This window comes from Pelecanus crispus, chromosome 4 (genome assembly GCF_030463565.1).
Source record: "Pelecanus crispus isolate bPelCri1 chromosome 4, bPelCri1.pri, whole genome shotgun sequence".
Taxonomy (NCBI): Eukaryota; Metazoa; Chordata; class Aves; order Pelecaniformes; family Pelecanidae; genus Pelecanus; species Pelecanus crispus.
The window spans coordinates 3,752,457-3,965,781 of NC_134646.1; the positions used below are offsets into that span (position 1 = coordinate 3,752,457).

The 213,325-nt window shown below is 49.2% G+C and overlaps 11 protein-coding genes across 23 annotated transcripts; 7 read left to right on the forward strand and 4 right to left on the reverse strand.

Annotated features, from left to right (window-relative positions):
* Positions 1-4,900: 4,900 nt before the first annotated feature.
* On the reverse strand, positions 4,901-23,937 carry AP1AR (adaptor related protein complex 1 associated regulatory protein). 2 transcript variants are annotated; one of them, XM_075709556.1, is made up of 10 exons: positions 23,861-23,937; positions 18,429-18,477; positions 16,783-16,809; positions 15,914-15,939; positions 14,916-15,012; positions 14,049-14,147; positions 10,781-10,842; positions 9,636-9,709; positions 8,588-8,716; positions 4,901-5,253 (listed from the first exon to the last, which is right to left on the reverse strand). In XM_075709556.1, exons 1-10 carry the CDS (start codon positions 23,935-23,937, stop codon positions 4,994-4,996), a joined length of 900 nt encoding a protein of 299 aa, XP_075565671.1. In that variant the 3' UTR covers positions 4,901-4,993. The 2 variants fall into 2 exon arrangements, with proteins under 2 accessions (XP_075565671.1, XP_075565672.1); XM_075709557.1 differs by lacking the exon at positions 14,049-14,147.
* Positions 23,938-29,227: 5,290 nt separating this feature from the next.
* CDKL2 (cyclin dependent kinase like 2) lies at positions 29,228-44,961 on the forward strand. Of its 2 annotated transcripts, XM_009486319.2 has the most exons (13): positions 29,228-29,465; positions 34,213-34,407; positions 35,279-35,457; positions 36,363-36,475; positions 36,806-36,945; positions 38,004-38,092; positions 38,611-38,737; positions 39,618-39,892; positions 40,342-40,432; positions 41,201-41,312; positions 41,434-41,540; positions 42,282-42,377; positions 44,072-44,961. In XM_009486319.2, exons 1-12 carry the CDS (start codon positions 29,298-29,300, stop codon positions 42,339-42,341), a joined length of 1,656 nt encoding a protein of 551 aa, XP_009484594.1. In that variant the 5' UTR covers positions 29,228-29,297; the 3' UTR covers positions 42,342-42,377; positions 44,072-44,961. The 2 variants fall into 2 exon arrangements, with proteins under 2 accessions (XP_009484594.1, XP_075564866.1); XM_075708751.1 differs by lacking the exons at positions 38,611-38,737; positions 40,342-40,432; positions 41,201-41,312; ... (1 more) ...; positions 42,282-42,377; positions 44,072-44,961 and having other exon boundaries at positions 39,618-39,706.
* A 1,934-nt stretch (positions 44,962-46,895) lies between these two features.
* RCHY1 (ring finger and CHY zinc finger domain containing 1) lies at positions 46,896-52,653 on the forward strand. Its single transcript, XM_075708980.1, has 9 exons — positions 46,896-46,952; positions 47,036-47,155; positions 47,321-47,436; positions 47,553-47,631; positions 48,404-48,448; positions 48,554-48,612; positions 49,598-49,624; positions 49,908-50,028; positions 51,051-52,653. Exons 1-9 carry the CDS (start codon positions 46,896-46,898, stop codon positions 51,177-51,179), a joined length of 753 nt encoding a protein of 250 aa, XP_075565095.1. The 3' UTR covers positions 51,180-52,653.
* A 12,558-nt stretch (positions 52,654-65,211) lies between these two features.
* PARM1 (prostate androgen-regulated mucin-like protein 1) lies at positions 65,212-80,392 on the reverse strand. Its single transcript, XM_075709394.1, has 6 exons — positions 80,267-80,392; positions 79,580-80,158; positions 79,345-79,471; positions 66,709-67,419; positions 65,888-65,966; positions 65,212-65,296 (listed from the first exon to the last, which is right to left on the reverse strand). The coding sequence occupies exons 1-6, from the start codon at positions 80,390-80,392 to the stop codon at positions 65,212-65,214; spliced, it is 1,707 nt and encodes a 568-aa protein (XP_075565509.1).
* A 5,273-nt stretch (positions 80,393-85,665) lies between these two features.
* BTC (betacellulin) lies at positions 85,666-90,087 on the forward strand. The gene is made up of 5 exons (XM_075709749.1): positions 85,666-85,735; positions 88,858-88,953; positions 89,257-89,374; positions 89,521-89,667; positions 89,982-90,087. The coding sequence occupies exons 1-5, from the start codon at positions 85,666-85,668 to the stop codon at positions 90,085-90,087; spliced, it is 537 nt and encodes a 178-aa protein (XP_075565864.1).
* Positions 90,088-97,407: 7,320 nt separating this feature from the next.
* DCTN6 (dynactin subunit 6) lies at positions 97,408-99,840 on the forward strand. Its single transcript, XM_075709461.1, has 7 exons — positions 97,408-97,445; positions 97,522-97,586; positions 97,661-97,766; positions 98,954-99,042; positions 99,247-99,294; positions 99,486-99,628; positions 99,715-99,840. The coding sequence occupies exons 1-7, from the start codon at positions 97,423-97,425 to the stop codon at positions 99,811-99,813; spliced, it is 573 nt and encodes a 190-aa protein (XP_075565576.1). The 5' UTR covers positions 97,408-97,422; the 3' UTR covers positions 99,814-99,840.
* Positions 99,841-106,875: 7,035 nt separating this feature from the next.
* On the forward strand, positions 106,876-118,635 carry RBPMS (RNA binding protein, mRNA processing factor). Its single transcript, XM_075709377.1, has 7 exons — positions 106,876-106,935; positions 113,854-113,931; positions 114,241-114,279; positions 114,421-114,483; positions 115,595-115,745; positions 116,634-116,764; positions 118,573-118,635. The coding sequence occupies exons 1-7, from the start codon at positions 106,876-106,878 to the stop codon at positions 118,633-118,635; spliced, it is 585 nt and encodes a 194-aa protein (XP_075565492.1).
* Positions 118,636-130,500: 11,865 nt separating this feature from the next.
* On the reverse strand, positions 130,501-157,169 carry GTF2E2 (general transcription factor IIE subunit 2). 3 transcript variants are annotated; one of them, XM_075709939.1, is made up of 8 exons: positions 157,135-157,169; positions 156,010-156,176; positions 143,880-143,971; positions 143,226-143,333; positions 141,239-141,421; positions 140,651-140,744; positions 132,390-132,505; positions 130,501-131,338 (listed from the first exon to the last, which is right to left on the reverse strand). In XM_075709939.1, exons 2-8 carry the CDS (start codon positions 156,170-156,172, stop codon positions 131,219-131,221), a joined length of 876 nt encoding a protein of 291 aa, XP_075566054.1. In that variant the 5' UTR covers positions 156,173-156,176; positions 157,135-157,169; the 3' UTR covers positions 130,501-131,218. The 3 variants fall into 3 exon arrangements, with proteins under 3 accessions (XP_075566054.1, XP_075566055.1, XP_075566056.1); XM_075709940.1 differs by lacking the exon at positions 157,135-157,169 and adding an exon at positions 156,790-156,807; XM_075709941.1 differs by lacking the exon at positions 130,501-131,338 and having other exon boundaries at positions 132,396-132,505; positions 140,651-140,737.
* Positions 150,689-150,982, forward strand: SMIM18 (small integral membrane protein 18). Its single transcript, XM_009482313.1, has one exon. The coding sequence runs from the start codon at positions 150,689-150,691 to the stop codon at positions 150,980-150,982; it is 294 nt and encodes a 97-aa protein (XP_009480588.1).
* A 21-nt stretch (positions 157,170-157,190) lies between the features above and the next one.
* Positions 157,191-205,080, reverse strand: WRN (WRN RecQ like helicase). Of its 9 annotated transcripts, none has more exons than XM_075709932.1 (37): positions 204,949-205,080; positions 204,112-204,346; positions 203,306-203,420; positions 201,223-201,338; positions 200,122-200,267; positions 197,153-197,301; positions 194,438-194,587; positions 192,418-192,490; positions 191,355-191,466; positions 190,356-190,770; positions 189,613-189,693; positions 188,288-188,432; positions 187,410-187,485; positions 186,300-186,367; positions 185,822-185,930; positions 184,056-184,124; positions 183,435-183,517; positions 182,171-182,277; positions 181,231-181,418; positions 180,141-180,315; positions 179,366-179,547; positions 177,951-178,052; positions 177,489-177,581; positions 175,968-176,109; positions 172,174-172,344; positions 172,000-172,094; positions 170,408-170,483; positions 170,170-170,243; positions 168,487-168,568; positions 168,089-168,201; positions 167,050-167,164; positions 165,731-165,856; positions 163,755-163,917; positions 161,901-162,115; positions 160,351-160,422; positions 159,636-159,773; positions 157,191-157,323 (listed from the first exon to the last, which is right to left on the reverse strand). In XM_075709932.1, exons 3-37 carry the CDS (start codon positions 203,399-203,401, stop codon positions 157,201-157,203), a joined length of 4,440 nt encoding a protein of 1,479 aa, XP_075566047.1. In that variant the 5' UTR covers positions 203,402-203,420; positions 204,112-204,346; positions 204,949-205,080; the 3' UTR covers positions 157,191-157,200. The 9 variants fall into 9 exon arrangements, with proteins under 9 accessions (XP_075566047.1, XP_075566046.1, XP_075566045.1 ...); XM_075709931.1 differs by having other exon boundaries at positions 170,408-170,480; positions 180,141-180,318; XM_075709930.1 differs by lacking the exons at positions 204,112-204,346; positions 204,949-205,080 and having other exon boundaries at positions 159,636-159,800; positions 180,141-180,318.
* Positions 205,081-205,897: 817 nt separating this feature from the next.
* PURG (purine rich element binding protein G) lies at positions 205,898-208,633 on the forward strand. The gene is made up of 2 exons (XM_075709131.1): positions 205,898-205,935; positions 207,253-208,633. The coding sequence occupies exon 2, from the start codon at positions 207,266-207,268 to the stop codon at positions 208,280-208,282; it is 1,017 nt and encodes a 338-aa protein (XP_075565246.1). The 5' UTR covers positions 205,898-205,935; positions 207,253-207,265; the 3' UTR covers positions 208,283-208,633.
* Positions 208,634-213,325: the final 4,692 nt, after the last annotated feature.

Genomic DNA, 213,325 nt, shown 5'->3' on the forward strand with positions numbered 1-213,325 from the left:
TGACATGAAACTCCAAACAGTACTTTCAAGCCTAGGCTGTAACTTCCCAGATTTTGCAGCTTAGAAACACTTTGTCAGCATGGTCCTTTAAAGTTAATGTTTTTGTTAACTTTGCAGAGATTTTTCTCCTCTTTTTAAAAGTAATTAGAATATGTATTTTTTTTGCAAATTAACTGCTTTTGTTTGTGTATGTAAATAATCATGCAGCATCAGTGATCATGGTATGTAAAAATACAGATAAATTTTGTAATAAAAGCATTTGGTTGCCTAGTAGGGATTTGCTCTCTTCTACAACTACAATCTAAAAGTACTTACGGTGAATAAAATTATTTCCAGGACAATCCAGATAAGAAATTTTCACTGGCACTATTCGGGGCTTTGCAGAAGTGGCATTGCTCCAAGGTAAGAGTTGGCTAAAACACTTTAAGGTTTTTTTACCTCTACCCCCCACCCCAAGCTCTCTTAGAATTTTGTTTTCATTTAAATATTTCTCAGGTTGTTTCGGTTAAGTTTTTCTTTGCTAGGGGCTCAGCTTTTCATTGGCACTTGTTTTTTTGTCAAGTGTTTTAATTCGCTTGAAAGACACACTGGAAAGAGTCGGAACAGAGCATACATTAAGAGTTACCCATCTTACCATCCTTAAACATCAGGATGCATTTCAGCATTCATCATTACATGAAAACCAGAATTACAACTGAGGGGAGGACAGCTGAATTACACAATGTAACCTGAGATTAAGGCAAACAACAAGTAAAAGAAAGTCACAGGAGAAGCAGTGAAACTCAAACACAGGCTTATGTAGGATTTAATTCGTCTATTCATCTCATCCTTGCCAAAAATACCTTGTTCCCACGTTTTCTACTCCTTGAACCAGCCTCTGGTACTTACTCAACTTTTACAGTCTTTGGCCTAGATGTGCAATTCTGCCTCCATCTTGGCACAAACACCTCTGTCACACACCCAGCCCCTCAGCTTAGAATCATCGAATCGTTTAGGTTGGAAAAGATCTTTAAGATCATCAAGTCCAACCACTAACGTAACACTACCAAGTCCACCGCTAAACCAGCTTAACAAAACAAACCCGAGCAGGTATCACCATGTCAGCAGACACAGTGCTACTGGTTGCAGATTTCCAGTACCTGTTGGCTGCTCGGCTTTTAAATGCTTTTGACCAGAGTCTTCTGACTCTTTAATTAGACAGCGTGACAAATACCTGCAAACACAAGCTGTCTAGAAAAAAAGCTAGATGCAAATATAAACTGAAACAAGCTCTTACATGTAAAAGCTTTTACATGAAACCAACCTCTCATATAAAACGCATAGGATTTCTTACATTCTATGAATTCTATGATTCACTAATTAGGGAGGAGGGAGCATTAGTTTTGCATTCCCAGCAAACAGCTCTCTTCCTATTTAGTGCTCTTAAATTATTACAGGTGACATGCAAGTTCTTGTTTTATACTGCTGTGGGCTTAAATAACAGGTTGCTAATACTACCACTAAGCAACATTGTTATCCAATTTCCATTCACTGGCCCTGTCACGTAGGACATTAACTTATAGCACTGACCATATGAATTGCTTACACTTTCTGGGCTATAATCTAAAGAAAAAGTGACCACCCCAATCTCAAATTTTCAAGTGCAAATATAAACAGAAGTGTCTACAAACGGTACTTACCTGAGAAAAGTCTTCCGTCTGGTCTGCAGAGTGCTGCGTCTCATTGGATTTTGTACTCGCTCTGTACAGAGGGGCTTTACAGATACCCACAGACCTGGAGCAGAGCATTCCTTAGGCACATCCCCAGCAACCAGGAAAAATCCTTAGGTATAGAAAAAAAAACACCCAGCAATTCAATGGTTTTCGAACGCTAAACATTTCTACAACTATATTTACCCAGGGTAAAAATCAACCTCATAATACACATTAAAAAATGAATCCTCTCCTAGGAGGATCCTATCAGCGTGCTGACAGAAGTTAGACTGAAGAACAAGAGTTGTTTCAGCATACGCGTACCAAAAAATACTTTGTTCACCAGAAACAGATTCCGCTTCCGCCTCCCCCCCCACCCCGAGGCTGCCATTAGTCATATACTGCTAACTTCATTGTGAGAAATACTAGACACACAAAGGCAGCTAACATTTTTGTAAGTTTTTGCTTGGCTCAGCTGTCTTAATATTCACAATCGTGGTATACTAAAAGACAATGCTGAAATGCCGATTTTATGCTGAACCAAGTAACTTTGAACAGACTGCCCAAACAGTCATGTCAAATGATTTTATATTCGACAATGGCTCAACTTTAGCATCGAAACATATGTATATGAACAACTTAGTAAGACACTTCCCTGGAATTAAAAATATTAGTTTCCTGTTGAAGACACTGTATTTCCTATATACAGGCACAACCAGCTAAGTCAACTCAAATGGTGCGCTAGCTCAGACAGACTCGAAGACGTGGAAGCTGCTTGCATTACACAAGGAAGGTTATCTTACCTTTGAAGTACGAGGGTACAGCGGCTCATTTCTGATAGAAGAAGGGCTCCACGCTCCAAGTTCCTCAAGTCCTCTGTTATCACTGCTTGTTAGAGCTCGCATTCCAAAGCCAACAGGTCTCAAGAAGGGATGCTGTGGAATTCAGTAGTTAGAGAGACAGCTAGTTATTTATTAAAACCTTCCTTAGTTAGCTGACACATAGGTAATTTGAGGTAACATTTTAACAATTCATCTCCACACGCTGCCTTCACTGCGTGTGACACAGCAGCCACAAAGCCAGCAACAGATAAAACATTGCCAAACGTTAAGACTGAAAATTTTAATGACTTCTAAATTTGTACAGATACACATTTTACAGTACCCTTGAATTGTTTCACATGAGCTGTTTAGATACTCTTTAGATACTCTTTCAAAAATTTCTTAAATTTCCGCAACTACTGACCATCATTTCTATAAGTCAGTGCGACATACTGCACTCTGAAAAGCAGAACGCTATTACATGGCTATAGAACACACCCATCCCAGTAAAAGCCTCCAGCTGGAGTCAGCTTCTTTTTTCCCAAGCGCTTGTCCATTCTACGAGCAGGACTATCAGCTAGCTTACCTCCTCAAAGCACGGTCAGGACAATTTACCCTCGTGTTCACTGGTCAGGAACAGTAGTGACCACTGCAGGGTAAGTTACAGTTTCAGCAGGTAAAAAACGTGTTATTTACATGTTGAGAAAGTTGCCTTCATTTCCATAGGAATATATTATACAAATAAATGTTCAGGAGAAGTTACACAGTAGTAGCTTATGCCAAACCAAAAATATACATTTGACATGTACAAATTTTTAAAGCTTATTACAGGCATTGCAAATGTAGATAACTACATTAAAATATTTTCAATGACATAGCTACAACTTCAATTAAGTGGAATGTTATCAACAAGATTCATCTGTTCATTAGTGTTGATATTTGTACCTATTTAATCCAAGTGTGCAGTATTTTTGTTCAAGTTACAATGAAGAGGACCACACTGTAGTGACCCTAATATTATACACAGGCTCGGATGATCTAAAAACAGTGACACAACCTTCACCGACAAATTCAGTTCTGATGATGATGCAGATTTAAGTACTTAACACAGCATGTTGCTTTTAGTCCACAACGGTCACGTTACACCCCGTCCCCCTTTTTTTCAGGGAAAAATAAGACAGCTACACAAAGTAACAGCAGAGTAGAATGGCTTTACTGAAACTTTGGGGAAAGCTTGAGATCTACAAGTGTTTTGTACGTCCTCTTCGGTGAGCTTTTTCTTTTTTTTTTAAAAAGTGTAAATTACATTAAATATCGGGGGAGACCACACAATACATTATACCAGATTTGCAGGAACTGAACATGTCCTTCAGTTTCAGTCCATATTAGCAGTATTAACCATCCAGTTTAGAGGCACAGGAAAGCTTGAGCACTTAAATACACTGTTTTGTAACTTGAACTTTTTTTTTTTTTCCCTTTTCAAAATGCAGATACAGGAATTCAGTCTTGAGGTCCTTGTTCCTCCCACCCCAGCAGCAGAGCAATCAGAGCAATCATCCCTCCCACAGTTTGCTCAGAGAATGTTACTTTTCAATAACTGTTCCAGTCGAGCTGAGTTACAAGTTTTCCACAACTAAAAAATTTTAAGGATCATGTTGGTCCGTTTGGTGGGGTGGGGAAAGCAAGACTTTGGTCCTCCCAGTTCTCCACTAGATACTGGTTAATGTTTCCAGTTTGACGCATAAAGAATTTTTATAGTTGTTTTTCTATCTAGCACACACTTACTAAGTCTGGCATATTATACAAGACGATATCTTACCTAACCTGATGATTTATACTATGTTTATTGAGGTTACCTGTGCTTAGCATAAAGTAATAAAAAAATAAAATAAATGGCAAGAGGGCAACACAAGGCTGGGAAGACAATAAGCTAGGCAGGAAAACTAGAATTGCGCCAAAACTGCAGTTTACCATGTGTGAAATTTTTTTTGCGGCTCGCTAAGTGCACCCTCTAAATAGCTAAAGAACAAGTCAAAAAGCACATATTAGAAATAAAATATTTTTAAAATTATTTTTCTATATTCAAGTATTAGATAAATTATATAAGACTGTTTCCGAGATAAGTGTTAGGCCAATGATGGAATTCAAAACCAAAATCAGTAGAAACATCATCCCGAAAAAAAGGCTAGTTAAAATATAGATATGTCAAGCTATGAAGCTTAAACTAGTGCAGACAATTTTATATTAAATCCAGATATCCAGAAATATACACAATAGAATCATCCCAGTTTTCATAAAAGTTTAGAAGGTAGATGATAAAATTGCACTTAATTCTGAATTAATTCAGATTGCAAGTCATTCCCATTCCTTGCTGATCACTTTATAAGAAAAAGGGAACCACGTTATAAAAGAGCAAATGGGTTTTGTACATTCCATTTCACTTTTCAACATTTGGTCATAAACAAGGGCCACACAGTTTCACTATCTGTCTTGATGATCAGATATCCTTACATCCGACGCAGACAAATCTAATACAGGATTTACGAATCCGGCATATTCTGAATTGCCATTATCATCCATCTCGGCACTAACAAAGTCATTCTCCCACTCCAATCCATTAGAATCATCAGAGGCTGAAGCTGGATTGCTTCCTGTCTTCTTGCTATTAAATTTCAGTGCCGCCCGGAGTATATCTTCTTCTGTTTTGGAGCGTTCTCTCATTGGAATCATTCTGTTCATGCCTGCGATTTAAGACATGTTCATGAGACACACATAATTTTCAGGAAAGTACCTTTATGTTTGCGTTAGAACATTAGAAGAAACAACAAGAATCCTTTAGGGATCCAGACTCTGGTAATTTCACTCCTGAGCATCACCGTATTTTTTCTGGTGGCCATGTTCACATTAAATCCAGAGTCTGCAGTCAGTTTTGACCCAAATGAATACAACAACAAAATGTTGTTTTACAGAGTTCTAGGGAAGACAGACAACATAGCAAAACAACTCCCTAGCAGTGTTTATTTCTCCCATATATGCAGTCTGCTGCCCTACATTATGGGCATGTAAATATTAGAACATTTTTGGTATTGTGCCATTTCCAGAAAAGCAAAGTGTCTGGGGGATCCTGTAATACTCCTGTAACTTACTGACAAACAGATGAAACCTCACCATGTGAAACATTTTAAAAAGCAGCTAAAAATGTAGATAGATATTGGGTCCATTTGTGTAGGAAAGGTCTTCAGTTTGTCTGAGAAAGTGTATTTAATTTCACACAAAATAAGGCAAAACATTGATCAGAAAACTGCACAAAGACATCAGAGATACTATGTATTTTGTCAGTAATCAGAAACTTTTTCATGCTGTATCAAAACCCTCCCACACCACTGAAAAGGAAAAAGAGGAGGATTTACGATACTCTTCTTACTTGCTGCACTCCTCGTACATTCCTAAATAGACTCCCCTTTTAAATTTGGAGTAACTAGCTAACTAATTAATTATAATTAAAAAGTTACATATTGCAAGTGAAACACACAACTCGGAGAGGGAGGGAGGAGCCACCGGAAAAAAAAATACCTAAGAGGTAAATTTTTCCCTTCAGCAGACTCAAATGATAGATTTTACATTAACATTTCATGGGTCTGTCAAAACAGCTATTTTCAACTTGATTATTCCTTTGGTACCAATGACTCACTGAAGCTGTTGTCCATCTCAAGATACACTGCCAAAAATACCAAAATACAACATTCGTACTAGAAGTTCCTTCTTTGTTATCTGTACATGACACCAAAGAATGAAAACAGAACCACTGTATCTAAAAATCTGTATTTAATGCCGGACAGTTACCGTTTTCCTTTTCTCCTCACACCCTTTGTCCTTCTGCATAATACTCTTTAAAAACTGTAACACTGCAGGGCACAAGCTACGCATCTGCTGTGCTCAGACAGCTCCAATCCATGATCCTGTTTCAGTACTACCATTACATGATGATTATACGCTACCATTAGCAGAACATCATCATGCCTAGTTCAGGATCTAGGCATTCTCTGTTAAGAAGCTCCTAATTTGGCAACTTTTCTGTCAAGCAATGACACCTTTTGTTACTATTCTGTTGTTTTTTTAAAGGCTAGCACCCTTTCAAAACACTGGTTCTTCTCTACTTTGTGTTCAGCCCCCATGCTTTGCCTACTAACAGTAAAAATGTGTGACTAGAGCATAAATGAATATACCAGATCAGTAAAGACCCCCACACACTTACTTTGTTGGAGTTGTTCAGTCTCCATGGTAGATTTAGACAGCACACACAGTAACTAAACCACTTATCCTGAGCGAGCACTCAACCCCTTCAGGGAGATGGTTTTAATACACTTATGTTGGGCCAGGTTTACCAAGAATGTGCTAAAAACTACTCCAAGTGCTTGCAATATTGACTAGTACTTCTTCCAAATTACCACATTCCTTCCTTTGCAGCCATGAAAACAGGTTATGTTCTCAAGCATAAGCAATCTTCCATAGGTTATCTTACCATCTCTTCTGCTCAAGATTCGAGGTTACTAGGGAGAAGAGATGCACTGCCATCACAACAACCAACTCGTAAAAATTATTCCCCTCGGTAGAGAAACAGAACTACACAGTAATTTTGTTCTCTGTTTTTAGGCAGGTTTTAGCACTTCTCAGCACTTAACTATTTAGTTACCTCAAAAGTGGATTAATACCTATGGCTAAGTCAATGTGAGAGTGATAAGAGAACAATGAATAGCAAACATCACAGATTGTTAATTCTACACACAGAATTCAATTTCTCAACAAGGATAATACAAGCCTGTATGCAACAAAACCCTCAACCGGTCAAATGAACAAGATAATTCTGCGTGCAGGTATGCCTGGTAAAGGCTGAATCTTGCTCTCACCTGGTTTTCAATAGTTATTTAGAAAGCTATTACAGTAAGCTAACACGTAAGAACGGAAGGACAACTCAATCTGTAAAAAAAGCAAAGAACGCAATTTTCCCATTTCTTAAGCCTAGTGTAGGAGCTCGCAGAACACTTTCTGCACTGGTGCTAATTACTCTCAACGTAAAATCCACTGTACCTCAACATACATGATCCTGCCCTAACTTCAGTTCCGCTACAATGCTAATAGCTCTTGCGCATACTAGCTAAAAACAGATGCTGGGCATTTCTGTGTAAATCTGTGGAAGTAAAGGCTTTCAAAACAGGTTTCTGCACTAGATGTTTCAGTGCTCCTGACAGTGCTAAACATTTAACCTACACACAGATTGTCAAAAAACAGTCTATTAAAGCAAAAAAAAAAAAAGCTATGTATTGGCTAAAAGAAATCCTAGCTTATTTTGGCGAGCTTTTCAAGAGTCAAGGTCTCAAAATTTTTGCATTAACTTTGAAACAAAGACAAAAGCCTTTGCAGATTTACTAAAGAGAACAGAAAAGATCTAGAACAAATAGCAGCAGCAATTAGGGTAGTTGGGATACTCACCTGAAATGCAGACCTAAGTCTCCAGTAGAACTTACTACAAAAGTAATTAGGGTTTAAAAAAACAATGCTTCCTGAAATACTTCGGTTAGAGACTCCTGACCAACTTCCACATTTTAAAACAAAGGACAAGCTGTTCCTTCTGCTACTGGCTCACAAGAGGGCAGCATTTCTTTACCATTAGTTTTGTTGCGAGTTTACAAGTCAGTTCCACAAAATGCAGGAAAAGACATTTACTGAAGGATTCAAAGACATGAATTCATTTATTAAACAGATAATCTATAGTTTATCAAATATAATAATTTATCAAAATAATAATTATCGAATAATTTATCAAAATAAGCAATTTTCTAAGTAAAAATAATTTACAGTTTAATCATTACACACTTGACAGAAATTCCAAAATAAGCAATTTTCTAAGTAAAAATAATTTACAGTTTAATCATTACACACTTGACAGAAATTCCATCAGATTTGTTTTAAATCACCTTCCCTTTTGACAACGACAAATTTACAATCAACAGAGTTTAAACTGCCAGCATTTTTAACTTGTAAGTTCAGAACAAAACTGAATGGCAGAATAAATACCTTCTTCATCTTCCCACTCTAAGTCTAATGAAGTGCTGTCATCATTTCCACTTGTTGATTTTGTTTTGGTCATTAAGTCACAACTGCTCTCTGTGTTGGGCGTCAGCACTGTAGCATCAGATGAAAGTCCTATATAGAAGAAATCATTTTTAAGTTAATAAACATACTTGAAGTTCCATACACAAAACTAAACTTTCAAACAAAGTTTTTGTTGTGCTTTGTGGCCTTTAAACCACAGGAACATTTGAAAAAAGCACTTCATCCATCACTTCAAAGAGCATACAGTAGCTTTGTAATAGTCAACATCACTAAGATATTACAAGAGGACATTTAGCAATATTGTCGCATTAGAACTATAGAAGAATTTAGTAAGCTGGATTTGTGTGAAGACTTGCAAAAAAACCAAACCAAAACAAAAAACCAACCCTCCTCCCAAAACACCCCAAACTACAGGCAGTGTTTCCCAAGAATTACCATCAGTCCTCCAACTTCTTAGTGACTATCACGTACTGTCATGAAAAATTAAGGATCTAAGTTTATAAAATTTTTTTCCTCTAAATTGTTAGTGGAATTTTTAAATATAGGCAGCCAAATCCTCTCTTGCGCTTCATTAGAAAAAAATTAACCATTAGTATGATTCTAATTTTGCTAAGAGAGAATTAAAAAAAGCTATACACAAGCATTTGCATCTTTAATACACAATTAGGCTCTAGAAGAAAAGTTCACTGCACAGATGCTGTCACCACAAAGATGGTTGGAAAGCCTTAAAATCCATGCACAGGACTTGTTTGCTTACAGAACTTGCTTTTGAGAACTGGAATGGCTGTAGCGCAAGTTGTACATGCTGTGTTTTTTCTAACACTTGAAACATCAGGGATTAGAGAGGAAAAGAAGTTTCTATCAGATTTTGGTTTTATACAGCTATATGTATACACATTATATATATTTTTTACACACACACACAAATAAATAATTTCTAGAAATAGCACTCTGTGCTCCTCAGAGTTACTTAATGTTTTGAGACATGCATAAGAACAGGAAGACTTACTACTACTTCGAAAAGCTTCATACTGGAATTTCGTATTTCTTAAGAAAGGATCAAAATCTTCCTCTGTCACAGAGCTGTAAGAACAATGCACATACTGTTTTTAGCTTTATAAACCTCTAAAGATGCCGTAAAAGATACGTTAATCCACATGCCCCCCAGTTCTATGCTACAAAGCACATAGACTAAAATCTTTATAAAATGATTTACAAAATGCCTTCCCATTCCTACTCATCACATCCTTTCCCAGTCTGAGCTTCTGCTCAATTTTTAGTAGTATTTTCAGTTAAAAATGATTTAACTTCTGTCACAAAACAACTCTTCCCCTCTCATCCTTTGTCACTTTAGATAATGCCTTCTTAATTTTCAATTCATTTAACTAATAAATTCAAATCCTGCTACCGCCGTCCTTTGTTTCTAAAATCTGGCTCATTCCTACTCATGCCATAAAACCTCACTTTTCACAGCTCCTTTTCTAACTGTACTTCCCTAACTGAAAATCCCACCTATCCCGCTTTTCTTCCATTTAAAAACAGATGTTTGATTTTAGAGTTTTTTCTAAACTCAAATACCATTCCACAGTAAATTTCTTTGGGGGGTTTTTTGTGTCGTCCCCCCCAACCCCCAACACAAGGTGGGAGTGAAGAGAATTAAATGAATAATATTAATGAAGAAACAGGCAGACTATAGAAACCATTCAATTCCCCATTTGATTAGTGCGTATTTTTATTGGGAATTTCAAACAGGGTTCTGAATAATAAAAATATGTTGCTATTAGCTGACATTTTACAAATAAAAACATCTTTTTAATATAAAACACTAGGTTTTGGGCATGTGTGTATATATATACACACACAAAGTAGCTGGGAGTAGGTTCAATTTTGCATGCGTCAGTCTAATAACTACAGCGAAAACCAGAATGAATGCAATTTACCCTCTAATTTTGCAGATTAACGGTAACAAGTTTGCATTCAGTAACTATTTGGTGTGACGAAAACCGCAATGAATGAAAACAACTCTGACTTAGAAATGCTGTGTATGTAAGGTTTGAAAAAAGTGTGGGGTTTTTTTTTTTGGCAAAGGGAAGATGAGGAACAAGAGTAAAAATAGTCACGGTTCTCAGTTATTATTAAAATTTTATATCTTACCTCTGGTATTCTCCATTATTAACAGCATGCGCTCTCTGTGTTATTCTTTGCTGTCTACGTTGCTATTGAAAGAAGTAAAGTGTTGAAAAAGCTGAATGCAATCACTCAGAGCAATATACTCAACACACTAAGCACTGCCTTAACTGCAACATTAGAAGGAGCATTGTCCTGGTCCTTGGAGCAGTCTAAGTACAACTCAGGAAAACACAGACTTTCATTCAAATAAAGATCAAATTTTATGATACTGAAGGGACCGTTACATGCAAGTGGTATTGGTTTTAATCTCAGAAATCTCTCCATTTAAAAGCAGGTAGCTTTGTGAATACAGCTCTCAACATTTCAACCCATTTCATGCACCAAAAAAAGCATCATTTGTCTAGGAACATGAACACCACCTCATTCATGACTGCATCTGCCCTCTTCTCTATCGTTTTCTCTTCTTAAGCCACAGGTATTTTCAACGCACAACTAACACCTGGGTTACATTTGATTTATTTTGCTCTGTGCTCAAGAACAGTCAGCCTACCATTTTAAAAAAAAACATTTCCTACAGGTCCTTTTATCCCTGTGCAAAGCAATACTGCCATCTCCTCTGGTTGTCTGTATCAGCACTAAGTGCTTCATTTATATTACTAAAAGCTTTGTTGCCTTGCTGGGCCAAAAGTATTAATACCTCTACACTTTAAGGTAGAAAGCTTTCATGGTATCGCTTGGCAAAAACAGAATGAAGAATGCAAGACACGAGCCATAAATGCATTTATTTTGTAGTTACAAGAGGAACAACAGATGTCATGGAAGTAGGGTTCTGCTTCGGTTTTAGGGTTTAAACAACTGAAGTTGTCTCAAGTTTCCTTTCCCTGCCTTGAAAAAATGAGAGCATAAAAACTGGGCACATCAACTATGCAACTAAAGGTAAATCAGTTACGAAGTAGTAAATGTTCATTGGTTATGACAAAGACTAGGATAAAAATGAACAAGCTAGTTTTATAGACAAGTCTGATGCATGTAGCTACTGTATTTTTGGGGGGAGGGGGGGGGCAGGAATCCTATTCTCAGCCGTAATGGATCTGTCCCTGCAAAAGAAAATCGGGGTAAATAAACTAGAAGTTTTAATGTCAACTTTAACTTCATCTAAGAATTGCTCTTTGCTGGGTAAATAGTCTTGTGAGATAACTGCATTGGATCAGCTAGTATTTGTCAATCCCAAGATGACGATGGCTTCGTTTCTTGGCACACTTTCTATCTTGGGTATTTAAATAAGGATCAGAATGGGCAGATTGAAGCCAGTAAGGAAATGGGAAGTGTAGAAGAGGTAGAAATATCCCATAACAGTGGTTATAGGTGAGAAGACTTAAGTACGCAGGGAAAAACAAAGAGGAATTTGGCACCAACATCGGAAACAAATCTGTACAAATCAACTACTGACATATGCAACCATTTTCTTTTAAGATTCCTATACCCACATAATATCCAATTTAAATTACCTACCCATTTTGCCAGGTCACATACAAATATCTAGCACTGTAAGTTCCAGGGTACATGCACATTAAAACTCTCTGCTATTGCAAACCCTGACATTTAGTAGGGCAACATCACCAAGACAAATTGGTTTTAAAGGGATGCCATACTTCCTATGAAAATGCCATTTTCCCACTTAGAAGGCTTCTGCCCACGAACAGCAAAGAGTTGAGTTACGTATTCAAAAATGGCTTCTAGTTTATTTAAAAAGGTTAAATGCTTGATGCGTATCTGTAGAAAAATGCTTCCTTAGAAATCCTTATAATCCTTAGGGGGTTGGGGGGGAGTGTAAAGGAGATAAGTGGTACTAATTTTACAAGAGGAGGAAATTAAAATCTCTCTAATGTATTCTATCTTAGGTCCTGACTAAAAGAGGTGCATATTAAAAGCACTGGAAGACAAGAAAAATAGCATTTCCTGCACAGAACTTCTACAAAAACCAGTTAAAGCCATAAAACAATCTACTTATGCTGACTTCATTATATAGACTGAAAGTATTAAAAAAAAAAAAAAAGCAGGCAAGAAAAGGGCAGAAAGAATTAACCCTCCTGTACCAAATGACAAGAGGGTAGAAAGAGAAATGCAAAATGAGACCTATACTTAGCAACATAAATAAAAGATGAAAACTCAGTCATCGCTATCAGTCTGGAAATAACAATTTTTAAGTCCCTCTCTTCTGAATATAGGCAATACACTAGGGTTAAAGATCTCCCCTACACCTATTGTAGATTTCAGACTTTTTCAGTTAGTCTAAATCTGAACTGTTGAAAATTTACTTCTAATTGAACACATATCTAGTGGGCTGTTTCCTTGCACATGCTACAACTGCAGCCATACACATTACAGATGAACAGATAGCGAAAAGTGAAAATGTTCTTTTTAACACACACATTTCTGGCAACCTGAAATTTATGTGAGAACATATACTTTAACAGCTTATTAAGATGGCAAAAATATTAAATGCACTGATAATATGTAACTCTGAACTGCAACGTGAAAACCATCAGTACTAGAAGCTATCGGCGTACAGAACAGCATCCGTTTTCAAAAAAGCAGGAAAACATAACGTGGCTTTTGTTTCGCTTGACCAAGCTCCAAAAGCATGGACACCAGACATCTGAAAGTAGGCACAGATATATTAAAGACTTCTGTTAAGTCGTTACTGGACTTGCGCTACTACACATACAAATCACAAAATGGTAGAACAACTCAGGTCAGAAGGGACCTCAGGAGGTCATCGAGTCCAACCTCCTGCTCAAAGCAGGGTCACAACAGTCAATTCAGATGACTTGGAAACACGTACGTATCTTCATGTTAACACAAACCACAGAGATAAGGAACAATTAAGTGCACAAATATATAAAGTACATTTTACAAGTCTAAATGATGTCATAACATGTGCTTAATTTCAGGCTTTTTTTACTAGAAGACCATCACAGATCACTTTACATTAAAGATCAGTAACTTCTATGTAATGCAAGAAGTCCATTAAGCTAATTATAGATTAAAATCATACATCTCTCATTCAAAATCTGTAGTCAGCAACATAAGCTTTTTCAAACAATTCTGATCATTTTCAGCTGTTCCAGTCAGCTGTACTTTCAATTCATGTATTTCTTTCTCTACCAGAATTTACAAGCCAAAGCAATTTCCCCATACGTTTCCTGAGATGTAAAGGATATTAGGAAAGTCTGCATACATAGAAACAGAACAGAAGCTCTGATATATATTGGGGTCTTTTTCCCCTCACCTCCAAGAGCTTTTTCTGCTTTGCTGCCCTGGCTGCTTCACGTTGTGCAGCATATAAAGCCTCCTCTTCTATTCTTAACTTCTCCTCTTGTAAGGCTAACTGTATATGAACAAAATAGTAATGGTTAACAAAAGCAGAACCTATCTATCTTCCTACGAATAAAAGCCATAAGTTCAATAAAACAAAAGAAGAGCTACTAGAAAATAAAAGTAAAATAAAATTGACTACAGCTAAAACATTTTTCTTCATTAACTGAATCTAACAGCTTCCCCCCCACCAAACATCCCAACATTTAGGTAACATTACCCTATTGAATAAACATCATTACTAGTGAATCACTGCAAATGCACATTGCATTTTATTACGAACTGCACAGTGAAAGACTTAAATCTTTTCAGTTGCATATTTAATTGGTACTTTATTAAAACCATTCTCAATTTCTATGTTGTATTCCACATCATATTCCATTAATTGCCGCAACACACTAAAATCAAATGACAAAGTATGGGGTTTTTTTCCTTAAGAAAAGCTCTGGAGAAAAATGAGCACAAGAAAAGTTAAATCAGGTATACTCCCCATTTTGCCTTTCGTAAAAAAAAAAAAATTCAAATTTAACAGATGTCAGTCAAGAGAGCCACCTGTTCATTCAATTTTTCAGCTAAGAGGCTATTAAAAAGAAGCAATCTCTGATGCAAACTTAGTTGCGCAGCAATCTCTTTGTGTATCCTGTAGACTAAAAAATACCAATTGATGAACAAAACCCAATTGTTTTGTTCATGCAAATGCAATTTCCTTGTATTCATGATCAATCTTAACTACTTTAAAAGAAAACCTATCCGTACCATACTAGTCATCGTAACTGCTTACCTCTGACTGAAGTTTCATATCAACAACTCTCTGCTTTTCAGCAATGGAGTCGTAATGTCTGTCTTTCAAGTCAGCAATTTCTTCCTCTGTCAGAGGTCTAAAAGCACGGGAGAAACACAAAAAGACTCCATCTATTATTTACGCATGACAACCCTAAGTTGCACTTAAACATATACATACAGTCTTTCTTGACTGGTCCTTTAATGCAAATTCAACAAGTTGTGCTTTTGGCCTGCTCCTCCCGAGAACAGAGTTCCAAAGTTCCAGTTCACTCAAAACAATGCTGTCTCTTCTTACTCTTACAAAGCACTTTTGTATCTTTATAGAAAGCATATTTTCAAAACATCGTTTGCTAACAGAACTATTGGAACAGAACGGTTAGTATCATTGTGGTGTAAATCTCACTTCTTTCTCTTACTTGTTTTGGTCCCCTAATCGTAAAATGTTCCCCTTTCATCTGTTGCCTACTCTATATATCTAACAAACAAGACCGCAAAAGCATTATAATAATTATAAGGTTTGCTATATCGCTTCTTTGGGACCATTGACAGGGAACAACATCTTGGGAACTATCAAACTCAAATAATACAAAATGTCTAGAATTAGACAACCAAAGCACACGCTTCGGTGCCTTCACATGTTTCCTGTAGAGCAGACCTCTTAAGTTTCTACTGCTTACATTAATACTAACATGCTCACAAAAAAGTTGCTGGAGTCATAGCACTAACACCCAGGTAACTTTAAATGCAGACCCTGGGAACAAGAATAAAGATTCTTTTAGCAACATACTATTTTAACTGCCTGGTATACTTTTTACATGATGCATTATCATCTAAACTGTTTTGACGTGGTTAAGTATTAAGGTTAGTTTGACATGTATTCTTTCCATGTATTTGACAACTAAAAAGAGAAAAAGGGCTTTGACAGGAACGCTGAAAAATTTAAGTCAACAGTGGGAGAGCAGAAGGAAGGAGAGGTCCTGAATCTCAAAGTCTTACCTGTGGCTGCTTCCTGGGCTTTCCCCCTGTTAAAAGACAAAAAAAAGTCCAAGTTTTTGAGAACCACATCAATCAATCCATTTTAAGATAGGAAAAAACCCAACATGAAATCATTGTTTCTCCCATATTGGTTTTACAATTAGGGGGGAAACAATCCCCTGGTTAAATTTGGATTTAAAAAAAAATTCTTGTTACACAATCAGCTGAAGTGGTTTACTAAGTAAAACAAATAAGTACTTCCAACTGAACATAAATATTCCCATGGTGTATTTCAGGAACCAAACTATTAGTCCTCATGTTTTTAAATACAGGGCAGGGTATTGAAAATGTGGCATGTGTCCTGCCCATTATCAAGCTATATTAAATTTAAAGCGTGACGTTTTAAGGCCAACTTCTATTTTTCTGAAATACTGTTCAGCCAGTTTGCCCATAATTGTAAAGACAGAGCACTCCCAAAACTTTCCTTAGCAAAGCAACCCAGGTCCGTTTATGTTCTCAGATAGAGAGCATTTGCTGAGTCTTATACAAGAGTTATACCAGGAGCAAATTCTCCTTCAAGTCTTCCCCCTTCCCAGTGTTTTTTTCTGCTCTTCTTTTCTTTTTGCCTTCCTAATGTCCCTCGTGCTCTCTTCCTGAAAGGGTTACTTCCCATACTCCCCCCCAACCAGTTTTCTCTTGTCTTAGGTCTTCATCTCTCCCAAAGTGTTAAATATTCATTCCTAGAGCAAGCAAAAACTCCTAGTAAAAAAAAAAACCAAACACTGCAATTTAAGTCTACAACATAGCATAAAGTGGGAGGAAGATACAGATCCTGGAACCATTTTTAAGGGTTGCACTAGCAGGTTTCACACTATGATCCAGGTACTTACCTCATCACTTTCCACTAGGTTCTCAAACTGCAGAGAAAAAAAAATAGTAAACAACCTTTACAATTCACTTTAACAGGTCACTAAACACATATAGCAGATATGATTACCTATTTAATCTGTCTTGTAATAACACTACTCCAATGACAACAGTGGGACTGTAATACCATTTATGGAAGCCCCTACTTTCAGAGAAAGTATTACTTTTACAGTAGGACCTATCTTCTTACCAAGGTTTAAGAAAAGAAACATTACATTCTCCTAAGAAGACCAGAGTCAAAATTAGAAAACATTCATGTGTTTCACTACAACTTAGGTGAGGGCCTTGATAAAAATGAAATCTCATTATCTTGCACAGAATTATTAGCAATCTTATACCTGAAGCATTATAATACAAGCAGTGGAAGGAATGGCATGGCTCTGCCATACACCAAAGCACCCACTCAATTTAAAAAATGTAGAAAACGTAAGGGGTATAGCACATGTAACCTCTACCTCGCGTGGCAACTGTGATGGTTATCAAAAAGTGTTTGAAGATGTATTTAATTTACAGAAAACACAGTTATTTTCTACCCAGAATTCTAAAAACAAACAAGCAACAAGTCCCCTCCTAGCTTTGCACATAAGAAACTGAGGGTCAAAGACAATGTAATGCTTAATGACAGGAAGCCCAAAAAGCCCACACTGGGCAAGAATACACAAAGTGTTCTAAGCTGCACAAACTCGTCCAGCAGAAGTTCAACTATCACATAAAAACAAAGCAAATGGAAATTCTCTGTGCTATTTTCAGTATAGTAATCTTACACGCAGTCACTACATCAAACACAGAGGTCGGTACCTACAGCAAGACTCCTTATTGACCTGTACACCGACTAATTGCTCTAAGCAGAATAGGAATAACCATTCAGAAGGAGGACAGAACTTTCTTTTCCCTATTGTATTTCTTCTGCAGGAACACCCTCTGACAACTGGAAGTTGCGCGTTAAAACAGATTTCCCCCACCATATACGTCTGCCCCCTTTCTTGAAAGCCAAAGCAGTGATTACAGTTATTCATGTTATCCTCAGTAATGGGGGCAATCTGAAAGGTCTAGGACTTTTAGACACTCAGATAAAGTAAACCAGGTTATTCCGAGAATCTCAAGTTATACAAATTAACCTTACACTACCCTTGGCAAAAAGGAGTGATATTCGGTGGCCAAGAAAGGACCTTTGTGGAGGACAAAGTGGAGTACAAATGCAACTAACCATAAAGTAACCTCATCAGATTCTAGCTTTTTGTAGAATCAGATTCACCATCTTGCACTCAAGAACTAAACATCCTGCACTTATACAAGCAGAAAAGAAAAATCACTCCCAACACAGCAGTGATGAAAGACACAACAAGCAGACTTTAGAATACTCTGGTGCTAAGCATCAGATCACAACAGATACTTCTTTCCAAATGGTAAAGTGAGATGATGTATTAACGTTCTGAAGTATATACGAACTGCTATCTTGTCACCCAGTGCAGCATCAATTTGGTCTGGAATAACCGAGAATATATCAGTGTACGTAAACGGCAAAAAGTGTTAAAGGCATTGCTACAATTCAGCTTTTCCCACTTTTTTTTTTTTTTTTTTTAAGATCACTAGAAATGTAAGCACTCACCTCTATAGTGAAGTGTTCTCCTGTTGAACATGTTCTAAAATACTTTGATCTGGAAAAATAAGTCTACAGTTACACTACAGAATAGTCTTCAATTCACAGCAGAAGGAAAACAAGCCTGATAATTTTTAATAGCTTTTGAAATACATTAAGTATAAAATAAACATAAAATCTTCAGGTATTAAGCACATTTACTTGTTAACCTGTGCTCTGCATCACTACCAGAGTGGAAGGAGGCAAAAGCATGTAAACATCTTCTATAAAACAGAAAAAAGACAAACACCCTCAAGTGAGAAAAAAAAATCACTTATCAGTATGCTGGACTTGACATTTACAGACTTTCAGAGTGTTCAGCAATACCTTTAATATATTTTTCTCCACCAACATTATTCCAGGCAATTTCTGAAAACACTGTTGCTCATCGTGGCGCTTAACTCTTGCCTAGCATAGCATCTTGTACAGCACTGACATTAAACAACACATTTTGACAGCTTGGCACAGCTAGAAGGTTGACCCTCAGAGAAAAATGTCTACGAAGAGGTCAAGACAATACTTTTCAACTACAAAAAATTATTCACAGTCTGTAATTTTACACAGGGAATCAGATTCCTCCTTGATTCTTTAACTATCTTAACACTGTCCTCTAGAAAACACAATACAGTATTAAGTTACCTGAATACATTTTTACCTAGTGAAAGAGGTTTGGCTACCATCCAAAATAACATTCTCATGTATACTGGTCCTTCAACAACGCCCATTTCATTGAACCGTGTTAAAAAACAGAGTTTCCCATTGCAAGTGCTGACTGATATCAGGAATAAACCCAGGGCCTCAGGCATTTCTTTGCTTGTACAGAAGATCGTTCTGTACTTGCAACCAACACCTACTTCTACTATACTAAAAGCAACACACCAGCCAAAGCCTGAATTATTTTAATCACATATTGCATCTCCATCATATTATTCTTTGGAAGTCAGTTCGGGTACGTCTCCCCTGGCAACTTGTTGCACAACCCACTTCTTCCCTGTTGGGCAACCTTTCCTTCTTTATACAGCAGTGTACCTGGCAGCGCGTAGCTGCCACCAAAGAACTGTTTCTAGTGGATTCATTGCTATGAAACCAGAGGTGAAAGGCCACTTTAATTCATGCACTACATCACAAGTATAATTGGGACACATGGCGTGAACACTTAAAAGTAATTTCAGCACTACCCCTCTGCCTAACGATTTGGCATGCAGCAGCCAGTGCCCTTAAGAATCTGATTTAATAGAACTGTTACAGGGAATTGTTTCAGGCCTATCTATGTTGTTAACAAAAGTATACTTCCAGTTTACAGCATCAGGCACTAACTACATTACACTCAACTTCACAAACAGATGAGCTGCAGTCAGATTAGTTGCAAAAATTGAACAGTGAACCTATAAAAAAAAGAATTACGCTCAACTTCACAAACAGATGAGCTGCAGTCAGATTAGTTGCAAAAATTGAACAGTGAACGTATAAAAAAAAGAATTACGCTCAACTTCACAAACAGATGAGCTGCAGTCAGATTAGTTGCAAAAATTGAAGTGAACCTATAAAAAAAAGAATTATGCTCAGCTTTGCAAACACACGAACTGCAGTCAGATTAGTTGCAAGAATTGAACAGCAAACGTACAGAAAAGCGAAGACAACACAGTGCAAGCTTACCAAATGTAATTACAAGTAGCCCCATGGCAATGACACTTCAAGGAAGATATACGCTTTCTGCTACCTGCTGAACAGGGACTCAGTAACAGAAGACCTAATTCTGTGCCAGAGTTTGAGCCCTTAAATTGCAGAGGAGCTACAGAAGACTGAGGTCATTAGGGACAGCAATGGAACACCCATCAACTTCACCCCCATACATAACAGCTTCCACTGAAATAACATAGTAACCTATTAAAATGCCTACAGCTTTTATTATTCTCCTTTATGCTCTACTGTTTCTTTATTTTCTAAAACAGACTTGAGAAACATTTAGGTTTAACAAGTACTAGAGAAAATAGTTCAGCTAATAGGCCGCAGGACCTATAGAGAATGTCAGATCAATCTTCAAAGATCTAAAGCTACTAAATAGACTAACTTTTCAGCACTCCATATGTATATCTGCTTTATTCTCCTTTTATGCAAAATCGTATTATCTTTTATTTTAAAAAAATCCCCAGCCAACTTATACAGACTATGTGTGGGAAAAGAAGTCACTAAAACCAAACATTTAATCTACCCAAACCAGGGCATGAGTTAAAATTACTTTTTCCACAGTAGTGACAAAAAGGATGGTTTCAGTTTTCCTGCATGATAACCCCTCCCAAACTAACCAAACAAATAACCCAGAGACAATTTATTATTCTCTTTCCCCTCACCCCCTGTCTTTTAAACACTCCTCTAGGAGTAAAGAGGAATACTTATAGTCAAACAGTGGCAAATTAGCTATGACCTACTTCCTAATTATGGCTGCAGCTTGTAGTGCTTCAAGCAAAACTATTTCAGCTGAAGCATAAGGACACTCCCCAAAAAACCAATTGCCAACTCAAAGTCAGTATTTTTACAGAAAATTAAACTTACACTACACTAAAGAAGGTTTTGGTGTTTTATTTCTCTCTACTCATGCTCAACACGAACTCTGAAATCATTGCAGTGATTCATACGTAAATCTCCAAGATTTTAAGAACAATTTTGAGCAAAGGCAACTTATAATCTTGCACGATATTGAAACACTTGTTAAAAACTGCATGCTTAATTATTTAATTCAGTGCTTCCTCCTCACAATTAAATCTTGGAGCATCTAGGACACTAGTTGGGGCGGGGGGTGGATCTGAGCAATTAAAATAATCATAATTAACTTGGTAAGCTACATTATTACACTATGCCATTTCAGAAATAGCCAAATCTGCAGAATTTGGTAGCAATCTAACTGGCAAACTTAGAAAATTTATAAGACATTTTACAGTTTTGCTTTTAATGCAATTTCCCTGCCCCTCCCACCACACAGTGGAAGAAAAATACCTCAATTGCTCAACACTCCCATACTGTTCAGTAAACTACCAGCACACCCAGAAAATGAAGATTTGAGACACATACCAGCTACCCGCAGGAGGTAGCACTGATGATCTTTTTTTCCATAAACTGATCCCTGTATATGACATTCCAGGTTCAGGCTTCAAAAGCCAATTCGATTGGGAAAGTCTGTTTTCTGTACTATCATTTCATTTTTCTAAGACTTTCATTACAGGCTACGCAACACCTGTAAGCATTTAACATTACAACAGCAGACAGTAAGATTTATTTCACTGGTAAGGGCAGTGTGATATTGGACTAATAGAAGCAATACATGCACATATGAGTAGCTAAGCCATCGTGGCAAAGAAACTTCTCTTTTGAGAGTATGGTCATACAAATTTCTTCACTAATTCCCTGCCATTTGAGACAATGGCATTTCTCATAACTCCGTGCATCGGCATTCATATTTGCCATTCTACAACCCAAGCAAGCAGTAAGCCAGTAGTTACATGAAAGGCACCAAAAAACACGATGAAGTCTGGCAAGGAAGCCCATTAACTTCAGCAAGCATCTGCTGAAAACCAGCTGGAGACTATGAGACAGTGTGGCAGGAAGCTAACAAATGGTGCTTCACAAATGATGCACCAAAACCAGTACTAGAACAGATGACACTGCAAGCACCAGTGCATATATGAAAGGGTAACAAGAGTATTGCAAACACACAAGACATAAAAAAAAATACAAGGCAAAAAAACAAAAAAATATAGGCAATAGTCACTTTAGACCAGAGGGAAAGATAAACGTGTAGCTAGAATTTTCTGTTATAGCCAAGACGATCTTGTGCCTTTTTGGACTCTGTCTCCTATCCAGTGCTCATAAGTCAGTTAATAAGTGAGTTAAAAGTAGTCAGGGGGGAAATAAAAGACCAAAGAGACCCCACAACCAAAGCAATAATTTACAGGGTAAGTACATGTTGCCGGAGACTTACTGTCATTACCCCCAACTGCTAAAAGGAGGGTATTAGCCTACGAGTGTAGGCTCAGCAAAACACACATGTGAAGCAAGAAGCTTTCAAGTATTAGCTGTTTTTCTCAGAATACAGCACAAGAAACAGACACTTAAGTGCCAACTGTCGAAGCATTTCAGATGTTCTCATACCCTCTACTAGAGGGTATTAAGAATACAAGCAGGTATCCCTCTGCACACTCTATCCTGCTCTTTCACCCATTTCTCTGAAAATTATTCCTAAAAGGTCTTCAGGACAAGCAGAACATGAGGCTTGCCTGCTAAAGCCAACGCGAAATATGAGGCCGCGAGTTTGCAACGTGTAAAACGCTCAGCACATCTGTCTAGAACGACTTCAATCCTAATACATCGGTCAAAAGTAGGTGATCAAATACTGGTAAGTATATGAAACAAAACGAAGTTCTTGCACAGGTAATGTCTCCTTCCCCTGTCTGTACAGTGGTTTTCCATCAACTGGTTGTTGCAGAACAAAACACAGGTTACACGTTTAGAAGATATAGGAAAGTTTATTCAGACCATTCTACTCCTGATCTTCTGTAACAGTCCCCCTTTATCCCAACAGAATCTCAGCCTCTGACTCACGGAGAACACAAGATCATATTCAAGGAAATACGGTGTTTTTCCACGTTTGCGCAAACACAACAGCCTGGGGGGGATTTTGGCAACGGGCCTGAAAAATCTTTCTAAGCTGCTTCTTCTGGAAAAACAAGCCTGAAAGAGGGCTAAGGAGGAAGAACATCCCCGCAGCCAGCCAACCTAAGGCATCCCTGGAAGCGTATGAACCATGAAAGCGTGCAAAGTGCACAAAGCCGAGCAAGCTTTCGGCGGTATTTCATCAGCCCGAGCTGTCAAGGCGGAGATTACATAGGCGTTTTTCTGTCTCTGTCCCCTCCTCAACCTAGGCGCCCTGCTGACAAGGGGACAGCCAGCCTGCAGCCCGGCCGTGCCCAGAGCCTGCCTGAAGGGACGAGCGTCCATCTTCCCTCCTGAGCCGCCTCGCCTCCCCGCTGGGCCCAGAGCGGGCACGGCAGCAGCTCCCCGGCCTTCGCACCCCCGCCCTCCCACCCCAAAGCAACCCCCCTGAAGGGACGAGCGTCCATCTTCCCTCCTGAGCCGCCTCACCTCCCCGCTGGGCCCAGAGCGGGCACGGCAGCAGCTCCCCGGCCTTCGCACCCCCGCCCTCCCACCCCAAAGCAACCCCCGTCCCGCTGCCACAGCCGCCGGCGGAGAACGGGGAGCCAGCCGCCTCAGGGCGCTCCGGCTCGGCCGCTTCTCCTCACCTCCCGCCGAGGAGGGAGTGGAGAAAAGGGGGGAGAAGGCGGAGCCGGGCGGGCCCAGCACCTCCCCGCCCCGGGGAGGGGAAAGGGGTAGCCGCGCTGCCTGCTCACCCTCCGCCTCGCTGGAGCCGGCCGGCGTCCCTCCTGAAGAAGAGTCCGCAGCACCACTGCGCCCAGCAGTTCCCCATGGCATCCTGGGCGAGGGCGGCTCCCCCTCCCTTCCAGCCCGCCGGAGGAGAGAGGAGGGCGGAGGAGGAGGGCAGCCGCTACCCTAAAGAAACAAAGGGGCCGGGCGGAGGCTCCGCGCCCCGCAGCCTCATGGCCGCGGCCGCTGCGCAGAGGCGGATGCCGCATGCCCCGAGCGATGGCGCCGCCTCTTCCCGCCTCCTCCCCGCTCAGGAGGCGGCGGCGGCCCGCCCAAAACCGCCTCAGCAGCTGAAGGAGAAAGACCACAGCCCGCCACACCTGGAAATGTTGAAGGCTCCTCCTCCTTAAGGACCGCCGCCAAAGGTATTTATTCCCCTTGCAGGTGTCCCAAGGGAAGAAACATGGCGGGAAGCTGAGGTGATTGAGGTGTCTTCTGCGGGCGTCAGCCAGGTAGGGAAGGTCCTGGGTGAAGCTGAAGCGGGTGTTGAGGTTCCGTCGTCTGGGAAAACAGGATGGACTAACAAAAAGAAAGTTTTTCTGTGGTACAATGGCCTCTCATGATCAACTGTATCATCACTGCTGCATGCCACACATCATAATTTTTTTTTAAATTTATTCCCCTCCATTTTGTGCAGTGAAGAGAAATAGGGTATACTGTGAAATCTTGTATCTTGGTGTATGTTTGCTACAGCTTGTACACTGTATATGAACAAAAATTCCTTTAAAAAAAAAAAATTAAAAAACACCATTGTCATTTCAGCCCTAAAAGATCACTCACGGTGCCTGACTACTTCATCCCTAACTTCTTTAAGTCATTGGATACTTCATTATCAAAAATACTAAATAACTAGTTGTTTGTGTGACCCATCTAAAACCCAGTATCTAAATGATTGGGGCTATCATCATTTATCTTTCTGAAGTTTGACTACAAGAATTACAATTGATTCTGGCAGATACCTCGATGTCTGAAAATTTCTGGCAGACAGAAAAAATTGGAACTGACACTGCGTTGACATTCTCAAGATGAACATTTCTGAGAGCTACAGCAAGACAAACAAGGTGTGGAAGGCACACAGCACAGCCACGTGTTATTTGGCATAAAAAGGTAAACAATATATAAAAGAAATGCCATTTTCCCACATTCAAAGGATCCAGAATCCACATTAACAGAAATTGTATCAGTTGCGCTCAGCTCGGAAGACTGAAAATGTTGAGCTTATACTGTAAATACTTAGAACTATCCAGTTATTCATTGGTTTAGAGACAGGGCTGTGTTCACTGTAAGACTGCCAATTTAATTCTCAGGGAAAAAAAAAATTTGTTCTAGCTATTGACTTTAAAACTCTTCTGGCCCTTTCTCATTAATCTAGTGGATGGCCTTTCCTGTGGTCATGGAAGATGAGAAGAGCTCACAGTAGCCTGCATTTAAAAGGTGAAAAATATTCCAGGGTTCCAAAGGTCAGTATGAAAAATCATCACCAGTAATCACACTTTTGAGGAGAGGAATCCAGCTGAAGGCCCCTGTTGGCTATAGGTATCACGTTATAAGAGAAAAAAGGGTTTCTCTCAAATTACCAAGAGTGAACTCGGTCAATGCTATTCAGATACCAACAGGCTGTCAAACGTATCTGGAGCACGGGTGCTATACAGCTTAGCAAGATATCTCACTTGTTCTTCACCACCTTCAGTCTCTCTGGCTTTAAATTTTAGCACCACGCCGACACACGTCGTCATAAGTTAACAGTGACATTATAGATACAAAGGTCACTCAAAAAACAAACCCCAACGCAACCTATCCCCAAAAGAAATGGCTGTCACCTTTAAGTTAGTTGCTGATGGTCAAAACTAGCATTACGCAGCAGCGAGGCGGCTGGAATCACTGATGAATAGAGATCTTGTTGACACTGGACACAGTAGGCGAGAAAGGCTGGTTCCACATATTGGTTGCTACAGTTAAAATAAAATTGGTAGAACCAGCTGTGCTGACAAAGTGAGTTTTTGAAGCCTGCTGTGCATGTGTGGTTGTGGTTTGTGCCTTTCATTTAACGCAGCCAAAAGTGGTGTCTCAGCAGTGGAAGAGTTAACTGCTTGCCAAGTTAGCCATCTATTTGCAGCGCTGAACAGATGCCAGCACGCAGAGAAGGCGCTTGCTACAATAACGACGAGCAGTAGAAAGTGGGAGGAATGCAATAAATTACTGCCAACTGAGCTCCGATTTTTTTGCCTGGAAATGTGAGGTCAGCCTTGAAAGGTGCGTTATGGTGATTGCAGATAGGAAGTGAGGATGAGGGTGAAGGAGAAATAAAAAACAACCAGAAATGGATTACAGAAGGTGACGCATCTCGATGTGACTCGAGAAATACAATAAAGGTTGTAGAAGGTATTACTGGAACGTACGATGCCTCGTGATGCTGTTTTCCAGGGAATTGGCCGTTTGGCAAGGTACATACCGCTCCCCTCCCGCAGAGAAATGTTGTGGTAGTCAAACCTGACGGGTGTTGATGAATTTCTTCAGCAATCAGAGACTTTTTCTTAGAGACTTTTTCTTCTACAGCACCCTAGACTGCAATATAGGCCACCAAACTGAGGAGAGAAATGTCTGGGAATTTGATTGGTAAAAGCGGAAAAGGGAAAGCGGCTCAGCCCTTGCATGATGGCCGTGGGGTGCGACTTTCCAACTTTAGTGACTCCTAGTTTTACTTTTAAAAAATAATCCAGCCACCAAGCCAGGAAGCATGAAATTATTCCTCTCCCATTAATTGGTTTAGTGGTGGACTCGGTAGTGTTAGGTTAATGGTTGGACTGGATGATCTTAAAGGTCTTTTCCAACCTAAACGATTCGATTTTCCTAGTGACCTGCCAGGGTAGGAGTTCTACAGCTTTGCAGTCCTTTGAACAGCCACAGTTTGTCTCCTGCTCCTCCTTCCTGTTGCTTTCATCTCTTTTTGTTTTTCTCCTGCCCTCCCCCCCCCCCCCCAACTCTCTTTAACACAGCACCTTTGTTTCGGGCATATCCACACAGAACGTCTTTGTTTCTGTAGTTTCTGATGGCTTTCTCCTGCGCGCGTCCTGCTGTGCCACGCATGTCCAGAGCAAGGCAAGTCCATGTGAGCAAAAGACGCGCCGTCACGGGTTGCTCCGTCGCTCGCTGTCTCCTTCTCTGGAGTACAGAGGAAAGAGCAAGAGTAGGGCAGATTAAGTCGCAATCGGTAAACACGCACGCGTGCTTCAACTTTGCTAGAAGAAGCCGCTGTTGAAGGAAACGCCTTCGTGCCTGCTGTTAAGTTGCACGTAGTACATGCAGAAACTGCCAGGTTTTTAAAAAAAAAATGCACAGCAAGGGCACCGATACATCCGTTTTAAAGCAAATTATTCCACCTTTATCACGTTCCTAGGCACATGAACTGCCTTGCAAACAGCACACAGCTGCTCAGGCACGGAATATTCGTTCAATGAATTCATAGTGGTTTTTTTTATCTTGGCACTCTTCGCACTGCGCATTTTCATGCCAAGGTAAGATTGCTTAGTCATTTGTTCTTTACGTGTCTTAATGGCTTTAAGAAAAGAACCTCAAGGGAGAACGCTTTTTAAGGCCTTTTTTACTCGTTATAGCCAAGCAGATTTCCAGCGCATCTTGGGCACTCAGGCTGGCTTCGTTAGGAAGGAGTCGCGCGTCTCTTGTGCCATCAACTCACAAATGTGCTTCCTGGCTGTTCCCATCTTCCCGATATCTTGGCCCAATGCTGAAGAGCAATCCTAGACTGAGGGGACGGGGATGCCGAGGTCTTCAATGCAAAAGCAGGGGAGGAAATTTTAGGAGCAATGGGCCTCGAGGAACGGGAGACTCTTGTAATTATTGTGGACAACATGGAAAAGGGGAATGCCCAGTAGGAGCAAAGGGCTTCCCAAAAGGACCTCTCAGTCCTGGGGTGCAATCCTTCCCTTTTGAGCAGTTGCTACTGAATACAAAATGTTTTCCCCTTCTTCTGATGAGAATCTGGTCTTAAACCTTTTAATTAATGAACATAATCACCCCTGTCTAATAGATAAGGGGCAACTTTTTTACCTTAAATCAGCAGACGTGCTCGTGAGGGCTCTCAATACCTTTATTGCATTTATTTGGGGAAAGATCCAGCTAACACAGCCAAGGCTCCCTCAGGGCTTCGCTGGGTCCTCCACTAGTTTTCTAAAATTTTAGTGAAAGATTTGCAGTGTGTTGTGTTTAAAAAAACGAATCCATTTTGATGCAGTATGTTGACAATTTATTAACAGCCAAGGAACCTCATATAACTGACAGCCATACCTTACCGTTTGCTTTAGCTAAGAGCCATCGTACTTCGCCACAGAAGTTACATTTTTTTTTAGAGGAGAAGTGTAAAATAAGGTTTTTTAGAGGAACTTCTCCACGTAAGTTACAGGTTTTTTTAGAAGTGTAAAATTATGTTTTTTTAGAACTTCTCCATGTAAGCTACAGGTTTTTTAGAAGGCAAGTGTAAAATTAGGCTTTTTAGAAGAACTTCTCCACCTAAGTTACAATTTTTTTTAGAAGTGTAAAATTAGGCTTTTTAGAAGAACTTCTCCACGTAAGTTACAATTTTTTTAGAAGACAAGTGTAAAATTAGGTTTTTTAGATTAACTTCTCCATGTAAGTTACAATTTTTTTAGAAGACAAGTGTAAAATTAGGCTTTTTAGAACTTCTCCATGTAAGTTACAATTTTTTTAGAAGACAACTGTAAAGTTAGGCTTTTTAGAACTACCTCTCCCCGTAAGTTACAATTTTTTTAGAAGAGATGTGTAAAATTACTTTTTTTAGAAGAACTTCTCCACATAAACTACAATTTTCTTAGAAGTGTAAAATATCTGGGTTACATCCTCCAGCAAGAGGAGCGGCATTACTGCCTGGTCAGGTTTGACATCAGCCCCTCCTCAGGGGGCTGGCACAAACACACCAGAGGTGTGCCCGTTAGCAAATATTAAAAGGAATAAACCCCGTCGGCTGCCCCCCAGCAGCGCCTCAGCCCTCACACCGCTACCGGTAACAAGCCGCAGCCCCTCGCCGGGACAGGGGCATGCGGTACCTCCGGATTCCCGCCCCCGGGCCCACCCTCCGTCCTGCCTCCCTCACAGCGGCCAGCCCACCCGCCTTCTTCCGCTTCCCGGTGCCGCGGCCGCTTCCCGGTACGGCGGCCGCCCGTTTTCCCTCACGGCTTCCCGCCTTCCCGGGCGTGCGGGGCGGCTGTTGCGACAGGCGGGTGCGCCGTACGGCGGGCGCGCCTTACGGCGGGCCGTTGCCCCTGGTGACGGTGCGGTGGGCCCGGGCCCGCCGCTGTTCAGCGGCGGGACGGGAGGCCCCGGTGCCTTCGACCCACCCCGGCCTCCCGCAGGGGGAAAGCAGCGGCCATGGAGAAGTACCAGGTGCTGGGCCTCGTGGGGGAAGGCAGCTACGGGATGGTGACCAAGTGCAGGAACAAGGAGAGCGGGCAGATCGTCGCCGTCAAGAAGTTTTTGGAAAGCGAGGACGACGCGGTGGTGAGGAAGATCGCCCTGAGGGAAATCAAGCTGCTGAAGGTGAGCGGGGGGGTGCCGCGGGGGCTGTGAGGGCAGCTGAGGGGAGCGGGCCTAAGTCTTCCGGCAAAGCCGGACCAAACCGATGGCTTTTTGATGGCTTGGTGTTTCTTCTCCCAAGTGACGAGAGGTAAGGGTCTCAAGTTGCGTCAGGGGAGGTTTAGATTGGATAGTAGGAAAAATTTCTTCACGGAAAGGGTAGTCAAGCATTGGAAGAGGCTGCCCAGAGAGGTGGTGGAGTCCCCATCCCTGGAAGTGTTCAAAAAATGGGCAGAGGTGGCATTTTGGGACATGGTTTAGTGGGCATGGGGGTGTTGGGTTGATGGTTGGACGGATGATCTTAGAGATCCTTTCCAACCTTAGTGATGCCTAGTTTTTACTTTTATTATAAATAATCCAGCCACTAAGCCAGGAAACATGAAATTATTCCTCTCCCCTTAATTGGTTTAGTGGTGGACTTGGCAGTGTTAAGTTAATGGTTGGACTGGATGATCTTAAAGGTCTTTTCCAACCTAAACGATTCAGTCATTCTCCTCGTGCAGCTGGGAGACATTTACGTTGCAGGACAACGTCTGCCGTGAGCCGCTGTGCCGAGGTGGTTAATGCAGAGCATGACATTTTTATTTTGATGCTTTTGTGTTTATTGTTCTAGCCACCTGCCCTGCTGCAGGCAAGGGGAAGGATGCGGCTCATCATGGCTGTTCCCTGGGGAGGGGGAGCAGCGGTGTACGGGTCCAGCCTCTGCTGTGCTCAAGGTGCCTCTTCATGGTGTATTTTCATAGAATAGAATCAGAGAATCATTTAGGTTGGAAAAGACCTTTAAGATCATCCAGTCCAAATATTAACCTAACACTACCAAGTCCACCATTAAACCAATGAAGGGTGGAGTAATAATTAATTTCATGTTTCCTGGCTTGGTGGCTGGATTATTTTTTAACGAAAGTATAACTAGGAATCATTAAGGTTGGAAAGGACCTCTAAGACATCTTAGTCGGCTGTTTAAGTCGGGTTTTGAATCCTAGTTGGGTGTTTAAATATCTTTGTGAAGGCAAATGTCTCCTTCAAGCAGGATAGTAACCTTCGTGTCTGTGGTCTGTTTTTCTTGCAGTACAGGTGCTGGTTGTTTAGAGCTGATGGGTGTGGGTGAGATCTGCCTGTAGGGAGTTGATGGTTTCTTGGGAGAAAACTGCATCTTGGCACTCCTTAATAATAGTCCTTTAAGGAGTGTTGTTTATGCAATGAGGCTATAGGATAGGTGTAAATTTTAAGCCCTTAGGTCAGTTCTGAAAGGGAAATGCAGTTGCTTCTGACTGTGATTTACGAAGTATAACTTAGAAAGTCCAAACTTAAAGAGACTTGACTGGGCCCTGTTTGTAATTGCATGAGCAGCCAAGCCATGCTAGATTCATTTAGCTTTTGACTTGTAGCCTTACAGAGCTGCTTTTCCCTTTGGCTGGGGGCTGTGCTGGATTTGCTTGGCTAAACCTGACTTGATTAGAAGCTTGTTTATGTGCCCTGTATTCGTCAGGGAACGGTATGAGGAAGGGAGTCACAAGGTCTCTGTTGCCTCCTGGTGACAATTGTGTCCCCCTGTGGTGTGTACCAAATTTGAGTACCTTGCTGCTGTGAATTTGCTGAAAACGAAGGAAATGCTGAACTTTTAAAACGTGCAGGTGAATGGTGACCTGAACGCATGACGGTGTGCCTAACCAGACTGGGTACCGGTGTTACCTGATCTGGAAAAACACTTCTAGGAAAGTTTTTACCTGATCTGGAAAAACACTTCTAGGAAAGTTTGACTTTATTTTGTTTTATTAATGGCACTTTCCTGGCAGGCTTGTACTGCCAGTGAGAGGCTGGAGGGGGATGGGTATCAAATTCCCCGAACCTTATCAGTCAGTGGCTAGCCCCGAGGTCGAAGCCAGCTGGGGTAATGTCCTTTGCCCTTTGAGTGCGTGATTTGCCTGGTATCACCTGTGGATGCTTTATACTCACCTGAATGCCCAGTCCTACTTCAGCATGTTGGCTTCTTATCAGCAGCATTATGTGGTGTAGTCTCATTGTGTGGGTTGGTTTGTTAAAGGTACTTCTCTTCATGGGCTGTAGATACTCTGTCTGGGAAAATACCCAGGAGCTTTAGATAAACAGGGTTTTGTGCATGTGTGCTCTTTGGTGTTTTGTCATACGGTCTTTCTGCTTCCTCTCTTGGCTTTGTTCTTCCTACAGAAGCTTTTGCAAGTTCCTAAACTGTTTCACCGTCAGTTTTTTCTGCTGCGTTCCTTCACGAATAGGACGCCAAGGATGCAGGGTGGCATTCCGCGCCAGGACATACATATGTTGTTCTGCTTGCTCATTTGACTGCCTTCAGCCCTGTGTTTGCCACCATAACTTCTAGCAGTACTTGCAGCATTTTCCTTCTTCCCTCGTCCCACAGGTGGTACGCACAGAAGAGTCCTTGTCCCTATGCGTGGGCACACGTGGTAGTTTTAAGCGTTGGTACACGGGTGATGTGTCCGGTGAAGAAATGAAGGAGAGTCTTATTACAGTTGGAATGTGTTTAGGCTTTTCCTCTGATGTGGGGTGTTCTCGGGTGGGAATACGTGCAAGCTGGTCTCCTCTCCTCTTGGCTGCCGCAAGTGTCTCCTCACAAGCCTGCCAGACCATATCCCTGTGCTGTGAAGGAAAAAAAAAAAGTGATCTCTGCTGTCACTGCAAGAGCTACAGACCCTCGGAGTTAATAGAAATGCATGTGCTGGAGCTTGAGACGCAGCCAGCAGCTCCAAGCATTGTCCTCTCAAACTCTTCCAAAGCAGATCTGTGCGAGCCTGGCTCATACCTGATCTGTTGGCCGGGCTCGCTTAGTTACTGAGTCAAAGCACGTGCCACCTCCCAGGTGTGTTGGGAACTCACTTGTTTTCCTGGGTAAATGGGAACTCAGCAAGGGGAACATTTCCATACATAGCTCAGTAAGTGTGGCCTCTCACAGTGAAAATAAATGCCTAGAGATTTAATCTTTTTGTGGTTTCTTCACTTGCATGCTCCCTGTGAACCTAATTTTTTTTTTTTTTTTTTTTTTTTTTTTTCCCAATTCTCTCCTGTTTAGGAGTTCAGGCAGCGATTTAATCATGGCTGAAAACAGTAAAACCTCTTCGGGTCTCCCGTGCTGGGGAGAAGTTATTCTTGAGAGAGGAGCTTTTTTCTAATTGATCGTCTTTTTTTTTTTGTTTTGTTTTTAAATCTTCACTTTTCAGACCTTCTAAGAAATGTGGGTCTTTCACAGACCCAGGTGCAGGCTGGCTGGCACTCCCTCTGGACTGGCAGAGCATTTCCCCTACAAGTCCCTGTGCTCTGCGGTCCTTTTGCATTGTCCTTGGTCGCGATCCCTGGGCTACGGTGCTGCCTTCAGGCATCCTCCGATGATATTTGCCTGCTAGGCTCCAAGCTAATAAATAACTGCGCATTGTAGCGTGGTCCGTTTTGTTAAAGTGGTGTGTGATAAACCAGCATTTCAAACGTGTAACGAATTGGAGGTGGGTTCTTGGCTGGTCCGAATGGGATGATGAAATAACTAGAAAATACAGCTGCTCTTTTTTTTTTTTTTTTTCCATTTAAGTTACAGGGTTTTTTTTTTCTAAACTATCTTCAGCTTTCCCCTCTGCATAATATTGGAAAAAAAGATCTCTTCAAATCCTTGGCTAGTCAGTTTTTACTCTGAATCCACTCGACACAGTTTAATAGAAGCTGTTTAATTGTTAACAATATTATAGGTAAGAATGCTCAACTTTCCTTTTATCCAGTCAGTGTGCTTGTATTCTGGCACACATCAGTTATTTTAAATGTGTATAAGCTGGCAGTGCCAACAGAAATGCTTTGGGTATGGTAGGAGCTTAAAAGAAAAGTCTTATTAGAAAAAAATTAAGATACAGACACTGAGTAATTTGTGATGAACTGGCAGCTAGGTAGAACAGAGGGGTATCGCAGCTGCTTTTGTTTTTCCTTTAAATGGGGATGTAAGAGAGTTTTTAAAAGAGGACCTAGAGAAAGGAATGACAGAGAAGAGGAGTAAAACTTCCTGGAAACGTGGGAGAAAAGAGGTGAATCAGTTTTGGGTTGTTGGGAGAGGCAAAATATTTTCTTAAAACAAAACATTGCCGTCTTCAGCAATCCTTTGAATCCTGTCTGGAAGGGGTAGCTAGCTGTTGCTCCTTCTTTTTTACGTCCTCAGGATTTCTCTCATGTGGAAAATAAGCTTGCTTTAAAGCTGGTCAAGATCAGGGCACGAGTTAGTGTCACCTTGCACGTGAGGAGGGTACTGTGAGAAGCAGAATGCATGAGGTTTTCCAACAACAGAACAGTGTGTTTTGAGCATCACCATGAAGAAGAAATGTCCTTAGTCAGTGTCCAAAACACAGCACTATGCCTGCTACTAGGAAGAAAATTAACTCTATTTCAGCCGAAACCAGGACAGTCAGTGTTGTTTTTATTTTCATGTTACAAAACCGGGTGTCTGCATGTATGAGGTGGTGGAAATCCTCCAGAAGATGTTAAAAACATAAAAGAAAATTGGCAAAATAAAACCTATTCTGAAATATCAGTGAGCTGATTTTAAGAATAAATGAATGCGAGTACCATGACAAGAAGAGCGTTCCAGGGCAGTACACTGGCTGGGTTGCGGTTAAAAGGATCTGGTCGTAGTTTAACGCATTACACGCTGTCAAACTCTCATAAAATATTTCTTGTTTTATAACAGCAACTCAGGCATGAGAATCTTGTGAACCTGCTGGAAGTGTGTAGAAAGAAGAAACGGTGGTATCTGGTGTTTGAATTCGTGGATCACACAGTGCTTGATGACCTTGAGGCGTTTCCCAACGGACTAGACTATGGCAGGGTTCGGAAATACTTATTTCAGATTATGAGAGGAATAGCGTTTTGTCACAGTCATAATGTAAGTATGCACAAGAAGTCGGCTCTGCAGTTAACCTTGAATGAATAGATACAGAAGCATATATTTTTGTTATATGTTAAAACTTAGAGAAATAAAGTTTTGGCTGAAAAGGAAGAGGCAGGGCAGAAGGGCCAGACTGAATTTCTTATAAAATGTTGGCACTTGGTGTCAGCTAATCCGGTAGTCTGATTGATTTGTGAGAGTGTTTCAAAGCAAGGGTCCAGGAGTCCGTGGGGATTCAAAACTTGGTGGCACTTTATTGTAGGCTGGCTTATCTTGCAGAGGGAGATAGTCCCTCTTTCAAAAGATTGACTCTGATAGTGTCAATGTAAACATGTAGGCTTGTTTTTTCTCTTCAGTATTTTTAGGGTTTTGTTCTCAACTGATTTCTGTCAGGTTTGACAATCCTAGTTGTGTACGAATGGATATAAACACACGCACCTTTATTTTTATGTTTGCAAAACTCTCTCTTAAGAATTCCTAAAATACTCTTCACATTGAACTGCAGCACATGCCCGTGGCCCTTGCAATACTTACAGGTTTTAAATTTGTGGTCAAGGCCAGATTTTCAAGCGTAATAAATTGTGCCTTTTAAAATACACCTGCAGAACACATGCAGAGAGATAAATAAAATAAACGTTTCTGTGTGCAAAAATTAGAGGTTCTGTGTTTACCTGTGCACTTGGGTTGGCACTGGTTCATTGACTGTGTGCACGTAGCTGTATTTTACAGGCTCCATACGTTTCCCATGCCTGCAAAAATGTAATTTTCTGCCTGGATGTGAGAAAGCTACTGGTTTTGGTGAGCCAGTCAATTTACTATGTAGAAAAGGGGGGAATTTATTTGCCTTGACTTGCTTTTCTTTGTGCAGATAATACATCGGGATATTAAGCCAGAGAACATACTAGTCTCCCAGTCAGGAGTTGTAAAACTGTGTGACTTTGGATTTGCCCGTACCTTAGCAGCTTCTGGGGAAGCTTACACAGACTACGTGGCAACCCGATGGTACAGAGCTCCAGAGCTGCTGGTGGGAGACACCAAGTATGGCAAGTAAGACTGGCATGCGAGGCTGCAGAAGAGTTGTGGGCTTGTGGGGAGTATGGAGGGAGGTGCTCTCTTTTTTGGGGAGGCAGGGGACTATTGCTTGGCAAACAGGTTAAAGGGATGCTGTTCAGCATTCCTTGGTTATTCGCTTGTAAAGGTTTAAGCCTTCCTCTTCTCCCTCCCGCTGCACAGCTAACTACTGCCAGTGCTAGGCTTTCCTGGCTCAAAAGGCAAGGAAAGCCCTCAGCATTCCTGGTCTGTTGTCTATTGGAGCTTTTCAGTTGCCAGTCCTAGTACTGGAGAAGGTTATGGTTAGACTTCCCTCCTGTGCAGTTGGAGTCGTGGAGGGAAGACAGAAAAGTCCCTTCAGACAATTCTAGATGGACATTTCAGGAGGGAGGAGGTGGGATGAAGGAGATTTTTCTTGCTGGGATCCCCAGTGCCGCAAAACCAGGTCAGAACTTAAACCGTGTTATTCACAGGCCTGTTAGTACAATCGTGCAGGCTGATGTATGTCCCTGTGTTACATCAACTTAATTTTCAGTGAGTGTGCCTGAAGAGCGGATGCCTGCAGAAAGAGTTAGCTGCTTACCTTTGTGCTCTCTAAAGTGCAAGATTCTACTAATGTGTTATGTCGTATTAGTAGTTTTAAAGAATTGGGTTTTGGAACATGATTATACATCTATCAGGCTTCTGCTAGCCTTTGTCTGCTTCAGGAGGTGAATCCTTGCCAGTCATCAGAGCACTTGTAAGCTTGGAAAACAGCTGTCTTGCTGTTTTGGGGGGTAGAGCTGCCCTTGGGGCTTGTAACCTGCTGAAGACGTGCTGTGCGCTGGCCTGGCTGAACCTTTAGATCAAAGAGGCGAATGAAGCCGTGCTGAGCTGGGGTGGTTTTTTGGTTTTTTTCCCAGGGCTGTGGACGTGTGGGCTATTGGCTCTCTGATAACAGAAATGCTTACAGGAGAGCCCCTCTTCCCTGGAGATTCAGACATTGACCAGCTCTACCATATCACCAAGTGCCTGGGTAAGAAGAGCCTGTTGGGCTCCTAGTGCCTGCTTAGTAGCAAAGGGGTCAAATACATTTTGGCGGGGGGAGGAGGGGGTGGGGAGAAAGTCTATGGTGCGTGCTGGACTATTTCTGGGAGTGTGTCCTCTTAGCGCCTTTTACAAAGAAGGAGCTAGGAGCTTGCAAGTACAGCATCAATTCATGGCGTGCAGGTGGAAAGAGAACGACCCAGACTGTAGCTCTTATAGTAGTGCTGACCCAGTATTTCAGCCTCTCAAATGTTTCACAGGACTGTTCTGTATTTCTTCCATTTCTTCTCATGTGGTTGCTTTGTTTGTGTGATTCCAGGTAATTTAATTCCAAGACACCAGGAGTTATTCTATAAAAATCCCCTTTTTGCTGGCATGAGGTTGCCTGAAGTGAAGGAGGCCGAATCTCTGGACAAACGATATCCCAAGCTCTCTGCTGCAGTGCTAGATTTAGCCAAGGTAATTAACTGATCGTTTAATATGAACGTTTCTCTGTTAACTTGTCCTTCGCCTTGGGGAGCTGAATACAGCCTACAGAAAGGGCTGGGGCTGTTTAACTGGCTTTCTCTCAACTACCCACACAACGAACAACTGATTGCATTGGTAGCTTAGTGAGGACTGCAAGGACACAACAGCTACCGTCCTGGGTGACAGGGGAGACTAAGCCAATCATCTCCAGAGCCAAAATGGTCACTACGTATCTTCCGGAGAGGATTTATAGCATATAGTGCCCTACTGATTAAGTTTTCCAAGGCGATTTGAAAGGTGAGGAAGGGCTTGTGTGTTGAAAAAGCGTCCCCCATACACCTCACTGGATCAGTTGATCTTTTAAAAGGTCTCCTGACAAGCTTTGCCCCTCGTCTGCTACCTTAAGTGGCGGATACTTGTAGATAATACACAGCCCCTTCTCACTTGCTATCAGCGCTGTGTAGATGCAGTGTTTTCTGCCAACCCTCCCTCTACCTGCTGGTGGAGGCACTGCAAGCAAGTAGGCTTCCGTGGGGTGGCATCCAAATGTGTCCCTTGCTCTTGGAGCTGCATGTCTACTACGTGGGAGTTAGGAAGCCTACATACAACTTTGTAATGGATTCTGAAGAATCCTTCCAGGGAGTGTTTTTGTGCTGTCACACAGTAGCCTGGAGCACCGATATGTTGGGTAACTAAAACAACCTAAAAACCACGTGGTTGTATTTGAAATGCCTAATGATCAAAACAGATTCTAAAGCCTTAGCCAAACAAACGTAACTGAAAACAAGGGACGTTTACTGAGAGCAGGGTGATCTATTTGTGTGACAGGTATTCCCGATGCGATGAGTCTTTGTGAGCATTAGTGATTGGAATGGAAGCAGCTGGCAAACATTCAACTTTTTTGGTAGTGGTTTCTTTTGGGCTCATCTCAATATAACAGGCCCTGGAAGGGGGAGTCTTGCAGCTTTTTTCTTGACTTGACTCAGAAATGCTAGAGCCTTTTGTTTCGTTTCTAATGTATTTGCCTTCTAATGTTTACAATTTGACAGAAGTGTTTGCAAATTGACCCAGACAAAAGACCCTCCTGTGCTGAACTCTTGCAGTGCGATTTCTTCAACAAGGATGGATTTGCTGAAAGGTAAACAGTTAATTTCTTGCTCAAAGCAGACTAATAGTAGAAGGAAGTTAAGCAGTTGTGCTTGAAGATTGCATACTGGGTTGGCAGAGCTGACAGCCGCTGAATGTTTTGGGTTTTGTTTGCTTTTAGCCTTCCTGGAAACAACAGTTGAAAGGGAACGCGTTGCAGCGGCACGCTGGTGTCATTACCTTGTCGCGACATTAATTGATCAGCGTGCGCTCCCAGTGTCACACCGTATCGGGTAGTGTAGTCTTACACTGTATTCACTGTCTGCATCTACACCAGACCGGGATACGGACACCTTTATTGCTGTAACGTGAAAAGCGTGCGCTTGTAAGATTTTCTTTATTTTAATGGATACTTCGTATTTGGCTGGCTTCTCATTAGTTAAAAAGGCATGGTTTCTTTGATTACTTAGGCTATAGGAGCCTGTGCTGAACAGCAGTGGGTGATGATATTTGAGTTTAACAGAAGCCCTTTTTTGTTTTTTTCTCCCCCTGCCTTTATATGGAATGTAGATTTGCTCAGGAGCTGAAGTTAAAGATTCAGAAAGATGGCAGAGACCATCAGTTACAAAAAAAATCAAAAATCAGCAAAAGGGACAAAGATGATGTTTTAGAAGAAAGAAAAGTGCTTGGTGTCCAGGTTGGTCCATCTTTGTTTTCCAAACATGCATTTTTTTTTTCCCCCTATGTTTTAAAATCGCTATATATGTACGTGCAGCAGTTTTAAGTTCATAGCAAAAATACAAGCATAATTGTCCATTTCCTTTTTTTAAAAAAGACTGGGTAAGTGTGATGCGCCCTAGAAGCTCACCTTTGGAGGCCACTGTGAGTCTAAACAGCGCTAAAGACCTCGTTGCCCGATTCAAGGCCGTGCGCTAGGCCTGTGCCCCTGCACCTCTGATACTCAGTGCGATACTGCCTGCAGGCTGTTGTGTAGGAGCTCTGTGCCTTTGATTCTAGCTGTTTCGCTGCTACGAGGTTGCTCTAGCGCTAGGCTCGGCAGTCTGCAAGTGGCTATTTGGGTAAACTACATTGTGATGCAGTTACTGGCAAATACGGAGCTGAAAGGAGAATCAGTTAGGAAGCATAATTCATGTTGAATCACAAAAACACGCTTCTGTGCTGTTGTTTACCTGTGTTAAAGCCCTGTCTCCAAAATTACATATTTTGCTTTCAATTAGATACTAAGGGGTAGAGGCTTCAGAGTGACTGTGAGGTGACAGTGGGCTCAGTTCTTATTTAATTTCTTTGGAAGTGACACAGGATATGGCTGTTCTTCCTCTGTCATTTTCGATCCCATTCTAAGGTGACTTATATACAGAGGGTGCTGGAACCCTGACGAGTCTCTTCCCATTTGATGGAAGACAGAGGTTTTCTACTAAAAACAATTCCATCCCCATCAGATTCTTGCAGAATCATGCAGGTTTAGGCTTTTGACTTTTTTTCCCCCACATGAGCTGCTCTAAGCTACTTTTTAAACACGACTGTAAGAGAAGGACGATGCTTATCTTCCCAAACAGGATTTCAGCATTGACCCGAAGAGCAGAGATGCAAAGGTGTTAAAGATGAAGCGCTCTAAAGCTGATGCAGAGAAAGCAGACCGATCCTCTAACCTGAGCTCCCTCTACGGCAGTGCGATCAACCCATTTAAAATAAGCCCTCAAACCAGCCTAAAAGATTCCAGCAGCAGCTTGGACTATGCCAAGAATGCAGGCATAGTTATCCCTCCCATCAGCCAGAACCTTTCTCCCACTACAGTTGGGATGGGACCTGTGCCTGGGAACCTTAATTACAGGTAGGGGAGCAGAGCTGGAAGAGCTTGGATCCATCGTCCCTGTTGCCGAGGAACTGTAATGCCCTGAGAGAGGTGCAGGGTGATGATGTGGGAACGCGAGATGTGGGTTTGGGACAGGATACGGCTAGGAACAGCGCTTGGGTGGAGGGTTGTACGAGGATAAGAAAACCGGGCTTCGCACAGGCACAGGTTCGCTGTGTTTCCACATTTGGCAAAGCGCTACTGGACAGCAGCGGTTTGCCAGCTGCTGTGACGCTGGCCCTTCTTTGACTCACGGCTTGTCCTTTGGGCCAAACTTCTCCGTTAACTGTGCTCACAAAGGATATTCTCCCCGTGAGCCTTCTTTCTAAGCATTTAATGACAGTGTTTCTGGGTGTCTTGCATTTCTTGGTTTTATATTCACCGTGTTACCCCAGTTAATACAAAGTTTGGGGCATTTTTGATTACAGAGTTGATGAAAAGAGTAAAAAATACTTGAACCCGTTTCTAAAGCAACGGAAGCATTCTCCAGCGGGCTGTTACAGTGTAAGCTTGACATCGGTAAGTCATCTGTCTTTCCCCCTTGGCAAAGCAAAAATAAATTCTGAACCTCAAGTATGTGTTTTACTGTCAAGAATCCCATCTGTTGAAGCCTTCAGCGTAACCCCCAACTAGAAATACTATTTTCTTCACTCCTTTTTTCCTACAGGTGTGTCGTCTGTTATCCTTTGCTAATAATTACCTTACACGAAACAGACTTTGTGTCAGAGAAAAATTTTAAATGAGGGGAGCAGTCCAACACAGGATATCGGTGAGATGTGGAATATATCCATGGCCTCTTGCCTGGCCAGGAAAAGTAGACCGTATGTGCTGCACTACTGAGGCAGAATTTAGGATTTGGATTTAACATGGTCAGGGCCTTATTTAGTCATGTCACAAACCCATTAAAAATTGATAATGACAAGAAGTGAAATGGAAAGCTTTCCACTGCACTCACTACCCAGGCAATATTCTTTCCATGCCAGCAGGAATGTTTGCCTTTTTACAGATAACTCATCCAAGCCATTCTCCAAGCGTTGTATTTTGTCTCTCTGAGAGCAACTTGCTTAGGCAATTGGGGTTTTCTGCTGTGGCTGTTCCGTTGTTTTTAATGTATAAATGACACTTGAGCAGAATGGATTCCTTCACACTCATCAGAGTCTTTTCTTTTACTCTTGTGCACATTCCAACTAGAGCGGAACGTTGCTGTGTTGATGCATTTTTTTAGTTTGAAAATAGCTTTGTTTTTTCTATATTTTCATGAGCTGGTACTTATGCCTTTGATTACAGGTTACTAATGAAAAAAACGTCCTTCAGGCAAATAGGAAAAAATGGGAATTCTCCAAGACAGATGTGCGTTTGCCAGAACTAAATCATCTCCCTGAACTGAGAGGAGTGGAAGGTATGAGGTTTGATGTCCTCTAAATAAAACCTGGATCCTAAATAAGCGGCAGGAAGCAGCGTGCATCAGAGCAGTCAGCTCTCGCTTCCTTAACATGGTGTGCATTGGTTGTGTTTTGCAGCATGGCATCCCAGATTTCTGAAAAAGGAAAATAAAACAGTTTCAGAGTCCCGTGTCCCCTCCCTTGCTGCTATTGACCTCCATAACCCAAGTCTGGCCTCACAGCAGGTAACAAAGCAATAAAATAGTCTGTGCTGCTCTGTATTTCTTAGGTTCGGGACTTTCTGAACAGTGTGACCCACAAATCTCCAGTGCAACTCTTAGCAGGGGCAGAACTTGCCTTGGTTTCTTAACTAAGTAAAAGGACCTGAGGCCTTATGCTGGGGGAAAAGAGAAGGGTCACAGATGAAACATGGGGCTCTGTTTCTCTCTCTGAGGTTAGCTAAATACTAGATTCTCACTGCTAAGGCAGTCAACATGAATTGTTGCTATTTCAGCTGGCTGAATCAAGGTGGAAGTAAGCCTGATTTACCAGAGTTGAAGAGAGACCAGGAAGGACCTGCATTTGGAGGAGAATTGCTCTGGCAGTGTTAGATGTTGAGGGGCTGAGTGCAGTAGGGAGGGAGAAAGCGTAGGAGCCAGGCATAGGGAGAGAAGGGGAAAACTTGCAACTCTTAAAAAATTAGTTCCTCAGTAACACTGAGATGTTGTTTGGGAGTTAAGCAATTCCACAGGCAGTTGCTTTGGCTACCTTGCTTCCAGCTGAGATTTGGCAGACTGTATTGGGGGGTGGAGGGAAGCATTTTCGAAGTGATTTGATCAAAGAACAGATTTGTTTTAAGATGAACATCAGCATTGCATATGTCCCTAGAAGGTGGTTTCTGATTGTTCTCTCTATTTATACTACACTTGGAAATTGACCCTCTCCTTTTCCTTTTTATTTTTTTTCCCCACCTTTCCAATTTACAGCTGTCGGGGACCTTGCTGCCCGACATGTCGGACGCCAGTTTCCCCAGAGTTGAGCACTAGCCTTATGGAGGAGGAGATCGCACCTGCCTGTAAAAGGTAGGCTTTAATTTCTGCAGTGTAGCCTTCTGGTGGCTTTAATTTCTGCTGTGTGGTCTTCTGGTATCTTTCAAACGGATAGTTTCATGAACACTTACCTAGGTGGGAGGTGCAATGGGAAAAATCCTTTTACGCTTCGCATTCTTGATTAAGGCTCCTAGCTAGGACAGACTTCTTACGGAGGGCAGCACGCAGCTTTCTTGACAGATACTGAAGTTGGCTGTGGCACGTAAATCGTTTTCCTGAGCTGAGAGCATTGGTGTTGGAAATTAAGCAGCTCGTGAAGTTGGGGGTTGAGGAAGCCAATAGAATAACAAAAAGGGGAAAGTGGCTGCCTTCACGTGAGAAGTGGAAAAAATGGGTTGGATGTACAGCACTGTCAAGCACATTACAGAAAATGGACTTGCAAGAAGGGAGAAAAGCATTTGGGGGGGCTTGTCAAGCTTAACATTAGGGAAAATTTTTAGTGACTATGTCATTCAATCTATATTTATTTAATGTAGCTGTTGATGACTCAAGTGCTCTCCAAGCATGAGATAGGAGTCCGGGGAAGAAGGCGCCTTAGGAAAAGTCCTGGCTGTGTGGGTGACTTGTAGTCTCAAGATCAAAGTATTAAGTTTGAACTCTGCCACTCTATTTGCACTTCCACTTAGCATTGCATCTTATCATTCTAGATTGTTTTAAGCTGCGGCTTTTAAATGCGGTTTTAATAGTTTTTCATCTTGCCCCTTGAAAGACATGCAGTTCTCTGAGTCATTTTGGCTGGAAGGAAAACCTCATCGACAAAAACTGTGTGGTTTTGTTTGTTGTTTTGCTTTTTTCAATTGGGGTATTGTTACGTCTTGTTGCTCAGCATCTTCCAGAGAGTCTGCTGTATGAGTTTGTCTCATCCTCTAAGAACTGCAGTGCTTAGCTGAGGGTTTTTACTCTCATCAACACCCCTGTTTCCTCACTGAGGCTGGGTGGAAGGACTGCACCTTCTGGAGGGAGCAGAAGTTGGGGAGAATTAAAAGGGAAGGAGACAAGGTGCTCTGGAAGGGCCTTCAGAGGCTGCGCTCCAAAATCTCACCAGCTCTGTTGGAACCTTGTGTCCTGCATAGATGGGCTTTGCTCGGTGCTCTGGGTACCCTGGTGCGGCCAGCCTGGACGTGATCGCATACCCGTCCCTCCGGGGATTCTCCCCGCGGCCGCAGGGACCACCAGGCACTGCAGCCTCCCTCCTCTCCTACTCGGTGTTTGTTACAGATAGGCACAAGCGTGTCGTGGCAATGCTGTTAACGTGCAGGTGCAAACTGCACATCTTAGGTTTTTTTTCTTCTGGGCTCTGGCGTTTCCTTTTTGAGGAGAGGGAGCAGCTGCTGGCTCTGAAATCTCTGCACAAATGCTGCTCATCCTCTTAATCTATATGGGCATATTTGGCTCTTACATTCACGCGATGTGATGGCTTAATGCTACTAAGAAGAAAGTAGAAAAAACATTGCGATGGCAAGCAATCCTGGTAATAGAAGTTGGGGGGGAAAAAGAAGCCGTACTAAAGTTGTCTCATCTGTGAAGCACAGAGGTGTAAGCGCACAGCTTTAGCAAGGTAAGGATGCGTAATAAATCAAAATAAAGGAAGCGCATCATCAGGGGGTACCTCTGTGGTTTTGTTAGCCTGTCCATAACATGGTTCTGCTTTTCTCCTCTTGATGCAGGTGGCTGAAACGGTGGGAACAATCCATCTGAGTTTCCAGGTGCTAAAGCTGCAAGGTGTCTGCAGGAGAGGAGGGTCCCGTACTCTCTTGTTAGCGCAGCAGACTGCCACGGGAAGCGGCTCGGGTCCAGTCCAAGGACAGAGCTCATGCTGCCGTTGCTGCTGGATTTCTTGCATGCAAAACCGCTCCTGAGACGTTGCCTTTCTGGCCCAGGGCCGGGTCTTGTCTGAGGTTGCTCAGAAGAAAATAGCGGTTATCGGTGTGTGACAAGGGCAGAAGCTAGTTTGGAGGATTTTGAAGGAAGCGGGGCTTTCTCTTGTCTAACTGCTGCCCTCTTGAGGGTTTTCTTCTTAAATGACTAGTGAAGAGAGTAGATAGCTGCCGAATTTGCCATATTTTGGTGGGCTACCTGATCTGTATTGGAAAGCACGTTCGCCTTGACAAAAACGTCAGTGAAGAAAACGTTTGCGCAAGAAATACAATGTTTAAATATGTAAATATGTCCTTTAGGTCCCTTGGGGGAACGGGACATTTATGTGTAAAACTTAGCAGTGGCTTGCGGGGAGAGAAGGATGGCATCGATTTCATCTTGGGACTGTTCTGAGACCATTTTTGCTTAACTGCCCTTGAATCGGTTGTAGTCAGTTCTGTGGTGTCCCTACGTTGCTCACAACTCTCTTTTTCCAGCAGCTCGAGGCTGCTGCCACAGCTCACACCCCTGTATGGTGTAGTTAATTTTGGAACATGTCTTTCCACAAAACGTGGCCTTTCCCATCGAGGTACCATGGCAGATTACAGTATGAATGTCATCGCATTTAGGGCTTTGTGGCTATGCTGTGTTTTGACACACACGTTAAAATTTGTAAATAAAAGGATATTCAGATTCCAGATTTCTTGGTACTAGCGCATGCTTACAAATGTAAGATGTGCTCACTTAGTCTTCCCTGCGATACCAGTAAAACATTAAGCTGCTTTTGGCCCCTGTGTAGTCCTGACCGTGCCAGAACCTGGCAGAAGATTTATTGTAAATGTAATAACCACCAAAGGAACTGAGCGTAGTATAATGGAACACCGTGGACGGGAACTTGGGCAAACGACGGATGAATGGAGGACAATAGAAAAGGTTTGGAGGACCAGAACTTGAACTTTGGCAACAAGCCTAAGGGGGATACAAGCTGAAGCAACTACCAAAGAGACACCTGGATTTGTTGTATCTGCTCATTTACACAGGTGGTATTACCTGCATTGAAAAAATAAGACTTTTGAATTGTTTTTTATTTAATAGTTGACATGGTCTTTCTTGCAACCGTTTCCAAGCACGGGTTCCTGATGTCCCTCGGCCGCAGCTGGACAGCAGGCACCTGACTGTGCCCATCCAGCGCGCCCTTTACCTTCCCAGTGCCACCGATAGCACCGTTGACCTTCCCATCGTTGTGCTTTTTCTTCGCCGCTCACCAGGAACTGCTCCACAGTAGCCCAGTTGTACCCATAGCGAATGTTCCCAGCTAGCCACAGCAGTCATTTAGCTAGCCATGGGCAAATACAGCCACGCTACTTGCCTAAAGTCGACCTGCTGAGAATTCACCGAGGCCCCGGTGGACAGAGCAGCCCCAAACCCGGGGCCGTGTGCCTCTCCTGGTGCAAGCACCAAGAGGCTGAGCCTCAACGCCCGTGGGCAGTGGTCCCTCGTCTCCCAAATGGCAAAGAGCTCCTCCTGGGAACTGCCTGGGGGGAAAAAACCTCCCTGCTGTCCAGCTACGGGCTGCTTTCCCCTATGCTGCATCTGGCAGCCAAGATTTTGGGGGGAGGTTTTAGGGAAGAGGGGAGGAGAAAAAAAGGTTTTAGGGTAGAGGGGAGCAGAAAAAAGGTTTTACAGGGGAAGGGGGAGGGAAGGTTTTAGGGGAGGGGGGAAAAAAGGTTTTAGGGGAGAGGGGAGGGGGAAAAAAGGTTTTAGGGGGGAAGGGAGGGGAAAAAAGGTTTTAGGGGAGCAGAAAAAGGGTTTAGGGGAGAGGGGAGGGGAGAAAAAAGGTTTGGGGGGGGTTTAGCGGAGAGGGGAGGGAAAAAAGGGTTTAGGGGAGGGAAGGTTTTAGGGAAGAGGGGAGGGGGGAGAAAAGGTTTTAAGGGAAGAGGGGAGCAGAAAAAAGGTTTTGGGGGGAAGGCAGAAAAAAAGGTTGGGGGGAAGGTTTTAGGGGAGAGGGGAGAAAAGGGTTTAGGGGACAGGGAAAAAAAGGTTTGGGGGGGGAGGGGAAAAAAGGTTTTAGGGCAGAGGGGAGGGGGGAAAAAAGGGTTTAGGGGAGCGGACAACAGGTTTTAGAGGAGGGGAAAAAAAGGTTTTGGGGGGAAGGGAAGGGGAAAAAAGGTTTGAGGGGAGAGGGGAGGAGAAAAAAAGGGTTTAGGGGAGAGAGGAGAAAAAAGGGGAGAGGGAGGAAAAAAGGATTTAGGGGAGCAGGAAAAAAGGTTTTATGGGAGAGGGGAGGAGAAAAAAAGGGGTTTAGGGGAGAGAGGAGGGGGGGAAGAAGGTTTTGGGGGAGAGGGGAGGGGGAAAAAAAGGTTTTAGGGGAGAGAGGAAAAAAGGGTTTGGGGTCGGAAGGTTTGAGGGGAGAGGAGAAAAGGTTTGAGGGGGTGAGAAAAAAATAAGTTTTTTGGCGGGGAGGAAAGCAAGGTTTAAGAGGGAAGGGGCTGACGTGCCAGGGCCCCGCTACACCCGGCCGCCGCTGCCAGGACCCGCCCGGGCTGGGCCGGTCCCGGGAACCGCCCCGAGGGCGGAAGCGGAAGCGGCGGGGGCGGAAGCGGAAGCGGGGGGCCGGGCGAGGCGAGGGCGGCCATGGCGGCGGGCGGGGAGGAGGGCTGCGAGCACTACCGGCGCGGCTGCCTGCTGCGGGTGAGGCGGCGGGGGTTGCCGGGGGGCAGGCGGCGGGGGTTGCCGGGGACGGGCGCTGAGGTGTCGTGCCGTGCCGTTCGCAGGCGCCGTGCTGCGGGAAGCTCTACACTTGCCGGCTGTGCCACGACGGCGCCGAGGGTCACCGGCTGGACCGCTTCCGTGTGGCCGAGGTGCAGTGCACCCGCTGCCGCCTCCTGCAGAAGGTGGGTGCGGTGGGGCAGAGGGCGCCGCCATTTTGGGGGGGGGCGCCGCCATTTCGGGGCGGGGGCGCGGCGCCGCCATGTTGTGTGCGGGGAGGCGTCCGCCCACCTCACGCCCGTCTCCCCGGTTCCTCCTCTCCTCGGTTCCTCTCCTCGGTGCGGCGGCAGGCCCAGCAGCGCTGCGAGGGCTGCCACAACCTCTTCGGCGAGTACTATTGCGGTATCTGCCATCTGTTCGACCGCGACAAGAAGCAGTACCACTGCGCCGAGTGCGGGATCTGCAGGTGCGTGAGGGGCGGGCGGGCCCCTCGGCCCGGGCCCTGCCCCGTTCGGCTGGGCATCGGAGCGGGGCGGTACGGAAAAGGGGGAGCCGGCCTCAGCCTGACGCTTTTCTCCTCAGGATTGGTCCGAAGGAGGATTTTTTCCACTGTTCAAAATGCAATTTATGCCTGAGCTTGAGTCTTCGAGGAAAGCATAAGGTAAGAAGGTTTAGTGGGCATGGTGGTGTTGGGTTGATGGTTGGACTGATGATCTTAGAGGTCCTTTCCAACCTTAATGATTCCTAGTTGTTACTTTCATTATAAATAATCCCACCACCAAGCCAGGAAACACGAAATCGCTACTCTCCCCTTAATTGGTTTAGTGGTGGACTTGGTAATGTTAGGTTAATGGTTGGACTGGATGATCTTAAAGGTCTTTTCCAACTTAAACAATTCTATGATTCTGTGAATGCACCGGTTAACTCCATCTCTTAAAAAAAAAAAAAAAAAACCCAAAACCCAAAACCTTGAAAATGAAAGCTGGTGGTGCCTCAGCTCCATCCAAGGCCATACGGACAGGGGGAGTGGCAGGTTCTCTAAGCACCCCTAACAGTAACATTTCTGAGCTGGTTTCGCTAGTAGTTGAAGCTGTAGAAAATAAATATCTTGGTCTCCTCTTTTCAAAGGAGCTGTTGATTGCCCATCTGATAGTGTGTAAGTTTGAGTTCCTGTTCCTGCTGCAATATAGGAAAAGCTAGGCTGCTTGCCGTTGCGGGAGTTCTGGGAGCCCTTTTGTTATGTATGTTTTTATGCTGTTTGTTTTTTAATATGCTAAGCTACCTGTTAATTCTCAGAACTTCAAACCTAAATGCAAACAGCAATGTTTCATACCTCTTTTCTTACCATTCTAAAGGGATTTTACGATTTAGAAAAATGAAGATATCCCTGCAGTAATATAACTTCTTTTTTCTGTGTGTGTGTCTTTGCAAAGTGTATTGAAAACGTTTCCAGGCAGGACTGTCCAATATGTTTGGAGGTGAGCTGCTTCTTTTCATCTCTTTGATTTGTGTGTGGACGTAATTTTGACTGCTGAATTGGAATTAATTCTCTTGTCTTTTGTCTGATACTTGCCTCGAAACAGGATATTCACACATCTCGTGTTGGAGCTCATGTTCTGCCGTGTGGTCACCTTCTTCACAGGTAAAGCATTGCAGGTACTTGAGAAAGGGGAATAGCCGCTGCCTCGTGCGTGGCGTCTATTCCGCGGCCCTACAGGCCTGGTTAGTCTGTATCAGCTCCTTACGGCTGGTTTCTAAGGGACCCCCACGGTAGGGGATAGTTGCTGTTTCATCAGGAAATACTTTCTTTAGAAAGGTTGTCTTCCTTCCGTAGTAAAATTTGGCAGTGGCGGGGGGACCTGTGTATTGTTCATTGTAAATTTTCCCGTGCTGAATTTCCTTCTGTTACTACTTAAATTTCAAGAATCCATTAGAGAAGTCCCTCCTTGGTGCAGAAAACAGTTGCACGGTGGTTTTAAGAGGTTGGTAGCAGGTCATTGGTTAAGTTTTAGATTCTTTCCTTAAGACAGCCCCCCTAGACAATGGAGTCCTCTGTTGCGCTACAAAAACCGCTGTCTCTCTCGAGATTTTGAAGTGATGTGATACATGTATAGCACATTGGGTGCCTTCAGAGGAATAATTACCACGTGTTTCCCTTCCATTTTGCCTTTCTGCTTCCATCTTGTGTTACAGATGCAGCTTTTTGTTACTCGGCTGGCACTCTTTGTTTTCCTCCCGCTGCCTCTGTGCACTAAGTGTATGGCCTCTGTGTTTGACATAGGTCTCCCCAGACTGCATCTTCCTGTCCATCTTAAACTTACATGTGATGTATCACACTCCGTTTTTTCAGCAAACTTGAACCACGCAATCCTTGTCACAGTGTTGACTCTGTTCCCTCGTGTTCAGTTAGGAGACTTTAGAATAGAATCAGATGTGCTTTGTCTCAGATTTTTGCTTAAGTACCCAGTGATTTTGCTGGGAAGCTTTCTTCTCACGTGGACTCGGGATGTTTTTTAACTTCTGGTTTGGGGATAGCTGTGTGCCTTTTCCCTTTGTTCAGTCCAAATGTGTTAGCAGTCAGTAATTGCATTCTTGTAACTGAACTTCTCATTGTGTCTCTTTTTCAGAACATGTTACGAGGAGATGCTAAAGGAGTAAGTATTTCTAAACATCTCTTCTCTTACTATTGTCGTAGTCCAAACAGATTACTTCAAGAGGCAAAGATCACGATGCCGATCCTGTACCAAATAACTTAAAGCTAACTCCTAAAGGGATAAGGGGCTTTCAATTTCCAGATCTGCTTGCAAGAACTACTTGATTCATGGTGTTTCTCTTTGACTGCTATGATATGAAACATGTCCTTTTGGGTGGACTTGTTTCATGGCCCCGCTCCATCTTCTGATTTAGACTTTTTTTTTTTTTCTTTCTTTCTGCCAGAGGTTACAGGTGTCCTTTGTGCATGCACTCAGCTTTAGATATGACAAGGTACTGGCGTCAGCTGGATGATGAAGTAGCACAGACTCCTATGCCCACAGAGTATCAGAACATGATGGTGGAGGTAAGAGAGACGACTTGCAGCCACGTCTCTGTTCTTGGCAGATCTGTGCCTTTGCACTACTGGCAGTAGAGGGCACTAGGAACTTAATCCTGCATCAGAAGTCAACCTGATGGGTAGGGAATGGTGAAGAAATGTTGTATGTAGGCTTAACAGTATTCACCTACAGGGTTTGTAAACACACACACAAAAAAAAAAGCACCCTCCCACCTGCACTCCAAAAAAAACCAACCCCAAAACCACAACCTCTTAGTGTTGTATTATCACACAGCAGAGAAATAGCTTTGTCTTCGGAAGTCTCTTGCTTTCTGCAGTAGCGTTAGGTGCTGTCATAGCAAAAAGCAGGAACATTTGTCTTTTAACAGCTTGGAGCTTCATGTTCCAGACTAAATGTGAGTTTTCTGCAGAAATAATTCTGCTATTAATTTGTGCAAGGCTAGCACATGGAGACCTCTTTCTGTTTTCTTTCTGTTTCTTTGTGTTAACTCAGAACTGTGAAACTGGTAGCTGTTGGCAGGGAACGCTGAATTAAATGGTCATTAATGTTTTAGTTGCATCTGTTATGTTTAGACAACCCGTCCTACTAACTCTTGGAGTCAGGATGTTTGGAAAAAAAATCTCTTTACTGCCCATTTTGAGAGGAACGCTCACTTGTCTGTCTTGCACAGCAGACTGGCTAATGTTGCTACCTGCCATTTATCTGCTCCCATTTTCACTTGAGGGTTTCTCTGGTGGTTTCCTACATCAAGAGAAGAAGCCGAAGCATGTCTATCCCTGACTTATGCAAGGAGTCACCTTGCTGTACTAAAAGTAAATTCTCTGTGATTAACAGCATAGCTGTGGAGATACAAATGGAAAAGTTAAATCGGCCCTGCCATCTTTAAAAGGAAGATAAGGAGGATATTTCTCTGATTTGTCCCCTGATGGCAAAGCAGTTCTGGGGTTGCCAGAAGCGTGGTCGTAGTATATTGTTGAGTGTCCTGCTGATGCTAAAGCCCCTTTCTCTCTCTTTTCTATGTGTGTAGATCCTTTGCAATGACTGCAATGCCCGGTCTACAGTGCAGTTCCATCTCCTAGGCATGAAGTGCAAAAACTGTGAATCCTACAATACTGCCCAAGATGGAAGATGGCGGCTGTCTTTGGAGGAGCAATGACCAAGATACGCGCTGCATTCGGCTGGACGAGGAAGACTCTGCCGTGGAAGAGACACTCTCTTTAAAAAAAAAAAAAAAAACAAACCCTTGTCAGTAAAAATTTATTCAAAGTTGTCATGGCACCAGTGAAATGGTTACAAGATTGAATTAGTGCAAAGGAGTTTTCGCTAATTGTGCCCCCCTCCCTAGTACCTGGGGCACAGCGCAGTCAGGCCCTTCAGGAAATTCCCCATCGAGCAGCGCAATGCCCGATGCAGGTTAGTTTCTAGAGAGAATGGCGCTGCTTAAAAGAGCCGTTTACTGTGTCAGGGAAGAGACAAGCCTAGAAGAATAACTAACGAGATGCAAAATGAGAAATGCTAAGCAGCTGACGCAGCAGAAGATGTTTTGGGGCAGCTGAAGGTTGTGAGCATAACAGGAGGTGGAGGTATAGCTATTCCGGTTGCAGCTGTCGGCAAAAATGGGTAGCTTTGAGAGCGGCCTTTTTACATAAAGCTGACATCCGCAAAGTTTTGTGCGAGTACGTTTCGTTCCTTTCGAACGACGTGTTTGTTCTAGGGCCTCGGAGCCATCGGCGCGAGCGGCTGGAGAGGGCGAGTTTGCAGAAATTGCGTCCTTTGGCTTGATTTTTTGTCATGTGCGTGCATACGGTGCGCGTCCAGAATTCACTTTGAAACAAGGCTGGCCTGCCTAGGTGTGAGGAGTGCCCCAAAAATCAAGCCGCGAGGCCGCCCGTCTCCCCCTGACACCCACCTCGCCTGCTCTCTCTTCACTCGGATGCCTCTGTCAGCTGCAGTCATGTTAACACCCATTTCTTCCTCGTTTTGCTTTTTTCACTGACAAAAGGCCGAGGTTGTAGGGTTGTAGACACATCCGTAGCTTGATGTTTTGGTGGTTACGTACAATTAAGTGAAGCACCTACCGTTGTCTCGTCAGGATTGATGTTGGGAGACGTTTGCTGAAGTAACAGCAGTTCATAGTGGCACTTGAGTAGTGCGGGGACCAATTTTCTGTGGGTTTGGGCTTTTTTAATGGTATCTGATTTCATTGCGGGGAGAGGATGGAGGAGCGCTTTGAAAAATCAAAAAAAAAAACCCAACAAACCTTCCCACCCTTCAGGTAATATCCTGCTCAAGGTGTTTTGTGGTCTAAATATTACAGGAAATTCTTAGTTTCTGAGAATCTTGGAATGTGCAAATAGTGTTCAATAAGGAAATCAAATATATTAAAAAATGTGCAAATAGTGTTCAATAAGGAAATAAAATACATTTTAAAAAAGCCCAGTTACTCTTCACCACACAACTACTTATTTTTAACTTGTTCTACTATAAACCAACAGCTTTTCCTCCTAATCTGACCGTGCCCCTTTAGGTATGAAATACTACGACTCGGATGACGGCGTTACTGTAGCTTGCCTTTACTGGAGTATCTTTCTGAAGCACTTTTTACTGCTACAAATAAACGTCTCTAGTAAAACAAATTACGCTATGCGTGGTGTGCTCTCCTTTTACGCACGTACTTTTCTGGAAATTTCCAGCTGAGTTTCAACTATGATTCGACACTGAAAAAACGTGGGTTAGATGTCTGGATGTGTGACCCCTGGGTCCTTTGTTACGAAAAGAGTGGTCTTAACAGCCCCTGTATTTCCATATTTTTGTGGTACGAGGGGAGGGGGTCTGCCCAGTGGCACGGCGCGGTGCGGGGACTGGTCCCAGTCTGGGCTCCCCGGTACTGGAAGGGCTGGGATGAGCTGGAGCAGGGGCTGGACACGGGGGGGCTCTCCCTGCCATCCACAGCGGTGCTGGGGGAGAGGATGGAGCCAGGCACTCTTAAAAGTGCCTGGATTATTTTTTAATGAAAGTGAAAACTAGGAATCATAAAGGTTGGAAAGGATCTCTAAGGTCATCAGTCCAATCATTAACATGACAAGTCCACCACTGAACCAATTAAGGGGAGAGTAGTAATTTTCATGTTTCCTGGCTTGGTGGCGGGATTATTTTCTTAATGAAAGTAAAAACTAGGAATCATTAAGGTTGGAAAGGATCTCTAAGATCATCCGTCCAACCATCAACCCAACACCACCATGCCCACTAAACCATGTCCCAAAGTGCCACGTCTGCCCATTTTTTGAACGCTTCCAGGGATGGTGACTCCACCACCTCTCTGGGCAGCCTGTTCCAATGCTTGACTACCCTTTCCGTGAAGAAATTTTTCCTACTATCCAATCTAAATGTCCCCTGGCGCAGCTTGAGCCCATTTCCTCTCGTCCTGTTGCTGGTTACTTGGGAGAAGTAGGCAGGTTGGACCCCACCGCCGCTGCGGCATGACACCCAACCATCGGTTACCCGCGGCGGGGAGGTCGTACTACCTACCCTTGAGATGGCAGACTCTTAAATTTTTGCGCAAATACTCAAATCTGACCTAGCGGAGCCCCTCCCGCCCCTCGCTGGACCTCTCTGGCAAGAGCAGGAGCACCTCTGCCCGGGACAGCACCGCGCCGCTCGTCTCCCTACTCCTTCACGACGCTGTTTTTGGGGCGAGCGGTGTTAACCGTGCCGCCGTGCTGGAGGGGAAGCCCCGTTAAAAGTGAAACCAGAGCGGCTCGTGTCATCCCAGCAAGCTTCTCCAGGAGCAGAGCAGCTGCCAAAAACCTCGTTTCTTCAGCTCCCAGCCCACGCCTCTGCTCTCCCACCCCAAACCTGCCCCCGCCATCCTGCCGCTCCCAAACTACGGTACAGGAGATGTGGTCAGCCGTAGCTACGTGCACGGCAGAGCGGGTGCTTTGGGTTGGGGGTTGGGGTTGCTTTCTCCACCCTCCACGACAATTTGGATGAGTGCCACGGTGGGGAACCACGCGTGGGGCCAGGTGGGCTGCATCAGCTCATCCAGAGGCCATAAATAGCCTTGGGGTGAGGCTGGGGGGGAGCAGGGTGTTTGGTGAGGGAGCAGGTAAGGCTTCCTTCCTTGGTTGTGCTGGGATGTCTCCCTGCTTTTGGGGGCCTTTCTAGGGAAAGGTGCTTTTTGGAGATGTTGGGGAGGGGGTATGGGCTGTGCTGGGCACCAAGCAGTGGTTTCCTTTTTGGGGGCTGCTGTTAAAATGAGGGGATCTTGGGGAGGACTATGTTGTCTTTGGAAGTTCAAATGCAGGAGGAGCATGGCTTGGCTCCTTGCTGTCTCCCCCATCCTTGCATGAGTGAGGTTTGGGGTTGGATGCTCCTAGGGAACGTCTCTCTGAGGGGATATGGCCTGGGGAAGGGCTTGGTTTGACTACAGGACTGGGTGTCCCTGCTGCTACAGCCCTATTGAGTGAGGTGTTCCCATGGTGCTGACGTCTCTGCTTGATTTTAAGCTCTTGTAGATGGTAAGAGGGATTCTCCTCTTCCTTGTGGATGATGCTTTTGGTTCCTCCATTGAAGCTGCCAACAAGACTCCCTGCTGCTTTGGAGCACCCTCCAAATATGTGCCATCACCTGGTGCCTTCACTGCCCTCCCTGGACAGAGACCTGCTCCCAGGTAAGCCCTGAGGGCCAATGGGGCTCATAGCAGCCTGGAGTTGTCATCTCAGATCTTTGCGGTCTTGTAGGGAGATGCCCAGCTTGGGCAATGCTGCCATCCAGAGTATTTTTTTAATGGGGAGGAAGCAGCAGCCCTGGGTGTGCAGGGGAATTTGGGTGCCTGCTGCCAGCAGAGCTCACCCTATGACCGCCATCACCACCGCTGCTGCTGCACTGGGTCTTGCTTGGAGGCTGCTGCTGCCCAGGGCTGCAGGGCATGGCTGGAGGCACCTGGCCCCTGCTGTCCAAGCAGCTCCAGCCCTGTGGTGGCTGCCAGCAGCTTGGCGCAGCGGTTTTGGCTGCCCCGAAGCAGGCCAAAAAAGGGTTCGGGTGATGCCACTTGGATGTTTTCAAGGTGCTCCTCTTGCTTGAGTGTTACTGCTTGAGAAGTGACTTCCCTCTGGCTTTAAAAGGACAGGCAGGGTTAAATGAACTGTAAATGGGGGAAAAGGTGTTGTCAAATGGTGTTTTAGAGATGAATCTGAGGAATGTTGTAGTCTCTGTATTATTAAAGCAGTTATAGCCCTTCTCATCCCAAAGAGGAGGAAAAAAATCCCTTGACCACAGTCTTAGTTGACACCTGAGAAACCCACTGATGGCAAACGCTGGGTTAGACACCGTTTCTATAGACCATGCTGGGATTTGGGTGGTGGCTGGAGAAGCAGAGATGGCATGGAGATGTGCTGAAGGGCATACAGCATAGCTAGGAAAAGGAGCAAACAAAGAATTCCTCCTCCTATTAAAAAAGCCACTAGTGAATGGATGCTCAGAAGAAGGTTGGGGAGCTATTTCTAGTCCTTTTGGGCTCCGAAACCGTGGCAGGTTGTCTCCGCAGATGAGCGTGGCAGTGTCCCCGGCTAGGTGATGAGTGCTCTGGGTTGATGGCGGAGGTGCTGCTCTGGAAGCAGGCGATAAAACACTCTTTTGGGTTCCTCGCAAGCAAGCCTGGCGTGAGGCAGGGTTGTCCTAGGTACCGTCTGTGCTCCCGGTGTGGATGGGGCTTGAGCCTGGCTTCATCGGCACCTGGTAGCTGTTGCCTTCAGAAGGGGGTGAGATGTTGAGCGCGTGTGAAGTGCTGCTGGAGGTGGAGGGCACAGGCACTAACTTGCCTTTCAATGTGCCCCTAAGGATTTGCGCTGGCCAGTGGAGAAATGGAGACTGCAAGGCCCACGCCATTTCCTCGGGAAGGGCTGGGCTTGCCCACCCAAACTGGGGGCTGCGTTGCTCCCGCGATGCCTGTGCTGGTGAGCCTTTGGGCGAGGATGCTGTTATCCCACCGGGTCCAATAGACCTCATGGTTCTCCTGGAAGGAGAAGGCCTGCCAGAAAGGAGCACTGTGGCCATGAAAGCCTCGGCACTGCTGGTGATGGTGGGCCACGCAGGACGCCAACCTCTCCAGCCAGCAGATGCTGCTGGGGGCAGCCAGAAGCAGCGATCCAGCCTTAATTTAAAAAAAAAAAAAAAAAAATCAGAGGAGGCAAATTCTCCCTGTGAGCAGCTGCTCCGGAGAAACAGATGCAGCAACTTGCTCATTAACTTGATGAAATATATATTTAAAGAGAGATGCTATTCCAGGGCTGCTGCTGAGGTTGTGGCCTCGCACATGGAAGCGGGGACGGCTAACGGAGGAGCGGAGCAGTTAGGGCTGAAGGGCGTACGTACGGTGGGTATTGCTGCTGGGGAGCGCGGGGGGACAACACAGGCTTGCGGCTTGCCGAGGCTGAATTTCTGTGCATCTTCTAGCTATGATTTCCAGAGCACTCTGCTTATTCCCAGCAAATTGTTTCCTGTTTGTGGTGTGGGGTTTTGTGTTTTGGTGGTTTTTTTTTTTTTTTTTCCTTCCGCCCTGCAAAAGTACTGTGAGTTCATTTAGCTGCTAAATAATACTGTGGTGCAGCTGGGAAGCCAGCTTCAGATAATTCAATAGTGAAGTAGCCTTTGACTGTGTTGCTAATTGTAAAACTGTGCTGATCAAGTCCACAACCAAGCAGATTTGATGCTAAATGGTAAGCTAATTTTATCCCAGCTGGAAAAATATTCCTATTTGGGTTCCAACCACAAGAGGAGGCTGAAAGAAAACCCTTAGCTGAGCTTTGGAGGAGCAGCTCCCTCCCCAGCTGGACTTCTGCATCAGGTTGAGAAGGAAAATGATCTTGGGGGAGGGATCCAGCTGCTTTTGACCTTTTGCTCTCCTGCTTTTGGCATTTGCCTCTGCAAAGCGGGGGGGGGGGGGGGGGGGGGCAACTGGGGAACCCGATGCCACCAGCTGAACCGCTGTATCGTGCATTTAGCTGGGCACCAAGCCCTTAACTCCCTTTGCCAGGGAAATAAATTGCCTTGCGCAGCAGAAAAACGAATGGCTTTCTGAGGTGAGAAGGATAAATGTAGTGGATGAGGACAGGCGAGGCGCTGCTGTGTGGGATGGTGGGTGCTGCAGGGAGATTTGCTGCCCTGTCCCATGGAGATGCTGGATCCGGTCACCTTGTAGGGAGATGCTGGATCCGGTCACCCTTTTAGGGAAAGGGAGGAGAGTCCTGTGCAGCAGGATGTGAGCGATGCTGTTGTGCGGAGTGGGCTTTGTTCCTGCATCCCAGGGGTTCAGTCCCATCCTCCCAGGGACTGGTGCATTTGGGGAGGCTGCTCCCCTGCATCCCGGCCCCTCTGCTTCGATGGAGCAGCAGGGTCTGCTCCGCCTCTGCACGGGGGATGCAGGGCAGGCAGTGGGGCTGTCAGACCCAGGATTTGTACAAGGGTGAGCTGGTGCGGCTTTCCATCCTTGCTGTGGGCTGGCATCAAGGGCAGAGACGTGGTGTTGACCTTGGGCGCTGCACGGTGCCACCCATCTCCATCCTACCGTGCGCTGCCCGAGTTTGGATGTGCCCAAGCAGCCGAGCGCTGCCGGGAGTGGGAAGGATGCTTGGATCAGAGCGGTGTGATGGTCCTGGGATGAAGGCAGTGGGGTGGCTTGGCCAGGGCTCGCCCGCTGGCTAAGGGAGCTCTTCCAAAGCTGTCCTTAACGCTGCAGGGCACGGCAGCAAGCTCCCACACTGCCCGCCACCCGAAATCAAGCCTTGCTCACCGGTGTAGAGCAAAACTGGGAGCAGATGGGATTATCCCTGCCTTGTGGGAAAAATGTTGTGTTCCAGCAGGCGCAAGGGCTGCGGGCACAAACAAGGTCAGCGGAGCTATTAATAAAGCCAGGGCCTGCCGAAATGTGCAAAACTTGGGAGAGGGACTCGTTAAGGTAAGGAGCAGAGCGATGCAGGACCAGGGGACTCGGCTGAGCCCTCCATCCCCACGGGAAGGTGCAGGGCGATGGCTCAGGAGCAGTGGGGAAAGGGGATCCCCAATTTTGGGCTGGAAGGATGTGTTTAATGACTCTAGTGTGGTTCTTGGCTTGCTGGCAGAAAGCAGGTGAGTGTGGTCTGACAGCTTCGGGTCCAATAACATCATTTGGGGGCGGGGAGGGGGGGAAGTAGGGGTATTGCGTATTAAACCTCCTGTACAGCCTTCCCCCTCCCATGGGCTCCTCTCAAGCTGGCTGCGTGCCTGGGGATGGGTGTGTGGGTGCAAGGCTGGAGCTGGAGGGGTGCTGGGGTGGTAGCCCGGAGCTGGTGGCTGCTCAGCTGGTGGCTGCTCAGCTGGTGGCAGCGGCTGTGAAACTCAACCCTAAGCTCTACTGAGGCAGCAGCGGTGTGTGTTTTCAATCTGCATCCCTGGGAGGGCTCGGGGAAAGGCTGGGAGCAGCCTGCTGCTGGCCCCTGCATCTTGGGTGGGAGAAGACCCTTCCCTGAAGCTGTGCAGGCTCCTCCTTGTTTGTGCATGCTTAAAAACCCCCTGTGCTGCAGCAGAAGAGCCCTCGCTTCCCTGGGGCTGAGGCTCATGTCTTTCCCCTGCCCAGCTGCAGAGAAACCATCCGTTTTTCCTTTCCAACTGGAAGGAACACAATTAGGGAAAGGCTCATCACGTTGTGCTATTTATAACTCGGAGGCTAGCAGAGCATCTATCTCTCCGGCTCCAAGCAGGGCTGGCTTAGCTCAGGGGGGTGCCAGGACCTCCACGCTGGGAACGTGGTAATTTCCTTGCTTTTTCTTCTTGATGGTCCCGGTTGGAGTTGGGAGGAGGAGTTTGCGCGTGGGACTTGTAACTTGTCACTTCACGCTGTCACGAAATAGTTGCTCTCTGATATCTGAACCAATTTCTGTATCTCTTGCAAGGAGCTGGCTCTGGGCTGGGTGCTGGAGGCTGGAGCAGAGCCTCAGGGGGACTTGGGGTGCTGGCCCCCCCTTGCTCGTCTCCTACAGCTTTTGAGGACAGGAGTCCCTCAGGGCTGATGGAGTTGCAAGTCCAGGTCCCTGTAATACAGCTTCTGGGATAGGGTGGGTGGAAGAAGTCGGGGTGCTCAGGGGGGGAAAAAAAACCTTTCTAAACCTGTGAAACAATTGCAAAATAATGGCTTATTTGAAGACTTGTGAGAAATGGTTAGGCCTTCAACATGGATTTTTCTGGTTGTGCTTGCAAGTAGCTTTGTTGGCACAACAGAGTAAGAACTTAAACACCTGGAGCTCCTGGCTGTTTGTAGCCGCTGGCAAGCGGCAGTGTCTTTTGGGAGAGGTGGAGGTGGCAGGATGGCTCCAGGATGCCCTTGGGAGGTTGCTTACCCGATGGTGAAGTCCCCCCAGAGGCCGATGGCTTTTGGTTGTGTCCCTTGACCCAGGCAGAGCTGCTGTTTGCTTGCCAAAGCTCAGACCTTCACCCTGCCCTGGGTGTGCTGGGGTAATGGGGAGCAGAAGACCTCCCCAGCTGGGTCTCGGCTTGTGTTGGGCACCTGAGGCTGCTCTTGGCTGGTAACACTGAGCTGGCTTCATCCCCACCTCAAGAGGCTCATGATAATGGTTTGTTGCAAACTTTTCCTGGGAGTGAGGGCCCAGTCTAGTCCAGCTTGGACTTGCCCTTCACCTTTGAGGTCCACAGGGTAGGTAGCTCCAGGCTGTGGCCCTGATGGGATGGGAGACCCTGCCCAGGCTCTGGCTGGTGCTCTGGTTTGAGCTTCAAATCCTCTAGCACAAGGTATAGCAAGAGAGGGGGAAGGTGTTTTGCTGACAAAATGTTTACTTTTTTTTTTTTTCTGGGGTTGGAACATATATTTTTCTCTATTTAAACATCGGGAACTGCAGCATCACCTCTGCTCAACCAATCTGGAGAGGTAGTTTTAAAAAAAAAAAAAAAATTAAGGGCTGAAAATAAAAATGCACAACCCTTTCTCTAGCATCCAGGAAGATGAGTTGGATGGGCTGAAGGCCAAATGGTTTTACTGGAGGTAGTTGTGAGCCACGAGAGCTGAAGGAGAGGGTTTCCCTGAGCTGCCTCGTACTTGAGAAACAACCTTTGAATAGGAGCAGCGTCTGAAGACGACAGCAACCCATCGGCGTGTGCTAAACGGGCTACGGAAACAAATTCAGTGACGTTTGGTCCTTGCATTTCAAATTTTCTGGTGGTTTTTTTGGTGGCAAGTGACTTGTTGGAGGCTGGAGCTGTAGGAAGGTGCGGTGCAAGGACAAGGTGATGCCTTCAGCACTGGTCGGAGCTGCTGTGGGCTTAATGTGCCCTGCTCTCACCTTGGAGGGGTAATTAATTCATCTAATGAGCATTATTGCTCCTGGAGGCTGCAACCCAGAGCCTCCGCTAATAAGTCATTAATACTTACTCCATTAATTCCACCAAGAGGCTGAGAAGATGGCATTTGGAAACACGTTGATGAGATGGTGGTCTATTCACAAATATGCAAAACAAAAGCACAATTAGGGAGGCCAGATGGAGCTGGGAAATGGTGCTGAAAACAGCCGGCCGGCTCTCCGGTGAGGACAAAGCAGGAGACCTGGAGAGGGATCACGTCATCCGTAGTGCTGCTGGCAGGCTCTGCTGCTGCCTGGAAGGCTGGGGGAATGGGATGTGCTGCACAGAGCTATGTGAACTATTTTTTTCTATATAAATAAAATATCTCTGAGATTAAATTGAGCCAAAGGCAGGGAAGTGGGAAGCCTTTAGGGAAAAATGGGTGTTTGCTATTTTTGTAAATAAAACAAGCTTGGGGCAGGGAGTTTTCTTTTTTCTTTTTTTTTTTTTAAAAAAGAAGAAAAAAAAATTAAGTCTTGATTTTTACAGCATGCTGTGCCTGGTTTGGTTTTTCTGGGTTTGTTTGGGGTTTGTGTTTTTTTTTTTTTTTTTTTCCATGCTACAGTAGCGCGGGAGGACAGAAGTCCATGGGTAAGCTGGAGGGTCTGAGGTGGGAAGATGAGAGGGGTGTTTGCAGCCATCGCCTTGCACACAGGCATCCTCCCTTGGAGGACATGATCCCCCCAAAATAAAGTGCTGTTTTCTGCTTGGCAAGCGCATCTGTTACGTTTTAGGTTGCCTTGGCCCTTGCTGGCGTACAGTGCTGCAGGCATAAACACGTTACCCATGTCCGAGGGTGGGTGCGTTATGAATAAATGACATATAAAGTGTGCTGGATCCATGGTGTGCTCACCCAGAAAAGCCCTTGGGGTGGCCCCAGCGCTGTCCGCCCAGCATCCTTCCTCCCGCAGACCTGATCTCCTGGTACCCCTGGAGCCCCCAAACCCAGTGGGCAGCTGAATTTGGCTGCACATTTCTGGGCAGGCAGGCCTTGGGGAGCACTCTGGGTTAGCTGAGCTCACTCCCAGCTCTTTATTCTTTGCAAAAAACCCACAGATTTAACATCCCTGGGGTGGTGCAGCGGGCTGAATCCCACCATCCTCACGCGGGCAGCGTCGGAGCATCCCTGCATCGCGCTCACGGTCCCCACCTCCGCCCTTGTAGCTCTCCTCCGATGCCGGGTTTCACCCAGCGGTGCCTTGGGGATTTTTGGGGCGTTACCCTGCGCTGCCTGGCCTGGCAAGCCCTTCCCCAGCTGGTTTTGGCCGGGAGCCTGGCTCGGCTTCACCTCCCCCTTTCGTTGTAAGGAGGATGCTCTGCGTCGGCGGGAGGTAGTCCCTATCCCAGCCCGTATCCCAGCCTGCTGGTTTCGGCTCTGTTTCCAAACCACAGGAACAAATGTGATGTATTAATTTATTTTTCTGCTCCGAGTCGGCGGGTAGCGTCCGCACACCTTCCCCTCTACCCACGGCAGTGAGCGCCGTCAAAAAACACAAGCGGTTTTGCACGAAGCCCTTTTTCAGCAGGGGAGAGAGAGAGAAAATGAGGCTGAAGCTCAGGTGCTGTGGAAATGTCTTTAGAAAGACGCGCGGCCGGCTGCAAGGGGAGACGGCACCCCGACGAGGGTCTCCCCGTCGGCAGGGTTCGCCTTCCCTTCCGCAGGCCTGAGGCTCGGGTGATGGGCTGGGAGGCGTGCGCCGTGTCCGGGAGGCGGGATGTCCGTCCTTTCTTCCTTTACCTTACCTGTTAGGTGAGCCTTTCAGGGCAGAGGCTTTGCCTTGCTGTTTATACCACGCCAGGGAGCAAAGAAAAGGCGCTGGCGATGATTTCTGGTCCCGGGCTCTTGTGGGAAGCGAGGAATCTCTTTTCACCCCGGGATATCCCCAAAAATACCTGCAGCCTCTTCCTTGCGCCGTAGGCAAGAGAGATTCGTTCATTTTAAGCATCCAAGCGGAGGGTTGAGCAGGAAAGCAGACCCCGCGTGCCAGCCTTGCGGACCCGCGGCTCGGCAGCGCTGGGAATGAGACCGCATCCCCGGTTTTCGCCGCTGTTGCAGAGATGAAGAGAAAATTTCCATGTGAAATTAGCCCGCGCTGATGAGGTCTGGTTTAATCTCTTGGCCAAGCCTTCCTTCTAGAAACTCCCAGTGTCCTGCAGAAGGTGGCACCTGATTTCTTTTCTCCTTCGTGCAAAAATAATTTATTCCCCTGGGGATTATATTATTTTTTTTAAGTGAAGGTGATGGCTTTTCCTCTCCCTTTATTCCCTCACTTATTTTAGCAGCAGCGGTTGAGCAAAGCGAGCGATTTTTTTTTTTTAATAGTTTGGGGTATATATGTTTTTTTTAATGCCTGCTTTTTGCTGTTGCTGGACAATATTGAGCTGTAGCTCAGGCAGGGTTTTAAAGCGGACGGGCTCTCCGATGAGCAACTTCTTGCTGGCAGGGGCGAGGGAGAGCCTTTTCTACGTGGTTCCGGGGAGGACGAGTGCGGCACCGTGCCGTCCGATTTATGTCAAGAGCAGAAGGGTGGAGGGTTTTTTTACTTAGTTTGTGGTTTTCCTCAGCCGAGGTGGCCTAATTCGCTGCTGCTTGGCTGCCAAAAAGGCGAAAGGGGGTTTTGCTCACCCCGAGCATCCTCAGAGCCTGCGCTGCCAGCAGTGCTCCCTGCCTCGGCGTCGCATTCCCCTCTCCTCCCCTGCCTCCCTAAACGCATCGCATCTCTCCGGAGCCTGGTGGGAATAGTTAGCAGCTGGCGGGATGCTGACCAGGGAAGAGGGCGAGTGGGATACGGAGCCGTCCTACCATAAATCTCGCCCCGTACACACTCCCAGCCCCAACAGTTTGCCGAGCTGGCTGTGGTTTGAAGGTGCAGGGACCGTTCGCCGCGTTATTCTCCATTTCTACCCCGTTTAGAACTAAAAGAGGGTGAGGAACAGCTCGGTATATCCACAGCTTAGCGAGCAGGCTTAGTGCCAGCGGATCCTGCGCTGAAGTGGCACAGGAAATGTGAAATTACCGCTCTCCCCTTAATGGGTTTAGTGGTGGACTTGGTAGTGTTAGGTTAATGGTTGGACTGGATGATCTTAAAGGTCTTTTCCAACCTAAACGATTCGATGATTCTACGTTAGGCTGGGCTCCAGCCACCTGACCAACGCTATATATAAAAAGGGAGGTGGATATAAAAATATAAAAAGGGAGGTGAAAGGATGGGCCACTGAAGGGGCTAAAAAAGGCTAGGAAGGAAAAGGAAAATGCATAATGATTGCTTTTCCTTTTGGGAAGCGGAGCTGGAGGAGATGTCCTCATTTCTCCTGACCTCTTCAGGTGGCCGTCACGGTGCCGGCCACGTTTATTAAGCTCCCTTGATGAAAAATCAAGAGATGATGCATCTGTTGCAGGAAGCAATCATGCAAACCCCACGAGCTTTGATGTTCCCCGGGACGCTGCTTTTAGCAGCCGGGGCGAACGGCAGAGCCTGTTTCCCAGCCTGTGCCGCCGCCGATTAACCCGAAGCAAACCGACGCCTGCGTTTCGGGCGAGATGGCAGCTCGAGCCTCTGCTGCCTCATCTCTTTGCATCCCGTAGGGAATGGTGGCTGCTTCTTGGTTGCCCTCCCTGTAGCAGCAAATGCCCCGCTGCTTCAGGGCTCCAGCTTGAGCAAAGAGCTACCTTGGAGGATCCCCTGCTGAACCTCGCGCCCTCTCCATGCAAGAAAACAGGCGGTAATTAAAAGCAGGGGCATAAAACGCTGCAAACTGGCACCCCTACTTACACAGGGGTCCTGCTGCCTTCCCCAAAACCCCTCCGGAAACTCGGTCGTGCCACTGTCATGTTGAGGGTCTGCGGGAAGCGGCCAATCTACAGCCTCCGGGGTGATGGTGGGCTTGCTGGGATGCCCCAAACCTTTTCAGCATTATTTTGTGCCCATTTATTTCCAAGACCACGCAGGCTGAGGGCTTTGCTTTTCACTGCCGGGGGATTTAGCCAGAGGCAGAAGTAGCCGAGCCAAGGGGATGTGGGCTGGGGTGAGCATCCCCTCCCCAAACCAGCCCTGCCGTCAGCCACCCCCCACCTTGGCGCGCCAGTAGCTGAACGCATAAATTGGGGATTAAAAAAAAAACTTTTTGCTGTGTTTTAGCAGCCAAGTTTTGCAAGGATTAAAAATAAAGCTGCAGAGCAAGCACCCACGTGTGTGAAATGGGGCACCTCTCGGCCCAGGAGCGTGGGTGGGCAATGCACCTTCCCACGGGCTCCCGGGCTGTGGTTGGGGGGGGTGGGAAACCACAATTTAATGGAAAAAGCCTGAAATTATGAGCTTCTGCGCAGAAGCACCTGCGGGAAAAGGAAGGGAGCGGTGATGGGGCTGCCCTGTAACTGCTCGTGGTCCCTGGCGAGGCAAGGCGAAGGATTTCGCAGCGGGGCGATGCAGGGAGGTGATTTTGGAGGAAGGGGCATGTGAAAGCACGGGAGACCCCTGCACGCTGCTGGCTCAGCATCCCCCACGCCCCCACCCCATCCCTCCCCCCTGGGGAATTCGGGTTCCCTTGCCTACAAACCAAGTGGCCGACGTGCCCCAGGACCCAGAGTTTCCTACGCAAAGGCCAAAATTCACGTTTATTGTGGGCGCCGCACGCCCGCCCTCCGGTTGCCTGTCATCCGCCGGACCCACCATAATCCTGCCCGCGGCGGTGGCTCGGCGCCCGGGCATCTCCTTGACAGCGGATGCTCTGCTGCAGAAGCACTTATAAATTAAGGAATTTTTTGGGGTTGGTTTTTTTTTTTTTTTTTCCCCTCGTCCCTGCTAGGAGTCATCGTAGAGAGGGTTGTTGTAGTTGCCCCAGGAGCCGTAGTCGTGGTCATCCAAAAGCCTGCCGTAGGAGGAGTGCCTGCCAGGGGAAAGCAAACCGCCCGGCGTTACTGGTTGCTTTGGTGGTTTAGGAGTTATTTTACCATGGGGTGAAAAAAAAAATGCACGCAAGTCCTCACTAGGTCAAGCTTTGGGATATTTTAGCAGGAAGCACCAGGACAGAAAATAAGCCCAGGCAGGATTTTTGCCCTCATTGAACCAGACCGGGACACGCCAGGGAATTAAACCAAGACGTTTGCTCGTCTCAGTCGTTGGCAAATCTCATTACAGATGCTCAGCGCTGGGCCGTGCCGCTGTTTATTGTCTAAGTCACTGCAAGACCCGTGGCAGCAGCTTGCCCTAGGGATAATTACGGGTTATGACTATGCTGAACAGCGTCTCTGGCATTTGAGTGAGGCTGTTGTAAAATAAGGAAGAAAAACTCTGCTTTCCAATGTAAATAGGGTAGAAAATGCACCCGTGCTGGGACTAGAGGCTGCACATCGCCCCGCCGGGCGTGGGGACAGCGTCTCCCCGGGGCTTTGCCCCTGAGCATCACCCTTGCGATGGTGAGGGGGCTGCAGCCTCACGAGGCGGGGCCGCGGCTCGAGCACCCCGAAAACAGCCTTACCTGATCTTGAGGTACGCCGCCGCCCCGAAAACCAGCACCACCACCACGATGACCGTCACGGTTATGGCCACGATGCTCCCTGCGGAGGGAAGGGCCATCAGAAAGGGCAGCGCTCAGCCCCACAGCACCCGCCCCACACCCCCGATGCACCCGTGCCAGCCGTCTGTGCGCAGGGGGGACATTCCCTCGCTGCTTCCTAGAGCTCCTGCGGAGGATGCTGGGCACCCCTCTGTTTTTGCAATGACCCCCTTCCCATAAAAGCAGGGCAGGTGGATTTGGGATAAAACACAGCTGGGCTTTGCTTGAGGACTATGGACTTGCTCCTCAATGCTCCTCCCAGCACCAGGCAGCATTTAGTGCTGAGCCAAGGCTAGAAAATGCTCCAGATCCCTCCCTTTCCTGGCCTTATAAAGCACTTTTAAGCTATCTGAGCTTGCAGAAGAGGACAGGTGAAAGCTACTGTCAGCTTAGTGAGGTCTCCAGGAGGGAGGACAAAAACCTAAATCTTCATAACTCAGGCTGCACCGCCTGTCCAGGCACTTGTTTCCTCTCATCCTTAAGTGTTTCAAGTAAAATTTGCAACTAAAGATTTTATTCTCATCTCCCGGCGACTGAGGTTTGGAATCTACAACTCCTTGTCTCCACTGGTGGGGCAGATGACGTAGGTTCCTTCAGGAAAGCTCAGCTTTTGCTGAATGGTGCGCTCAGAAACTTGACCACCTCTCCCCTTCCAGTTTGGTGGGTCTGCCCCTCTTATCTAAGCACCTCGAGGTTGACATGATGCCGATATATGATAGCCTACGGAGAGCAGCGGTGCTCACCTGCGCTCAAGGCGCGTGGGACCTCTTCCATGGTGACGCCGGTGGAGAGGGTGGTCTTGCCGGCGGCCGTGGCCTCGGCTGCGGTGGGGTTCGTCGCAGTCACTGGCGGGGACGTTGGCTCCACGGCCAGGCTTGACGCCATGGCCAGCGTCCCCAACGAAGGGATGTCCTCAGTCAGCGCTGGTGGCCGGGTGGTGCCGGGGCTCATCAGGACAGGCGTTGGGGACAAGACCATCCTGGGGGGTGAGTACAGGTCGCTGGTGGGGAGGGAGGAGGAGGATGAGGATGATGCAGGTATACCCGTGGGGCTGGGAGCTGCCCCCAGCTCCATCGTGCCTCTTGCCAAGCTGGCAGTATTTGCTGTCCGAAGAGCAGGGGCTGTCTCCAAGGTTGGTGGCACCGAGCTGGGGTTGGAGCCTACGGATGGGCTGTGTGTTCTGGTGACGGTGGCCGCAGCGACGGAGCTCACGGTGACGGAGGCAGGAGCAGGGGACGGTGCTGCCGCGGGGGTGGCATTGCGGCCATCCCCCTCCGCCGGCCCGGAGGACGCCCCATCCACGGCAGGTCCCGTGGACGTGGGCAGCAAGGGCTGGCCAGGAGCTGGTGTGGGGACAGCTGCATCCCTGGAGCCCAGCCCTGCCGCGATCCCCTCCGAGGGGACGGGAGGGCTGGCGGGCCCGAGGGGCGATGCTGCGGAGCCATCGCCCAGTCCTAGGAGTGAGACAAAGAAGTATTAATAACGGGGAAATCCTTGGGGCGACCTGGGGTTTGGGTGAACGCTAAAGGGTTTGGGAGTGCACCTGAAAGTACGTTTATTGTTTCTAAGATGCTGAGCGCCATCTAAAATACAGATGGGAAATATCCCTGCGTGTCTAGAGGTGAGGTTTAAACCAGACCAGTTGCCCCGGCATGCGTCAGCACTGTTTTCCCCCAAAGTTGGGACCCTCCCCCATCTCCAAACACCCCCTCCATCTTCCCAGCATCTCCTCCCAGCAGCCAGCAAAGCAGCAGGGGAGCAAGCTCCTCCTCGGCCGCAACCGCCACACAGCTGGGAATGATAACACAAGACACCTCTTTCTCCTCTCCCCCCGTTTCCTTGTGCATTCATTCGTCTCCACTTCTTAGCATGAAGATGAGTCATTTTTTCCTCTACCCCCACCAGCAGACTGCTGGGGCTCCCCCCACCACCACTTTTTATTCTCCAGGGCTAAACTCAGCACTGGGCCAGCACTAGCAGCTAGCTCCCTCAGCACAGCTGGGCCAAGGGAAGAGCATGCCAACGCTAAGTGACATCAGGAGGGATTTTTATTCCCATGCATTCATTTATTTGCAACCCCAGAGCATCTCAAGCCCAGCACTGCGAAGAGCAAGAACTTGCTCCGGTGCAACGAAGCCACAATGAATTAATTATTATTTGAGTGTGGAGGGCCAAAAAAAAAGAAAACCACACTCAGCAAAATGCTGATTTGGTGGGAACCCTGAAGCCAAACTCCCACCTCGGCTCCAGAGGACGAGCTTGGTGCTTATCTAAGTGAGAAACGACAGCAGTGAGAGTGCAGACAACTATCACAGTAGCTCTTTGTGAGCAGGAGCTCGCAGATCGTACATGGCTGGGCATCACTCATGGGCACATAGGGTTCTCCTCCCCATCACCAAGCCACCCCCCAAGGAGATGCTGTCCACCATCACGGTCAAATCTGCTGTCCCCCCAAAGCCAAACTGAAATGCCACCCGTGCAGGTGACACCCAAGGTAGCAAGAAAGGACCCAACCTGCACCAGAGATGTGCTTTAGATGGAACAGAGCTGTTGCTGGCCCACCCTGCGACTCTTATTGCACCTAAAGCTGCACCAAGAAACTGCAGCATGGGAAGGACTCAAATTTGGGAGCAGGGGCTGTGCAACACGGGGTTCCTGCAGCAAAGCCCCTCGCTGCTGAGCACCCAGGAGAGCCAGAAGGCTCCCAAGGCACAGACACCACCTCATGCTGAAGGAGAGAAGGAAACACTTCGCACCTGTGTGTAGAAATGGTGGGATGCAGCACCAGTGAGCAGGGACCCATGTTTTTGGGTGTTTTCAGCCATCAGTGCAAACAGAAGGCTGCAGGCATCTCATATGGCTTCACACAACCTGCACACCTTCAGTGGAGGAGGACAGCAGAAGGGACATCTCAGCTAAGGACCTCCAGCTCACCGCAGCAAGTGCACTGGGTGGGTAGCACACCTTTCACAAAGACATTTTCTGTCTGCAAACTTAAGCTTGGCCAGGGATTTAAGGCCAGCTCCAGGGCATGGCTTCTACTAGAGCCCAAGGCATTTAGGAGCACAAGTCCCTGGCACGCTTGACCCAGAATTTTTTTCTTGGCACTGTAGATAGCCCTGTGATGGACCTCATTTCCCAAGCAAGAGGGTCTGGGAGGTGGGACTGAGGCCATGGGTGCTCTTCTCCCAGGGACAGGCACTTGGAGATGCCTCTGAGCTTTCACCTTCCTCAGGCTCTTGGTCTGCTGAGGCGCAAGGCTGATAGACCGTAGGATAAAGGAGAGGAGATGGGTGACAAGCTGGAGTCTGGTTACCAAATAAGCTACCTGGCTCAGCACCCATGGTTCCCACACCCAGCCCACCCACAGCAGCAGGGAAGCACCCGGACACCCCACCTCCTCCTTCCCAGCTTTCCAAAGCATACCAGGCTCCTGCAAAGCTTCTGCTGTCAACGGGGCACTCTGAAGTCTCCTCTACATCTCGGGCTTCCTGGTTAATACCTGGGAGTTACTGGCATGTGAACCTGAGCTTGCCTTACTGTGAAAATCCTGAGCTTAAAAACCATTAGTTCAGATGAATGCACTGGTTTTCACAGCTCGGCTTCACCCACAGCATCTCACCAGGACATAAGCCTGCCCACAGCCCTGGCTCCATCCAACAAGCCTGCTGGGTCCCCCCCTCATCCTGTCCCCTCCTCCTGCAGAGGCTGGCGGCTCCCTTGCTCCGTTCAGGCACTGCAACACCATAAAACCAACAATTCCCTGCGCCGCTCCGTCCCCTTGCGTAGCTCTCCACCCTGATGTGCCACAGGCAGCGAGTGCCAGGTCCCCTACAGCACAGGCAGGTCCCGTGCCAGTGTGGTGGGACCTGCAAAGCACCTGCAGCAACATCTGTTGGGGACCAACACCATTTGGTACATCGCTTTCAGCGGCCAGAAACAAGCTGCAAGAACCTGCTTCTTCAGCATGTTGATATTGAGGTTCAGGTGGTTGATTTGTGCCCTTTTTGCTTTTACACTGGTTACCCCCCACCCTTGCCCGTTCTTGACCAGGTTGAAGCATCCCCATATGGTCTAACACACTCAGTTTCGGGGGCAGGTGGCAGAGTACAAAGAGGGGAGACTGCCAGAACTACATCTCCTTTTTTAAGGGAGAGAAGGTACAAGTGCCATTTCTAGCAGGTACTGTCAGTCCACAACCTTCCCACATCGCAAGAGCTGAAGGTGCCATCAGCCACAATCCCGGGAGAGCACAACCCATTGGTTTTTATGGCCAAGGGTGTGACATGAAGTCCTTGGGTGGATTCATGAGGAGCATTGAGCAACAGGGTCTTTCTCAAGGATTTAACACCATGCAGCCATCCTGGGTCTTATGCAAGAGGAGGCAGGGTCTCTGCCAGAGAGCAGAGGGTCTGCTTCGGAGATGCATAGCTGGAAAGGTGTATCAGCAATAGAAGTTGATAAAGGCGTGAGCCTTTACAATAATAAGTGTGTACTCTGGCCCAGCATGCCCTCTCCCAGCCTCCCTGCACCCACGCTTCTGACCTCAGATAATTGGATTATTTCCCCAGACACACCAGCTACACCAACACCAAGTCAGCCTCCTATCAGCACTGATGCAAGGCACCATCCCTGCAAGCGATGTTTGCAACAGCAAATCCCTCAACCTCTGCAACACTGCCTGAAGGTGCCCGGCTGACCTGACATTGCATTGGCAAGAGTAGCTTGCAGCTCATGCATGCCCTGAGCAGAGCACTCATCAGCTGTTTGAAGATGTCTGTGCTGGAGATGGCTAAGCCAGGGCCAAAATAGGCTGCCACGTGGCAACAGAAGGGGCTGGAAGTGCTGGCAAACCAAGCATTCCTTCACCCTTGGTGTTCTTCAGATCAAGGTTCAACATCTACCTGTATTTCTGTAATATAATCCTTTCTCATCACACCTTGGCATTTCAATGGGTACATGTGGCACTTTGGGACATGGTTTAGTGGGCATGGTGGTGTTGCATTGATGGTTGGACTGATGATCTTAGAGGTCCTTTCCAACCTTAATGATTCCTAGTTTTTACTTCCATTAAGAAAATAATCCAGCCACCAAGCCAGGAAAGATGAAATTATTCCTCTCCCCTTAATTGGGTTAGTGGTGGACATGGTAGTGTTGGGTTAATGGTTGGACTGGAGGATCTTAAAGGTCTTTTCCAACCTAAACGATTCTACGATTTCAACAGGTAGCAGACAGCCTCTGCCGCCCGTAGCGCAACATGCTGGTTACACCAAGCGCAGCAGGACCTTCCCAGGGCTGGAAGTACCTTGAAAGATTATTATCTCCCTGTAAAAGTGGATGTTTCTAGTCTCTTTGACACAGGCAGCTTACCACCTCTCTGCAAAGCCACCCCGGCGTCCCAGGTCGCTTGTTTGTGCTTTGCGTCAGCAGAGCTCTCATGATCTGCTTGAACTTTGGAGGCAAACCGATAGAGACCTCAAAAAGCTGGCAATACTGCTAGCCAGGATGACTCAGGCAGTTTCCGATAATATCTAAGGGGTATAAATTCAGCGGGTGAGCCAAAATGGGATGCAGGAACAAACTTTGGCCGCTGGCTGAGCGCTCCCAGCCAAGCAGGTCACAAGTCGCAGGGACATTTCCCAGGAGAGCAAGCATGGCCACAGGCAGCACGCTGCTCAGCTCAGCCCTGGTTTTCCCCATCTTCCCCTGCTCCGGTATCATCATTGCCAGCCAAGCTTTGGGTTCCAGATCAATAGCGCTGCACTACTTTCTGCTAGCAAAGCCTGCCTGTGCCAGCCCTCTGCCAGCATCTTGTTCCCCCACGCCATCGCCTCCATCAGGTTATCTGGGACCCAACAACTGCCCTGGGGTCCAGCTCCCACCCATGGCACATCACCCCCTCTCTACACAGGCCCCTTTGCACCCCAGGAAAAGCCCAGCTGGGATCCCAGAGGCAATGCAGGCTGCTTCCGAGCTGGGTTCAGATGAGAGGACAAGGAGGAGCTGGCTGAGGAACCCCTTGGCTGGTAGCTCCACGTATCCTCATGCCACATCACCCAGCTCACGGACAGCCTGCCCCCAGGTTGCTGAGGGGCCAGAAGAGCACCCAGCTGGTCTGCAAGCCCAGTCCTCTACCAACACATCTGAAAAGGAAAGGCAAGGTGGGGGTTTCCTTGTTTCTCCAGCACCTGGTCCATAGGAGCTGCAGCTATGAGCAGGAACCAGTGCAGTGCACTGGATTAAGGGACAAAAAACCACAGTAGAAAGCTTCTTTTAGGACCGCATGACTTCAAAGGATAAAAAAAACCCCTCAGACAGGGTTTGTCAGGGGGACTGAAGGATGTTAGCTATCAAAGGATGCCGAGCATTGTTTGGCCCCGAGGAATTTGCCCATCTAATTCACTAAAGGCAGTTGACCACCCCGCTGGAATCCAGTTCAGAGCACAGGCAAGCAGGGGACTGCCAGGAGAACGTAACCACCTCAAAAAACCGCAATGTCACACTTCGCAGCCCCACCTGAGCTTTGAAAGGTCCTTTCTCTGGGTGTTCTTCCCTAGCAGCATGGGAAACAGCCAAGAAAAGAAAAACCCCAAACCTCTATAATTCAAATATCTTGCTCTTAGGGGATATTAACCCTCATCACCTGCCAACCCAAGGAATGAACCATCCACCTGATGGATTATCTGCCTCTCCTATTTGGATGCTGTTCTCCTGGCTTCTGCAAGCCACTTAAAGGTGGTGGTCTCAGCCTTGTAGAAGCTGAACCCTGTGCCTGGGCTCTGCTTAGGAAACAGCTGCCTGACCTGGGCTGGCAGCCTCTCCCGCAACACATTTCTCAGGCACTCCAGAAGCAATTGCAGCAAGCTTTTAAATTGTTCTGTCAGCTAAAATGCAGCATAAAAAAAAAACCAAACAAGAGAACATCTCCAGCACAAGTGAATGACATCAGATGGAGCAGCCATGCCACAGCAAACAAACATCCACTGATAAGGCAGAGATGGAGCTCTTAACGAGCTTTGCTTCATGACTCATCACATCTGATGTAACTACCAGAAGGTCTGCTTGACCTAACCCACTCACCACATGCCTGCTCTCAGCCTGAATTAACTAAGGCACCCATACCCCAGCTGCAGCAAGTGATGCTCCTTGAACAGCTAGAGCCCCACAGATAATAAAAGTTTCTGTAATATTAAAGTTATTTTTTTCCCCCTCCCAGCAGCTTGTCCTGACTGTATTTACACAAGAAATCCAACCACCCTTTCTGAACAATAAATGTAATAACAGAAGAAGAATAAGTAACCACAGCAAGGAGGTCTGTTGGGCACCCACAGCATACTGTACTTGTGCAGCAAGGTTGGGTACCACTTTTTATGCCAGCTCAGCAGCTGCTGCTGCTGGGGCAGATGCTAACAAAAATATACAACCAAACCCATACCTAAATAACGTAAAGTTTTTCATTTTAAGAGTCCATTGTAAAATCACTATAGACAATTGTTCATTTAGGTTGGAAAAGATCTTTAAGATCATCCAGTTTGACCATTAAGCTAACACTACCAAGTCCACCACTAAACTAATTAAGGGTAGAGTAGCAATTTCATGTTTCCAAGACCTATCCAGAATATGCAAAGAAAGATATTAACACAGCCCCATTGTCTACTCAAGACAAGGAAATATGTTAAGTTTGGGGTCAACGCAAGAAACAATCACAAACATCATCAAAACATCATCCCAAAACAAAAAAAAGAACATGCTAAAAACAACCTACACACAACACAATTCCAAAAACCACCAAACACACTGTGAAGATGAGAGGCTGGGGCCTGAGCCTGAGCTTAAATGGAGGTCCTGGCCCAATGGGCAGAGGGTGCGTGGGTGGGGGGGTCCCAAGTGAGGCTCAGCGGGGTGATTAGGGGCTATTAGCACAGTTGGGGGCTCCGACATAAAAGCTGGTGGCTGGAGTTGTGTTCTTTCTGCATAGAATTGTTAAGAACATGGAAAAAACATTATGCATAATTAATTGTACATGATGGTCTGAGTGAGGGGAAGTTGGTGCACAGCAGTAAGTTCTTCTATCAACTTTTTCAGAGGAGCAACTGGATCCTCAAAGCCAAGGTAAATTTGTGTACCTTACTTGGTGATGTGTTTGGTGGTATGCAATCTTCTTTGACCTTCTGCAGGTCCTATATTATGCTGGTTTTCACTGAGCAGTGATGATAGAGGAACCCTGACTTCTCTGGTCCTACAGTATATGTTGATTTTTTTTTTTTTACTAGGTTATGTGATACAGAGCAATAAAACAATTTATGTTCAAACATAATGTGAGGACTCCCTGTTTGTGACCTTACTGACTTAGCTTTGGTTTCTGTGGCTGGGAATTCCCATACTTTGTGCTGGTTTTTTGCAGTTTTCTTCCCCCTTTCTCATGCTCAGGTGTAGCTTTTATTTTGCTATTGCTTCTTAGCTGTAAAACTGCTATCATCTAGCTGTCAGTGGCAAAAGGTCTACTTGTGGTGGCTAAAACAAAATAAAACTGGTTTTTGCTTTGGGTTCAACTTGTTTTTCAAGCTGTTCAGCATTGGGCTGTCTTACCATTTCTGTCACTGTGTAATTTGGGTTTTGGGGTTGTTCATTTCTCTCCTCTCTGGTTGGAGGGCCCCACCTGCAGTAAACAAGGGGCTGACTAAGCTCTCTACTGATATGGTAGAAGAGGGAGGATGTGGTGGTTGTCTTGGGCTTTGTGTCTCTGCTCTTCTAGGGCACTGTTGCAGAGCCCTGCTGTCTTGTCCCCAAGAAACAAGGATGATGTGGTGATTTGGGAGCAGCTCTGCAGGGTTGAAGCTCTGTTGCAGACCCAACAAGTTTCCATGCCATTGGGAGCACCCAGCTGGGTTGGTACTGGACAATGGTAACTCTTGGGGACATCTCTGGCTGCTGTTGAGCTTTTGGGAGTAGACTGGGGCCAACATGGTGGCTCTCCAGGGCTGTAGCAAAGCTCCAGCACAGCGTATGGGTGCTGATGAGCTATAATGCTAGCGGAGCACCCCTGGGTGATGTGCTGTTTCCTTGCTGCCTGCTCAGCTCCTGCTGTATCACCTTTATTTTCAATGCCAGGTTGCGTTGGTGATGGTATAAAACCGGTTGTGAGAGGAGGAAGAAACCAAATGAGAAAATCAGGGGCCACAAACATCAACAGGTAAAAGGCAAAGCTATCCAACAACTGCATAAAGAAGCCAAGGCCATCAGATCAAATAAATCTGCAGTTGCTCTGATTTACTGGTGAGCTGAGCAGGCTTCCTGTGTGATTAGTTTTCTTCTGCTGCATGGTCGTTAAGTGGTTTAGGTCTAATTGCTCCAAAGCCTGATGCTTTCTATAGCGAAGAGAAACAGCTACGCAATGGAAATCAGTGTACTGTCTCCATGTGTCCCTCACCACCTAGAGGCACCATTCCTGGGGGAGAGGCTGTCCCAAACATGCAGCTGGCCAGGACCCCCTGGGGATGTCCCTTGGCAGCCCTCCTTGAGGGTGCAGCCCCCAAAGGGGTTGCTGCTGAGCAAACCCATCAGCATCCAACTCCTTGGGTGTAGGGGTTGTACCAGCATCTCTTGTAGATGCACAGCATGCCTTTTGTAAAAGGCAGGAGCAAAATCCACGCGGCCAAACAGATAAAGTTGGGGGCTTTGGGCAAGCTGGTGAGGAGAGGCTCCAAGTGAGGTCTTCACTGGCTGGTGGGTTATGGCCTGGCTTGAGAGCAGCAGTTGCTCTCCTCCAGGCTATTGCATGGGAGGAAGGAGCTAACATGGGGGCCTGGCTCGCTCTTGTGTACTTTTCAGACCCTGAGGAAAGCTGTTGCAGGCAGATTGCTCTTGAGGAACTGGGCGGACAGCTTCACCATCCTGCAGTCTCCGCTCTTCCCAGCAAAAAAACCATAATGCCAACTTTTAAAGACAAGATGGCTGCCTGCATGCTGCATGGTCCCTATGACCAGCTCCTTCCTTGAAGCCTGGGGTGGATGTCCAAGTCCTCCTCAGGCAACCATCTCCCCTAAGGTCCAAACCCAGCAGCAAGGGCTGTTGGTTGCACAACAAGCCCACCCTTCACAGCAGCTGCGGAGCTGGGTGGCCATACCACCTCCAAGCAAAGAAAAAAGCATTGTGTTCCCCCCTGCCCGGTGCTAAGCGTTGCTTAATTATTTGACTTGTGAAGCACTTGATCCTGAAGTTGCAATGAAATTATAGCAGAAAAGAAGGTGAAGAGGAGTCTTGAGAGGTTTTTCTCCTTCCGAGAGTGACAAAGCAACCTGTGGCTGCTGGTCAAGCCGTGCAGCCAGAGGTGTCTGATGAGGACCTGGGGTGGAAAACCTCCGTGTTCCTGGAGAACCCCAGGTTGGCAGGGCCCTGTGTCCCCCTCGGGGGGTGTTGGCAGGCTGTCCCCTCACATGGTGGCTTGAGCTGATTGCTGGGCAGCGCGGGAACTCTTCCTCTTGGTGTGAGCTTTGTCCTCGTTAAGAGCAGTAGTTTACAGCACCAGCTCTTTCAAAAAGGAGTTTTGCTTGATTTAAATAAAAACTACTGTAGCTATTGCACATTATATTCTTTTGAAACATGCAAATACGTGTGATGCTGTGCTTGTTTCCCTGGGATATTACACTCTGGGAGGAGAAATCACTGGTCAGCTCTTTGGGCTGGGAGGCTGGCAGATGGCCCTGCCTGCCATCAGCTTTGCCTGCTTGTGCAGCTGGGATCGGGCCCCCTCACAAAACATTTTCCCAGGCGGATATCTTGGATATGGCTCTGGAGCTGGCCGGGCATGTTGCAAACAGCAGCTCTGCCCAAGTGACAATGCACCAGCTAAATAATTTTCCTGGCTAGCTGCTAATTACTGCTTCTAGGTGCAGCTTTTGACATGCGTCAGCCCCATCCCAGCCTTCCCCAGGAGCAATTGGGTTCAGCAGAGGAATTTTTGAGCATCCTCTGGTATTAGAGGCTGAAGATGTTGCTTGCTCGTTTGCGCTGGGAGAGGGGATGATTAACTATCCATCTCCCTGTCCCTCAGCTCACATATGGGGGAGCAGGGCCAGGAGTGCTCAAAATTTCACCACCTCTGCGGCAGCTCAAAGCAGCCTGTGGTGCCAGGCTCTGAGACACCCCCCCACCCCCCCCCCAAAAAGCAGATTTTCCTCCCCGGAGGCTCCTTGCAGAAGCACCCAAAGCCTTTAAAGCCCAAAGCTGCCTCTTGCAGGTATTTTAAAATATCTCAGCTGCTGGCTGGGGAGCAGGGCGAACTGCAAAAGAGGAAAGCACACTCGGGGCTGCAGCAACCGGGTATTCGTACGGGGGCAGGCATCACGTCAGGAAAGCAAAGCAGGTTTGAATTTACATCCAGAGTAAGAAGTAATAATAGGATAAAAACTTCCTTGTGAGAGATGCTATTATTTCATTATGTGGCCAGGCAAAGCCCAGCCTTGTTTTACTCCTGCCCAGTGACGTCCTCTCTATCACTAAGTCCTGAAGAATGAGCTCGAAGCATATTTAAATCATGCTTTTTGTTTTCTCACAGGTGATAAATATATGCATTTTAAAGTATTATTTCTATGGGGGGGGGGGGGGGAAAGAAGTTGTAGAAAGCATCCGAAAGGTTTGGGGGTGTTTGGGAGCAGCCCGAGAGCAAGGGGACTGTACTCCAGGGAAATCTTTCCCAGCTCTTCTGCCAAGCCCCGCTGGCGTTGGTGCTTTAGAGAGGGATGGTCGTGGGAACAGCTTTGGGTTTGTCCCGGGTGCTGGGAAAAACCCGCCTCCCAACCCCAAAGCGGCCGAGGGCTGACTCCCAGCAGAGGCTGGCCGCTTTGGAGCCGCTCACCGAGGCGGCAGCCGAATTGGGGCCAAGCAGAAGCCCATAAAGGAGGCGAGCCGCTTCCCCGGCATCCCCGCGGAGCCAAATGTAGGTTCATCCCCATCCCTCCCAAACGCGCTTGCTTGGAAAGTACAGAAATGAGAAATGAGCTCGCTGGCAAACTCCCTCTTTACAAGGAGAAGGATTTAGCCAGCTCTCCCTCCTCTTGCACTAGCGGGGTCACTTAAACGGGGGAAGATCTCCCACAAGCTGATGCGGTCCAGGATGATGGTTTGCCGCTCCCGCAGCCGTGGCCTCCCCAGCTGCAGTTTGGGGGACACGGCTGCAGGCTTTCGCAGGGAGCTCCGAACCTCACCCAGCCTCGTCCCCTCGCGCTGCTCCTGCTGCACGCCCACAGCAATTTAATAGCAACAGCTTTCCCCCCTGTGTTTCTCCTTGCGCCCGTCGCTCGGTTATGCAAGGGTGTTTTTTCATGTTTCCGAGCGAGCAGCTCTTCGTGGTGTTTATTAAAAATCCCAGCCTGGACGGAGGGATAACCTGCGCGTGCTGTTATTTGAAAGCGCTCGCAGTCGCGCTGGCCAGGGGCTGAACCGTCTCCTCTGAGCGTCGTAGTGGGGGAAAGATGTCAAATTGGGGGGTTTCTATGAATTGGGGAGGTTGATATTGCCGGGGGGGGCAGATGGAGGGAGATGTCTTTAGCTGGTCGGGGAAAGCGGCAGGTGCTGGGTGCGCAGGAGCCTCCGCTCAAGGCCGGGGCGAGCGATAAAAGCTCCTTCAAAGCAGCGACGGCGCTGGGAAGGGGGATGCCAGGCTTGGGCCGGGGGGGTGGGGGGTGAGCTCCAGCCTTGGGGGGGGGGGGTGGGGGGGGGCTGCCTGCAAGGAGATGCTGGTGGCTCCCCTAAAGTTGTCCTCCTGCGCCCTGGCTCCGGGCCAGCCGGGGACCCAGCTGCGGACCCCGCTGCGGGGCAGAGGTCGAGGAGAAGAGGGGGCGAAAACGCTTTTCGCCCGGCGCCACTGGCATCGGGGTGGCTGTGGGTATGGGGGGGGGGGGGGGTGTGCTCTGCGGACCCCCTTCTCCGCGCATCCTGACTTTGCTGGGAGGGAGGCGGGGGGGCTGCCTTCCTACCCCCACTCCCCACCGCATCGCTCCCAGCCAGGCACCGGGGGGGTCCCCGGTACCCACCCCCCCCACCCCCCCCGCCCCAAGCCCGGTCCGGCGGCGAGCTCTTACCTGCCGGGAGGAGGAGGAGGAGGGCGAGGAAGAAGCGGCAGCAGCAGCCCATGGTGCCGGCGGCGCTGGCAGCCGCGGCGGGAGGGAGGGAGGCAGCGCCCGGCCCCGCTGCCCGCCCCGCTCCGGCCCCCGCCGCCGCCCCGCTCCGGCCCCGTCCAGCCCCGGGCGCACAGCGGCACCTGCCGGTACCGGTTACCGCGCCGGGGCTCCGGGACCGGGCAGCGCGGGTCGGATCCAGGGCGGCAGCGCTGGGTGCAGGGCATCGGCGCTGGGTGTTAGGGACCGGCCGTGGGGTACCGGGTACCCCGTACTGGGCACCGTAGGGTACCGGGTACCCCATACTGGGCACCGTAGGGTACCGGGTACCGGGTACCCCATACTGGGCACCGTAGGGTACCGGGTACCGGATACCAGATACCCCATACTGGGCACCGTAGGGTACCGGATACCGGATACCCCATACTGGGCACCGTAGGGTACCGGGTACCGGATACCAGATACCCCATACTGGGCACCATAGGGTACCGGGTACCCCGTACTGGGCACCGTAGGGTACCGGGTACCGGATACCGGATACCCCATACTGGGCACCGTAGGGTACCGGATACCGGATACCCCGTACTGGACACCGTAGGGTACCGGGTACCCCGTACTGGGCACCGTAGGGTACCGGGTACCCCATACTGGGCACCGTAGGGTACCGGATACCGGATACCCCATACTGGGCACCGTAGGGTACCGGGTACCCCGTACTGGGCACCGTAGGGTACCGGATACCGGATACCCCATACTGGGCACCGTAGGGTACCGGGTACCCCGTACTGGGCACCGTAGGGTACCGGGTACCGGATACCGGATACCCCATACTGGGCACCCTAGGGTACCGGGTACCAGGTACCCCATACTGGGCACTGTAGGGTACCAGGTACCCCGTACTGGGCACCATAGTGTACTGGATGCCCCGTACTGGGCACCGTAGGGTACTGGGTACCCCATACTGGGCACCGTAGGGTACCGGGTACTGGATACCCTGTACTGGGCACCATAGGATACCGGGTTCCCTGTACTGGGCACTGTAGGGTACCAGATACGGGATACCCCGTACTGGGCACTGTAGGGTACCGGGTACTGGATACCGGATACCCCCTACTGGGCACCGTAGGGTACTGGGTACCAGGTACCGGGTACCCTGTACTGGGCACCGTAGGGTACCGGATACCAGATACCCCCTACTGGGCACCGTAGGGTACCGGATACCAGATACCCCATACTGGGCACCGTAGGGTACCGGGTACCCCATACTGGGCACCATAGGGTACCGGGTACCGGATACCAGGTACCCCATACTGGGCACTGTAGGGTACCGGGTACCCTGTACTGGGCACTGTAGGGTACCGGGTACCAGATACCCCGTACTGGGCACTGTATGGTACCGGGAACCAGGTACCCCGTACTGGGCACCATAGGGTACCAGATACCCTGTAATGGGCACTGTAGGGTACCGGATACCCCATACTGGGCACCGTAGGGTACCGGGTACCCCGTACTGGGCAGCGTAGGGTACCAGGTACCGGATACCCCGTACTGGGCAGCGTAGGGTACTGGGTGCTGGGATGGAGCGGTGGCACCAGGCACCCTGCCCTGGGGTGAGGTCCTGGGTACCCAGCACTGGTGCTGGGTGCTGAGCATCGTGCCAGGACCCAGCACCGGCCACCGGGCATGGGGTGCTGTTGTCGCAGCCGGCAGCATCGGGTGGGTGCTCGGGGCGCCCCGTGGCATTGCCTCTTGCCCTTCTCCTTCCTCAGGGCCACGCTGGCTCCTGCCTGGATATAAGTTACGTTTTTAAAGAAATAAATGCTGCGTGTGCCTTGCCAGGGCATCTTCCCTCGGGGGAACACGGGGCAGAAGCCCGCTCCTGCCGTGGCTGGAGTCGCTTATGCTTTTGAAGAAATAAATTCTGTGTGCACCTTGCCAGGGCATCTTCCCTCGGGGGAACACGGGGCAGAAGCCCTCTCCTGCCATGGCTGGAGACACGTTCTTTCTTTTAAAGAAATAAATGCTGTGTGTGCCTTGCCAGGGCATCTTCCCTCAGGGGAGCACAGGACAGAAGCCCTTTTCTGCAATGGCTGGAGTCACTTTCTTCCTTTCTTTTTAAAGAAATAAATGCTGTGTGCACTTTGCCAGGGCGTCTTACCACGGCTGGATGGCGTTGCCCCTGCCTGCCCTCGCCGCCGAGCATCACCTGCTACACCCAGGGGGTCCGGAGCCCGCTGCGGGGGACACCCCAAACTACGTGCATCGAGGGGAGCCGGGCCAGAGCCAGGCAGCCCAGGGTCCTGCCTTGCCCCAGCGTGAACTGCTCCCAAAATGCAGCTCCCGGCACCCAAAGGACTCAGCCAGGAGACACCTGCGGTGCAGCAGAAGGTACGAGTGCCATTTTTTTACTTCTTTCCTTCTGGAAAGCGTTTTGCTACGGGTGAAATGTTTTCAGGCTGAACTCATCTTCTCCAGGCTTTTGCATGCTCGCTACGGAAAAGGATGTCATCGAAGCCGGGCCGTGGCCGAGCTATCTTTAACTGGGGTTACGCAGCCATCTATTCTGTTGCATTGTGTGGCGTTTTCTCAGGACGCATCCTGGCTCCGGGCCCAAAACAGCAGGACACAAAATCCAAGTCAGCTGGCGTTTCTGGAGCGGCCGGGATGCCGGCTGCTTTGCTGTACATTGGGCGGCATTGGCATCTCAGCTCTCCTTGAAACCCTTCCTCCGCTTGGGAGGAGGGAAAATAATGCTGTTATCGCTGCAGGAACTTGGCGCTGTGGGAACCGTGTGATAATTTCCCTGCTGCTGGTCTCCCAGTGATTGTTCCCTGTACTCGGCGCTGGGGAGGCTGCATCTGGAATGCTGTGTCCAGTTTTGGGCCCCTCACTACAAGAAGGGCATTGAGGGGCTGGAGCGTGGCCAGGGAAGGGCAACGGAGCTGGGGAAGGGTCTGGAGCACAGGGCTGATGGGGAGCGGCTGAGGGAGCTGGGGGTGTTCAGCCTGGAGAAGAGGAGGCTGAGGGGAGACCTTATCGCTCTCCACAACTGCCTGAAAGGAGGGTGTAGTGTGGTGGGTGTTGGTCTCTTCTCCCAAGTAGTTAGCAATAGGACATGAGGAAATGGGCTCAGCTGCGCCAGGGGAGGTTTAGATTGGATATTAGGAAAAATTTCTTCACGGAAAGGGTAGTCAAGCATTGGAAGAGGCTGCCCAGAGAGGTGGTGGAGTCCCCATCCCTGGAGGGGTTCAAAAAACGGGCAGATGTGGCACTTTGGGACATGGTTTAGTGGACATGGTGGTGTTGGGTTGATGGTTGGCCTGATGCTCTTAGAGATCCTTTCCAACCTTAATGATTCCTAGTTTTTACTTTCATTAAAAAATAATCCCGCCACCAAGCCAGGAAAGATGAAATTATTCCTCTCCCCTTAATTGGTTTAGTGGTGGACTTGGCAGTGTTAAGTTAATGGTTGGACTGGATGATCCTAAAGGTCTTTTCCAACCTAAACGAGTCTATGATTCTATGATTCTATCCTTTTTTTGACTGTCTTTTGCAGAAGGAGCTGCGTGTTTCCATGCACAGAAGGAGGTTTCCAAGGAGAAGGCAGGGCTGGACACAGCCGCCGCTCTGCACCATGCCCTTGGGTGCAAACCCTGTGCCTGAGCTGGGTGCTGTGGTGCCAAGGGCTGGGCTGTGGGAGGCCCTGAATGCCCCTGCCAGGCACCATCCTCAAGCTCCAGCCACCATCAGCAGGGCCACCTCTGCTCAGCCACCTCTGCCTGGTCTCATTGGCATGGTCACCTCAGCAGGGCCACCTCCACCTGGTCTCATCAGCATGGTCACCTCTGCCTGGTCTTATTGGCATGGTCATCTCTGTGAGGCCACCTCAGTAGGGCCACACCTGCCTGGTCACCTCTGCATGGTCTCATCAGCATGACCACCTCTGCCTGGTCTCATCAGCAAGGCCATCTCCACCTGGTCACTTCTGCCTGGGCTCATCAGCATGGTCACATCTGCCTGGTCACCTCTGCCGGGTCACCCTGCCTTGTCTTGTTGGCATGGTCACCTCTGTGTGGCCACACCTGCCTGGTCACCTCTGCATGGTCACATCTGCCCTATCACCCCTGCCTGGTCTCATCAGCATGGCCACCTCAGCAGGGCCACACCTGCATGGCCACCTCTGCCTGGACTTATCAGCATGGCCACCCCTGCCTGGTCTCGTTGGCATGGTCACATCTGCCTGATCACCCCTGTCTGGTCTCATCAGCAAGGTCATCTCCACCTGGTCACTTCTGCCTGGTCTCATCAGCATGGCCACCTCTGCCTGGTCACCTCTGCCTGGTCTCATTGGCATGGTCACCTCAGCATGGCCACCTCCGCCTGGTCACTTCTGCCTGGACTTATCAGCATGGCCACCCCTGCCTGGTCTCGTTGGCATGGTCACATCTGCCTGATCACCCCTGTCTGGTCTCATCAGCAAGGTCATCTCCACCTGGTCACTTCTGCCTGGTCTCATCAGCATGGTCACCTCAGCATGGCCACCTCCGCCTGGTCACTTCTGCCTGGTCTTATCGGCATGGTCACATCTGCCTTGTCATCTCTGCCCGGTCTCATTGGCACGGTCACCTCTGCAAGACCACCTCAGTAAGACCACCTCTGCTTGGTCACCTCTGCATGGTCACATCTGCCTGATCACCCCTGCCTGGCCTCATCAGCATGGCCACCTCTGCCTGGACTCATTGGCATGGTCATCTCAGCAGGGCCACCTCCACCTGGTCATTTCTGCCTGGTCTCATCAGCATGGTCACCTCTGCCCGGTCACTTCTGCCTGGTCTCATCTGCCTGGCCACCCCTGGTCTCATCAGCAGGGCCACACCTGCCTGGTCACTGTGGCATGGCCAACTCTGCCTGGCCACATCTGGAGGTGACATCCACAGGGCCACACAGGTCCCTGGGCCTCCCCCAGGGAAGGTATGAGATTTGGGGTGACAGTGAGAGCAGAGGACATATGGCCAGCGAGAGGTCCCTTTTTGGAGATACCTTCCGCCAGCCCTTCCCCGTTCCTGCTGGAGAACAAACACCATTGCCTCTGGTGACATCTGCCCTGGAGCTCCAGCTCTTTTAAAATCTCTTTAAAATGCTTTTTCTCCCCAGTTTTATCCAGCTAGGAAGGATGGAGACCATTTTCTTTTGGGGGGGCACAAGGATTTTTGCTGCCTGATCCCCGCCTTTGCCCGCCCCCCCAGGATGAAGCCCCAGCTCCTTTTGGGTGGCCCCATGTCACACCCTGACACCAGCCACCCGTTTCCCCGCTCTTGCCCAAGTCCCCGCCGTCCCTGCCAGAGCTTTGCAACATTTCTCCGGCGGTTTAATACACCCTGCCTGCTTCCGGGGGGCCAGGGCTGGGCTCTCCACGCGCCACCGGCTGGGAGCCGAGGTGGCCACGAGCCAAGGGGCCGGCAGTACCGGCACGCCGGAGCTTGCGGCTGGGATTTTTTTGGCTGGCCGGGACCACGGGAGCTCGCTCACCCCCTGGCCGGTGGCCAAATGGCATGGCTGGGCGGCCGCCAGCGCTCGCATTAATAGCTGCCAGCTTGCGGTTTGAGGTCACCCGTTCTTTCCAGTCTTTCATTTCCCGCCCCTTATTTCACGCCTGTAATGACGGCGAGCGGGCAGCAGCCCTGCCACCCCTCCCTGCCTGCACTTTTCTTTGCCGGGCGAAGCTCTTTGGCTTTCCCTGCGAGCGGGACAGCATCAGCTCATGGCACCGCATCCCTACTGAGCATCCCCAAGTGCCGGGAGGGGACGTGCCGGCATCCTGGGGGACACCTTCACCCCCACGGGGCTCTCCTCCTCCTCGGGACATCGCTCGGGGGACCAGAAACATCCTCCCAGACACCTCAAGGCAAAAAAAAAAAAAAAAACCAACCCCAAGGCCAGCGTGCAGAAGGCTTGCGCCAAGGCACAGCCCCTCGCAAAATAATTTGTAGCTGCCGTCATTCCCTGCCAAAGGTTTTGGGAGGGTGTTTTATTAGTAGCTCGCTAGGAATAAATCTGCCTTTTCATAACACGCCGGCCGGGGATAAATAATTTTGGGGAGGTGAGGCTGGGCTCCGGCCACTCGCCCTCCATCCCTTTGGGGAGGGGAACGCCCGGAGCCCCGCTGGGAAACCGGGAGGGTGGGATGGGTATGGGGACTTGGGGGGGGGGGGGGATATCCCCTTTCGCTCCCCAAATCCCCCAGCGACAGCGGGGCGAGGCATCTGCTCGACGCCTCCTGCGCTCGCAGGCGGTGCCCGGGCGTGGCTAAGGCGTGGGGGGGACACGCGTGGGGGGGGGGGGACACACGAGTGGGGAGGGGGGACACGCGTGGGTGGGGGGGACACACATGCGTGGGGGGGGGGGATGGGGACCCCCCGGACCGCCAAGGGATGCCTCCGGTGGGGTAGGAGCCGGGCAGCTGGAGGAAGAGGAGGAGGGGGAGGAGGAGGGCGGTGGTGCCGGCAGCGGCCGCCCCCGTCCCGCCGCGGCCCGCCCCCCCGCAGCCGCCGGGCACCGGGGCAGGCGGCGGCGGCGGCGCGAATGGAGGCGGCGGCGGCGGCCCCGGGCGGCGGCCCCGGTACCCTGCTGCTCTGCCTGGCCCTCGCCTCCGGTAAGCACGGGGGTCCCCCTGCCCCGGCCCGCTCCCCGGGCTGCCCCTAGCCCGGCTGGATGCACCCCGGGGCCGGCCGGGTGCTCCCCCCCCCCCGCCCGGTGCCACCCCCCCGGTCCGGCCCCGGCCCCGTTCTCTCTCTGTCCCAGCCCGGGCTGGTCCCGGTGTTGCCGCTGTCCCATCCCGCTGCTTCCCGGTCCCACGCCGGTGATCCTCTGCCTACCTGCCAGTCCCATCCCGGTGCTTCCCGGTCCCATCCTGGTGCTTCCCGGTCCCAACCCGCTGCTTCCCAGTCCCACGCCGGTGATCCTCCACCTGCTCGGTCCCACGCCGGTGATCCTCTGCCTACCTGCCAGTCCCATCCCGGTGCTTCCCGGTCCCATCCTGGTGCTTCCCGGTCCCAACCCGCTGCTTCCCAGTCCCACGCCGGTGATCCTCCACCTGCTTCCCAGTCCCATCCCAGTGCCTCCCAGTCCCACACCGGTGATCCTACACCTGCCTCCCGGTCCTGTCCCGGTGCTTCCCAGTCCCATCCCAGTGATTCTCCACCTGCCTCCCGGTCCCATCCCAGTGCTTCCCAGTCCCATCCCGGTGATCCTCCACCTGCCTCCCAGTCCCGTCCCGCTGCTCCTCTGTAGTCTGTCCTGGTGCTACCCCATCCCATCCCGCTGATCCCCTCTTCCCCGCCCCATCCCATGCCGTTCCTGTCCCATCCCAGTGCTCGCCGTGCCCACCTTGGTGTTTCTCCAGTCCCATCCCAGTGACTCCCTGTGTCTCCCGGACAATCCCATCCCAGTCCTTCCGCCATGCCCAGCCTGGTGGTTACCCAGTCCCCTGTGCACCCCATGCTTCCCTGCACCCATCCCAATGCTCCCCCATGTGCCCCCACTTCCCATCCTGGTGCTCCCCACCATCCCGGTGCTCCCCGACACCCATGCCAGCTTGGCTCTGAATCCCCAAATCCCCCGGGGCCAGGACGGGGCCGAGGTGTCCCGGCTGGACCCTGGAGTGGGGCTGGGATGCTTTTACCACCTGGTGATGGGACCGCTGCTCATGGATGCCCAAAAACCTGTGTTTGCCCGGCAGCGCCGGGGAAGGGGGGGGAGCCAGTACCTGTTTGGCAAGCGCACGTGTCCCCATCTTAGTTCCTAAGTGTGTGGGAAGCGGGCAAAGCAGGCAGCTGCCTGCTCAGGGCTGGCACGAGATAACCACAGGTGAGGCTGAACATCAGCCGGGCTTGGCGATACCCGCCCCGGCAGAGAGTGCCAGCCCCAGGATTTCGGGGGAGCCTTCCCCTCCGCCGGCAGCAGTTTGGGTTTGGCCCTTCGGTAGGGCTGGTGACAGCGCTCGGCAAAACCTGCCAAACCTGTGCTGGCAGGAGGAAATCGCGGGTGGCCGACCCGTTTTGGGGGCTGGGGTGCCCATCAGGCCAGGCAATGCTCTGGGCGGTCGCTCTCCTGCGATTTGGGCTTTCCCAGGGGAGCGTGGCAGGGTGTTACGGCAAAATAATCCTGTGTTTGGGATGCTTTCCTGGGTTATCTCCAGCTGCTCGGGAAAGGATGCAGCCTTAGATAGCAGAGCCAGGCTCTCCGGGCATCAAAGAGATGAGGCTGTTTTGCACCCACAGCTCCCGGGTGCTGAGATCTGGGTGTCGGGGGGGGCACCCCCCCTCCCCAAACTGGCAGTGCCACCGGGGCAATCCTCGCCAAGGGGCTGCCAGCCGAGAGGATGCCAAAACTCTGCATCTGGTTGCAATAAGGGTGGGGATCTCGTCTTGGTGGGGAATCTTTCCATGCTGAGCTGCAAACTCGGTCACCGGGGGTGAAGTCAGCCTCCCGCCCGCAGCTGGTTCATGGGGAGGGGGGGGGGGCCAGCCGCCCCATGGCTCATTCCCTGGCTCCCACCGGGCAGCTCCCACCCCGCTGCCTGAGCCGGACCGGGCAGTGGGATGCATCCCCTCCCCGCCAGGTTTTTTTGGCCAGGGAGGGGATGCTCGCCGATGGGGAAACCCCGGCGGAGGCTCAGCTCCGGCCTCGCCGCAGCGCTGTTACCCAAAGCACGTCGTTAGCGCAGCGGTGGCTATATATAGTCAGGAGGGACGCGTGTGCTGGGAACGTCTCCGCTGTGGGACGGGGGGGGACACCGGAGGCTTGGCCGGGCAGCCCCCCGCCGCTGCTGCCAGGGTGCCGAGGGGCCGGATGGGAAAAAAAATTGGGTACCGGGGGACGAGGCTGCCAGGGCTCGGCTGCCCAAACTTCCCCCCTCCCCAGGAGGCCTCGACATGGCCGAGCGGCAAAGTGCACCCACTCGGGATGGAAACACCCCCCCGGCTCGGCGTGCCACCCCCACGGGAGCCACCCAGCACTCTGCCCCATCAGGCAGGACCTGTCCCCGCTCCCCTGGGTGCCACCGTGGCGGGGTAATCCCTGGGGAGGGCCGGGCTGGGAGCAGGGCCGTGCTGAGTCAGTGCTGGTATGCCAGCGATCCGGTTACTGCCATCGTGACGTGCGGGCGCTGAGCCGGCCCTTGGCTTCGTCCCGTGGTCACGGCGAGCGTGGTCGCCCCTTTCCCGGCTCGGTTCGTGCCGGACATCCCGTGCCCCGGTGCAGCAACGAGCGATGGTGCAAATGGGGATTTAGGGCTTGCACGCTGGAAGCAACTGGGCTTTGGTGGGTGCTGAATCGCAGCGCTGACGCCTCCTCGCTCCCACGGCCAGCGCATTTTTTCGGTGGCCCTGACACCCAGGCTCTTCAAAAAGGGCGGTGCGGCGAGCTGGGCCTCCCTGGGGATCCCTCCCTGCATCCTCCCCGGGGCAAAGGGGCTGCTGGCTGCCTGCGGGCAGGGCTGTGCCCCCCAAAACCCGCCCCGCTGGCTCCAAGACCCCCCGTGCTGGGGCGTTGGTGGGCGGAGGAGGCAGGCAGGGACCGGCTTTCCCTTCTCCTCGCCCCTGGGGAAAAACTGATGCTGCCAGGGAAGGGGGGCCATGGGCGCAGCTGCAGAGCCCTTTGCCGGTCCCCTCCCTGCGGCAAGGGCTGGGAGAGCGGCTGCGGTGGGGCGGCGGTGGTGATGCCGGGGCTCTGGCCGGGCTCCCCCCGCTCCGAGCCGCCTCCGCTGCATTTCAGGTTTGGCGTTTTTCAGTCGCGTGGGCGCCGACGCCAACATCACCGCCGGTCACGGCACGGAGGGGCTCACCTGCGACGCGGCCGAGAGCTGCACGGGTAAGGCGGCAGTGCCGGGGCGAGGAGGGAGCCGGCGGCGTTGGACGGGAGCTGGATGGTGTGGGGGAGAGGGCCGGGATGGAGGACACGCAGGGTGTTTTGTCTAGCGTAGCTGCATGGCGTCCATGGAGCTGGGAAGCGGCCAGGACCGGCACGGCACGGCCAAGGACACGTGTGCCAGTGGCTCTTTGCAGCTGGCCGGGCTCGGGCCGGCCGTGGAGATGGACCAGCTCCAGGATGCCGCCGCCGAGCCGAACCGTAACCCCCGTGGCGGGGGAATTTCTTTGTCCTTGTCACCCCTAGGGAACGCGACGCAGCGGAGGCAGCAAGGTCACTTCTCCAGGTGCCCGGAGGAGTACAAGCACTACTGCGTCAAAGGGAGATGCCGCTTCCTCGTAGCCGAAAAGGCGCCGGCTTGCGTGTAAGCCACCGCCGGCGGGGACGCAGCGGCACGGCGGGGGGGAGGATGTCGTGCCCGTCTTCGCCGGGCAAGCGGGAGGAGGGGGGCACGGGCACTGCGGCGGTTTTTCGGACCCCCCCCTCTGCCTCCCCTGTGCCGCGGGGCAGGTGCGAGCGAGGCTACACAGGGGCTCGCTGCGAGAGAGTGGACATCTTCTACCTGCGAGGCGACCGGGGCCAGATCGTGATCATCTCCTTGATCGCCGCCATCGTCACCCTCATCATCCTCATCATCAGCGCCTGCATCTGCAGTCAGTACGTGGCCGGGGCGGGGATGGGGCGGGAAGGGGCAGCCCCGGATTGGGAGGGAATCCTGCCCGCCTCCGCCGGCTTGGGGCAGGTGGAATTTGGGCTGCCCTGTTCGGGTGGGCCACATCCTCTGAGGGTGCTGGGAGGCGCGCGGGGCATCGCTTCGGGGCTGAAAACCACGTGCGATCCCATCCCGAGCTTCTGCGAGGTGAAAGCAGAGGGAGGCGGAGCAGCAGCGCGGCTGCCATGCCTCATTCTGCTTGTTTTGTTTTGTTTTGTTTTAATTATCGCCCCCTCCCCCCCCCCCCCTTTGCCTCAAGCCACTGTCGGAAGCAGCGTAGGAAGAGAAAGGCGGAAGAGATGGAGACGTTAAACAAGAATTTGCCTTCCAAAAGCGAGGACGTGCTGGAGACGGGCATCGCGTGAAGGTGCGCGGGGCCGGGGCGGGTCGGCCCAGCCCGGGGTGACGGGAGATCCCCCGTTTGGGGCGGCAGCTGAGGCCGAAGGCCTCCCCTCTCTTCGCAGGAGCTCCAGGTACCTGCGGGCGGGTCCCGGACGGCGGCACCGGCTGGCTCGATGGGCGAGGGCTAAAAGAACGGCTTGAATAAAGGGGTGACGGAAAGGTGTCCGCGTGTCGCCATGGTCCTTGCAGGCCCCCCTCGCCATCACCGCCCCCATCAGCGGCGGGGATCAGGCCCAGCCGTGCCCCCGCGCTGCCCAAATTCCCCCCCCCCCCGCCAGCCCGTGCTGCACCAGCGCCATTTTCCCTGCTTCCCAAAATGCAGGAGGGGGCTGGCCTTTCCCCCCGCCGCCCACAGCCCCGGCCAGGCCCAACGGGGCACGGGAAAGATCGCACCGGTACCGGGGGCAAAATAGAGGGGCTGCGGTGCCGCCCCGCGTCCGCCAGGGGGCGTTGCGCCCGACGGTACTGCCCCCGCCCCCCGCGCGCGTCCGCCAGGGGGCGCCGCAGTGCGGGGCAGGTGCGCGGCGGCCCCCGAGGCTTCAAAACCCCGCCGCGGCCGCTAGGGGGCGCCGCCGTCGCACTTCCGCCCGCACCGGTCCCGCGGCGGCGGCGGGAGCGGGGTCCCGGGGTCCTGGCTCTCGGGGTCCCGGCTCCCGGCGGCCCTGCCGGGCTCGGGGCCCGGCTCCCGGCGGCCCAAGGGCCGTGCTGGGGTTGGTTCCCCGCCGTGGCTGCTCCCGGTGCCGCCGCCGCGTCTCCCTGCCCGGGCTCGAACGGGCACCGGCGCCGCCGGTTGTCCGGCTGTCCCGTCTCCCCGGGGCTCCTCCGCGGCGGCTCCGGTCGCGGCTCTCCCGGGCCCGGTGCGGGGCGGCCGCAGCCGGCGGGCGGGAACCGGGGGCGACGCCGTCTCCCGGGCGGCCTCGGGGTGCCGGGACGGGGCCGGGCGGGGGAAAGCGGGAAAACCGGGGGGGGGGGGAAACGGCGGAAACCCGGGGCCCAGCTGGGCGGACCGGGGCCGTTTTCTCCCTTCTCCCCGTGCTGGCGGGCTCCGGTGCGGGAGCGGGGGCACCGGGCGCTGCCCGTGAGGGGCTGCCCGGGGCTGGGGGGCCCTGCCTGCCCCCGGGGCCGGACCCCCGGTTCTGGGCTGGCGGCTGCGGCCGGGACCGCGGGGGACCCTGCCCGCGCTGGCAGCCGCAGGTGAGTGCGGGCTCCGTTTCCCTCTCCCCGGTGCCCCGGGGGTGCCCGGCTGGGCCCCGGCGACTTTCCCGGCGGGTTCTGACCCCCTGGGGTCCCCTCCCGGGGGGGGCAGCGGCCGCAGCTCGGCCCGGGGGTCCCCGGCAGCTCCCGGTTTCCACCACGGGATCAGCCCTGCTCGAACCGGGACCCAGCGGCCGGTCGTGGGGGCTCCGCACTCTGCGTCCCCCGCCCGGTCCCGGGGGCAGGCGGGGACCCGGCGGGGCTGGGGGTCTCCCGGGGGGGCCGGTGACCCCTCCCGCCGCCGGGCTCCCTCCTCCCGCCGCAGGCACCGGTCGCGTTCTTCTCCCCGGCGGGACGGGGCCCTCGGCCCGGGGCAGCTGGGGCCGGTGAGTGCGGGAGCTGCGGCGGGGGGGACCGGTTGCCACCGGGCTTCGGCTCTGCCCAGCGGCATCCCCGCCGGCGGTGCCCGGGGGCCGGGGCTTGGGGGCGGCTCCGGGCCCTGCGCGAAGCCTAGCTTTGACCGAAACCCTTCTTTTTCAGCTCAAAACGCGCTGCGGAGGGAGCAGAGGCCGCTGCAGGGACCTGCCCCGGCTCCTGCAGCCCCGTCGGTGAGGTGGTGGAGCCGGCCCGGCCAGGCACGGGCAGCGACAGCCGCTCCAGTTCCTCGGGAGGTGTTGGCGACAGGCGACGCCGTGCCGACAGCCGCGCGAGGAGCGCGGCCCTGAGATGGCGAGTGCCAGGGGATGCCGGGCCCGGTGAGGGGAGAGCCGCGGGGCTGCGCGGTGGGGCCGGAGCGCGGTTTTGTGCCGGGGGCTTTGCCCCTCGTCCTGCCGGCGGGGCGGGCGGCAGGCACCGTACCCCAGCAGGGCTCCCCTGGGGCCTTGGGGGGGCTGTTTGTGGGTACAGGCGAGGCCCTGGGGTGCCCCATGGTTCCCATCCCCGCAGCCCACCCTGAGGTGGGGCTGGGCCGCGGCTGCACGAGGCATTTGGGGAGGTGGCAGTGGGGGCCTGGCCCAGACCCCCCCAGCACGGGCAGTCGCTCTGTGCCGGTTTCAGCCAGGCCCTGGCTCTCATGGGCAGAAATGGGACATTGCTGGTGTCCTGTCTCCATCTCTCCCTCCCCTCCCGTTTCGGGTGCGCAGCCGAAAGCACCGGCGAGGGGCCGGGCGGAGCTGCCCGTGCCCTGACTGTGCCACATCTCTCCCTGTGCAGGGACGGACGGACAGAGGAGCCCCAGGAAGAAGCCAGGCTGCCTGTGCCCACCCGGAGACGCTGCTGGGAATGTACGGCTTGAGGTCAGTTGTTTGGGCCCCCATTTGGGTTTTTTTGGTTGGTTTGTTGGGTTGGGCCCTGTTTGTTTCAGGCCCCGCTCCAGTTTCAGCTCCAGCTCGTTGATGGCTTCCCCTGTTTTGTTTCAGGGCACTGTTTCTGTACCCATTTGTTCCTGCTCTGGTTTCAGCTGCAGCTCCTGGACAGCTCTGCCCAGGTTGGTTGTTTCTTCCCCTCTTTTTTTTCTGTTCCAGCTCGCTGTTTCTGCACCCGTTTTTCAGGTCCAGTTTGTGGATGACCCCAGTTGGTTTTGGCTGCAGCTCGTTTCCATCTCTGTCTCCAGCCCCTGACACCTTGTGCTTGTTGAACCAATCTCGGCTTTTGGCGAGGTCGTAAATCAATCACTGTCACAACGTGCATATGAATATGACCTGTCATAGCTGTACGGGGTCCCAGTGTGGACTCATAACTATTCCGGTGGTTGTACACATCTCAAATAAAGAGCTGGACACGCGAAAACGGTGTGAAAAGTGCCTTTCGCCCCAGAGACTATCTCAGACGTTTAATTCGGCCTGGTGCATGCCAGCCTCCCAAACTTTGGGGAGCAACGCGACCGGGCCCCCACCTCCGGCGGGGGCCCACGCACCCTGCCCACCCCCCTCCCACCCGTGCCCCAAAGCCCTCCCCCCACAGCCCTGGCCACCCCAGCACCCCCCACCTCCCCGCACCCCGGGTTTGGGCCCGGGAACAGCCAACGGGGGCTGCGTTCCCCAGCCCAAACGTGAAGGATTCGGCCCCTGCTCCGGCCCAGCCCCGGGAGCCCCTCGCTGGCCCCGCACACGCAGGCCCGGGGCTCCCTGCTCACCCCCGGCAAACGCCCGGCTCGCTCGGGGCCAAAGTCCGGAGCCGGGGCCGAGCCCCCAACCCCCCCGGTGCCGGGCCGGGTCGGGACGGGCCCGCAGCCCCGGCGGGGCCGGGCGGTGCTTGGGAACGGGACGGGGGCACCCGCGGGGCGGCACCGGCCCCGGGGGCCGCGGGCGGCTCGGGCGAGGACGGGGGGCGCCGGGCTCCGGCCCTCGGGGCTTTATTCCCCGGCGCCCCGAGCCCCGACGCGGAGCCCACGCCGACGCCCAGCAACCGGCCCCGGCTCCCACCCGCCCCCGCCCCGACGAGCCCCGGGGCCGCCGCCGCGCTCGGACGTGGCCCCTCCCGCGCTCCCCGCTCTCGTTCCCCGCTCCCGGCCCCGGGCCGAGCCCCCCGCGCCTCACCTGGCCCCGCCGGGGGAGCCCGGCCCGGCCGCTGCCGCCCCGGGGCCGCGGGCGGCGCCACGGGGGGGACCGGGGGGGGGGGGGGGGGGGGGGGGGGGGCGGCGGCGGCCGCCGGGGCTCAAATCTGCTCGGCCGCGCCCCGCGCAGGCGCACCCCGGCCCCGCCCCGCCCCGCGCACCTGGGCCCGCCGCGCCCCGCGCAGGCGCACTGGGCCCCGCCCGCACCTGTGCAGGCCCCGCCCCGCGCAGGCGCACTGGGCCCCGCCCCCGCACCTGTGCAGGCCCCGCCCCGCGCAGGCGCACTGGGCCCCGCCCCCGCACCTGTGCAGGCCCCGCCCCGCGCACGCGCACTGGGCCCCGCCCCCGTGCACCTGCGCCGGGCCCCGCCCCGCGCCCCGCCCCCACAGGCACCGCCTCTTCCGCCGCCAGAGCCCGGCCGGCCCCGACCGTGGCGGACGCCGGTACCGGGGCGTGGGGACGGAGCCCGGCCCGGGGCTGCGCGGAGCCCGGGGCGGTGAGGCCGGGGCCGGGGCCGAGCCTCGCGGGCGCACGGGGCCGGAGGAGCGCGGCAGCTTCGGGTCCGGTCTGGCCTCTCCCGAGCCCCGGAGCCCCGAGCCCGGCCTCGCCGTCCCCGTCCCGGCGCCGCGGGCAGGAGGAGCCGCGCTCCGGGGCTGGGCCCGGGCGGGGAGCGGGGACCGGCGGCCGAAGCCCCGCGTTCCTTCCTTGCGCTGCCCGCGGCTCCGGGCGCGGTCCCCGACGGTGCCGGTATCACGGAACCGGCACAGGCCGCTCTGCGCAGGCCCCCAATAAAGGCTGGAGACCGGCGCTGGGGCTGCCCGGGTCCCGCCTGCCCGGGTCCATCAGCACCGGCCAGGGAGGGCCCAGCCCGACGCCGTGGGGCCGGGGCTCTGCTGCCAGACCCCGCAGCAGCAACCGGCGCCGGTTCGAGACCCCGGGCTCCGCTCAGGGCCCTTGTCCCGGCCCGGCGCTGGCCCAAGGGGCCTCGCTTCGAGCCCCCACAGCTGCAGCACCGAGTCCCGGGGCCCGGCGGGGCCGGGCCATGGCGGCTCCATTCCAAACCCTAAAGCTGCCCAAGTGAGCCTGGGGCTGGGCCCCAACAAGGCAGGAACTGGTGCTGCCCCCAGCCCCAAAACACAGCACACAGGGGCTCCTGCCAAGGCCTCAAAGGGGCCCAGCTGAGCCGGGTTTCACCCTCCCAAAATGCAGCACCTGGGCTCTGCTCCACAGCCCTAACACAGCCAACTGGCACCAGTTCTGAGCCCCAACAACCCCAGGCTTGGTGTCTGTTGCTGAGCCCCATCTCCTCCCCACCAAAACACAGGGCTTGGTCTCCTTTTCTGAGCCCGAAACCTGGCTCCAAAAACACAGGACTTTTTTAGTCTCTGAGCCCAAAAAAACCACAGGACTTTATGAGTTGCAGGGCCCTAGAACTGGCCAAATGAGCCTGGTACCAAGCCCCCAAAACACAGGACTTCTTAGGCTCTGTTTTCAAACACTGACATGCAGGACTTAGGCTCTTTTTTTTCCAAGACCTTAAACTGTCCACATGAGCCTGGTTTCACACTCCCAAAATGCAGGACTTAGGCTCTTGCTTCTGAGCCCAAATAAATGCATGACTTCTTAGTGTGTGTTTCAGAGCCCTACAACTGGCCAAATGAGCCTGGTACTGAGCCCCCAGAAACTCAGGACTTAGTCTCTGTTGTACATGCACGACTTACACTCTGTTTCTGAGCCCCAAAACGCAGGGCTTGGTCTCTGTTTTCAAGACCTTAAACTGCACACATGAGCCTGGTTTCGCCCTCCCAAAATGCAGCACTTGGGCTCTGCTCCACAGCCCTAACACGGCCAACCGGGACCAGTTCCGAGCCCCAACAGCCCAGGACTTGGTGTCTGTTGCTGAGCCCCATCTCCTCCCCACCAAAACACAGGGCTTGGTCTCAATTTCTGAGCCCTAAACCTGGTCAAATGAGCCTGGCTCCAAAAACGCAGGACTTAGTCTCTGTTTCTGAGACTGAAAAAACACATAACTTTATTAGTATGAGTTGCAGGGCCCTACAACTGGCCAAATGAGCCTGGTATCAAGCCCCCAAAACACAGGACTTCTTAGGCTCTGTTGTTCAAACACTGACACAAAGGACTCAGGCTGTTTCTGAGCCCCAACACACAGGGTTTGGGCTCTGTTTTCAAGACCTTAAACTGCCCAGCTGGGCCTGGTTTCACACTCCCAATATGCAGGACTTGGGCTCTGTTGTTCAAGCACTGACACGCAGCACTCAGGTTGTTTCTGAGCCCCAAACGCAGGGCTTGGTCTCCGTTTTCAAGATGTGAAGGTGCCCGGCTCAGCCGCATCCGGGGTGCCCGTTTCCGAGCCCCCAAACCCACACGGCTTGGTCTCTGCCTTCCCAGCTGGGTGCGGGACCCCAGCAGCCGCTCTCACGGCCGGCAAACGGGGGACCCGGCCCCTGAGCCCCGGCCCGCGGCTGCAAACCCCTCGGCTCTGTCTCTGCCCCAGGAGCCGCTTTCTCCGCGGAGCCCCCCGAGCTCCTTCTCCCTCTCGCCGGCCCAGCTCCTGCTGCCTGAAAACCCCGAGCCGGGCCCGCTTCGGAGCCCCGCAGCACCCCCGGGACGGGCTGAGCCCCAGAACAGGCCCCGAGCCGGGTGTCCGTCTCCCCGCACCCCCCACCCCGTCTCCGCTGCCCAGCCCCAAAACCGGTCCCAGCTCCGGGCCCCCCCGGTGCCGTGTCGGGACGGGCCCCCAGCCCCCGCGGGGCCGGGCGGTGCTTGGGAACGGGACGGGGGCACCCGCGGGGCGGCACCGGCCCCGGGGGCCGCGGGCGGCTCGGGCGAGGACGGGGGGCGCCGGGCTCCGGCCCTCGGGGCTTTATTCCCCGGCGCCCCGAGCCTCGACGCTCCTCCGAGCCCCGGCCCCGCTCGCCCGCACACCCCGCCCCGGGGCCGCCCCGCCGCGGCCTCGGCCCCGCTCCCCGCTCCTCACCTGGGGCGGGCGGACACCGCCCCACGGCTCCGAGCGCCCGGGGCTCCCGGCGCGGGGCCGGGTCCAGCTCCCCGACGCCCGCGGAGCCGCCGCAGCCCCCGCCCGGGGACCGGACCCGGCCCGGCGGAGCCCCGGGAGCAGGCGGGGGGAAGATGGCGGCCGGAAGATGGCGGACAGAGGATGGCGGCCGCCGAGGGCCAAAACTCCCCTCGCCCCGCTCCGCGCAGGTGCTCTGGGGCCCCGCCCCGCCCGGGGGCGGGCTCTGCCGGCGGGGCGGGGCGTGATTGGAGCGGGGAGTGGCTGGTGGGCGGGGCGTCCGTTCGGCCGCCGGGTCCTAGCGCCCGTCCGCGCCGAGGGCGCTGCGGGTCAAGCCCGGCTGTGTCACCGGGGCTGTGGGAAGAGCCGCCCACGGGGGACCGCCGCCTCCCGAGGGAGAGCGCAAGGCCGAGGCGCACGGCCCCAAGCCCCCGCGGTCCCTGCCCCGCCGCTCGGCCCGGCTCTAGCGACCTCCGCCCGGCAGCCGCGCAGGCGCCGTGGCCGGGCAGCGCTGTCATGGCGGAGAAGGTGCAGAAGAGGTGAGTCCCGGCCCCCACCCACCCACCGCATCCCCCCGTAACTGCTCCCCTCACAGACCCCACTCCGTTCCCGCAGCGTGAAGATCGCTCCGGGGGCCGTGGTGTGCGTGGAGAGCGAGATCCGCGGGGACGTGACCATCGGTAAGGCCCCGGCCCCTCTGCCCGCCCCGGGGGGTGCCGCGGCCGTGGGGTGACGCTGGGCTGTCCCTCGGCAGGGCCCAGGACGGTCATCCACCCCAAGGCCCGGATCATCGCCGAAGCCGGGCCGATCGTCATCGGGGAAGGCAACCTGATCGAGGAGCAGGCGCTCATCATCAACGGGTGGGTGAGGAGATGGGCGCCGCGCAGGGGGGGCCGTCCCCAGCCCCGCACCTCATTTCGGGGGAGCCAGCACCCCCGAGGGGGTCCTTATCCAGCCCCGCACCTCATTTCGGGGGAGCCAGCACCCCCGAGGGGGTCCTTATCCAGCCCCGCACCTCATTTCGGGGGAGCCAGCACCCCCGAGGGGGTCCTTATCCAGCCCCGCACCTCATTTCGGGGGAGCCAGCACCCCCGAGGAGGTGCTTCCCGAGCCCTGCACCTCATTTTGGGGGAACCAACACCCCCGAGGGGGTCCTTCCCCATCTCATTTCAGGGGAGCCAACACCCCTGAGGGGGTCCATATCCAGCCCCGCACCTCATTTCAGGGGAACCAACACCCCCGAGGGGGTCCGTATCCAGCCCCGCACCTCATTTCAGGGGAACCAACAACCCCAAGGGGGTCCTTATCCAGCCCTGCATCTCATTTTGGGGGAACCAGCACCCCCGAGGGGGTCCTTCCCCATCTCATTTCGGGGGAACCAACACCCCCGAGGGGTCCTTCCCCATCTCATTTCGGGGGAACCAACACCCCCGAGGGGGTCCGTATCCAGCCCTGCATCTCATTTCAGGGGAACCAACACCCCCAAGGGGGTCCTTCCCCATCTCATTTCAGGGGGACCAACACCCCTGACCCTCCCAGCACAGTTTTGCCGTGAACGGTGTCCCTCAGAGCCGGAGCCGGATGGGGAGAGCGTTGGTTTGGGGTCCTGCAGTGGAGTTCCCGGTGCGGGTTTTGCAGAGGGTTGGTGGTGTGGCGAGATATCTCAACACAGATCCCCACATCCGTCTTCTCAAACATGAGCTTGTGCTTACAGCTCTTTAAGGAGCAGGGCATTAGCTCAAAAACTGTGAGGAGGTAGAATTAAAAAAAAAAAAAACCACACCACAAATTTTCATGCCTTTGCGTATGTGCGTGGCACTACGGCTAGGGACGAAGTCCTCCCTCAGTGAATCCTTTTCCAGCTGACTGAGGAGAAAGGATCCTAAATCCTGAGAATGAGAGACCCTGTCCAAGAGCAAGCAGCCTCAAAGCCCTGACAGCCTAGCTGGGTGGGATGGGATATACGTGACTTCAAAAAAATCGAGCTGCCAAACAGGACAGTATCTTTGTCATCTCAAAACTTGACATACATTCTTCCGTCTTGCAGGTACCCAGAAAATATTACGCCAGAGACTGAAGAGGTGGAGCCCAAACCCATGGTCATTGGCACCAACAATGTTTTTGAAGTTGGGTGTTGTATCCTTGCCGCGCGGCGAGGCGGACCGTCCGATGTGCCGCGCTTTCGGGTCGCTACAAGGGGAAGCATGCGTGGGCTCTGGCGGGGTTGAAACAGCCCAGGGCTATTTAAGGTGTGGGGTGTTGGTTTGAAAATGGCGTCGGGGTTTATCTTTTGAAACAAGAGCAAAATATTTGACAATTTTCTTTAACGCGGACCCGTAGATTCCCAAGCAATGAAGGTGGGAGATAACAATGTCATCGAATCCAAAGGTAAGTCTCGGTTTATCGTCTTGGCCCTTGTGAGATTTTGCTCTTGTAGACGCCAGGAACCGCAGAGGATCGCACGGTGTTGTCTGGCTGTTGCTGTGGCGCCGAGCAGCCTGCGATGTTGATGTTTGGTGGTGCGGGGTTTAACCGCAGCGTGGGCACGACTCTCATGGGGATTCCTCTCTCTCTGGCAGCGTTTGTCGGCAGGAACGTGATCCTGACAAGCGGCTGCATCATCGGGGCCTGCTGTAACGTCAACACCTACGAGGTGATCCCCGAAAACACCGTCATCTACGGGGCCGACTGCCTCCGCCGCGTCCAGACCGAGCGGCCGCAGGTGGGTGCGACGCACGGGTGACACCGCACCGTCACCTTCCCGTCCTCCGCAGGCCACTTCTGACCTCCCCCTGCCTCTGTTTCCAGCCCCAGACGCTGCAGCTAGATTTCCTGATGAAGATCTTGCCAAACTACCATCACCTGAAGAAGACCACCAAGGCCACGTCCACTCCCGTCAAGAGCTGAGCGCTTTCTGCCCGCCGTGGTGGCCGACCGGGGGTTTCGTCTGGTCCGGTGAAGCACTACGCACGGCCCCGGAAGGCGGCCGGTCTCCGTGTCCCTCGTTCCATCTTTTTAAAAAAAAAAAAAAAAAAAAACCGTCTTGCTTATTTGTGTTAATTTATATTCCGCCAAGCATCTCGGGCTGGCTTTGGATCCGTTCTCTCTCATGCACTAACTCTGTTGCATGCCCTTTGTTTTGGGAATAAAATGACACCTGCTTTTCTGTCCAGCGGGGATGGTGCTCCTTTTTTGGGTCAGGTAACGCCACAGGGGTGCCGTACCCTGCTCCTACCGGGACTGGCATCGCCTCGGAGCCGGTGTCCCTGGGGCCATCCCTTGGGCTCCAGATCCTTCCCCAATTTGCCGGCAGAGGGAGATGGGCCCACGCCCGGGGAGAGCCGGGCTCCTCGGAAGGAGGGGTGCCCTGGCCCCACACCCCCAAATCCATGCGGATTGTGGGGTGGGAAAGGCTCCAGGGCCGGTGCTGCCCTCTCTCCCTGGCCCCCAAAGGCTGCCTCCTGCTCGGCTTCCCTCCCAGAGCATCCGGAGCGGAGCCGAAGCTCCTCCGCTCGTCAGCCGTCCTGGTGAGCTTCGGACATGTCCGCGCTTCCCAGCCGGCCCCTGAGATTCCCCAGGGATGTTGTTCGCAACTTCCCCTTCTATCCTAGTACAACACAGCCCGACGGTTTGGTCTCGGCGCGGAAGGAAATTGCTGTCGGAGCAGAAATTCCTGTAGGAAAGAGGGAGAGAGAGCATCAGCGACCGCCTGCGGAGAAACGCCAAGTACCAGCTGGGCTGCAGGGCGTGGGGTTTTTGATTTGGGACAGGGGCAGGGGGTTGGGGTGGGACAGGCCAAGGCACAAAAACGGTGCAGCGCCCACCGGAGCCGATGGGATTTTTCTCCCCGCAACAGAACGCGGGGATACTAAAAATAAAAAAACCCACCGTTTTGTGGCTTTGCGATTCCAACCCGGGGTCTGGCGCTGCTGGGAAACTGCAGCTCTTCCCCAAAGCCGAGTCCAAATAAGGGCTGCGAATATTGTCCCGGCCGCCGCCGCCTCGCCAGCCCACCCGAGCAACCCCAGCCAAAACATTTTGCGGAGATGCCCACGGAGGGGGAAAACAATGGGAGAGGAAACAACGTCTCTCCAACTTTCCCCCCCCGCCGCCGATGAAAGATAAGGCAATCTTTTGCTGGGAATTTACCCCAAAAGCAAAAGGCTCCAGCAGATTTGGGTAACTAGATGGGTCCCTGCGCTTTAGATTCCCTCTCGGGGCCACCTGCCCTTGTAGCCAGACGCTTCCCGCTCCCCCCCGAAATCCAGCTGGCACGGCTCGGTTCCATCTCCCTCCCAGCACGAGAGGTTCTGCTCTGTAAATCACCGCTGCGGGGAGGCTGGAAACCCTCTGCTCCAAGCCGCTGGCAGGGCTGAGTCCGTCGGGGCAGCCGGCAGGATACGCAGGCAGCTGCCCGCAGATCTCTTTTGGCCACTGAGTCGCAGAAAAGCGAGCCGTGACCTTAAAGGCCCGTTCGGTACAAGCCCTCTGCCATCGGCAGGATGCCCTCGGCGTCACCTCCGGTCCCCCTCGTGTTGTGCGTGGGCAGCATCTGCTCTGGACATGGCCGCTGCTCGAACGCTTTTCCCTCCGAGGGTCTCCGTCACGCTGCTCCGGAGCCGAGCGCAGCCCTGCCGGGACCACGGCCCCCATCCGTGGGGGACGTCGCAGGGCTGGGGTCAACCCAAAACCGGGAGACCAAAATGAAGCGAGCAGGGTGGAAGGTCCGGCGCAGGCTGACCTAAAGCCCAGCCGAAACAGGGAGCGGGGTGGGAGCCTAAATGCAGCCCTGGGGGCCAGGCGGGGAGGGGGCGTGGGTGGCGGAGGGCCCAGGTGGGGCTGTTTGGGGCGATGAGCCCCCCCCCGGCCCCCCGCTCCTGCCCGCGGCGAGGGCAGAGGGGTGGGCAGGGCCGGCACGCTGCCGCGGGGACCCCTGCTCTAAATGTCACCTCCCTCCCCGCGCGGCCAGCCCCCCGTACCCCATCCCACGGCCAGCCCTGCATCCCCCCCATCCTGTGCCCGCGGTCCCCAGCGCTGTCCCCTCCTCTGCCCCACAGCCCTGCTGCGGCCATGGCCCTGGGACCCCTGTCCCGTGTCCCCAGTTTTGCGTTTTGTGTCCCCAGGACTGTGCCCAGTGTCCCCAGCCTGTGTTCTCTGTCCCCAACACTGTGTCCCCAACCTTGTGTCCTGTGGCCCCCAACCCTGTGTCCCCAACCCTGTGTCCACAACCTTGTGTCCTGTGGCCCCCAACCCTGTGTCCTGTGTCCCCAACCCCGTGTCCCCAACCTTGTGTCCTGTGGCCCCCAACCCTGTGTCCTGTGTCCCCAACCCCGTGTCCCCAACCTTGTGTCCTGTGGCCCCCAACCCTGTGTCCCCAACCCTGTGTCCACAACCTTGTGTCCTGTGGCCCCCAACCCTGTGTCCCCAACCCTGTGTCCTGTGGCCCCCAACCCTGTGTCCCCAACCTTGTGTCCCCAACCTTGTGTCCTGTGTCCCCAACCCTGTGTCCCCAACCCTCTGTCCCCAACCTTGTGTCCTGTGGCCCCCAACCCTGTGTCCCCAACCCTCTGTCCCCAACCTTGTGTCCTGTGGCCCCCAACCCTGTGTCCCCAACCCTCTGTCCCCAACCTTGTGTCCCCAACCTTGTGTCCTGTGTCCCCAACCCTGTGTCCCCAACCTTGTGTCCTCTGGCCCCCAACCCTGTGTCCCCAACCTTGTGTCCCCAACCCTGTGTCCCCAACCTTGTGTCCTCTGTCCCCAACCCTGTGTCCCCAACCTTGTGTCCCCAACCTTGTGTCCTGTGGCTCCCAACCCTGTGTCCCCAACCTTGTGTCCTGTGGCCCCCAACCCTGTGTCCCCAACCCTCTGTCCCCAACCTTGTGCCCTGTGGCCCCCAACCCTGTGTCCCCAACCCTCTGTCCCCAACCTTGTGTCCTGTGTCCCCCAACCCTGTGTCCCCAACCCTGTGTCCACAACCTTGTGTCCAGTGGCCCCAACCCTGTGTCCCCAACCCTGTGTCCCCAACCTTGTGTCCTGTGGCCCCCAACCCTGTGTCCCCAACCCTGTGTCCTGTGTCCCCAACCCTGTGTCCCCAACCCTCTGTCCCCAACCTTGTGTCCTGTGGCCCCCAACCCTGTGTCCCCAACCTTGTGTCCCCAACCTTGTGTCCTGTGGCCCCCAACCCTGTGTCCCCAACCTTGTGTCCCCAACCCTGTGTCCCGTATCCCCAACCCTGTGTCCCCAACCTTGTGTCCCCAACCTTGTGTCCTGTGTCCCCAACCCTGTGTCCCCAACCTTGTGTCCTCTGGCCCCCAACCCTGTGTCCCCAACCTTGTGTCCCCAACCCTGTGTCCCCAACCTTGTGTCCTCTGTCCCCAACCCTGTGTCCCCAACCCTGTGTCCCCAACCTTGTGTCCTGTGGCTCCCAACCCTGTGTCCCCAACCTTGTGTCCTGTGTCCCCAACCCTGTGTCCCCAACCCTCTGTCCCCAACCTTGTGTCCTGTGGCCCCCAACCCTGTGTCCCCAACCCTCTGTCCCCAACCTTGTGTCCTGTGGCCCCCAACCCTGTGTCCCCAACCCTCTGTCCCCAACCTTGTGCCCTGTGGCCCCCAACCCTGTGTCCCCAACCCTGTGTCCCCAACCTTGTGTCCTGTGTCCCCCAACCCTGTGTCCCCAACCCTGTGTCCACAACCTTGTGTCCTGTGGCCCCCAACCCTGTGTCCCCAACCCTGTGTCCCCAACCTTGTGTCCTGTGGCTCCCAACCCTGTGTCCCCAACCCTGTGTCCTGTGGCCCCCAACCCTGTGTCCCCAACCTTGTGTCCCCAACCTTGTGTCCTGTGTCCCCAACCCTGTGTCCCCAACCCTCTGTCCCCAACCTTGTGTCCTGTGGCCCCCAACCCTCTGTCCCCAACCTTGTGTCCTGTGGCCCCCAACCCTGTGTCCCCAACCTTGTGTCCCCAACCCTGTGTCCCGTATCCCCAACCCTGTGTCCCCAACCTTGTGTCCCCAACCTTGTGTCCTGTGTCCCCAACCCTGTGTCCCCAACCTTGTGTCCTCTGGCCCCCAACCCTGTGTCCCCAACCTTGTGTCCCCAACCCTGTGTCCCCAACCTTGTGTCCTCTGTCCCCAACCCTGTGTCCCCAACCTTGTGTCCCCAACCTTGTGTCCTGTGGCTCCCAACCCTGTGTCCCCAACCTTGTGTCCTCTGGCCCCAACCCTGTGTCCCCAACCCTCTGTCCCCAACCTTGTGTCCTGTGGCCCCCAACCCTGTGGCCCCCAACCCTGTGTCCCCAACCTTGTGTCCTGTGGCCCCCAACCCTGTGTCCCCAACCCTCTGTCCCCAACCTTGTGTCCTGTGGCCCCCAACCCTGTGTCCCCAACCCTGTGTCCCCAACCTTGTGTCCTGTGTCCCCCAACCCTGTGTCCCCAACCCTCTGTCCCCAACCCTGTGTCCTGTGGCCCCCAACCCTGTGTCCCCAACCCTGTGTCCCCAACCCTGTGTCCTGTGGCCCCCAACCCTGTGGCCCCCAACCCTGTGTCCCCAACCTTGTGTCCTGTGGCCCCCAACCCTGTGTCCCCAACCTTGTGTCCTGTGGCCCCCAACCTTGTGTCCACAACCTTGTGTCCTGTGGCCCCCAACCCTGTGTCCCCAACCTTGTGTCCTGTGGCCCCCAACCCTGTGGCCCCAACCCTGTGTCCCCAACCCTGTGTCCCATATCCCCAACCCTGTGTCCCCAACCTTGTGTCCTGTGGCCCCCAGCCCTGTGTCCCGTGTCCCCAGCCTTGTGTCCTGTACCCCCAACCCTGTGTCCTGTATCCCCAACCCTGTGTCCAGTGTCCCCAGCCTGTGTCCCCATCCTTCTGTCCTGTGGCCCCCAGCCTTGTGTCCCGAGTCCCCAGCCTTGTGCCCTGTGTCCCCGGGACTGTGGTCATCTCCCAAGCCGCATGTCTTGTGTCCCTGGCCTTGTGTCCCGTGTCCCTGGGACTGTGTCCCGCGTCCCCAGCCTCATGTCCTGTATTCCCAATCCTGTGTCCCGTGTCCCCAGCCTTCTTTCCCGTGTCCCCAGCCTGTCCCCAGCCTTCTGTCCTGTACCCCCAACCCTATGTCCTGTGTCCCCAGCCCTGTGTCCTGTGTCCCCAACCCCATGTCCTGTATTCCCAAGCCTGTGTCTCATGTCCCCAGCCTTTTTTCCCGTGTCCCCATCCTTCTGTCCTGTACCCCCAACCCTATGTCCCCAGCCTTCGGTCCCGTGTCCCCAGCCTTGTCCTGTGTCCCCAACCCTGTGTCCTGTATTCCCAATCCTCTGTCCCATCTCCCAAGCCTTTTGTCCTGTACCTCCAACCCTGTGCCCTGTACCCCCAACCCTGTAACCCGTGCCCCCAGCCTTCTGTCCCATGTCCCCAGCCTTGTGTCCTTTATCCCCAACCCTATGTCCTGTGTCCCCAACCCTATGTCCCATGCCCCCAGCTTTCTGTCCCATGTCCCCAGCCTTGTGTCCTTTATCCCCAACCCTAGGTCGTGTGTCCCCAGCTTTTTATCCCGTGTCCCCAGCCTTTTGTCCTGTACCCCCAACCCTGTGCCCCCAGCCTTGTGTCCTGCGTCCCGAACCCCGTGTCCTGTATTCCCAAACTTGTGTCCTGTGTCCCCAGCCTTGTGTCCTGCACCCTCCACCCTGTGCCCTGTACCCCCAACCCTGTACCCTGTACCCCCAGCCTTCTGTCCCGTGTCCCCAGCCTTTCGTCCTGTACCCCCAACCCTGTGCCCCCAGCCTTGTGTCCCGTGTCCCCAGCCTTGTGTCCTCCATCCCCAACCCCGTGTCCTGTATTCCCAAACTTGTGTCCCGTGTCCCCAGCCTTCTTTCCTGTGTCCCCAGCCTTGTGCCCTGTACCCCCAACCCTGTGTCCCCAGCCTTGTGCCCTGTACCTTCAACCCTGTGCCCTGTACCCCCAACCCTGTGTCCCCAGCCTTGTGCCCTGTACCCCCAACCCTGTGCCCTGTACCCCAACCCCGTGCCCCCAGCCTTCTGTCCTGTGTCCCCAACCCTATGTCCCGTGTCCCCAGCCTTTTGCCCTGTACCCCCAACCCTGTGTCCCCAACCCTGTGCCCTGTACCCCAACCCTGTGCCCCCAGCCTTCTGTCCTGTGTCCCCAACCCTATGTCCCGTGTCCCCAGCCTTTTGTCCTGTACCCCCAACCCTGTGTCCCCAACCCTGTGTCCTGTACCCCCAACCCTGTGCCCCCAGCCTTGTGCCCTGTACCCCCAACCCCGTGCCCCATGCCCCCAGCCTTCTGTCCCGTGTCCCCAGCCCTATGTCCCGTGTCCCCAGCCTTTCTTCCTGTACCCCCAACCCTGTGCCCCCAGCCTTGTGCCCTGTGTCCCCAACCCTGTGCCCTGTACCCCAACCCCGTGCCCCCAGCCTTCTGTCCTGTGTCCCCAACCCTATGTCCCGTGCCCCCAGCCTTCTGTCCTGTGTCCCCAACCCTATGTCCCGTGTCCCCAGCCTTTTGTCCTGTGTCCCCAACCCTGTGTCCCCAACCCTGTGCCCTGTACCCCAACCCCGTGCCCCCAGCCTTCTGTCCCGTGTCCCCAGCCCTATGTCCTGTGTCCCCAGCCCTATGTCCCGTGTCCCCAGCCTTTTGTCCTGTCCCCCACCCCCGTGCTCCGTCCCCCCACCCCCCTCCCCCCAACCCTCCGCCCCACCCCCCCCTTCCCCCATCCCTCCCCCCGTGCCCCGCGCCCCCAGCCCTCCCCCCTCAACCCCGCTCCCCTCCATCCCCCCCCGCTCCCCTTCCCTCCCTCCCCCTCCGCCCCGGTCCCTCCCCCGGTCCCCACCGCCCCGCCCCGCTCCCGTCCCCCGTCCCCCGTCCCCCCCGCCCCGCCGCTGCCCGCCGGCGGCCACAGCCTTCAGCACCGCCCGCCCCGGACGCGGCTGCCGCCGGCGGGACGAGGAGCGGGGCCGGACGCACCATGAGCAGCCTCCCCGCCGACCGGGAGGGCCCCGCCGATACCGGGCTGCCCGAGGAGGAGGTAGCGGGGGCGGCGGCACGGGGGGGGGGGGGGGCACACACAAAACCTCGGGGCGGGGGGGGTGCGGCATCCCCCTCCCCACCCGTGATCCCCCCCCCCCCCCGGGGTGGGGGGGTGCGTTCTGCGGGTGCCCACGCACCCCACGCGGGGAGGGGGACACGCTGCGGGGGGGTGCGGTCGGTGTCCCCCGCCCCAGCTACCCGTGGGGGGGACACACACACACGCAGGGGGGGCGGCGGGCAGCGCAGCCCGGGGGGACACCCCCCACACCCCTCACCCCCCCCCCCAAACCCGTGGCGGGGCCACCGCATCCCCCCCGCGTGTCCCCGCACCCCCCACCCACCAAGACCTCCGGGCGCAGCGTCCCCACTCGGGACGTGCAGCTCCGCGGGGGTGCGGGGGGGAAAGAGCCTCACCCCCCCCGGTGCTGTGGGGTGCCGGTGGGTGCCACGCACCGAGCGGGCTGGGCGTCCCCCTTCCAGCGGGTCTCCCCCCCAAAGATGCACGAAACACCCTCGTCCCCACGGGAGACAAACCCCACGCCCCGCCACGGGGGACGAGCGCAGGGTTGTGTTTTTTTTTTTTTCCCCTCGCAACCGCGAAGTTCCTGGTTTTACCCGTGACCTTGAGATGGGAATTTGGACTTTGGGAGGGTGAGAGCAGGCAGATAGGATCTCCTCCTCCACTTTCACCCACTGGGCCGCTCCCCCACGTCCCCGCCGGCTTTTCGGTGGGGGTCCGCGCTTGATTGATAACACCGGGACGCGCCGCAGAGCTGCTCGCCTGCTGTCGCCTACCTTGGTTTCTTTATTCCAGAGGCAGTTCTGGCCTGAAACTTCCCAAAGTTTCCCAAAGCGCTCCAATAACGGGGAATTTGTCCGCCGGCAGCCTCGCGGGGCGCGGGGCAGACGATGCTGCGGGGTCCTGGCGGGGGACGACGCGGCTGGGACGGGCACGGCAGCGGGAGACGTCCACGGAGCCTCGTGGCCTTTCCCGACGCCGTGGCACGTGCCGTGCCGGCGAAGGGCAACCCTCGCTGGATCCGGGGGGTGACGAGGGGCCCGGCCGTCGCTGGCCTTTGGGGACCCCCCTGACCTTGCAGCCCTGCCCGGGGGGGATGACGCTGGATGCGAGGGGTCCCTGGAGGGGATGGCATGAGGCGCCAGGGTCCCCCCCCGCCATGCTGGGGACGCGTTAGGAGGGCGGTGGCCACCCGTGCTTGCAAGCTGGGCTCCTCCGGTGCCAGGCAGGTATTTTTCCCTGCACGAGTTTTTCCCAGCCCTGGCTGGAAGAGCCGGTGCTGTCGAGTATTTGCTTAAGCGAAGGGGAAGGGGGTTGCCCGGCTACTGCGCCTTGCAAACCTCTCCCCTCCCCGGGGCTTGCCTTCCAGCCTCATGCCCCCCCCCCCCAAAAAAAAAAATAAGAGGGAGAAGCAGCGCCCATCCCGGGGAGGTCGATCAGGGTGCTGCAAGGTGGGACAAGCCCCCACTTCGGCTCCTGCCTCCTCCCCGGGCTGGCAGGAGTCCGGCTGCCGGCTCCTGGCACCCCGGGGTGGCCTCCCCATCCCCCTGGCTTTCGCCCCGGGAGGGCCCCCCCCCGGGGTAGGGGAGCTGTGAGCCAGGGTGGGGGGGGGTTCCCCAACGAAGGAGCCTGGCGGGGGGCAGAGCAATTTGGAAAGGAGGTCACGTCACTCCGGCCGGGCGAGAACGGCATGTAAAAGGCTCGACGGAGGCCTTATTTGGTAGCGGAACGGCTCCGGAGAGCCCGGCTCATGGCCCTCATCCCCCATCCCATGCCAGATCCCTCGTCCCAGGGGACTGGGGTTTGGGGAGGGGACCCCAGGGAGTTTCGAGTGGGGGGGAAGGTGCCCAGTGGATGGATAAAGTTTGCCCCCGTGGCCCCTGTATCGCATCCCCCCCACCCCATGCTCCTGCTTCCTTTTCTCCTTGAAGCGCCAGGTCTGGAGGGTTTGGGAACAAGCCCCGGGCGGGACAGGGCCGTGCGTGACCCCCGCCCGTGCCCGCCGCTCCTCCGCTCTGTTGCAATCCCCCATCTGCTCCCTTGGCTTCTCGCTGGCTTTTCCTCTGCCGCTTCCTCGTTCCAGCCCCGGCAGCTCCGGACTCACTCTTCCCCGATGGCTGCTCCTCTTCTCCCGTCCTCCGCCGGACATTTGGCCGCTGGTCCAGAGGAACGGCTGCGGGCGGCGGGGCCGGGGGCTGATCCCGGTGCTCCCGCATCCCAGGGGCGGAGGGAGCCAGCATCCCTCAGCCTTGTTTACGTTGGGGACTTTTGCGGGTTGATGGCGTGCGTACACACAGCCCGGGAATCTAAACCCAGCCGAGGAAGACGCTCCATTAGCGGAGAGAGTATTTACGCAAGGACTAATCCCCGCGGGGCCGGAACGCACCCCGCCGCGGGGGAGGCAGCACCCCGCTTTGCCGGGGGGGTGGAGGCGGGGGAGCTCGGCTTGCCCCATTTTACGGCTCCGTCGCAGCCCCGCGCCATCGCCTTCCCGCTCCCGCCGGGGTCCGGCTGCCCGGCGGTGCCTCGCCGGCGGCGGGCAGTCAAGCGGCTAATCGGCTGGTAGAGAATTAAAGCGAGCCCCCGCTGAAAGGTGGTGGCCGGGGAGCTGGGGTTGAAGGAGGCGATTAAATGCCTCGTGAATGAATCACCCGGACGCCTTCTGCCTCTCCCCTCCGGCCCCCCGGGCCTGTTAACGTTCACCGCCGGGGGTGGTTTGTGCAGGGGCCGGGGAGCGTGACCGTGCCCATGGGGCACCCGGCATCCTTCGGGGCACCCGGCATCCCTCGGGGCGCCCAGCATCCCTCGGGGCGCCCGGCATCCCTCGGGGCGCCTGGCATCCCTCGGGGCGCCCGGCATCCTTCGGGGCGCCCGGCATCCTTCGGGGCGCCCGGCATCCCTCGGGGCGCCCGGCATCTGATGGGGCTCCAAGGCAACCAAATGCCTCCCTGCTTAACTTCGGGAGACAACCCTGGCTTGTGGCTTGATGTGAGGAAGAGGAGGAGGAGGGCCGCCGGCGGCTCCGCCGTGGACCTCTCCGTGCTGGGGCCATCCTCGAGCCGTGGTCAAGAGACCCCAGCAACCTTTTGGCCCAGGTCCCCGCCGCTCCTCACGCGTCCTCAGCCCCGACCGTCCCAGCAAACCCCCTCCCAGGCCCTCTCCAGCATCCCTTAAATTGGCCCCAGAGGGGACGTGGTGTTTTGGGGCCAGCAGAAGGTGGTGGTGGGATGCGGAGGAGCAGAGGTGAAAGGGACGGGCCAGAAGTGTGATGGAGATGGCTTCCTAGGGAGAGAAGAGAAGACTAGCAGAGGCGAGGAGACGACTTTCTGCAGGGACGATAAAAGCCAGGAGGGGACAAAGCAGGAGCGAGGTGGCGGAGGTGGGATCCAGCGGCCCTGGGCAATTTGGGAACCAGGAGCGAGGTGGCAGAGGTGGGATCCAGTGGCCCTGGCCCTAGGAAATTTGGGAGCTGTGGGGCGCAGCGGCAGGAGCGGAGGAGGACTGTGGAAAAGGGACTTGGCGTGCTCCTCCTGCGGCCCCGTAGCCGTCGTCCCCACTGAAGGAAATCAAGGAGGTGTGAGGTCCCGCACCCATGGCCAGCGGCTTCCCCGGAGCAAACGTCGGCACTTCGGACCTGGAAGAAACTTTTGGTTTCTCCACCGAGAAGAAACTCTGAGAAAAAATGCCTGCGCAGCAGAATTGAAACGAAACACTTTGGGCTGTCCTAAAGCGGGGGTGTTTGGGCTGCGGCAAGCTCACCGCCATGCTCCAGCGCCCTTCGCTAATCCTTGCTCGGGAGCTGTAGGTCTGGCCCCATCCCACAAGACCCTTGGGAGCGCCCGTCTCGCCTGATTCACCTCTGAGAAGGGGTCTTTTTTCCCCTGTGGAAGTGCATATACCTGCCTGCCGACCGGCGATTTCTCTAATAAGGCTTTTTTTCCCCCTCTCAAAGGCAGGATTTTGCCCTGGGAGCGTTTCTGGTAGAGGATGGAGGCTGAGCCCCTGGGATCTCTCGGCACAGGAAAGCCTGGAGCAGCTCCCTGCAGGCTGAAGCTCCTCTTCCATTTAAGGGCAGGAGTAATATTTCCGCCTCAAATCTTTCCCTTGGCAGAAGGATATCCGTCCAGCCCGCTGGGAATTATTCCCGAGGACGCTCCCTTTCTCTGCCGATCCCACCTCGTTTTAACGCAGCCCAAACCCTCCCACCTGCTTGTTACCCAGCCCGGCGAGAGGATGCTGTTTACGTAGGACCTACTCAAACATCCCTTTGGCTGGGTACGCCAGCCCCCCCTCCCAGCACCCTTTTGTGGGGTGCAGATGGGGAGCACCCATGACCTCCCTCCCCGGCCCCCAAACATCCTTTTGGGGCTGGAAAGCAGCTGGGGGATCCTTTGGAGCCCTTTTCCCTCTCCCGCTCGCCGCTGTATAATTTTACGGTTTAAAACTTGGCCGACCCGCATTTGAACTTTCAAAGAAAACAAGTCATTACCGAAGAGAAGCCCTTCCTTCGCGAGGCCAAATTTCAGAGGGTTTTTTCAGGGTCTTTTTATCTCTCCCATCTCTCTGCTGCGAGGCTATGGGCTACGGGGCTAAACGATCTGGGCTCGCAGGGGTTTGGATTTCAGGGACGCGGCAAATTGGCAGCGGGTTCTCCCCCAGAGCCATCTCTGACGCCTCTGGTTTCACGCAGCTCCCCGGGGAGAGGAGAGGCGGGAAGGCAGCGTGCCGGGGAGGACCGGAGGCTGGAGGGATGATGGAGACGGGGGGGACCACGCAGGGATGCTCAGCCTCCTGGGGAGGCAAATCCATCTGGGAGGGTGGACGTGTCCGGCGAGCCGATTCCCTGGACGGCAGCTCGGGTGGACCTGTCTGGAGGGGAATATTTTTTTTCCCCCTAGGAAAGCATAAATTTGCCGCCTTTGCATTGAATTTCATGGATGCGAGGGATGCTCCTCCGGATGAATCCCAGCCCCTGCTGGGAAAAGTTCGGGCAGTGACTCCATCGGGAGACGGCGCGGGATTGAGCACCTTGGGGTGCTCCGTCACCCTCTGCTCTCAGCTGATACACAGAAAGCTGGCGGGGGTCCCCCAAAGCGCCTCGAGGTGGGGCTCCCAGCCCACCTCGGATGGTCCCAGTAGAGGGGACCGGCTACGGGGCTGTGCCTAACTGGCTTGGGAAGAGACAAGGATGTGCCTGCGCTGATCCCATCCAGCCTGGAGCTCTCGGCAAGGCCCTGAGCATCCTTCCCTGGCTTTCCCTTCCCTTCCAAGAGCAGGCCTTGCTTTCCCAGAGGAGCCAAGCGCGGGATGGCCGTACTTTTTTCGCGGCTGCCTTGTTTTCTGGCAGCCCCCACGCACCCAGCCATGGGTACCAGCAGCTGGGTACCACCGGGGCTGTTGACACAAGGGCTGTATGCAAACGGCCCCGAGTACCTTTTGTTATTTAATAATATAGGTCAGACAGAGGTTTTTTGTTACACAAAGCAGGAATGTTTGCTGCTCCCAGGCTGGGAGATGGGGTAGATAGCTTATCTGCAAGAGAAAGAAGAAATGTCAGCAGAAGAATAGGCCTGGGCTGGCTGTTTCGCATGTCTCTGTCCCAGGGAATGGGGTGGGCAGGGTGACTGGCCAAAAAACCAAAATTTAAAAAAAAAAAAAAAAAAAAAATCAAGTTTTTCCGCTCCTTCAGCCCAAATCTGGCAGCTTGGCACCCAAGGGTAGGTGACCTTGGGCTAGCCCCTCCGGACCAGCTCTCACAAGGTATTTGGGTGCCTGAAAAAAATAAGCTACAGTCCTCAAATCCTGCGAATTACCTGCCAGTAAGATGCTGTGGGAGCAGCAGGAGCGGGGCCGGCTCACGAGAAGGAGCCCGGAGCCGAGGGGGATGGCGAGGCAGGGACCCCACCGACACGGGCACCGTCCCCGGGTGCCCCGGCGAGAGCAGGGCTGGTGGGCGACGGCAGCCGGGGTCCGACCCACCCACGGGGACGCAGCGGGGCTGAGACTCAGCGGGCTCTGAGCCTAAATACAGCCCTGGGGCCGTGGGTGGGGGGGTCCAGGTGGGGCTGGTTGGGGCCATCGTCAGCCCCAGGCTCCCAGGGGAGCCATCCCGGCCATCCGTCACCAAAGCGTTTAGATGAGATTTTGGGGATAAGGAGCGAGGGGCCGGCAGCGGATCCAGCTCTGGTTCTCCTGCCCCACACCGCTCCCCCAGTTACAAGCTGGTTGTAAAGCAAAACCATCCCAGTATGGGTCTCGCCCAGGTGGGGTTTGCCCGTCCCCGAGGAGCCCCACGTCCCCCCTCGGGCTCGGTGGAAGCCGAATTTCTGCGAGCCGCCCCGGCTTTGAGGATGCTGCGCCACGGCAAACATTAGATCCACCCAAAAAAGAATTAAAACCCCTTAAAAGGTTGACTTTTCTACATCGGGGACAAGCTGCTTAAAACCAGCCCCTTCCAAAACAGGGCCATTCCTCCAGGAGGAAGAGTTGGGGGTCGCTTCTCCCGGTTCTTAATGAGCTGCTGCAATTAATCGGAGACAATAGGCATTGTCTGCGGATAAGGGCGCTGCTGGCGATGCCGGGAGAGATCCCGTTTGCCAGACCGGGGTCGGAAGGCGCTGGGATGCTGGCAGCCTTTTTGACCCGGAGAACGCTCGGTGCGGTGAGGATGGGTCTCGGTTACCTTTCCAGGGTGTTTTAGCAGCTCGCTCCGCGGTCAGCCCGAGGATGGGGGTGCCCCTCCCAAAAATGCCGCATCCCCCCCAGCTTTTGGCTGCCCACAAGGTTCCCCTCAGGCTGGCATCGTCCCTCTAGCCTAAGGCTGCGGGAGGCACGGGGTATCCCCAAGCTAGGGATGAGGGAGGATCCCCAGGAACCTCCTTTCTTCTTTTTTTTTAGGTGAGGACGCTCTTCGTCAGCGGGTTGCCTCTGGACATCAAGCCCCGGGAACTCTACCTGCTCTTCAGGCCCTTCAAGGTACCGGATTGAGGATGGGGGGGGCTGGAAGCGCAGTGCCCGGCTCCCTGCCCCATTCCCCATGGCCCCAGCAACCTTGGTGGGATCTGGGAGCCCGCTGGTTTCCCCCCCAAAAAGTCTAATTTGGTCATTTTATTCAGAGAAACCAGTTTCTGCGGCTTTTTCCCCGCGAATAAACCGTAGGAAAATGGCATCGGGTGCTTTGACCGCACTGGGTGATGGGTGCGGGATGTTCCCCTCGCCGAGGAGCAGCTGAATCGTGGGGATCTCCACCAACCCCCCCTTTTTTTTTTTATTCTTTTCTCACAGGGCTACGAAGGGTCTCTCATCAAACTCACCTCCAAGCAGGTAGGAGCCGCTCAAAACGGGGCGAGCATCCCACCCCATGCTCCCACCCTCCTCCGGCACCGCCGGTCCCCGGGGCTGGGGGGATCCCCCCCCTGCTCCCCACCAGCCTGACTGACGGTGCCTCCTCTCCTTCCTCCGCAGCCCGTGGGCTTCGTCAGCTTTGACAGCCGCTCCGAGGCGGAGGCGGCGAAGAACGCGCTGAACGTGAGTGCGCCCGGCCGGCTCCGTTTTTTCGGGATTTGTTTTCCCCTCCTTTCCCCGTCCCCGGATACTCTCCGAATTCCTCCATCCTGGGGATGTGTATCTCCCGTGCCAGCTGGCCCCATCGCATCCCCATCCCTCCAGCCCATCCCCATCCCTCCAGCCCATCCCCATCCCTCCAGCTCATCCCAATCCCTCCAGCCCATCCCAATCCCTCCAGCTCATCCCAATCCCTCCAGCCCATCCACATCCCTCCAACCCATCCACATCCCTCCAGCTCATCCCCATCCCTCCAGCCCATCCCCATCCCTCCAGCTCATCCCAATCCCTCCAGCCCATCCCAATCCCTCCAGCCCATCCACATCCCTCCAGCCCATCCCCATCCCTCCAGCCCATCCCCATCCCTCCAGCCCATCTCCATCCCTCCAGCCCATCCCCATCCCTCCAGCCCATCCCCATCCCTCCAGCCCATCCCTCCAACCCATCCCCATCCCTCCAGCCCATCCCCATCGGCTGCTTCTCCTCCACATCCTCCCTCCCGGGGGGCTGCATCCCTCTCGCCTTTCCCAAGGCCACCCGGGAGGCCTTGAACCCGAAGGATTAGAGCCTTAGATAGGAGTCAGCGAGAGATGCCTTTCCCAGCCTCTCCTGTTTCTTCAGCGGGGAAAACCCCAGCTAAAGCTGCGAAAGAAAAAGCAGATTTCGCTTTCCTTTAGCAGCTCCCTCCTCCCTCTGCGGAGTTAAACTCCTCAAAACAGTCACGGGGAGAACCGTGTGGAGCCGGTTCTCCAATTCCTCCCCCGGTTTTTGTTTGGTTTTTGGTGTTCTTTTTTTTCCCCTTGTCTTCATTTTCAACGTAAAACTTTTTTTTTTTTTTTTTGGCTCTGCTAATCCCTCTGGATAAGAGCTCGGCTGCGCGGGATGCCGACTGCCAAATATGGTGCCGATGCTAAAGATGCCGGAGGAACGCGAGCCGCCTCGGGGCCCGGCAAATTAGCTCATTTCAAGGCTGGAAGCTGAAAAAAAAAAAAATAAAAATTGGGAGTTATTTTTTGCTGCGGGGCTGGCACACGGCTGTGCTCGCCCACCCGCCGTGCCTCCTTCCCTCCCGCAGGGCATCCGCTTCGACCCCGAGATCCCTCAGACGCTGCGGCTGGAATTCGCCAAGGCCAACACCAAGATGGCCAAGAGCAAGCTGGTGGGCACCCCCAACCCCAGCACGCCTCTCCCCACCGCCGTACCTCAGTTCATCGCCCGGGAGCCCTGTAAGTACCGGCCGCGGGTCTCCCAAGGGAGCCCGGCGTGGCAGCGCCAGCAGATTTTGGGGTGGCAGGCGCCGGGAGTCGCCCCCCCCATCCTCATTTACCTCGGGAAAACCCCTTATTCAGGCAATTCAGCGTCGCGCAGAGATCACGGGCGGACGTAGCGATGCCGGGATGCCGGAGGGAGCGGGGATGCCGTGGCGGGGTGGCGATGGGGAACGCCAGGTTCAATTTGAAGCAGCAGCGCCCGCTCGCTGCAAGCCCAGCGGCACGTGCCGGCTGGCGGCCAGTGGTCCCCAAAAGCGGCTTGCCGGCGCTGGCGAGGCCGCCGGGGCTTGCGGCAGCCGGCGTGTGGGCGCGGGACGAGCCCACGGTGCCGCTTCGCCGCGCCGGGGAGTTTCTGAGTGAGGGAGGGCGGGGGGTCTCGGCGGAGACCTCGGTGACGTCTTGCCGCGAGCGCGCCGTTCCCGTTTTTGCTGCCGGAAGAGCATTTCTCGCACGGACGCCGGTGCCTCGCCTCGCTGCTGCGTACGGGCGTGAGCCGTACGCCCTCCGTCGCGCCCGCCGACGCCGGAACCCCTGGGGTCACGAAACCTTCTTGGAGACAACGAGCCCAGCCCGGCCCCTCAGCGACGGCGCTCAGCCCCACGGCGTCGCTCGCCACCGGCCCAGCCCCGCGTTCTCCCAGTTCGGCGGTGGCTTCGCGGGTCCGGCTCTCGCCGGCGGCACCGGCACGCCGCGCTTCTCCGGGGGGGGAAGCTCTGCTCCTGCTCCCGCCTGCTTTGGGTTGGGGGGAGAAGGAAGGAGCGGCGGTGCCGTCGAGCGGCACGTGGCGTTGCGGGGGCCGCGGCCCGTCGGTCGCCGTTAACTCTCCTTCTTCTTTTCTTGCAGATGAGCTCACAGTGCCTGCACTTTACCCCAGTAGCCCTGAAGTGTGGGGGCCGTACCCTCTGTACCCAGCGGAGTTAGCACCTGCTCTACCTCCTCCTGCTTTCACCTATCCCGCTTCACTGCACGCCCAGGTAATTCAGACCCATCTGCCATCACTGCGCTCACCCTCCCACCCGCCCCGGACCCCCCGCGCCCTTCCCCTCGGTGCTGGCCGCACCACTAACCTCTGCCCGGCTAACAGGCACCCTCCCACCCCCCTGAGATTTAGGGAGAGCACCCAAACCGAGCTGAGCGCTGGCAGCGGGGCGTGCGGGCAGTCACCGCCCGCCTCTCCCCAAAACACCTCTCTCTGCCTTCCTACCTTCGCTCTCACCCGCGCCAGGCGGGGAGGGAGGGATGAGGGGTGCTCGCCGGGGCTGGACCGTCCCCATCGCTCCCGGCACCGAACGACCCCGTCCGGCTGCCGGCGCGGCGCGAGACGGGGGCTGCCGAAGCCCTCGAGCGTCGCTGGGACGCGGTTTGCCAGAGGCGGGGTGTGAAGCAAAGCGACTCTGACGGGGAGGAGAGGGCAAGCGACGCGCAAATGGAGGACCCATCTTTTATTGACGAGGCACGCTCTTGTCACAAGCGCTTTTCCGCTGGCTGCCACCGCCGGCGGACCCCGACGGCAGCCGGCGGCTGCTAAAAACCAACCACCCGCCTCGGGCGGGGGAAAGAAGAAGTGGAAACGGAGGCGGTGGAGGATTTCTTTGCAACGCCAGCCTTCGGGACATTTCCCACAGCGGCATCGCAGGGATGCCGGGAAGAGACCCCCACCGCGAGTAGGGAACGGGCAGCTGCCTCCCCAGCAGCCGCGCCGGACACCGTCCCGGCTTTCGCTCCTCGCCGCCGGCTCCGGCTTGGCGGTGAGCGGGAGGAAATGAGGATGCAGAAACAGATTTGCCGGATAAGCTGCATCTGAAAGGCTTTTGGCCCCGGCCTGCCGGGATTGAGCCAGGTTATCCGGAGCCGCTGTCGCTGGGAGCCGGAGGCAGCCGTGGGCTGGTTTGAGTGGGAGGGCGAGGAAAAGCGCTTGGCGTACAAACCAGCCGCAGCCTTTGGATGAAACTCCGGCTTTTTGGGCCCTGCTGTTTATAGAAGAGTGGCGGTAAATATTATTGCAGCTATGTACTTGCCTTGTCAAATAACTGCTAACAGGCAGCACCTGCGCTGCTCGAGAGGCCGGGGAAATGGCCGGCGAAGGAAACGGAGGCTCCGAGGGCCCGCTGGGAAAACCCAGGCTGAGACCTGATGTTCGATGCCGCTAGAAGAAATATTCTCCGCCGTGGTTATCGAGCCAGCGCGGCGGGGAGGACAGCGGCGGCACCTTCCTCGTCGCCCTTGGGTGCTGCGGTGAAGCAGGCGGCGCTGCCCGGGCTGGGGTCACAGCCCGTCCCCGTCTGGGTTTGGTGGGGGGCATTGGAGAAGGGTGCCAGCACCCAAACCGCAGCTGCTCGCTGCAGGGTGGCCTCCCCGGCTGGGTCCTGCAGAGAGCGGCGGGACAGGGAACCTCAGGACGGCGGGGCCGATGCGGCGTTATCCGGCAGAGCATCGATCCGCCCCGGCACCAAGCCGCCGGGTTTTGGCGTCTGATGTTTCCCCCTGCCCCCCGTCTCACGCGGGTTTTGCAGGCGTTAAGAGGGGATGAGCCCACCTCCTGCTCGGTGAGACCGCGGTGCTGTCGTCCCGGCTCGGTCCCGCTGCAGGCAGCGATGCCGGGGGCCGCGCTCGGCCCCGGACGGCGTTACTCTCCGAACCAGAGCTGGGATGGCTGTACTGCTTGCGTTCCCTCGGCCCTGTGCCTGGGAAAGGCTGGGAAAGGGGAGCGCAGAGGCAGCCGGCTCTTGCCAGGGTGGGCGGCCGTCACCCCTCTCACCCTGTGCCCCTCTTGTCCTTGCAGATGCGCTGGCTCCCTCCCTCCGAGGCTGGTTCTCAGGGCTGGAAGTCCCGTCAGTTCTGCTGAATGCCGGGTGAGTGCCGCCTCCCCGCTCCCACCCTCCTGCGCCGGCGTGGTGGGGCTGGGGGCCACCCAAACCCCGACCTCCCCCCGCTCCCACCCTCCTGCGCCGGCGTGGTGGGGCTGGGGGCCACCCAAACCCCGACCTCCCCCCGCTCCCACCCTCCTGCGCCGGCGTGGTGGGGCTGGGGGCCACCCAAACCCCGACCTCCCCCCGCTCCCACCCTCCTGCGCCGGCGTGGTGGGGCTGGGGGCCACCCAAACCCCGACCTCCCCCCGCTCCCACCCTCCTGCGCCGGCGTGGTGGGGCTGGGGGCCACCCAAACCCCGACCTCCCCCCCGCCGCGACTCCTGGGGTCCCCGGCAGCTCAGGGTGGGTGGCCAGACCCTACGCCCGCGCTGGCCGGGCTGCTTTCCGGCAGGCACCGTAGGTCTGGGCACCCTCCTTGTCCCCGGGGACGTCTCTGCCGCTGTCCCCCCCGTGTTTTCCCAAAAAACCCCGGGCAGGAGGGAAAGGCGGGTCCGTGGCTGTTGCAGCGGCGGGGGCTGCACGCCCAGGGAGCGTAGCGACGGCGCAGTTCTGCAAAATAAACGCGGCAGCAGGGCCGCCCGGCAACCTCTGCCTCCCGGTGCGGCGCAAGCACCTCGTTAAACCTTAACGAAAACTCTCCCGGCAGCCCAGGGTGCCGGGGCTGCCAAAACGAGAAGCGCGGCGTGATCCCAGCCTTGCCCCTGGCCGTCATCCCCGCAATGCTGCCGGTGCCTGCCGGGAAGGCTCCTGCGCCACATCCGCACCCACCTGCGGAGAAACCCCAGCAGATCCAAGGAAGCGGCGAGGCTCCGGCGTCGGCTGCCGGTGCCGCCGCTCCGCCCGGCACCCGTGGCCGTGGCCGCAGGGCTCGTTCACCCGGGGAGGGCAGGAGGCCCGGCCGTGGCTGCAGCCGAGCCGAGACTTGGATCCACAAAGCGTTTACGGGCTATTTTAAGCCCAGTAGATAAAAATAGGGAGCGGCGAGGCTTTGGGAACCAGTGGTTCTTCCAAAATATGGGACGTGCCAATGTTTCCAGCTAAAATGTAAGCAGAGCCGTATTTGGGAAGGGGAGATGAGTGAATCCCTTGGAACGGGTCCGCCTGCCCGCAGCAACCCTGGTAGCCGCAATGGGCGGCAAGGATGGGCTCAGCCCGGACAGGAGGGTCGGGGACCTCCCGGCTCCCCGCCGCGCTCCTCCAGCCGGGAAAGGCTACGGCACAGCCCGGCGAAGGGTTTCGCTGCCGCCCCGGTTCTCCCGCCTGCATCCTCCTTGTATTTTGCCGCGCGGAGCCCATCAGCGCAGGGTTAAGCTGCCAGCTGCTCCTTTGGGAAGCGCCGGCCCCAGCCCCACTGCAAAATAACCTCTCACGCCGCCCTCGGCCCCTGCCAGCGTCCCTAACCCTCGGCTGTGTCCCCTCGCAGGTCTCAGGTGTGTGATGGTGGCCTACAGTCAGTCTTGTGGGTATTAATGGAGTCTTCCAAGGCGGCTACTGGGTTGACGTGCTCTCCGCAAAACCACAGTGTGCTGGTAAGGCTGCGGCACAGGGCCCGGCTGCGCGAGGGGGGAACGCGGCTCTTTGGGTTTTGCTGCTTTGGGGAGGGGGTAGAGGGGGGAGGAAGCCGGCGGGATGTCCGTGAGGGGCAGCGAAGACGGGCACGTCTCTGGGATCAAGCCCGGCGGCGTGGCGTCGCCGCTGCCGCTACGGCACCGAACCGCGGCTCTGCCGTTCCCGCGTTTATCGCCGTTATCTGGGGCGCGAGTTTCGACAGCCGAGGAATGCCTCTCGGCTTTGAATTACCCCCGGTAATCTCATCTCGCCGCCGTCCTCGCTTCCTGCCTTGGATCAACAGAGACTGAATTCCTCTTTAAGTGCAAAATTCAGCTCAAATTTAACTCTCGGCTTCCCAGCTGGTACCTCCTCAGTTGAAACCCCAAGGGCTACAACCAGCAGAAGCAGCAAACTGGGACCAGTGGGGTCCTTCCCCTCTGCCCGGCTGAGCCACCCCGGGGTGCCCGCAGCCCCGGCTCTCTCCACAGGCATTTCCCACCTTGCCCTTTCCCAGTTAAACAACTGGCCTTGGAGCACGGCCCCGGCACGGGCTGCTCTCCCATCCTCTCCCCGTTTCCAAAACAAGCCTCCCTCTCCCCCACGCTGCGGCACAGGAGCTTCCCCACGAAGGAAGGGAGATTAACCACAGCCCCTTCTTTTTTTGACTTTGCCTCAGCCCGAGACTGCGGCTGCCTTTTTTTTTCCTCTCTCTTTTTAACACCTCTCTCTGTTGTTACAGGCTTGAAAAAAAAAAAAACCTCACACAAGTTTGGATTCCTCCAAGACTTTCCCACAGCCTCTATCACACATCTGCTCTCCTAGAAGAAAAACGAAAAGCATACCTAGTAATAATATTTTCCTCTTTTACACTGTATATTTGTAAGAAAGAGTGTGTGTTACTTCTGAAAGCATGGTTTGACAGGCATCGCTGTAGCGTTTGAAAAGTCTTTTCAAACAGAACCATAGGAAAGCAGACTACAAAAAAAAAAAAAAAAGCAAAACGAGAGCAAGTATTTTTGTACCAAACCTCCTAAATAGGACAATCTTACACTGGGTCAGACCACAGGTTTTGTGCTTGACTTTCGAACGCGTGTTATTAAGAGTCTCTATCCCCCCCCCGCCCCATCAGCTGCATGTCGAAGGCATGATGTTCACGTGCGTGCAGACGTCGAGACGCGCGATTCGGGTTTGTAGGAATTGTGCTCCCTCTGGCACAGGAATTTTGCTCCAGCTGTGTTGGCAAGACGTCTGTGGACACTTACAGTATTACCATTTTCTTCCCAGTTGTACCAAATGACAACCAGGCAGGACAATCAGAAACTTTCTAGCGGTGATTTGTTTTTTTTAACCTTCAGGCTATGTTAATAGCTTGCTGTGCAAAGCTTCGGCATGGTACAACGGCTCGGATCAGGGATGGGCAGAGATGGCCCGCACATGTAGCAAGGTGACAATTTGCCTCCTCCTCCTGCCACGACTGCTTGAAGTTGTTACGTGCAACGTAAACTGCTGTATAAGAAAAAAAAAAAAAACCCACAAACCAAGAAACCCTCGGTTCGCCAGCTTACTCGAGGTCGGGCGCGAGTCCTGAGCGAGCCGAGGGGCTTACACACGTGCCTACCGTGACGCCAAAGCGCTGGGCTGAACGGGGGTTTTAGCGTCAAGGTTGTGCCGGTCCGGCAGCTCACTGTGTAGCATTTCCATGTTTCCATGTGCAAAGACAAGAAGGGAGGCTGCTAACACCCTTGGGGCAGTATCGGTAACTTTTACAGAGATAGCGTACCAGCAAAGAGACCGCTTGACGTACTAGTGTCTCCTCCTCCTTGCTCCAGGAGGAGTTTGGAAAAAAGAAAAGAGCAAAGCAAACCAAACCAAAACCTCAAAGAGATTTCAGTTTCTCGCAAAAGGAGGCGCAAAATTTGGCCTTTCGTTGCCTTTCCCCCCCCTCCCCCCATCCCTGCTGCAGAGCACACCGAGCTCAGCCGCTGCCCAGGCTTCGTCGTAGCCAGTTTTCCGGCTGCACTGAAGACGCAGGGTGCCCGTGGCCTTGTTAAACATCATAACCTTTCTCTTTCTCTTTCCTTTTCTTCTGTGGGTGGGCCAAAATAAAGACGGCTGAGATTTCGGCTGCCGGAGCCGGGGCGGGGCAGGGGGTGAGACGGGAAACTGTCCCGTTGGGGGTCTTCTGTAAAAAGTAGGATCGATAAAGGCGACATGAGAAGAAATCAATTCCAAGACAAACCTCTGAGCGGCTCTGAAAGGAACGATACCAGCGTTTCCAAGCGACGGACTAACTCTTTTAGCAAACTATTTCCTGTACTTTGTCTTGTGGAGAGGAGAGAAGCTTCCACATTGTCTACTCCGCTTTTGGAAATATGTTTAAAGGTACTTTTCTATTGTAATTTTTTTAAAAATAAAACCAGTGATTATTATAAGTTACACGCAGGGTGTCGTCGTGTGCTGTGTAGCTGGTTGGGAACCGGGAGTAGGATCCCAACACACACCCTTCGGGGCCTCGGGAACCTCCTTCCTCCCTCGGGGTATTTATTTGAAGGCAACGTTCCTGAGGGACACGGCGATTTTTCAGGGCAGATACCATCGTCTCGCTTGGATCTCTAGGAAAGCTCCAAAATCCAGGCTGGAAGGATCAGTGGGCTTTAAAGAAATGACTCCAAGTTTACAAAGATGTTATCGGTTAGTTTTTAAACCTACTAATCTTGGCACTGAGCACAGGAGCTAAGCTGCAATTTTCCATGAGCTCAGCCGCAGCAGAGGCAAACGTAACCTAGAGACGAAGGGCCAGATTTTTTTTTTTTTTTAACACGCTGAGAATTTTCAAAACCTCGGTTCATAAGCCCAACCTCGAAATTCCTCCTCCTTCCTCCGCTCCGCCCCCGCCTTGATAAATGTGACCAGCGTCCCCAGGAGCCTCAGCCAACAGGCCAGACTCTGAAAACAAAGTACCAGGAGCAAGCTCCAGCTTAGCGAGGGCAGCCTGGAGAATGGTGTGTAAAGGGATATCATTGAAAGCAGGCTACAAACTGTCCGAGGGGGGGGAAGAAAAAGGCACTGGTGGTGTTATTTGAAAGCCCCGGCTGGCAGGGATGAGTTAAGCCCTTAATGTTGGATGCTAATCCCCCCGCAGCCACCGCAAGTCACAGCTTTCTTTCTGAGCGGCATTCAGGGGAGAGGTTTTTTGGCAGGCCCGGGGTAGGAAGGGAAGAGAGCGACAAGCTGCGAGCGCAACGCGAACGTATTGCTCAGCCCAGCTGCTATTCAGAGCGGCGGTAACCGGCTGACACCGCTGTCCCAGGCACCGCTTCCGCGAGACACGCGGATGCTTTCGGGAGCGGATTCAACGGCGAACGTCCTCCAAGCTAAGAAAGCGATGAAACACGCGCGCATCCTCCTGGACTTCGCCTGGGCACAGCATCTGCGCTGAGAGCTGCCCTGCGAAAGGAAGCGGCGTCTTACCAAAAACATTTAACCTCTTGAACCGTTTTTGTTTTTTTTTTTTTTTTTTTAACATTTCCCTTGTAAGCCAAAACGTTTTCAGCTCCGTGCTTATCAGCATTGCCCTCATCGGCGAGGGGCGGGAGCGGCAAGCCGCTTGCCCGGCCCCAGCGTCCCCTTTGCCCGTGGTGACCTTTTCCTCATACGGCCAGGGGAACATTCCTTCTCCGTGACCGTCGGGGCACTTACAGGGAAGGTCCGAGCTGCTGGCTGACACCGGGAGATTGCAAAACGGGACCAGGGACTCCTGGGCCAGCGCTGGCATCCGATACCAGGGATAAGTCCCGTGGGGTACAAACAGGCAGAGCTGGAAAAACCAAAATGAGCAAATTTCACGCTCTCATTGTTTCCACTTTCCCAAGTCTTTCTCTCCCCATCCCCCTAACGCCACGACTAAGCTCGGGGAGGGGAGGGATGCGAGCGGCTCCTTCCTACGCATCCCTGCATCCCTGCGCAGAGGTTTGCTGCCCTGAGGCTGCCCGCAGACGGGCAGCAGGCTGGAAGTGACAGCAAAGGCAGGGAACAGGCTGGCAGGGTCTGTGGAGAAAAACACAGCACTAACCCCACATCGGACGGACGCAACCAAGCCGGGGCGGAACGGGAACGAGATGGGAGAATGAGAGCCGTACGTCCCAGAGGATTGTACGGGGGCGGGCAGGCAGCCTGCGCAGGCAGCGGTGACGGCAGCCGGGCAGCAGCGGCAGGGACTATGGGATCGTGCCGCGGGAATGGAGACGGGCCAGCCGGGGCAGGGACAGCAAAGGGCAGACAGAGCCGGCGCCGAGGCCGGCTGGCAGCGCCTGTAGCCCGGACAGGGCAGGGAGGAGGAGCGAGCCCAGCACCCGCTGCTGCGGGCCTCCTCGGGAGAGGGGCGGAAGGAATAACAAGGCCAGGAGAGGAAAGATGAGATAGCGCTGGGGTTTGGCCAGGCAGCTTTAGAGGCTGAGACACAGGCTGGGAGGGAAGCCGGCGGCTGAGAGCAAAGAGGTGGCTTTGCGAGGACAGCTGGGACCAGGGTGAGGGCCCAGCGCCCACCGCGGATTCGCTCCCCGATTCTCAAAGCTTGGGGAAAATTGAGAGGCATCAGCCAGCAAGGATCACGGCGCTGCCCGAATGCTGCCAGGCAAGGCTGCTCCGTGCTCCCTGCCAGCAGGAAAAGGCTCCACGCGCCTGGGAAAGCACGCAGCTAGAGCGTCGGCCATCCCACCGCCCCGGGAAGGACAGGGATAACTGCACGCAGGGGATTGGCACGGCGCACCTAAAAGCCTGAAGTTTGCCCTGGGGCCATGCCTGCAGCCCAGAGCCAGGGCAGCCGTCCCCAGGCCAGGCAGCGCCTGCAGCAGGGAGACATTTCAACCCAGGGAGATGAGCAGGGTGCCGCAGATGTGAGCCCTCCAACTGCAGGCTGCCCGGAGAGCCAGGCTTCAGTCAACATTTAAACACTGTTATCTGCCTCGCTCAGGCTAGAAACCAAGATGACAGTGGAGCTTAAAAAAACCCACCATTAGCAGATCCCTGAAATGCTTCTTCTAAAACACGGGGAAGTCAACCATTAGCAGAGTCTGGACTTCATCTCTGCAGTCTCTATAATTAATAACTAGCTCAGGAGGGAATAGAGAATACAACCTAACTGATGGAGGCAGGAGGAAATCGCACAAGTACTTCAGGCCTTGGATGTAAGCCCAGAAGTGCAGGTACAGTCAAAAAATTAACTTAATGGAAGGACAACCTCCTGCCTTAAGCATCCTTTTCCCCTGCTGTGCTTGCACTCTGCACAACGTCCAACCCACGAGGCTGCTGGAGTCCAACACGTGGGTCCCAACCACAGAAGCGCCGATGGGTTTTGAGAGTCACGGCTGTTTTTTTCTGGGCTGCTGGGTAACACAGAAGCTGCTGCATGCACCTGCAAACCAAAGCAGCAGAAAGCAAGCCAGCGAGAAACAAGGAGAACCGCTCTTACAGCAAGCCGGGCGGCACCAAAGGAACCGGGGCTCAGACTCATGTGGGTAAAAGGGGCCGCAGGAGGTCTCTGATTCAACCTCCCTCTTGCAACAGGACTGTTGCCAGTAAGAGATCTGGGCAGCCTGTTGTTGTCTGGGCAATGCTTGAAACCTCCACGGATGGAGACACCTCCCCACCAGCTTTTTTTTTTCCTAATACCCAAGCCAAACTTCCCACGTTCCCCTGTTATGTCATCTGCCATGGCTGCCAAAAAGAGTTTGACCGCACCGTCTTCCTAATTGCCCTTCACATCACTGTACCTGTGATTAGATATGCTGCCAGCCGCCTCTTCACCACACCGAGCTGCCCCAGCTCCCCACGGTCCTCCCAGGCCCTCTGCCCCCAGCCCTGACCAGCCCAGGAGCCCCAACCAGACCCTCCCCAGCATCCCTGCATCCCTCTTGAATGGGGAGGGAGAGGCCCAAACTGAACACAGCTTCCAGGTGTGACCTCCCCAGTGCGGAGCAGAGAGCCAACAGCTTCCCTTGCTCCGCTGGCCCTTGCCTTCTCTTCATTCGAGAAGAGAGCAGCTACAGCTATGCAATGCCCAGCACGATGGAGAAGCTGCCTTCCTGCCGAGAGCCCTGCTGTGTCCAGACAAGCCCTCTCTTCTGGGGAACTGTCGTTCTTCCTTATCTGCTTTACGGGGATGCGTCCAGAGAGCCTCGAGCAGGACTGACAAGACGGACACGGTTAGGAACGCACCTACGGAACCAGAACAATAGAGAAGCGGCGCAGAAGCAGACCCTCTCTCCCCTGAGAGGAGATCCAGCCCCAAACCACCTGGCCTTCTACGTTACAACGAAACGCCGTCCCAGGGCTCCCGGCTGGCACGGCGCCACCTTTTGCAAGCATGCCTAGAACCAGGCTGGGCAGTGCTGCAGCAAAGCCAGCTACCTGAGGCGGCCGGGAACGCTGTTTTTGGGCTGATCCCTCTGTTGCTGACAACTAAGCGGCGCGCCTTCACGATCCAGCCGTATCCCTGACTTTGCCAGCACTAGAAAGCCAGTGCCAGCCAATTAGGGTCCAAGCTCTCCTCTCCCTGACGGTTGTTAGTGGTTAGCCTTGCTGGTCTTAACCAGTCAAGAGTAAGCACTCAACCCTACTGGACACCCTCCCCCAGATGCAGTAGCTGCCAGAAGCCCCCGAGGCAGTAACACACAAAGGAATTTGGGCCTGGTACATTAGCAGCGACCGGAAAGCAAGCAACAAAGCTGGAAATAATGAGATGTCAGTACCATAGCTGCTTCTAGTCATCTGCAAACGCAGCCCCTCCTCATCAGCAGGTACCAGGAGCCCAGCTCTCCCCAGTGGCCCTGCACCGCCTGCCCGTGCTCATCGGAAGTGACAGCCCTCGCTGGCTACATCCACGTGCAGGGTCTTTATACCCTTTGTCAGGGCTCCCTTGCCTCTCTCTCCTCTGCTCTCTAAAAGCCTTGAATGATCACGATGAATTATAGATTAGCTCTGGTACACACCGCCTTATGTCAGTTTTCTCATTCAACCATACAAAATCCTGCCGGTTTCCATCCCCTTCCAGAATGATCGTCATAACAGAGGAGGAGGTGGAATAACTCTTCAGTTAGGGCAACTTTTAGGAGAGAAGCCAGTAGAGCTCCATGTTTAGAGGTGTGACTCCCCTGGGCTATTCCACTTGTACCTTAAAAAAAACAACAGTGCTTTTATTTTTGGGTGAGGAGCAGATGAAATAAAAGGTCTGGTTCACGTATATAGACACAAAGAAGTCCTAAATGAGCTCCTCCTGAAGGGCCAGCACAGCCCCTGATCCCCACAGGCAGGTTTGCTGACATTGCTACCAGATGCCCTACGAGGATACCTTTTCAGAAGCAAATCCCAGACCAGCAACGCCTGGATAGAGAGGAAGAGCGATCAGCGATGCCACCTGCCTTACTCCACCGGCTCCCTCCTCCTCCAGTTTCAACGCAGTGGAATCTGCGCACCTCCCTCCCAACAGGATGAACTAGTGTAATACCGAGGGGGAAAGAGAGGACCGAGTGCAGGTGTCTGCTCACAGACCTCAAAAGAGCTGTGTTCTCTTGAGAACAGCTCTAGCGACTGCTGCGGATACTGTCCTCGCAGCCACAGGCTCAAAATGCAATCGTGCAAGCGAAAGGGTGACGTAGACAGCCAAGATGTATCTCGCAGAGTTCCCATCGCTGAGAAACAGAGTCCTCCTTTTCCCCAGGGCCCTGTCCGTATGTCCATCGGCGTCACAGGTGGTGGGAGCTGAACGCTCCTTGGCTGCTATGGGCAGGGGAAGAAGAGAAGGATGCTGCACCAGAACTGAACTGCTCATCAGTGCTTGCATTCCTCCATTGCCCCAGAGGGTTAGAAAGGCTCAGCCCCGCCAGGATCAACACACCGAATTCTGGAGCTGAGGGAACAACGTCCTTGCTGGACAGGACATGCATCACCTGAGGAGCCTCAGGAGAATGGAAGAGGCAAATCCTCACCTGGCAGGGACAGGTAAAGAGCACACTGAGATAGGTTTGCCAAAGGGCCTTCCTGAAATGCACGAGATGAAGCTGCCTGCTGTAGACTAGATGATCACTGTAGGTCCCTTCCACCTGAAATATTCTCTTCTATGTTCTACCTTTGTCAAGGGCAGCCCGAGTCCCCTTACCTTCCTGGTAAGCAGCAGACGCTTCCAGGGAAGGAAGAGAAAAATGGAGTAATAGGCCCACAGCCCCCAGGAGAGAGCATGATGCCTCTCAGCAGCCCTTTGCACTGCCAGACTGAGGGAAGAAGGATTCTGCCAACGAAAGCAAGCTGAGGGCATGATGGTTTTGGCCACTGGAAGAACCATCTTGCCAGACACAGAATACATGAGAACACCCTGGAGGAAGACGAAGTAGGTTTAAGTTTTTAATAGCTGTGAACTCTTATGCTGAACTTCAGTGAAAAGCCTGATTTGGACATTACGCTGTGAAGAGACTGAAGTGGACTGGAGTGGTACTAAAATGCTTTCAGCAAACAGGCTCCCGTTGATACCGTCTGAGACGTTTTCAAGTCGCACCGTTTGATTTTTAAGAGGTCTTGGGAAAAAACTGTAAGGACCGCTGGGAGCATCTTCGAGAGAGAAACAAAACCCAACTCCTGAAACCAACACAAAAGAGAGGACCTCATGCTTATTTTCTGAACTTGTTTTCTTCAGGACTGCTTGTCTATATTCCATGCCACCTCTAACGGGCCAACGTGAGCTTCCCTTCAGCTATTTTTGAGACTGTTCCCTAACAAGTTGTAAAACTTACTATGCCCTCTCTGCTAGCACAGCAGAGAAGTCTTCCTCCAGTGAGACAAAGCATCTAATCCACTCTTTGCACCTGGACATCAACTGGACCATTTTGTTCCTTTGAACACTGGAGCCTGACAATGCCAGCACAGCACACAGAGCTGGCAGCCGGTCTTCCTTTTGCACTCTCCTATTTTTTGACCCAACATATTTTTAATCTTTGAAACTAGCTGGAGGCATTTTCTTTAGACTTCCCTATTATCTTAATCACTTGAGCAGAGAAACAAAACAGCCTACCTTACACTCTGCTTTGCAAGCTTTGGTTCATAGAGAAAGGGTAATGCTATGTAAGATGGCTGGGAAATTACCCCTAAAAATGCCCAAAAGGTATGAAAAGCACCTCAGAGCTCACTGAGAACTCTGCTTTTGTCCGAGCACCACCACCAAAAAAATCACTGCTCAAAAATGCAGCAGATGGAAGGGAACTTTTTTTTTTGTTTTTTTAAGTGAAGATGACAGAAGAGAGGTGAACAGTTTTGCAAGTGTGCCACAGGTGCTTTAAAGCAGAGCTGTAACGGAAAACTAAAAAGTTCCAAGAGGAATTGCTTGTGCTGACCTGGAAGACATAGGAAAGAAAAACAGTTTGAAAAACAGCTGGAGTAGTATGCTTTTTTTTATATATATATATATATTTAAAAAGCATGGGAAAAAAAAAAAGAAGCCTCCTACCATATATATATATTTTTTTTTTTAAAAAGCATGGGGGGAAAAAAAAGAAAAAAAAAAAAAAAAGCAGCTGCCTCCTACCGGCATCTAGCAACTCTTTAAACAGGGCTGATGTGCAATGCTGGAAGTATTGTGTGTTTCTCAAAAGACCAGTCTTCAAAATCAGGAGGATAAATGCTACACCTACAGAAGTATGGTTCTCCTCCTGCGCTTCCCCAAGCAGACACAACTTGTTTAGTGCGACAGCAACAAAGCCTTATTTTTCATCCGTTCGTGTGTCCAGATCCAACGGCCTCTGCTGCAACCCCCGATACATCAAGCAAGACAACAGCTCATGTGCACGCAGCAGCAATCTACTGTCGGTGGGATACTGCAGTCACCTATTTTATCTTTGATCCTAACGCCAGAAGAGCCGAGAAACAGCTCCTCTCCTGCTGTGCCATGAAAACAGTATCAGCATTGATTGACCCTGGTTCAGTACGTAAAAATAAGTTATCGAGAGGACACAATTTGGCCACGTTCCACATTAGTCTGTACTGCACAGAACATCAGGCAGCTAGAGCCAGCTTTCATTTAAGGTGGTTCCTCCCCCCCCCCCCCCCCCCCCAACCAAGAATGATAAAAAGATGACAGTGTTAGCCCAGAAAGTGTAAGTCATTGAGAAGATAAAAATATAGCAAAGATTCCTTTACTTCCCCGAAAAGGAAAACGCAACAAGCACAAAAGAAGTTGATTCTCTCATTCTTTAAGGAAGCAACACTGGAAACCAGCATTGTACGTTTATTACTTTTTTAAAAAAAAAAAAAAAAAAAAATTGCTTCAGTATTACACTGTCATTTTATTTCTCTCCTGTCCATAGAGTAGAACTGTGCAACACATGTGCATCCACTACCGTGATGAGAAATCGCCGAGGGCAATTTCTGATTAGCATTAGGAAGCTACAGCTGCATTGCCATCCTGCAGCCTGCTGGGAGTTCGGGAGAGGGCTTTTTCTGAGTTTGAGCCTCAGATATCACTGACCTTCAGCAAAGCTCTGCCCCGTGGCAAGGAAGAAGCATACAAACCCTGGGTATATTTGACTGTGAAAGAAACTTGCCTGCAGTGATTTTAGGAAAAGGTTTTCCTGAAATAGGTACAACAAATGCTGTATTCAGTTCTACTACAGAGCCCCTTGTAAGTAATTCCAGGTAAATACCCATTAAGCAATGTAAAAGCAGAGTTAAGCACTGAACAGGAACTCCTGCATTACATGCTGAGCACCATTTATCGCTCTATGCCAAGAGGCAACTAGTGAGAACCTCTTACTTAACGACACATTTCCCATTAGCTAATTAAATTAAACTCTAAATTTAGTAGTTCATACTTGCTCTTAAACTGACCTGTTTCATCTCGGCAGTTGCTGGGATGGGGAAACACATCACATTACTATATACAGTCAGTTTTTCTGCGAGCAGACACAGAGCCCGAGTGGCAAAAAGCCTGTATAAAAATGCATGTTTGCTCCAGAATTCAACCGGTCACTGTTTGCCAGGAACGACATCAGAGTAATCTTTTAATACTCCAGCCAAGTGGTCATTGTGAGTCTTAAATCGCCGTTTCTTCTGAGAAGCGGGTTTCTTCCTCCTCTGAATAGGAGCCTACAAGAAGAAATAAACAGTAGTCAAAAGATCTGCCCTTCAGCTGCAACGACATCTGACCTGATGTGTGACGCCGTGCCGCGCTAGTCATCGTCGCTTCTGCGAAGAAGAGCCCTGCTTGAACCAGGGGTGGGCAGGCGGGGAAAGGTGCTTGCTTGTTTGTGCAAAAAGCAACAGCATTCAATTCAAATCCAGGCAGGGAGATGACCCTGGGGACAGAGCAGAGTCTCCGTATCCCATGCACAGTAGTAAAGCTGGCGTAGTTTACAAGTGAAATTTCCAAACACTCCCATGCGGCTACAGAAGCAGGTACATGCCCCGTAATTCTATCCACAATTACGTGCTCAGACACATTTAGCATATAAGGAATCCATGAGGAGTGCCTACACGAGGACAGGCATTAAAGCATCTAGTGTCGTGACTTGCAGAAACCAGGACAAGTCCTGTGTGGAAGGGCTCTCATGAAAGGACAGTTTGAAGTCAAGTGCAGAAGAGAAAAGACACGGTATATCACATACAAATAAATGTAAAAAAAAAAAAAAAAAGAATTGTTTGAAGTCAGGAAGAAAGCCTCTTTGGAGAGCTCGCAGCCATTTTGGCCTCCTAGTAAAACACGAGCATATTGCACCCAGTTTGGAGAACAGCGTGTGTGTGGCGGGAGACATGTTACACAGTTCCCACCAGGATTTCAAAGCTATTTAGCAGAAAAGAAAAATTTAAAAAAAAACCCACCCTCCTCCCAAAAAAGTAACTATTCTTCTACTCCTAATGTATTGTACAGCTTCAAGCAGAAGCTTCCACTTTGGAGCTCACAGGGATTTCTGGCATTTGCCCTCTTCTTGATGCTGCTTGGATTACACTGGCTCAAACAAGTTATAAAAACACTGACTGCTGGCTACAGCATTGTTTTTTGCAACTTCTTAAAATCGGTCACACTTCCCCAAGCTACACAAAGCAGCTGTGCACAGGCTCACCAACATGTTTTGGAATTAACACTGCGGGGTCAGGAAGGGGGAATCTCCTAGAAAGATCTGTAATTTGCATCTCTTACTATTTTCTTTGGTCCAGTTTCTTGCATGGAAGAAATACCCTGTCGTTTCAGATACTCTTCAATTTTCTCCTCATCCATAGAATCCACGGGAATGCTCCTCCACAGCTTCTGAAATTCTGAAACGGCAAACAAACCCTCGTTTTATAACCCAATGAACAAACCCCGGGCAAAGCCCCCCGCACAAAGGGAAAAAAACCAGACTCGATTTCAAACGCTGAAATATTCTGGCACATCAGTCTGTACTGTAGAGATGCAGCGGTCGTCGCCGGCAGGCACCTAATTAGCACAGCCTTTACCCACTCCAAATGCCAGATGCGCTTCCAAAAAAACCCAACAAAAAACCCAAACCCCAACCAACAAAACAACACCACCACAACACCCCCAACACTTAATGGAAAAAGATGAGCGGATTCTTATCTGTGCTAACTGCACTCCAGCATCAGGAGCACCCACAGGCAACATGCGCTTTTAATGTTCATTTGCTGCAGAGTCTCTCTTTTTGCCTAGCATCTCTATAGCTGCGTAGACTGTCAGCGTGTTTTATAAGCCTCGGTTCAAAAGATCCTGGTGAAGGGTAATAACTAACCATAAATGGCAACTTCATTTACACATCTTCAGCTGCCATTGTCTTGGGAGACTTGTCATCTCATCGTCCAATTTACTGAAGATTCAAGACATTTACTTCAGTGGGTTTAGGCTCGTTTATCACTGTAATATAATACATACCGTGCTGTATAGATAATAAATTACTAAAATTCCTCTGGTGTTAAAAAGAAGAGAGATACCTTAAAAGCCACAGCAGCAGGAAAAAAGACAGAGACAGTAAGTCTTAATTAGAGCAGCTGCCATCTGCCCGCACACTTTCTGCCTCACGTAAAGTTTCACAGAGCCTCTGGAATGCCTTCTCCAGGCAGCGGCTGGTACAATCCTACCTCCCTTCATTCCCCAGGCAGTAAGTTAGATATATCCTGTCAGCAGGTTTGGCTAACAAACTATAAATAAAACACGAGGCACACATAGCAACGCAAGACTAAATTTTTCCCTTTATTTCCAGACAAATTTAGTATACAGTTGTCAAAACAACCACAACTTCTGCATGCTTAAGAAGCTGTCCTATGCAGCAGGCGATGAAACGCTCCAGTGATGGTCTGCCACAGACACACCGGCTCTAGGCACGCTGCAACAAAACAGCACTGTACAAAAGGCATACGTAACAGACTTGGTTCCGGCACTCGGACCAATTCCCTTCCTAATGCATCTTGTTTTTCTATGAAAATACATGCTTTAAGCCTCAGGTCTTTCTTTTCTTCCCATCACCAACAGTAAGGGGCTGTTCAAGCTTTCCAGGAAACAAAAGAAAGGAATTTTGCCAGTGAAGAACAACAATGTTCATTTTTGGTAATGCAGCGTTTTTGAAGAGAACGAAATCCTGTCAAGACACCACTTTTGGTTACACGGAGATAGCGCTCAGCTTGTTTCTCATACAGGCTATACAGCACAGCGGGATCATCGAGACTGCAGTTTTCAGATAACTTAATGCAAGGACTGACACTGTTGTCAAGAAATTCTCCGTCCACACATCCACGAGTGTGATTCCGGGCTTTCGGAATAGCTTGCGGTGCCTGCTATCACAGATCATCTCTCACCTAATCCTGTTGCGGCAGGTGGAGAAGGTTGTGTTATGATCAAAGCTGAACAGGCAAGAGAGAGATTTCTCACAGCGGTGAGCGCTCAGATTAAGTCTTAACAGCAGAAGCCTGCGCAAGGGTCCTATTGCCTCCTCTGGACTGAGCAGAATATGCTCTTTCAACCTATTCCCTTTCTTTTCGTGCCCCATCCCCGTCCTGAACACCCTAGCTGGGCTCAGCTGGACACCGAGACTCAGGGGTGCTTGGAAAGATGAGACGATGGGTGTGCAAATGCAGTATCGCACTTTGCGAGCAACTGTATTTCAAATCATGTGTTTCTGCAGTTCATGCATGAAGTGACAAGGCTGCACATAAATGCATGACTATTAAACAGATCCCGGTTAGAGATACTTTTAAGCTTGTGTTGCACTGTACTTTGGCTCCGCACAGAAGGCTCCCATGGGAGCTGAAGAGATTCAGGTCAGTCCTCTAAGGCGCACGACAGGCACGTGCACATGAGACGATAGCAGATGAGAGACTTGATAACTCTGAACTTTTACGTGACAGTGCCCTTTTATTTATAACGTTCTGCTACAAACACAGATGATGTGTCTCCTTATGATATATGGACAAATATGCCCCGATGGGGGGGCGGGAGGGGGGAAAGGCTGAGGATAGGTACTTAAGGTTAAACTGGTCTACATTCTTCTGGGGAACAGAAGTGAAAAACTAAACACTAGAAAATAAATGGTCAGCTCTTCAAGGATCAACATGCACAGAAATACAGATCACAGTTAATATCTAACCACAGCGTTTTGCATTTCTTGTAATGCAGCGGTTATACCACCATTACAGCTTCATTCACCTTTTAAACTTGGCCAAGAAACATGTCTGTAACAGTCACCAAGAATCAAAACCACAAAGCTAAGATGGACTTTACGTACAGATAATTTAATCCACTAATTGGCCCCACTACAGTCACTACACAGTATTTCTGCAACTCCATTTAAAAATTCCTTCATAAATCAGGCTGCTTTCAGCGGTATGGCTTTCATTGCGGTAACTGCGAAAGAACCTTCTTCCCATGCTGAAGCTCCATGTAGGGCATTAAAATACCTTATTGCCTAGGAAAGGGGGGAGTCACAACACCACGGTCAATACTCCACGTTAAAGGATCGGTTCAGAACTAAAAACACAGGATAAAGGTGGAGAAGCATACAGAGCTGCCACCCTTCAGTGCATACGAGCTGTTTGCATTTAGGGTGCCATCTAAAGGGAAAAGGAGATGCATCTATCATCTCATCACAAAAGCGATTCGGTGTAACACCAGACACTGAGCTAAATGCAAGAACTGAAGAAAGAAGCAGCCGTCTGGCTGGCTGGCACTGAACCATTTCCACATTACCTGTCAGATTTATTCAGAAGTCTCCAAGGACTATGCCCCTATCAGCTAGTGAAAGTTTAGACCTTGGGAATACGCTATCTGAATTACTGTGACATCCTCTCTGAAATACGAGAGCCTATGGGAAAAGCTGGCAATAACTACAGCTCTCAAGAAGCAACCCTCCGCATCTGTAGCTGTGGTATTTCTGCACCTCAAAATTCATATCCTTGACCCGAGATAGAAAGAGATTTCTCCAACTTCTTTGAGGAGAATCTGAAATACTGTCACCCCGGCCTTTGCTGCGTGGCTCCAAGCAAAGGGGGTCACCGCTTGTTAAAAGCGGTAGTTCATGAGAGGGGCCAGGGAGGAGGAGATGGCACGCAACGACTCGATTACTGTGCTCCACCACCTCTGGAGCAGTGTCCGCGCTTATGGTTGGCCAGGCAGGAGGATGCGGCGAGCTGGCCTGCCTCTGGGGAGCGGAGAAGACAGAAAGAAAAATGCTGTGATGAGCTGATGTGTCTGAAGAACAGACAACAGTGACAGAAGGCAGTTCCTAGAGATAGTTTCAATGTTCCGGATCCATTTTTTTACAATGTCTTTCTTTTCTCTGCGGACAGGGCACAGGGAGTTTGGTACCAGTGTGAGGAGCGGGCAGGGGACTGTCGCAGCAGAAAGCTCACCACATGCTGGCCTGCTTCAGCCAGGCATGGAGAACAGGTTCAGATGCACGCATTCCTGCGGTGCACGTAACCATTACGATTTACAGAGCACATTCAATTTTCCTTTTCCATGTCCTGTCAACTGCTGGGTGATCTTTACACCACCAGAGCACGGCGAAGGCGAGAGACTTTTCTATCAGAGCTGCTAAACTATTTGATAGATCAGCCAGAACAAGCGTATAATAGCTATGGAAGGAAAAAAACCTCCAGCAGTCAAGACAGCAAGGCTTCACCTGACCGCAGGAGGCTGCATTCAGACAAGCTGACAATTTCTCCTACCGCTTAGGCTGCTAGGACAAGATGGAGCCCAGAAAAAAAATCCCCTGGGGAGAAATTTCCAAAGAGTTTCTGGCCAAAGCAACGCAGGTGCTGTGAACCCGCAAGGAGACACACACGTTTTCAGCAGAGCTTTTAAGTCCCGATGCCAATGCAGATCCTCCCCAGAAGAGGCAGAAAGTCGTGATCTGGTACCTGAGGCAGGTGCTCGGTGTCTTGCCTGAACTATGCACAAATCCTATACGCAATAGCTTGCAATTTGAGCACTAAAATTTTTTAACTCGGAAGCTTGACAGAATCAACACTACTCACAGGCTGCTCCCTTGCTCCTCCAGATAGCTAACTTCTGGTCTTTCAAGTAATGAGAGGAGGGAATGAGACCACGAGCTGATCGAAAGGCCGGTTTAGATATTTGCTAACATCTCCAGCATCATGTCGTCTGCACACACAGACTTAAAACAATGAGCTTTGACCAGCAGTAACCAACACTCAGCGAAGCAGAGGGTGGCATAACAAAGATTTTTGCAACCATCTTCTCTCTCTGAAATACCCAAGGGGTAAGAATGCACAGTTACCTCCATTTTACTGCATCGCAAGTGCCTCATATACGAAAACGATTTGCGCTGACATTCCCTGAGTGATTGTACTCTAACACGCTCCCTTTGTATAAATGCTTACATTTGGGGAACCAAGTCATGGGTAAATGGCTGCATGGTGACTTCAGTGCAGCTTATCGTGCACTTCTGCCTGCCTCACTTGCTCTTGCGAAAAGGTTGAGATGGCTTCTGGAGATAAACTGCTGTATCACGCTGGTAATAAAATCTGCCAGAGATTAAAAACAGCTTAAAAATCTTCACTGAGCTAAGCCAAAATCAGAGCACAGGACCAGAACAGACAACAACAGGGCAGAAGAGAAGAAACAACTGAGTAGCAGGGAAGATGGAGTCCTGCTTCATAATAGTCCCAGGGAGCACAGCACTAGATTTATACCAGGAGGAAAAGGTGCTTGATATGAAGCCTGTGCTGCCCCTGGACCATCCTGGAATTCAAAGCCAGAGGCATATATCATCACTGATCCCAAGCAATTTTTATACTGTTAAATTTAAGGGGCTTTGGCCATTCTTTAAATTTCTTCAAAGGTGCTTCGGAAGAATATTAAAACCGCGTATAATTAAGTATCCAAATTTTTAGGCATTAAAATACTTCCTATATTGCATTCAGATGTGAAAGATACCATCTCTAACAGTTAAGCAATCAGACCGGCCTTTCAGCATTCAGCCGGCACGGGGTGAAAGCTTGGTTCACATGCAAAGTGCTTAGCCCCAGCACAAAAAGGCAGTGCTTTACTTGGCTGAAGCACCTGAAACCTAGCCCAGCTTTTATAAACGCTTTCAGCTACACACTACTGACAGAAGATTAATTAGTCAGGAAGTCAAGAAGGAACACATGCAATCTGAACCTTTCTTGGCTAATCACATAAAAGGAAGAACAAAAGCCGTTCCTTACTGCAAAAACCTTCTCCGGTACCCTTGAGATGGCGATATATAGGTACTGCATCACTGCTGCAGTACATTGGGATTTATTTTCAAAAGGGGAGAAAGACAAGCTTGTTCAGCCATCAAAACAACTGTAGTAAGGGCAGAGGTTGGCACTGCCAGAAAGCAGTTCCTCCCACTACGTGAGACAGCAAGCTCCAAATTGCCCCAGCAGCTCCTCTGTCTCTACTGACTACTGATGGAGCTCAGACAGCGATGGGAGAGGACGCCTGACTTTTAAAGGATATTAAACCCAGCCAACATATGTTTGAAACTGGAGAGTGTCATACGGCAGAATCATGCACTGAGGAGCGCAGAGCCCTTATTTCTAAGGATAAACATTAAACTAGAAACATATTTTGAACTGTCATCAGCTGCTAGATCAAAGAGTCTGCCAACACTTCAAGGCTTATTTTGCAGTCTTCCAAAAACTTCATTTTAACATTGCCGGAGATAATGAGCTGAAATAGCACTGCTAACGCAGAAACGTGTCATAACTCATCCTGTACGCAGACAATTCTGCCAATGACTCCCTAAGAGACATGCTTCTGGTGCTCTGGAAAGAATTGTAAAGCAAAACTGCTCGGAAGGATGGGTTTTCTTCATGACAGGACAACACAGCTGGAAAAAGGACCCGTTCCAGCTGCAGCAAGTGAATGCACTCAGGGATGTTTTAAGAGTTGCGGCATACGCAGGCAGATCACAAAATTCACAAAAGAGAAAGTATTCTTGCCCCCTCTCAGAACAAAGCATCATCATCTGCATGAAAAGAAAAACCAAGCCCAGCAGAAACAGAACAAAAAAACCCCCAAAAAACCACTTTCTGATGAGATGGGAACATGCTGCCACCTGCGGATGAAAGAAAGCAAAGCCACCTTGAACTACAGACACTGCGCACTAGCGATTCCTTCATTACAGACGCTGCAGGCTTAAATGCCTGCCTTCATCGGGAGATTGAGCCAAACGGCTTAAACATTTTGTTTCAAGGGGTTTTAGAGGTTTATTTTTTTAACTTTTTCCCCCCTTTCATAGCAATAGCCTGCACTGCTTGCTCCTAAGCACTGATCGGTGCTGGGCGTGCTAACAGATAACATATTGTATATGATCAGCCTTGGATTTATACGGGCTACCTGATGAAGAGCTGGCAGAGGTCTCTTGCTACATCTTAATAAAATGGGCTCTTTTTTAAATTTCACAGTTAACCCCGGAGTTATTACAAACTAAGAGCAACAGGGTAGAGATCTCCCTCTGATAAGTCTTTTAAGGTGGTTAGGTGCCAGTTACCTGGAAACAATCGCACGTGAAGAAATGATCAGCAATCGTGACTGTAATACAACCAGTAGCTGCTAACAACTTAAAAGCTTTGTCTTAACAGTTACTGCAACAGCACTGATTTCTAAATCTTTTGGCCATGTTTGGAATTCTAAAAGCTGTGGGCTGATGGACTGATGAGACACTATCTGAACAGGATGACAGTGTTAATGGTAAACTCATAAGCATTTGGGAGGTTAGAAATTCCCCAGTAAACGAAGACTAAAGGCTTATTATTCTGCATTTCACATATAGTTCCAACTGCCACTATCGAGAAGTGACAGAAATTATGGTTTAAAGAGAGATTCACTTCAATATTTTGAAACAATTTTTATATTTTTGAATGCTGTAGATGTCACATCTACTTAATTATCTTTGTGGAAGAAAGCTATTATTACTGAGAGTACAAGTGTGTTTCATAACAAGTAAGTTAATAATACACATTTCCAATTGCTTAATTCTATTGAAAATAAAGAGTCTCTCTGAGCTAGTCAAAGAAAAAAGAGCTTTAGGCTTTGTCCTATGGTCCTGTAAGTAGAGCAGTTGAAGTTTCTATCAAAACTCTTCCCTTTTTTTTTTTTTACCGTAATGTGACATCCTATGGTAAGATGGCTTTATGCGGCATGTTACAAGAACAATGTTAGCAACAGAAAGCGTTCAGTGTCGTTGTGTCATTTAAAACAAGACCGTTTGACACAGACTGTCTTCTCCTTTCTGTACTTACAGGCATCTGATGTTGGCATAAATTGGAACACACCCCGATTTGTGTAATTAATTTCTGTGCATAAACAGGCACACTGCACCAGAGGCTTTTACCACTATTTGTTAGACGGAAAACACACGCTGAACTTCTGAAGTCCCAAATCCACTCCAGCTCTAGGCAGCAGCACTACCCTCCCAGTTGTAAACTACTCCTACTCAAGACTTTTGCTCCCCTCTCCTCCCTGTTTACTTCCCCCTTCCGTTCCATTTGTGGCTTCTCGTCACATTCACCAATAAAAGGCACAGGATTAATAAACTGGAAAAAACCCAGCAAACTTGCACCCAGAAGCCATTCTTTTGCGTTTTTCTGGCTGCCCTTTACATAGCAAAATATTAGATGTCATTTTAGTCACAGTCAGGTGCTTTTTAGTCTCTTCTGCACCGCTACACTTGAAGAGAATTGTTGGATTCCTGGTGCCACGTTCCAATGTATCCGTTATAAAACGGATGATACTACCCCTGAACTCACTTGCTAGCCTCATTAGCCTTGTGTTTATATAAACCATTCTCCTGGCATCTGGATATACCTAATATTTCATTACCACCTTAAAAGACTGCTATACGTGAAGAGTGCTTATACATATAGGTGCTTAAGATGAATTCAAATCGACTGTCATGGAAACATATGTAAACAAACACCTACCTTCATCCACAGTGAACGGACAGCTCTTGTCATTGTAGAAAAGAATTTTCTTCTTATCAGGGCGATTAACAAAGATGATCTGGTCCCCTAAAGCCTCGAAAACAAATGCAAAAGAACAACTCAAAATCACTTCGTTTCCAAGAATAAGGATTCTAACTTGAACAACAGACCCAGATCTTGTGCTACAAAAAGCACAACAAACTAGAGAAGCGGCAAAGTAACTGGCAATGAAAAGCATCCGAAGCGGACGCTGACGATAAGTACCCTTATAAACCAAAGATGAGATACAGAGGACTGAGATCAAGGTATAAAAGCAGAACTAAATGCCTACAGCTGGAATGTGGGAGATCAAGAGTCTTTTGACTGAGCTCTGAGAAAGAGCTTTGACAGCTGTGCTGAGACATCAGGCCACATCTGAAAGTAAAGGATGAAATACAGAAAAGGCTACAACGTTAGATCTTCCGAAACAGCTTTTCAGTTATCAAAGGAACCGAAACAACTCATGAGAAAATTCTCTCTTAGCCTCTACCTCCCCTTTGAGAAGCTAACCAGAACGGGTTCGCTGAATTGCAGACACGTGCTACTCACCTTTATAGCTTTCTGTGCGTTCGGTAGCCCTTCCTCAATATCTTCTAAAAGGATTCCTCCCAGCCCTCGCTGGTCATGCTTGTCCAAGAGCCTGAGCAGAGCCTTTTTATCTTTCAAGTTGTACTTGGGTTTGAAAGCATACTTCCCATCTACAACTTCTATTTTCGGATTGTTGACTAGAGCCTGTAATAGGGACACAAATTTTAAACCTTGAAAAAGAGCACAGGCTAGTACTTTTTTTCTGCTATGCTTTTGAGCAGCTAGAGCACATCAACCACACATTACAGCTGCCAGTGTGGAGGTTTGAGTTTGAAACGGATTTTAAATCCCTGGATCCTAGATCCACGGATTTTAAATCCCTGGATCCTAGATCCACCAGCCTAGGCATAATTTGCCACAACATAAAGCACAAAGCACCAAAGGAGGCTTAACATCATTCACTTAAAGCCTTTGGGCTCAAAGGTCCACGAAGCCTCTTATGGCAGAAAGCCACACGTGTTCCTTTTTGAAAATAATGAAAATAAGAGGGAACGCAAAAAAGCGTGCTTTGGCTGAATATAAAGCGCAAAACACACAACCCAGCGTATCAAGCTCGGGTCATATGGATGTTACGAATGTGCAAGGCATTAACTTGGGATGAACAAAACAGGAGTCAGTCTTCCGCAACTGCTGTCAATAGGCACCAGCAGCTGTAGAAGAAATTGAGAAGAGCAGACCTCCTCCACAGTAGGATTTTACTTATGATGCCAGCCTCAGAGTGAAGCTGACCAGAAGTTCATGGACAATTGAAATGATTTAAGATATGCTTCGAATCAGTTTTGCTGTGCAGCCAGTACCACAATGGAAGTTCACCTGTAACAGAGGGCAACTCTACTTAGTTTCTTCTGCAGATGCCAGCCTGACCCTGAAAGGAGAAAGAGAAGAGACACAGAAAGAAGAAAGGAGGGAGAAAACACCTGTAACAGAGAAGGTAACCAACTGTGCAGCTGCAGGGTATTTGTTCACCTTTTCTCATCCAGTAACAATTCAGGGATAATTTTATATACACTTCTTGGGACTAGTTTTCTCATGCCATCTTGATATTCTGGTTCATTATGGAAACAACGTGGAGCTACCTTTTGAAAGACTTCAGCAAAGTCAAGCTTCCATCACAACCAGCGCTGCCAGACTGGAGGTTTCTGTACCCCAGAATATGAGTACTGGTAGCAAAGGAATGCTACAGGCTGTGTTAGTTAAAACCAGGCTAGTTTTACTATGCAGAAATTTTTTTCCCCCACGTCTCAACAGCCTTTACTACTCTGTTGCAAGGACTTAAAATATGATCTGAGCAAAACCAGGTACGCCAATCAAGTATAAATACCGAATACAGTATTTTGCTGATTTATTAATCTCGAAATTCCATAAAGACATTCAGATCAATTAAGCATGAAGATGAATATGGTGGCAAGTTACAGTGAATCTGTAAGAAGGAAACCTAGCATCTAGAGTGAGACTAATGAACTCCAGCGATGGAATTTGCACATCTATTACCCCACAATTTCAGACATAAATTTCACATCAGATTTCTTCACTTCAGTAAGTAACAAAGAACTGTAAGCCTATGAATTTTGTGCCACGCTCCTTTGGTTCAGCTAATTTAACACCCTCGATACTGGAAGAGCTCTCTGCTTGAAATGTTTTTTAAAAAAAATTCCTTAAGAAAAACAGCTTGCCTATATAAAATTAGTAATGAATAAATTCACTTGACATAAAATATACTCTCCGTGTAACAATTCTAACGGGTCCTTAAAAATGTCAGAATAGCTTTCATTTCACAGTTACCTCAACAGCAGGAGGTACAAGACAGACCGACATGTGAATCAATGTAGTTTCTTAAAGGGGGGGGTGTGGTTATATTTACAGAGTTTGTAATTAAGTAAACATGTATAATTCATGCTTATCATAATCCTTTATCTCTAATTAAAATCTAAACATATGTTTTCTTTACCTCGCTCATTAACCATTGTTTCTGTTTGAGTCCAATATCTAAATGCTGTGTTTCGTCCAAAATCTCTTCTAGTGTTAATGGATGTGTATCACCACGCTGGTGCCGAGTCTAGAAAAGTAAATACGATCTATTAGAGTTCTGTACTTACTTTACTCAGCGACTCAATTATCATAAAGTAACTCAAATTGGTATAACATGATGACAAAACAACTTTTGCAAAACCAGGATAGACACAGTACACATGGCATATGAGTTTCAATTTAGGGTATTTGAGAATATGAGGAAAAAATTAGTACCAGCTGAGATTGATGACAAAGTCATCTGTCAAGTGCCAAATTACATGTTATTTTGATAAATAGCTCATGAATCCTAAAAGCTGACAGCATCTTGCAATTCCTGTTTCTACTGCAAATAAAACCCATTATCTTAAAGTTAAAAAAAGTTAGGAATAATTAGGATTTCAGTAACAGAATGATATGCTGACCGTTTTGTTTACTGATGGCATTTTGAATTTAACAAGCAGTTTTCTGAAGTTCTCACTCTTGCAGAAAAAGAATTTTAGAGTTTGAAATACTCAGCATCTTTCAGCTACCACAGGAGAATAAATAACTAAAGCATTTAAAAACATTCTAATTTTCCATCAAAACACCGTACCTTCATATAATTCACTATTTTAGCAAGGACTCCAAACTTGTAGCCAGAGCCTCCTGAAAGGGCTTTCAAGTTAAATGATCCATTGCTGTGATCTACAAAAGGAGCAAACAAACAATTAAAAGATGCTTTCAACACCACCCTGTTGGCTCTGCACTCCGTCTCCTTCTCGCTCTACTTCCATAAGCTTTCAGAATTACGTCGATGACCAGAAACGCGTGAGCGGTCACCCTCAGAGGGCTCAGTGCTAGCACACGTGTTGATGCAGATCCACAGAGCTACCCGTCGACAGACACGGCTCTGGAACACTTCCGAGCAGAGCTCCATAAATATAAAGTTATTGGGACCTGACCTTTAAGAAAACAGCAAGCAACTGCAGCATTACTACCATAAGAGTACATGTTTAATTCTGTGGCTTAACATATCATAATCATTTACGCTACATTAATTCACGCTGAAATAATGCACTGCATTTTCATCCAACGATTAGCTCTACTGATAGCTTCCTGCTGCTGAGATAGGAGCAGAAAGTTTCACTTATTCCCAAAAGATATTCAATAGTTACACACTAGGTAAAGGAAGGCTGTTGCTTGTTGTGCTGGGCTTTTTTAAATTTTTTTTTTTTTTTTTAAAGTAGTTCTAGTGGAGTCTTTATTAAAAAAAGATCAAACATAAATTCAAAACAACTCAACTTGGTGCGATGCACCACTGGAACAGCAATTCAGAATCCCCTCTGCTGTCAAGTCTGGTTCTGTCTTAATGTATCATGAGGTTTGCTACCATGTAAAGCTTGCTTCAAAAATTCTTGCAAGGTTGTTAACGACTGTTTTATTAAATTTAGCTATTAGCCCAGCACATTAAACAGAAATATCCACAAACCACTATCAAAAGCCACAGGCCCGTTACCAGCATAACGTTGCTCAAACTTAACGGGTAACAGCATTTCAGAATTTCAGCTACTCTAGAAAAAGAACATTTCGCCTTCCTCACCACAGGAATTTTTTAATCCACTGGTGATTTGTAATCACATTTGACAGGACAGTAGGTATCTCAGAGATACTGAGCTCCTATTATTTCTGTGGAAAAATCAGTCGAGGGAGAGAAAAGAACAATTAAAGTTAGGGCATTAACTGAGGGAGAGGCTGCAGCGGGTGCTGAGCAGAGCTGCTGAGCAAAGTCTTTGCTCTTCTGGGCAGCTGGAGGATATGGATGAGAGCAGCGATAAGGAGGAGCGGAAGGGCTCAGGGGTTTGTGGTGCTGAAAAAAGAAAGAAAAAAGAAAAAAAAAAAACAAACCATCATCGTATTCTAGAAAATGCACCCAAGATGTTTGACAAAGACCCATTGCCTCTACTGAGTAAGCTGCAGGCTTTTGCGTTCAAATTTAGATGCCCTTGACAAGTTTTTCACAGGAAACTCCAAATTAAGTTTCCAAAGTCACTACGCTTCAGGTGAATTTTTTTCATGTCTGTCCCACCACGTCTCAACCTACTTCCAAGTTGATCTGTAAGTCTCTATAACAGGCAACTACAAAGTGAGAATTTTGGATAGTCAAATTTCAAACAAATCCACTTTCGATAATTATTGGGAAGACTTCATTGAAACTGGTGCTAGTATAGTAAAAAACATAACGCCAAAGGAACAAACGTCAAATTTAAAACTCAGCAAGTGGTAATTGTGAAGCTATTACATGACATTGTATTAAAGGCTTTACGTAGCACAACAAATCCAAAATTAACAGAGAAGAATCAGTATAACTCCAGCTACAAAAGAATATTTTATTCTGGTCACTAAATTAAGATGGAAAAAGGGAGAAAAACAGAAGCCAGCTCCCCCTGAAAATACAGCCTACAGGAATTTTCCCTTACAGGGTCCCCTTTTATCATTAAAAATTAATGTCTATGCAGGGCATTTTATAAATTAAAAAAAAAACCACAAACCCCCAAAAAACCCAAAAAGCATAATGAGAGGTCTGAAGTGACTAAAATAAATTCAGAGGTACAACAAATAGTTAAGACGACTTATCATGTATTTGTTCTGTCAATTGAATCAAGAAGATTATCTTGTTTAATCTGCCTGGCTACAGCCTGCTACAGCTCCTGACACGTCCATCTAAGCACACGGCGAGGAAATCTGCAGATATTAACACTTCAAACGTCACGGTTTGACCGGCTGCTTTCCAGCAGAAAGCAAAGTGGGGTCATGGCCACCCTCGCCCTCCCTGCACGCTTCTCCGCTAACAAGCTCATCACGCACAAAGAGCATCCGAAAAATGAGAGCGGGGAAGGGGTTTGTTCCCTATTCGAGACAGCAAGAGTCAAATTTATGAATGATTTACTCCTGGGGTTGAGGGCTGGATGCAAATGAGCATAAAGGAAGTTGTCAGCAGCATCGTGCTCTGGCCAATGGTAGGAAAGCTCCATCTTAGCTGTGCCATCGGCTGCATTAAAAAAAGGGACCAGAACAGCGCTCTTTCAGCATCCTTTCAGACAAGAGGTAGGTGTGTATCATTTTATAACATTGTCTTAGGTTTATCTTGATTACCGAAAGAAAATATGCCTGTAACCTACAAGCCTGTAAAAAGCTTCTTAGAATCAGAATGATTTTTCTCTAGGTTTAGCCGGATTTTATTCTGCTGAAAGCAGAGGAGCTTGTCTTGCACTACCAGACAAGCACTTTCACCATCTGTGCACTAATGGAAAATTGATGAACACTCCATCTTACCAAAAAGCTAATACACCAAGCCAAGATTCAGTAAACAAAATGGATTTCATGTTTACTGGGGAGGTAGCTTGTTTCCTGCAGCCTCACGTTCCTTGTAATCCCTTCTCTATGTTTTTACAGAAATGACAGTGAAAGGATTTTCCTTAAAACAAAAGACAGCTAAACCTGAAATTTAAGAAAGGTATCTCCCAAGTGGGCATTCCGTAAACCGTATCAATTAAGCTGAGATTAAAAGAGATCTATGTTCGTGGATATGCTAGAAACCTGTTCTAGAAATTTGGTACGTTAGGGTAGGAAGAAAATCCCGTTGCATGTTATTATCCTTGTAAATATTGGTGCAGCGATCAATACAATACAAACAGACAGGTTAGAATCCATCTGAGATTTGTAAATGCTATTACCCCAAGATGTCTATTCAGTGGTTTCTTAAACAGGACTTCCTCAGTACTGCATTGAAATGATTTTTTGCCAGTCATTTCCCTCTGCTCCATGAATATGATTTCAAATAAAGCTGCTCTTCTGCTGCGTCTAAAGACGATGATACTTTTAAATTAAAACCTAATGCAGATGTTACAGAAGCCAATTCATTAAATATTTAACTCATTGCATTTTGGATACATATAATAGCTGAATTGCATTCAAATCAGACTGGCTTACAATATGAATTTAAATTGTGCCATTACAAATTAAATAGAACTGCATGAAACGAGACGATTTTTGACAGCTTTCAAAGACGCTGACCTTATTAGCGGTGTGTTAATTCTAAAGGCTCGGCGACGGCTACTTCAGTCTTGTATTTTAATAATTACAGCAAAGAGTAGCTGATATTTATCTGCCTCGCCTCATTCAAATCTAGGGAGAGAACAGCACCATCCTCGAGAAGCACGAACCACCTCCGGCAGTGGCATTAAATTCCACCTCCCTACGTAAAGACGAGCTTCTCTATGCTATGCAAACCACTGCCCTAATGGTGGCCGCGGAGCGGGAAGGGGCCGGCTGCTGCACTGCGCCGGCAGCCGAGCGGCAGGGATTCCTTCCTGGGGAGCCGTGCCATGCAGAAGATGCTCCCCTCCTCTCGGGAGCAGAGCTGCCGCCTTGGCGGAGAGCTGTGCCGGCAAAGGGTCCCGGCTACGCAATGTAAACATGCCCAGTGTCTCCATCGGCCCCAAATCTTGATCTCTTTGGACTAATTTTCATCACAACGACTAAAATAATAAATTTCATATCAGCAGGAACAGTTAATTTTTGTGCCTGGTGTTTACAGAGTGAACAAACTTATGCATAACAGATTCCAACAAAATCCTCGGTCTTAGAAAACTGTTTAAAAAGTTCAAAACAAAACTCCTCTCCTTTCCCGAGGACATCCTCTTGCCATTTAAAATACCTACTGAAATCCTGCTTGTTTTAATTACCGCTCAAAGGGGACTCCGCATCCTTTTACTCGGCCCTCTCTCTTTCTCTCTCTCTCAGATTCTTCAAATAAGTCTTCAGACCACCCCTTCAAAAACCCTCCTGACTTTTAGCCCCATAAAACAGGCCAGCTGAGTTTCCTTCCTATACCCTGACCAAACGAAGCCACGCTCTCTCTCAAAGCCAGGACCCAACTCAACTCAGGAGTATTTTTAGCTTGGATTTGCTCTGTAAACTTTTGTTTAAGAAAAAAAAACCACCCCACAGTTTAATTAATCCTCTCAGTCATACTTTGTGTATTCAATTACAAATTTGTGTATTCAGTTACAGATTTAACCGAGGAAACAGTAAGTTACTGCAACTGCTCCAATAAATGCCTGTATCAAATGCTAATGCCAGGTATCTTCCCAACAGCAAAGCTGTTCCGTTTCAACTGAAATCCATTAAAGACAGAAGGATAAAGAGCAAAATGTGTAATATTCAAACAATAAAAATAAGACATAAATTGCAAGCTGGTTTGGCTGCATCATCCTAGTTTTCATAATATCCTTTTTTTTTTAATAATGACACAAAAATAATGACAGGTGCTTAGACTGCTTTAAGCAGTCTGTTTTAGTAGAGACCGTCACACCTCGCCTTTGTCACTTCCCATTTATTCAGGCATTTTGTAGTTTTCACCGTCTGAACAGGTCGATTGCAGAATTATTTCTGGGATACGCAAGGGTCATTAAAGCATTACCTGTGAGCACAGTTTAACGAACAAAACATCAGCGTTACCCCTTCGTTCTGTAGTTTTGATTACTGAATGAAATTAAACTCAATGTGGGTAGCCAGGACCATTTTGTAATGAACATAGCTAGCTTTTTGCTTCATGTTCAAAGCAAAATACCTTTCACAGAGGCATGGAAGTAAGACTCCAGGTTTCTACAAAGTTGCCATCTTGTCTCTCTCTTCCCTTTCCATAATCCCACGTTTTCTGGGGCACCCCAGCAGACAAAAGCACGTTTTACGAGCTGCCCCTTAGCTGGCACGCTCTCACCGACAGGCTTTCATGCGGGGCACGGGCTGGCCCATCAGTGTGCTCACTGCCACGTTTCACCTAAAAACTCCTCGGTATTTCCTCAAGGGAATATGGAGATCTGACTCAATCTCCTTCTCCCACACCCAGTTTTGAATTGCCTGAAGGATTCAAAGGTTATCTTGGAGTCCTAGAGTATGCTACGACAAGCAACCAGAAGTTACTGTGGCTCCTTGGACATTTTTTATATTAGACTATATATCAAAAGTACTAAGTTCCCTCAGTTTTGGGAGGCAAAGCCAGGGAAAGAAGGAAACCGGGGGAAAAAAAAAAAAAAAAAGAGATGCATGACTGTAAAGACGTTATTGCCAACACCTCATCTGCCTACTTCTCTATAATTCACGGCAAAATTCAGAGACAGACAAAACTGCTTTTTTGTTCTAGATATGCTACAGAAATTACTGAGGCACAGCCTACTTTCACACTTTGGAGCAATGGCCTTTCCAAAACAGCACATCTCGACAGCAACACCATTCGTGCCAAAGGCAGATTTGCTGAAGCCAACTTCTTGCTTCATCTCTCCCCCGTGCCACAAAGCAGTCTTTTCTTCTGCTGGGTACAAACAGACAGTATTGGACCAAAGATGACATTCCTTTCCCAGCAGTTAAGCAGAGCATGCGGTTGAAAATAAGAAATCAGAAGTCCTCAGAAAGGGTTGGGTTTTCCTTGTTATCTATCCTAATGACCACGGCACCACAAACGGGCCGAGATTTCCAAATGTGCTCAGTGCCGTTCGGGCAGCTGAACGAAGCAGTTGGGTTTCTCGAGCACAAACTTCTACTCAACAGCAGGAACAGCAGGGGAATGAACATGTTAGGAAATTTGGTCTTCTGAAGTCAAAAGAGTTTTGTGGGGTTAACAAGTCTGTGTTAACAGACAATTCTAAAATAATGAGTTCTAAAGAACCGGGATTGTTACTTTGTGCTGAAAGAACAACCAAAAGTTCAATTCCACTCTTTGGCAGCATGGTCCAAAACAGTTATTATTTATACTTTTTCTTAAAGAGCGATTCCTTCCTTTCTCCCAAATAGGAGATACCCCCCCCCCCCCCCCCAAACAAGCAAACAAACTCCAATGACATTAACATGTAGTAAGTTCTTCTAGTCACTCAGGTATGGGAGGGTGGCACACAGATCTCTTGTTTTTCTAAGAACATCAAAAGAGCACTGAGGGCTTTCACACCTTTCAAGTACCAATCTCAAGATTAACGATGGACAGGTTGTTGAAACCACTGTATACCTTGAAAATATCTCAAAAACCTCTTGTCTTTGCATATACTTGAAAGAAACAAGCAAAGCTCGCTCATTCCAGAATAACTTACACTGCACCATACCTGCATGGACCAGTCATCAGTGAAATAAACGAATGTTCGAGACAAATCACAAAGCTGTACATTTGCAGTTTGATACTTCTGCGAGCAAATAGCATATGCAACGATCCATGTTTATAGGAGGTGCGGGCTCTTAGGCTGAGCTTAAGTTCTCACAGTTTGGGATAAAAATCACAGCATGTTCTTGATCAACAGAGTACTCAACAGCTTTGTTTTTCTGTTTCAGCCTCTAAATCTGTGACAGCGATCACCCCAAGACAACTCTTCAAGAATGGCAACCCTCAACACCACCCACTGGAATGAGACTACATCCATTTCCCACTATCTGGGCTTTCAAGTGCAAAAAATCTACCCGTTCCATGATAACTGGAACACTGCCTGCTTTGTTATTCTGATCATATTCATCTTTACGGTAGTTTCTTTGGTGGTGTTGGCTTTCCTCTATGAACTGCTAGACTGTTGCTGCTGTGTGAAAAATAAAACTGTGAAAGACTTGGAGAATGAACCCAATCCTGTTAGAGCAATGATGAACAGCTTCAGAAAGCGTGAAACAGAGGTGGTGTAGGAAGGACTGAGCATCAGCACCTGAAGAACGTTTAACACCTTGAATGAAGCCTCTTGTACCTTATAAATGAGCAAGTCACAAGCTTTTTTTCTTTTGGACTTAAATATGACAGCAACAGTTATCATTTTATCTCTGGATGTGAACTTGAACACACTTGTGGCAAAGGCTTTCCGAGTGCTTAGCAGAAGGATGATCTATTGTGATGTTATGGGGGAAGAAAAGATTTTTGTTTCTAAATGAACTTTTGTTGTTTATATGGAGTTATTAGCATAGATCTGTCTACCTGAACAAACAAATGTTGCCTAACATGCATAAAAGTATGTTGCTTAACTGGAAAAAGCGTTTATAAAAAAATGCTCAACCATCTGATCATACATAGTGCAAAGACGCAGCAGTGTCCTCCCACTGAGGTCAGCCAGAGACGGGGAAGACATAAAAGGGGTGAGAAAAAAAAAGATATGAGATAGAAGGGTTGCATGGCAAGAGATCCCATGAGACAGGAGAGTCTCGTGTGAATTCTTGCCTTGGGCACCTCTTCTTATTACAGGTTTCTCGCTTTTAGAAGACAGGGTGGTGGGAGGAAAAGTAAGCCAACCTGAAATGTATCCCTAAAAAGGTCTTTTCTAACCTTCTGTGGTACAATTTGAGCCTTTCTCCCTCCCCTTCTCCACTTCCAGAGAACTGCTCTCCCCTTACTTCACATTCAACCTGCTTAACAACTTCTGGGTGTTGAGACGTGACTAATGATGTGACCTTAAGAATATCTGACTACTTCCACAAAAGCATACTGTAGTGGTACTACGGTCTGGAAGAAACAGGGACATTTTTCTGCCCCAAGGCTGCTGCCTCTGTGGTAACCACAACACTACAGGGAGTTGGACATGCTGGATACATCATCCCTATCTTAACTTTTTAAAGCTGAACTGGAACTGACCGAGTTCTTGCCAAGGAACACAAGCAGATGGGTCACAGACCTCCCACACCGATGACAGGCATTTCGCCCAGCCTGTGCGCAGCTTTCAGGTGTCGACGTGCTTCACAAAGGAGGCCGCACCAGGATAAGCCTTGCGCTAGAGACGGCGGGACAGATGCACAGCGAGAAGCGACTTCATTTTGCACAAGAGAGTCTCAGCTTGCTTCATCCGCCTGCCGACGCATCCCAGAGAGTTCATGCTCACAGCTTTCTCACAAACCGATCACGTAACGCTCAGACCTCTAGCTCACCAAATTATTTGTTTGAATAATGAAAATATGGGTTGATGGTTGGAATGATGATCTTAGGGTCCTTTCCAATCTCAATGATTCCTAGTTTTTACTTTCATTATAATTAATCCAGTCACCAAGACAGGAAACATGAAATTGCTACTCTACCCTTATTGGTTTAGTGATGGACTCGGTAATGTTAGGTTAATGGTTGGACTGGATGATCTTAAAGGTCTTTTCCAACCTGAACGATTCTATGATTTTCCTTCTGTAGCTGCGTTGTGTCTATAGTTATTAAAACCATGAAAGTATTGCAGTTAAAAATTACAACTGTAATAACAGCGTCCAACAGCACGGCCACCAGTAATGCCTGCTAAGTCTTTCACACTCCTGAACCCACAGAGAAGCAGGGCAGCCAGAAACGTCCCAGACCAAAGCTACATGTGGGACAAGATATTTAACTATATAAAACCCAAACAATATTCCTGCCATTAGGGAAACAAAACCCACCTAACAGCCAAACAGACAAGTACTCTACAACACTGATCTCGCAGTCTACCCACGTCAGAAATACCTTTCTGCTATGACCAGTACCTATAATTATCTCTTTCCTTTTTTTTTTTTTTTTTAAATATATAAACTCCCTCTATCAGGTTCAGTATGCCTAAGCTCCAGAAGATCTGGACACAATGAAAGACTTGCTAATTTGACTCGTGCTCTTCCTGGTTAGTGAGATGGAGTCACAAGATACCCAGAGCACTACTAATCGGCACAGCTAGTCCGGTGATTCACCTGGAGAAGCAATCTCCCATCTGCAATCGCAAAACAACACAGCTACAGCCGCAACCATTCATCTCGGATACGCTTGTTACGGCGAAGTTTTGCCAGTACCGGTCCCACGTGCAGAGAATGCTTTTAGCTAAAAATCAAACTATAAGCACAATTAATGGAAGCTGACACCCCAGGTACAAGAAAACTTAGGATTCACACCAAGACGTAGGATGAAGAGAACGTTAGTGATGATAACGCCTTCCGCCGTCAGGGATGCTGGGTAGATGCCTCATTCTTCTGCTGTATTTGACAGCGTCGGCCCTGAAAGACCGGTGTCCTGCTCAAGAGAGGCAAGAGTAGCCATCGGGATGCGCTGAATTCATTAACGTGCCTCTTTCCTGAAAGCAAACGCTCCAAACGGCAACAGGACTGCTGGCCCCTTGCAGCGCTCCTACAAAACGCTCATCCTCGCTGCACACCAGAAGGCAGTGTGCAGCAAGTAACACGGCCAGCCCCTGCTACGCTGGCTTTGTGTTCTTATGCCTTCCTGAGAAGCACACGCAATGAAAAATCTTGGGACTCATTCCAGCTACTTATTTCACAGATCTGTAAAGGGGGCTGAGTGTCTGCACAAGGAACAGAAGACAAAGATCTCCCCTTGCACAGCCCTAGAGCCTCAGGACGATTCCTTCCCATGTGTAAACTAAGGATTGAAACAGCTCCTGGAGATTTCAGCTCTTGGTTACTGTCGACTAAGGCCATCAAAACAAAGGTTTTGAGATAAAGACTAAAACCTTAGCTGCAACTTACTATTCATTAATAAAAATAATAAACAGATACGATCTATGTCATTTATTTTCCAGTTGGTATTCTAAACTGAGTAAACAAGGCTGTTTTGAGTTTCTTCAAATACTTTGTTTGACTAATGATTTCAAATAACTATAGTAATAACTATTCTCACTGGAAAGCTTACAACAAACCTTCACACGCAGGCCAGATTTAGCTATGCGGTCATTTGAAGATGAGCATAATCTCAATGCCTCTCCTCCCCCAAAAAAGTGACGAGGGCAGGTTCTCTGAGTCACAGAATCACGGAACGAGGGGGAACCCACAGGCGCTACACACCCAGGGACTATCAATGCCAACACGTAATCACTGTGACATTATTTATCGTCTTTGCAGTCACTACACAACAAAACTGGGACTGACCATCTTAATTTTCATATCTTCACGGGGGTGGGACAGGGGTTCTTCAATACCAGGTTTTTACTCCACCTCCCCAAGACCCATCTCTGACACACACATATCCCAACCGGCACCTAACCATCTGGCGATTCAAATAAAAAAGCGGGTTTTGAGGCAGGGGACTTGGACTCTGCAGCATCCCAGGGCAACTTGTGCTGCTTGTGGCTACTTAACCCGTTCAGTCGCTTGCCAGCCTGAACGCCTGTTCTGAGCCAATTCCTAAGAACAAGAGGGAGAAAGTCAGTCCGCTTGCTCTCCATTATTTTTCTTCTATCCTTGCTGCTTCTGCGGTAGTTAGTAAATACTCTCCAAGGGAAAAATAAAGGAGGCTGAACTCATTCTGCATAAAAATGTTATAGAAGCCGTGAAACCTTTCTGACAGCGTCTAGAATGAAGCCAGCAGCGTAAAAGATAAAGCTTATTTCCTCACAGGCACACATTGCTATTTGTGTAGGCTAACCACCTGACAACTGCAAAAGCACTTAAAGAAATACCCAGCCCACAAAACCGCAGAAAAGAAATTACACTTTATCTGCTCTGCCACTTGGCCACATATCTACTCAAATCCTCCAGATCAGACTCGCATTTGAACTGTCTGCCCTCTTCCTGCCTCCCTATCCCCCTTTCCCAGAAAACCATTCTCACTCAGGATATGCAGTTTAGGATATTCCACGTAGAATTTGATTTTATTTGGAGAGGAGAGCGTGGCAAAGGGACTGATGGAAAGCTAGCGTCCCTTGATTTATTTTAAAATATCTGGCTCATAACTTTATTTGGTGCCCTGAGAAGCTGGAGATACATAGGCAAACTCTCTACTCTCCCCCTCAGACAGAAGATGCCCCACACTTCCTATTGACCTTGATGTTTTTCTCTGTTGTTTTTAGCTCTATTATTTCTTTTGGAGTTTAGAAGAGAGCCACGCATGGTATTCTAACTATGAGCATGCAATAGGTTTGCACAACACAGTATTTTGTGTTTTAGTAACTCCTGACATTTGATTTGACCCTTAAAGCGCATGTGAGAACTGTCAGTGCTTTCAGAGAACTGAAAAGGCCACCCCTCCCAAGTTATGCGTCTCGCGCAGTGAAAGCAAACGCAGAGCATGCCACCTCGTGCATGCAAATCTTCTCCCTGCTGATCCAGGTGTTGCACTTTTCATTTGCTCCCACTATTTTGGTGCTGCTTTATTAACTGCTTATTTGATTTCGAGAGATGCACTATCGGTGCCATCACCCCAGGGAAACGATGAAACTCCTGACCAAAGCAGACAGAAACCTACAGAAGCCCCAGTGTTCACAAACAAAGATTAGCTCCCAGGTAAAACAAGAACAACTGCTCATTGCGATACGCTAGCCAGACAAGACGTAAGTTGCAAAATCCCTCTCATGGATGGATAGCCGATGACTTACAGTTAACAAAATCAAGTTTTAGGTGCTCTCTTGCCAAAAAGACAGAGAAGAGAAAAAGAATGAGACCGCTGCTGCTGCTTGTCCTGTGGGTCCAGCAAGCACTGAAATCCACAAATCAAAACTCAGCTTCATATGAAATATTTTGGCAGTAACAATTTCTCCAACCGAGCCAGCAGCAAACAAGTCACCGGATGAGGCCTGACACATATACGTGGTAGCAAAAGCGTTTTTGCCCCATTGCGCAAGTGAATTTCTTAACAAAAAGTGACAATTTAAGAGAAAGAATGACAATAGCCACTAGCAAAATTTACAGATAGACTGATTCATGCTAATAAACCACAGCTTAGAGGCAGACAGTGAAAAATACAAACAGCTGTTGAACAGGAGACCTTCACCCACCTGTGGTTTGTTTTGAGCTTGACGAGCCACCTTGTTCTACCTTTGTTTTCTTCTTTTTTGAAGAGGAGGAGTCAGAAGATGGCGCTGGACGTTTTTCTACCGCTGGTGTGGAGAGGGCACGCTTTTTGAATAGCTCTCTCTCTCGCAGTAAGCTTGGATCCATAATTCTGTTACAGGAAGTAGGAGGAAAAAGGCAAGAAGTAGATGCTAGTCAATGAGATGTTTAAGAGCAGAGGTATCTGTTTATGAAGTCGTTTATTTCTGGTTTGTATCCCTCCCTTCCTCTGCTTGGACTTTAAGAGGCACGGCCGGGGATTTAAAGTGTCAGAACACCACCTTAACCCCAAAGAACCACCTGAAGGTAAAGGATGCGATTTCCGAACCACCCCTCCAAACTCACATCAATTTGGAAAGGCGCCGGGGAAGCCTGCGAGCTGAACACCGAGCCCGCCGGTCTCAGCAGCACCCGACCTTAAGAAGGAACTTTAAAGTCACCGGCACAAGGGGAAACTTTGGCAGCAAGGCGACGGCCCGCCCGGAAACGAGCCCGAGGATGCTCTCCCCTCGCTGCCTCATTTACCGACGCCCGCAACGAAGCGGCGCCGGCGGGTAGGGGCCTGGGGAGGCCGCCCCTCCGCCCACGCCCCCCAGAAGGCCGGAGGCCTCTCCCCGTCCCTCCCCAGCCCCTGTCCCGCAGCGGGTGGGCCCGGGCCTGCCCGCCGCCGCCTCAGGGCCCCGGGGTTTCTCCCCCCCTCCCCCCGGCCCCGGCCGGCCGCTCACCCGCCCGCCGCAGCGCGAGGCGCAGGCCGCGCAGCGCCTATTGGGCCATGCCGCCTTCCCGGCAGCCCCCGCGCCCGCCACCGCCCCGGAAGTGGGCTGCCCGTTGCCATGGCGACGCGCGGCCCAGAAGACCTGCCCTTCCCTGAAGTTCTCTGCGACACTGAGGCGTGGTGTGTTTCTTGTTTTTTTTTTTTTTATTAATATCAACATTTCACACAGTGAAAAACATAAACGTGCAGCCCCGACCAAGCCCCTCTCCCCTCATACAAAGACGATGAGAGAAGAGTCATGTGCAGGCAGGAAGAGTAAAGCATAGGCAGTCAAACTCCACAAGTGAAGTAGTACCTGTCCTTAAAATGGTCTTTCTAGAGGGAGGAGAGGTTAAAAAAAAAAAAGTCTTCCTTTCTACTTTCAACTAAAAATCCCTTTCTTGGCCTCCGTTTTTGATTTCTTGATCTGGGTAGGAGGTAGAACTGTCACTGCTGAGGTTCCAAACCATTCCGGCACCTTCCTCTTGCAAGGGGGATGTGAGCTCTGAAAGAAGAAAACAAACATGGATAAAGGCAAGCAGTTAACATAGCTCCCACCCCCAGAAATCATGCTCATCAGGAGACATGCGTGGTCTACATATTTAGTGGAATGCTTATGTCTCCCTCAAACACAACACCTTTTTCAAGTACAAGAGGGACTAAAAAAAAAAAAAAAAGAAAAACCTATAGCAGTGAGAAGAACCACAGATGGGAAACATTTGGCCTGAAACAGAGCATGCTAGCACACCCTGTAAGTGTTACACTGACCTTCAGGCACCACCTTTACAAAAAAAAAACCACCCCAAACAACCGCCAAACCAAACCCACCAACCTCAACTGTCAAGATAATAAATAAAAGAACTGCAGCTCCTCAGTGTGAGCTGTGAGAGAATACAGCCCCAGGCAGGGGATGAAAGTGGATGCCCTGAACTGGTGACCCATCAGCAGTATCTGCTACCTCCCCCGATTACTTATTGATGAAAAAAAGGGACTGAAACCCCACAAACACAGCTGTGGGTGCCCATCCCCAACTGTGCAAGGAACCCTCTCTTCTCTCCCTCTCCTCACACATGTCACAAGCTCTGCAGGACTCACTCAGGGCTTGTGTCTCCCAAGGGGAATCTAAACATTCGGCGCTCTCCATGACTGCTGGGTGCATCTCTTGCACTGTGGTGGGAAAAGATGCTATGGTAACACAAAGCCACAAATTGCACCTGCAGCCCAGAAAGCCAACCGTATCCTGGGCTGCATCCAAAGCAGCATGGCCAGCAGGTTGAGGGAGGGGATTCTGCCGCTCTGCTCAGCTCTGGTGAGACCTCACCTGGAGCACTGCATCCAGCTCTGGGGCCCTCAGCACAAGAAGGACATGGACCTGTTGGAGCAGGTCCAGAGGAGGCCACCAAAATGATCCGAGGGCTGGAGCCCCTCTCCTACAAGGCCAGGCTGAGGGAGTTGGGATTGTTCAGCCTGGAGAAGAGAAGGCTGCGAGGAGACCTTATTGCTGCCTTTCAGTACTTAAAGAGGGCCTATAGGAAGGATGGGGATGATCTTTTTAAGGAGGCCTGTTGTGACAGGACAAGGAATAACGGTTTTAAACTGAAGAAGAATAGATTTAGACTACACATAAGAAAGAAATTTTTTACAATGAGGGTGGTGAAGCACTGGAACAGGTTGCCCAGAGAGGCGGTGGAGGCCCCATCCCTGGAAACATTCCAGGTCAGGTTGGACGGGGCTCTGAGCACCCTGCTCTGGTTAAAGATGTCCCTGCTCACTGCAGATGATCTCTAAAGGTCCCTTCCAACCCAAAGCATTCTATGATTCTATGAAATTCCTGTAAGAGCTTACAGCTAGGACACAAATGGGTTCTGCTCATCCTTCAGTCACCAGTTTTTAAATAAGAGCAGACCAAGCTCTGTTGAGACTCTCGCCTTGACATGAGCAAGACTGCTGGCAAGCTGCCCCTGGGAAACACATCTGTAGGACTGAGCTGCAGGCAGGACAGAGGTCGCGCCAGTGCCTGCATCAAGAGGTGTGCGCACAACACCAGGACTCCCAGCCCAAGCTTGGGTGAAGCAGGAAGGGTGCAGAGACCATTACACACTGATCATGTTTTGTTCCTGTGTCACAACAAAGGGTCTTTACTTGGGACTGATGTTCTGGAAGTTCTCTGAAGCTATCACCAGCAACCAAAAAGATAATGTTATAATGTGTTTAGTGTTTCAAATTAGATAGCTGCTGTGCTTTTTAGGAGTTATATCTACCTAACAGTGACCAGACCATGAATAATGATTTGTCTGCATCATGTTTTGCAGTTACAATCAATATCTGGCTTCATACTGAAGCCAGCTGTACAGCAAGTCGTGCTGGCGAGAGCCACACCAGCTCCCTTTAGAAAAAACACTGTATGTATGCTCATACAACTTTTTTTTTATATATAATACCAGTGCAAAAATCCTTAGTGTGATGAGCATACAATCTAACACAACCTGAAAGAGGAAAGGGAGCCAAATGTCCTCTTAAAGCGTCAGAGGCATCTGCCACTAGATGGCCGACAAGACGTACTAGGGGAAAAAAACTTCTGTAGCAGACTGATGATGTGAGAGAAGTATATTCAGACATAGCAAGGGCAATAAAAGCAGCACGCTGTCCCTGTATCATCAAGGATATTAGCAAGAGAAGTTGGCTGGCAATCCAGGCGAAGGTTTTAGGCACAATAAAGAACCCAGCCAGAAGCTGGGATTTTGGTTTGTTCAAGATCAACATCCAAGTGGTCAGGTCGGGGCTCTGCTCCTGGCACAGACCTGCAGGCAGTCTCACCTTGGGCTGCGAGTCGGCAAACTCTTCCTTCTCATCAGGATTCAGGGCAGGCTGATTGCAGGAGGCCAGCGTGATGGGCTTCGGGCCGCCTGCTGCCCCTCTGCTGCCTGGCTGGCTGCCATCCACACTCTGTACAGCCTTTCCAGACGACAGTAAAGAAGCAGGCTGTTACATCTATCACAGCATTAAAGCTTACATCCGCACAAACCAGATTCAATGCAAAGGCTGTGTTTTGAAGGGTTTTGTTTGGTTTTTTTTTTTTGGAAGTAAATGAGTCTATACTTATAAACAGAATTCCAACACCTCTGCTTAATGAGATCACTAGCTATTTCTTAGCCATTACACCACAATAAAATTTGTGAAGTGCATCCATTTCAAACACAAGGGAACTACAACTTGTACTTGGGCATTCCCCCCCCCACCTCTAGTGGAAAAGAATACTTCCTCCATCCCTGTGGCTCTGAAAACTCAAAATACTTGCTTCTGACTCACAACTGCTGCATTTTCAAATGTGTTTTTACCACAAAGGTGTCAGTTAAAAACAGCATAGTGGGCACAAATGTATTAACTTCTAATTTCTATAGAATGCCTGCTGCTCGTAGGTTGGAACAGCCAAGCTGAGATTTTTGGATCAACTACACATGTCTGTGTTACTGAGAGCATCACTAATGGCAAGCCTACCGCATGCTTCATTACAGTAAGAACATCTGTTTACCGAAGCCAAAGGCACCACTTGCAGATGGGCTTTCTCTTCTCCTTCCTTCAATGTCGGATTGATCCAATTACCCTGGAAAAGCAGCAGTAATGTAAAATTGTTACTTGTTAAAATTGTCTTGTTAAAATCCAAGAACATTCATTAGCAGATTTAAAAGCTGTTTGCCACAGGGAATTATTAGAACCAGGTTATCTTCTGAAGGAGAAGTAAATAAAGACTATTTGGATTAGGCTTTTGGATTTGCAGTCTACTCATTTGTATAATATTTATTTGATTTCTAATAGCATGTCATTCCTGTTATTAGCTCCAGCAACTAACAGGAACAGAAAAAAAGTATAATTAGAGCTCATGCAGTTGGACTGCCAGGAGGTCAACTTCAAGAAAAAGGCAGCTTAGACAGATATCGTAGAAACAAAACAGCACTCAGGGATGCAAGAAACAATCAATTTGGCAAAACGGCAAGGCCTGAAAAATTGTTTGAGCCAGAGTTCAAGAAATCAATCCCAAACCCCAGGAAAACAGACATGAAATCCTAGCTCAGACATCAGAAGGATTCAGAGTTTGGAATTTCTTTTTACCATTCCCACCAGGAGCCACTCAGTGCAGGGTCGCCTTTTGTACAAGGTGCTGAACTGGGACTTGGGAAACAACCGAGAGGCCAGCCAAGGGCTCAGACCACCAGCCTGGCCTTTCTCAAACAGCAACAAAGAGCTCCTTATTTCCGGAGATTTCTCCCCAGTGAGTCAGACTAATGGCATGACACTTTTCTTGTTATCACAGCTACTCCCAGCAGTTTCAAGCAACAGAGGAACCCATGAAAGACAGACACATTTCTGGCAGGCATTGCCTCTGGCTTTTTCACACTCTCAACTTTTCTGCTATCTTAGAGCTTTCTGCACAGTAAGAGAATCACTTCTCCCACATCAGGTTGGTGATCAGGTACCAATGCACGGAAGCAAGGCAAAGGCAGAACACGGCCTTTGTGGCTATGAAGGATCCAGCTTAAAGGATTTCATACTGGGAAGAACTTGGCATTTCAGCTTTTTCCCTCCCCTGCTGCAGCTACTGTACATCTGGGATTTTACAGGGGACTTTTTGCATCCATGTCCCGAAGAGCTGGACAACAGCAGAAAGCGTTCGTCCCTCCCCTCTGAGGCCATTATTAAGCTGCAGTTGTGATGGTCTACAGTGGTGGACCATCATGGGCCTGGTCTTCCCGGGCTGCATGTCCAGGACTCACTACAGTAGAGATGAACTGACAGTGCCATATGGGAACAGATCAACTCAGGTGACACGTTTAACAGATCACAGCTAGGCTGCACAGGGACAGCCTTCTTCTAGGTCAATACTTGGCAAGGGGAACCCTCCGATTCTGCTCTCAGAGGAGAGGCAGGCAGTCCTCCTCAAAGCTAAGGGGAAGATGGATTGTCAAGATGAGACACTAAGCACTACTGGAAACAGCAACAACAGCAAACAAGGGCTTTTATTCTGCTCCTACAAAGAAGAAACATTCTTTTCACAAAACCAGTTTTATACCTTCTTTCACTAACCTTTGTCTTACTCCACAAGGCATCTTCCCTACTTGCTTGATCTGCTCCTCGTTTTTCCTGCTGCCCTTCTGACCACACCAACATCCTTTTGACACCTGAGCCATCCTGAGACTTCTTTCTATCCTCTTTCTCCAATAATGCAATAGTCATCTTGATGAGATACAGTTCAATATTTGCAGGAACAAGTTTTCTAATCACTTGAATTTTGGTGGTGTCTTGGAAAAAATATAGATACAATATTAATTATTTTTTAATCCTCTTGCCCCTTATTCAGTTTTCTTATGTTGTAAAGCACATCAGTTGTCCCTCAAAGTATAGGATAGATTAAGACATGGAAAAGGAAAAAAGAAAACATATGGGTTCAGCTCATAAGAAAACAGATCATGAGCTCATGGGATAAATCCCCACCTCGTTCATGCTCACACAAATTTAGTGTCCTCAAATTTAGTTTAAAATGTCAGCATCACCTGCCCCTAACTTGCATGTCCTATCAGCATTTTCTCTTGAGAGGAAGGCTATATTAGCTCAGGCTGAAAAGCCTCTCTGCTTTCTTAAATGTAGTGCCACGCCAGTTCTCCATTCCAGCGTGGCACTACATTTAAGAGAACGATCCAAGAGTCTGGCTGAGCCTGTAACTGCTGCCAAAAAGACGCATTAATCCGCAACAGGACAAGAGTAACGAAGTTAGCAAGTCAGCAAACTCTGCCAACCCAAGAGATTAAACTACTAGGGCAAGACTGAACTTTAAGTCACTCTGTCTCAGAACCACAAGTCAGTACATGGTCATGGAGCACAAGTCTTATGAGGAGCAGCTGAGGGAACTGGGGGTGTTCAGCCTGGAGAAGAGGAGGCTGAGGGGAGACTTATCGCTCTCTACAACTACCTGAAAGGAGGGTGTAGTGAGGGGGGTGTTGGTCTCTTCTCCCAAGTAACAAGCGATAGGACAAGAGGAAATGGCCTCAAGCTGCGCCAGGGGAGGTTTAGATTGGATTTTAGCAAAAATTGCTTCACCGAAAGGGTAGTCAAGCATTGGAAGAGGCTGCCCAGAGAGGTGGTGGAGTCACCATCCCTGGAGGGGTTCAAAAAACAGGCAGACGTGGCACTTCGGGACACGGTTTAGTGGGCATGGTGGTGTTGGGTTGATGGTTGGACTGATGATCTTAGAGGTCCTTTCCAACTTTAATGACTCCTAGTTGTTACTTTCATTATAAGTAATCCCACCACCAAGCCAGGAAACATGAAATTGCTACTCTCCCCTTAATTGGTTTAGTGGTGGACTTGGTAGTGTTAGGTTAATGGTTGGACTGGATGATCTTAAAGGCCTTTTCCAACCTAAACAATTCTATGATCTTCAGCCTGTGAACTAGGCCATGACACCAGATGACAGTGTTAAGAGGAAGAACTTCTTTTCCTGTACTTCTCTGCCTCCTCACCATAAACAAATATCTTGCAGAGAAGTTGCAAATTCTACAGCTCTTATTCAGCATATTTTCTGTAGATGCCAGTACTTACAGGAAGACTTTGTCAGGCTTATGTTTTTTCTAAAAACACTTGAGTAAATACAGATTTAAGAATGCTGCCTGAATCTTTACAAATCCTTTTGCTCAATTGTATGGCTCTTAAAAAGGGCTACCCTCTTTTGCTCTTTAATGAATCACAGTCCCCTTATTTTATGACATAACCTTGACAGGAAAGCAATGACCTTGGCATTGCCACACTCTGCCTTGCCACAGCCACAGGCCTTCCAGAAATGACAGGTTCTACCTAAAGAAGCAGCTGAGCCATCAGTTTTTCATTCCCTTCATCTGTAGGCTACTGTCATGAGAAGCTTCAGATAAGGGCTGCAATGCTTACCCAAGTTAATGGGAGGATTACGAATAACATCAGAAATCATCTGTTGAACTTCAGGAGTCAAACCTGCTCGCTCCAGGTTGACAGGGTAGCCAGCCTTCATCGCCTGGAACAGGTGAGTGCCAACCTCAGAAAGAGGCAGAGATCTGCTCTCACTTATAGTCCTCTAGGAAAAGAGAGGCAGAAGGAATTGAGATTGCAGAAGTGTCTGAAATCTAAGTAAAAGCTCAAAATCTGGCAACCTCCCATCCCCAAAAAGCAATCGGGGGATACTGGCACATAGCAGTGCAACAAAGCTCCTCAAAACACTTTGTTACTCCTAATATTTGTCTCATTTCTTTTCCAGCTTGTAAAGAGCACTTTTCCTCTTGAGGCTACTAGTTCTCAGCTCGAGTGCAACATCAAGCAACATTCTATCTCAGCTTGAACTTACTTCAGATGAAGAGAGGTTCTACACAGGAAGGGTGCTGTGCGGCCACCTCAAAGGCTCACTACAGCCTGCTTACAGCTCACATCCCTCATGTCACAACACTCACTACCACCCCTTTTCCACTCTGGGGCAGCTGAACCCCAACAATTCCTACCACAGAGGAAAACGATGCCCTCGTCCTGCAGTTAAGTCAGAGTATCAACCCAGCACCTACTTCATGAGATTGCTGTGTCAAAGCTTCAGATGTCTCCTGCTAGGTAGCTGTGATGCACCCGACCTTCCAGTGGCCCATTTGATTGATAGCATCCATGCAGAACATGGATAACAGCACAAAACCGTCTAACAGATGTGAAAATGAGGGGGAATTTGGTTTCTTCTCTTAAAGCATTTGCCTTCAAGAAAACCATCTCAAACTTTATCTACCTAAACTTGTACTTTCCAGGAGAGATTTCAAACGCGTTACTTGTCTTCCTCAAAAGGACAGGTTTCAAGCTTCTACTGGTTTCTCCCCAGACAATACACACACTGTGCATGTAATCATTAGGATTAGTGGATACAGAGCATCAAGTTATCCTTTAACAATCATACAACCATTTCTTGTTAATTAGTCCTTAGGTATGCTTTTAAATTAGGGACTATCTGACAAGGTTTACCTGTAGTCTTGGGAGGGGTAAAGCAAAACTCAAAGGAACTTCAGTTTCCTACTGCAGAATTAAAAACCAGTAACTAAAACTCTATCAAAGCAGCTCATGAGGCTCATCTTCCACGGGACACATGGCATGATGCCCGTGTAGCCGCATGCCCTGTAGCACTTCAACAGCTTCGGTGTGACAGGTAACTTGTCCTCAACTTTTGTTTGTAACAGGAAACACAGCTTTCCAAACTCTGAATTAGAAAGCCACAATAATACTTAGCACTTAGACTTAATTTCTGCATTGGATCTTCCCACGAGCTTTGTTTCCTGATGTGCAAGTCTTACACACGGATATGGCATAGGAAAAGTTATAGGGATTTGCTACCTAAACCTAAAAAGAGCAGAGTTAGTGAAGTTTATCCCAATGGTGATTAACCTTAAACAAACACCTACAGACAGCCCCATGCTTAGTATCCTTTCCAGCAGGCTACTGGATCAGGAAGTATTTCCGGCATGCCCTTACTGCTGGGGAAAAGGAAAAATACAGAAACAGGCAGAACTAACACCTGCAATAGAAAAGCACGCTGCACAACTGTACTGAAACAGGCCAATGAACAGCAAGAATTCTGCCCAATGCCCTGCCGATCTGTGCGGGCATTGCAACAAGTAGGGAGCTGTATCTTAGCTCACTGTATCCCACCTCACAGCAAGCCCAGTTTTCCCATACTTTTACCAGTCCATAGAGATAAGTGAGCTACCATTTCCCAGGAAAGATACTGCCTCCGTGTTTTAAAGCAAACCCATCCCAGCACTGGGCAGAGGATTTAAGAGAACTTGCAAATCCTCCTCCTCTAGACAAAGCATCCCTGCCGTTAGTTTTCAGACAGGAAGGGACCCCCACAGGGAAGAGCTTACCACCGAGAGGTTTTTCTCTTGGAACAGGACATATGTGACATGTTCCGAGGGAGAGAGGGCTCTAGTATGCTTCCAGGGGGATGCTTCTTTCTGATCTTTAGATCCAGATGCGGGGAATGTGTCAGTCTAAGTGAGATAAAGAGTGTTTTCAAGAATTATATCCCAGTGACAACCAATGGATCACCCTCCCATTATCAGAAGTTACCTGAAAGAGTAACATAAATGAATTCATCTCTGTCAAGGTTGGTTTTGACCCCAAGTCAGTGTTCCACAAAAAAAACTAAGCAAAGAGGGAATCCAGATGGACACCCACACACTCCCATCTTAATAAAACAAGTATGGGATTGCCCAAGGGACTCGCAAAAAATAAAGCGGCCAGAAAAACAGTGTCCAGGTCAACACAACCTTCTTAGGTGTTGTTCATTACACATAAAACTATTCCATCAGAACAAAACTATTCGGTCTGCTGCTTAGCATGGGAAACTCCTCCATTTATATTAATCTTTTGCTCAACACACTTCTTGGAAAAAGAAGCCAAACAAACCGGGAATGCTTTTGGTCCCCATTCCTAGATCATAGTAGCTTTCTGTGAAGCAGAAAGACAACTCCACAGACTCTTCAAGTATTACAGAGAATTAGTATTGCTGCTCTACCTTTCTAGACTAGATAAATCACTTCAACTGTAGATTTACATAGAAATTAAGATCCCAAAGCAAAACTGCTTCATAGTTCCTCTAATCCTCTGCTCCACAGCCCCTCCTTAGTGGTGTCTCTCACCGTAGTGACTGATTAGGAGCCACTCTACAGAAAGTCTCGGACAAAAGAAAATCGACTGTGAAAAGAGAACCAACAGGACTATTTCCAACAGCTGGGAGTCTAAGCTCTCCTTCCAGTCTCCTAAGGAGAAACTTAGAGGACAAAGCCCTGCCCTCCAAGTCTACCGAGTCAAACCATGGTGAAGGAACACTTACTATACCTTTGGCCTCCAGCCCCAAATCACAACAACTAGCTGCAAGCTCTCAATGATACGGCACCTACTGGACACCCAGCCTGGCCAGATAGGTGACCTCTATAAGGATGTCCTGGACTTCCAGGATGACCACACCAATCCAGAACATCAGCCAGGTCCGAATGTCATTGCCAAGTAGCACATTCAGATTTGGGAAGCCTATTTCTATGCCAGGCTAGCAAGTTTCACTGCCATGCTTGGACAGCATAGCTGTGAGGAGGACAAACTCTGAAGGAGAAATCCGACAGCTGCAGACCAAATCATGTCTTAAAGGCTCTTGCGAAGTAGCAGACACTTTAGTAAGTCATACCTGCAAACCACTCGCTTGGCAGAAGCTCTTAATTTCAGCAAGGAGAGGGACCAACATGGTGGATTTTGCTTCGGATACACCATCAATTCTCTTCACATTCTCAACAGTCGTAGGCCTGGTTTAGGACGAACAACAAAAACCATGGAAGCATCCTATGCCAATGCTTTGAAGCATCATGTGCCTGCAAATGACATGTGCTTGGACTACAGATCTATTGGTCAAAACTTGAAAATGTTCTTACTGTGCCCTTATCTTCTCCGCAGCTAAGTTCACTGTTTGCACTTCTGAATCGCGAAGCTTGACTGCAGCAAAAACTTCCAAATTTGCTGCTTAATACTTTGGAGGATCAGTTCACCCCATCCATCCTTACTTGCTTTTACCTCCCAAGAGCACACAAGCCCAGAGCTCTTCCATGGAATAACATACACATTCCAAAAGCAGTACTGTCTAATGCCTTTTAGTGGCTAGGGAAGGTACTTCAGATGCATTATCAACTGAGCTGCCCCACAACACCCTCTCACACAATGAGAAGAGAAAAATTAAGATTTTTTCCCCTCCTTTCGGTAGTTGAGAGCAACACTAAATCGTGCTTATTCTTTTACACTACAGTGCTACGCATGCAAAGTAAGGGACAGCTCCTGATCTGGAGCTGACCCTTAGCAGGATAAGGGCAAACTAAAATGATTCACACACATCGGAGAGAAGCAGATGGAAAGGTAGGGATCAGTAGAAAACATACACCTTCCTCCTCCGACTGGTCAATTTAATAGGAGGTTTGCGTACAAAGACAGGCAAAGGTGTCATTTAGGGTTTTTTTTTTTTGATAACAGCTAGAATGAAAAATCAAGTCTGATGTCAATAACTGTTTAATTTACACCAATCAGTGGTCTAGAAGGGTATTAGAGCAACTGAAGATCCTCAGCAAGAGAGCTGCTTCTCTACCAATGAGGCATACTCTCCCAACAAAAGCAGAAAGAGGATTTGCGACTTGGCTTGCAACCTTCTCAGTTTGTACAACATACACGCATGCTGGCTTTACCTTAAACGGGCCATCTCCACCAGGATATTATTGGTTGCCAGGACAGCTGGAGGAATTACCTTCTCATTAGCTACCTTCTGTCTAGCAGTCAACAGCCGGCCATACAGAGCAGTCTGTGAACAAGAGAGCCAAATTCTCATGAAGCAGCTCTAGACCACTCATGTAGGTATAATTAATATGAGAGGAAAAGTTATAACTTCCCTCATCTTTCCACTAAAATACAAAACCCAGCAATCCATTAATCCATCTTAACAGATTTAAATCCTCTTTTAGGACTTCTATTTGAAACATCTTTGTAATATTAAGAGCCACCCAAGCCAGCTGCTCCAATACAGGACAACTATGGTCTGCAGGCTGACTGCAATTCACAGATACCCTCCCCTCTTCCAAAAGCTTACCTCTAGTTCTTTTTCTTTTGATGAAACAACAGGTTCTGGGGGCTTCAAAGGAGAAGATTTCACCCGTGAGTGCTCTGCAACACTAAAAAACAAATAAAGAATTGTGAAACAAGCCCTGCAATAGGTCAATTTATTCAGGAACTTTGCACAAGGCTGTGGGAGAGCAGCAGCCCAATTTATTTTGCCTGCTCTCCAACAGCTCCATCAGACTGTGGTCCAGCACCTCATGCTAGTGCTGCACTCATACAGGACTTGAGCTGGCTGGGGCAGAATCAGCAGTATCCCTAACATAACAGAGTTCCTCTGTGTCTGGTCCTGTAACTTAAAAAAAAGCCTCTTACTGTACAAAGCTCAAGCAAATGAAAATTGCAGTTTTGTGAAAAAAAAAACAACCCACAAACACACCAATATCCCTGTCAACAGCTGGATTCCCAGGTTGTTAACAAAAGCGTGTTCTTACAAGCACTTGTCCGTTCATGACATTATTCTGACAGCATCCCACAAGAAACACCTTACATTTTTTTTCCCCCATGGCTGGTAACATTAATCCTGGCCAGAAAGAGCTAATAACATCAAAAGCATCAGTGACAAGGACACAGCTGCTAGGCAATAAGCAGAATTAGCTGCTGTTACCGCCAGGCATGTCTGCCTAGAGAGCAGCACCACAGCTGCCTGTCCGTGGGCTCACGTACTTAGGGATTCTTACCCTTATGATTATACTGCAATATCTGTTAGCAAACAAGCTGGAGTAAGAGCCTCCTTTCCTAAGCAAAGGGTGAAATAACACTTGGTTTTGATTGTAGCTGTCCCTAAAATGATTTTTCTTCACATGGCTACAGTGGCAATTATTCAGCTGAAGTGACATACCCTATTTTCCTGCTGTCTGCCAGCATCAGGCTGCTTGCCGGGAGGAGAAATTGAACTACTCAGAAATGCAAGGTGGGTTTAGTCTGAAGCACCACACAAGCCAGGAAAACAAATTACTTGGTCTGCTTTTTGCAAAAGCTTGTTTTGTTTCTTTGGACTTCGGGGAGCTTCAGCCTCATCTCAGTCTTCTCCAGACTAGTGTAGAAAGGCAGAAACCTACATGCTCTCTTACAGCCCCTGCGCAAGGCATACATTCAGTCCTGCCAGCTTTAAGAGTTAGTCACAACTTTGTCATTTTTTTGTCCTGAACTACACTTGCAAGCTGTTTGGAAAAAAAAAACCCCACACCCACCTATTCTCCATTTCTTTCTTTAAACCATAACAAGTTAAAATCCACTGCAGTTCCAACCATCACACAGAAGACAGACTAAAAAACATGAGCCCAGTTTAAGTATCCAATCTAAATCTGCTATTGCTCCGTTTTTGATCAACATTTGCTATTTTTCTTGCTTGTATTTGAAGTAATACCAGTGAGAAAGTCTGCATTTCAGCAATTAATAAAGCTCGCTTTGCCTGTGACACTACAAGTATACATAACTTGTCAAATTCAAAGACCGTTAAAGGTTGTCATAGTTCAATGTTTTAAAATATAACACAGTGTAAAGCAAGTTTTAAGCACTTCTCTTTTTTTAATATATGAAAGATTTTTTTACCATCACTTCACATAAGAAAGCTGGTTTTAAGGATCATCCTACAAACAATACCCCTATTAACACAGTCAAAACTAGGTAATTGTTTCGATTTAGAATACTGTACCTGTTAAGCATGTTACTGCTTCTTGGAGGAGTTTTACCTTTTCTCTCATATGAAAACATATCATACAGAGACATCTATAAAAAAAGAACAAGACAAACAAACACTCATTGACCAGTCTTTCCACTGAAGTTGCTGTCAGCAGTAAAATATTCATTTGTGACACCATGATCCACCTGCAACATTTTTTAATACCAACCAGGATGGATTGCAGAGTGCAAGGAGTTTTCCTCATACAGACCTGCTTGACTGGCGACTGCGTTGTTCCTTTCGTGTCTGGGGAGCGCTGCGTTGAAAGCACAGGTAAAGGCCTACTGCTGTAACAGAATGAATTGTATCTTCATCAAATCAGACCAAGTCATTTGTACAGTGACACCACCATTTAAAAAATTAACGTTTTGCTAAGCAAACTGATTTGGACTCGGTACAGAGATATCTTTAGCAAATCAAAAGCTCTTACTGATTTTTTTTTAATTATTAAAATCAGCATTCTTTGTGAAAAAACACTGAGGACCTCAAAGCCTGTTAATACTACAACTTTAACAAGGAACAAGAATCTTGTCTTATGGAAGAAACAAAGATTTTGGTGACAAAAATGTAATTTGTGACAACACTTGAAAGATTCAATTTTAAAGATCCCATTATTAGAGAAAAACTAGTACCAACTTTCTGGTTTGCACTAAGCATACAGGTTTCACTGGTGCTTTTTGTTTAATAAGCATTTTTTTTTCCTTCTAGAAGACCTGTAGACAGTAGCTGGAAGAGCCACAACAGTAGAATATTAGAAGGCAAAAAAATTTGTTACTTTGTCATAACCCAATTTACTTATTTTTTAGCAACACTAAGACAATCTAGACACCAGAAGAGGCTCCTAAGGCCAGCACTGATGAGCTTTATTCTAATATTATTTGTTTTCACAGCAAAGCCTCTGCAACCTCCAGTTTATTATCTCACTTCAAAAGGTCTGGTCAGAATTAGTGTTTGTGAAAACCAACACAACACTGCTTATTAAATATAACCAGAAGCAAAAGATTACCAGCAAAACCTCACATGCTGTTTTCTTGGAGCTATGTACTCTGACAGCAAATACCTGACCACCACTGAAAAAACACCCCACTTTTGCAGACATACTCACCAAGACTTTAAACAGCTAAATTTCCCCCCCAAAATACACAAAAGACCAACTATTCACATTTGTGTCAAATCAATTCTTGTTACAATAAAGGCTTTTCTGTTTCAATCTCAGCTTAAACATTATGAAAAAATAGGTCAAGTGCTTAATTGGGAAAAAAATTTGTTAGCTGCTCTATTTAAAATCTCACTGTTTAACTCATCAGCATTAGAAAGAATGTAAATCTTGATGGATTTTCCTCTACCATTTCTTGTCTTCAGCTGATTACTTTCTCCATGCAGATGCTTTGCCACAATGTGTTTCCAGGCTACCCAGAATCATTGATGAAGACACATGCTTCCTGACTGATTTTGGTAGTTTCTCTCAACTACATTTCCCCACTAACCTTCCCCGTTACCTGACCATCCGATTAGCTCCACTGAAGGCCTCAGTGATGAGGCCCTGTCAGATTTTAGCTGCAAGCCATGCACTCTCAAGAAGACTAGACAACATGTCACCTTTCACACCAGCAGTCAATAGAGGTGTCTGTCCAGGCACTCCCTCTGACTTTTTTTTTGTATTATGATACTGCTTAAGGGCTAGAAAAATCAAGTGCAGAAATATCCTGTCCAGCCTAGCCATCTCCAGAAGCAGGCTTCAGACAATGATCTGATATTAAGCAAATAAAAAAGCACTCAAAAGAACACATGTACTGTAATTACCTTCTAGAAGGTCTCTGCAAATTAAGGTCTTCACTGGACTGTAATAGAAGACTTGGATTTGAGGCCGATCCAGCTTCTGACAGCCAATTTCTACCCTGTAAGAAATAAACCATATAGCTGAGCTATAGATTACTCAGAGAAGCTTTCGATGGGTGGTTTCACACCAAAAAGTACCTTCCGGGTAAGCATGCATGTGGTTGCAAACTTGCTATGCCCAGAGACTTCTCTGAGGAATCCTTCCATTATCAGCTGTTGGCAGAGCAATTTCCACCAGGTCTCCGGCCATTCTTTTCCACTACCAAACAGAGGGTGTCTTCGGTATCTGCCTGGCAAGCGTTGAGAACTCTGAAATTATTGAAAGAATTGATCAGACTTCTCCAGTCCTTGTGGAAGAAAGTTTGCACTATAACCAGTAATCCAAAAACCTGAGATGCAAGGAGCATGTCCTCAAGAACATTTCTCCACAGAAAAGCTTTACAGAAAAGTCACAAGCCAAAATATTTTATTCAAGTTGACATCATACCCATTACAATAACCACACCTACGGCACCTCAATGGTAAGAGCATAAACCATGCCTGTTGCCTCGTTCACCTCACCTGAAGAGCAGTTTCACCTTTACTAACCTAATCCACTCCTGTGCTTTCTGCCAAGGCTGTGACAAGATCATGACTTTCTTTTGTATTAAAACCCCAGACAAGCCTACGCTTAGATCACAGAGCTGTTAAAACATCTCCCTTTGCATATGGAGGGGGATACAGGAACGACCCAGCCATCCACAGCAGCAAAGGAAGCCATCTACTGCAGTTTGTATTAAACCAGTTCAGGCCAATCTTGCATTGCATGAGTTCAAACAGAAGCAGTTACCCTTTCTGGTTTTGCAATTAAAAAGAGCCTAGAGAAGTAAAAATAAACTGACAAGTCCTGTTTAAATCCTAGGAGAGGGTACAAAGCCAGAAGCAAGCTCACTGCAGATGTCTGCTCTACTCCTCCTCCTCTGGCCTTCACTGCAAAGTAGGTTTTGTTTGGTGGTTGTTTTGTTTGTTTTGTTTCAAGAAGTTGCTGATTTACTCATCTCTTAATAATCCAAAAAGCTGATTAGCTCCTGTCTGAAGGGTTCTCACCTGCCCTGAACTCAGGGCCCAAATGGATGGCAAGGGGTAAAGCCTCTTTCAGAAGAAGAGGAAACTCTTGGCATGAGCCTGAGAAGTTTAGAACTTTTCTGAAACAGGGAAGTAACAGGCGATCAAGCATTAGTAGGTAAAAGCATCTCAAAGAAAAAAGTTTCATTTTATTGCTAGAATATGAAATCAACAGGAACACAGTCTTCAGACCCTGTTATTTGGAGACTTGCTGAATCCCTCTCCACTTGGGAAACTACACTGTCAAACAAGTAAGTTTTTTATATATATATATATATACACACACACACACACATATGCATATCCTCCAGAGAGTGTATGTGTATATACACATATCTGGCAATACTGGTTAAACAAGGACATCCCATGGGAGGGGTGGTGGGAAAAAGCAACGGGGGGGGGGGGGGGACACTAACAATTATAGTCTTGGACAGCAGGAGACAGTGGGGTGGAGGCTGGCCTCTTGCCATTTATACAGCTGGTTGTTAACACAGCTATTCCGGATTCCTGTTAGTACTTCTATCAGAACCTCTTCATGCTAGGCACTATGCAAACACAGAGCATCTATCCCCAAGAAAGCAGTTTTCCTTAAAAAGGCAAACAGAGCAGGCTGATGTAGAAAAGAAAGCCAAGTCAAAGAAATCTGAAACAGGTAGCGGTCAGCACACAGTAGCCTGCTGAGCTCTGTACCATCTCCAGGGATCACAGTAAGAAGCAATTTGGAGATTTTGTATGGTCAAGGAGCTGCTATCCTACACACAAAGCGAGAGGAGCAGCAGGAAGAGGGGCTTGTTTCAGATCTTTAGCAGGAGGGGATGGAAGCTGGAGCAGGCAGCCACAGGCAAGAGGGACTCAGCTTGCTGCTGGATGGGACCAGGGCACAGAGTCCTGATGGTGAACACAAGCGAGTCACCTATTCAGCAGGCAAAAGAGAAAGCACGGAGTCCCATGTCCTCTCTTCTAGAAAGCCCTCGTTCAACTTGTAACAGGCATTACTTTAAAGCATGACTACTTTCCTAAGCTTTCGGTTGTACAGTTACGGGAATTACTCCGACAACTGCACATTTTCGGACCATGGTTTTGATTTAGAGAATGAATTCAACAATGAATACGACTATAGAAGGAATAAGATGCAAAACAGTAAATTGTGTGTCTGTTTTTGGGCTAAGCATCGTCAATTAAGCTTAGCACAGGACTGACCAACAGAAGCCAAACCAGCAATTTCAACCTTGTGCAAATTATTAAATGCTAGAGGTACTACTAAAAGCCATTCACAATCAGTCACTGAGACCAATAACAACAAAAGTAATTGCCGAAATAGCTACAAATTCCCCTGTTTGCTGATTAAAAGGAGACCTTAGAGTTGCATATTCTTCTTGGTTTTAGCAGGGTTAGTAGAATGTTTCTGCCAGTGCAGCTCTAATTCAGTTTCCCAGAGAACATTGTTCTCTTTCCCGGTCTGACTCAGCTTTCAAATATTAAGTGAAAATTTGTCTCCCCTGTGGAAGCCACCTGGACTTTGCACAAAGATACCACTAACTTAAGAGCACAAATTCTCCATAAACTATACCCGAGCTTTTAAAGCAACACACCAGTCAGCCTCAGACAGATACACCATGTAAACTTACAGCAATATTGATTATTTCATACATTCATACTAGAGTATTCATTGATGCAATGAAGTAAAGAAACTTTTTTAAAGTTACATTAGCCCAGAAAAGGGTATTCTTGTAGGCAGTAAAAGGTTATTCCATACTTCCACTGCAAATTTGCCATCACCTTCACTTCTTCCAGTAGTGTAAGAAATTAACAGTCAAAACTATATGAATATCTGTAACAGATATTCCCCTAGGCACACAGCCGTGCGACAATTAGCAACAACCTTATTAAAAGGAAAGAGGGACACCATTCACACAGTTTTACCAAGTATTACCAGAGATTTTTTTCCCAGCTTAGAAACATTTAAAGTTATTCTGTTCTTACTCCCATATTTTATTTCTGCTAAATTTCTTGCCTAGTATTTAAAAAACATTGTAAGTAAAGGTATGTGCAAGTCATTTATATTCATTCTAGTATCCTACTTCCCATCTCACTAACCATTAACCAGCAGTACAAAACTAGAACGCAAGGCATTATTTGCTTTGTTCAAACATAAACCAAATGATTACCAAAGATGTGTTTATTCTTCATTCTGAAAAGGCTATTTCTTTCAGGATAATGGAAATCATGCATCTTCATGGAAAAAGAAAACCCACTTAACTGTCTCTATGAAAACAAACTCACTATTAAGAAAACAAAAGCTCAAGCCTTACAGGAAGGGCTTTAGAACCTCTGCCAATACTTGGGCTGGCATTCATGCGTTTAACAGAATTGTCAATAACCTACTCAAAACAACCCACAAAGTATAGGACAGCTCCACACAAGGCAATTAACAGGTACTGTTTCTAAGGTGAACTCTTGGGCCAGAGGGCTGAGCATTGCACTGTTAAGAAAAAAAACAGAACTAAGATGGCAAGAGCTTGGAGGCAGAAGCTGTTCCTTTGCTGTATAAGCACAAAATTAAGTACAACATGCTTCAGGACGTCCACTATTTTTATGGCTGTTGCCTTTAAAGACAACAATCTGGTTTGCTGCACATGAAATGCTGCTGAGCAGCTTCAGAAAGTCTAGACTACCTCTCTCTACAGGTATCTAGCTCTCCAAGGAAAAAGGTACTAAGTATATATATGTGTGTGTACACATTTATATGTACGTATATCAACAAACAGGGACACCGTAACAGTCCCTCCACTCTCAGAACACGTACAAGGATTTTTACTGTCACTTACAGACCCCCGGAGAAACAAAATGGGAACTGTAGTTCCAAACTTCTCTTCCAGGGCACTCACTGCAGACAGCATCTGATACGCTTGCTTCCCAAAGTCCTGTAAACCACCCTGCGAGTCAGTAGGGACTGCATGACAAGAGGCTCTGAAATGCACAAAGGAAACCAAGTTTAAACACACATACAAATCAAGTCCCCTCCCCTTCTTTCAAATACTGTCTATCAAGTGGTAGCTAAATAATGCACACTTCAAGTTACATTAGTATAAGCAATTAAACTTGTTAAACTTGTTTAAGCCTAAAGAACTAGGACTGAAAACATGAGACCAAAAGCCAAAATCGCTTGCAGTTAAGACAGCTGCCCAACCCAACAATAAGCAGTTCTTCTTGGTACTCACTGTGACAGAACAATGTTGTCTCAGCAATCTTCTGAATTTAGTATTTGAATATTTGGACTGTTTTAGGCATACACAACATTTCTTTAATTGCACCTAGCAGCAGAGGTTTTTGGGGGGTGTTTTTGGTTTGGTTTTTTTTTTTTTTTTTTTAAAGTAACACAAAGGGGAAAACAAACAGAAGAAAAGAGCAACTCCATTAAAGATTTTCTAAAGTTTGTTAATGCATTTATTACTGACCGGAAGAACCCATCGAAAAGTTAATGGCACAAATCACTTGTAAGGAGGAGAACAAGGACAGTGCTCTCTTTCAAGTGATTTCAGTTCTGCAGTACAAATTCACTATGTGGCTCTTGACTGGCACAGCAAGATGACTGCAAAGATGGAAACTATGATCTCTCAAATTCTCTCCTTGGCTAGTTTCACTAGAGGCCAGGCAAAGATTTCTTAATCCTTGAGCATGCAGGAAACGTAGCTGTGTTGATAACATTTTTCCAGAAAGCAACACAGCATAACATCTTGTCGCTGATCAGGAAGCATCAGGCTACCAGCAAAGAACAAGGAATCCTTTATTACAGCTTCAGGGAAAACGTGTACATGCACACAGGAGAAACTGAGGAAGGTGTTTCTGCTCGTACCTGCGTGACTACCAACCCCCTGGCTCCCCTTCAGCACATCTATGAGATTATTAGCAGTGCTGTAAAGAACATATGTCAGCGCATGCTGTAACAGGAGCACAGCTCCCCGAACGCTCTGGCAATTTAACCTTAGACACATGGTATTGCACTCCACTTGCAAGTGTTTTCTTTTGGGATTAATTACCTAACAGGACTTAAACTGATGAACAGAAGTGTATTTCACAGTCTAAGAGCGTTGCTCTAAACCCTTTTAGGAACTGTGACCATACTTTGTTTACCGGCTTTCCCCCAGCCTAGCTTAGAGAGCTTATAAGCTGCCTCACGGCTTGCTCAACTACTTAGGAGCTTAGAGACAGTCGTTTAAAGATAAACTTCATGCTGAACATCTGCAAGATCAGATGCGTAAGACGACAATTCTTTTACATAATTTGCCTTTCAAGTCAGCCTGAGAGAACATAACCTCTCATATCAGTCTTCAGGGACGAAAGCTTACCTGGACCTGCAATTATCACAGCATTCTTCTGTGCCCATGATGCCAGAGGAAACTTTTCGGAGTTGTTTGTCTTCAAAATGAGACAGGATGATCCTACCCAAGGGTATGTAGGGAATTAAATAAAAGACCAAGAATTTACACATTCAATTTATAGCAGAAAACAGAGTGGAAATCAGCATCATTAATTAATTCACTAGGGAGCCAATTATTTGGCCTCAATTCCTCTAAAGAAAAACAGTCTTTTTTTTGAAAAGTAAATAAGGAAACACTTGATGTATATGTATAAATATACTGAAGGCTGTATTTTTTTTATACTGCTTTTTAATATAAAACATGTCTGCAGAACACATTGCGAGTGTAAGACGCCCTCTGGTTACAACCTCCAGTTGAGACCGAGTTGCAACAGTTCTTATCAAAGCTGACTGAAGTGACAGAAAGCATTTAATAGATTCCAGTACTCACTTCCTCCTGCAGCTATTTGACCCAAGGTACTTCTCTATTTTTGCCAACATCTTCAGTTTGTAGCGCCGGAACTCTTCATTGCGGATCTCACTTAGAAGATGTCTGTCAGTCCAAAGGAAAAACAAAGAGCCTTAAATACTGACCAACATCGCCCTGTCCCACACCAAAAGTGAAATAGGCCAGACAACTGTCTCAAATTCACCAGAAACAGCTAGGGAAAAAGCCATCTTACTAAAACCATACCCAAACTGCCTGTTCCTCTGCAGTCTTGATCCTTATAGCACAAGGCATACTCAGAAGAGCACCTTATTCATATTCTTCCACATATGACAATCATTCTAAACAGGGCAGAAGGAGAGACAGAGAGCTTCTTCCAAGCCCGCAAGCTACTAAGCTTCAGAAATCCATGTCAGAAAGCACCAAGCAGGGAACCAAGGGCAAAGAGCATTTAGAGAGGGCAATTCCCCCTCCATCTCTAGTTTTCCAGACAAACTCTGTCAAGTTCTCATCAACGCCACTGCCAGATGACAGAATATCCTAAGATATCATCACCCTTCTTTTAAGAAACTTGGGGGTGGCATGTTAGGACACATCTACCTGTGGACTAATTTAATATCCTTTATAGTAATCACTGGAAGCATCCAACTGAGAAAATAGCATGAGTGTACTTGATGGGTACTCACTCTGCTCATGCTCCGAGCTGCTGCATGAGCCAAACATGAGCTACCATCTCCACCACCCTCACTGTGCCACATGGCATGGAAAACAAGCCAATACTGCAGGTGTTGGGCACCACATGAACACAGCTATGCCATTCCAGCTCATAGTTGAGCTAAGCAAGTTTCTGCCTGCCTAGGAAAAAAATAGAGAAGGGAAATATACGGTCTCACAGACTTTGGCAGCCTGCTGACAAGTTCAAACGACTGAGTTCAGACTTTTCGGTGGTCCTATACCAGCTATGGACAAACTAACAGAAGACCACTACAGCCAGGACTTGCCCAGCCAGAAGAAAAAAAAATTCTCTCCATTTAGATATCTAGATAGCAGAGAGAAAAAGGTTAATTCTACAGCATCAGCACTCTTAAGGGATGACGATGGGTCTAAAACCAGGTCAGATGGGTCTAAAAAACAGGTCAGGCGGTTTACAAGCGAAGTGACCAGGTTTTATCACTGCCTGCCTTGCAAAGCATCTTCAGACAGCAGACCTGGAAGATGGACAAACTCATTAACATTAGCGCACTTGTGGATTGTCTTCTCGAAAAAATATTGCATACTTTGTACTGTGTGTACGCAGGAAAGGTCTTGGAACCATTCTGAAAAAATAAATCGCATTTGCAACCAAACCCACCCTGCTCCTCTTTTTTTTTGGTATGTTTTGGCTATCTGCATCAAAGCAGTTGCCTTCAGTCATTTACCTGTTAAAAGCCAAGTCTGCCACAGTCCACAAGATGTGACAAGAAGCAGGAAGCCCATCGCGACCAGCTCTCCCAATTTCTTGATAATAGGATTCCATTTCCTTAGGGGCACCGTAATGAATAACCATCCGGATATCTGCTTTATTGATGCCCATTCCGAATGCCACTGTAGCCACAACACACTACAAAACAGGAGCCACAAGCTGAATGTTTTGAGATGAGCATCAAGTTTGCGCCTGGATTAACGCTCACACACTTGGTGACAGCTTTTTGCTACGGACTCAAAATTCAGCCTAAGTTACAACGGCTTCAAACTCACACCCTAGTGCCACAGTACTGTTAAGTCTGATTTTGGTCAGAGCATCAGCATCGGTTTATGAACATGAGAGCGATGGTGTGTTGTGGCAAATGCTAGAGTGTTTTCAAGCACTTACGCTCAAAAGGCACAAAACCTATCGTGAAGAGGAACGCAAGAAGTCCCAGGATAACTCTTTGCCTGCTTAGCTGCAAGAGGAAGAAAGCACCTCGCAGAACTTGTGATGATATTGTTCCAGCTACCACCATTTTCCTCAGATACTATGCATTTTTAAGAGACTTAAAGGATTTTGAAACATAAACCAGGAATTCTGTTACTGTCAGCACAGACCAGCTATTTCTTTGCCCAGAACTGGAGACAGAGTAAGTGCGAAACACATGCTGATACTGCCAAATTCTTTCCTCCACCAGAAACTCTGCAATTATAAATAGGACCAAGAGGACTTAGCTTCCTACCTACCTGAATTTCATCCCTCATGAACCGGTGATGGGTCTCTCGCCTTTCTTTGATTCCCATACCAGCATGGTACGCACCACAGGCCACACTGAGTTTAGTCAATTCAGACACAACCTGTTCGGTGGCCTTTCTTGAATGGCAGTAGATGATAGTGGGGCCTTCAAACTCATACGCAGAACTGCTATAAATAATAGCAACATGTAAAGACACAGAACAGAAGCAGCCACCCTTCTGCAGAAAGTCCGATTGAACCTAGTTGAAAAGGCAACATAGCTTTCCCAACAGTTCACCTTCCTGGGGATTTAGAAATTGTAACAGATTTTTAACTGGTCCACTCATACACAAATGGTCCGTCCTTTGGAAAAGCGGACTTGGAAGTTATTTGGTGCTCTTAAGTTTATTTTGCAAAACACAGAAGATTTTAGTCTCTGTAGAAGCAGCAGAATAAGGCCTCCCAAATTCTTTAAAGTAATCAGGAGATATGCTTTTGCCGCTGTCACTTTTGAAAGGTCTACATTTGCATAACGAGATACAAATAAGCAATGAGAAATTCACTTATATTGCTGCAGAGGCACACATTGTAGCTTGTGACAAGGAGCAGAATAGGACCAGAGTGGATATGCCACTAGGTCTGCTCACAGAAAAAGGACTGCAATTCTTCTGCTCAGATTAGCTTTATTTAAAAAAAAATGTTCTTACCACAGATTTATAACAGATTCACACACATTTGCTACAATACTGTTCAGAAAATTACCCGCCAGCCTGTCCATCACAGTCATTCAAACTGCTACAGTGTCAGCAGGTCCTCCAAGGATCAAATGATCCTGAAGATCCTTAAGTCAGCAACATGCAAACAGCGAGAGTCCATTGTTCCCTGCCTCAAAAGCTTTTTTTTTTAAACTGGCAGAAGGGGGTGGGCACAACAACATGGGACATTGCACAAGTGACTAGCATGATGTCAGAGCCAAGCTATGGAGAAAGCCCAGGCTCCTCCACACTATATCACTTTAAGACTGCCACCAATTCTTAGTACACGCTACCAAAACTCCAAGGCATATCTGAGGGATCAACAAAAATAGGCTTAAATCCTTACCTTCCTTTCCTAATAAGGAACTGCTTCAAATCCGTAAGGACACTTCCACTTTGTCGCCCAACTTCTAAGTACAGGTTAGGTCTGTCAAAACTAGTACATGTGACCTGGGGATTCTTCAGGTTCAGACAATTCATTATGTCTTCTCTAATCGATGGACTTGCAGTTGCAGTTAAAGCAACAATAGGAACCTGCAATGAAAAGTAGAAGAAAAAGTCTGAGACCTCTCATTGATTTTTTTTTTTTTAAACCAAGAAAACCATGAGTCAAAACTGAAATAGCATGTAAACATGTACTTTAATCTGTTTATGATCACTGGATCAGCTCAGCTATTTGAAAAATATAGCTAATATTTAGCTTCCTTGAGCTTTGGTCCATACTCTTCAGGAGAGTAGACAGGAACAGAACACTGCTGATTGAAATACAGGGTTTTATGCTGAATGTGTGTTTTCTTTACTTACATCTTCAACGAGTCTACAGTAATTTTCTGATGTGGTTAGCTAAATTTAGGAAATGTAAGACAAAACTTCCAAGAAGAGCATGTAAAGTTCAGGTCAATTTTTGAGCTTATGCAATATATGCTTGAGGAGTGTCTCGAAATCACAGCTGCATGCTCTTACACGCCACTCAGCCAGCCAGTTTAAAAAAAAAATCCCTCAACATTAAACCAGAAGCTTAGGGACATCATCTTCCACAGCATAATGATCCAACGAAGTAATTGAATTTTCAGAAGTTTCTGGTAGTCCAGGTTCAGAATATCCTTCATTTAAAGCATTTGAAAAAAAAAACACAAAGCTCAGTCACTGACAGCGACTGCATAAACTCCAAAAGAGCATGCTAAGTGCACCCAAAAAGCAACATCAAGAGACTGATATTTCAAACTATCATATAAAATGAAACAGTATCCTTCTCATATTAGAAATCAAACATATCAAAACCTCACCGATGGCAGAACCTTCTTTAATGAGCCTAAACTTCGAAAGGAATTTCTGAAGTCATGGCCCCACTCAGAAATGCAATGAGCTTCATCAACAGCTATGAGGGTGATACCTGGTGGGCACAAAACCACAGCACAGACACATTAACAAGACAAACAAACCACCATGGAAAATGACAAAATGCAAACAAACCATTCCACTCGATTTCAAGCTTTCCTGAGAAGGCACCCACAGTCTGCTCAAATTTTTGTTTCTGGAACGCCTTCTGCTCTACCAACTCCCCAAACCCATTTTTATAATGGCCGCTTCTGTCAAGAGGCCCAAGAGCTTTTACTGACTCCCCACCACCACCTCTGCTTCCTTCTCCAAGCTCCAAATCTCCAACATCCCTCACAATGGGTCAAAATCTTGAGCTACCTCTGACAGGACCTTCCCAAACTTTCTTAATAGTCACAAGTGCCGATTACAGATGTCATTAGTTTTATTTTCTGAATTGTAAAACAAAGCCTGAGTGTCTCAGACCTGCACTGAAGAGAAAAGTGAAAGTCCAGAAAAATATGAGGGGAGAGGGGTTAAAGATACCCCTGGAAAATAACCTTAGATTTTCTGAATCAGAAAAAACCCTCAACTGGCATACAGTACACTTTCTAATCTGCATGCTCAAAGCACATTAGTATCAGAGAGGCCAAGCATATAGCCTGAGCTGTAGGACCTCAGAACTCCAGAAATTCAGGTAGCTCATCTTCTCCCTCAACAGTCCTCCTGGCCTACAGCACTAGAAACTCAGTTCCTTAATAAAAAAATTCTGGGAGTTAATGTGCCTTGAATTTACACTACTATGAGAGATGCATCAGCTGCATCATCTTTGACGAAAAGAGAATTTTTAAGATGCACTACAGTGTTTCAAAACACGATTTCATTGTTACATTCTGAGAAAGATCAGAGGTATTAGGCTACTTAAAAGTCTGAAGTATTTAGTGATATGCATTTCACTTCCTGTGATTTTAAAGATAACTGTTTTAGCACCTCTGTTCCCAGTAACTTGTCTAACATTCCCATGCCAAGACCATGCTAAAAACACTACTCACATATGATCTTTTTCCATCAATGACAGGTTCTTCTGACACCATTTATTGGCAGTCACTACACTAGCCTCTGAGCTCACTAGTGGTAAGAAACTGGTAAAATATGTTCAAGCATTAAAAAAAACTTTAAATGTAATAATTTAAGCTGCCTGCCAACTCATCCACAACCTTATCCCCAACTTACCGATAGTTTGGTCAAGATCCTGAAGTAAGTTTAAGTTCCCTGAACAAAACTCTGGAGTCATATATATGACTCTGTACTGATCCCTGAAACGTCAAGAAAAACCACCGTCACAAAAAGGAAAAACCCCAGCCAACTAACAAATGAAACAGAACCATGATTGCCTAGAAGATGTAAATGAGAACAAGTACGGACTTCTGGATCAGGAACAAGAGGAAGGAAGTGAAGACCGTAGAAAGCATTCCAGAACAGTAGGAAAGCAAGGCAGTACACAGCATTGCAGGAAAAGGAAAAACAGCAGATATTTACTAGCTTTTAGAACAAGAAAGGACTGTTGTGATGACTTGGTGACAAATACAGGTCTAAGACCTGCATAAAATCATGTCTAGATCACAACATAAAGCTGAGTCACAAGCCCCATTTCCCCAGCCAGAAGGCCCAAGAGGGTGGCTATAGCCTCCCACATGCTCAGCCGGGGTGAACGCAAGCAATATCACTGACTGCCAGGTTCCAGGTCTGAGCCAGAATCAAGAGTTTCAGCAATGACAGATCAGGCAGACATCCTACCTCTCAAATACACCTACATCAGAACCTGCAGTCCCAGAAAGCTTAACCAAGACTTACTCTTTGATGCATTTTTTGATGTTTTTTGACTGAGCCGAACCAAGCAAGCAGGCCGAAATCCCTGACATTCTGCAGAAATAGAAAGGACAGTCATGAACAGCTTTACTCTCAATGCTTTTCTGCCTCAGCTTTCAGCCTATGCCAGCACTTTGTAAAGGAAGTTCAAGCTGCGAGGTCAGAAACTACTTTCTTCCAAGGATCTTTGTGGGGAAAAACCTTTTGAAAAAGCAAGAGTGGTCAATGGCTATTCCTGCCACCCAAATGCTCTTCCGCTTCCCCTCCAGCTGTCCCCCACCACACACACACTTCATTAGTGCAATAAGGAATTGGAGAAATCAAGACCATTTTCCTGGCACAAAAGCTAAGTTTACTAATAAAACATCCAAAAGAAGAAGATACAGTAAGTACCTTTTCTTTAGCTATTATCTTAAGCAGTTCATCACATTTGGATGTAAGCCTCACTAGCTTGCAGCTTTTTGCCTCACCTTTCTTGTGAGCTACTGGTGCTGCATCTGCTAATTTTCAATCAGCTGGTTGCTTTTTAATGACAGATTCAGTAATTATGCTTACCAGCTCAGCCACTTTGTATTTGACCTCTTTCAGGACCCCCGCAACCCCTGTCCTCTTAACCTGGTGATTTACTGCATTTTATTACAGCCCTTTGTTTTGATACCTTCTCCCTGCCTCATTCCTCTGTTTCAGTCCTTGGCAGAACTGCACCCAGACTGACAAATTACTGAATTGCATTAGGTTGTAGAAATTCAGCCTCCTCTAGGTTGTAGAAATTCAGCCTCCTCTAGGTTGTAGAAATGAATGACCCACTGAGAAGGTAGTGAAAAAACCCTTTCCACTGAGGAAAACAGTGTAAAAGCCAAAGAAGCTGAAGACATATAGACACCCTGCTGACTAATTCTCAGTCTAGGAGCCAGCAACAGAGCCAGCTTAGGCTGTCCAGCCATTCATCTGCACAGAGTCATACCACACATAATTGATGGTCCTTACTTCCAAAAAATCTTCATATCCCCTCTTTCACAAAAGGCCTGTCCTTTCTAAGTTGGACAAGGCAGGAATGAACTAGACAACTCAGCACAATTCCCACAGCTTAAATGAAAAAGCATCAGAAGTGAATAGCTGTTAGAAAGCACGTACACATAAAGAAAGCATCATCAGGTATTAAAATCACTAAGATTTATCTTGACAACATCTATAACTGCTCTTGTAAGAGCGATTCTGTGTCACCCACTAGTGCCCCCGTCAGACCTTTTAAGAAGTGAAGAGGCCAGGTGTTAGGAGACCTACTACACTGTCTGTCTTAGCAGGCTGCGACATAACTTTGATCTGAATGGCCTACAGCTTCCAGCTCTATGTTGTTCAGATGTTACTTCTCAGACCCAAAGGAAGCCCTACCAAATTCTGACATAACTCTCATTGGCTGAAACAGCCTGTGAAGCTCCTCCATCAGTTCAGTCTGTGCAAAAAGGGCCGGGGAATCCAGAAATACTCGAGAAGGATCCACCTTCAGGAACCACCCACCAGTATACAACCTTTGCAAATTCAGCCTACAGTTCACATAATTCACAAATCCAGTGATCATAGACTATTTACACAGTTGGTATGTGTTCCTTGAGAAACACATGCTTTATAGCTGACAGTCAAACAGCTTGCTGTACGAAGCTGCAACCTTAAACACCAAGAAATGCCACAAGGAGAATCTGTGGGTTTCCACAGGCAATACAGCAGCAGCTTGTTACTACTGCATTACTTACGTCAGCTGCAGCACCTGGTCCTCCATCAAGGAGATAAGAGGACAGATGACAACTGCTATACATCCAGTGTAAACAGGAGGGAACTGATAGCACAAGCTTTTTCCATAGCCTTAAAGAAAAAAGGCAGAAGTGAAACATCATGCTTTCCTATGCAGCTATAACATACAGCTATATAAGACAATTCTAACACCTTGTTGAGCCCTTAAAAAAAAAAATCAATGTTTGTTCTGCTAGTAGAGGAACAAAGATTCAAGATAAATATGGTCAGCATCCATTCGATACCCCTCTCTACAGCAAGGTCACTGACAAAGGCTAGGACAGAAAATCACATAGCCAGCATAGCTGGCTCAGATTTACAGAGTCTCAATCAGGGCACCCCGCTCCTATGAGCCACATGGACAGTCTCCAAGTCCGAGTCCTACTCTCCCCAGAAATGAAAAGATTTTTCACTGCATCTTAGGATGTAAAGGTAACTTACCAGTTGCCATGACAACGAGATTATCTCTTCTGTCTTCTAAAAGAGAATTGATCACTTTCCACTGGACCCTTGAAATTAAACAGAGGAATATTTTATTTTTGCCACCACGCATAACATGAAATTCAACTTCATATAAACTTTCTGAAACTGCATATCTTAAGGAAACCCTTCCGGCTGCCTTACGAGTGTTGTCTTTGCACGCTGCAACCACTCAAACACTTCAACTACTGCAGGTAGTCCCACCAGTGTTACCGTGGGGATCTCTAACAGGACTAAGGCAAGCAACCTTTGATGCAGTCATTCACAGAAGATCACAAAAACCATGTCTCCCATACATTAGTAACTGATCCACAAACACTGTGAAAACTACAGTTATCTTCAAACCAAGAGATTCTGAACAGGACCTTGATTTTGCCAAACAATTTTCATCCTTTTGTGGTCTCGCAAGCATATGTAACTGCAGTCAATTAAAAAAAATCCCCCTGCCCCATTTTCCAAAAGTTTAAGTATTCTATATAAAGTATTTCCAAGTATTTTAATTGAGTAAGACAGCTTCCCCCCCCCACTGTTGTTGTTAGGCTGTGTCTTGCACAGAAAACATTCCACCACCAGTCATCCAGGAAGATTTCATCCCATTCCCATTGAACTTAAAGAACTGTAACAGCAATGCTCGAGTACATAAGCATGTACTGCGTTGAGATTACACCACACTAGATAAACAGAGAAGCCTGTCCCTCCTTAGAGCCCCATAACAGTGGATAACCAGACTAAGGAAGTTTATCATACAGGGAGTAACACCTGCACAGTTTGTTGCTCGCCATTTAAAACATGTGAACTAGGCACGATACAATAAAGCTTCGGTCACAGGAGGTAATGCCATCAGAAGAGTCAAGAAACTCTACTGTGAGAGTACAGCAGTGCAGTTAACTCTCCATAAGATTTGTTTTGGCAACTCCTTGTGGCAAAGGCTGCTTTTCTTTTCCTAGAGATTTCACACAGGTTCTAGCTTGTTAGTGGTTTTTCAAGTAAGAAGTAATAAAAAGTCATCCGAGTTGAAAGAAGGGAAAGAAAATGAACCCTAGAGCGTACATTAACAGAAGACATACTTACGGTTTGAAAGAAGAATGCCCAAAATACATCTTCAGACATGTGATGTGGCTTTCACTAGGTACTGGCAGCAATGGATCTTTAGCAGGAGAGAGGAGAAAAAAAACCTCATCTGTGATTAAATTTTAAGCAGACAAAGCACTGTCTTGACAAACAGTCTGCTCATGGTTAGTGATGCCCAGGGCCTAGGATTTGGGCAACTCCAGTGAAAAGAGAGACATCAAACTCTAAAGATATTTAGAGACTAGAATCAAGGATAAAAAAAGCAAACAGGTTCCTCAGAGACCCTGCATGAGGAGGAGAATATATGGCTTAATTAACAGGATAAAGCAATCGGTAGTCCACAGTCTAACTTACACAACCAGGGAAGGAAGCTTTCACAGTGACAGTCCAAACAAGCTAAGGTGTACTTCAGCTCACATTTCAGCCTCTTTTCCCCCATTTGATTTGCCTCCACAGGGCCAGCTCCAGAGCATCAGGTCAAAAATCACCCCCAAGCCAGAACTTCCCAAGAAGTCTACCACAAAGCAGCAGTAGTGGGACAACAGAACAAAAGCATTAGTGGAGGTACCATCTTCCCCCCTCTGCTGCGTTCTGAACGGGTCCCCTCAGTCCTGCATGACCTCCATATCCCCCGATCGGTTTTACTCCCATTAAGTGTACATAACATCTACTGATCTTGGCAGGGGTCAACTATGTTTTACCAAGAACACCTTTAGATTTTCATCTTGACACACAGACAAGTACTCCTTTCAAAACCCAGATGAGCTTTAACTTTGTTTTAAGAAAGTAAGCAAAACTGTCACTGTGCTTCCTCATCTGCTTCTATCGACAGCAGATTTTTTTCTCTATTTAATCATGCACTATAATTTAAAACATACCCAAACATTCCTCCTCCTCTTCCTCAACACCTTCATCTTCATCACCATTGAGTGCAATGTTCAATTCTGTGTCCGGAGTTTTCCTGGCTTTATTGGACTCGCTTTCAGTTAAAACTCCTGCAGAATCGTCTACATCTTTTAAAGACTGAGAAATCAGGAGAAAACATTATTTCAGAGCATGAAAGGGTAGATACAATCCATGCTTGAGGTAATATGATATAGGGACACATGAGTGTTCATCTCCTTAAGGCATTACCTTAGATCTGTTGGTACACAGCACAGAAAAAAAGCACAGCTGTTAAACTACTTCATCAGTAGCATTCAAATTCCAAGAGCCATTTCCTGAGTACCATTACAACAGCTTTTGTTTCTTCTTTGCAAAAGGTCTTTGAAATTATGAAGACATGAAAATCTGTTATTTTATACAACCAACAGCTGGGTGGTTTTTTGGGTTTGGTTTTTTTTTTTCAGCAACATGAAGGCACAAGCTTTACTAAGAAGTGACTTAGGAGGCTAGTCCCAAAAAACACAGAGAGGATGGGATCCCAATGTCACATTACACTCACTGTTTCCAAAACATGGTTTCCAAAACTAAACCCCTTCTACTCAGGTTAGCTTTTTTGACCAAAATCACATTTATAGAAGATTGTCATGCAGCACTGAGAACCACCCAGAAGAGACCTGGTACTTCCCTAGAAGAAAATTCGACTTTTTTCCCCAGGTCTTGCTTCCTACTTAGCTGTAAGAAACACACTTAACCTTCACACATGAACAAGCACACAAACACTTGTGACTACTCAGGTGAAGATGTTCAGTCACTTTACTCCAAATACATATAGCACTATCTGGGGGATCAGGAAAAAAGCCAGAGTAAAGAAAAATAAGACCCTAAATCTAAATCTTTTCAGGAAAAAAGTTATGCCAGTAAAGACACTTTAAAAGAGGCCTCCAAAACATGGCAATTTGACCTACAGCCCAGCTTAGCAGGACACAAACCGCCCTGTCAGCTCAACCCCTTGGACAAGGGTTTAAATGCATGACACTCCGAGTAGATCGGTTTATGAATGATATTCTACACAAATGCAGTAAGTGGGTGCATCAAGTCCAAGCTGGTATAGTGAAGATACAATGCAAGCGATGTTGAAGACTAACAGTAGTAAACTGCATTCTTTAGGTATCCACACATTCATCTATCTTCTGTCCACCTTCCGTGAGCAACACCGTTTTGCTTCACATTCCCTCCCCTCAACTATGCTATGCTCCCACTTGACCCAAGAGCATCATCATTGCAAAAAAATTAAAAACCAAAACCCTGAGGCACTCACTTTAAGCATCTCCATTTCCAGTTCTTCATCACTTTCAATGACACAGGAAATATTTTGTTCGTTGTCTGTGGAGCACGCCTCCTACAAAAAAAGTTTTCTTCTTATCAAAGTTAATTCTATTCTACCCACAACCTTTCAACCTTCTGTATGTCCTATAAACCGTTTCTCTGTATGCTTTTACTTCTTAACAACAATAATTAAGCTCAACATCCAGCTCTGAAGCCTACCCATTAAAAAATATCAAAAGAAATATTAGAACTTAGAGCCCTGTAGTAAGAGACAGAAACAGTAGTATCACCAAATGTGTGAAACACTTGGAACATAAGGAAATTATAATCTGATTTAAGATGCATCAATCCACATTCGGCAGTCACTAGAAGGACTGCTATTTACAGATCCCTTAGAAAATGATGTGCTTTTTACTCATGACCAAGGTGGAGACGCTCGAGTGCAGAATTTGTCCACATACTGCAAAAAATTCTTTGATAACATATTAGCAACTGAAAGAGTACAACTAGACTATCTAGAGCTTCTGTAGTCAGTACTAATCCTTCCAACCACACGACTGAAGAGCAGCTCAGTGCTTGACCACCTCCACAAATATTTTCCAGACTGAGCCCTTCTTCTAGCCCACCTTAATATTCTCTGAGGAACAGAACTTTTTAAAATCTTCAGGGGGAAACTAAGGATGAGATCACTTCCTCTGCTGAGTGTCCATAATGAACAAGGGCTTTTCTCGTTACCTCAGGCACAGCTTCACTGACCAATTCTTCTGCAGCCTGACGTTCCAAGATCTGAAGTTCTTGCTCAGTAATGTCTAGTGACATGAAGTCATCTCTGTTTGCTTTGTCCTTAGAGCTGGCTGCTGCAGCCCCATCTTCCACAACAGCACTACCTCTCTCTGCCTCTTCTTCGTTACCATCTCCCTCCCAGAGGGCAGCTAGCGTAGCATCAGAGCAGATGTTGAAGTCGCCTTCGAGTTGTTTAGCAAATTCAGGCATTTCGACTTTTTGCGCTTCAACATTTGCTGACTGTGCCTCAAGATTTGTTGGAATTGTGCTACAGCTCCTCTCCAGTACAGAAGGGGAACCTGAACCAAACAGCGTGCTTCTTAAGGCATTTACATTCTCCGATATGTCAGCTAGTATTTCTGCAGCCCTAGAAGGTAAAACAAGAAAGTGAAACCAAAATGATGAAGGCAGTTGCTACATACATCTTAGCCACAAGTAGAACTGAGGATTTTCAAGTAGTCTGTTTCTCCAAATAGAGTTTGTCCAAGACTTCACATATAAAGGCTCACCACTCATATGCAATTGGCATTCCGCTTCTGTGAGAGGAAAACTAAAATTTCTTTACACTGAAGAAAAATCTATAAAGACTCTCCAAAAGCTGTCTATGGTATTGCCCCCACACTTGTATCAAGTCTCCAGGCTTCCCGTACTTAGTCACACAGGAGTCCTGAGTGTTTATGAAAGAAGGTCTTGCTGTGCATTTCAGCAAGAAGAAACAGATTCCACAAAGGTCGTGTCAAACCCATTGCAATTAGACCACTGAAAACCCATGTTCCTATGGATAAAGACAGTATTTTCCCATCCAGTGTACCATGCTTTCTTTCCTTGGAAAAGGACGCCCAAGTAACAGATTGCTTTTAACACACATGTATTTTGTTGCATGGGACCTCAGGGATCAAGAAAACAGTGATCTTACAGGTAAAGCAGAGACAGGCTAGCAAGAAATCTAACCTCTGCAAATTTTCAAGTTGTCCAGAAGAGTCAGGGATGCGAGAAGCCAGGTCCGTTATCTCTTCAGCTAGTGAAGTCAAGCGCTCCTTCACACCCTCTGACGTCATGTCACCTATAAGAAATGCCAGAGTTATTCACAATAATTGAGGTCTAACATCTAGACCTAAATAAGTTCCATTCAAGTAACTGCATTTCTACAAGATGTACAGCTGATAAGACAGCCTTTTCCAGGGCTTAAAAAAAATCAAATACACTGAATTAGGCCAAGCTTCCATGTTCTTCAGCATTTTATCTCTTCCAGTGGCCTGTTACACATGCTCAGGGAAAAAGGATGCAGAACAGGACCATTACAGAGTGATCCTTCCCCAGTACACCCTCCAGCTTCCAGAAAAGAGCTGCTAACACAGATATGTTGACTAAACTGAAGCCAAAAATTTGCACCTCATATTGAGGTCACAGTACTACCACTTCTGTCTGACAGAAAAGTAGAATTCAGCCAGTACAAAAAGGAAACAGGCTTCCCCCCCACCTCTTTTTCAACCATAAGCTACATGCAATACTTAACTTTCCTTATGAAGCACGGAACTCAACAAAAACTAAGATTTCAAATCACTTCTCTAGTCAAGTAAAGAATGCTAAGCTGCTCTAAAAAATTTGGATCCTATTTATACACCTCTAGAAAACCATTCCTTCATAACATGGGGTTTTTGTGGTCTTATTTCTTCAACTAGATTTTTGTCCCTGCATCAGCAGAATTTAAATTAACTCACTGAAGTGTTTCCATAAACAAACTGGAATGACAGCAGGAACTCTTACCATCTCTGTATACGGCAGAAACAAACAACATATCAAGACTGCATTCCTACATCACTACGGAAAATAGTTACACAGCATGATAACCCAGGTCATCTAAGAGCCTTTACAGTCTGCTCTCTGGAAGCGATCTCTAATCGCCAAGAAGCCAGACAATCTTGACACAAAGATACTACGAAAAAACCTGTTGGGAAATAGAATATTCAATTGTACATTGAATAAATTCCTTATGCTTGAATGTATAATTTACCTCCTCTTACACAAAATAATTTCCGGTCACTGTTATTCATATTTTTTAGTTTTTGATAAATGATAAAGCCAGCCTGCAAAAGAAAGGAAAAAAATTAGTAGTCAGTACTCTGCAGAGAAACATCATCTTAGAGACTAAAAAAACCCCAAGAATTAATTCAGCAAACCATGGCACAAAAATATATTGTGAACATCAAATTCTGTACAGCATGGGCCAACAACTCAACCATCAATGGCCTGCTTTACTGCTTTGATCACCACAACCAGGTTACGTTTTACAGAATGCTTCACAGAAGGCAAAGTCCTGACTTGGGGTCCACATTGTAGTGGATACTGATATAGATCTCAGCATGGTTATCTTACAAAGTTAGCTAAAAATGGAGTGCTCCAAGCACTCCACTCCTAGTCTCACCATCTGCTCCACCTCATTCTGATTTTATGTAGTGCTCTAAGAGAATAGCTATGAACCTACTAAGATAGATTCCGTGTGCTTAATATTTCCCTTGATATGAATAACAACATCTAACAGGAAAATGCACCCTAAAGCCAGGAATGTGCTAATTAGGCTACACATGTTAACCAAAGCATCTTAAAGAGGAAAGAGAAAGAATCAAGTCACTCCCTTGTGTTTTCCTGTGAGGCTCCAAAAGGCAAGCCAGGTGAACACAGCACACCAAGAAAGAGGCATTGCCTGGAAAAAGCTGGCTACAGCAGCTGCACCAGGCAGCAAAAATAGAGCTCCTTTCCTTACTGGTTTGGGTCTTCACAGGTGCTAAACCCTCCACAGTTTAACATTTAACTAAATTAGAAAATATGCAATGTTTCCTGAGTCAGAAAAGAAAACAGAGACTACTGTCCTGCTTCCCTTCCTCTGTCTAACCTCATCACAAAAATAAAAGCTTGAGGGGATTTGATTTTGCTGGCCTAAGAACAGTTGTCTCCCAGGAAGCAGGCAGCACCCAGCAGCATATTAATAAACATCCTCACAGAGCTACAGGAAAACTACGCTCATTTCAAAACAGTGAAAAAGCAGAGACTTCTACAGAGCTACAGGAATCCACGTGCAACTAAATTACTCCTCCTGGTACGCCATACTGTGGCTCTAATGTATTAGTCACTGGAGAAGGTTGTATTTCTTCAAGTTGCTTATTAATTTTATCTCACATAATATATTTAACAGGATTCTGGTTCATAAGCAGCTCAAGAAAGATGACCAAAAATCCCAGTAGAAAACACATCCAGAAGTGCTACCAAGCTACAGCAAATGCCTGCAGACAAAGGAACCAGAAAAGAATTACCCACTCTTCACTTCCGTAAGCGATTATTGCACTTAAATACACAATCAGCCATGTTACACCTATGTGGGATAATTACGCTGCAAGAATTTAGACTTACTCCATACAGACAGATATAAAATTCACCTGGTTGCTCCATCAAAACTCAATTCCCAGAGGTGACCATTTGAAGCAAGTCTAAACAGACAGACGCTCCTCAGGTATACTTGTTCGTGCCGGTCCTACTTGGCATGTTCACAGCACAGCAGAACTTCCAGGAGCTCTGCTTTGTGAACAGACTTCAATAAAGAGGCAAATCTTGCAACACCGTGAAACATTAAGAGGCAAGGACCTCATGGGAGGCTCGAGGCTGCCTGCGGAGTGGGGTTTCTTTGTTGCATCTACATTCAATTTTCTATGTGAAATGTTCACCACAATATCCTCTTCAAGTGATCTCAGCAACAACCCAGGTTACCAAGTCAGGTACAAGCAGTACCATCTTAAAGATGATATTATGAAGCTCTGGATGAACACTGAGGTTTAAAAACTTCAGACAGACAAGGAATCAGACAGCAACCTACTTGGTGGCATTTCCACCTTCAAGCATCCCATATCCACAGCAGACCTCAGAGTCCTCCAACATTCATTACGTTCTGTAGCAGCAAGGCATTAAAACCAGCAGCTAACAGCACATTAGAGACAGAATTTATTGATATGGGTGGAACGGTGATCTCTTCTTGTACGTACATAGGCATCTGTGGCTGCATACAATTTTTGCTCCTCATTGAGTGGAAACTCTTCCCAGTTACTACAGCGGACAGACTTATCCTTCAAAAGCTGCTTGCCAAAAAGGTGTTTTACCAGACCATTTAAACTCCACATCTCTTTACACTTCAGCTGGGGAAAGGAAAAAAAAAAACAGAGTACTTGTTTAAAAGGGAAAGCAATTGGACCTGACAAACTATTCCTAGAAGCAGCACGGTGTATAATCTGTCATTAGAAGCAAAGAGCTCTGGGTTAGTCAGAACGAACTAGTTGCTCAAAGCAGTAACTCTTCTCCAGGCCTAATTTTGCTCTCATCTTATTAAAAGGTAGCTTGGCCATTCAAAACCTGTACTCCCCTGCCCTGAAACTGTATTGCCAGAGGACATAGCTACATTGTCAAGCTGGAAAGATGGCATTAGGGCCAGATGAGTCCACACAACATGAGGTGGTATTGTTATACCACCAAAAATAGGAAAAATCTGTATGTAGTTGTCTCCGGGTTGATAAAATAAAAGCCATAGACTTGAAGAGCAACCCCTCTCTCCTCCAGGACTTTATTATTTGCCTTTCTAATTAGAGAAACTCTAGTATCAAACATCAGGAATTTATTTCATATAAACACAGGAATATTAAAGTCTACCTGTAAGCATTTTGTCATCTTTTGCAAGTCTGAAACCAAGCACAAAAGGGCACAGTTACAGACCACGCTAACTACTATTCAGTGTGCTGGGAAGCAGTTCATCAGAAGTCACTAGAAGTCACCCCACCACACTGCTGACTTCAACTGCTTTTGTAATCCTACTTGTCCGTCCCAGTTGCTCCATGCTATGGCTAAAGAGCCAGTTTGGGAAACTTCCCTTCAGGCCCCAAGGATCCAGGACCCAACTTTTCTTTTTAGGTTCCCCCAGCCCTCCCCCTCACATTGTGCCATTATATGCAGCCCTGTCCTTTGTTCCCTCAAGCTTCACTTTCAAGTTTATTTTTGATTTGTTTTCTCTTTAGCAGAAGACTTTAAAGCTGCTATCAGAGATCACATTGCTCATCTTCATAACATTATCCTGGAGACGGATGCTGAGATAAAAAAAGGGAGGGGGGGTAAACTGAGGAAACTCCAAGTCTGGAAAGAAACAGCTCCTTCTATTTATTGCTGGAGCAAAACAGTTTAATTTGTACAACTTACAAGCCACTAGGAACTGAAACTTCAAGGTGGCTCATCTGGAGAGCACTGCCCCAAATGCTGATGATACTTCACCTTCCCTTCTCGCCCACTGTGATTTAACTACACAGAGTACGTAAAGCACAGGACAGGGAAAGCCATAGGCAGTGTTATTTCTGGACATAAGTCTCTGTCCTCCACCAGGAAGCTACAATTGTTGCTATTACCCTACCAAACAAAAAAAATCACACGGAGAAAGAAGTGCATGGAGAGACCGAGTACAAATAAGGAAAAGCCTTGCATATACAGGAAGCGTTGGTCTCTTCTCCCAAGTAGTTAGCGATAGGACAAGAGAAAATGCGCTCAAGCTGCATCAGGGGAGGTTTAGATTGGATATTAGGAAAGATTTCTTCACAGAAAGAGTGGTCAAGCATTGGAACAGGCTGCCCAGAGAGGTGGTGGAGTCCCCATCCCTGGAAGTGTTCAAAAAACGGGCAGACATGGCACTTTGGGACATGGCTTAGTGGGCATGGGGGTGTTGGGTTGATGATCTTAGAGGCCCTTTCCAATCTTAATGATTCCTAGTTTTCACTTTCATTATAAATAATCCAGCCACCAAGCCAGGAAACACAAAATTATTATTCTCCCCTTAATTGGTTTAGTGGTGGACTTGGTGGTGTTAGGTTAATGGTTGGACTGCATGATCTTAAGGGTCTTTTCCAACCTAAACGATTCGATGATTCTATGAAAGACAGAAAAGCTTTAAGGGACATGCTACAAATAAGAACAGCAGGATGATTTGGAATATAATGAACCTTTTGCTCTCTTCCCTAGTAAGACAGCACAGATGTCCCTGCCTCGAATTATATCTAACCAAAACCCAACTAAACTGAAATTCAGGGTGCACCAAATGCAACGCTACTGCTAAACAACAGGTCATCAGGCACTGGAAACTGCACCCACACAAGAGCAGAGGCGATGCCAACTTCAGAGTCATGGAAACAAAGATATTTCTACAGCTCCAGATCATGTGGCAAACACCTCCACGTGAAGGACTGAAAGGAAGACCTTGATGCTTCCTTCCCTCACCCAGCAAGCCATGGCAGGAGGGCTGCCTCCCTTCAAACAGGCATCAGTGCCCCACTGCCTCTGTGGCATTTCTTGAGCCTTATTTTAAAGGTTCAGCCGTTGCTGGGACAAGTACGCCATTGCCAGTAGAACGCTGACTTGACACAATCTGGCAATTTCCATCACTAAGAAATCAAGAAAATGCATCTGCAGCTGAATTAAGAAGCCATACCTTGTAAATGCAGGTGAACAGACCTGAAGGGGGACAAATGTTCATTAAGAACTGGCTCACCAAAAGACAGTACTTGGTTCTGCAGTCTTTGAGAGTTCTTTTTAAGTTACAATATATCTGTGCTTTATTCTACAGAATACATCTGCTATCAGAATTGAACTCCTATGAAGACAAGGAAGCATCTTTTTGTGTAGCACAATAAAAAGATTCCCTCCCACAACAAAAAGGTTTTAAGTTTTACTTTCTCATTAGCAACGTCAGCCAGCTCCACAAAGCTCTTCAGTTTGATTTCAAAGTCACTCATCAGCTTCCATTGATCTCCCTCAATTCCTACGCCAACCTTTTTAATTGTTTCATCTTCGAGCAGTCTTTTGAGTCCCTTGGGAAAACCTAAAATAGATTAAGCCCAAACATGAGAAACTAAATACTGGAAGATGCTACAAAGTCTGATGGAAATGACAAAAACCTAGCATCAAAGGCCATCTGCAAAAACCTGTGCTTTTAGAGGAAAAGCCCCCAAAGTCGCTCAGTTTACATGACTGTTTGTACTCTGGAATGATTGGAAACATCAATTGATTGTAATGTATTATCTGCAGACAAACAGGAATGAAATATTTGAAATATGCAAATTCATTCTGCAGCTGAAAACAAATCAAGTAAAAAAAATTACACAACCTTACCTCGTTTGTCTTACTGATCATTAAATCACATAACAAAAAGGCAACCTCTAACTGGAAAAGATATTTCAGTTCTCAGAATTGGATGCTCATGAAACCAAATGCAGAATTATTTTACTCTTTTCCACATTACTCCTTTCCCCATTTTTGCTATTTCACATTCCCAGGAAACAGTTTAAGCTGTAAGCATGGGGAATCACCAGAAAAAACACATTCTGTGGAGGCATGCTCAGTGCTAATGCTGAGCTGGCCCAACACCAGCATTTGGAAAACAGAATTCAGCAACCAAATCTTCCGCCAAGCCCAGATAAGTCAGTCTTGTAAGTAAGAAAAAAAATATTCAAGGATGTACACAGATGCTAAGTATTATATCATGATTTATCCCAAACTGATGGCACAGCAATCCTGGATCAAAGGGTATTTTCAAGTTTACAGGACTGAATAAAAGCATGCAGCTTTCGTATCTGGTTTTCTACAGGAGGGAACAGCCACAGACACTTCATACCTGAACAAAAGCAGCCTTTTTCTCCCCCTCTGTGTTTGCTTCCATTTAAAATTCAGAGCATCTTATTAAATACATACCTTCAGGAACCCACAGCTGGATACCCTGAATTAGTCTCAAGTGTAATTCTAGTACTTAGAAACACAGTATTGCACAAGCACATAGTCCTTACTATCCGGCTTGGTTCCGAATTTCAGATTTCACTTCTTCACTACTTTAATGCATATTTATATACTTTAGCAATCACTTTGCATCGCTGACTTCATAGTTTACACACCTTTCTCCACACTTTCATGGCTACCACTGACACAGTATACAGACGCTTCTGCAACTATAGCCACAATGAGCTGTGTTGTGGCCTGTGAAGTTGCAGGTCCAATTCAAAGCGTTAGAAAATTATTGTTAAAAAATCCACAAAGCTGTAATAGCCTGGTGCTGTAAGATGCCGAGTACAACATTGCCAAAGCACCTCAGCCATAACGCAATATGGAAAATCCTCTGTAGAGGAGATAAATACGGTCAAACTGAATAAAAGCCTGCAACGTATGCAGCTGACTTACTGAACAAGTGATTTTCACCTAAGAAAATCAACATTAAAACCTTCCAAGGACCAGAACTTCCCAATAGAGGACTTGCGCTCATTTCTACCACCTCACTTCTAGAAGAGTGACTGTATGAACTAAAAAAGTCTAAGTTCAAGACAATACAGAGGCTAGTCTGAGAAACAGGCCACATTCTTACACGTCTGTAAGGAAAAAAAGACTAAGAACTGGAAAATTGTCAAGAATCTTCCCAATAAATCTATGTAATTTTTGTCCTTTATACACAGTCCAAGAACTCTCCTGTCTCTCCTCCTCCTGCAGAAGGAAGCTTTATTTTCTTTCAAGAAATAATGCTACGTCTTACCCAAGCGGCTAATTCTGCAAACATGCACATTTCTGTAGATCAAATATATTCTGCATTAATAAGCAGAAATTGGCTGTGGTTCCTGCAAAAAGGTTGACATCTCACTCAGTTCAAAGTGCATCTCCCATTGGGAAGAACAGAAATTTCAGAAAATGATTCAGGAGGAAACACCATATTCTGCTGTAACACGCAGCAGCCCACGTGCAACCGTACTCGGCATCAACACACAAACATCTTCACTTTTAGAATCAAAAGCATTTCAGCTCTTCGTGACTCTTCTTCCCTCAAATCTTCTTCTTTTGTGCACTTGTACCTTTCTGCCTCCTGGATTGAATAGCCTCGAGCAATTAAATTTTCCACCCCATTTGCTATAAATGACAAAGGATTGAACACCAACATTAAAATTATCGCTATTATACCTCAGCATGCGCACCCCAGGGAAATCAGAAACATCTCACAGGCATAGTTTCAATCTAATGTTCAAACCAAAGGTTGTAAAATTGCAGTCTCCTTCCCTCGTTCCTATTTTCCCTATTTGGAAGCTTTTATTCACATCAGTAATGAATTCAGACTGTTGAGCACACCCCCTTCTCTCCCCACAGCTGCATCACACCAGGTATCCAGTATTCTTTCTGAAAACCAATGTCACAAAATGCAGGTATTCGGAACAAACAGCACAGCAGCCATCATTTTTGAGAGTTTTTGTTATTGAAGCCACATTAAAAAGAAACACAGCCTGCTAAACTATGTTTGTTGTTTATTTTGGACATGAGAGTTCATTCTATGAGCAGGGAAATAAAATTTTTATACAGAATCAAAATATTCTTTCCCAGAGAGAAAAATAATCCCCAAGTAAGATGCTTTTCTCCTGTTCAGAATCTAAAACACTGCATGCCAGCACACAGGGCAAGACTTGGGCTAAGACCCCTTGATATACATAGGCAATACTCAAAGAAGAAATCCCTTTACTATAGACAGGAAAGGGGAAGAGGAGGATGGATTTTTACTATCCAATGTAGTGGAAAAAAAGAATTAGCTACTGGTCAAGGCTTAAGTTCAAACTTAATCACAAGAAACAGAGGGCAACTCATGCCCTAACTCATAAGAAGAGAGGAAGTACAGTACCTGCCATGGAAGAGATGTGAAACAAATAACACTTCTCCTCAGTTACACATATCTGGATTACAGCTATTTTTGCCATTTTTCCTTTAGTATATGATGGTGGCCATTCAATATCAAATCCAACAGCAGCCCCATCTGATAAACTCTGCCTGAAAAGAAATGGAAATTCTTCACATTTAACTGTTCTTCTACCAGTATTTCAAATGTCAGGCTTAAGTCATCTTACATAAAGATGATTAAGAGAATCGCAGCCAGTGCATCCTTCCTTTCACATGTACAGGACACAGAAACCATTTTAAAAGCAAGACTGTAAGGAGGTGAAATTTCTCCTAATCCCAGAAGCCACCAGAAACCCTTCATATCTTAGCAGATCTTACTGCATGCAAAGAGTAGTACAGCAAGCCTCAGGAAATAGTCAGATACAAGAGGTGATGGAATAGTTTATAGTCCCCTGAAAGCTTGTTCTTCACCTATCCCGCTGCACTGAAAGTTTTGCATATTACTTTTTTCCCCCAGTAATATGAGCTGTGCTATGCAAAAAGGATGGAAATAATAACCTATTTGTGTGATGAATTTACTACCTTTTCTTCAAACATACAGTCCCCAGTTATAAATTAACACGTTTGATTTCTTACAGCTCATACTTCCCCGTGAAGTCACTGAAGTTCACGGAATTATCCACACTGCGAGACACAACCAACCTCCATTAGAGCCTTTACTGCTTCTGCTTAAAAGTACTCCAAGGTTCAGCAAAGGCATCCCCCATAAAAAGACCAAATGGGAAACTATAACTGCATAGCACAACAGAGAGGTATTTTTATACCACCACGCACTGTAGACAAACCAGGGATCTCTCTCACAGGGATAATTCACCATCATGAGAAATAGGTTCAATTTGTGCTTGCAACCGGTAAGACACATTTGCCACACGTAACAAGACAGCCAACAGGACCAGATGTTTTCTCTGGCTGAACTGTTAACCTCTGGACACATCAAATGCACAATCAGCCAGGAGAAGGACACAGAGAGAAGAGCCAAGTCCTTTTCAGAAAGGAAAAGCACTCAAAAAAGAAAAAAAAAAAACCCCAGAGTAAGAGCTATTACCTGATGTCTTCTGACAGAAGGGAACAGTCACTAGCTTCGTAGCTGTAGACGACAGAGCCACAGAACTCTAAGAACGGCAGCCCATCTTCCAAAACGCTTCTCTGAAGAGCAGACTTCTGTCAAACAACATTTGGAAGAGGCTCGGTTACCAGCCACACCTAACCTTGCCACAGAGCTGCATCAGGACTGCAACCGCTGCATGCAACCTTAACACTGCATCCCAGCAAGGCTGGTGCTTGCAGCAGAACTGTGCTCCACACACAGGGCCCGTATCACTGTCAACTAACAACAGGGTGAGACTTCCCCCTTTATAAAAACATTCAGTTTCATGCCCCAATTGCTTTGCTTAACTCCAAGCACTCAGACTGAAAGTGTGCAGGCTGAGTTTTCACCTCAGTTTAGTTGGATTCTTCCTGCCAAAGAGATTCAGTAGCTTTCCAAGAACAAGGTTAGAGAAAACATCAATTTTTTGACAGTGTCAAAACCCCCTCAACACTATTTCAAATGCTGTTGCACTTGCATATCTCAAATTTGAAGAAAGAAGTATTGAAAACGGATGATAAATTAAGTAATTTTTCAAGGCATTCAAATGTGGTCAGGGTCAAGTCCTCTGACATACCTCTATTTCAGTATGGCTGTATGCAATAGCTCAGTTTCCCCTTTTCCTTGGTCCCACATTTCAGCCAGCTCACTTCACCTAACCCTGCCAGATATAACCCGTGAGGAACTTCACAAAGGTCTAAGTAAACTCCACAGGTTTAAACTTATGTGCAATACTTAAAAAGGACCGGTAGCCTCCATCGACTGATGAGTACTGGTTTACAAATTGAAACTCTTAAGCACACAAGGTAAGATGAAATGTAACAATCCCGTTGGCATTTTATCCCCCACTTTCAGAAGTATATTTACTAACAGTTAGTGATGATAAACTTACTTGAACTGCAAAACTTCTGATAACATTGACCCGCCTGAAAAACCTTCAGGTTGATTAAATATATGCAAGTAGGCTACAATGCTAGAAGAGCAAATATGGTTAAGTACCACACAATAACACTTGAAAAACAAAGCAATCTTGTCATCAGAAGGCAGCCACAAAACACAAAACAGGTTTTAATACCATTTCAGAAACAGTAAGTTGCCTGCAAGGGGGAGATTCTGAAACAAAGGTACTGCTGATTTTATGCTTGCACAACAAAACAGTTCTTCCAGTTAACTAAAGGTGAAAGTTCAATCAAAACCCTTCCTCAGAGCTTGTGGAGGCAGGGTGCCATAGCGCACAAGCTGTACCACAGCAAGACAAAGTCTTGTTGCTTTTAAATGACATTTAATATCCATGCTACTATTTTTTTTTTTTACTCGCACTTTACAGAAGGAAAACTGCTGAACTGAGTCTTCTGTTTTTCTCTCATTAATTAGTTTTCTAATTGTTAAAACAGTTTCAGATGTTACCAAGGGGGTCCCTTCTAGTGGGAAATTTTATGCTGAAACTGCTCATATATGCAGAAAAAAAAACATCCAAGGACACATTAAAGATTCTTGGAACACCAGGAATCGACATAATCTTAATGATCAATTAATTCTTCCGATACCTCTGAGCTGCAAAGCCTTCTGAATGACTGAACATGTGCAAGTGCAGAAAGCTGGAGGGCCTTACCAGAACCAACTCCCCTGTCAGGCTACAACAAGGTCATTGCATTTTGAGCTCTCAAATTACATAGATGAGAAATCCCCAGTCCTTGCTGGTGTACAGCCCACAATACTGGGCAAGCAATGCATCAAAAGCTCCCTTATACTTGGGTGGTTTTGCCACTGAAATTCAAGATTGTCAGGAAGAAATTTCCACACAGGTAACAGCAACAGCCTTTGGTCGATACCTGATATTTTAATTACAAAAAGAGACTTTAACAAGCAATTCAACCAGTAATACCACAAGAGTACCTAGATTTAATTACAGCTCATAGGACAAAACAGGTGTAAATATTCACAAGTATCAGAGGCACAGGTCTAACTAAAAGCATGTGGTCCAACGTTGTTTTATGACACAGCCTGCGACCCACTGACTTTCCCCCATGTTTTGGCATACCTTTTTATCACCCAGATCTCCCTCTTGGTTTTGTCTAAGCATCCACTGCGGATATTTACTCTGCAGACCAGTAGTCAGCAAATCCATTTTATTCATTTTTTCCACATTGCTGTTACTTTTACATAGAAAAAAAGAACAAAAAATAGAACAGTCAATAGTTTGTATAGAGACAGGCTGGTACTATCATTAGGCCAGAACAAGGTTACAGAAGATCACGACCTTAAACTTTAAAAGCTTTGTGCACAAGAATGGACATTTACAGAGCTGCCCACATTAAACAGTGGAAGCAATTTAGGCATTATATTCTTGTTCACATGTCAGTAAGAAGAACAAGAAGAAAAACAGGCAAACCTCTTAAAGCCCTTCTGGGAAAACGTTCAGTCTAGTTTTATGAAGATTGGTGACTTGGAACAGAGGAGTACACCTACTGCCATCTCTGGTCAACGCAGCCCTCGTTAATTAAACAAATTTATCTGGTGTTTTAGATAACAGCATAGGAACCACCCACCTAGCTTAAAAGCAGTCAGCTACATTTGCTGACAAATGAAGTCAGGGAAAAACAAAAAAAATCAAATTCAAAACAACAACTATCAGACTCACACAAACATTGCCCCATGGTCTGCATTGCCCAGCACAGGACCTCACGGCTGTGAGCCCACAACCAAGGTAAGAAAAACCACACAGAAATTCTAGGGCAAACTACAGCCAAACAAGGCACATGCTGCTAAGCTCTCTGGTGCAGACTGCATGATGGCTGTGGTTACTTATGAACATGCCAGCCCTGGATTGAAAAGAAATGAACTCACCAAGCAGAGGCAACCTATTCCCAGGGCATCAGGAAGCAGGGCGCATCCCCTAGAATGGGAAGGCCCTCCACGGACAAGTTAGAAGAGATGTAGGTTTGGAAGATACGCTGTCCAAAACAGCAGATTTTCAGCCCTGACAAGTGGAGCAGGATTTCCTAGCTGTGTGCAAACAATGACTGCATCAGAGCTGTTAGGCTTCTCCCTGGACTGCTTCTCGTGCAATTTAGAAATCCTCCTGGGGATGGAGCAAAATAGTTCACAGAATTAATTTCTCATCCTGCTTCTTCCCACTAGTCCCCAGGTGCTCAATACACTTGAACAGCAACATCAGGCCACTGCTGGCTTAAGACATACTTGTTAAGTATGACATACTTTTTAAGTAAGAACCTATTTCCCAGCTACACTTCCTCACCAACAAGAAAGTACAAATCCTAGGCAAGCTGTGCTCTTCCAGTTCTTCAGTAATCAAAAACCACATTTTGATTTTTATCTAGGCTAGGCACATGTTTTCCCCCTTGCTTACCTGTCCATTTCTGCAGTAACATAACCAATTGCTACATCAAAAGACAACTTCAAAAAGTATTTTAATGCAAAGCCAGCCACAAAATAGCTACTAGCAAGACAGCTCAGTTAGAACCGCTCTGTTCCTGGGAGCCGCAACTGCTGGAAGCAAGACAAAGCAGCAGAAAGGCTGGAAACAAAGGGCATCCTGCAGCACCCACGCCACCGGCCCACAGGTTTGGCAACACATTTTTCCAAAAAAGCAGCTAAAAGTTCAAGAGCGCCTTCGCTCACTGCGCCACACAAGCAAGCTCTGCTCACGGCGGCATCACCCACCTTTCCAGCGTTAAGCCGAGAACCTGACCTTGGGTATGCTAAGCGCCGCAGAGGCCAGCTGCCAGCCACGACGACCTGCTCCGAGTTAGCACGGGTGCCCTCGGGACAACCGGCGGCAGACGCGAAGCTGGAACGAAGCGTTCACACGGGGGCCACAACCCCTCATTTCTTCACGGGAAAACTGCAGCCTCGCCGCCCCTCACCTCAGGGCGGGCACGAAGCGAGCACCCCAAGCCCACCCGCGCAGCGGGAACCCCCTCGGTGGCGGGGTGAGCTTCACCCCGGGAGGCCACCCCGCCTCCACCGCCGCCTCCCGGTACCTCAGGACCCTTCGGCGTCCCACGGGCCCGGCGCTGCCCGCAGCGGGCTGGGAGGGGGGGTCCACCCTGCCGCCGGCGCTCCGGCCTCCTCCGGGGCCCCGCCGTGCGCCGCGGAGCCCTCAGCCCCCCTCACGGGCTCCCGCCCCACCGCGGGCCCAGCGCCGCCGCTCACGGAGAGCCAAAGGCCACGCGAGCGCCGGCTTACGCATTAAGCGTCTCGCCGCGTCGCGCCCTTAAGACGTCACCGAGGCAGCCGGCTCCGCCCCCCCGGCCGGCTCCCCGAGACGCGGCGGCGGGAGGTTACCCGAGGTGACGCGCATGCGCACTGTGGCGGCGGCCCGGCGGCCGCGGGGCATTGTGGGCAATGTAGTCCCGGCGCCGGGCGGGCCGCGCACCCTCGGGCGAGCCGGTGGTGCCCACCGCGCTGCCGCCGCCGCCACCGCCGCCGCCGCCGCCACCGCCGCCGTGGTCCTCGGCCGGGCGGGGCCGGGCCGGGCCGGCGGGGCGGGGCGGGGCGGGGCGGGGCGGGCGGCGGGGGTGCGCCAGCCCGTGGCTCTGCGCGGCGGGGGGGGGCGGCGGGGCCGCCGGCTGCGGGCGGTGGCGGCGGCGGCGGCGGCGGCGGTGGCGGCGGCGGCTGAAGGGCAACGGCTGCGATGGGCGCTGTGGGGTGAGTGAGCGGGCGGCGGGCAGCGGCGGGGCAGGAGGGGAGGGTGGCGGGCAGCGATGGGGCAGGGGATGGGGTGCTGGGGGGCACTGGGGGGGCAATGCCGGGGCACTGGGGGCAGCACTGGGAGCACTGGGGGCACTGGGGGTCGGTATTGGGGCAGTGGGGGGGCAGGGGGGCAGTGCTGGGGGCACTGGGGGCAGGGGAGGGCAGGAGGGCAGTATTGGGAGTAGTACTGGGGGGCATGGGGGCAGTGCTGGGGGCACTGGGGGGGCAGGAGGGCAGTACTGGGGGCACTGGGGGAAAGTGGGGGGGCAGGGGGAGCGGTAGTGGGAGCACTGGGTGGCAGGGGGGCAATACTGGGGGCTCGGGGGGGGCAGGAGGGCAGTACTGGGGAGTAGGGGGGCAGTACTGGGGGCACTGGGGCGGCAGTGGGGGGGCAGAAAGGCAGTACTGGAGGGCAGGGGAGCAGTATTGGGGGGCATGGGGGCAGTACTGGGGGCACCGGGGGGCAGTGGGAGGGCAGGAGGGCAGTACTGGTGGCACTGGGGGGGCAGGAGGGCAGTACTGAGGGCACTGGGGGGCAGTGGGGGGGCAGGTGGAACAGTATTGGGGGCACTGGCGGGCAGGGGGACAGTAACTGGGGGCACTGGGGGGACAGTGGGGGGGGCAGGAAGGCAGTACTGGGGGGCAGGGGAGCAGTACTGGGGGGCAGAGGGGCAGTACTGGGGGGAAGGACGTGAAACTCTGGGGGCACCGGGGCAGGAGTTGGGGGGCACTGGGAGGGCAGTACTGGGAGCACTGGGGGGGGGCAGCGCTGGAGAGGACCCCAGTGCCCCCGCAGTGCCCTGGGGCAGAGGTGGGTGATGGAGGGGAAACGCAGCGGCATGGGGGAGGCCCCCCTCAACGGGGGCACCCCAACTCACCCCCCTGGGGCTCCTGCTCCCCGCCGCAGGGGAGCGGGCGCTGGGGCGGCTGAAGGGGTCTGTAGTGCCAGAGGGACGGGGCTGGGGGGCATGGGGAGGGCTGCCGGGGCGGGGGGGGAAGAAGACGGCGAGGGCAGCGGGGCTGGCGTGCTGCTGGAAGGAGGGCTCCCTTGTCTGGGAGGCCATCGGTCGGCCGGCCGTCGTCGGGAGCCGGAGCAGGGGAGGGGAAGAGCACCCGGGATCTTTTTGCTGCGATGCTGCGTGCCGTGGCAGCGGAGAGGGATGCAGGCGTCTTTGTAGGGAGAGCAGCGCCGAACAGAGATGCTGCCAAGAAGCCGAGCAGGCCCCTGGTGCTGATGTTGTCATCTGTGTCTCTGTTATGTATTATTTCCAGCTGATTGGTAAAGATGGAAAGAGGGAGAGGAGGAGGAGGAGGAGGAAGGAACCTGGGAGGCTCTGGCCTGCACAGGAGCATTTATTCCCAGTCCCAGCAGCAGTACCATTACCCGGTCTCCTCCCAGGGGGGCTGCATGGAGATCCAGGAGCTGGCCTCCAAGAGGGTGGACATCCAGAAAAAGCGATTTTATCTGGATGTGAAACAGAGCTCCCGCGGCCGCTTCCTGAAGATCGCTGAGGTCTGGATAGGAAGAGGCAGGCAGGACAATATCAGGAAAAGCAAGCTGACCCTCTCCTTGTCTGTGGCCGCCGAGCTGAAGGACTGCTTGGGGGACTTCATCGAGCACTACGCCCACCTGGGGCTGAAAGGCGGCCACGGTCACCGGCACGAGCACAGCAATGGCAAGGAGCAGCATTCCCGGAGGCGACAGCAGCAGCACCCGCCGCCTTCGCCTCCGGTGTCTGTCGGCTCCGAAGAGCACCCTCACAGCGTCCTCAAAACGGAGTACATCGAGAGGGACAACAGAAAGTATTACCTGGACCTGAAGGAGAATCAGCGGGGGCGATTCTTGCGGATTAGACAAACCATGAGTAGGGGACCCGGCATGATGGGTTATTTTGGCCACAGCTTGGGACAGGAGCAGACGATCGTCCTTCCAGCACAAGGGATGATTGAGTTCAGGGATGCTTTGGTCCAGCTGATCGAAGAGTACGGCGAAGGGGACATAGAGGATCGCCAGGGGGGAGGCGATGAGCCCCCGGAGCTCCCCGAGGGCACCTCCTTCCGAGTGGACAACAAGCGCTTCTACTTCGACGTGGGATCCAACAGGTACGGCATTTTCCTGAAGGTAAGTGAGGTGAGGCCGCCCTACCGTAACACCATCACGGTTCCATACAAAGCATGGACACGGTTTGGGGAAAATTTTATCAAGTACGAAGAAGAGATGAGGAGAATTTACAACAGCCATAAAGAAAAAAGAATGGATGCCAGAGGGGACAGTGGTGAAGAGCAAGAGGGTCTCGAATAGAGTGCATTGGACTGGCCGTCTGGCAAAATAAACAAAACAAAATAAGCAGAAATTGGTGAGAGGGACAGACCTATAGTAATTTCAAGTTGCCCCATTTTTTTGTAAAGTCCTTTTCCAGTAGTTCTTGTTAACTCCAGTCCGTAATGTTCTAGGAGTCTGGTTATCACGTTAAATTACGCCCAAAACATCTCCGTATGTCTTATGAAAGTACCAACCTCCCGTGTCCGTGTGAGTCAGCTGCTTCGAGTGTTGAAGACTATGGAAGTACACATATCAGCACAAAAAAAAATCTGGCATTCTGACCTTTAAATAGTCTAGGTAAGGCTTGTGTTGCACTTCAACATGATTTAAAAAAAACAAACCCAAACCTTATGCTGAAATGTATCGGTTTCTGCTTATGATGGGTTTCCTGGGACTCAATTCTGCCTGTACTCGGCCAAAAGGCTGAGCAGCGTAGCCGTAGGGCATTTACGATAAAAATCGACTTCATGTGCATTGCTGGTATGTGTATGAGGAGAGGTAGAGGTTTTAAAATTGGCATCTGCTGGTTATTGGGTTTGAAAGGATATTCTGTGTGGGTAAAACCTCGATAACTGGTCAGACCTTTATAACGTGCTGGTAAAGAGTGGAAAATTTGTTATTCATTTCGTAGTTTTGTGCTGACCGAGTAACCCGAGTATCCCAGGATAGCGAAGCTCTACTCGAGTGCTAAGCCGTCTGAATTAATGGCAATGAATAATAACCCACTCCTCATCTATGTGTTCTGCCCATGCGAGGCTGGTGATTTTTTTTTATTTTTAATGCAGTTGTCCAAAATTTCAACAGGTATTTTTGTATTAGGGGTGTTATGGGTTCCAACGGGCGGCTGTGGAGCGGGTATCGGGAGGTGGAGGGACCGCCGCGACTGAGGCTCCCAGCTTCTCTCCCAAACGTGAGATTAATGCGGCCGTGATGTTACCTGTGCGAGGAAAACACCCGGGTGTTTTTCTCCTCCCGCTGCGAGAAAGACCTTTGCGGGGTTTGGTGCACTGTTGGATTCGTATAAAAAAGCATTTCTCTCATGCTTACCTGTAGCGCGTTTCGGAAGCCGTGGTTAACGCTGTGTCGGGTTTTCTGTCGTGTTAATTTTACAGGTGGTGGTGTTAGGAGATAATATCCGTGCCCTGCCATCACCCCCTTCCCAGCCGCTCGGAGCTGGGGCTGTCATCAACCAATTCGATGCCTGAATCGCCCACTGCCAGGTTTCAGTGTCGTCCCGCTAAAGTCTCTGTAACGTAAATTGTACATCTCACGATATAAACTCTCTGCCCGGAGGCAAAATTTGTACAATTACCCGTTTAGGAAGTTGACGAAAGATTTTGAAAATGCTTTGTAGTTTCTTAAAACGTGAATGCTTCTTATGTAAGGGGCTCTTCCAGCCTTTGGACGACCAGCTCCTTCCCCTCTGAAACCAGTGGGAGTTTGATTGAGCTCTGGGTGCTTCCAGTAACGTGTTGCCCACCTTAAAGATTTTTTTTTAAGTAGCCATTACTGTGTCTAATCAGATATTTGTGACTGTTTTAATCGTTTTTTTACAGAGTGGCCTAGTGTGCACATGGACCAGCTATTTTTCCATGCAACCATTACATGGTGGGGTTGGTTTTTTTTTTTCAGTCTGTTGAGAAACGTATTTATCTCCAACCAGACCGTTCATCGCTCTTAGTCTGGACCCACCTGCACGCTACACGGCCGTGCTCAATCTGAATGCTATTACCTGTTAACGTCATTAACCATAATGAGAAAAGTTGGGGAGGCAGGGGTGGGAACCGAGAGGATAATCTGGACTTTAGTTTGGGTACTAAAACTAGTCGATCTGTTTTAACGTTTAAAAAAAAGAAAAAAAAAAAAGAAAAAAAATAAAAGCTTGCACCAAAGTCACCGAAGAACCTTTAGGAAAATGTTACGGTTGTGACAAGAAGTAAGAAAGTTAATTTCACTGTTTTAGGTGATTCCCCCTTTAGGTAAAACCACACACAGCAGTTACAGCAACCAAGCCTTTGGCTTAGTGTCAAAAACTCCCATCCGTTTCTGCGTAGATCGCTCTTTCAGGTACTTTATCAACTCTCGGAGAGATGTTCTCGCTCCACCACTTGAACAGCTAGTGGACCGTGATGAATCAGCTGGGGGTTAAATGGGGTACTGGTTCATCATCGCTCCTAGGGCTTTGGTCCCAATGGTTTTAACAGGTCAATTATAAAAAAAAAAAACCAAAAACAAACCAACATTAAAATAACTCTACATCCTATTATTGGTGTGAAACCAGAATTTAGTGAATGAGTCCTCGATGCGTACATTAGCGTACCGCTGACTGCTGCTGCCCGTCACAGTGCCTGGAGTAAAAAATTAACTTATATTCCAACAAACCGGAGCTATGAATGTACGAACTTTTTATGCTCTCCTTCCCGTTTCTACGTGGCATTCCTCCCCTACGAGCTTGACATCTCCCTGTCCCAGCCTACCTTTGCCTCAAGGGATCGTAAAAGCTCCTATGTTGGAAGTAGCCCGAGTGACCGTGTGTGTCGTACGTGATCATGCCTTCCCTGTGTTCCTGTAGCGTTGGTGAGGAAAATACTTGCGACGGGCAAAGGGATTGGAAAGGGATATTTCCTTCACCGTTTTAAAAGGAAAAAAGATGGGAAATGGCTTTCCTTATTGCTGCCCATTTCTTTAAAACAAACTTTATCTTTTGTTAATGAGTTGGCCTTCCGATGGCATTAGTTTATTGTAAATATCACCCAGGAATTCAGCGTCTGCTGGCGGCTGGGTCGGGCTCGGTTCTGGTGCGCAGGTATCCCGTAGGATCCACTAATGCGTTTACTCCCCCGGCACGGGATGCACCTTAGTATCCGAAACTGGATCGGGATCTTCACGTTCGTAGCCGATCACCCATGGGTAAACCACTAGCCACGGGTTTCCACCGCAATGGAAAGCACCGATGTTTGCGGATCTTGTCGTTGGAGGGTAGTACAGACTCACTCGAAAGGTAGCAATGCAAGACTTTAACGGTGAGATTTGGAAATGGGTTCCTCGTTATGTTAGGCAGCGCGTCTTCAGCTTCCGAGAGCGGCGATAACGCGGGCTGCTCGCACGCAGAAGGGCCCATCGAGATGCTCGGGAACACCGAATCCCTAATGCGTTTTAAATGTTCGTTCCTGATGCCCTGAAACTGCCATGTCCCTTAAACTTGAGAAAACACAAGCTTATTTGCACTAGAAAGAACGTCCAAAAACAATCCTTAGGAGGACAGGGTGAAGAGCACCAGTCTGAACCTCTTTTTCTCATGAGAGAATTTCCTATTCAGGCCCTCACCTCTGTTTCAAAATTGTTTGGTCCCGGCAGAAAGTCTGTCAGTTCAATAATTAAATCGTAATGCACTTTATATTGTGTAAATAATACTAGGAGCACATTTCTGCTCCCGCTCTGGTAAGGGGATGCTTCGGTAACGTAGTCTAATGCTGAAAGAAGTCGTCTCCTGCATGCACGTGTCTGTTAGAGACCTATCGTACTTGCTTGGTCCAGCTCCACTCGTATGTTAGAGGACAGGCGCTGTGTTGAGGATCCTCTCAAACCACCAAGAGTGGGATGATTCTTTATTTTTTTTTTTTAAGCTGCGATTTGCAGAGCTGCTGAGCATCCTCAGCTCGGCCGTCGCTGCGGCTCCTCGCCCCTTCTGCAAATCGGGCCCCCGACGTTGCTGCCGAGGCTTAAAACCAAGGTTTTCACATATAGTCTCGACAAAGCCGAGTCCAGCAGCTCCCTCATACTTGGCTTTCCCTGCTGCTGGCGCAGAAGCTGGGGTGGTCCCTAAAAAGCTTATCCCAGGTGGAGGGGACTGCGGGGGCTTCCCCTGCCTTGCAGCCGGGGGGATTGTGTTGAGTCCAGCCCATCGAGCCGGCTTTTTTCGGTAAAGTACAGAGGCAGGGGCGTGCTAACGAAGGGGCGGGAAGCATTTTGCACTGGTGTGGTGAGGGTGACCCGCCGTGGTGCTCCGGAGGGGATGGCAAAACCCGCCGTCGCGGGTTCGTCGCGTCAAGTCCGGATGACGGACTTTACCCAGCAAGAAGCTGCAGCGGTTATTGGTAATCTACTCGTCGTCATAAGTGTTTCTTATCTGTATCCGATATATACGAATTCATATTCACATATAGGCATTAATGTATTTATGTGAGTATATTGTAGCCTGTAGTAGCTCGTAGCAAAATAATCTTATTTATCTGAAGTACGCAGTCTAAAGAGGGGGCAGTTTTCTCCTACTACCAGTCTGGATAAACGCGTTATTTGACCGAGAGCTGGTCGCGTGCCGTTTGTAAGATATTTGCTTTTAAGCGCTCTCATCCCTTAGGTTTTCGGCAAGGCTGGAAGGGAAAACGTAGTCAAAAGAAGGCAAAACTCTCCCTTGGAGGCATCGGTGAGGTGAGAGCTGTGAGGAAGAGGCAGCTGCAGGTACTGCCGGCCACATCGCGTTTCAATGCCATTTTACAACCCCTGGCTCTGCAAATTTGTACTACCATGTTCATAAAATCCCAAGCAGAAGTATTAAAAACCTGCCTTTTATTAACAAAAAAAGGCAAGCGATTACCAAAATCAATGTCAGCACACTTTTTTCTGCTTTTCTGTCATAGTCTAATGATTGCGTCATTTTTTTTTTCCCTATGGCCTATTGAAGTGACCCAAACTCACAGGGAAGGGAGTTGGTAGGGGTTAGGAAGCCTACTGCTCGTTTGACTCGCAGCCCTTTTATCCAAGCGTAGTAATTTTTATAGCAGAAAAAGGTTTATTATTGTGTGGTTTTATCGGGCAGATTTTGCACCAGGTCGAAAATTAATTAATAATCAGTTTTAGTTCCATGGCATTCCTACTTTTGCTGTACATACAGTATATATATATATATACAATTTCTAAAATAATTCTTAAAGAAAGGTATACCTTCCGTTTAATTTTCTATGCTGCTTTCTCCAAAATTAAAATGCCCTTTATTTTTTAACTACTTAATGTGTTGTGATG

Excerpts from the sequence above, each read along its gene's own strand:
- RCHY1 (XM_075708980.1), top strand. The coding sequence starts at position 46,896 with ATGGCGGCGGGCGGGGAGGAGGGCTGCGAGCACTACCGGCGCGGCTGC. Across the intron at positions 47,632-48,403 it reads GTCTTCGAGGAAAGCATAAG|TGTATTGAAAACGTTTCCAG; the intron begins GTAAGAAGGTTT and ends GTCTTTGCAAAG. Across the intron at positions 50,029-51,050 it reads ATCAGAACATGATGGTGGAG|ATCCTTTGCAATGACTGCAA; the intron begins GTAAGAGAGACG and ends CTATGTGTGTAG.
- RBPMS (XM_075709377.1), top strand. The coding sequence starts at position 106,876 with ATGAGCAGCCTCCCCGCCGACCGGGAGGGCCCCGCCGATACCGGGCTG. Across the intron at positions 114,280-114,420 it reads TCAAACTCACCTCCAAGCAG|CCCGTGGGCTTCGTCAGCTT; the intron begins GTAGGAGCCGCT and ends CTTCCTCCGCAG. Across the intron at positions 114,484-115,594 it reads CGGCGAAGAACGCGCTGAAC|GGCATCCGCTTCGACCCCGA; the intron begins GTGAGTGCGCCC and ends TCCCTCCCGCAG.
- DCTN6 (XM_075709461.1), top strand. The coding sequence starts at position 97,423 with ATGGCGGAGAAGGTGCAGAAGAG. Across the intron at positions 97,767-98,953 it reads CAGGCGCTCATCATCAACGG|GTACCCAGAAAATATTACGC; the intron begins GTGGGTGAGGAG and ends TCCGTCTTGCAG. Across the intron at positions 99,295-99,485 it reads CAATGTCATCGAATCCAAAG|CGTTTGTCGGCAGGAACGTG; the intron begins GTAAGTCTCGGT and ends TCTCTCTGGCAG.
- AP1AR (XM_075709556.1), bottom strand. The coding sequence starts at position 23,937 with ATGGGGAACTGCTGGGCGCAGTGGTGCTGCGGACTCTTCTTCAGGAGG. Across the intron at positions 18,478-23,860 it reads CGGCTCCAGCGAGGCGGAGG|ATCAAAGTATTTTAGAACAT; the intron begins GTGAGCAGGCAG and ends TTATTTTTCCAG. Across the intron at positions 10,843-14,048 it reads AGCAGAAAAAGCTCTTGGAG|CAACGTAGACAGCAAAGAAT; the intron begins GTGAGGGGAAAA and ends TTCTTTCAATAG.
- BTC (XM_075709749.1), top strand. The coding sequence starts at position 85,666 with ATGGAGGCGGCGGCGGCGGCCCCGGGCGGCGGCCCCGGTACCCTGCTG. Across the intron at positions 89,375-89,520 it reads GAAAAGGCGCCGGCTTGCGT|GTGCGAGCGAGGCTACACAG; the intron begins GTAAGCCACCGC and ends GCCGCGGGGCAG. Across the intron at positions 89,668-89,981 it reads AGCGCCTGCATCTGCAGTCA|CCACTGTCGGAAGCAGCGTA; the intron begins GTACGTGGCCGG and ends CTTTGCCTCAAG.
- SMIM18 (XM_009482313.1), top strand. The coding sequence starts at position 150,689 with ATGGCAACCCTCAACACCACCCACTGGAATGAGACTACATCCATTTCC.
- WRN (XM_075709930.1), bottom strand. The coding sequence starts at position 203,401 with ATGAATAAAATGGATTTGCTGACTACTGGTCTGCAGAGTAAATATCCG. Across the intron at positions 168,202-168,486 it reads CAAAAGAAAAAGAACTAGAG|ACTGCTCTGTATGGCCGGCT; the intron begins GTAAGCTTTTGG and ends TCTTGTTCACAG. Across the intron at positions 160,423-161,900 it reads CCTTGTGGAGTAAGACAAAG|GGTAATTGGATCAATCCGAC; the intron begins GTTAGTGAAAGA and ends CTGCTTTTCCAG.
- GTF2E2 (XM_075709939.1), bottom strand. The coding sequence starts at position 156,172 with ATGGATCCAAGCTTACTGCGAGAGAGAGAGCTATTCAAAAAGCGTGCC. Across the intron at positions 143,334-143,879 it reads AAATAGTGAATTATATGAAG|ACTCGGCACCAGCGTGGTGA; the intron begins GTACGGTGTTTT and ends TTACTTTTCTAG. Across the intron at positions 140,745-141,238 it reads ACGCACAGAAAGCTATAAAG|GCTTTAGGGGACCAGATCAT; the intron begins GTGAGTAGCACG and ends TTTGTTTTCGAG.
- CDKL2 (XM_009486319.2), top strand. The coding sequence starts at position 29,298 with ATGGAGAAGTACCAGGTGCTGGGCCTCGTGGGGGAAGGCAGCTACGGG. Across the intron at positions 38,738-39,617 it reads GAAAAGTGCTTGGTGTCCAG|GATTTCAGCATTGACCCGAA; the intron begins GTTGGTCCATCT and ends CTTCCCAAACAG. Across the intron at positions 39,893-40,341 it reads CCTGGGAACCTTAATTACAG|AGTTGATGAAAAGAGTAAAA; the intron begins GTAGGGGAGCAG and ends TTTTGATTACAG.
- PURG (XM_075709131.1), top strand. The coding sequence starts at position 207,266 with ATGGAAAGAGGGAGAGGAGGAGGAGGAGGAGGAAGGAACCTGGGAGGC.
- PARM1 (XM_075709394.1), bottom strand. The coding sequence starts at position 80,392 with ATGGGGTACCTGGTATCCGGTACCCGGTACCCTATGGTGCCCAGTATG. Across the intron at positions 67,420-79,344 it reads TGCCCAGTACGGGGTACCCG|GACTGGGCGATGGCTCCGCA; the intron begins GTACCCCACGGC and ends TCTCACTCCTAG. Across the intron at positions 65,297-65,887 it reads GCGGCGTACCTCAAGATCAG|GCACTCCTCCTACGGCAGGC; the intron begins GTAAGGCTGTTT and ends TTCCCCTGGCAG.